This window comes from Podarcis raffonei, chromosome 8, assembly GCF_027172205.1.
Source record: "Podarcis raffonei isolate rPodRaf1 chromosome 8, rPodRaf1.pri, whole genome shotgun sequence".
Taxonomy (NCBI): Eukaryota; Metazoa; Chordata; class Lepidosauria; order Squamata; family Lacertidae; genus Podarcis; species Podarcis raffonei.
This window is the reverse complement of record NC_070609.1, coordinates 85,204,516-85,491,035: the sequence shown is the minus strand read 5'-3', so window position 1 is coordinate 85,491,035 and position 286,520 is coordinate 85,204,516. Positions and strand designations below refer to the sequence as shown.

Below are 286,520 nucleotides of genomic sequence, written 5' to 3'. Positions count from 1 at the left end.
AAATCTGACGTCCTGCAATTCACTCAAAAATGGTGCCAAACGGTTGCAAACGATCCCCTGAAAGCTGTTTCGGTGGAAACAGATGGGTTTTTATCATCAGAAACAGAATTAGCCCTCGACGTCTGAACAACTTTTTTTTGAAAAAATCCCTAAGCCGCGCGGTCACAATTTCAGCAAAAATTGGCGTTCTGCAATTCACTCAAAAATGGTGCCAAACGGTTGCAAACGATCCCCCGAAAGCTGTTTCGGTGGAAACAGATGGGTTTTTATCATCACAAACAGAATTAGCCCTCAAAGTCTAAACTTGCGTTACAACATTATTTTTAAAAAATCCCTAAGGCGCGCGGTCACAATTTCAACAAAAATCTGACATTCTACAATTCAATCAAAAATGGTGCCAAACTGTTGCAAATGATCCCCTGAAAGCTGTTTCGGTGGAAACAGATGGGTTTTTATCATCAGAAACAGAATTAGCCCTCGACGTCCGAACAACTTTTTTGTGAAAAAATCCCTAAGCCGCGCGGTCACAATTTCAGCAAAAATCTGACGTTTTGCAATTCACTCAGAAATGGTGCCAAACTGTTGCAAACGATCCCCTGAAATTTGTTTCGGTGGAAACAGTTGGGATTTAAACATCAGATGGGTTTTTATCATCACAAACAGAATTAGCCCTTCAAGTCTGAACTTGCGGAACAACCTTATTTTTAAAAAATCCCTAAGCCGCGCGGTCACAATTTCAGCAAAAATCTGACGTTCTACAATTTACTCAAAAATGCTGCCAAACTGTTGCAAACGATCCCCTGAAAGCTGTTTCAGTGGAAACAGATGGGTTTTTATCATCAGATACAGAATTAGCCCTCGACGTCTGAACAACTTTCTTTTGAAAAAATCCCTAAGCCGCGCGGTCACAATTTCAGCAAAAATCTGACGTTCTGCAATTCACTCAAAAATGGTGCCAAATGGTTGCAAACGATCCCCCAAAAGCTGTTTCGGTGGAAACAGATGGGTTTTAAACATCAGAAACAGAATTAGCCCTCGAAGTCTGAACAACTTTTTTTTGAAAAATTCCCTAAGCCGCGCGGTCACAATTTCAGCAAAAATCTGACGTTCTGCAATTCACTCAAAAATGGTGCCAAGCTGTTGCAAACGATCCCCTGAAAGCTGTTTCGGTGGAAGCAGATGGGTTTTTATCATCACAAACAGAATTAGCCCTTCAAGTCTGAAATTGCGGAACAACCTTATTTTTAAAAAATCCCTAGGGCGCGCGGTCACAATTTCAGCAAAAATCTGGCGTTCTGCAATTCACTCAGAAATGGTGCCAAACTGTTGCAAACGATCCCCTGAAAGCTGTTTCGGTGGAAACAGATTGGTTTTTATCATCAGAAACAGAATTAGCCCTCGACGTCTGAACAACTTTTTTTTGAAAAAATCCCTAAGCCGCGCGGTCACAATTTCAGCAAAAATTGGCGTTCTGCAATTCACTCAAAAATGGTGCCAAACGGTTGCAAACGATCCCCTGAAAGCTGTTTCGGTGGAAACAGATGGGTTTTTATCATCACAAACAGAATTAGCCCTCAAAGTCTGAACTTGCGGAACAACCTTATTTTAAAAAAATTCCTAAGCCGCGCGGTCACAATTTCAGCAAAAATCTGACGTTCTGATATTCATTCAGAAATGGTGCCAAACTGTTGCAAATGATCCCCTGAAAGCTGTTTCGGTGGAAACAGATGAGTTTTTATCATCAGAAACAGAATTAGCCCTCGACGTCCGAAGAACATTTTTTTGAAAAAATCCCTAAGCCGCGAGGTCACAATTTCAGCAAAAATCTGGCGTTCTGCAATTCACTCAAAAATGGTGCCAAACGGTTGCAAACGATCCCCTGAAAGCTGTTTTGGTGGAAACAGATGGGTTTTTATCATCAGAAACAGATTTAGCCCTCGACGTCTGAACAACTTTCTTTTGAAAAAATCCCTAAGCCGCGCGGTCACAATTTCAGCAAAAATCTGACGTTTTGCAATTCACTCAGAAATGGTGCCAAACTGTTGCAAACGATCCCCTGAAATTTGTTTCGGTGGAAACAGTTGGGATTTAAACATCAGATGGGTTTTTATCATCACAAACAGAATTAGCCCTTCAAGTCTGAACTTGCGGAACAACCTTATTTTTAAAAAATCCCTAGGGCGCGCGGTCACAATTTCAGCAAAAATCTGGCGTTCTGCAATTCACTCAAAAATGGTGCCAAACGGTTGCAAACGATCCCCCGAAAGCTGTTTCGGTGGAAACAGATGGGTTTTAAACATCAGAAACAGAATTCGCCCTCGACGTCCGAACAACTTTTTTTTGAAAAAATCCCTAAGCCGCGCGGTCACAGTTTCAGCGAAAATGTGGCGTTCTGCAATTCACTCAAAAATGGTGCCAAACGGTTGCAAACGATCCCCTGAAAGCTGTTTCGGTGGAAACAGTTGGGATTTAAACATCAGAAACAGAATTCGTCCTCGACGTCCGAACAACTTTTTTTTGAAAAAATCCCTAAGCCGCGCGGTCACAATTTCAGCAAAAATCTGACGTTCTGCAATTCACTCAAAAATGGTGCCAAACGGTTGCAAACGATCCCCTGAAAGCTGTTTCGGTGGAAACAGATGGGTTTTTATCATCAGAAACAGAATTAGCCCTCGACGTCCGAAAAACTTTTTTTTGAAAAAATCCCTAAGCCGCGCGGTCACAATTTCAGCAAAAATCTGGCGTTCTACAATTCACTCAAAAATGGTGCCAAACTGTTGCAAACGATCCCCTGAAAGCTGTTTCGGTGGAAACAGATGGGTTTTAGACATCAGAAACAGAATTCGCCCTCGACGTCCGAACAACTTTTTTTTTGAAAAAATCCCTAAGCCGCGCGGTCACAATTTCAGCAGAAATCTGACGTTCTGCAATTCACTCAAAAATGGTGCCAAAAGGTTGCAAAATATCCCCCGAAAGCTGTTTCGGTGGAAACAGTTGGTTTTTAAACATCAGAAACAGAATTTGCCCTCGACGTCCGAAAAACTTTTTTTTGAAAAAAATCCCTAAGCCGCGCGGTCACAATTTCAGCAAAAATCTCACGTTCTGCAATTCACTCAGAAATGGTGCCAAACTGTTGCAAACGATCCCCTGAAAGCTGTTTCGGTGGAAACAGATGGGTTTTTATCATCAGAAAAAGAATTAGCCCTCGACGTCTGAACAACTTTTTTTTGAAAAAATCCCTAAGCCGCGCGGTCACAATTTCAGCAAAAATTGGCGTTCTGCAATTCACTCAAAAATGGTGCCAAACGGTTGCAAACGATCCCCCGAAAGCTGTTTCGGTGGAAACAGATGGGTTTTAAACATCAGAAACAGACTTAGCCCTCGACGTCTGAAATTTTTTTTTTTGAAAAAAACCCTAAGCCACGCGGTCACAATCTCCGCAAAAATCTGACGTTCTGCAATTCACTCAGAAATGGTGCCAAACTGTTGCAAACGATCCCCCGAAAGCTGTTTCGGTGGAAACAGATGGGTTTTAAACATCAGAAACAGAATTAGCCCTCGACGTCTGAACAACTTTTTTTAAAAAACATCACTAAGCCGCGCGGTCACAATTTCAGCAAAAATCTGACGTTCTGCAATTCACTCAGAAATGGTGCCAAACTGTTGCAAACGATCCCCTGAAAGCTGTTTCGGTGGAAACAGATGGGTTTTTATCATCAGAAACAGAATTAGCCCTTGAAGTCTGAACTTGCGGAACAACCGTATTTTTAAAAAATCCCTAAGCCGCGCGGTGACAATTTCAGCAAAAATCTGACGTTCTGCAATTCACTCAGAAATGGTGCCAAACGGTTGCAAACGATCCCCCGAAAGCTGTTTCGGAGGAAACACATGGGTTTTAAACATCAGAAACAGAATTAGCCCTCGACGTCTGAACAACTTTTTTTTGAAAAAAACCCTAAGCCGCGCGGTCACAATTTCAGCAAAAATCTGACGTTCTGCAATTCACTCAGAAATGGTGCCAAGCTGTTGCAAACGATCCCCTGAAAGCTGTTTCGGTGGAAACAGATGGGTTTTTATCAACAGAAACAGAATTAGCCCTCGACGTCCGAACAACATTTTTTTAAAAAAATCCCTAAGCCGCGCGGTCAAAATTTCAGCAAAAATCTGGCGTTCTCCAAAATGGTGCCAAACGGTTGCAAACGATCCCCCGAAAGCTGTTTCGGTGGAAACAGATGGGTTTTACACATCAGAAACAGAATTAGCCCTCGACGTCCGAACAACTTTTTTTTTAAAAAAATCCCTACGCCGCGCGGTCACAATTTCAGCAAAAATCTGGCGTTCTGCAATTCACTCCTAAATGGTGCCAAACGGTTGCAAACGATCCCCTGAAAGCTGTTTTGGTGGAAACAGATTTGTTTTTATCATCACAAACAGAATTAGCCCTTCAAGTCTGAACTTGCGGAACAACCTTATTTTTAAAAAATCCCTATGCCGCGCGCTCACAATTTCAGTAAAAATCTGACGTTCTACAATTCACTCAAAAATGGTGCCAAACTGCTGCAAACGATCCCCTGAAAACTGTTTCGGTGGAAACAGATGGGTTTTTATCATCAGAAACAGAATTAGCCCTCGACGTCCGAAAAACTTTTTTTTGAAAAAATCCCTAAGCCGTGCGGTCACAATTTCAGCAAAAATCTGGCGTTCTACAATTCACTCAAAAATGGTGCCAAACTGTTGCAAACGATCCCCTGAAAGCTGTTTCGGTGGAAACAGATGGGTTTTAGACATCAGAAACAGAATTCGCCCTCGACGTCCGAACAACTTTTTTTTTGAAAAAATCCCTAAGCCGCGCGGTCACAATTTCAGCAGAAATCTGACGTTCTGCAATTCACTCAAAAATGGTGCCAAAAGGTTGCAAAATATCCCCCGAAAGCTGTTTCGGTGGAAACAGTTGGTTTTTAAACATCAGAAACAGAATTTGCCCTCGACGTCCGAAAAACTTTTTTTTGAAAAAAATCCCTAAGCCGCGCGGTCACAATTTCAGCAAAAATCTCACGTTCTACAATTCACTCAGAAATGGTGCCAAACTGTTGCAAACGATCCCCTGAAAGCTGTTTTGGTGGAAACAGATGGGTTTTTATCATCAAAAACAGAATTAGCCCTCGACGTCCGAACAACATTTTTTTAAAAAAATCCCTAAGCCGCGCGGTCACAATTTCAGCAAAAATCTGACGTTCTGCAATTCACTCAGAAATGGTGCCAAACTGTTGCAAACGATCCCCTGAAAGCTGTTTCGGTGGAAACAGATGGGTTTTTATCATCAGAAAAAGAATTAGCCCTCGACGTCTGAACAACTTTTTTTTGAAAAAATCCCTAAGCCGCGCGGTCACAATTTCAGCAAAAATTGGCGTTCTGCAATTCACTCAAAAATGGTGCCAAACGGTTGCAAACGATCCCCCGAAAGCTGTTTCGGTGGAAACAGATGGGTTTTAAACATCAGAAACAGACTTAGCCCTCGACGTCTGAAATTTTTTTTTTTGAAAAAAACCCTAAGCCACGCGGTCACAATCTCCGCAAAAATCTGACGTTCTGCAATTCACTCAGAAATGGTGCCAAACTGTTGCAAACGATCCCCCGAAAGCTGTTTCGGTGGAAACAGATGGGTTTTAAACATCAGAAACAGAATTAGCCCTCGACGTCTGAACTTTTTTTAAAAAACATCACTAAGCCGCGCGGTCACAATTTCAGCAAAAATCTGACGTTCTGCAATTCACTCAGAAATGGTGCCAAACTGTTGCAAACGATCCCCTGAAAGCTGTTTCGGTGGAAACAGATGGGTTTTTATCATCAGAAACAGAATTAGCCCTTGAAGTCTGAACTTGCGGAACAACCGTATTTTTAAAAAATCCCTAAGCCGCGCGGTGACAATTTCAGCAAAAATCTGACGTTCTGCAATTCACTCAGAAATGGTGCCAAACGGTTGCAAACGATCCCCCGAAAGCTGTTTCGGAGGAAACACATGGGTTTTAAACATCAGAAACAGAATTAGCCCTCGACGTCTGAACAACTTTTTTTTGAAAAAAACCCTAAGCCGCGCGGTCACAATTTCAGCAAAAATCTGACGTTCTGCAATTCACTCAGAAATGGTGCCAAGCTGTTGCAAACGATCCCCTGAAAGCTGTTTCGGTGGAAACAGATGGGTTTTTATCAACAGAAACAGAATTAGCCCTCGACGTCCGAACAACATTTTTTTAAAAAAATCCCTAAGCCGCGCGGTCAAAATTTCAGCAAAAATCTGGCGTTCTCCAAAATGGTGCCAAACGGTTGCAAACGATCCCCCGAAAGCTGTTTCGGTGGAAACAGATGGGTTTTACACATCAGAAACAGAATTAGCCCTCGACGTCCGAACAACTTTTTTTAAAAAAAAATCCCTACGCCGCGCGGTCACAATTTCAGCAAAAATCTGGCGTTCTGCAATTCACTCCTAAATGGTGCCAAACGGTTGCAAACGATCCCCTGAAAGCTGTTTTGGTGGAAACAGATTTGTTTTTATCATCACAAACAGAATTAGCCCTTCAAGTCTGAACTTGCGGAACAACCTTATTTTTAAAAAATCCCTATGCCGCGCGCTCACAATTTCAGCAAAAATCTGACGTTCTACAATTCACTCAAAAATGGTGCCAAACTGTTGCAAACGATCCCCTGAAAGCTGTTTTGGTGGAAACAGATGGGTTTTTATCATCAGAAACAGAATTAGCCCTCGACGTCTGAACAACTTTTTTTTGAAGAAATCCCTAAGCCGCGCGGTCACAATTTCAGCAAAAATCTGGCGTTCTGGAATTCACTCAAAAATGGTGCCAAACGGTTGCAAACGATCCCCCGAAACTGTTTCGGTGGAAACAGATGGGTTTTAAACATCAGAAACAGAATTAGCCCTCGACGTCTGAACAACCTTTTTTTGAAAAAAACCCTAAGCCGCGCGGTCACAATCTCAGCAAAAATCTGACGTTCTGCAATTCACTCAAAAATGGTGCCAAACGGTTGCAAACGATCCCCCGAAAGCTGTTTCGGTGGAAACAGATGGGTTTTAAACACCAGAAACAGAATTCGCCCTCGACGTCCGAACAACTTTTTTTTGAAAAAATCCCTAAGCCGCGCGGTCACAGTTTCAGAGAAAATGTGGCGTTCTGCAATTCACTCAAAAATGGTGCCAAACGGTTGCAAACGATCCCCTGAAAGCTGTTTCGGTGGAAACAGTTGGGATTTAAACATCAGAAACAGAATTCGTCCTCGACGTCCGAACAACTTTTTTTTGAAAAAATATCTAAGCCGCGCAGTCTCAATTTCAGCAAAAATCTGACGTTCTGCAATTCACTCAGAAATGGTGCCAAACTGTTGCAAATGATCCCCTGAAAGCTGTTTCGGTGGAAAAAGATGGGTTTTTATCATCAGAAACAGAATTAGCCCTCGACGTCCGAACAGCATTTTTTAAAAAAAATCCCTAAGCCGCGCGGTCACAATTTCAGCAAAAATCTGACGTTCTGCAATTCACTCAAAAATGGTGCCAAGCTGTTGAAAACGAATCCCTGAAAGCTGTTTCGGTGGAAAGAGATGGGTTTTTATCATCACAAACAGAATTAGCCCTCGACGTCCGAACAACATTTTTTTAAAAAATCCCTTAGCCGCGCGGTCACAATTTCAGCAAAAATCTGACGTTCTGCAATTCACTCAACAATGGTGCCAAGCTGTTGCAAACGATCCCCTGAAAGCTGTTTCGGTGGAAACAGATGGGTTTTTATCATCACAAACAGAATTAGCCCTCGAAGTCTTAACTTGCGGAACAACCTTATTTTTAAAAAATCCCTAAGCCGCGCGGTCACAATTTCAGCAAAAATCTGACGTTCTGCAATTCACTCAGAAATGGTGCCAAACGGTTGCAAACGATCCCCTGAAAGCTGTTTCGGTGGAAACAGATGGGTTTTTATCATCACAAACAGAATTAGCCCTCAAAGTCTTAACTTGCGGAACAACCTTATTTTTAAAAAATCCCTAAGCCGCGCGGTCACAATTTCAGCAAAAATCTGACGTTCTGCAATTCACTCAGAAATGGTGCCAAACTGTTGCAAATGATCCCCTGAAAGCTGTTTCGGTGGAAAAAGATGGGTTTTTATCATCAGAAACAGAATTAGCCCTCGACGTCCGAACAGCATTTTTTTAAAAAAAAACCCTAAGCCGCGCGGTCACAATTTCAGCAAAAATCTGACGTTCTGCAATTCACTCAAAAATGGTGCCAAGCTGTTGCAAACGAATCCCTGAAAGCTGTTTCGGTGGAAAGAGATGGGTTTTTATCATCAGAAACAGAATTAGCCCTCGACGTCTGAACAACTTTCTTTTGAAAAAATACCTAAGCCGCGCGGTCACAATTTCAGCAAAAATCTGACGTTCTGCAATTCACTCAACAATGGTGCCAAGCTGTTGCAAACGATCCCCTGAAAGCTGTTTTGGTGGAAACAGATGGGTTTTTATCATCAGAAAAAGAATAAGCCCTCGACGTCCGAACAACTTTTTTTTGAAAAAATCCCTAAGGCGCGCGGTCACAATTTCAGCAAAAATCTGGCGTTCTGCAATTCACTCAAAAATGGTGCCAAACGGTTTCAAACGATCCCCCGAAAGCTGTTTCGGTGGAAACAGATGGGTTTTAAACATCAGAAACAGAATTCGCCCTCGACGTCCGAACAACTTTTTTTAAAAAAAATCCCTAACCCGCGCGGTCACAATTTCAGCAAAAATCTGACGTTCTGCAATTCACTCAAAAATGGTGCCAAACTGTTGCAAACGATCCCCTGAAAGCTGTTTCGGTGGAAATAGATGGGTTTTTATCATCAGAAAAAGAATAAGCCCTCGACGTCTGAACAACTTTTTTTTGAAAAAATCCCTAAGCCGCGCTGTTACAATTTCAGCAAAAATCTGGCGTTCTGCAATTCACTCAAAAATGGTGCCAAACGGTTGCAAACGATCCCCCGAAAGCTGTTTCGGTGGAAACAGATGGGTTTTAAACATCAGAAACAGAATTAGCCCTCGACGTCTGAACAACTTTTTTTTGATAAAAACCCTAAGCCGCGCGGTCACAATTTCAGCAAAAATCTGACGTTCTGCAATTCACTCAAAAATGGTGCCAAGCTGTTGCAAACGAATCCCTGAAAGCTGTTTCGGTGGAAAGAGATGGGTTTTTATCATCAGAAAAAGAATAAGCCCTCGACGTCCGAACAACTTTTTTTTGAAAATATCCCTAAGGCGCGCGGTCACAATTTCAGCAAAAATCTGGCGTTCTGCAATTCACTCAAAAATGGTGCCAAACGGTTTCAAACGATCCCCCGAAAGCTGTTTCGGTGGAAACAGATGGGTTTTAAACATCAGAAACAGAATTCGCCCTCGACGTCCGAACAACTTTTTTTTAAAAAAATCCCTAACCCGCGCGGTCACAATTTCAGCAAAAATCTGACGTTCTACAATTCACTCAAAAATGGTGCCAAACGGTTGCAAACGATCCCCTGAAAGCTGTTTTGTTGGAAACAGATGGGTTTTTATCATCACAAACAGAATTAGCCCTTCAAGTCTGAACTTGCGGAACAACCTTATGTTTAAAAAATCCCTATGCCGCGCGGTCACAATTTCAGCAAAAATCTGACGTTCTACAATTCACTCAAAAATGGTGCCAAACTGTTGCAAACGATCCCCTGAAAGCTGTTTCGGTGGAAACAGATGGGTTTTTATCATCAGAAAAAGAATAAGCCGTCGACGTCTGAACAACTTTTTTTTGAAAAAATCCCTAAGCCGCGCTGTTACAATTTCAGCAAAAATCTGGCGTTCTGCAATTCACTCAAAAATGGTGAGAACGGTTGCAAACGATCCCCCGAAAGCTGTTTCGGTGGAAACAGATGGGTTTTAAACATCAGAAACAGAATTCGCCCTCGACGTCCGAACAACTTTTTTTTGAAAAAATCCCTAAGCTGCGCGGTCACAATTTCAGCAAAAATCTGACGTTCTGCAATTCACTCAAAAATGGTGCCAAACTGTTGCAAACGATCCCCTGAAAGCTGTTTTGGTGGAAACAGATGGGTTTTTATCATCAGAAACAGAATTAGCCCTCGACGTCTGAACAACTTGCTTTTGAAAAAATCCCTAAGCCGCGCGGTCACAATTTCAGCAAAAATCTGACGTTCTGCAATTCACTCAAAAATGGTGCCAAATGGTTGCAAACGATCCCCTGAAAGCTGTTTCGGTGGAAACAGATGGGTTTTAAACATCAGAAACAGAATTAGCCCTCGAAGTCTGAACAACTATTTTTTGAAAAATTCCCTAAGCGGTCACAATCTCAGCAAAAATCTGACGTTCTGCAATTCACTCAGAAATGGTGCCAAACTGTTGCAAACGATCCCCTGAAAGTTGTTTCGGTGGAAACAGATGGGTTTTTATCATCACAAACAGAATTAGCCCTTCAAGTCTGAACTTGCGGAACAACCTTATTTTTAAAAAATCCCTAAGGCGCGCGATCACAATTTCAGCAAAAATCTGGCGTTCTGCAATTCACTCAAAAATGGTGCCAAACGGTTGCAAACGATCCCCCGAAAGCTGTTTCGGTGGAAACAGATGGGTTTTAAACATCAGAAACAGAATTCGACCTCGACGTCCGAACAACTTTTTTTTGAAAAAATCCCTAAGCCGCGCGGTCACAATTTCAGCAAAAATCTGATGTTCTGCAATTCACTCAGAAATGGTGCCAAACTGTTGCAAATGATCCCCTGAAAGCTGTTATGTTGGAAAGAGATGGGTTTTAAACATGAGAAACAGAATTCGCCCTCGACGTCCGAACAACTTTTTTTTGAAAAAATCCCTAAGCCGCGCGGTCACAATTTCAGCAAAAATCTGACGTTCTGCAATTCAATCAAAAATGGTGCCAAACGGTTGCAAACGATCCCCTGAAATCTGTTTCGGTGGAAACAGATGGGTTTTTATCATCACAAACAGAATTAGCCCTCAAAGTCTGAACTTGCGGAACAACCTTATTTTATAAAAAATCCCTAAGCCGCGCGGTCACAATTTCAGCAAAAATCTGACGTTCTGATATTCATTCAGAAATGGTGCCAAACTGTTGCAAATGATCCCCTGAAAGCTGTTTCGGTGGAAACAGATGGGTTTTTATCATCAGAAACAGAATTAGCCCTTGACGTGTGAACAACTTTTTTTTGAAAAAATCCCTAAGCCGCGAGGTCACAATTTCAGCAAAAATCTGGCGTTCTGCAATTCACTCAAAAATGGTGCCAAACGGTTGCAAACGATCCCCTGAAAGCTGTTTTGGTGGAAAGGGATGGGTTTTTATCATCAGAAACAGATTTAGCCCTCGACGTCTGAACAACTTTCTTTTGAAAAAATCCCTAAGCCGCGCGGTCACAATTTCAGCAAAAAACTGGCGTTCTGCAATTCACTCAAAAATGGTGCCAAACTGTTGCAAACGATCCCCTGAAAGCTGTTTTGGTGGAAACAGATGGGTTTTTATCATCAGAAACAGAATTAGCCCTCGACGTCTGAACAACTTTCTATTGAAAAAATCCGTAAGCCGCGCGGTCACAATTTCAGCAAAAATCTGACGTTCTGCAATTCACTAAAAAATGGTGCCAAACTGTTGCAAACGATCCCCTGAAAGCTGTTTCGGTGGAAACAGATGGGTTTTTATCATCACAAACAGAATTAGCCCTCGAAGTCTTAACTTGCGGAACAACCTTATTTTTAAAAAATCCCTAAGCCGCGCGGTCACAATTTCAGCAAAAATCTGACGTTCTGCAATTCACTCAGAAATGGTGCCAAACTGTTGCAAATGATCCCCTGAAAGCTGCTTTGGTGGAAACAGATGGGTTTTTATCATCAGAAAAAGAATAAGCCCTCGGCGTCCGAACAACTTTCTTTTGAAAAAATCCGTAAGCCGCGCGGTCACAATTTCAGCAAAAATCTGACGTTCTGCAATTCACTAAAAAATGGTGCCAAACTGTTGCAAACGATCCCCTGAAAGCTGTTTCGGTGGAAACAGATGGGTTTTTATCATCACAAACAGAATTAGCCCTCGAAGTCTTAACTTGCGGAACAACCTTATTTTTAAAAAATCCCTAAGCCGCGCGGTCACAATTTCAGCAAAAATCTGGCGTTCTGCAATTCACTCAAAAACGGCGCCAAACCGTTGCAAACGATCCCCTGAAAGCTGTTTCGGTTGAAACAGATGGGTTTTTATCATCACAAACAGAATTAGCCCTCGAAGTCTTAACTTGCAGAACAACCTTATTTTTAAAAAATCCCTAAGCCGCGCGGTCACAATTTCAGCAAAAATCTGACGTTCTGCAATTCACTCAGAAATGGTGCCAAACTGTTGCAAACGATCCCCTGAAAGCTGTTTCGGTGGAAACAGATGGGTTTTTATCATCAGAAACAGAATTAGCCCTCGACGTCCGAACAGCATTTTTTACAAAAAATCCCTAAGCCGCGCGGTCACAATTTCAGCAAAAATCTGACGTTCTGCAATTCACTCAACAATGGTGCCAAGCTGTTGCAAACGATCCCCCGAAAGCTGTTTCGGTGGAAACAGATGGGTTTTTATCATCAGAAACAGAATTAGCCCTAGACGTCCGAACAACTTTTTTTTTAAAAAATCCCTAAGCCGCGCGGTCACAATTTCAGCAAAAATCTGACGTTCTGCAATTCACTCAAAAATGGTGCCAAACGGTTGCAAACGATCCCCTGAAAGCTGTTTCGGTGGAAACAGATGGGTTTTTATCATCACAAACAGAATTAGCCCTTCAAGTCTGAACTTGCGGAACAACCTTATGTTTAAAAAATCCCTATGCCGCGCGGTCACAATTTCAGCAAAAATCTGACGTTCTACAATTCACTCAAAAATGGTGCCAAACCGTTGCAAACGATCCCCTGAAAGCTGCTTCGGTGGAAATAGATGGGTTTTTATCATCAGAAAAAGAATAAGCCCTCGACGTCTGAACAACTTTTTTTTGAAAAAATCCCTAAGCCGCGCTGTCACAATCTCAGCAAAAATCTGACGTTCTGCAATTCACTAAAAAATGGTGCCAAACTGTTGCAAACTATCCTCTGAAAGTTGTTTCGGTGGAAAAAGAGAGGTTTTTATCATCTCAAACAGAATTCGCCCTCGACGTCCGAACAACATTTTTTTTGAAAAAATCCCTAAGGCGCGCGGTCACAATTTCAGCAAAAATCTGACGTTCTGCAATTCATTCAAAAATGGTGCCAAACGGTTGCAAACGATCCCCTGAAAGCTGTTTCGATGGAAACAGATGGGTTTTTATCATCACAAACAGAATTAGCCCTCGAAGTCTGAACTTGCGGAACAACCTTATTTTTAAAAAATCCCTAAGCCGCGCGGTCACAATTTCAGCAAAAATCTGACATTCTACAATTCACTCAAAAATGGTGCCAAACTGTTGCAAACGATCCCCTGAAAGCTGTTTCGATGGAAACAGATGGGTTTTTATCATCACAAACAATATTAGCCCTCAAATTCTGGACTTGCGGAACAACCTTATTTTTAAAAAATCCCTAAGCCGCGCGGTCACAATTTCAGCAAAAATCTGACGTTCTACAATTTACTCAAAAATGGTGCCAAACTGTTGCAAACGATCCCCTAAAAGCTGTTTCGGTGGAAACAGATGGGTTTTTATCATCACAAACAGAATTAGCCCTCGACGTCTGAACAACTTTTTTTTGAAAAAATCCCTAAGCCGCGCGGTCACAATTTCAGCAAAAATCTGGCGTTCTGCAATTCACTCAGAAATGGTGCCAAACGGTTGCAAATGATCCCCTGAAAGTTGTTTCGGTGGAAACAGATGGGTTTTTATCATCAGAAACAGAATTAGCCCTTCAAGTCTGAACTTGCGGAACAACCTTATTTTTAAAAAATCCCTAGGGCGCGCTGTCACAATTTCAGCAAAAATCTGGCGTTCTGCAATTCACTCAAAAATGGTGCCAAACGGTTGCAAACGATCCCCCGAAAGCTGTTTCGGTGGAAACAGATGGGTTTTAAACATCAGAAACAGAATTCGCCCTCGACGTCCGAACAACTTTTTTTTGAAAAAATCCCTAAGCTGCGCGGTCACAATTTCAGCAAAAATCTGACGTTCTGCAATTCACTCAAAAATGGTGCCAAACGGTTGCAAACGATCCCCTGAAAGCTGTTTTGGTGGAAACAGATGGGTTTTTATCATCACAAACAGAATTAGCCCTCGACGTCTGAACAACGTTCTTTTGAAAAAATCCCTAAGCCGCGCGGTCACAATTTCAGCAAAAATCTGACGTTCTGCAATTCACTCAAAAATGGTGCCAAACGGTTGCAAACGATCCCCTGAAAGCTGTTTTGGTGGAAACAGATGGGTTTTTATCATCACAAACAGAATTAGCCCTCGACGTCTGAACAACTTGCTTTTGAAAAAATCCCTAAGCTGCGCGGTCACAATTTCAGCAAAAATCTGACGTTCTGCAATTCACTCAAAAATGGTGCCAAATGGTTGCAAACGATCCCGTGAAAGCTGTTTCGGTGGAAACAGATGGGTTTTAAACATCAGAAACAGAATTAGCCCTCGAAGTCTGAACAACTATTTTTTGAAAAATTCCCTAAGCGGTCACAATCTCAGCATAAATCTGACGTTCTGCAATTCACTCAGAAATGGTGGCAAACTGTTGCAAACGATCCCCCGAAAGCTGTTTCGGTGGAAACAGATGGGTTTTAAACATCAGAAACAGAATTCGCCCTCGACGTCCGAACAAATTTTTTTTGAAAAAATCCCTAAGCCGCGCGGTCACAATTTCAGCAAAAATCTGATGTTCTGCAATTCACTCAGAAATGGTGCCAAACTGTTGCAAATGATCCCCTGAAAGCTGTTATGGTGGAAACAGATGGGTTTTAAACATCAGAAACAGAATTCGCCCTCGACGTCCGAACAACTTTTTTTTGAAAAAATCCCTAAGCCGCGCGGTCACAATTTCAGCAAAAATCTGACGTTCTGCAATTCAATCAAAAATGGTGCCAAACGGTTGCAAACGATCCCCTGAAATCTGTTTCGGTGGAAACAGATGGGTTTTTATCATCACAAACAGAATTAGCCCTCAAAGTCTGAACTTGCGGAACAACCTTATTTTATAAAAAATCCCTAAGCCGCGCGGTCACAATTTCAGCAAAAATCTGACGTTCTGATATTCATTCAGAAATGGTGCCAAACTGTTGCAAATGATCCCCTGAAAGCTGTTTCGGTGGAAAAAGATGGGTTTTTATCATCAGAAACAGAATTAGCCCTTGACGTGTGAACAACTTATTTTTGAAAAAATCCCTAAGCCGCGAGGTCACAATTTCAGCAAAAATCTGGCGTTCTGCAATTCACTCAAAAATGGTGCCAAATGGTTGCAAACGATCCCCTGAAAGCTGTTTTGGTGGAAACAGATGGGTTTTTATCATCAGAAACAGATTTAGCCCTCGACGTCTCAACAACTTTCTTTTGAAAAAATCCCTAAGCCGCGCGGTCACAATTTCAGCAAAAAACTGGCGTTCTGCAATTCACTCAAAAATGGTGCCAAACTGTTGCAAACGATCCCCTGAAAGCTGGGTTGGTGGAAACAGATGGGTTTTTATCATCACAAACAGAATTAGCCCTCGACGTCTGAACAACTTTTTTTTGAAAAAATCCCTAAGCCGCGCGGTCACAATTTCAGCAAAAATCTGGCGTTCTGCAATTCACTCAGAAATGGTGCCAAACTGTTGCAAACGATCCCCTGAAAGCTGTTTCGGTGGAAACAGATGGGTTTTTATCATCACAAACAGAATTAGCCCTCGAAGTCTTAACTTGCGGAACAACCTTATTTTTAAAAAATCCCTAAGCCGCGCGGTCACAATTTCAGCAAAAATCTGACGTTCTGCAATTCACTCAGAAATGGTGCCAAACTGTTGCAAATGATCCCCTGAAAGCTGTTTCGGTGGAAACAGATGGGTTTTTATCATCAGAAACAGAATTAGCCCTCGACGTCCGAACAGCATTTTTTTAAAAAAATCCCTAAGCCGCGCGGTCACAATTTCAGCAAAAATCTGGCGTTCTGCAATTCACTCAAAAATGGTGCCAAACGGTTGCAAACAATCCCCCGAAAGCTGTTTCGGTGGAAACAGATGGGTTTTTATCATCAGAAACAGAATTAGCCCTAGACGTCCGAACAACTTTTTTTAAAAAAAATCCCTAAGCCGCGCGGTCACAATTTCAGCAAAAATCTGACGTTCTGCAATTCACTCAAAAATGGTGCCAAACGGTTGCAAACGATCCCCTGAAAGCTGTTTTGTTGGAAACAGATGGGTTTTTATCATCACAAAAAGAATTAGCCCTTCAAGTCTGAACTTGCGGAACAACCTTATGTTTAAAAAATCCCTATGCCGCGCGGTCACAATTTCAGCAAAAATCTGACGTTCTACAATTCACTCATAAATGGTGCCAAACCGTTGCAAACGATCCCCTGAAAGCTGCTTCGGTGGAAATAGATGGGTTTTTATCATCAGAAAAAGAATAAGCCCTCGACGTCTGAACAACTTTTTTTTGAAAAAATCCCTAAGCCGCGCTGTCACAATTTCAGCAAAAATCTGGCGTTCTGCAATTCACTCAAAAACGGCGCCAAACCGTTGCAAACGATCCCCCGAAACTGTTTCGGTGGAAACAGATGGGTTTTAAACATCAGAAACAGAATTAGCCCTCGACGTCTGAACAACTTTTTTTTGATAAAAACCCTAAGCCGCGCGGTCACAATCTCAGCAAAAATCTGACGTTCTGCAATTCACTAAAAAATGGTGCCAAACTGTTGCAAACTATCCTCTGAAAGTTGTTTCGGTGGAAAAAGAGGGATTTTTATCATCACAAACAGAATTCGCCCTCGACGTCCGAACAACATTTTTTTTGAAAAAATCCCTAAGGCGCGCCGTCACAATTTCAGCAAAAATCTGACGTTCTGCAATTCATTCAAAAATGGTGCCAAACGGTTGCAAACGATCCCCTGAAAGCTGTATTGGTGGAAACAGATGGGTTTTTATCATCACAAACAGAATTAGCCCTCGAAGTCTGAACTTGCGGAACAACCTTATTTTTAAAAAATCCCTAAGCCGCGCGGTCACAATTTCAGCAAAAATCTGACGTTCTACAATTCACTCAAAAATGGTGCCAAACCGTTGCAAACGATCCCCTGAAAGCTGCTTCGGTGGAAATAGATGGGTTTTTATCATCAGAAAAAGAATAAGCCCTCGACGTCTGAACAACTTTTTTTTGAAAAAATCCCTAAGCCGCGCGGTCACAATTTCAGCAAAAATCTGACGTTCTACAATTTACTCAAAAATGGTGCCAAACTGTTGCAAACGATCCCCTAAAAGCTGTTTCGGTGGAAATAGATGGGTTTTTATCATCACAAACAGAATTAGCCCTCGACGTCTGGACAATTTTTTTTGAAAAAATCCCTAAGCCGGGCGGTCACAATTATAGCAAAAATCTGGCGTTCTGCAATTCACTCAAAAATGGTGCCAAACGGTTGCAAACGATCCCCTGAAAGCTGGGTTGGTGGAAGCAGATGGGTTTTTATCATCACAAACAGAATTAGCCCTCGACGTCTGAACAACATTTTTTTAAAAAAACACTAAGCCGCGCGGTCACAATTTCAACAAAAATCTGGCGTTCTGCAATTCACTCAGAAATGGTGCCAAACGGTTGCAAACGATCCCCTGAAAGCTGCTTTGCTGGAAACAGATGGGTTTTTATCATCACAAACAGAATTAGCCCTTCAAGTCTGAACTTACGGAACAACCTTATTTTTAAAAGATCCCTAAGCCGCGCGGTCACAATCTCAGCAAAAATCTGACGTTCTGCAATTCACTCAGAAATGGTGCCAAACTGTTGCAAATGATCCCCTGAAAGTTGTTTCGGTGGAAACAGATGGGTTTTTATCATCACAAACAGAATTAGCCCTTCAAGTCTGAACTTGCGGAACAACCTTATTTTTAAAAAATCCCTAGGGCGCGCTGTCACAATTTCAGCAAAAATCTGGCGTTCTGCAATTCACTCAAAAATGGTGCCAAACGGTTGCAAACGATCCCCCGAAAGCTGTTTCGGTGGAAACAGATGGGTTTTACACATCAGAAACAGAATTCGCCCTCGACGTCCGAACAACTTTTTTTTGAAAAAATCCCTAAGCTGCGCGGTCACAATTTCAGCAAAAATCTGACGTTCTGCAATTCACTCAAAAATGGTGCCAAACGGTTGCAAACGATCCCCTGAAAGCTGTTTCGGTGGAAACAGATGGGTTTTTATCATCACAAACAGAATTAGCCCTCAAAGTCTGAACTTGCGGAACAACCTTATTTTAAAAAAATCCCTAAGCCGCGCGGTCACAATTTCAGCAAAAATCTGACGTTCTGATATTCATTCAGAAATGGTGCCAAACTGTTGCAAATGATCCCCTGAAAGCTGTTTTGGTGGAAACAGATGGGTTTTTATCATCAGAAACAGATTTAGCCCTCGACGTCTGAAGAAGCTTTCTTTTGAAAAAATCCCTAAGCCGCGCGGTCACAATTTCAGCAAAAATCTGGCGTTCTGCAATTCACTCAAAAATGGTGCCAAACTGTTGCAAACGATCCCCTGAAAGCTGTTTTGGTGGAAACAGATGGGTTTTTATCATCAGAAACAGAATTAGCCCTCGACGTCTGAACAACTTTCTTTTGAAAAAATCAGTAAGCCGCGCGGTCACAATTTCAGCAAAAATCTGGCGTTCTGCAATTCACTCAAAAATGGTGCCAAATGGTTGCAAACGATCCCCCGAAAGCTGTTTCGGTGGAAACAGATGGGTTTTAAACATCAGAAACAGAATTCGCCCTCGACGTCCGAAGAACTTTTTTTTGAAAAAATCCCTAAGCCGCGCGGTCACAATTTCAGCAAAAATCTGATGTTGTGCAATTCACTCAAAAATGGTGCCAAACGGTTGCAAACGATCCCCTGAAAGCTGTTTCGGTGGAAACAGATGGGTTTTTATCATCACAAACAGAATTAGCCCTCAAAGTCTGAACTTGCGGAACAACCTTATTTTAAAAAAATCCCTAAGCCGCACGGTCACAATTTCATCAAAAATCTGAGGTTCTATTATTCACTCAACAATGGTGCCAAACTGTTGCAAATGATCCCCTGAAAGCTGTTTCGGTGGAAACAGATGGGTTTTTATCATCAGAAACAGAATTAGCCCTCGACGTGTGAACAACTTTTTTTGGAAAAAAAATCCCTAAGCCGCGCGGTCACAATTTCAGCAAAAATCTGGCGTTCTGCAATTCACTCAAAAATGGTGCCAAACGGTTGCAAACGATCCCCTGAAAGCTGTTTTGGTGGAAACAGATGGGTTTTTATCATCAGAAACAGAATTAGCCCTTGACGTCTGAACAACGTTCTTTTGAAAAAATCCCTAAGCCGCGCGGTCACAATTTCAGCAAAAATCTGGCGTTCTGCAATTCACTCAAAAATGGTGCCAAACTGTTGCAAACGATCCCATGAAAGCTGTTTCGGTGGAAACAGATGGGTTTTTATCATCAGAAACAGAATTAGCCCTCGACGTCTGAACAACGTTCTTTTGAAAAAATCCCTAAGCCGCGCGGTCACAATTTCAGCAAAAATCTGACGTTCTGCAATTCACTCAAAAATGGTGCCAAACTGTTGCAAACGATCCCCTGAAAGCTGTTTCGGTGGAAATAGATGGGTTTTTATCATCAGAAAAAGAATAAGCCCTCGACGTCTGAACAACTTTTTTTTGAAAAAATCCCTAAGCCGCGCGGTCACAATTTCAGCAAAAATCTGGCGTTCTGCAATTCACTCAAAAATGGTGCCAAACCGTTGCAAACGATCCCCCGAAACTGTTTCGGTGGAAACAGATGGGTTTTAAACATCAGAAACAGAATTAGCCCTCGACGTCTGAACAACTTTTTTTTGAAAAAAACCCTAAGCCGCGCGGTCACAATCTCAGCAAAAATCTGACGTTCTGCAATTCACTCAAAAATGGTGCCAAACGGTTGCAAACTATCCTCTGAAAGTTGTTTCGGTGGAAAAAGAGGGGTTTTTATCATCACAAACAGAATTAGCCCTCGACGTCTGAACAACTTTTTTTTGAAAAAATCCCTAAGCCGCGCGGTCACAATTTCAGCAAAAATCTGGCGTTCTGCAATTCACTCAGAAATGGTGCCAAACGGTTGCAAACGATCCCCTGAAAGCTGTTTTGGTGGAAACAGATGGGTTTTTATCATCACAAACAGAATTAGCCCTTCAAGTCTGAACTTGCGGAACAACCTTATTTTTAAAAAATCCCTAAGCCGCGCGGTCACAATTTCAGCAAAAATCTGACGTTCTACAATTTACTCAAAAATGTTGCCAAACTGTTGCAAACGATCCCCTGAAAGCTGTTTCAGTGGAAACAGATGGGTTTTTATCATCAGATACAGAATTAGTCCTCGACGTCTGAACAACTTTCTTTTGAAAAAATCCCTAAGCCGCGCGGTCACAATCTCAGCAAAAATCTGACGTTCTGCAATTCACTCAGAAATGGTGCCAAACTGTTGCAAATGATCCCCTGAAAGTTGTTTCGGTGGAAACAGATGGGTTTTTATCATCACAAACAGAATTAGCCCTTCAAGTCTGAACTTGCGGAACAACCTTATTTTTAAAAAATCCCTAGGGCGCGCTGTCACAATTTCAGCAAAAATCTGGCGTTCTGCAATTCACTCAAAAATGGTGCCAAACGGTTGCAAACGATCCCCCGAAAGCTGTTTCGGTGGAAACAGATGGGTTTTAAACATCAGAAACAGAATTCGCCCTCGACGTCCGAACAACTTTTTTTTGAAAAAATCCCTAAGCTGCGCGGTCACAATTTCAGCAAAAATCTGACGTTCTGCAATTCACTCAAAAATGGTGCCAAACGGTTGCAAACGATCCCCTGAAAGCTGTTTCGGTGGAAACAGATGCGTTTTTATCATCACAAACAGAATTAGCCCTCAAAGTCTGAACTTGCGGAACAACCTTATTTTAAAAAAATCCCTAAGCCGCGCGGTCACAATTTCAGCAAAAATCTGACGTTCTGATATTCATTCAGAAATGGTGCCAAACTGTTGCAAATGATCCCCTGAAAGCTGTTTCGGTGGAAACAGATGGGTTTTTATCATCACAAACAGAATTAGCCCTTGACGTGTGAACAACTTTTTTTTGAAAAAATCCCTAAGCCGCGAGGTCACAATTTCAGCAAAAATCTGGCGTTCTGCAATTCACTCAAAAATGGTGCCAAACTGTTGCAAACGATCCCCTGAAAGCTGTTTTGGTGGAAACAGATGGGTTTTTATTATCAGAAACAGAATTAGCCCTCGACGTCTGAACAACTTTCTTTTAAAAAAATCCCTAAGCCGCGCGGTCACAATTTCAGCAAAAATCTGACGTTCTGATATTCACTCAGAAATGGTGCCAAACTGTTGCAAATGATCCCCTGAAAGCTGTTTCGGTGGAAACAGATGGGTTTTTATCATCACAAACAGAATTAGCCCTCGACGTGTGAACAACTTTTTTGTGAAAAAATCCCTAAGCCGCGCGGTCACAATTTCAGCAAAAATCTGGCGTTCTGCAATTCACTCAAAAATGGTGCCAAACGGCTGCAAACGATCCCCTGAAAGCTGTTTTGGTGGAAACAGATGAGTTTTTATCATCAGAAACAGAATTAGCCCTCGACGTCTGAACAACGTTCTTTTGAAAAAATCCCTAAGCCGCGCGGTCACAATTTCAGCAAAAATCTGACGTTCTGCAATTCACTCAAAAATGGTGCCAAACTGTTGCAAACGATCCCCTGAAAGCTGTTTCGGTGGAAACAGATGGGTTTTTATCATCACAAACAGAATTAGCCCTCGACGTCTGAACAACTTTCTTTTGAAAAAATCCCTAAGCCGCGCGGTCACAATTTCAGCAAAAATCTGACGTTCTGCAATTCACTCAAAAATGGTGCCAAATGGTTGCAAACGATCCCCAAAAGCTGTTTCGGTGGAAACAGATGGGTTTTAAACATCAGAAACAGAATTAGCCCTCGAAGTCTGAACAACTATTTTTTGAAAAATTCCCTAAGCCGCGCGGTCACAATCTCAGCAAAAATCTGACGTTCTGCAATTCACTCAGAAATGGTGCCAAACTGTTGCAAACGATCCCCTGAAAGCTGTTTCAGTGGAAACAGATGGGTTTTTATCATCACAAACAGAATTAGCCCTCAAAGTCTGAACTTGCGGTACAACCTTATTTTAAAAAAATCCCTAAGCCGCGCGGTCACAATTTCAGCTAAAATCTGACGTTCTGATATTCACTCAGAAATGGTGCCAAACTGTTGCAAATGATCCCCTGAAAGCTGTTTCGGTGGAAACAGATGGGTTTTTATCATCAGAAACAGAATTAGCCCTCGACGTCTGAACAACTTTTTTTTGAAAAAATCCCTAAGCCGCGCGGTCACAATTTCAGCAAAAATCTGACGTTCTGCAATTCAATCAGAAATGGTGCCAGACTATTGCGAACGAACCCCTGAAAGCTGTTTCGGTGGAAACAGATGGGTTTTTATCATCAGAAACAGAATCCCTAAGCCGCGCGGTCACAATTTCAGCAAAAATCTGTCGTTTTGCAATTCACTAAGAAATGGTGCCAAACTGTTGCAAACGATCCCCTGAAAGCTATTTCGGTGGAAACAGATGGGTTTTTATCATCAGAAACAGGATTAGCCCTCAACGTCTGAACAACTTTTTTTTAAAAAAATCCCTAAGCCGCGCGGTCACAATTTCAGCAAAAATCTGACGTTCTGCAATTCACTCAGAAATGGTGCCAAACTGTTGCAAATGATCCCCTGAAAGCTGTTTCGGTGGAAACAGATGGGTTTTTATCATCAGAAACAGAATTAGCCCTCGACGTCCGAACAACTTTTTTTTGAAAAAATCCCTAAGCCGCGCGGTCACAATTTCAGCAAAAATCTGACGTTTTGCAATTCACTCAGAAATGGTGCCAAACTGTTGCAAACGATCCCCTGAAAGCTGTTTCGGTGGAAACAGATGGGTTTTTATCATCACAAACAGAATTAGCCCACGAAGTCTGAACTTGCTGAACAACCTTATTTTTAGAAAATCCCTAAGCCGCGCGGTTACAATTTCAGCAAAAATCTGACGTTCTGCAATTCACTCAGAAATGGTGCCAAACGGTTGCAAACAATCCCCTGAAAGCTGTTTCGGTGGAAACAGATGGGTTTTTATCATCACAAACAGAATTAGCCCTCAAAGTCTGAACTTGCGGTACAACCTTATTTTTAAAAAATCCCTAAGGCGCGCGGTCACAATTTCAGCAAAAATCTGACGTTCTACAATTCACTCAAAAATTGTGCCAAACTGTTGCAAAAGATCCCCTGAAAGCTGTTTCGGTGGAAACAGATGGGTTTTTATCATCAGAAACAGAATTAGCCCTCGACGTCCGAACAACTTTTTTTTGAAAAAATCCCTAAGCCACGCGGTCACAATTTTAGCAAAAATCTGACGTTTTGCAATTCACTCAGAAATGGTGCCAAACGGTTGCAAACGATCCCCTGAAAGCTGTTTCGGTGGTAACAGATGGGTTTTAAACATCAGAAACAGAATTAGCCCTCAACGTCTGAACAACATTTTTAAAAAAAAATCCCTAAGGCGCGCGGTCACAATTTCAGCAAAAATCTGACGTTCTGCAATTCACTCAAAAATGCTGCCAAACTGTTGCAAACGATCCCCTGAAAGCTGTTTCGATGGAAACAGATGGGTTTTTATCATCACAAAGAGAATTAGCCCTCGAAGTCTGTACTTGCGGAACAACCTTATTTTTGAAAAATCCCTAAGACGCGCGGTCACAATCTCAGCAAAAATCTGACGTTCTGCAATTCACTCAAAAATGGTGCCAAACTGTTGCAAACGATCCCCTGAAAGCTGTTTCGGTGGAAACAGATGGGTTTTTATCATCAGAAACAGAATTAGCCCTCGACGTCTGAACAACTTTTTTTTGAAAAAATCCCTAAGCCGCGCGGTCACAATTTTAGCAAAAATCTTACGTTCTGCAATTCACTCAGAAATGGTGCCAAACTGTTGCAAATGATCCCCTGAAAGCTGTTTCGGTGGAAACAGATGGGTTTTTATCATCACAAAGAGAATTAGCCCTCGAAGTCTGTACTTGCGGTACAACCTTATTTTTAAAAAATCCCTAAGCCGCGCGGTCACAATTTCAGCAAAAATCTGACGTTCTGCAATTCACTCAGAAATGGTGCCAAACTGTTGCAAACGATCCCCTGAAAGCTGTTTCAGTGGAAACAGATGGGTTTTTATCATCAGAAACAGAATTAGCCCTCGACGTCTGAACAACTTTTTTTTGAAAAAATCCCTAAGCCGCGCGGTCACAATTTCAGCAAAAATCTGACGTTCTGCAATTCAATCAGAAATGGTGCCAGACTATTGCGAACGAACCCCTGAAAGCTGTTTCGGTGGAAACAGATGGGTTTTTATCATCAGAAACAGAATCCCTAAGCCGCGCGGTCACAATTTCAGCAAAAATCTGACGTTTTGCAATTCACTAAGAAATGGTGCCAAACTGTTGCAAACGATCCCCTGAAAGCTATTTCGGTGGAAACAGATGGGTTTTTATCATCAGAAACAGGATTAGCCCTCAACGTCTGAACAACTTTTTTTTAAAAAAATCCCTAAGCCGCGCGGTCACAATTTCAGCAAAAATCTGACGTTCTGCAATTCACTCAGAAATGGTGCCAAACTGTTGCAAATGATCCCCTGAAAGCTGTTTCGGTGGAAACAGATGGGTTTTTATCATCACAAAGAGAATTAGCCCTCGACGTCCGAACAACTTTTTTTTGAAAAAATCCCTAAGCCGCGCGGTCACAATTTCAGCAAAAATCTGACGTTTTGCAATTCACTCAGAAATGGTGCCAAACTGTTGCAAACGATCCCCTGAAAGCTGTTTCGGTGGAAACAGATGGGTTTTTATCATCACAAACAGAATTAGCCCACGAAGTCTGAACTTGCTGAACAACCTTATTTTTAGAAAATCCCTAAGCCGCGCGGTTACAATTTCAGCAAAAATCTGACGTTCTGCAATTCACTCAGAAATGGTGCCAAACTGTTGCAAACGATCCCCTGAAAGCTGTTTCGGTGGAAACAGATGGGTTTTTATCATCACAAACAGAATTAGCCCACGAAGTCTGAACTTGCTGAACAACCTTATTTTTAGAAAATCCCTAAGCCGCGCGGTCACAATTTCAGTAAAAATCTGACGTTCTGCAATTCACTCAGAAATGGTGCCAAACGGTTGCAAACGATCCCCTGAAAGCTGTTTCGGTGGAAACAGATGGGTTTTTATCATCACAAACAGAATTAGCCCTCAAAGTCTGAACTTGCGGTATAACCTTATTTTTAAAAAATCCCTAAGGCGCGCGGTCACAATTTCAGCAAAAATCTGACGTTCTACAATTCACTCAAAAATTGTGCCAAACTGTTGCAAAAGATCCCCTGAAAGCTGTTTCGGTGGAAACAGATGGGTTTTTATCATCAGAAACAGAATTAGCCCTCGACGTCCGAACAACTTTTTTTTGAAAAAATCCCTAAGCCACGCGGTCACAATTTTAGCAAAAATCTGACGTTCTGCAATTCACTCAGAAATGGTGCCAAACGGTTGCAAACGATCCCCTGAAAGCTGTTTCGGTGGAAACAGATGGGTTTTAAACATCAGAAACAGAATTAGCCCTCAACGTCTGAACAACATTTTTTTAAAAAAATCCCTAAGGCGCGCGGTCACAATTTCAGCAAAAATCTGACGTTCTGCAATTCACTCAAAAATGCTGCCAAACTGTTGCAAACGATCCCCTGAAAGCTGTTTCGGTGGAAACAGATGGGTTTTTATCATCACAAAGAGAATTAGCCCTCGAAGTCTGTACTTGCGGAACAACCTTATTTTTAAAAAATCCCTAAGACGCGCGGTCACAATTTCAGCAAAAATCTGACGTTCTGCAATTCACTCAGAAATGGTGCCAAACTGTTGCAAACGATCCCCTGAAAGCTGTTTCGGTGGAAGCAGATGGGTTTTTATCATCAGAAACAGAATTAGCCCTCGACGTCTGAACAACTTTTTTTTGAAAACAACCCTAAGCCGCGCGGTCACAATTTCAGCAAAAATCTGACGTTCTGCAATTCATTCAGAAATGGTGCCAAACTGTTGCAAACGATCCCCTGAAAGCTGTTTCGGTGGAAACAGATGGGTTTTTATCATCACAAACAGAATTAGCCCTCGACGTCTGAACAACTTTTTTTTGAAAAAATCCCTAAGCCGCGCGGTCACAATTTCAGCAAAAATCTGACGTTCTGCAATTCACTCAAATATGGTGCCAAACTGTTGCAAACGATCCCCTGAAAGCTGTTTCGGTGGAAACAGATGGGTTTTTATCATCAGAAACAGAATCCCTAAGCCGCGCGGTCACAATTTCAGCAAAAATCTGACGTTTTGCAATTCACTCAGAAATGGTGCCAAACTGTTGCAAACGATCCCCTGAATGCTGTTTTGGTGGAAACAGATGGGTTTTTATCATCAGAAACAGAATTAGCCCTCGACGTCCGAACAACATTTTTTTAAAAAAATCCCTAAGCCGCGCGGTCACAATTTCAGCAAAAATCTGACGTTGTGCAATTCACTCAGAAATGGTGCCAAACTGTTGCAAACGATCCCCTGAAAGCTGTTTCGGTGGAAACAGATGGGTTTTTATCATCACAAACAGAATTAGCCCTTGACGTGTGAACAACTTTTTTTTGAAAAAATCCCTAAGCCGCGAGGTCACAATTTCAGCAAAAATCTGGCGTTCTGCAATTCACTCAAAAATGGTGCCAAACTGTTGCAAACGATCCCCTGAAAGCTGTTTTGGTGGAAACAGATGGGTTTTTATTATCAGAAACAGAATTAGCCCTCGACGTCTGAACAACTTTCTTTTAAAAAAATCCCTAAGCCGCGCGGTCACAATTTCAGCAAAAATCTGACGTTCTGATATTCACTCAGAAATGGTGCCAAACTGTTGCAAATGATCCCCTGAAAGCTGTTTCGGTGGAAACAGATGGGTTTTTATCATCACAAACAGAATTAGCCCTCGACGTCTGAACAACTTTCTTTTAAAAAAATCCCTAAGCCGCGCGGTCACAATTTCAGCAAAAATCTGACGTTCTGATATTCACTCAGAAATGGTGCCAAACTGTTGCAAATGATCCCCTGAAAGCTGTTTCGGTGGAAACAGATGGGTTTTTATCATCACAAGCAGAATTAGCCCTCGACGTGTGAACAACTTTTTTGTGAAAAAATCCCTAAGCCGCGCGGTCACAATTTCAGCAAAAATCTGGCGTTCTGCAATTCACTCAAAAATGGTGCCAAACGGCTGCAAACGATCCCCTGAAAGCTGTTTTGGTGGAAACAGATGAGTTTTTATCATCACAAACAGAATTAGCCCTCGACGTGTGAACAACTTTTTTTAAAAAAAATCCCTAAGCCGCGCGGTCACAATCTCAGCAAAAATCTGACGTTCTGCAATTCACTCAGAAATGGTGCCAAACTGTTGCAAATGATCCCCTGAAAGCTGTTTCGGTGGAAACAGATGGGTTTTAAACATCAGAAACAGAATTCGCCCTCGACGTCCGAACAACTTTTTTTTGAAAAAATCCCTAAGGCGCGTGGTCACAATTTCAGCAAAAATCTGACGTTCTGCAATTCACTCAGAAATGGTGCCAAACTGTTGCAAACGATCCCCTGAAAGCTGTTTCGGTGGAAACAGATGGGTTTTTATCATCACAAACAGAATTAGCCCTCAAAGTCTGAACTTGCGGTACAACCTTATTTTAAAAAAATCCCTAAGCCGCGCGGTCACAATTTCAGCTAAAATCTGACGTTCTGATATTCACTCAGAAATGGTGCCAAACTGTTGCAAATGATCCCCTGAAAGCTGTTTCGGTGGAAACAGATGGGTTTTTATCATCAGAAACAGAATTAGCCCTCGACGTCTGAACAACTTTTTTTTGAAAAAATCCCTAAGCCGCGCGGTCACAATTTCAGCAAAAATCTGACGTTCTGCAATTCAATCAGAAATGGTGCGAGACTATTGCGAACGAACCCCTGAAAGCTGTTTCGGTGGAAACAGATGGGTTTTTATCATCAGAAACAGAATCCCTAAGCCGCGCGGTCACAATTTCAGCAAAAATCTGTCGTTTTGCAATTCACTAAGAAATGGTGCCAAACTGTTGCAAACGATCCCCTGAAAGCTATTTCGGTGGAAACAGATCGGTTTTTATCATCAGAAACAGGATTAGCCCTCAACGTCTGAACAACTTTTTTTAAAAAAAATCCCTAAGCCGCGCGGTCACAATTTCAGCAAAAATCTGACGTTCTGCAATTCACTCAGAAATGGTGCCAAACTGTTGCAAATGATCCCCTGAAAGCTGTTTCGGTGGAAACAGATGGGTTTTTATCATCAGAAACAGAATTAGCCCTCGACGTCCGAACAACTTTTTTTTGAAAAAATCCCTAAGCCGCGCGGTCACAATTTCAGCAAAAATCTGACGTTTTGCAATTCACTCAGAAATGGTGCCAAACTGTTGCAAACGATCCCCTGAAAGCTGTTTCGGTGGAAACAGATGGGTTTTTATCATCACAAACAGAATTAGCCCACGAAGTCTGAACTTGCTGAACAACCTTATTTTTAGAAAATCCCTAAGCCGCGCGGTCACAATTTCAGTAAAAATCTGACGTTCTGCAATTCACTCAGAAATGGTGCCAAACGGTTGCAAACGATCCCCTGAAAGCTGTTTCGGTGGAAACAGATGGGTTTTTATCATCACAAACAGAATTAGCCCTCAAAGTCTGAACTTGCGGTATAACCTTATTTTTAAAAAATCCCTAAGGCGCGCGGTCACAATTTCAGCAAAAATCTGACGTTCTACAATTCACTCAAAAATTGTGCCAAACTGTTGCAAAAGATCCCCTGAAAGCTGTTTCGGTGGAAACAGATGGGTTTTTATCATCAGAAACAGAATTAGCCCTCGACGTCCGAACAACTTTTTTTTGAAAAAATCCCTAAGCCACGCGGTCACAATTTCAGCAAAAATCTGACGTTCTGCAATTCACTCAGAAATGGTGCCAAACTGTTGCAAACGATCCCCTGAAAGCTGTTTCGGTGGAAACAGATGGGTTTTTATCATCACAAACAGAATTAGCCCTCGACGTCTGAACAACTTTTTTTTGAAAAAATCCCTAAGCCGCGCGGTCACAATTTCAGCAAAAATCTGACGTTCTGCAATTCACTCAAATATGGTGCCAAACTGTTGCAAACGATCCCCTGAAAGCTGTTTCGGTGGAAACAGATGGGTTTTTATCATCAGAAACAGAATCCCTAAGCCGCGCGGTCACAATTTCAGCAAAAATCTGACGTTTTGCAATTCACTCAGAAATGGTGCCAAACTGTTGCAAACGATCCCCTGAATGCTGTTTTGGTGGAAACAGATGGGTTTTTATCATCAGAAACAGAATTAGCCCTCGACGTCCGAACAACATTTTTTTTAAAAAATCCCTAAGCCGCGCGGTCACAATTTCAGCAAAAATCTGACGTTCTGCAATTCACTCAGAAATGGTGCCAAACTGTTGCAAACGATCCCCTGAAAGCTGTTTCGGTGGAAACAGATGGGTTTTTATCATCACAAACAGAATTAGCCCTCGACGTGTGAACAACTTTTTTGTGAAAAAATCCCTAAGCCGCGCGGTCACAATTTCAGCAAAAATCTGGCGTTCTGCAATTCACTCAAAAATGGTGCCAAACGGCTGCAAACGATCCCCTGAAAGCTGTTTTGGTGGAAACAGATGAGTTTTTATCATCAGAAACAGAATTAGCCCTCGACGTCTGAACAACGTTCTTTTGAAAAAATCCCTAAGCCGCGCGGTCACAATTTCAGCAAAAATCTGACGTTCTGCAATTCACTCAAAAATGGTGCCAAACTGTTGCAAACGATCCCCTGAAAGCTGTTTCGGTGGAAACAGATGGGTTTTTATCATCACAAACAGAATTAGCCCTCGACGTCTGAACAACTTTCTTTTGAAAAAATCCCTAAGCCGCGCGGTCACAATTTCAGCAAAAATCTGACGTTCTGCAATTCACTCAAAAATGGTGCCAAATGGTTGCAAACGATCCCCAAAAGCTGTTTCGGTGGAAACAGATGGGTTTTAAACATCAGAAACAGAATTAGCCCTCGAAGTCTGAAAAACTATTTTTTGAAAAATTCCCTAAGCCGCGCTGTCACAATCTCAGCAAAAATCTGACGTTCTGCAATTCACTCAGAAATGGTGCCAAACTGTTGCAAATGATCCCCTGAAAGCTGTTTCGGTGGAAACAGATGGGTTTTAAACATCAGAAACAGAATTCGCCCTCGACGTCCGAACAACTTTTTTTTGAAAAAATCCCTAAGGCGCGCGGTCACAATTTCAGCAAAAATCTGACGTTCTGCAATTCACTCAGAAATGGTGCCAAACTGTTGCAAACGATCCCCTGAAAGCTGTTTCGGTGGAAACAGATGGGTTTTTATCATCACAAACAGAATTAGCCCTCAAAGTCTGAACTTGCGGTACAACCTTATTTTAAAAAAATCCCTAAGCCGCGCGGTCACAATTTCAGCTAAAATCTGACGTTCTGATATTCACTCAGAAATGGTGCCAAACTGTTGCAAATGATCCCCTGAAAGCTGTTTCGGTGGAAACAGATGGGTTTTTATCATCAGAAACAGAATTAGCCCTCGACGTCTGAACAACTTTTTTTTTAAAAAATCCCTAAGCCGCGCGGTCACAATTTCAGCAAAAATCTGACGTTCTGCAATTCAATCAGAAATGGTGCCAGACTATTGCGAACGAACCCCTGAAAGCTGTTTCGGTGGAAACAGATGGGTTTTTATCATCAGAAACAGAATCCCTAAGCCGCGCGGTCACAATTTCAGCAAAAATCTGTCGTTTTGCAATTCACTAAGAAATGGTGCCAAACTGTTGCAAACGATCCCCTGAAAGCTATTTCGGTGGAAACAGATGGGTTTTTATCATCAGAAACAGGATTAGCCCTCAACGTCTGAACAACTTTTTTTAAAAAAAATCCCTAAGCCGCGCGGTCACAATTTCAGCAAAAATCTGACGTTCTGCAATTCACTCAGAAATGGTGCCAAACTGTTGCAAATGATCCCCTGAAAGCTGTTTCGGTGGAAACAGATGGGTTTTTATCATCAGAAACAGAATTAGCCCTCGACGTCCGAACAACTTTTTTTTGAAAAAATCCCTAAGCCGCGCGGTCACAATTTCAGCAAAAATCTGACGTTTTGCAATTCACTCAGAAATGGTGCCAAACTGTTGCAAACGATCCCTTGAAAGCTGTTTCGGTGGAAACAGATGGGTTTTTATCATCACAAACAGAATTAGCCCACGAAGTCTGAACTTGCTGAACAACCTTATTTTTAGAAAATCCCTAAGCCGCGCGGTCACAATTTCAGTAAAAATCTGACGTTCTGCAATTCACTCAGAAATGGTGCCAAACGGTTGCAAACGATCCCCTGAAAGCTGTTTCGGTGGAAACAGATGGGTTTTTATCATCACAAACAGAATTAGCCCTCAAAGTCTGAACTTGCGGTATAACCTTATTTTTAAAAAATCCCTAAGGCGCGTGGTCACAATTTCAGCAAAAATCTGACGTTCTACAATTCACTCAAAAATTGTGCCAAACTGTTGCAAAAGATCCCCTGAAAGCTGTTTCGGTGGAAACAGATGGGTTTTTATCATCAGAAACAGAATTAGCCCTCGACGTCCGAACAACTTTTTTTTGAAAAAATCCCTAAGCCACGCGGTCACAATTTTAGCAAAAATCTGACGTTCTGCAATTCACTCAGAAATGGTGCCAAACGGTTGCAAACGATCCCCTGAAAGCTGTTTCGGTGGAAACAGATGGGTTTTAAACATCAGAAACAGAATTAGCCCTCAACGTCTGAACAACATTTTTTTAAAAAAATCCCTAAGGCGCGCGGTCACAATTTCAGCAAAAATCTGACGTTCTGCAATTCACTCAAAAATGCTGCCAAACTGTTGCAAACGATCCCCTGAAAGCTGTTTCGGTGGAAACAGATGGGTTTTTATCATCACAAAGAGAATTAGCCCTCGAAGTCTGTACTTGCGGAACAACCTTATTTTTAAAAAATCCCTAAGACGCGCGGTCACAATTTCAGCAAAAATCTGACGTTCTGCAATTCACTCAGAAATGGTGCCAAACTGTTGCAAACGATCCCCTGAAAGCTGTTTCGGTGGAAGCAGATGGGTTTTTATCATCAGAAACAGAATTAGCCCTCGACGTCTGAACAACTTTTTTTTGAAAAAAACCCTAAGCCGCGCGGTCACAATTTCAGCAAAAATCTGACGTTCTGCAATTCACTCAGAAATGGTGCCAAACTGTTGCAAACGATCCCCTGAAAGCTGTTTCGGTGGAAACAGATGGGTTTTTATCATCACAAACAGAATTAGCCCTCGACGTCTGAACAACTTTTTTTTGAAAAAATCCCTAAGCCGCGCGGTCACAATTTCAGCAAAAATCTGACGTTCTGCAATTCACTCAAATATGGTGCCAAACTGTTGCAAACGATCCCCTGAAAGCTGTTTCGGTGGAAACAGATGGGTTTTTATCATCAGAAACAGAATCCCTAAGCCGCGCGGTCACAATTTCAGCAAAAATCTGACGTTTTGCAATTCATTCAGAAATGGTGCCAAACTGTTGCAAACGATCCCCTGAAAGCTGTTTTGGTGGAAACAGATGGGTTTTTATCATCAGAAACAGAATTAGCCCTCGACGTCCGAACAACATTTTTTTAAAAAAATCCCTAAGCCGCGCGGTCACAATTTCAGCAAAAATCTGACGTTCTGCAATTCACTCAGAAATGGTGCCAAACTGTTGCAAACGATCCCCTGAAAGCTGTTTCGGTGGAAACAGATGGGTTTTTATCATCACAAACAGAATTAGCCCTTGACGTGTGAACAACTTTTTTTTGAAAAAATCCCTAAGCCGCGAGGTCACAATTTCAGCAAAAATCTGGCGTTCTGCAATTCACTCAAAAATGGTGCCAAACTGTTGCAAACGATCCCCTGAAAGCTGTTTTGGTGGAAACAGATGGGTTTTTATTATCAGAAACAGAATTAGCCCTCGACGTCTGAACAACTTTCTTTTAAAAAAATCCCTAAGCCGCGCGGTCACAATTTCAGCAAAAATCTGACGTTCTGATATTCACTCAGAAATGGTGCCAAACTGTTGCAAATGATCCCCTGAAAGCTGTTTCGGTGGAAACAGATGGGTTTTTATCATCACAAACAGAATTAGCCCTCGACGTGTGAACAACTTTTTTGTGAAAAAATCCCTAAGCCGCGCGGTCACAATTTCAGCAAAAATCTGACGTTCTGCAATTCACTCAAAAATGGTGCCAAAATGTTGCAAACGATCCCCTGAAAGCTGTTTCGGTGGAAACAGATGGGTTTTTATCATCACAAACAGAATTAGCCCTCGACGTCTGAACAACTTTCTTTTGAAAAAATCCCTAAGCCGCGCGGTCACAATTTCAGCAAAAATCTGACGTTCTGCAATTCACTCAAAAATGGTGCCAAATGGTTGCAAACGATCCCCAAAAGCTGTTTCGGTGGAAACAGATGGGTTTTAAACATCAGAAACAGAATTAGCCCTCGAAGTCTGAACAACTATTTTTTGAAAAATTCCCTAAGCCGCGCGGTCACAATCTCAGCAAAAATCTGACGTTCTGCAATTCACTCAGAAATGGTGCCAAACTGTTGCAAATGATCCCCTGAAAGCTGTTTCGGTGGAAACAGATGGGTTTTAAACATCAGAAACAGAATTCGCCCTCGACGTCCGAACAACTTTTTTTTGAAAAAATCCCTAAGGCGCGTGGTCACAATTTCAGCAAAAATCTGACGTTCTGCAATTCACTCAGAAATGGTGCCAAACTGTTGCAAACGATCCCCTGAAAGCTGTTTCGGTGGAAACAGATGGGTTTTTATCATCACAAACAGAATTAGCCCTCAAAGTCTGAACTTGCGGTACAACCTTATTTTAAAAAAATCCCTAAGCCGCGCGGTCACAATTTCAGCTAAAATCTGACGTTCTGATATTCACTCAGAAATGGTGCCAAACTGTTGCAAATGATCCCCTGAAAGCTGTTTCGGTGGAAACAGATGGGTTTTTATCATCAGAAACAGAATCCCTAAGCCGCGCGGTCACAATTTCAGCAAAAATCTGTCGTTTTGCAATTCACTAAGAAATGGTGCCAAACTGTTGCAAACGATCCCCTGAAAGCTATTTCGGTGGAAACAGATGGGTTTTTATCATCAGAAACAGGATTAGCCCTCAACGTCTGAACAACTTTTTTTAAAAAAAATCCCTAAGCCGCGCGGTCACAATTTCAGCAAAAATCTGACGTTCTGCAATTCACTCAGAAATGGTGCCAAACTGTTGCAAATGATCCCCTGAAAGCTGTTTCGGTGGAAACAGATGGGTTTTTATCATCAGAAACAGAATTAGCCCTCGACGTCCGAACAACTTTTTTTTGAAAAAATCCCTAAGCCGCGCGGTCACAATTTCAGCAAAAATCTGACGTTTTGCAATTCATTCAGAAATGGTGCCAAACTGTTGCAAACGATCCCCTGAAAGCTGTTTTGGTGGAAACAGATGGGTTTTTATCATCAGAAACAGAATTAGCCCTCGACGTCCGAACAACATTTTTTTAAAAAAATCCCTAAGCCGCGCGGTCACAATTTCAGCAAAAATCTGACGTTCTGCAATTCACTCAGAAATGGTGCCAAACTGTTGCAAACGATCCCCTGAAAGCTGTTTCGGTGGAAACAGATGGGTTTTTATCATCACAAACAGAATTAGCCCTTGACGTGTGAACAACTTTTTTTTGAAAAAATCCCTAAGCCGCGAGGTCACAATTTCAGCAAAAATCTGGCGTTCTGCAATTCACTCAAAAATGGTGCCAAACTGTTGCAAACGATCCCCTGAAAGCTGTTTTGGTGGAAACAGATGGGTTTTTATTATCAGAAACAGAATTAGCCCTCGACGTCTGAACAACTTTCTTTTAAAAAAATCCCTAAGCCGCGCGGTCACAATTTCAGCAAAAATCTGACGTTCTGATATTCACTCAGAAATGGTGCCAAACTGTTGCAAATGATCCCCTGAAAGCTGTTTCGGTGGAAACAGATGGGTTTTTATCATCACAAACAGAATTAGCCCTCGACGTGTGAACAACTTTTTTGTGAAAAAATCCCTAAGCCGCGCGGTCACAATTTCAGCAAAAATCTGACGTTCTGCAATTCACTCAAAAATGGTGCCAAAATGTTGCAAACGATCCCCTGAAAGCTGTTTCGGTGGAAACAGATGGGTTTTTATCATCACAAACAGAATTAGCCCTCGACGTCTGAACAACTTTCTTTTGAAAAAATCCCTAAGCCGCGCGGTCACAATTTCAGCAAAAATCTGACGTTCTGCAATTCACTCAAAAATGGTGCCAAATGGTTGCAAACGATCCCCAAAAGCTGTTTCGGTGGAAACAGATGGGTTTTAAACATCAGAAACAGAATTAGCCCTCGAAGTCTGAACAACTATTTTTTGAAAAATTCCCTAAGCCGCGCGGTCACAATCTCAGCAAAAATCTGACGTTCTGCAATTCACTCAGAAATGGTGCCAAACTGTTGCAAATGATCCCCTGAAAGCTGTTTCGGTGGAAACAGATGGGTTTTAAACATCAGAAACAGAATTCGCCCTCGACGTCCGAACAACTTTTTTTTGAAAAAATCCCTAAGGCGCGTGGTCACAATTTCAGCAAAAATCTGACGTTCTGCAATTCACTCAGAAATGGTGCCAAACTGTTGCAAACGATCCCCTGAAAGCTGTTTCGGTGGAAACAGATGGGTTTTTATCATCACAAACAGAATTAGCCCTCAAAGTCTGAACTTGCGGTACAACCTTATTTTAAAAAAATCCCTAAGCCGCGCGGTCACAATTTCAGCTAAAATCTGACGTTCTGATATTCACTCAGAAATGGTGCCAAACTGTTGCAAATGATCCCCTGAAAGCTGTTTCGGTGGAAACAGATGGGTTTTTATCATCAGAAACAGAATCCCTAAGCCGCGCGGTCACAATTTCAGCACTAATCTGTCGTTTTGCAATTCACTAAGAAATGGTGCCAAACTGTTGCAAACGATCCCCTGAAAGCTATTTCGGTGGAAACAGATGGGTTTTTATCATCAGAAACAGGATTAGCCCTCAACGTCTGAACAACTTTTTTTAAAAAAAATCCCTAAGCCGCGCGGTCACAATTTCAGCAAAAATCTGACGTTCTGCAATTCACTCAGAAATGGTGCCAAACTGTTGCAAATGATCCCCTGAAAGCTGTTTCGGTGGAAACAGATGGGTTTTTATCATCAGAAACAGAATTAGCCCTCGACGTCCGAACAACTTTTTTTTGAAAAAATCCCTAAGCCGCGCGGTCACAATTTCAGCAAAAATCTGACGTTTTGCAATTCACTCAGAAATGGTGCCAAACTGTTGCAAACGATCCCCTGAAAGCTGTTTCGGTGGAAACAGATGGGTTTTTATCATCACAAACAGAATTAGCCCACGAAGTCTGAACTTGCTGAACAACCTTATTTTTAGAAAATCCCTAAGACGCGCGGTTACAATTTCAGCAAAAATCTGACGTTCTGCAATTCACTCAGAAATGGTGCCAAACGGTTGCAAACGATCCCCTGAAAGCTGTTTCGGTGGAAACAGATGGGTTTTTATCATCACAAACAGAATTAGCCCTCAAAGTCTGAACTTGCGGTACAACCTTATTTTTAAAAAATCCCTAAGGCGCGCGGTCACAATTTCAGCAAAAATCTGACGTTCTACAATTCACTCAAAAATTGTGCCAAACTGTTGCAAAAGATCCCCTGAAAGCTGTTTCGGTGGAAACAGATGGGTTTTTATCATCAGAAACAGAATTAGCCCTCGACGTCCGAACAACTTTTTTTTGAAAAAATCCCTAAGCCACGCGGTCACAATTTTAGCAAAAATCTGACGTTTTGCAATTCACTCAGAAATGGTGCCAAACGGTTGCAAACGATCCCCTGAAAGCTGTTTCGGTGGTAACAGATGGGTTTTAAACATCAGAAACAGAATTAGCCCTCAACGTCTGAACAACATTTTTAAAAAAAAATCCCTAAGGCGCGCGGTCACAATTTCAGCAAAAATCTGACGTTCTGCAATTCACTCAAAAATGCTGCCAAACGGTTGCAAACGATCCCCTGAAAGCTGTTTCGGTGGAAACAGATGGGTTTTTATCATCACAAACAGAATTAGCCCTCAAAGTCTGTACTTGCGGAACAACCTTATTTTTGAAAAATCCCTAAGACGCGCGGTCACAATCTCAGCAAAAATCTGACGTTCTGCAATTCACTCAAAAATGGTGCCAAACTGTTGCAAACGATCCCCTGAAAGCTGTTTCGGTGGAAACAGATGGGTTTTTATCATCAGAAACAGAATTAGCCCTCGACGTCTGAACAACTTTTTTTTGAAAAAATCCCTAAGCCGCGCGGTCACAATTTTAGCAATAATCTTACGTTCTGCAATTCACTCAGAAATGGTGCCAAACTGTTGCAAATGATCCCCTGAAAGCTGTTTCGGTGGAAACAGATGGGTTTTTATCATCACAAAGAGAATTAGCCCTCGAAGTCTGTACTTGCGGTACAACCTTATTTTTAAAAAATCCCTAAGCCGCGCGGTCACAATTTCAGCAAAAATCTGACGTTCTGCAATTCACTCAGAAATGGTGCCAAACTGTTGCAAACGATCCCCTGAAAGCTGTTTCGGTGGAAACAGATGGGTTTTTATCATCAGAAACAGAATTAGCCCTCGACGTCTGAACAACTTTTTTTTGAAAAAATCCCTAAGCCGCGCGGTCACAATTTCAGCAAAAATCTGACGTTCTGCAATTCAATCAGAAATGGTGCCAGACTATTGCGAAGGAACCCCTGAAAGCTGTTTCGGTGGAAACAGATGGGTTTTTATCATCACAAACAGAATTAGCCCTCAAAGTCTGAACTTGCGGTACAACCTTATTTTTAAAAAATCCCTAAGGCGCGCGGTCACAATTTCAGCAAAAATCTGACGTTCTACAATTCACTCAAAAATTGTGCCAAACTGTTGCAAAAGATCCCCTGAAAGCTGTTTCGGTGGAAACAGATGGGTTTTTATCATCAGAAACAGAATTAGCCCTCGACGTCCGAACAACTTTTTTTTGAAAAAATCCCTAAGCCACGCGGTCACAATTTTAGCAAAAATCTGACGTTTTGCAATTCACTCAGAAATGGTGCCAAACGGTTGCAAACGATCCCCTGAAAGCTGTTTCGGTGGTAACAGATGGGTTTTAAACATCAGAAACAGAATTAGCCCTCAACGTCTGAACAACATTTTTAAAAAAAAATCCCTAAGGCGCGCGGTCACAATTTCAGCAAAAATCTGACGTTCTGCAATTCACTCAAAAATGCTGCCAAACGGTTGCAAACGATCCCCTGAAAGCTGTTTCGGTGGAAACAGATGGGTTTTTATCATCACAAACAGAATTAGCCCTCAAAGTCTGTACTTGCGGAACAACCTTATTTTTGAAAAATCCCTAAGACGCGCGGTCACAATCTCAGCAAAAATCTGACGTTCTGCAATTCACTCAAAAATGGTGCCAAACTGTTGCAAACGATCCCCTGAAAGCTGTTTCGGTGGAAACAGATGGGTTTTTATCATCAGAAACAGAATTAGCCCTCGACGTCTGAACAACTTTTTTTTGAAAAAATCCCTAAGCCGCGCGGTCACAATTTTAGCAATAATCTTACGTTCTGCAATTCACTCAGAAATGGTGCCAAACTGTTGCAAATGATCCCCTGAAAGCTGTTTCGGTGGAAACAGATGGGTTTTTATCATCACAAAGAGAATTAGCCCTCGAAGTCTGTACTTGCGGTACAACCTTATTTTTAAAAAATCCCTAAGCCGCGCGGTCACAATTTCAGCAAAAATCTGACGTTCTGCAATTCACTCAGAAATGGTGCCAAACTGTTGCAAACGATCCCCTGAAAGCTGTTTCGGTGGAAACAGATGGGTTTTTATCATCAGAAACAGAATTAGCCCTCGACGTCTGAACAACTTTTTTTTGAAAAAATCCCTAAGCCGCGCGGTCACAATTTCAGCAAAAATCTGACGTTCTGCAATTCAATCAGAAATGGTGCCAGACTATTGCGAACGAACCCCTGAAAGCTGTTTCGGTGGAAACAGATGGGTTTTTATCATCAGAAACAGAATCCCTAAGCCGCGCGGTCACAATTTCAGCAAAAATCTGACGTTTTGCAATTCACTAAGAAATGGTGCCAAACTGTTGCAAACGATCCCCTGAAAGCTATTTCGGTGGAAACAGATGGGTTTTTATCATCAGAAACAGGATTAGCCCTCAACGTCTGAACAACTTTTTTTTAAAAAAATCCCTAAGCCGCGCGGTCACAATTTCAGCAAAAATCTGACGTTCTGCAATTCACTCAGAAATGGTGCCAAACTGTTGCAAATGATCCCCTGAAAGCTGTTTCGGTGGAAACAGATGGGTTTTTATCATCACAAAGAGAATTAGCCCTCGACGTCCGAACAACTTTTTTTTGAAAAAATCCCTAAGCCGCGCGGTCACAATTTCAGCAAAAATCTGACGTTTTGCAATTCACTCAGAAATGGTGCCAAACTGTTGCAAACGATCCCCTGAAAGCTGTTTCGGTGGAAACAGATGGGTTTTTATCATCACAAACAGAATTAGCCCACGAAGTCTGAACTTGCTGAACAACCTTATTTTTAGAAAATCCCTAAGCCGCGCGGTTACAATTTCAGCAAAAATCTGACGTTCTGCAATTCACTCAGAAATGGTGCCAAACTGTTGCAAACGATCCCCTGAAAGCTGTTTCGGTGGAAACAGATGGGTTTTTATCATCACAAACAGAATTAGCCCACGAAGTCTGAACTTGCTGAACAACCTTATTTTTAGAAAATCCCTAAGCCGCGCGGTCACAATTTCAGTAAAAATCTGACGTTCTGCAATTCACTCAGAAATGGTGCCAAACGGTTGTAAACGATCCCCTGAAAGCTGTTTCGGTGGAAACAGATGGGTTTTTATCATCACAAACAGAATTAGCCCTCAAAGTCTGAACTTGCGGTATAACTTTATTGTTAAAAAATCCCTAAGGCGCGCGGTCACAATTTCAGCAAAAATCTGACGTTCTACAATTCACTCAAAAATTGTGCCAAACTGTTGCAAAAGATCCCCTGAAAGCTGTTTCGGTGGAAACAGATGGGTTTTTATCATCAGAAACAGAATTAGCCCTCGACGTCCGAACAACTTTTTTTTGAAAAAATCCCTAAGCCACGCGGTCACAATTTTAGCAAAAATCTGACGTTCTGCAATTCACTCAGAAATGGTGCCAAACGGTTGCAAACGATCCCCTGAAAGCTGTTTCGGTGGAAACAGATGGGTTTTAAACATCAGAAACAGAATTAGCCCTCAACGTCTGAACAACATTTTTTTAAAAAAATCCCTAAGGCGCGCGGTCACAATTTCAGCAAAAATCTGACATTCTGCAATTCACTCAAAAATGCTGCCAAACTGTTGCAAACGATCCCCTGAAAGCTGTTTCGGTGGAAACAGATGGGTTTTTATCATCACAAAGAGAATTAGCCCTCGAAGTCTGTACTTGCGGAACAACCTTATTTTTAAAAAATCCCTAAGACGCGCGGTCACAATTTCAGCAAAAATCTGACGTTCTGCAATTCACTCAGAAATGGTGCCAAACTGTTGCAAACGATCCCCTGAAAGCTGTTTCGGTGGAAGCAGATGGGTTTTTATCATCAGAAACAGAATTAGCCCTCGACGTCTGAACAACTTTTTTTTGAAAAAAACCCTAAGCCGCGCGGTCACAATTTCAGCAAAAATCTGACGTTCTGCAATTCACTCAGAAATGGTGCCAAACTGTTGCAAACGATCCCCTGAAAGCTGTTTCGGTGGAAACAGATGGCTTTTTATCATCACAAACAGAATTAGCCCTCGACGTCTGAACAACTTTTTTTTGAAAAAATCCCTAAGCCGCGCGGTCACAATTTCAGCAAAAATCTGACGTTCTGCAATTCACTCAGAAATGGTGCCAAACTGTTGCAAACGATCCCCTGAAAGCTGTTTCGGTGGAAACAGATGGGTTTTTATCATCAGAAACAGAATTAGCCCTCGACGTCTGAACAACTTTTTTTTGAAAAAAACCCTAAGCCGCGCGGTCACAATTTCAGCAAAAATCTGACGTTCTGCAATTCACTCAGAAATGGTGCCAAACTGTTGCAAACGATCCCCTGAAAGCTGTTTCGGTGGATACAGATGGGTTTTTATCATCACAAACAGAATTAGCCCTCGACGTCTGAACAACTTTTTTTTGAAAAAATCCCTAAGCCGCGCAGTCACAATTTTAGCAAAAATCTGACGTTCTGCAATTTACTCAGAAGGGGTGCCAAACTGTTGCAAATGATCCCCTGAAAGCTGTTTCGGTGGAAACAGATGGGTTTTTATCATCAGAAACAGAATTAGCCTTCGACGTCCAAACAACATTTTTTAAAAAAAATCCCTAAGCCGCGCGGTCACAATTTCAGCAAAAATCTGACGTTCTGCAATTCACTCAGAAATGATGCCCAACTGCTGCAAACGACCCCCTGAAAGCTGTTTCGGTGGAAACAGATGGGTTTTTATCATCACAAAGAGAATTAGCCCTCGAAGTCTGTACTTGCGGTACAACCTTATTTTTTCAAAAATCCCTAAGCCGCGCGGTCACAATTTCAGCAAAAATCTGACGTTCTGCAATTCACTCAGAAATGGTGCCAAACTGTTGCAAACGATCCCCTGAAAGCTGTTTCGGTGGAAACAGATGGGTTTTTATCATCAGAAACAGAATTAGCCCTCGACGTCTGAACAACTTTTTTTTGCAAAAATCCCTAAGCCGCGCGGTCACAATTTCAGCAAAAATCTGGCGTTCTGCAATTCACTCAAAAATGGTGCCAAACTGTTGCAAACGATCCCCTGAAAGCTGTTTCGGTGGAAGCAGATGGGTTTTTATCATCAGAAACAGAATTAGCCCTCGACGTCTGAACAACTTTTTTTTGAAAAAAACCCTAAGCCGCGCGGTCACAATTTCAGCAAAAATCTGACGTTCTGCAATTCACTCAGAAATGGTGCCAAACTGTTGCAAACGATCCCCTGAAAGCTGTTTCGGTGGAAACAGATGGGTTTTTATCATCACAAACAGAATTAGCCCTCGACGTCTGAACAACTTTTTTTTGAAAAAATCCCTAAGCCGCGCGGTCACAATTTCAGCAAAAATCTGACGTTCTGCAATTCACTCAGAAATGGTGCCAAACTGTTGCAAACGATCCCCTGAAAGCTGTTTCGGTGGAAACAGATGGGTTTTTATCATCAGAAACAGAATTAGCCCTCGACGTCTGAACAACTTTTTTTTGAAAAAAACCCTAAGCCGCGCGGTCACAATTTCAGCAAAAATCTGACGTTCTGCAATTCACTCAGAAATGGTGCCAAACTGTTGCAAACGATCCCCTGAAAGCTGTTTCGGTGGAAACAGATGGGTTTTTATCATCACAAACAGAATTAGCCCTCGACGTCTGAACAACTTTTTTTTGAAAAAATCCCTAAGCCGCGCAGTCACAATTTTAGCAAAAATCTGACGTTCTGCAATTTACTCAGAAGGGGTGCCAAACTGTTGCAAATGATCCCCTGAAAGCTGTTTCGGTGGAAACAGATGGGTTTTTATCATCAGAAACAGAATTAGCCTTCGACGTCCAAACAACATTTTTTAAAAAAAATCCCTAAGCCGCGCGGTCACAATTTCAGCAAAAATCTGACGTTCTGCAATTCACTCAGAAATGATGCCCAACTGCTGCAAACGACCCCCTGAAAGCTGTTTCGGTGGAAACAGATGGGTTTTTATCATCACAAAGAGAATTAGCCCTCGAAGTCTGTACTTGCGGTACAACCTTATTTTTTCAAAAATCCCTAAGCCGCGCGGTCACAATTTCAGCAAAAATCTGACGTTCTGCAATTCACTCAGAAATGGTGCCAAACTGTTGCAAACGATCCCCTGAAAGCTGTTTCGGTGGAAACAGATGGGTTTTTATCATCAGAAACAGAATTAGCCCTCGACGTCTGAACAACTTTTTTTTGCAAAAATCCCTAAGCCGCGCGGTCACAATTTCAGCAAAAATCTGGCGTTCTGCAATTCACTCAAAAATGGTGCCAAACTGTTGCAAACGATCCCCTGAAAGCTGTTTCGGTGGAAACAGATGGGTTTTTATCATCACAAACAGAATTAGCCCTTGACGTGTGAACAACTTTTTTTTGAAAAAATCCCTAAGCCGCGCGGTCACAATTTCAGCAAAAATCTGACGTTCTGCAATTCACTCAAATATATTGCCAAACTGTTGCAAACGATCCCCTGAAAGCTGTTTCGGTGGAAACAGATGGGTTTTTATCATCAGAAACAGAATCCCTAAGCCGCGCGGTCACAATTTCAGCAAAAATCTGACGTTTTGCAATTCACTCAGAAATGGTGCCAAACTGTTGCAAACGATCCCCTGAAAGCTGTTTCGGTGGAAACAGATGGGTTTTTATCATCACAAAGAGAATTAGCCCTCGAAGTCTGTACTTGCGGAACAACCTTATTTTTAAAAAATCCCTAAGACGCGCGGTCACAATTTCAGCAAAAATCTGACGTTCTGCAATTCACTCAGAAATGGTGCCAAACTGTTGCAAACGATCCCCTGAAAGCTGTTTCGGTGGAAACAGATGGGTTTTTATCATCACAAAGAGAATTAGCCCTCGAAGTCTGTACTTGCGGAACAACCTTATTTTTAAAAAATCGCTAAGCCGCGCGGTCACAATTTCAGCAAAAATCTGACGTTCTGCAATTCACTCAGAAATGGTGCCAAACTGTTGCAAATGATCCCCTGAAAGCTGTTTCGGTGGAAACAGATGGGTTTTTATCATCAGAAACAGAATTAGCCCTCGACGTCCGAACAACATTTTTTTAAAAAAATCCGTAAGCCGCGCGGTCACAATTTCAGCAAAAATCTGACGTTCTGCAATTCACTCAGAAATGGTGCCAAACGGTTGCAAACGATCCCCTGAAAGCTGTTTCGGTGGAAACAGATGGGTTTTAAACATCAGAAACAGAATTAGCCCTCAACGTCTGAACAACATTTTTTTAAAAAAATCCCTAAGGCGCGCGGTCACAATTTCAGCAAAAATCTGACGTTCTGCAATTCACTCAAAAATGGTGCCAAACTGTTGCAAACGATCCCCTGAAAGCTGTTTCGGTGGAAACAGATGGGTTTTTATCATCACAAAGAGAATTAGCCCTCGAAGTCTGTACTTGCGGAACAACCTTATTTTTAAAAAATCCCTAAGACGCGCGGTCACAATTTCAGCAAAAATCTGACGTTCTGCAATTCACTCAGAAATGGTGCCAAACTGTTGCAAACGATCCCCTGAAAACTGTTTTGGTGGAAGCAGATGGGTTTTAAACATCAGAAACAGAATTAGCCCTCGACGTCTGAACAACTTTTTTTTGATAAAAACCCTAAGCCGCGCGGTCACAATCTCAGCAAAAATCTGACGTTCTGCAATTCACTCAAAAATGGTGCCAAACTGTTGCAAACGATCCCCTGAAAACTGTTTTGGTGGAAGCAGATGGGTTTTTATCATCAGAAACAGAATTAGCACTCGACGTCTGAACAACTTTTTTTTGAAAAAATCCCTAAGCCGCGCGGTCACAATTTTAGCAAAAATCTGACGTTCTGCAATTCACTCAGAAGTGGTGCCAAACTGTTGTAAATGATCCCCTGAAAGCTGTTTCGGTGGAAACAGATGGGTTTTTATCATCACAAACAGAATTAGCCTTCGACGTCCAAACAACATTTTTTTAAAAAAATCCCTAAGCCGCGCGGTCACAATTTCAGCAAAAATCTGACGTTCTGCAATTCACTCAGAAATGATGCCCAACTGCTGCAAACGATCCCCTGAAAGCTGTTTCGGTGGAAACAGATGGGTTTTTATCATCACAAAGAGAATTAGCCCTCGAAGTCTGTACTTGCGGTACAACCTTATTTTTAAAAAATCCCTAAGCCGCGCGGTCACAATTTCAGCAAAAATCTGACGTTCTGCAATTCACTCAGAAATGGTGCCAAACTGTTGCAAACGATCCCCTGAAAGCTGTTTCGGTTGAAACAGATGGGTTTTTATCATCAGAAACAGAATTAGCCCACGAAGTCTGAACTTGCTGAACAACTTTTTTTTGAAAAAATACCTAAGCCGCGCGGTCACAATTTCAGCAAAAATCTGACGTTCTGCAATTCACTCAGAAATGGTGCCAAACGGTTGCAAATGATCCCCTGAAAGCTGTTTCGATGGAAGCAGATGGGTTTTTATCATCACAAACAGAATTAGCCCTCAAAGTCTGAACTTGCGGTACAACCTTATTTTTAAAAAATCCCTAAGGCGCGCGGTCACAATTTCAGCAAAAATCTGACGTTCTACAATTCACTCAAAAATTGTGCCAAACTGTTCCTAAAGATCCCCTGAAAGCTGTTTCGGTGGAAACAGATGGGTTTTTATCATCAGAAACAGAATTAGCCCTCGACGTCCGAACAACTTTTTTTTGAAAAAATCCCTAAGCCACGCGGTCACAATTTTAGCAAAAATCTGACGTTCTGCAATTCACTCAGAAATGATGCCAAACGGTTGCAAACGATCCCCTGAAAGCTGTTTCGGTGGAAACAGATGGGTTTTTATCATCACAAAGAGAATTAGCCCTCGAAGTCTGTACTTGCGGAACAACCTTATTTTTAAAAAATCCCTAAGCCGCGCGGTCACAATTTCATCAAAAATCTGACGTTCTGCAATTCACTCAGAAATGGTGCCAAACTGTTGCAAACGATCCCCTGAAAGCTGTTTCGGTGGAAACAGATGGGTTTTTATCATCAGAAACAGAATTAGCCCTCGACGTCTGAACAACTTTTTTTTGAAAAAATCCCTAAGCCGCGCGGTCACAATTTCAGCAAAAATCTGGCGTTCTGCAATTCACTCAGAAATGGTGCCAAACTGTTGCAAACGATCCCCTGAATGCTGTTTTGGTGGAAACAGATGGGTTTTTATCATCAGAAACAGAATTAGCCCTCGACGTCCGAACAACATTTTTTTAAAAAAATCCCTAAGCCGCGCGGTCACAATTTCAGCAAAAATCTGACGTTCTGCAATTCACTCAAAAATGGTGCCAAACTGTTGCAAATGATCCCCTGAAAGCTGTTTCGGTGGAAACAGATGGGTTTTTATCATCAGAAACAGAATTAGCCCTCGACGTCTGAACAACTTTTTTTTGAAAAAATCCCTAAGCCGCGCGGTCACAATTTTAGCAAAAATCTTACGTTCTGCAATTCACTCAGAAATGGTGCCAAACTGTTGCAAATGATCCCCTGAAAGCTGTTTGGGTGGAAACAGATGGGTTTTTATCATCACAAAGAGAATTAGCCCTCGACGTCCGAACAACATTTTTTTAAAAAAATCCCTAAGCCGCGCGGTCACAATTTCAGCAAAAATCTGACGTTCTGCAATTCACTCAAAAATGGTGCCAAACTGTTGCAAACGATCCCCTGAAAGCTGTTTCGGTGGAAACAGATGGGTTTTTATCATCACAAAGAGAATTAGCCCTCGAAGTCTGTACTTGCGGAACAACCTTATTTTTAAAAAATCCCTAAGCCGCGCGGTGACAATTTCAGCAAAAATCTGACGTTCTGCAATTCACTCAGAAATGGTGCCAAGCTGTTGCAAACGATCCCCTGAAAGCTGTTTCGGTGGAAACAGATGGGTTTTTATCATCAGAAACAGAATTAGCCCTCGACATCCAAACAACATTTTTTTAAAAAAATCCCTAAGCCGCGCGGTCACAATTTCAGCAAAAATCTGACGTTCTGCAATTCACTCAGAAATGATGCCCAACTGCTGCAAACGATCCCCTGAAAGCTGTTTCGGTGGAAACAGATGGGTTTTTATCATCAGAAACAGAATTAGCCCTCCACGTCTGAACAACTTTTTTTTAAAAAAATCCGGTCACAATTTCAGCAAAAATCTGGCGTTCTGCAATTCACTCAGAAATGGTGCCAAACGGATGCAAACGATCCCCCGAAAGCTGTTTCGGTGGAAACACATGGGTTTTAAACATCAGAAACAGAATTAGCCCTCGACGTCTGAACAACTTTTTTTTGATAAAAACCCTAAGCCGCGCGGTCACAATCTCAGCAAAAATCTGACGTTCTGCAATTCACTCAAAAATGGTGCCAAACTGTTGCAAACGATCCCCTGAAAACTGTTTTGGTGGAAGCAGATGGGTTTTTATCATCAGAAACAGAATTAGCCCTCGGCGTCTGAACAACTTTTTTTTGAAAAAATCCCTAAGCCGCGCGGTCACAATTTTAGCAAAAATCTGACGTTCTGCAATTCACTCAGAAGTGGTGCCAAACTGTTGCAAATGATCCCCTGAAAGCTGTTTCGGTGGAAACAGATGGGTTTTTATCATCAGAAACAGAATTAGCCCTCGACGTCCAAACAACATTTTTTAAAAAAAATCCCTAAGCCGCGCGGTCACAATTTCAGCAAAAATCTGACGTTCTGCAATTCACTCAGAAATGATGCCCAACTGCTGCAAACGATCCCCTGAAAGCTGTTTCGGTGGAAACAGATGGGTTTTTATCATCACAAAGAGAATTAGCCCTCGAAGTCTGTACTTGCGGTACAACCATATTTTTAAAAAATCCCTAAGCCGCGCGGTCACAATTTCAGCAAAAATCTGACGTTCTGCAATTCACTCAGAAATGGTGCCAAACTGTTGCAAACGATCCCCTGAAAGCTGTTTCGGTGGAAACAGATGGGTTTTTATCATCAGAAACAGAATTAGCCCTCGACGTCTGAACAACTTTTTTTTGAAAAAATACCTAAGCCGCGCGGTCACAATTTCAGCAAAAATCTGGCGTTCTGCAATTCACTCAAAAATGGTGCCAAACTGTTGCAAACGATCCCCTGAAAGCTGTTTCGGTGGAAACAGATGGGTTTTTATCATCAGAAACAGAATCCCTAAGGCGCGCGGTCACAATTTCAGCAAAAATCTGACGTTTTGCAATTCACTCAGAAATGGTGCCAAACTGTTGCAAACGATCCCCTGAATGCTGTTTTGGTGGAAACAGATGGGTTTTTCTCATCAGAAACAGAATTAGCCCTCGACGTCCGAACAACATTTTTTAAAAAAAATCCCTAAGCCGCGCGGTCACAATTTCAGCAAAAATCTGACGTTCTGCAATTCACTCAAAAATGGTGCCAAACTGTTGCAAACGATCCCCTGAAAGCTGTTTCGGTGGAAACAGATGGGTTTTTATCATCACAAAGAGAATTAGCCCTCGAAGTCTGTACTTGCGGAACAACCTTATTTTTAAAAAATCCCTAAGACGCGCGGTCACAATTTCAGCAAAAATCTGACGTTCTGCAATTCACTCAGAAATGGTGCCAAACTGTTGCAAACGATCCCCTGAAAACTGTTTTGGTGGAAGCAGATGGGTTTTTATCATCAGAAACAGAATTAGCCCTCGACGTCTGAACAACTTTTTTTTGAAAAAATCCCTAAGCCGCGCGGTCACAATTTTAGCAAAAATCTGACGTTCTGCAATTCACTCAGAAGTGGTGCCAAACTGTTGCAAATGATCCCCTGAAAGCTGTTTCGGTGGAAACAGATGGGTTTTTATCATCAGAAACAGAATTAGCCCTCGACGTCCAAACAACATTTTTTTAAAAAAATCCCTAAGCCGCGCGGTCACAATTTCAGCAAAAATCTGACGTTCTGCAATTCACTCAGAAATGATGCCCAACTGCTGCAAACGATCCCCTGAAAGCTGTTTCGGTGGAAACAGATGGGTTTTTATCATCACAAAGAGAATTAGCCCTCGAAGTCTGTACTTGCGGAACAACCTTATTTTTAAAAAATCGCTAAGCCGCGCGGTCACAATTTCAGCAAAAATCTGACGTTCTGCAATTCACTCAGAAATGGTGCCAAACTGTTGCAAATGATCCCCTGAAAGCTGTTTCGGTGGAAACAGATGGGTTTTTATCATCAGAAACAGAATTAGCCCTCGACGTCCAAACAACATTTTTTTAAAAAAATCCGTAAGCCGCGCGGTCACAATTTCAGCAAAAATCTGACGTTCTGCAATTCACTCAGAAATGGTGCCAAACGGTTGCAAACGATCCCCTGAAAGCTGTTTCGGTGGAAACAGATGGGTTTTAAACATCAGAAACAGAATTAGCCCTCAACGTCTGAACAACATTTTTTTAAAAAAATCCCTAAGGCGCGCGGTCACAATTTCAGCAAAAATCTGACGTTCTGCAATTCACTCAAAAATGGTGCCAAACTGTTGCAAACGATCCCCTGAAAGCTGTTTCGGTGGAAACAGATGGGTTTTTATCATCACAAAGAGAATTAGCCCTCGAAGTCTGTACTTGCGGAACAACCTTATTTTTAAAAAATCCCTAAGACGCGCGGTCACAATTTCAGCAAAAATCTGACGTTCTGCAATTCACTCAGAAATGGTGCCAAACTGTTGCAAACGATCCCCTGAAAACTGTTTTGGTGGAAGCAGATGGGTTTTAAACATCAGAAACAGAATTAGCCCTCGACGTCTGAACAACTTTTTTTTGATAAAAACCCTAAGCCGCGCGGTCACAATCTCAGCAAAAATCTGACGTTCTGCAATTCACTCAAAAATGGTGCCAAACTGTTGCAAACGATCCCCTGAAAACTGTTTTGGTGGAAGCAGATGGGTTTTTATCATCAGAAACAGAATTAGCACTCGACGTCTGAACAACTTTTTTTTGAAAAAATCCCTAAGCCGCGCGGTCACAATTTTAGCAAAAATCTGACGTTCTGCAATTCACTCAGAAGTGGTGCCAAACTGTTGTAAATGATCCCCTGAAAGCTGTTTCGGTGGAAACAGATGGGTTTTTATCATCACAAACAGAATTAGCCTTCGACGTCCAAACAACATTTTTTAAAAAAAATCCCTAAGCCGCGCGGTCACAATTTCAGCAAAAATCTGACGTTCTGCAATTCACTCAGAAATGATGCCCAACTGCTGCAAACGATCCCCTGAAAGCTGTTTCGGTGGAAACAGATGGGTTTTTATCATCACAAAGAGAATTAGCCCTCGAAGTCTGTACTTGCGGTACAACCTTATTTTTAAAAAATCCCTAAGCCGCGCGGTCACAATTTCAGCAAAAATCTGACGTTCTGCAATTCACTCAGAAATGGTGCCAAACTGTTGCAAACGATCCCCTGAAAGCTGTTTCGGTTGAAACAGATGGGTTTTTATCATCAGAAACAGAATTAGCCCACGAAGTCTGAACTTGCTGAACAACTTTTTTTTGAAAAAATACCTAAGCCGCGCGGTCACAATTTCAGCAAAAATCTGACGTTCTGCAATTCACTCAGAAATGGTGCCAAACGGTTGCAAATGATCCCCTGAAAGCTGTTTCGATGGAAGCAGATGGGTTTTTATCATCACAAACAGAATTAGCCCTCAAAGTCTGAACTTGCGGTACAACCTTATTTTTAAAAAATCCCTAAGGCGCGCGGTCACAATTTCAGCAAAAATCTGACGTTCTACAATTCACTCAAAAATTGTGCCAAACTGTTCCTAAAGATCCCCTGAAAGCTGTTTCGGTGGAAACAGATGGGTTTTTATCATCAGAAACAGAATTAGCCCTCGACGTCCGAACAACTTTTTTTTGAAAAAATCCCTAAGCCACGCGGTCACAATTTTAGCAAAAATCTGACGTTCTGCAATTCACTCAGAAATGATGCCAAACGGTTGCAAACGATCCCCTGAAAGCTGTTTCGGTGGAAACAGATGGGTTTTTATCATCACAAAGAGAATTAGCCCTCGAAGTCTGTACTTGCGGAACAACCTTATTTTTAAAAAATCCCTAAGCCGCGCGGTCACAATTTCATCAAAAATCTGACGTTCTGCAATTCACTCAGAAATGGTGCCAAACTGTTGCAAACGATCCCCTGAAAGCTGTTTCGGTGGAAACAGATGGGTTTTTATCATCAGAAACAGAATTAGCCCTCGACGTCTGAACAACTTTTTTTTGAAAAAATCCCTAAGCCGCGCGGTCACAATTTCAGCAAAAATCTGGCGTTCTGCAATTCACTCAGAAATGGTGCCAAACTGTTGCAAACGATCCCCTGAAAGCTGTTTCGGTGGAAACAGATGGGTTTTTATCATCAGAAACAGAATTAGCCCTCGACGTCTGAACAACTTTTTTTTGAAAAAATCCCTAAGCCGCGCGGTCACAATTTTAGCAAAAATCTTACGTTCTGCAATTCACTCAGAAATGGTGCCAAACTGTTGCAAATGATCCCCTGAAAGCTGTTTCGGTGGAAACAGATGGGTTTTTATCATCACAAAGAGAATTAGCCCTCGACGTCCGAACAACATTTTTTTAAAAAAATCCCTAAGCCGCGCGGTCACAATTTCAGCAAAAATCTGACGTTCTGCAATTCACTCAAAAATGGTGCCAAACTGTTGCAAACGATCCCCTGAAAGCTGTTTCGGTGGAAACAGATGGGTTTTTATCATCACAAAGAGAATTAGCCCTCGACGTCCGAACAACATTTTTTTAAAAAAATCCCTAAGCCGCGCGGTCACAATTTCAGCAAAAATCTGACGTTCTGCAATTCACTCAGAAATGATGCCCAACTGCTGCAAACGATCCCCTGAAAGCTGTTTCGGTGGAAACAGATGGGTTTTTATCATCAGAAACAGAATTAGCCCTCCACGTCTGAACAACTTTTTTTTAAAAAAATCCGGTCACAATTTCAGCAAAAATCTGGCGTTCTGCAATTCACTCAGAAATGGTGCCAAACGGATGCAAACGATCCCCCGAAAGCTGTTTCGGTGGAAACACATGGGTTTTAAACATCAGAAACAGAATTAGCCCTCGACGTCTGAACAACTTTTTTTTGATAAAAACCCTAAGCCGCGCGGTCACAATCTCAGCAAAAATCTGACGTTCTGCAATTCACTCAAAAATGGTGCCAAACTGTTGCAAACGATCCCCTGAAAACTGTTTTGGTGGAAGCAGATGGGTTTTTATCATCAGAAACAGAATTAGCCCTCGACGTCTGAACAACTTTTTTTTGAAAAAATACCTAAGCCGCGCGGTCACAATTTCAGCAAAAATCTGGCGTTCTGCAATTCACTCAAAAATGGTGCCAAACTGTTGCAAACGATCCCCTGAAAGCTGTTTCGGTGGAAACAGATGGGTTTTTATCATCAGAAACAGAATCCCTAAGCCGCGCGGTCACAATTTCAGCAAAAATCTGACGTTTTGCAATTCACTCAGAAATGGTGCCAAACTGTTGCAAACGATCCCCTGAATGCTGTTTCGGTGGAAACAGATGGGTTTTTATCATCAGAAACAGAATTAGCCCTCGACGTCCAAACAACATTTTTTTAAAAAAATCCCTAAGCCGCGCGGTCACAATTTCAGCAAAAATCTGACGTTCTGCAATTCACTCAAAAATGGTGCCAAACTGTTGCAAACGATCCCCTGAAAGCTGTTTCGGTGGAAACAGATGGGTTTTTATCATCACAAAGAGAATTAGCCCTCGAAGTCTGTACTTGCGGAACAACCTTATTTTTAAAAAATCCCTAAGACGCGCGGTCACAATTTCAGCAAAAATCTGACGTTCTGCAATTCACTCAGAAATGGTGCCAAACTGTTGCAAACGATCCCCTGAAAACTGTTTTGGTGGAAGCAGATGGGTTTTTATCATCAGAAACAGAATTAGCCCTCGACGTCTGAACAACTTTTTTTTGAAAAAATCCCTAAGCCGCGCGGTCACAATTTTAGCAAAAATCTGACGTTCTGCAATTCACTCAGAAGTGGTGCCAAAATGTTGCAAATGATCCCCTGAAAGCTGTTTCGGTGGAAACAGATGGGTTTTTATCATCAGAAACAGAATTAGCCCTCGACGTCCAAACAACATTTTTTTTAAAAAATCCCTAAGCCGCGCGGTCACAATTTCAGCAAAAATCTGACGTTCTGCAATTCACTCAGAAATGATGCCCAACTGCTGCAAACGATCCCCTGAAAGCTGTTTCGGTGGAAACAGATGGGTTTTTATCATCACAAAGAGAATTAGCCCTCGAAGTCTGTACTTGCGGTACAACCTTATTTTTAAAAAATCCCTAAGCCGCGCGGTCACAATTTCAGCAAAAATCTGACGTTCTGCAATTCACTCAGAAATGGTGCCAAACTGTTGCAAACGATCCCCTGAAAGCTGTTTCGGTGGAAACAGATGGGTTTTTATCATCAGAAACAGAATTAGCCCTCGACGTCTGAACAACTTTTTTTTGAAAAAATACCTAAGCCGCGCGGTCACAATTTCAGCAAAAATCTGGCGTTCTGCAATTCACTCAAAAATGGTGCCAAACTGTTGCAAACGATCCCCTGAAAGCTGTTTCGGTGGAAACAGATGGGTTTTTATCATCACAAACAGAATTAGCCCTCGACGTCTGAACAACTTTTTTTTGAAAAAATACCTAAGCCGCGCGGTCACAATTTTAGCAAAAATCTGACGTTCTGCAATTCACTCAGAAGTGGTGCCAAACTGTTGCAAATGATCCCCTGAAAGCTGTTTCGGTGGAAACAGACGGGTTTTTATCATCAGAAACAGAATTAGCCCTCGACGTCCAAACAACATTTTTTTAAAAAAATCCCTAAGCCGCGCGGTCACAATTTCAGCAAAAATCTGACGTTCTGCAATTCACTCAGAAATGATGCCCAACTGCTGCAAACGATCCCCTGAAAGCTGTTTCGGTGGAAACAGATGGGTTTTTATCATCACAAAGAGAATTAGCCCTCGAAGTCTGTACTTGCGGTACAACCTTATTTTTAAAAAATCCGTAAGCCGCGCGGTCACAATTTCAGCAAAAATCTGACGTTCTGCAATTCACTCATAAATGGTGCCAAACTGTTGCAAACGATCCCCTGAAAGCTGTTTCGGTGGAAACAGATGGGTTTTTATCATCAGAAACAGAATTAGCCCTCGACGTCTGAACAACTTTTTTTTGAAAAAATACCTAAGCCGCGCGGTCACAATTTCAGCAAAAATCTGGCGTTCTGCAATTCACTCAAAAATGGTGCCAAACTGTTGCAAACGATCCCCTGAAAGCTGTTTCGGTGGAAACAGATGGGTTTTTATCATCAGAAACAGAATCCCTAAGCCGCGCGGTCACAATTTCAGCAAAAATCTGACGTTTTGCAATTCACTCAGAAATGGTGCCAAACTGTTGCAAACGATCCCCTGAATGCTGTTTTGGTGGAAACAGATGGGTTTTTATCATCAGAAACAGAATTAGCCCTCGACGTCCGAACAACATTTTTTTAAAAAAATCCCTAAGCCGCGCGGTCACAATTTCAGCAAAAATCTGACGTTCTGCAATTCACTCAAAAATGGTGCCAAACTGTTGCAAACGATCCCCTGAAAGCTGTTTCGGTGGAAACAGATGGGTTTTTATCATCACGAAGAGAATTAGCCCTCGAAGTCTGTACTTGCGGAACAACATTTTTTAAAAAAAATCCCTAAGACGCGCGGTCACAATTTCAGCAAAAATCTGACGTTCTGCAATTCACTCAGAAATGGTGCCAAACTGTTGCAAACGATCCCCTGAAAACTGTTTTGGTGGAAGCAGATGGGTTTTTATCATCAGAAACAGAATTAGCCCTCGACGTCTGAACAACTTTTTTTTGAAAAAATCCCTAAGCCGCGCGGTCACAATTTTAGCAAAAATCTGACGTTCTGCAATTCACTCAGAAGTGGTGCCAAACTGTTGCAAATGATCCCCTGAAAGCTGTTTCGGTGGAAACAGATGGGTTTTTATCATCAGAAACAGAATTAGCCCTCGACGTCCAAACAACATTTTTTTTAAAAAATCCCTAAGCCGCGCGGTCACAATTTCAGCAAAAATCTGACGTTCTGCAATTCACTCAGAAATGATGCCCAACTGCTGCAAACGATCCCCTGAAAGCTGTTTCGGTGGAAACAGATGGGTTTTTATCATCACAAAGAGAATTAGCCCTCGAAGTCTGTACTTGCGGTACAACCTTATTTTTAAAAAATCCCTAAGCCGCGCGGTCACAATTTCAGCAAAAATCTGACGTTCTGCAATTCACTCAGAAATGGTGCCAAACTGTTGCAAACGATCCCCTGAAAGCTGTTTCGGTGGAAACAGATGGGTTTTTATCATCAGAAACAGAATTAGCCCTCGACGTCTGAACAACTTTTTTTTGAAAAAATACCTAAGCCGCGCGGTCACAATTTCAGCAAAAATCTGGCGTTCTGCAATTCACTCAAAAATGGTGCCAAACTGTTGCAAACGATCCCGTGAAAGCTGTTTCGGTGGAAACAGATGGGTTTTTATCATCACAAACAGAATTAGCCCTCGACGTCTGAACAACTTTTTTTTGAAAAAATCCCTAAGCCGCGCGGTCACAATTTCAGCAAAAATTTGACGTTCTGCAATTCACTCAGAAATGATGCCCAACTGCTGCAAACGATCCCCTGAAAGCTGTTTCGGTGGAAACAGATGGGTTTTTATCATCACAAAGAGAATTAGCCCTCGAAGTCTGTACTTGCGGTACAACCTTATTTTTAAAAAATCCCTAAGCCGCGCGGTCACAATTTCAGCAAAAATCTGACGTTCTGCAATTCACTCAGAAATGGTGCCAAACTGTTGCAAACGATCCCCTGAAAGCTGTTTCGGTGGAAACAGATGGGTTTTTATCATCAGAAACAGAATTAGCCCTCGACGTCTGAACAACTTTTTTTTGAAAAAATACCTAAGCCGCGCGGTCACAATTTCAGCAAAAATCTGGCGTTCTGCAATTCACTCAAAAATGGTGCCAAACTGTTGCAAACGATCCCGTGAAAGCTGTTTCGGTGGAAACAGATGGGTTTTTATCATCACAAACAGAATTAGCCCTCGACGTCTGAACAACTTTTTTTTGAAAAAATCCCTAAGCCGCGCGGTCACAATTTCAGCAAAAATTTGACGTTCTGCAATTCACTCAAATATGGTGCCAAACTGTTGCAAACGATCCCCTGAAAGCTGTTTCGGTGGAAACAGATGGGTTTTTATCATCAGAAACAGAATCCCTAAGCCGCGCGGTCACAATTTCAGCAAAAATCTGACGTTCTGCAATTCACTCAAATATGGTGCCAAACTGTTGCAAATGATCCCCTGAAAGCTGTTTCGGTGGAAACAGATGGGTTTTTATCATCAGAAACAGAATTAGCCCTCGACGTCCAAACAACATTTTTTTAAAAAAATCCCTAAGCCGCGCGGTCACAATTTCAGCAAAAATCTGACGTTCTGCAATTCACTCAGAAATTATGCCCAACTGCTGCAAACGATCCCCTGAAAGCTGTTTCGGTGGAAACAGATGGGTTTTTATCATCACAAAGAGAATTAGCCCTCGAAGTCTGTACTTGCGGTACAACCTTATTTTTAAAAAATCCCTAAGCCGCGCGGTCACAATTTCAGCAAAAATCTGACGTTCTGCAATTCACTCAGAAATGGTGCCAAACTGTTGCAAACGATCCCCTGAAAGCTGTTTCGGTGGAAACAGATGGGTTTTTATCATCACAAACAGAATTAGCCCTCGACGTCTGAACAACTTTTTTTTGAAAAAATACCTAAGCCGCGCGGTCACAATTTCAGCAAAAATTTGACGTTCTGCAATTCACTCAAATATGGTGCCAAACTGTTGCAAACGATCCCCTGAAAGCTGTTTCGGTGGAAACAGATGGGTTTTTATCATCAGAAACAGAATTAGCCCTCGACGTCCGAACAACATTTTTTTAAAAAAATCCCTAAGCCGCGCGGTCACAATTTCAGCAAAAATCTGACGTTCTGCAATTCACTCAAAAATGGTGCCAAACTGTTGCAAACGATCCCCTGAAAGCTGTTTCGGTGGAAACAGATGGGTTTTTATCATCACGAAGAGAATTAGCCCTCGAAGTCTGTACTTGCGGAACAACATTTTTTAAAAAAAATCCCTAAGACGCGCGGTCACAATTTCAGCAAAAATCTGACGTTCTGCAATTCACTCAGAAATGGTGCCAAACTGTTGCAAACGATCCCCTGAAAACTGTTTTGGTGGAAGCAGATGGGTTTTTATCATCAGAAACAGAATTAGCCCTCGACGTCTGAACAACTTTTTTTTGAAAAAAACCCTAAGCCGCGCGGTCACAATCTCAGCAAAAATCTGACGTTCTGCAATTCACTCAGAAATGGTGCCAAACTGTTGCAAACGATCCCCTGAAAACTGTTTTGGTGGAAGCAGATGGGTTTTTATCATCAGAAACAGAATTAGCCCTCGACGTCTGAACAACTTTTTTTTGAAAAAATCCCTAAGCCGCGCGGTCACAATTTTAGCAAAAATCTGACGTTCTGCAATTCACTCAGAAATGGTGCCAAACTGTTGCAAACGATCCCCTGAAAGCTGTTTCGGTGGAAACAGATGGGTTTTAAACATCAGAAACAGAATTAGCCCTCAACGTCTGAACAACTTTTTTTTGAAAAAAACCCTAAGCCGCGCGGTCACAATCTCAGCAAAAATCTGACGTTCTGCAATTCACTCAAAAATGGTGCCAAACTGTTGCAAACGATCCCCTGAAAACTGTTTTGGTGGAAGCAGATGGGTTTTTATCATCAGAAACAGAATTAGCCCTCGACGTCTGAACAACTTTTTTTTGAAAAAATCCCTAAGCCGCGCGGTCACAATTTTAGCAAAAATCTTACGTTCTGCAATTCACTCAGAAATGGTGCCAAACTGTTGCAAATGATCCCCTGAAAGCTGTTTCGGTGGAAACAGATGGGTTTTTATCATCAGAAACAGAATTAGCCCTCGACGTCCGAACAACATTTTTTTAAAAAAATCCCTAAGCCGCGAGGTCACAATTTCAGCAAAAATCTGACGTTCTGCAATTCACTCAAAAATGGTGCCAAACTGTTGCAAACGATCCCCTGAAAGCTGTTTCGGTGGAAACAGATGGGTTTTTATCATCACAAAGAGAATTAGCCCTCGAAGTCTGTACTTGCGGAACAACCTTATTTTTAAAAAATCCCTAAGCCGCGCGGTGACAATTTCAGCAAAAATCTGACGTTCTGCAATTCACTCAGAAATGGTGCCAAGCTGTTGCAAACGATCCCCTGAAAGCTGTTTCGGTGGAAACAGATGGGTTTTTATCATCAGAAACAGAATTAGCCCTCGACGTCTGAACAACTTTTTTTTGAAAAAATCCGGTCACAATTTCAGCAAAAATCTGGCGTTCTGCAATTCACTCCGAAATGGTGCCAAACGGTTGCAAACGATCCCCCGAAAGCTGTTTCGGTGGAAACACATGGGATTTAAACATCAGAAACAGAATTAGCCCTCGACGTCTGAACAACTTTTTTTTGATAAAAACCCTAAGCCGCGCGGTCACAATCTCAGCAAAAATCTGACGTTCTGCAATTCACTCAAAAATGGTGCCAAACTGTTGCAAACGATCCCCTGAAAACTGTTTTGGTGGAAGCAGATGGGTTTTTATCATCAGAAACAGAATTAGCCCTCGACGTCTGAACAACTTTTTTTTGAAAAAATCCCTAAGCCGCGCGGTCACAATTTTAGCAAAAATCTGACGTTCTGCAATTCACTCAGAAGTGGTGCCAAACTGTTGCAAATGATCCCCTGAAAGCTGTTTCGGTGGAAACAGATGGGTTTTTATCATCAGAAACAGAATTAGCCCTCGACGTCCAAACACCATTTTTTTAAAAAAATCCCTAAGCCGCGCGGTCACAATTTCAGCAAAAATCTGACGTTCTGCAATTCACTCAGAAATGATGCCCAACTGCTGCAAACGATCCCCTGAAAGCTGTTTCGGTGGAAACAGATGGGTTTTTATCATCACAAAGAGAATTAGCCCTCGAAGTCTGTACTTGCGGTACAACCTTATTTTTAAAAAATCCCTAAGCCGCGCGGTCACAATTTCAGCAAAAATCTGACGTTCTGCAATTCACTCAGAAATGGTGCCAAACTGTTGCAAACGATCCCCTGAAAGCTGTTTCGGTGGAAACAGATGGGTTTTTATCATCAGAAACAGAATTAGCCCTCGACGTCTGAACAACTTTTTTTTGAAAAAATACCTAAGCCGCGCGGTCACAATTTCAGCAAAAATCTGGCGTTCTGCAATTCACTCAAAAATGGTGCCAAACTGTTGCAAACGATCCCCTGAAAGCTGTTTCGGTGGAAACAGATGGGTTTTTATCATCACAAACAGAATTAGCCCTCGACGTCTGAACAACTTTTTTTTGAAAAAATCCCTAAGCCGCGCGGTCACAATTTCAGCAAAAATCTGACGTTCTGCAATTCACTCAAATATGGTGCCAAACTGTTGCAAACGATCCCCTGACAGCTGTTTCGGTGGAAACAGATGGGTTTTTATCATCACAAAGAGAATTAGCCCTCAAAGTCTGTACTTGCGGAACAACCTTATTTTTAAAAAATCCCTAAGCCGCGCGGTCACAATTTCAGCAAAAATCTGACGTTCTGCAATTCACTCAGAAATGGTGCCAAACTGTTGCAAACGATCCCCTGAAAGCTGTTTCGGTGGAAACAGATGGGTTTTTATCATCAGAAACAGAATTAGCCCTCGACGTCTGAACAACTTTTTTTTGAAAAAAACCCTAAGCCGCGCGGTCACAATCTCAGCAAAAATCTGACGTTCTGCAATTCACTCAGAAATGGTGCCAAACTGTTGCAAACGATCCCCTGAAAACTGTTTTGGTGGAAGCAGATGGGTTTTTATCATCAGAAACAGAATTAGCCCTCGACGTCTGAACAACTTTTTTTTGAAAAAATCCCTAAGCCGCGCGGTCACTATTTTAGCAAAAATCTTACGTTCTGCAATTCACTCAGAAATGGTGCCAAACTGTTGCAAATGATCCCCTGAAAGCTGTTTCGGTGGAAACAGATGGGTTTTTATCATCAGAAACAGAATTAGCCCTCGACGTCCGAAGAACATTTTTTTAAAAAAATCGCTAAGCCGCGCGGTCACAATTTCAGCAAAAATCTGACGTTCTGCAATTCACTCAAAAATGGTGCCAAACTGTTGCAAACGATCCCCTGAAAGCTGTTTCGGTGGAAACAGATGGGTTTTTATCATCACAAAGAGAATTAGCCCTCGAAGTCTGTACTTGCGGAACAACCTTATTTTTAAAAAATTCCTAAGCCGCGCGGTGACAATTTCAGCAAAAATCTGACGTTCTGCAATTCACTCAGAAATGGTGCCAAACGGTTGCAAACGATCCCCCGAAAGCTGTTTCGGTGGAAACACATGGGTTTTAAACATCAGAAACAGAATTAGCCCTCGACGTCTGAACAACTTTTTTTTGAAAAAAACCCTAAGCCGCGCGGTCACAATCTCAGCAAAAATCTGACGTTCTGCAATTCACTCAAAAATGGTGCCAAACTGTTGCAAACGATCCCCTGAAAACTGTTTTGGTGGAAGCAGATGGGTTTTTATCATCAGAAACAGAATTAGCCCTCGACGTCTGAACAACTTTTTTTTGAAAAAATCCCTAAGCCGCGCGGTCACAATTTTAGCAAAAATCTGACGTTCTGCAATTCACTCAGAAGTGGTGCCAAACTGTTGCAAATGATCCCCTGAAAGCTGTTTCGGTGGAAACAGATGGGTTTTTATCATCAGAAACAGAATTAGCCCTCGACGTCCAAACAACATTTTTTTTAAAAAATCCCTAAGACGCGCGGTCACAATTTCAGCAAAAATCTGACGTTCTGCAATTCACTCAGAAATGGTGCCAAACTGTTGCAAACGATCCCCTGAAAACTGTTTCGGTGGAAGCAGATGGGTTTTAAACATCAGAAACAGAATTAGCCTTCGACGTCTGAACAACTTTTTTTTGAAAAAATCCCTAAGTCTCAATTTCAGCAAAAATCTGACGTTCTGCAACTCACTCAAATATGGTGCCAAACTGTTGCAAACGATCCCCTGAAAGCTGTTTCGGTGGAAACAGATGGGTTTTTATCATCAGAAACAGAATCCCTAAGCCGCGCGGTCACAATTTCAGCAAAAATCTGACGTTTTGCAATTCACTCAGAAATGGTGCCAAACTGTTGCAAACGATCCCCTGAATGCTGTTTTGGTGGAAACAGATGGGTTTTTATCATCAGAAACAGAATTAGCCCTCGGCGTCCGAACAACATTTTTTAAAAAAAATCCCTAAGCCACGCGGTCACAATTTCAGCAAAAATCTGACGTTCTGCATTTCACTCAAAAATGGTGCCAAACTGTTGCAAACGATCCCCTGAAAGCTGTTTCGGTGGAAACAGATGGGTTTTTATCATCAGAAACAGAATCCCTAAGCCGCGCGGTCACAATTTCAGCAAAAATCTGACGTTTTGCAATTCACTCAGAAATGGTGCCAAACTGTTGTAAACGATCCCCTGAATGCTGTTTTGGTGGAAACAGATGGGTTTTTATCATCAGAAACAGAATTAGCCCTCGACGTCCGAACAACATTTTTTTAAAAAAATCCCTAAGCCGCGCGGTCACAATTTCAGCAAAAATCTGACGTTCTGAAATTCACTCAAAAATGGTGCCAAACTGTTGCAAACGATCCCCTGAAAGCTGTTTCGGTGGAAACAGATGGGTTTTTATCATCACAAAGAGAATTAGCCCTCGAAGTCTGTACTTGCGGAACAACCTTATTTTTAAAAAATCCCTAAGACGCGCGGTCACAATTTCAGCAAAAATCTGACGTTCTGCAATTCACTCAGAAATGGTGCCAAACGGTTGCAAACGATCCCCTGAAAGCTGTTTCGGTGGAAACAGATGGGTTTTAAACATCAGAAACAGAATTAGCCCTCAACGTCTGAACAACTTTTTTTTGAAAAAAACCCTAAGCCGCGCGGTCACAATCTCAGCAAAAATCTGACGTTCTGCAATTCACTCAAAAATGGTGCCAAACTGTTGCAAACGATCCCCTGAAAACTGTTTTAGTGGAAGCAGATGGGTTTTTATCATCAGAAACAGAATTAGCCCTCGACGTCTGAACAACTTTTTTTTGAAAAAATCCCTAAGCCGCGCGGTCACAATTTTAGCAAAAATCTGACGTTCTGCAATTCACTCAGAAATGGTGCCAAACTGTTGCAAATGATCCCCTGAAAGCTGTTTCGGTGGAAACAGATGGGTTTTTATCATCAGAAACAGAATTAGCCCTCGACGTCCGAACAACATTTTTTTAAAAAAATCCCTAAGCCGCGCGGTCACAATTTCAGCAAAAATCTGACGTTCTGCAATTCACTCAAAAATGGTGCCAAACTGTTGCAAACGATCCCCTGAAAGCTGTTTCGGTGGAAACAGATGGGTTTTTATCATCACAAAGAGAATTAGCCCTCGAAGTCTGTACTTGCGGAACAACCTTATTTTTAAAAAATCCCTAAGCCGCGCGGTCACAATTTCAGCAAAAATCTGACGTTCTGCAATTCACTCAGAAATGGTGCCAAACTGTTGCAAACGATCCCCTGAAAGCTGTTTCGGTGGAAACAGATGGGTTTTTATCATCAGAAACAGAATTAGCCCTTGAAGTCTGAACTTACGGAACAACCGTATTTTTAAAAAATCCCTAAGCCGCGCGGTGACAATTTCAGCAAAAATCTGACGTTCTGCAATTCACTCAGAAATGGTGCCAAACGGTTGCAAACGATCCCCCGAAAGCTGTTTCGGAGGAAACACATGGGTTTTAAACATCAGAAACAGAATTAGCCCTCAACGTCTGAACAACTTTTTTTTGAAAAAAACCCTAAGCCGCGCGGTCACAATCTCAGCAAAAATCTGACGTTCTGCAATTCACTCAAAAATGGTGCCAAACTGTTGCAAACGATCCCCTGAAAACTGTTTTGGTGGAAGCAGATGGGTTTTTATCATCAGAAACAGAATTAGCCCTCGACGTCTGAACAACTTTTTTTTGAAAAAATCCGGTCACAATTTCAGCAAAAATCTGGCGTTCTGCAATTCACTCCGAAATGGTGCCAAACGGTTGCAAACGATCCCCCGAAAGCTGTTTCGGTGGAAACACATGGGATTTAAACATCAGAAACAGAATTAGCCCTCGACGTCTGAACAACTTTTTTTTGATAAAAACCCTAAGCCGCGCGGTCACAATCTCAGCAAAAATCTGACGTTCTGCAATTCACTCAAAAATGGTGCCAAACTGTTGCAAACGATCCCCTGAAAACTGTTTTGGTGGAAGCAGATGGGTTTTTATCATCAGAAACAGAATTAGCCCTCGACGTCTGAACAACTTTTTTTTGAAAAAATCCCTAAGCCGCGCGGTCACAATTTTAGCAAAAATCTGACGTTCTGCAATTCACTCAGAAGTGGTGCCAAACTGTTGCAAATGATCCCCTGAAAGCTGTTTCGGTGGAAACAGATGGGTTTTTATCATCAGAAACAGAATTAGCCCTCGACGTCCAAACAACATTTTTTTAAAAAAATCCCTAAGCCGCGCGGTCACAATTTCAGCAAAAATCTGACGTTCTGCAATTCACTCAGAAATGATGCCCAACTGCTGCAAACGATCCCCTGAAAGCTGTTTCGGTGGAAACAGATGGGTTTTTATCATCACAAAGAGAATTAGCCCTCGAAGTCTGTACTTGCGGTACAACCTTATTTTTAAAAAATCCCTAAGCCGCGCGGTCACAATTTCAGCAAAAATCTGACGTTCTGCAATTCACTCAGAAATGGTGCCAAACTGTTGCAAACGATCCCCTGAAAGCTGTTTCGGTGGAAACAGATGGGTTTTTATCATCAGAAACAGAATTAGCCCTCGACGTCTGAACAACTTTTTTTTGAAAAAATACCTAAGCCGCGCGGTCACAATTTCAGCAAAAATCTGGCGTTCTGCAATTCACTCAAAAATGGTGCCAAACTGTTGCAAACGATCCCCTGAAAGCTGTTTCGGTGGAAACAGATGGGTTTTTATCATCACAAACAGAATTAGCCCTCGACGTCTGAACAACTTTTTTTTGAAAAAATCCCTAAGTCTCAATTTCAGCAAAAATCTGACGTTCTGCAATTCACTCAAATATGGTGCCAAACTGTTGCAAACGATCCCCTGAAAGCTGTTTCGGTGGAAACAGATGGGTTTTTATCATCAGAAACAGAATCCCTAAGCCGCGCGGTCACAATTTCAGCAAAAATCTGACGTTTTGCAATTCACTCAGAAATGGTGCCAAACTGTTGCAAACGATCCCCTGAATGCTGTTTTGGTGGAAACAGATGGGTTTTTATCATCAGAAACAGAATTAGCCCTCGACGTCCGAACAACATTTTTTATAAAAAATCCCTAAGCCGCGCGGTCACAATTTCAGCAAAAATCTGACGTTCTGCAATTCACTCAAAAATGGTGCCAAACTGTTGCAAACGATCCCCTGAAAGCTGTTTCGGTGGAAACAGATGGGTTTTTATCATCAGAAACAGAATCCCTAAGCCGCGCGGTCACAATTTCACCAAAAATCTGACGTTTTGCAATTCACTCAGAAATGGTGCCAAACTGTTGCAAACGATCCCCTGAATGCTGTTTTGGTGGAAACAGATGGGTTTTTATCATCAGAAACAGAATTAGCCCTCGACGTCCGAACAACATTTTTTTAAAAAAATCCCTAAGCCGCGCGGTCACAATTTCAGCAAAAATCTGACGTTCTGCAATTCACTCAAAAATGGTGCCAAACTGTTGCAAACGATCCCCTGAAAGCTGTTTCGGTGGAAACAGATGGGTTTTTATCATCACAAAGAGAATTAGCCCTCGAAGTCTGTACTTGCGGAACAACCTTATTTTTTAAAAATCCCTAAGCCGCGCGGTCACAATTTCAGCAAAAATCTGACGTTCTGCAATTCACTCAGAAATGGTGCCAAACTGTTGCAAACGATCCCCTGAAAGCTGTTTCGGTGGAAACAGATGGGTTTTTATCATCAGAAACAGAATTAGCCCTCGACGTCTGAACAACTTTTTTTTGAAAAAATACCTAAGCCGCGCGGTCACAATTTCAGCAAAAATCTGGCGTTCTGCAATTCACTCAGAAATGGTGCCAAACTGTTGCAAACGATCCCCTGAAAGCTGTTTCGGTGGAAACAGATGGGTTTTTATCATCACAAACAGAATTAGCCCTCGACGTCTGAACAACTTTTTTTTGAAAAAATCCCTAAGCCGCGCGGTCACAATTTCAGCAAAAATCTGACGTTCTGCAATTCACTCAAATATGGTGCCAAACTGTTGCAAACGATCCCCTGAAAGCTGTTTCGGTGGAAACAGATGGGTTTTTATCATCACAAAGAGAATTAGCCCTCGAAGTCTGTACTTGCGGAACAACCTTATTTTTAAAAAATCCCGAAGCCGCGCGGTCACAATCTCAGCAAAAATCTGACGTTCTGCAATTCACTCAGAAATGGTGCCAAACTGTTGCAAATGATCCCCTGAAAGCTGTTTCGGTGGAAACAGATGGGTTTTTATCATCAGAAACAGAATTAGCCCTCGACGTCCGAAGAACATTTTTTTAAAAAAATCCCTAAGCCGCGCGGTCACAATTTCAGCAAAAATCTGACGTTCTGCAATTCACTCAAAAATGGTGCCAAACTGTTGCAAACGATTACCTGAAAGCTGTTTCGGTGGAAACAGATGGGTTTTTATCATCACAAAGAGAATTAGCCCTCGAAGTCTGTACTTGCGGAACAACCTTATTTTTAAAAAATTCCTAAGCCGCGCGGTGACAATTTCAGCAAAAATCTGACGTTCTGCAATTCACTCAGAAATGGTGCCAAACTGTTGCAAACGATCCCCTGAAAGCTGTTTCGGTGGAAACAGATGGGTTTTTATCATCAGAAACAGAATTAGCCCTCGACGTCTGAACAACTTTTTTTTGAAAAAATCCCTAAGCCGCGCGGTCACAATTTCAGCAAAAATCTGGCGTTCTGCAATTCACTCAGAAACGGTGCCAAACGGTTGCAAACGATCCCCCGAAAGCTGTTTCGGTGGAAACACATGGGTTTTAAACATCAGAAACAGAATTAGCCCTCGACGTCTGAACAACTTTTTTTTGAAAAAAACCCTAAGCCGCGCGGTCACAATCTCAGCAAAAATCTGACGTTCTGCAATTCACTCAAAAATGGTGCCAAACTGTTGCAAACGATCCCCTGAAAACTGTTTTGGTGGAAGCAGATGGGTTTTTATCATCAGAAACAGAATTAGCCCTCGACGTCTGAACAACTTTTTTTTGAAAAAATCCCTAAGCCGCGCGGTCACAATTTTAGCAAAAATCTGACGTTCTGCAATTCACTCAGAAGTGGTGCCAAACGGTTGCAAATGATCCCCTGAAAGCTGTTTCGGTGGAAACAGATGGGTTTTTATCATCAGAAACAGAATTAGCCCTCGACGTCCAAACAACATTTTTTTTAAAAAATCCCTAAGCCGCGCGGTCACAATTTTAGCAAAAATCTGACGTTCTGCAATTCACTCAGAAGTGGTGCCAAACTGTTGCAAATGATCCCCTGAAAGCTGTTTCGGTGGAAACAGATGGGTTTTTATCATCAGAAACAGAATTAGCCCTCGACGTCCAAACAACATTTTTTTTAAAAAATCCCTAAGCCGCGCGGTCACAATTTCAGCAAAAATCTGGCGTTCTGCAATTCACTCAAAAATGGTGCCAAACTGTTGCAAACGATCCCCTGAAAGCTGTTTCGGTGGAAACAGATGGGTTTTTATCATCACAAACAGAATTAGCCCTCGACGTCTGAACAACTTTTTTTTGAAAAAATCCCTAAGTCTCAATTTCAGCAAAAATCTGACGTTCTGCAATTCACTCAAATATGGTGCCAAACTGTTGCAAACGATCCCCTGAAAGCTGTTTCGGTGGAAACAGATGGGTTTTTATCATCAGAAACAGAATCCCTAAGCCGCGCGGTCACAATTTCAGCAAAAATCTGACGTTTTGCAATTCACTCAGAAATGGTGCCAAACTGTTGCAAACGATCCCCTGAATGCTGTTTTGGTGGAAACAGATGGGTTTTTATCATCAGAAACAGAATTAGCCCTCGACGTCCGAACAACATTTTTTTAAAAAAATCCCTAAGCCGCGCGGTCACAATTTCAGCAAAAATCTGACGTTCTGCAATTCACTCAAAAATGGTGCCAAACTGTTGCAAACGATCCCCTGAAAGCTGTTTCGGTGGAAACAGATGGGTTTTTATCATCAGAAACAGAATCCCTAAGCCGCGCGGTCACAATTTCAGCAAAAATCTGACGTTTTGCAATTCACTCAGAAATGGTGCCAAACTGTTGCAAACGATCCCCTGAATGCTGTTTTGGTGGAAACAGATGGGTTTTTATCATCAGAAACAGAATTAGCCCTCGACGTCCGAACAACATTTTTTAAAAAAAATCCCTAAGCCGCGCGGTCACAATTTCAGCAAAAATCTGACGTTCTGCAATTCACTCAAAAATGGTGCCAAACTGTTGCAAACGATCCCCTGAAAGCTGTTTCGGTGGAAACAGATGGGTTTTTATCATCACAAAGAGAATTAGCCCTCGAAGTCTGTACTTGCGGAACAACCTTATTTTTAAAAAATCCCTAAGACGCGCGGTCACAATTTCAGCAAAAATCTGACGTTCTGCAATTCACTCAGAAATGGTGCCAAACGGTTGCAAACGATCCCCTGAAAGCTGTTTCGGTGGAAACAGATGGGTTTTAAACATCAGAAACAGAATTAGCCCTCAACGTCTGAACAACTTTTTTTTGAAAAAAACCCTAAGCCGCGCGGTCACAATCTCAGCAAAAATCTGACGTTCTGCAATTCACTCAAAAATGGTGCCAAACTGTTGCAAACGATCCCCTGAAAACTGTTTTAGTGGAAGCAGATGGGTTTTTATCATCAGAAACAGAATTAGCCCTCGACGTCTGAACAACTTTTTTTTGAAAAAATCCCTAAGCCGCGCGGTCACAATTTTAGCAAAAATCTGACGTTCTGCAATTCACTCAGAAATGGTGCCAAACTGTTGCAAATGATCCCCTGAAAGCTGTTTCGGTGGAAACAGATGGGTTTTTATCATCAGAAACAGAATTAGCCCTCGACGTCCGAACAACATTTTTTTAAAAAAATCCCTAAGCCGCGCGGTCACAATTTCAGCAAAAATCTGACGTTCTGCAATTCACTCAAAAATGGTGCCAAACTGTTGCAAACGATCCCCTGAAAGCTGTTTCGGTGGAAACAGATGGGTTTTTATCATCACAAAGAGAATTAGCCCTCGAAGTCTGTACTTGCGGAACAAGCTTATTTTTAAAAAATCCCTAAGCCGCGCGGTCACAATTTCAGCAAAAATCTGACGTTCTGCAATTCACTCAGAAATGGTGCCAAACTGTTGCAAACGATCCCCTGAAAGCTGTTTCGGTGGAAACAGATGGGTTTTTATCATCAGAAACAGAATTAGCCCTCGACGTCCGAAGAACATTTTTTTAAAAAAATCCCTAAGCCGCGCGGTCACAATTTCAGCAAAAATCTGACGTTCTGCAATTCACTCAAAAATGGTGCCAAACTGTTGCAAACGATCACCTGAAAGCTGTTTCGGTGGAAACAGATGGGTTTTTATCATCACAAAGAGAATTAGCCCTCGAAGTCTGTACTTGCGGAACAACCTTATTTTTAAAAAATTCCTAAGCCGCGCGGTGACAATTTCAGCAAAAATCTGACGTTCTGCAATTCACTCAGAAATGGTGCCAAACTGTTGCAAACGATCCCCTGAAAGCTGTTTCGGTGGAAACAGATGGGTTTTTATCATCAGAAACAGAATTAGCCCTCGACGTCTGAACAACTTTTTTTTGAAAAAATCCCTAAGCCGCGCGGTCACAATTTCAGCAAAAATCTGGCGTTCTGCAATTCACTCAGAAATGGTGCCAAACGGTTGCAAACGATCCCCCGAAAGCTGTTTCGGTGGAAACACATGGGTTTTAAACATCAGAAACAGAATTAGCCCTCGACGTCTGAACAACTTTTTTTTGAAAAAAACCCTAAGCCGCGCGGTCACAATCTCAGCAAAAATCTGACGTTCTGCAATTCACTCAAAAATGGTGCCAAACTGTTGCAAACGATCCCCTGAAAACTGTTTTGGTGGAAGCAGATGGGTTTTTATCATCAGAAACAGAATTAGCCCTCGACGTCTGAACAACTTTTTTTTGAAAAAATCCCTAAGCCGCGCGGTCACAATTTTAGCAAAAATCTGACGTTCTGCAATTCACTCAGAAGTGGTGCCAAACGGTTGCAAATGATCCCCTGAAAGCTGTTTCGGTGGAAACAGATGGGTTTTTATCATCAGAAACAGAATTAGCCCTCGACGTCCAAACAACATTTTTTTAAAAAAATCCCTAAGCCGCGCGGTCACAATTTCAGCAAAAATCTGACGTTCTGCAATTCACTCAAATATGGTGCCAAACTGTTGCAAACGATCCCCTGAAAGCTGTTTCGGTGGAAACAGATGGGTTTTTATCATCAGAAACAGAATCCCTAAGCCGCGCGGTCACAATTTCAGCAAAAATCTGACGTTTTGCAATTCACTCAGAAATGGTGCCAAACTGTTGCAAACGATCCCCTGAATGCTTTTTTGGTGGAAACAGATGGGTTTTTATCATCAGAAACAGAATTAGCCCTCGACGTCCGAACAACATTTTTTTAAAAAAATCCCTAAGCCGCGCGGTCACAATTTCAGCAAAAATCTGACGTTCTGCAATTCACTCAAAAATGGTGCCAAACTGTTGCAAACGATCCCCTGAAAGCTGTTTCGGTGGAAACAGATGGGTTTTTATCATCAGAAACAGAATCCCTAAGCCGCGCGGTCACAATTTCAGCAAAAATCTGACGTTTTGCAATTCACTCAGAAATGGTGCCAAACTGTTGCAAACGATCCCCTGAATGCTGTTTTGGTGGAAACAGATGGGTTTTTATCATCAGAAACAGAATTAGCCCTCGACGTCCGAACAACATTTTTTTAAAAAAATCCCTAAGCCGCGCGGTCACAATTTCAGCAAAAATCTGACGTTCTGCAATTCACTCAAAAATGGTGCCAAACTGTTGCAAACGATCCCCTGAAAGCTGTTTCGGTGGAAACAGATGGGTTTTTATCATCACAAAGAGAATTAGCCCTCGAAGTCTGTACTTGCGGAACAACCTTATTTTTAAAAAATCCCTAAGACGCGCGGTCACAATTTCAGCAAAAATCTGACGTTCTGCAATTCACTCAGAAATGGTGCCAAACGGTTGCAAACGATCCCCTGAAAGCTGTTTCGGTGGAAACAGATGGGTTTTAAACATCAGAAACAGAATTAGCCCTCAACGTCTGAACAACTTTTTTTTGAAAAAAACCCTAAGCCGCGCGGTCACAATCTCAGCAAAAATCTGACGTTCTGCAATTCACTCAAAAATGGTGCCAAACTGTTGCAAACGATCCCCTGAAAACTGTTTTAGTGGAAGCAGATGGGTTTTTATCATCAGAAACAGAATTAGCCCTCGACGTCTGAACAACTTTTTTTTGAAAAAATCCCTAAGCCGCGCGGTCACAATTTTAGCAAAAATCTGACGTTCTGCAATTCACTCAGAAATGGTGCCAAACTGTTGCAAATGATCCCCTGAAAGCTGTTTCGGTGGAAACAGATGGGTTTTTATCATCAGAAACAGAATTAGCCCTCGACGTCCGAACAACATTTTTTTAAAAAAATCCCTAAGCCGCGCGGTCACAATTTCAGCAAAAATCTGACGTTCTGCAATTCACTCAAAAATGGTGCCAAACTGTTGCAAACGATCCCCTGAAAGCTGTTTCGGTGGAAACAGATGGGTTTTTATCATCACAAAGAGAATTAGCCCTCGAAGTCTGTACTTGCGGAACAAGCTTATTTTTAAAAAATCCCTAAGCCGCGCGGTCACAATTTCAGCAAAAATCTGACGTTCTGCAATTCACTCAGAAATGGTGCCAAACTGTTGCAAACGATCCCCTGAAAGCTGTTTCGGTGGAAACAGATGGGTTTTTATCATCAGAAACAGAATTAGCCCTTGAAGTCTGAACTTGCGGAACAAGCTTATTTTTAAAAAATTCCTAAGCCGCGCGGTGACAATTTCAGCAAAAATCTGACGTTCTGCAATTCACTCAGAAATGGTGCCAAACTGTTGCAAACGATCCCCTGAAAGCTGTTTCGGTGGAAACAGATGGGTTTTTATCATCAGAAACAGAATTAGCCCTCGACGTCTGAACAACTTTTTTTTGAAAAAATCCCTAAGCCGCGCGGTCACAATTTCAGCAAAAATCTGGCGTTCTGCAATTCACTCAGAAATGGTGCCAAACGGTTGCAAACGATCCCCCGAAAGCTGTTTCGGTGGAAACACATGGGTTTTAAACATCAGAAACAGAATTAGCCCTCGACGTCTGAACAACTTTTTTTTGAAAAAAACCCTAAGCCGCGCGGTCACAATCTCAGCAAAAATCTGACGTTCTGCAATTCACTCAAAAATGGTGCCAAACTGTTGCAAACGATCCCCTGAAAACTGTTTTGGTGGAAGCAGATGGGTTTTTATCATCAGAAACAGAATTAGCCCTCGACGTCTGAACAACTTTTTTTTGAAAAAATCCCTAAGCCGCGCGGTCACAATTTTAGCAAAAATCTGACGTTCTGCAATTCTCTCAGAAGTGGTGCCAAACGGTTGCAAATGATCCCCTGAAAGCTGTTTCGGTAGAAACAGATGGGTTTTTATCATCAGAAACAGAATTAGCCCTCGACGTCCAAACAACATTTTTTTAAAAAAATCCCTAAGCCGCGCGGTCACAATTTCAGCAAAAATCTGGCGTTCTGCAATTCACTCAAAAATGGTGCCAAACTGTTGCAAACGATCCCCTGAAAGCTGTTTCGGTGGAAACAGATGGGTTTTTATCATCACAAACAGAATTAGCCCTCGACGTCTGAACAACTTTTTTTTGAAAAAATCCCTAAGTCTCAATTTCAGCAAAAATCTGACGTTCTGCAATTCACTCAAATATGGTGCCAAACTGTTGCAAACGATCCCCTGAAAGCTGTTTCGGTGGAAACAGATGGGTTTTTATCATCAGAAACAGAATCCCTAAGCCGCGCGGTCACAATTTCAGCAAAAATCTGACGTTTTGCAATTCACTCAGAAATGGTGCCAAACTGTTGCAAACGATCCCCTGAATGCTGTTTTGGTGGAAACAGATGGGTTTTTATCATCAGAAACAGAATTAGCCCTCGACGTCCGAACAACATTTTTTAAAAAAAATCCCTAAGCCGCGCGGTCACAATTTCAGCAAAAATCTGACGTTCTGCAATTCACTCAAAAATGGTGCCAAACTGTTGCAAACGATCCCCTGAAAGCTGTTTCGGTGGAAACAGATGGGTTTTTATCATCAGAAACAGAATCCCTAAGCCGCGCGGTCACAATTTCAGCAAAAATCTGACGTTTTGCAATTCACTCAGAAATGGTGCCAAACTGTTGCAAACGATCCCCTGAATGCTGTTTTGGTGGAAACAGATGGGTTTTTATCATCAGAAACAGAATTAGCCCTCGACGTCCGAACAACATTTTTTTTAAAAAATCCCTAAGCCGCGCGGTCACAATTTCAGCAAAAATCTGACGTTCTGCAATTCACTCAAAAATGGTGCCAAACTGTTGCAAACGATCCCCTGAAAGCTGTTTCGGTGGAAACAGATGGGTTTTTATCATCACAAAGAGAATTAGCCCTCGAAGTCTGTACTTGCGGAACAAGCTTATTTTTAAAAAATCCCTAAGCCGCGCGGTCACAATTTCAGCAAAAATCTGACGTTCTGCAATTCACTCAGAAATGGTGCCAAACTGTTGCAAACGATCCCCTGAAAGCTGTTTCGGTGGAAACAGATGGGTTTTTATCATCAGAAACAGAATTAGCCCTCGACGTCCAAACAACATTTTTTTAAAAAAATCCCTAAGCCGCGCGGTCACAATTTTAGCAAAAATCTGACGTTCTGCAATTCACTCAGAAGTGGTGCCAAACTATTGCAAATGATCCCCTGAAAGCTGTTTCGGTGGAAACAGATGGGTTTTTATCATCAGAAACAGAATTAGCCCTCGACGTCCAAACAACATTTTTTTTTAAAAATCCCTAAGCCGCGCGGTCACAATTTCAGCAAAAATCTGGCGTTCTGCAATTCACTCAAAAATGGTGCCAAACTGTTGCAAACGATCCCCTGAAAGCTGTTTCGGTGGAAACAGATGGGTTTTTATCATCACAAACAGAATTAGCCCTCGACGTCTGAACAACTTTTTTTTGAAAAAATCCCTAATTCTCAATTTCAGCAAAAATCTGACGTTCTGCAATTCACTCAAATATGGTGCCAAACTGTTGCAAACGATCCCCTGAAAGCTGTTTCGGTGGAAACAGATGGGTTTTTATCATCAGAAACAGAATCCCTAAGCCGCGCGGTCACAATTTCAGCAAAAATCTGACGTTTTGCAATTCACTCAGAAATGGTGCCAAACTGTTGCAAACGATCCCCTGAATGCTGTTTTGGTGGAAACAGATGGGTTTTTATCATCAGAAACAGAATTAGCCCTCGACGTCCGAACAACATTTTTTTAAAAAAATCCCTAAGCCGCGCGGTCACAATTTCAGCAAAAATCTGACGTTCTGCAATTCACTCAAAAATGGTGCCAAACTGTTGCAAACGATCCCCTGAAAGCTGTTTCGGTGGAAACAGATGGGTTTTTATCATCACAAAGAGAATTATCCCTCGAAGTCTGTACTTGCGGAACAACCTTATTTTTAAAAAATCCCTAAGCCGCGCGGTCACAATTTCAGCAAAAATCTGACGTTCTGCAATTCACTCAGAAATGGTGCCAAACTGTTGCAAACGATCCCCTGAAAGCTGTTTCGGTGGAAACAGATGGGTTTTTATCATCACAAAGAGAATTAGCCCTCGAAGTCTGTACTTGCGGAACAAGCTTATTTTTAAAAAATCCCTAAGCCGCGCGGTCACAATTTCAGCAAAAATCTGACGTTCTGCAATTCACTCAGAAATGGTGCCAAACTGTTGCAAACGATCCCCTGAAAGCTGTTTCGGTGGAAACAGATGGGTTTTTATCATCAGAAACAGAATTAGCCCTTGAAGTCTGAACTTGCGGAACAACCGTATTTTTAAAAAATCCCTAAGCCGCGCGGTGACAATTTCAGCAAAAATCTGACGTTCTGCAATTCACTCAGAAATGGTGCCAAACGGTTGCAAACGATCCCCCGAAAGCTGTTTCGGAGGAAACACATGGGTTTTAAACATCAGAAACAGAATTAGCCCTCGACGTCTGAACAACTTTTTTTTGAAAAAAACCCTAAGCCGCGCGGTCACAATCTCAGCAAAAATCTGACGTTCTGCAATTCACTCAACAATGGTGCCAAACTGTTGCAAACGATCCCCTGAAAACTGTTTTGGTGGAAGCAGATGGGTTTTTATCATCAGAAACAGAATTAGCGCTCGACGTCTAAAAAACTTTTTTTTGAAAAAATCCCTAAGCCGCGCGGTCACAATTTTAGCAAAAATCTGACGTTCTGCAATTCACTCAGAAGTGGTGCCAAACTGTTGCAAATGATCCCCTGAAAGCTGTTTCGGTGGAAACAGATGGGTTTTTATCATCAGAAACAGAATTAGCCCTCGACGTCCAAACAACATTTTTTTAAAAAAATCCCTAAGCCGAGCGGTCACAATTTCAGCAAAAATCTGACGTTCTGCAATTCACTCAGAAATGATGCCCAAGTGCTGCAAACGATCCCCTGAAAGCTGTTTCGGTGGAAACAGATGGGTTTTTATCATCAGAAACAGAATTAGCCCTCCACGTCTGAACAACTTTTTTTTGAAAAAATCCCTAAGCCGCGCGGTCACAATTTCAGCAAAAATCTGGCGTTCTGCAATTCACTCAAAAATGGTGCCAAACTGTTGCAAACGATCCCCTGAAAGCTGTTTCGGTGGAAACAGATGGGGTTTTATCATCACAAACAGAATTAGCCCTCGACGTCTGAACAACTTTTTTTTGAAAAAATCCCTAAGTCACAATTTCAGCAAAAATCTGAAGTTATGCAATTCACTGAAATATGGTGCCAAACTGTTGCAAACGATCCCCTGAAAGCTGTTTCGGTGGAAACAGATGGGTTTTTATCATCAGAAACAGAATTATCCCTCGACGTCTGAACAACTTTTTTTTGAAAAAATCCCTAAGCCGCGCGGTCACAATTTTAGCAAAAATCTGACGTTCTGCAATTCACTCAGAAATGGTGCCAAACTGTTGCAAATGATCCCCTGAAAGCTGTTTCGGTGGAAACAGATGGGTTTTTATCATCAGAAACAGAATTAGCCCTCGACGTCCGAACAACATTTTTTTAAAAAAATCCCTAAGCCGCGCGGTCACAATTTCAGCAAAAATCTGACGTTCTGCAATTCACTCAAAAATGGTGCCAAACTGTTGCAAACGATCCCCTGAAAGCTGTTTCGGTGGAAACAGATGGGTTTTTATCATCACAAAGAGAATTATCCCTCGAAGTCTGTACTTGCGGAACAACCTTATTTTTAAAAAATCCCTAAGCCGCGCGGTCACAATTTCAGCAAAAATCTGACGTTCTGCAATTCACTCAGAAATGGTGCCAAACTGTTGCAAACGATCCCCTGAAAGCTGTTTCGGTGGAAACAGATGGGTTTTTATCATCACAAAGAGAATTAGCCCTCGAAGTCTGTACTTGCGGAACAAGCTTATTTTTAAAAAATCCCTAAGCCGCGCGGTCACAATTTCAGCAAAAATCTGACGTTCTGCAATTCACTCAGAAATGGTGCCAAACTGTTGCAAACGATCCCCTGAAAGCTGTTTCGGTGGAAACAGATGGGTTTTTATCATCAGAAACAGAATTAGCCCTTGAAGTCTGAACTTGCGGAACAACCGTATTTTTAAAAAATCCCTAAGCCGCGCGGTGACAATTTCAGCAAAAATCTGACGTTCTGCAATTCACTCAGAAATGGTGCCAAACGGTTGCAAACGATCCCCCGAAAGCTGTTTCGGAGGAAACACATGGGTTTTAAACATCAGAAACAGAATTAGCCCTCGACGTCTGAACAACTTTTTTTTGAAAAAAACCCTAAGCCGCGCGGTCACAATCTCAGCAAAAATCTGACGTTCTGCAATTCACTCAAAAATGGTGCCAAACTGTTGCAAACGATCCCCTGAAAACTGTTTTGGTGGAAGCAGATGGGTTTTTATCATCAGAAACAGAATTAGCGCTCGACGTCTAAACAACTTTTTTTTGAAAAAATCCCTAAGCCGCGCGGTCACAATTTTAGCAAAAATCTGACGTTCTGCAATTCACTCAGAAGTGGTGCCAAACTGTTGCAAATGATCCCCTGAAAGCTGTTTCGGTGGAAACAGATGGGTTTTTATCATCAGAAACAGAATTAGCCCTCGACGTCCAAACAACATTTTTTTAAAAAAATCCCTAAGCCGAGCGGTCACAATTTCAGCAAAAATCTGACGTTCTGCAATTCACTCAGAAATGATGCCCAAGTGCTGCAAACGATCCCCTGAAAGCTGTTTCGGTGGAAACAGATGGGTTTTTATCATCAGAAACAGAATTAGCCCTCCACGTCTGAACAACTTTTTTTTGAAAAAATCCCTAAGCCGCGCGGTCACAATTTCAGCAAAAATCTGGCGTTCTGCAATTCACTCAAAAATGGTGCCAAACTGTTGCAAACGATCCCCTGAAAGCTGTTTCGGTGGAAACAGATGGGTTTTTATCATCACAAACAGAATTAGCCCTCGACGTCTGAACAACTTTTTTTTGAAAAAATCCCTAAGTCACAATTTCAGCAAAAATCTGAAGTTATGCAATTCACTGAAATATGGTGCCAAACTGTTGCAAACGATCCCCTGAAAGCTGTTTCGGTGGAAACAGATGGGTTTTTATCATCAGAAACAGAATTATCCCTCGACGTCTGAACAACTTTTTTTTGAAAAAATCCCTAAGCCGCGCGGTCACAATTTTAGCAAAAATCTGACGTTCTGCAATTCACTCAGAAATGGTGCCAAACTGTTGCAAATGATCCCCTGAAAGCTGTTTCGGTGGAAACAGATGGGTTTTTATCATCAGAAACAGAATTAGCCCTCGACGTCCGAACAACATTTTTTTAAAAAAATCCCTAAGCCGCGCGGTCACAATTTCAGCAAAAATCTGACGTTCTGCAATTCACTCAAAAATGGTGCCAAACTGTTGCAAACGATCCCCTGAAAGCTGTTTCGGTGGAAACAGATGGGTTTTTATCATCACAAAGAGAATTATCCCTCGAAGTCTGTACTTGCGGAACAACCTTATTTTTAAAAAATCCCTAAGCCGCGCGGTCACAATTTCAGCAAAAATCTGACGTTCTGCAATTCACTCAGAAATGGTGCCAAACTGTTGCAAACGATCCCCTGAAAGCTGTTTCGGTGGAAACAGATGGGTTTTTATCATCAGAAACAGAATTAGCCCTCGACGTCTGAACAACTTTTTTTTGAAAAAATACCTAAGCCGCGCGGTCACAATTTCAGCAAAAATCTGGCGTTCTGCAATTCACTCAAAAATGGTGCCAAACTGTTGCAAACGATCCCCTGAAAGCTGTTTCGGTGGAAACAGATGGGTTTTTATCATCACAAACAGAATTAGCCCTCGACGTCTGAACAACTTTTTTTTGAAAAAATCCCTAAGCCGCGCGGTCACAATTTCAGCAAAAATCTGACGTTCTGCAATTCACTCAAATATGGTGCCAAACTGTTGCAAACGATCCCCTGAAAGCTGTTTCGGTGGAAACAGATGGGTTTTTATCATCAGAAACAGAATCCCTAAGCCGCGCGGTCACAATTTCAGCAAAAATCTGACGTTTTGCAATTCACTCAGAAATGGTGCCAAACTGTTGCAAACGATCCCCTGAATGCTGTTTTGGTGGAAACAGATGGGTTTTTATCATCAGAAACAGAATTAGCCCTCGACGTCCGAACAACATTTTTTTAAAAAAATCCCTAAGCCGCGCGGTCACAATTTCAGCAAAAATCTGACGTTCTGCAATTCACTCAAAAATGGTGCCAAACTGTTGCAAACGATCCCCTGAAAGCTGTTTCGGTGGAAACAGATGGGTTTTTATCATCACAAACAGAATTAGCCCTCAAAGTCTGAACTTGCGGAACAACCTTATTTTTAAAAAATCCCTAAGACGCGCGGTCACAATTTCAGCAAAAATCTGACGTTCTGCAATTCACTCAGAAATGGTGCCAAACTGTTGCAAACGATCCCCTGAAAACTGTTTTGGTGGAAGCAGATGGGTTTTTATCATCAGAAACAGAATTAGCCCTCGACGTCTGAACAACTTTTTTTTGAAAAAATCCCTAAGCCGCGCGGTCACAATTTTAGCAAAAATCTGACGTTCTGCAATTCACTCAGAAGTGGTGCCAAACTGTTGCAAATGATCCCCTGAAAGCTGTTTCGGTGGAAACAGATGGGTTTTTATCATCAGAAACAGAATTAGCCCTCGACGTCCAAACAACATTTTTTTAAAAAAATCCCTAAGCCGCGCGGTCACAATTTCAGCAAATATCTGACGTTCTGCAATTCACTCAGAAATGATGCCCAACTGCTGCAAACGATCCCCTGAAAGCTGTTTCGGTGGAAACAGATGGGTTTTTATCATCAGAAACAGAATTAGCCCTCCACGTCTCAACAACTTTTTTTTGAAAAAATCCCTAAGCCGCGCGGTCACAATTTTAGCAAAAATCTGACGTTCTGCAATTCAGTCAGAAATGGTGCCAAACTGTTGCAAATGATCCCCTGAAAGCTGTTTTGGTGGAAACAGATGGGTTTTTATCATCAGAAACAGAATTAGCCCTCGACGTCCGAACAACATTTTTTTAAAAAAATCCCTAAGCCGCGCGGTCACAATTTCAGCAAAAATCTGACGTTCTGCAATTCACTCAAAAATGGTGCCAAACTGTTGCAAACGATCCCCTGAAAGCTGTTTCGGTGGAAACAGATGGGTTTTTATAATCACAAAGAGAATTAGCCCTCGAAGTCTGTACTTGCGGAACAACCTTATTTTTAAAAAATCCCTAAGCCGCGCGGTCACAATTTCAGCAAAAATCTGACGTTCTGCAATTCACTCAGAAATGGTGCCAAACTGTTACAAACGATCCCCTGAAAGCTGTTTCGGTGGAAACAGATGGGTTTTTATCATCAGAAACAGAATCCCTAAGCCGCGCGGTCACAATTTCAGCAAAAATCTGACGTTTTGCAATTCACTCAGAAATGGTGCCAAACTGTTGCAAACGATCCCCCGAAAGCTGTTTCGGTGGAAACAGATGGGTTTTTATCATCACAAACAGAATTAGCCCTCGAAGTCTGTACTTGCGGAACAACCTTATTTTTAAAAAATCCCTAAGACGCGCGGTCACAATTTCAGCAAAAATCTGACGTTCTGCAATTCACTCAGAAATGGTGCCAAACTGTTGCAAACGATCCCCTGAAAACTGTTTTGGTGGAAGCAGATGGGTTTTTATCATCAGAAACAGAATTAGCCCTCGACGTCTGAACAACTTTTTTTTGAAAAAATCCCTAAGCCGCGCGGTCACAATTTTAGCAAAAATCTGACGTTCTGCAATTCACTCAGAAGTGGTGCCAAACTGTTGCAAATGATCCCCTGAAAGCTGTTTCGGTGGAAACAGATGGGTTTTTATCATCAGAAACAGAATTAGCCCTCGACGTCCAAACAACATTTTTTTAAAAAAATCCCTAAGCCGCGCGGTCACAATTTCAGCAAATATCTGACGTTCTGCAATTCACTCAGAAATGATGCCCAACTGCTGCAAACGATCCCCTGAAAGCTGTTTCGGTGGAAACAGATGGGTTTTTATCATCAGAAACAGAATTAGCCCTCCACGTCTCAACAACTTTTTTTTGAAAAAATCCCTAAGCCGCGCGGTCACAATTTTAGCAAAAATCTGACGTTCTGCAATTCACTCAGAAATGGTGCCAAACTGTTGCAAATGATCCCCTGAAAGCTGTTTTGGTGGAAACAGATGGGTTTTTATCATCAGAAACAGAATTAGCCCTCGACGTCCGAACAACATTTTTTAAAAAAAATCCCTAAGCCGCGCGGTCACAATTTCAGCAAAAATCTGACGTTCTGCAATTCACTCAAAAATGGTGCCAAACTGTTGCAAACGATCCCCTGAAAGCTGTTTCGGTGGAAACAGATGGGTTTTTATAATCACAAAGAGAATTAGCCCTCGAAGTCTGTACTTGCGGAACAACCTTATTTTTAAAAAATCCCTAAGCCGCGCGGTCACAATTTCAGCAAAAATCTGATGTTCTGCAATTCACTCAGAAATGGTGCCAAACTGTTACAAACGATCCCCTGAAAGCTGTTTCGGTGGAAACAGATGGGTTTTTATCATCAGAAACAGAATCCCTAAGCCGCGCGGTCACAATTTCAGCAAAAATCTGACGTTTTGCAATTCACTCAGAAATGGTGCCAAACGGTTGCAAACGATCCCCCGAAAGCTGTTTCGGTGGAAACACATGGGTTTTAAACATCAGAAACAGAATTAGCCCTCGACGTCTGAACAACTTTTTTTTGAAAAAAACCCTAAGCCGCGCGGTCACAATCTCAGCAAAAATCTGACGTTCTGCAATTCACTCAAAAATGGTGCCAAACTGTTGCAAACGATCCCCTGAAAACTGTTTTGGTGGAAGCAGATGGGTTTTTATCATCAGAAACATAATTAGCCCTCGACGTCTGAACAACTTTTTTTTGAAAAAATCCCTAAGCCGCGCGGTCACAATTTTAGCAAAAATCTGACGTTCTGCAATTCACTCAGAAGTGGTGCCAAACTGTTGCAAATGACCCCCTGAAAGCTGTTTCGGTGGAAACAGATGGGTTTTTATCATCAGAAACAGAATTAGCCCTCGACGTCCAAACAACATTTTTTTAAAAAAATCCCTAAGCCGCGCGGTCACAATTTCAGCAAAAATCTGATGTTCTGCATTTCACTCAGAAATGGTGCCCAAGTGCTGCAAACGATCCCCTGAAAGCTGTTTCGGTGGAAACAGATGGGTTTTTATCATCAGAAAGAGAATTAGCCCTCGACGTCTGAACAACTTTTTTTTGAAAAAATACCTAAGCCGCGCGGTCACAATTTCAGCAAAAATCTGGCGTTCTGCAATTCACTCAAAAATGGTGCCAAACTGTTGCAAACGATCCCCTGAAAGCTGTTTCGGTGGAAACAGATGGGTTTTTATCATCACAAACAGAATTAGCCCTCCACGTCTGAACAACTTTTTTTTGAAAAAATCCCTAAGCCGCGCGGTCACAATTTCAGCAAAAATCTGACGTTCTGCAATTCACTCAAATGTGGTGCCAAACTGTTGCAAACGATCCCCTGAAAGCTGTTTCGGTGGAAACAGATGGGTTTTTATCATCACAAAGAGAATTAGCCCTCGAAGTCTGTACTTGCGGTAAAACCTTATTTTTAAAAAATCCCTAAGCCGCGCGGTCACAATTTCAGCAAAAATCTGACGTTCTGCAATTCACTCAGAAATGGTGCCAAACTGTTGCAAACGATCCCCTGAAAGCTGTTTCGGTGGAAACAGATGGGTTTTTATCATCACAAACAGAATTAGCCCTCCACGTCTGAACAACTTTTTTTTGAAAAAATCCCTAAGTCACAATTTCAGCAAAAATCTGAAGTTATGCAATTCACTGAAATATGGTGCCAAACTGTTGCAAACGATCCCCTGAAAGCTGTTTCGGTGGAAACAGATGGGTTTTTATCATCAGAAACAGAATCCCTAAGCCGCGCTGTTACAATTTCAGCAAAAATCTGACGTTTTGCAATTCACTCAGAAATGGTGCCAAACTGTTGCAAACGATCCCCCGAAAGCTGTTTCGGTGGAAACAGATGGGTTTTTATCATCACAAACAGAATTAGCCCTCGAAGTCTGTACTTGCGGAACAACCTTATTTTTAAAAAATCCCTAAGACGCGCGGTCACAATTTCAGCAAAAATCTGACGTTCTGCAATTCACTCAGAAATGGTGCCAAACTGTTGCAAACGATCCCCTGAAAGCTGTTTCGGTGGAAACAGATGGGTTTTTATCATCACAAAGAGAATTAGCCCTCGAAGTCTGTACTTGCGGAACAACCTTATTTTTAAAAAATCCCTAAGACGCGCGGTCACAATTTCAGCAAAAATCTGACGTTCTGCAATTCACTCAGAAATGGTGCCAAACTGTTGCAAACGATCCCCTGAAAGCTGTTTTGGTGGAAGCAGATGGGTTTTTATCATCAGAAACAGAATTAGCCCTCGACGTCTGAACAACTTTTTTTTGAAAAAATCCCTAAGCCGCGCGGTCACAATTTTAGCAAAAATCTGACGTTCTGCAATTCACTCAGAAGTGGTGCCAAACTGTTGCAAATGATCCCCTGAAAGCTGTTTCGGTGGAAACAGATGGGTTTTTATCATCAGAAACAGAATTAGCCCTCGACGTCCAAACAACATTTTTTTAAAAAAATCCCTAAGCCGCGCGGTCACAATTTCAGCAAAAATCTGACGTTCTGCAATTCACTCAGAAATGATGCCCAACTGCTGCAAACGATCCCCTGAAAGCTGTTTCGGTGGAAACAGATGGGTTTTTATCATCAGAAACAGAATTAGCCCTCCACGTCTCAACAACTTTTTTTTGAAAAAATCCCTAAGCCGCGCGGTCACAATTTTAGCAAAAATCTGACGTTCTGCAATTCACTCAGAAATGGTGCCAAACTGTTGCAAATGATCCCCTGAAAGCTGTTTTGGTGGAAACAGATGGGTTTTTATCATCAGAAACAGAATTAGCCCTCGACGTCCGAACAACATTTTTTTAAAAAAATTCCTAAGCCGCGCGGTGACAATTTCAGCAAAAATCTGACGTTCTGCAATTCACTCAGAAATGGTGCCAAACTGTTGCAAACGATCCCCTGAAAGCTGTTTCGGTGGAAACAGATGGGTTTTTATAATCACAAAGAGAATTAGCCCTCGAAGTATGTACTTGCGGAACAACCTTATTTTTAAAAAATCCCTAAGCCGCGCGGTCACAATTTCAGCAAAAATCTGACGTTCTGCAATTCACTCAGAAATGGTGCCAAACTGTTACAAACGATCCCCTGAAAGCTGTTTCGGTAGAAACAGATGGGTTTTTATCATCAGAAACAGAAGCCCTAAGCCGCGCGGTCACAATTTCAGCAAAAATCTGACGTTTTGCAATTCACTCAGAAATGGTGCCAAACTGTTGCAAACGATCCCCCGAAAGCTGTTTCGGTGGAAACAGATGGGTTTTAAACATCAGAAACAGAATTAGCCCTCGACGTCTGAACAACTTTTTTTTGAAAAAATCCCTAAGCCGCGCGGTCACAATTTCAGCAAAAATCTGACGTTCTGCAATTCACTCAAAAATGGTGCCAAACTGTTGCAAACGATCCCCTGAAAGCTGTTTCGGTGGAAACAGATGGTTTTTTATCATCAGAAACAGAATTAGCCCTCGAAGTCTGTACTTGCGGAACAACCTTATTTTTAAAAAATCCCTAAGCCGCGCGGTGACAATTTCAGCAAAAATCTGGCGTTCTGCAATTCACTCAGAAATGGTGCCAAACGGTTGCAAACGATCCCCCGAAAGCTGTTTCGGTGGAAACACATGGGTTTTAAACATCAGAAACAGAATTAGCCCTCGACGTCTGAACAACTTTTTTTTGAAAAAAACCCTAAGCCGCGCGGTCACAATCTCAGCAAAAATCTGACGTTCTGCAATTCACTCAAAAATGGTGCCAAACTGTTGCAAACGATCCCCTGAAAACTGTTTTGGTGGAAGCAGATGGGTTTTTATCATCAGAAACATAATTAGCCCTCGACGTCTGAACAACTTTTTTTTGAAAAAATCCCTAAGCCGCGCGGTCACAATTTTAGCAAAAATCTGACGTTCTGCAATTCACTCAGAAGTGGTGCCAAACTGTTGCAAATGACCCCCTGAAAGCTGTTTCGGTGGAAACAGATGGGTTTTTATCATCAGAAACAGAATTAGCCCTCGACGTCCAAACAACATTTTTTAAAAAAAATCCCTAAGCCGCGCGGTCACAATTTCAGCAAAAATCTGACGTTCTGCAATTCACTCAGAAATGGTGCCAAACTGTTGCAAACGATCCCCTGAAAGCTGTTTCGGTGGAAACAGATGGGTTTTTATCATCAGAAAGAGAATTAGCCCTCGACGTCTGAACAACTTTTTTTTGAAAAAATACCTAAGCCGCGCGGTCACAATTTCAGCAAAAATCTGGTGTTCTGCAATTCACTCAAAAATGGTGCCAAACTGTAGCAAACGATCCCCTGAAAGCTGTTTCGGTGGAAACAGATGGGTTTTTATCATCACAAACAGAATTAGCCCTCCACGTCTGAACAACTTTTTTTTGAAAAAATCCCTAAGCCGCGCGGTCACAATTTCAGCAAAAATCTGACGTTCTGCAATTCACTCAAATATGGTGCCAAACTGTTGCAAACGATCCCCTGAAAGCTGTTTCGGTGGAAACAGATGGGTTTTTATCATCACAAAGAGAATTATCCCTCGAAGTCTGTACTTGCGGTAAAACCTTATTTTTAAAAAATCCCTAAGCCGCGCGGTCACAATTTCAGCAAAAATCTGACGTTCTGCAATTCACTCAGAAATGGTGCCAAACTGTTGCAAACGATCCCCTGAAAGCTGTTTCGGTGGAAACAGATGGGTTTTTATCATCAGAAACAGAATCCCTAAGCGGCGCGGTTACAATTTCAGCAAAAATCTGACGTTTTGCAATTCACTCAGAAATGGTGCCAAACTGTTGCAAACGATCCCCTGAATGCTGTTTTGGTGGAAACAGATGGGTTTTTATCATCAGAAACAGAATTAGCACTCGACGTCCGAACAACATTTTTTTGAAAAAATCCCTAAGCCGCGCGGTCACAATTTCAGCAAAAATCTGACGTTCTGCAATTCACTCAAAAATGGTGCCAAACTGTTGCAAACGATCCCCTGAAAGCTGTTTCGGTGGAAACAGATGGGTTTTTATCATCAGAAAGAGAATTAGCCCTCGACGTCTGAACAACTTTTTTTTGAAAAAATACCTAAGCCGCGCGGTCACAATTTCAGCAAAAATCTGGCGTTCTGCAATTCACTCAAAAATGGTGCCAAACTGTTGCAAACGATCCCCTGAAAGCTGTTTCGGTGGAAACAGATGGGTTTTTATCATCACAAACAGAATTAGCCCTCCACGTCTGAACAACTTTTTTTTGAAAAAATCCCTAAGCCGCGCGGTCACAATTTCAGCAAAAATCTGACGTTCTGCAATTCACTCAAATATGGTGCCAAACTGTTGCAAACGATCCCCTGAAAGCTGTTTCGGTGGAAACAGATGGGTTTTTATCATCACAAAGAGAATTAGCCCTCGAAGTCTGTACTTGCGGTAAAACCTTATTTTTAAAAAATCCCTAAGCCGCGCGGTCACAATTTCAGCAAAAATCTGACGTTCTGCAATTCACTCAGAAATGGTGCCAAACTGTTGCAAACGATCCCCTAAAAGCTGTTTCGGTGGAAACAGATGGGTTTTTATCATCAGAAACAGAATCCCTAAGCCGCGCGGTCACAATTTCAGCAAAAATCTGACGTTTTGCAATTCACTCAGAAATGGTGCCAAACTGTTGCAAACGATCCCCTGAATGCTGTTTTGGTGGAAACAGATGGGTTTTTATCATCAGAAACAGAATTAGCCCTCGACGTCCGAACAACATTTTTTTGAAAAAATCCCTAAGCCGCGCAGTCACAATTTCAGCAAAAATCTGACGTTCTGCAATTCACTCAAAAATGGTGCCAAACTGTTGCAAACGATCCCCTGAAAGCTGTTTCGGTGGAAACAGATGGGTTTTTATCATCACAAAGAGAATTAGCCCTGGAAGTCTGTACTTGCGGAACAACCTTATTTTTTCAAAAATCCCTAAGACGCGCGGTCACAATTTCAGCAAAAATCTGACGTTCTGCAATTCACTCAGAAATGGTGCCAAACTGTTGCAAACGATCCCCTAAAAGCTGTTTCGGTGGAAACAGATGGGTTTTAAACATCAGAAACAGAATTAGCCCTCAACGTCTGAACAACTTTTTTTTGAAAAAAAACCCTAAGCCGCGCGGTCACAATCTCAGCAAAAATCTGACGTTCTGCAATTCACTCAAAAATGGTGCCAAACTGTTGCAAACGATCCCCTGAAACTGTTTTGGTGGAAGCAGATGGGTTTTTATCATCAGAAACAGAATTAGCCCTCGACGTCTGAACAACTTTTTCTTGAAAAAATCCCTAAGCCGCGCGGTCACAATTTTAGCAAAAATCTGACGTTCTACAATTCACTCAGAAATGGTGCCAAACTGTTGCAAATGATACCCTGAAAGCTGTTTTGGTGGAAACAGATGGGTTTTTATCATCAGAAACAGAATTAGCCCTCGACGTCCAAACAACATTTTTTTAAAAAAATCCCTAAGCCGCGCGGTCACAATCTCAGCAAAAATCTGACGTTCTGCAATTCACTCAAAAATGGTGCCAAACTGTTGCAAACGATCCCCTGAAAACTGTTTTAGTGGAAGCAGATGGGTTTTTATCATCAGAAACAGAATTAGCCCTCGACGTCTGAAAAACTTTTTTTTGAAAAAATCCCTAAGCCGCGCGGTCACAATTTTAGCAAAAATCTGACGTTCTGCAATTCACTCAGAAATGGTGCCAAACTGTTGCAAATGATCCCCTGAAAACTGTTTTAGTGGAAGCAGATGGGTTTTTATCATCAGAAACAGAATTAGCCCTCGACGTCTGAAAAACTTTTTTTTGAAAAAATCCCTAAGCCGCGCGGTCACAATTTTAGCAAAAATCTGACGTTCTGCAATTCACTCAGAAGTGGTGCCAAACTGTTGCAAATGATCCCCTGAAAGCTGTTTCGGTGGAAACAGATGGGTTTTTATCATCAGAAACAGAATTAGCCCTCGACGTCCAAACAACATTTTTTTAAAAAAATCCTTAAGCCGCGCGGTCACAATTTCAGCAAAAATCTGACGTTCTTCAATTCACTCAAAAATGGTGCCAAACTGTTGCAAAATATTCCCTGAAAGCTGTTTCGGTGGAAACAGATGGGTTTTTATCATCACAAAGAGAATTAGCCCTCGAAGTCTGTACTTGCGGAACAACCTTATTTTTAAAAAATCCCTAAGACGCGCGGTCACAATTTCAGCAAAAATCTGACGTTCTGCAATTCACTCAGAAATGGTGCCAAACTGTTGCAAACAATCCCCTGAAAGCTGTTTCGGTGGAAACAGATGGGTTTTTATCATCACAAAGAGAATTAGCCCTCGAAGTCTGTACTTGCGGAACAACCTTATTTTTAAAAAATCCCTAAGACGCGCGGTCACAATTTCAGCAAAAATCTGACGTTCTGCAATTCACTCAGAAGTGGTGCCAAACTGTTGCTAATGATCCCCTGAAAGCTGTTTCGGTGGAAACAGATGGGTTTTTATCATCAGAAACAGAATTAGCCCTCGACGTCCAAACAACATTTTTTTAAAAAAATCCCTAAGCCGCGCGGTCACAATTTCAGCAAAAATCTGACGTTCTGCAATTCACTCAGAAATGATGCCCAACTGCTGCAAACGATCCCCTGAAAGCTGTTTCGGTGGAAACAGATGGGTTTTTATCATCAGAAACAGAATTAGCCCTCCACGTCTCAACAACTTTTTTTTGAAAAAATCCCTAAGCCGCGCGGTCACAATTTTAGCAAAAATCTGACGTTCTGCAATTCACTCAGAAATGGTGCCAAACTGTTGCAAATGATCCCCTGAAAGCTGTTTTGGTGGAAACAGATGGGTTTTTATCATCAGAAACAGAATTAGCCCTCGACGTCCGAACAACATTTTTTTAAAAAAATCCCTAAGCCGCGCGGTCACAATTTCAGCAAAAATCTGGCGTTCTGCAATTCACTCAAAAATGGTGCCAAACTGTTGCAAACGATCCCCTGAAAGCTGTTTCGGTGGAAACAGATGGGTTTTTATCATCACAAAGAGAATTAGCCCTCGAAGTATGTACTTGCGGAACAACCTTATTTTTAAAAAATCCCTAAGCCGCGCGGTCACAATTTCAGCAAAAATCTGACGTTCTGCAATTCACTCAGAAATGGTGCCAAACTGTTACAAACGATCCCCTGAAAGCTGTTTCGGTGGAAACAGATGGGTTTTTATCATCAGAAACAGAATCCCTAAGCCGCGCGGTCACAATTTCAGCAAAAATCTGACGTTTTGCAATTCACTCAGAAATGGTGCCAAACTGTTGCAAACGATCCCCCGAAAGCTGTTTCGGTGGAAACAGATGGGTTTTAAACATCAGAAACAGAATTAGCCCTCGACGTCTGAACAACTTTTTTTTGAAAAAAACCCTAAGCCGCGCGGTCACAATCTCAGCAAAAATCTGACGTTCTGCAATTCACTCAAAAATGGTGCCAAACTGTTGCAAACGATCCCCTGAAAACTGTTTTAGTGGAAGCAGATGGGTTTTTATCATCAGAAACAGAATTAGCCCTCGACGTCTGAACAACTTTTTTTTGAAAAAATCCCTAAGCCGCGCGGTCACAATTTCAGCAAAAATCTGACGTTCTGCAATTCACTCAAAAATGGTGCCAAACTGTAGCAAACGATCCCCTGAAAGCTGTTTCGGTGGAAACAGATGGGTTTTTATCATCACAAAGAGAATTAGCCCTCGAAGTCTGTACTTGCGGAACAACCTTATTTTTAAAAAATCCCTAAGCCGCGCGGTCACAATTTCAGCAAAAATCTGACGTTCTGCAATTCACTCAAAAATGGTGCCAAACTGTTGCAAACGATCCCCTGAAAGCTGTTTCGGTGGAAACAGATGGTTTTTTATCATCAGAAACAGAATTAGCCCTCGAAGTCTGTACTTGCGGAACAACCTTATTTTTAAAAAATCCCTAAGCCGCGCGGTGACAATTTCAGCAAAAATCTGGCGGTCTGCAATTCACTCAGAAATGGTGCCAAACGGTTGCAAACGATCCCCCGAAAGCTGTTTCGGTGGAAACACATGGGTTTTAAACATCAGAAACAGAATTAGCCCTCGACGTCTGAACAACTTTTTTTTGAAAAAAACCCTAAGCCGCGCGGTCACAATCTCAGCAAAAATCTGACGTTCTGCAATTCACTCAAAAATGGTGCCAAACTGTTGCAAACGATCCCCTGAAAACTGTTTTGGTGGAAGCAGATGGGTTTTTATCATCAGAAACAGAATTAGCCCTCGACGTCTGAACAACTTTTTTTTGAAAAAATCCCTAAGCCGCGCGGTCACAATTTTAGCAAAAATCTGACGTTCTGCAATTCACTCAGAAGTCGTGCCAAACTGTTGCAAATGATCCCCTGAAAGCTGTTTCGGTGGAAACAGATGGGTTTTTATCATCAGAAACAGAATTAGCCCTCGACGTCCAAACAACATTTTTTTAAAAAAATCCCTAAGCCGCGCGGTCACAATTTCAGCAAAAATCTGACGTTCTGCAATTCACTCAGAAATGGTGCCAAACTGTTGCAAACGATCCCCTGAAAGCTGTTTCGGTGGAAACAGATGGGTTTTTATCATCAGAAAGAGAATTAGCCCTCGACGTCTGAACAACTTTTTTTTGAAAAAATACCTAAGCCGCGCGGTCACAATTTCAGCAAAAATCTGGTGTTCTGCAATTCACTCAAAAATGGTGCCAAACTGTTGCAAACGATCCCCTGAAAGCTGTTTCGGTGGAAACAGATGGGTTTTTATCATCACAAAGAGAATTAGCCCTCGAAGTCTGTACTTGCGGTAAAACCTTATTTTTAAAAAATCCCTAAGCCGCGCGGTCACAATTTCAGCAAAAATCTGACGTTCTGCAATTCACTCAGAAATGGTGCCAAACTGTTGCAAACGATCCCCTGAAAGCTGTTTCGGTGGAAACAGATGGGTTTTTATCATCAGAAACAGAATTAGCCCTCCACGTCTGAACAACTTTTTTTTGAAAAAATCCCTAAGCCGCGCGGTCACAATTTCAGCAAAAATCTGGCGTTCTGCAATTCACTCAAAAATGGTGCCAAACTGTTGCAAACGATCCCCTGAAAGCTGTTTCGGTGGAAACAGATGGGTTTTTATCATCACAAACAGAATTAGCCCTCGAAGTCTGAACAACTTTTTTTTGAAAAAATCCCTAAGTCACAATTTCAGCAAAAATCTGAAGTTATGCAATTCACTGAAATATGGTGCCAAACTGTTGCAAACGATCCCCTGAAAGCTGTTTCGGTGGAAACAGATGGGTTTTTATCATCAGAAACAGAATCCCTAAGCGGCGCGGTTACAATTTCAGCAAAAATCTGACGTTTTGCAATTCACTCAGAAATGGTGCCAAACTGTTGCAAACGATCCCCTGAATGCTGTTTTGGTGGAAACAGATGGGTTTTTATCATCAGAAACAGAATTAGCCCTCGACGTCCGAACAACATTTTTTTGAAAAAATCCCTAAGCCGCGCGGTCACAATTTCAGCAAAAATCTGACGTTCTGCAATTCACTCAAAAATGGTGCCAAACTGTTGCAAACGATCCCCTGAAAGCTGTTTCGGTGGAAACAGATGGGTTTTTATCATCACAAAGAGAATTAGCCCTCGAAGTCTGTACTTGCGGAACAACCTTATTTTTAAAAAATCCCTAAGACGCGCGGTCACAATTTCAGCAAAAATCTGACGTTCTGCAATTCACTCAGAAATGGTGCCAAACTGTTGCAAACGATCCCCTAAAAGCTGTTTCGGTGGAAACAGATGGGTTTTAAACATCAGAAACAGAATTAGCCCTCAACGTCTGAACAACTTTTTTTTGAAAAAAACCCTAAGCCGCGCGGTCACAATTTTAGCAAAAATCTGACGTTCTGCAATTCACTCAAAAATGGTGCCAAACTGTTGCAAACGATCCCCTGAAACTGTTTTGGTGGAAGCAGATGGGTTTTTATCATCAGAAACAGAATTAGCCCTCGACGTCTGAACAACTTTTTTTTGAAAAAATCCCTAAGCCGCGCGGTCACAATTTTAGCAAAAATCTGACGTTCTACAATTCACTCAGAAATGGTGCCAAACTGTTGCAAATGATCCCCTGAAAGCTGTTTTGGTGGAAACAGATGGGTTTTTATCATCAGAAACAGAATTAGCCCTCGACGTCCAAACAACATTTTTTTAAAAAAATCCCTAAGCCGCGCGGTCACAATTTCAGCAAAAATCTGACGTTCTGCAATTCACTCAAAAATGGTGCCAAACTGTTGCAAACGATCCCCTGAAAACTGTTTTAGTGGAAGCAGATGGGTTTTTATCATCAGAAACAGAATTAGCCCTCGACGTCTGAAAAACTTTTTTTTGAAAAAATCCCTAAGCCGTGCGGTCACAATTTTAGCAAAAATCTGACGTTCTGCAATTCACTCAGAAATGGTGCCAAACTGTTGCAAATGATCCCCTGAAAACTGTTTTAGTGGAAGCAGATGGGTTTTTATCATCAGAAACAGAATTAGCCCTCGACGTCTGAAAAACTTTTTTTTGAAAAAATCCCTAAGCCGCGCGGTCACAATTTTAGCAAAAATCTGACGTTCTGCAATTCACTCAGAAATGGTGCCAAACTGTTGCAAATGATCCCCTGAAAGCTGTTTCGGTGGAAACAGATGGGTTTTTATCATCAGAAACAGAATTAGCCCTCGACGTCCGAACAACATTTTTTTAAAAAAATCCCTAAGCCGCGCGGTCACAATTTCAGCAAAAATCTGACGTTCTGCAATTCACTCAAATATGGTGCCAAACTGTTGCAAACGATCCCCTGAAAGCTGTTTCGGTGGAAACAGATGGGTTTTTATCATCAGAAACAGAATCCCTAAGCCGCGCGGTCACAATTTCAGCAAAAATCTGACGTTTTGCAATTCACTCAGAAATGGTGCCAAACTGTTGCAAACGATCCCCTGAATGCTGTTTTGGTGGAAACAGATGGGTTTTTATCATCAGAAACAGAATTAGCCCTCGACGTCTGAACAACATTTTTTAAAAAAAATCCCTAAGCCGCGCGGTCACAATTTCAGCAAAAATCTGACGTTCTGCAATTCACTCAAAAATGGTGCCAAACTGTTGCAAACGATCCCCTGAAAACTGTTTTAGTGGAAGCAGATGGGTTTTTATCATCAGAAACAGAATTAGCCCTCGACGTCTGAAAAACTTTTTTTTGAAAAAATCCCTAAGCCGTGCGGTCACAATTTTAGCAAAAATCTGACGTTCTGCAATTCACTCAGAAATGGTGCCAAACTGTTGCAAATGATCCCCTGAAAACTGTTTTAGTGGAAGCAGATGGGTTTTTATCATCAGAAACAGAATTAGCCCTCGACGTCTGAAAAACTTTTTTTTGAAAAAATCCCTAAGCCGCGCGGTCACAATTTTAGCAAAAATCTGACGTTCTGCAATTCACTCAGAAATGGTGCCAAACTGTTGCAAATGATCCCCTGAAAGCTGTTTCGGTGGAAACAGATGGGTTTTTATCATCAGAAACAGAATTAGCCCTCGACGTCCGAACAACATTTTTTTAAAAAAATCCCTAAGCCGCGCGGTCACAATTTCAGCAAAAATCTGACGTTCTGCAATTCACTCAAATATGGTGCCAAACTGTTGCAAACGATCCCCTGAAAGCTGTTTCGGTGGAAACAGATGGGTTTTTATCATCAGAAACAGAATCCCTAAGCCGCGCGGTCACAATTTCAGCAAAAATCTGACGTTTTGCAATTCACTCAGAAATGGTGCCAAACTGTTGCAAACGATCCCCTGAATGCTGTTTTGGTGGAAACAGATGGGTTTTTATCATCAGAAACAGAATTAGCCCTCGACGTCTGAACAACATTTTTTAAAAAAAATCCCTAAGCCGCGCGGTCACAATTTCAGCAAAAATCTGACGTTCTGCAATTCACTCAAAAATGGTGCCAAACTGTTGGAAACGATCCCCTGAAAGCTGTTTCGGTGGAAACAGATGGGTTTTTATCATCACAAAGAGAATTAGCCCTCGAAGTCTGTACTTGCGGAACAACCTTATTTTTAAAAAATCCCTAAGACGCGCGGTCACAATTTCAGCAAAAATCTGACGTTCTGCAATTCACTCAGAAATGGTGCCAAACTGTTGCAAACGATCCCCTGAAAGCTGTTTCGGTGGAAACAGATGGGTTTTTATCATCACAAAGAGAATTAGCCCTCGAAGTCTGTACTTGCGGAACAACCTTATTTTTAAAAAATCCCTAAGACGCGCGGTCACAATTTCAGCAAAAATCTGACGTTCTGCAATTCACTCAGAAATGGTGCCAAACTGTTGCAAACGATCACCTGAAAATTGTTTTGGTGGAAGCAGATGGGTTTTTATCATCAGAAACAGCATTAGCCCTCGACGTCTGAACAACTTTTTTTTGAAAAAATCCCTAAGCCGCGCGGTCACAATTTTAGCAAAAATCTGACGTTCTGCAATTCACTCAGAAGTGGTGCCAAACTGTTGCAAATGATCCCCTGAAAGCTGTTTCGGTGGAAACAGATGGGTTTTTATCATCAGAAACAGAATTAGCCCTCGACGTCCAAACAACATTTTTTTAAAAAAATCCCTAAGCCGCGCGGTCACAATTTCAGCAAAAATCTGACGTTCTGCAATTCACTCAGAAATGATGCCCAACTGCTGCAAACGATCCCCTGAAAGCTGTTTCGGTGGAAACAGATGGGTTTTTATCATCAGAAACAGAATTAGCCCTCCACGTCTCAACAACTTTTTTTTGAAAAAATCCCTACGCCGCGCGGTCACAATTTTAGCAAAAATCTGACGTTCTGCAATTCACTCAGAAATGGTGCCAAACTGTTGCAAATGATCCCCTGAAAGCTGTTTTGGTGGAAACAGATGGGTTTTTATCATCAGAAACAGAATTAGCCCTCGACGTCCGAACAACATTTTTTAAAAAAAATCCCTAAGCCGCGCGGTCACAATTTCAGCAAAAATCTGACGTTCTGCAATTCACTCAAAAATGGTGCCAAACTGTTGCAAACGATCCCCTGAAAGCTGTTTCGGTGGAAACAGATGGGTTTTTATAATCACAAAGAGAATTAGCCCTCGAAGTATGTACTTGCGGAACAACCTTATTTTTAAAAAATCCCTAAGCCGCGCGGTCACAATTTCAGCAAAAATCTGACGTTCTGCAATTCACTCAGAAACGGTGCCAAACTGTTACAAACGATCCCCTGAAAGCTGTTTCGGTGGAAACAGATGGGTTTTTATCATCAGAAACAGAATCCCTAAGCCGCGCGGTCACAATTTCAGCAAAAATCTGACGTTTTGCAATTCACTCAGAAATGGTGCCAAACTGTTGCAAACGATCCCCCGAAAGCTGTTTCGGTGGAAACAGATGGGTTTTAAACATCAGAAACAGAATTAGCCCTCGACGTCTGAACAACTTTTTTTTGAAAAAAACCCTAAGCCGCGCGGTCACAATCTCAGCAAAAATCTGACGTTCTGCAATTCACTCAAAAATGGTGCCAAACTGTTGCAAACGATCCCCTGAAAACTGTTTTAGTGGAAGCAGATGGGTTTTTATCATCAGAAACAGAATTAGCCCTCGACGTCTGAACAACTTTTTTTTGAAAAAATCCCTAAGCCGCGCGGTCACAATTTCAGCAAAAATCTGACGTTCTGCAATTCACTCAAAAATGGTGCCAAACTGTTGCAAACGATCCCCTGAAAGCTGTTTCGGTGGAAACAGATGGGTTTTTATCATCACAAAGAGAATTAGCCCTCGAAGTCTGTACTTGCGGAACAACCTTATTTTTAAAAAATCCCTAAGCCGCGCGGTCACAATTTCAGCAAAAATCTGACGTTCTGCAATTCACTCAAAAATGGTGCCAAACTGTTGCAAACGATCCCCTGAAAGCTGTTTCGGTGGAAACAGATGGTTTTTTATCATCAGAAACAGAATTAGCCCTCGAAGTCTGTACTTGCGGAACAACCTTATTTTTAAAAAATCCCTAAGCCGCGCGGTGACAATCTCAGCAAAAATCTGACGTTCTGCAATTCACTAAAAAATGGTGCCAAACTGTTGCAAACAATCCCCTGAAAACTGTTTTGGTGGAAGCAGATGGGTTCTTATCATCAGAAACATAATTAGCCCTCGACGTCTGAACAACTTTTTTTGGAAAAAATCCCTAAGCCGCGTGGTCACAATTTCAGCAAAAATCTGACGTTCTGCAATTCACTCAGAAATGGTGCCAAACTGTTGCAAACGATCCCCTGAAAGCTGTTTCGGTGGAAACAGATGGGTTTTTATCATCAGAAAGAGAATTAGCCCTCGACGTCTGAACAACTTTTTTTTGAAAAAATACCTAAGCCGCGCGGTCACAATTTCAGCAAAAATCTGGCGTTCTGCAATTCACTCAAAAATGGTGCCAAACGGTTGCAAACGATCCCTTGAAAGCTGTTTCGGTGGAAACAGATGGGTTTTTATCATCACAAACAGAATTAGCCATCCACGTCTGAACAACTTTTTTTTGAAAAAATCGCTAAGCCGCGCGGTCACAATTTCAGCAAAAATCTGACGTTCTGCAATTCACTCAAATATGGTGCCAAACTGTTGCAAACGATCCCCTGAAAGCTGTTTCGGTGGAAACAGATGGGTTTTTATCATCACAAAGAGAATTAGCCCTCGAAGTCTGTACTTGCGGAACAACCTTATTTTTAAAAAATCCCTAAGACGCGCGGTCACAATTTCAGCAAAAATCTGACGTTCTGCAATTCACTCAGAAATGGTGCCAAACTGTTGCAAACGATCCCCTGAAAACTGTTTTGGTGGAAGCAGATGGGTTTTTATCATCAGAAACAGAATTAGCCCTCGACGTCTGAACAACTTTTTTTTGAAAAAATCCCTAAGCCGCGCGGTCACAATTTTAGCAAAAATCTTACGTTCTGCAATTCACTCAGAAATGGTGCCAAACTGTTGCAAATGATCCCCTGAAAGCTGTTTTCGTGGAAACAGATGGGTTTTAAACCTCAGAAACAGAATTAGCCCTCGACGTCCGAACAACATTTTTTTAAAAAAATCCCTAAGCCGCGCGGTCACAATTTCAGCAAAAATCTGACGTTCTGCAATTCTCTCAAAAATGGTGCCAAACTGTTGCAAACGATCCCCTGAAAGCTGTTTCGGTGGAAACAGATGGTTTTTTATCATCAGAAACAGAATTAGCCCTCGAAGTCTGTACTTGCGGAACAACCTTATTTTTAAAAAATCCCTAAGCCGCGCGGTGACAATTTCAGCAAAAATCTGACGTTCTGCAATTCACTCAGAAATGGTGCCAAACTGTTGCAAACGTTCCCCTGAAAGCTGTTTCGGTGGAAACAGATGGGTTTTTATCATCAGAAACAGAATTAGCCCTCGACGTCTGAACAACTTTTTTTTGAAAAAATCCCTAAGCCGCGCGGTCACAATTTCAGCAAAAATCTGGCGTTCTGCAATTCACTCAGAAATGGTGCCAAACGGTTGCAAACGATCCCCCGAAAGCTGTTTCGGTGGAAACACATGGGTTTTAAACATCAGAAACAGAATTAGCCCTCGACGTCTGAACAACATTTTTTTGAAAAAAACCCTAAGCCGCGCGGTCACAATCTCAGCAAAAATCTGACGTTCTGCAATTCACTCAAAAATGGTGCCAAACTGTTGCAAACGATCCCCTGAAAACTGTTTTGGTGGAAGCAGATGGGTTTTTATCATCAGAAACATAATTAGCCCTCGACGTCTGAACAACTTTTTTTTGAAAAAATCCCTAAGCCGCGCGGTCACAATTTTAGCAAAAATCTGACGTTCTGCAATTCACTCAGAAGTGGTGCCAAACTGTTGCAAATGATCCCCTGAAAGCTGTTTCGGTGGAAACAGATGGGTTTTTATCATCAGAAACAGAATTAGCCCTCGACGTCCAAACAAAATTTTTTTAAAAAAATCCCTAAGCCGCGCGGTCACAATTTCAGCAAAAATCTGACGTTCTGCAATTCACTCAGAAATGGTGCCAAACTGTTGCAAACGATCCCCTGAAAGCTGTTTCGGTGGAAACAGATGGGTTTTTATCATCAGAAACAGAATTAGCCCTCCACGTCTGAACAACTTTTTTTTGAAAAAATCCCTAAGCCGCGCGGTCACAATTTCAGCAAAAATCTGGCGTTCTGCAATTCACTCAAAAATGGTGCCAAACTGTTGCAAACGATCCCCTGAAAGCTGTTTCGGAGGAAACAGATGGGTTTTTATCATCACAAACAGAATTAGCCCTCGACGTCTGAACAACTTTTTTTTGAAAAAATCCCTAAGTCACAATTTCAGCAAAAATCTGACGTTCTGCAATTCACTCAAATATGGTGCCAAACTGTTGCAAACGATCCCCTGAAAGCTGTTTCGGTGGAAACAGATGGGTTTTTATCATCAGAAACAGAATTAGCCCTCCACGTCTGAACAACTTTTTTTTGAAAAAATCCCTAAGCCGCGCGGTCACAATTTCAGCAAAAATCTGGCTTTCTGCAATTCACTCAAAAATGGTGCCAAACTGTTGCAAACGATCCCCTGAAAGCTGTTTCGGTGGAAACAGATGGGTTTTTATCATCACAAACAGAATTAGCCCTCGACGTCTGAACAACTTTTTTTTGAAAAAATCCCTAAGCCGCGCGGTCACAGTTTCAGCTAAAATCTGACGTTCTGCAATTAACTCAAATATGGTGCCAAACTGTTGCAAACGATCCCCTGAAAGCTGTTTCGGTGGAAACAGATGGGTTTTTATCATCAGAAACAGAATCCCTAAGCCGCGCGGTCACAATTTCAGCAAAAATCTGACGTTTTGCAATTCACTCAGAAATGGTGCCAAACTGTTGCAAACGATCCCCTGAATGCTGTTTTGGTGGAAACAGATGGGTTTTTATCATCAGAAACAGAATTAGCCCTCGACGTCCGAACAACTTTTTTTTGAAAAAATCCCTAAGCCGCGCGGTCACAATTTCAGCAAAAATCTGACGTTCTGCAATTCACTCAAATATCGTGCCAAACTGTTGCAAACGATCCCCTGAAAGCTGTTTCGGTGGAAACAGATGGGTTTTTATCATCAGAAACAGAATTAGCCCTCGAAGTCTGAACTTGCGGAACAACCTTATTTTTAAAAAATCCCTAAGCCGCGCGGTGACAATTTCAGCAAAAATCTGACGTTCTGCAATTCACTCAGAAATGGTGCCAAACTGTTGCAAACGATCCCCTGAAAGCTGTTTCGGTGGAAACAGATGGGTTTTTATCATCAGAAACAGAATTAGCCCTCGACGTCTGAACAACTTTTTTTTGAAAAAATCCCTAAGCCGCGCGGTCACAATTTCAGCAAAAATCTGGCGTTCTGCAATTCACTCAGAAATGGTGCCAAACGGTTGCAAACGATCCCCCGAAAGCTGTTTCGGTGGAAACACATGGGTTTTAAACATCAGAAACAGAATTAGCCCTCGACGTCTGAACAACTTTTTTTTGAAAAAAACCCTAAGCCGCGCGGTCACAATCTCAGCAAAAATCTGACGTTCTGCAATTCACTCAGAAGTGGTGCCAAACTGTTGCAAATGATCCCCTGAAAGCTGTTTCGGTGGAAACAGATGGGTTTTTATCATCAGAAACAGAATTAGCCCTCGACGTCCAAACAACATTTTTTTAAAAAAATCCCTAAGCCGCGCGGTCACAATTTCAGCAAAAATCTGACGTTCTGCAATTCACTCAGAAATGATGCCCAACTGCTGCAAACGATCCCCTGAAAGCTGTTTCGGTGGAAACAGATGGGTTTTTATCATCAGAAACAGAATTAGCCCTCCACGTCTGAACAACTTTTTTTTGAAAAAATCCCTAAGCCGCGCGGTCACAATTTTAGCAAAAATCTGGCGTTCTGCAATTCACTCAGAAATGGTGCCAAACTGTTGCAAATGATCCCCTGAAAGCTGTTTTGGTGGAAACAGATGGGTTTTTATCATCAGAAACAGAATTAGCCCTCGACGTCCGAACAACATTTTTTTTAAAAAATCCCTAAGCCGCGCGGTCACAATTTCAGCAAAAATCTGACGTTCTGCAATTGACTCAAAAATGGTGCCAAACTGTTGCAAACGATCCCCTGAAAGCTGTTTCGGTGGAAACAGATGGGTTTTTATCATCACAAAGAGAATTAGCCCTCGAAGTCTGTACTTGCGGAACAACCTTATTTTTAAAAAATCCCTAAGCCGCGCGGCCACAATTTCAGCAAAAATCTGACGTTCTGCAATTCACTCAGAAATGGTGCCAAACTGTTACAAACGATCCCCTGAAAGCTGTTTCGGTGGAAACAGATGGGTTTTTATCATCAGAAACAGAATCCCTAAGCCGCGCGGTCACAATTTCAGCAAAAATCTGACGTTTTGCAATTCACTCAGAAATGGTGCCAAACTGTTGCAAACGATCCCCGAAAGCTGTTTCGGTGGAAACAGATGGGTTTTAAACATCAGAAACAGAATTAGCCCTCGACGTCTGAACAACATTTTTTTGAAAAAAACCCTAAGCCGCGCGGTCACAATCTCAGCAAAAATCTGACGTTCTGCAATTCACTCAAAAATGGTGCCAAACTGTTGCAAACGATCCCCTGAAAACTGTTTTAGTGGAAGCAGATGGGTTTTTATCATCAGAAACAGAATTAGCCCTCGACGTCTGAACAACTTTTTTTTGAAAAAATCCCTAAGCCGCGCGGTCACAATTTTAGCAAAAATCTGACGTTCTGCAATTCACTCAGAAATGGTGCCAAACTGTTGCAAATGATCCCCTGAAAGCTGTTTCGGTGGAAACAGATGGGTTTTTATCATCAGAAACAGAATTAGCCCTCGACGTCCGAACAACATTTTTTTAAAAAAATCCCTAAGCCGCGCGGTCACAATTTCAGCAAAAATCTGACGTTCTGCAATTCACTCAAAAATGGTGCCAAACTGTTGCAAACGATCCCCTGAAAGCTGTTTCGGTGGAAACAGATGGGTTTTTATCATCACAAAGAGAATTAGCCCTCGAAGTCTGTACTTGCGGAACAACCTTATTTTTAAAAAATCCCTAAGCCGCGCGGTCACAATTTCAGCAAAAATCTGACATTCTGCAATTCACTCAGAAATGGTGCCAAACTGTTGCAAACGATCCCCTGAAAGCTGTTTCGGTGGAAACAGATGGTTTTTTATCATCAGAAACAGAATTAGCCCTCGAAGTCTGAACTTGCGGAACAACCTTATTTTTAAAAAATCCCTAAGCCGCGCGGTGACAATTTCAGCAAAAATCTGACGTTCTGCAATTCACTCAGAAATGGTGCCAAACTGTTGCAAACGTTCCCCTGAAAGCTGTTTCGGTGGAAACAGATGGGTTTTTATCATCAGAAACAGAATTAGCCCTCGACGTCTGAACAACTTTTTTTTGAAAAAATCCCTAAGCCGCGCGGTCACAATTTCAGCAAAAATCTGGCGTTCTGCAATTCACTCAGAAATGGTGCCAAACGGTTGCAAACGATCCCCCGAAAGCTGTTTCGGTGGAAACACATGGGTTTTAAACATCAGAAACAGAATTAGCCCTCGACGTCTGAACAACTTTTTTTTGAAAAAAACCCTAAGCCGCGCGGTCACAATCTCAGCAAAAATCTGACGTTCTGCAATTCACTCAAAAATGGTGCCAAACTGTTGCAAACGATCCCCTGAAAGCTGTTTCGGTGGAAACAGATGGGTTTTTATCATCACAAAGAGAATTAGCCCTCGACGTCTGTACTTGCGGTACAACCTTATTTTTAAAAAATCCCTAAGCCGCGCGGTCACAATTTCAGCAAAAATCTGACGTTCTGCAATTCACTCAGAAATGGTGCCAAACTGTTGCAAACGATCCCCTGAAAGCTGTTTCGGTGGAAACAGATGGGTTTTTATCATCAGAAACAGAATTAGCCCTCGACGTCTGAACAACTTTTTTTTGAAAAAATACCTAAGCCGCGCGGTCACAATTTTAGCAAAAATCTTACGTTCTGCAATTCACTCAGAAATGGTGCCAAACTGTTGCAATTGATCCCCTGAAAGCTGTTTCGGTGGAAACAGATGGGTTTTTATCATCAGAAACAGAATTAGCCCTCGACGTCCGAACAACATTTTTTTAAAAAAATCCCTAAGCCGCGCGGTCACAATTTCAGCAAAAATCTGACGTTCTGCAATTCACTCAAAAATGGTGCCAAACTGTTGCAAACGATCCCCTGAAAGCTGTTTCGGTGGTAACAGATGGGTTTTTATCATCACAAAGAGAATTAGCCCTCGAAGTCTGTACTTGCGGAACAACCTTATTTTTAAAAAATCCCTAAGCCGCGCGGTCACAATTTCAGCAAAAATCTGACGTTCTGCAATTCACTCAGAAATGGTGCCAAACTGTTGCAAACGATCCCCTGAAAGCTGTTTCGGTGGAAACAGATGGGTTTTTATCATCAGAAACAGAATTAGCCCTCGACGTCTGAACAACTTTTTTTTGAAAAAATCCCTAAGCCGCGCGGTCACAATTTCAGCAAAAATCTGGCGTTCTGCAATTCACTCAGAAATGGTGCCAAACGGTTGCAAACGATCCCCCGAAAGCTGTTTCGGTGGAAACACATGGGTTTTAAACATCAGAAACAGAATTAGCCCTCGACGTCTGAACAACTTTTTTTTGAAAAAAACCCTAAGCCGCGCGGTCACAATCTCAGCAAAAATCTGACGTTCTGCAATTCACTCAAAAATGGTGCCAAACTGTTGCAAACGATCCCCTGAAAACTGTTTTGGTGGAAGCAGATGGGTTTTTATCATCAGAAACAGAATTAGCCCTCGACGTCTGAACAACTTTTTTTTGAAAAAATCCCTAAGCCGCGCGGTCACAATTTTAGCAAAAATCTGACGTTCTGCAATTCACTCAGAAGTGGTGCGAAACTGTTGCAAATGATCCCCTGAAAGCTGTTTCGGTGGAAACAGATGGGTTTTTATCATCAGAAACAGAATTAGCCCTCGACGTCCAAACAACATTTTTTTAAAAAAATCCCTAAGCCGCGCGGTCACAATTTCAGCAAAAATCTGACGTTCTGCAATTCACTCAGAAATGATGCCCAACTGCTGCAAACGATCCCCTGAAAGCTGTTTCGGTGGAAACAGATGGGTTTTTATCATCACAAAGAGAATTAGCCCTCGACGTCTGAACAACTTTTTTTTGAAAAAATCCCTAAGTCACAATTTCAGCAAAAATCTGACGTTCTGCAATTCACTCAAATATGGTGCCAAACTGTTGCAAACGATCCCCTGAAAGCTGTTTCGGTGGAAACAGATGGGTTTTTATCATCAGAAACAGAATCCCTAAGCCGCGCGGTCACAATTTCAGCAAAAATCTGACGTTTTGCAATTCACTCAGAAATGGTGCCAAACTGTTGCAAACGATCCCCCGAAAGCTGTTTCGGTGGAAACAGATGGGTTTTTATCATCAGAAACAGAATTAGCCCTCCACGTCTGAACAACTTTTTTTTGAAAAAATCCCTAAGCCGCGCGGTCACAATTTTAGCAAAAATCTGACGTTCTGCAATTCACTCAAAAATGGTGCCAAACTGTTGCAAACGATCCCCTGAAAGCTGTTTCGGTGGAAACAGATGGGTTTTTATCATCAGAAACAGAATCCCTAAGCCGCGCGGTCACAATTTCAGCAAAAATCTGACGTTTTGCAATTCACTCAGAAATGGTGCCAAACTGTTGCAAACGATCCCCTGAATGCTGTTTTGGTGGAAACAGATGGGTTTTTATCATCAGAAACAGAATTAGCCCTCGACGTCCGAACAACTTTTTTTTGAAAAAATCCCTAAGCCGCGCGGTCACAATTTCAGCAAAAATCTGACGTTCTGCAATTCACTCAAATATGGTGCCAAACCGTTGCAAACGATCCCCTGAAAGCTGTTTCGGTGGAAACAGATGGGTTTTTATCATCAGAAACAGAATCCCTAAGCCGCGCGGTCACAATTTCAGCAAAAATCTGACGTTCTGCGATTCACTCAAAAATGGTGCCAAACTGTTGCAAACGATCCCCTGAAAGCTGTTTCGGTGGAAACAGATGGGTTTTTATCATCACAAAGAGAATTAGCCCTCGAAGTCTGTACTTGCGGAACAACCTTATTTTTAAAAAATCCCTAAGCCGCGCGGTCACAATTTCAGTAAAAATCTGACGTTCTGCAATTCACTCAGAAATGGTGCCAAACTGTTACAAACGATCCCCTGAAAGCTGTTTCGGTGGAAACAGATGGGTTTTTATCATCAGAAACAGAATCCCTAAGCCGCGCGGTCACAATTTCAGCAAAAATCTGACGTTTTGCAATTCACTCAGAAATGGTGCCAAAGGGTTGCAAACGATCCCCCGAAAGCTGTTTCGGTGGAAACAGATGGGTTTTAAACAACAGAAACAGAATTAGCCCTCGACGTCTGAACAACTTTTTTTTGAAAAAAACCCTAAGCCGCGCGGTCACAATCTCAGCAAAAATCTGACGTTCTGCAATTCACTCAAAAATGGTGCCAAACTGTTGCAAACGATCCCCTGAAAACTGTTTTGATGGAAGCAGATGGGTTTTTATCATCAGAAACAGAATTAGCCCTCGACGTCTGAACAACTTTTTTTTGAAAAAATCCCTAAGCCGCGCGGTCACAATTTTAGCAAAAATCTGACGTTCTGCAATTCACTCAGAAATGGTGCCAATCTGTTGCAAATGATCCCCTGAAAGCTGTTTCGGTGGAAACAGATGGGTTTTTATCATCAGAAACAGAATTAGCCCTCCACGTCTGAACAACTTTTTTTTGAAAAAATCCCTAAGCCGCGCGGTCACAATTTCAGCAAAAATCTGGCGTTCTGCAATTCACTCAAAAATGGTGCCAAACTGTTGCAAACGATCCCCTGAAAGCTGTTTGGGTGGAAACAGATGGGTTTTTATCATCACAAATAGAATTAGCCCTCGACGTCTGAACAACTTTTTTTTGAAAAAATCCCTAAGCCGCGCGGTCACAATTTCAGCAAAAATCTGACGTTCTGCAATTCATTCAAATATGGTGCCAAACTGTTGCACACGATCCCCTGAAAGCTGTTTCGGTGGAAACAGGTGGGTTTTTATCATCAGAAACAGAATCCCTAAGCCGCGCGGTCACAATTTCAGCAAAAATCTGACGTTTTGCAATTCACTCAGAAATGGTGCCAAACGGTTGCAAACGATCCCCCGAAAGCTGTTTCGGTGGAAACAGATGGGTTTTAAACAACAGAAACAGAATTAGCCCTCGACGTCTGAACAACTTTTTTTTGAAAAAAACCCTAAGCCGCGCGGTCACAATCTCAGCAAAAATCTGACGTTCTGCAATTCACTCAAAAATGGTGCCAAACTGTTGCAAACGATCCCCTGAAAGCTGTTTCGGTGGAAACAGATGGGTTTTTATCATCAGAAACAGAATCCCTAAGCCGCGCGGTCACAATTTCAGCAAAAATCTGACGTTTTGCAATTCACTCAGAAATGGTGCCAAACTGTTGCAAACGATCCCCCGAAAGCTGTTTCGGTGGAAACAGATGGGTTTTTATCATCAGAAACAGAATTAGCCCTCCACGTCTGAACAACTTTTTTTTGAAAAAATCCCTAAGCCGCGCGGTCACAATTTCAGCAAAAATCTGGCGTTCTGCAATTCACTCAAAAATGGTGCCAAACTGTTGCAAACGATCCCCTGAAAGCTGTTTCGGTGGAAACAGATGGGTTTTTATCATCACAAACAGAATTAGCCCTCGACGTCTGAACAACTTTTTTTTGAAAAAATCCCTAAGCCGCCCGGTCACAATTTCAGCAAAAATCTGACGTTCTGCAATTCACTCAAATATGGTGCCAAACTGTTGCAAACGATCCCCTGAAAGCTGTTTCGGTGGAAACAGATGGGTTTTTATCATCAGAAACAGAATCCCTAAGCCGCGCGGTCACAATTTTAGCAAAAATCTGACGTTTTGCAATTCACTCAGAAATGGTGCCAAACTGTTGCAAACGATCCCCTGAATGCTGTTTTGGTGGAAACAGATGGGTTTTTATCATCAGAAACAGAATTAGCCCTCGACGTCCGAACAACTTTTTTTTGAAAAAATCCCTAAGCCGCGCGGTCACAATTTCAGCAAAAATCTGACGTTCTGCAATTCACTCAAATATGGTGCCAAACCGTTGCAAACGATCCCCTGAAAGCTGTTTCGGTGGAAACAGATGGGTTTTTATCATCAGAAACAGAATCCCTAAGCCGCGCGGTCACAATTTCAGCAAAAATCTGACGTTTTGCAATTCACTCAGAAATGGTGCCAAAGGGTTGCAAACGATCCCCCGAAAGCTGTTTCGGTGGAAACAGATGGGTTTTAAACAACAGAAATAGAATTAGCCCTCGACGTCTGAACAACTTTTTTTTGAAAAAAACCCTAAGCCGCGCGGTCACAATCTCAGCAAAAATCTGACGTTCTGCAATTCACTCAAAAATGGTGCCAAACTGTAGCAAACGATCCCCTGAAAACTGTTTTGATGGAAGCAGATGGGTTTTTATCATCAGAAACAGAATTAGCCCTCGACGTCTGAACAACTTTTTTTTGAAAAAATCCCTAAGCCGCGCGGTCACAATTTTAGCAAAAATCTGACGTTCTGCAATTCACTCAAAAATGGTGCCAAACTGTTGCAAACGATCCCCTGAAAGCTGTTTCGGTGGAAACAGATGGGTTTTTATCATCACAAATAGAATTAGCCCTCGACGTCTGTACAACTTTTTTTTGAAAAAATCCCTAAGCCGCGCGGTCACAATTTCAGCAAAAATCTGACGTTCTGCAATTCATTCAAATATGGTGCCAAACTGTTGCAAACGATCCCCTGAAAGCTGTTTCGGTGGAAACAGATGGGTTTTTATCATCAGAAACAAAATCCCTAAGCCGCGCGGTCACAATTTCAGCAAAAATCTGACGTTTTGCAATTCACTCAGAAATGGTGCCAAACTGTTGCAAACGATCCCCTGAATGCTGGTTTGGTGGAAACAGATGGGTTTTTATCATCAGAAACAGAATTAGCCCTCGACGTCCGAACAACTTTTTTTTGAAAAAATCCCTAAGCCGCGCGGTCACAATTTCAGCAAAAATCTGACGTTCTGCAATTCACTGAAATATGGTGCCAAACTGTTGCAAACGATCCCCTGAAAGCTGTTTCGGTGGAAACAGATGGGTTTTTATCATCAGAAACAGAATCCCTAAGCCGCGCGGTCACAATTTCAGCAAAAATCTGACGTTTTGCAATTCACTCAGAAATGGTGCCAAACGGTTGCAAACGATCCCCCGAAAGCTGTTTCGTTGGAAACAGATGGGTTTTAAACAACAGAAACAGAATTAGCCCTCGACGTCTGAACAACTTTTTTTTGAAAAAAACCCTAAGCCGCGCGGTCACAATCTCAGCAAAAATCTGACGTTCTGCAATTCACTCAAAAATGGTGCCAAACTGTTGCAAACGATCCCCTGAAAACTGTTTTGGTGGAAACAGATGGGTTTTTATCATCAGAAACAGAATTAGCCCTCGACGTCTGAACAACTTTTTTTTGAAAAAATCCCTAAGCCGCGCGGTCACAATTTTAGCAAAAATCTGACGTTCTGCAATTCACTCAGAAATGGTGCCAAACTGTTGCAAATGATCCCCTGAAAGCTGTTTCGGTGGAAACAGATGGGTTTTTATCATCAGAAACAGAATTAGCCCTCGACGTCCGAACAACATTTTTTTAAAAAAATCCCTAAGCCGCGCGGTCACAATTTCAGCAAAAATCTGACGTTCTTCAATTCACTCAAAAATGGTGCCAAACTGTTGCAAAATATCCCCTGAAAGCTGTTTCAGTGGAAACAGATGGGTTTTTATCATCACAAAGAGAATTAGCCCTCGAAGTCTGTACTTGCGGAACAACCTTATTTTTAAAAAATCCCTAAGCCGCGCGGTCACAATTTCAGCAAAAATCTGACGTTCTGCAATTCACTCAAAAATGGTGCCAAACTGTTGCAAACGATCCCCTGAAAGCTGTTTCGGTGGAAAAAGATGGGTTTTTATCATCAGAAACAGAATTAGCCCTCGACGTCTGAACAACTTTTTTTTGAAAAAATCCCTAAGCCGCGCGGTCACAATTTTAGCAAAAATCTGACGTTCTGCAATTCACTCAGAAATGGTGCCAAACTGTTGCAAATGATCCCCTGAAAGCTGTTTCGGTGGAAACAGATGGGTTTTTATCATCAGAAACAGAATTAGCCCTCGACGTCCAAACAACATTTTTTTAAAAAAATCCCTAAGCCGCGCGGTCACAATTTAAGCAAAAATCTGACGTTCTGCAATTCACTCAGAAATGGTGCCAAACTGTTGCAAACGATCCCTTGAAAGCTGTTTCGGTGGAAACAGATGGGTTTTTATCATCACAAAGAGAATTAGCCCTCGAAGTCTGTACTTGCTTTACAACCTTATTTTTAAAAAATCCCTAAGCCGCGCGGTCACAATTTCAGCAAAAATCTGACGTTCTGCAATTCAGTCAGAAATGGTGCCAAACTGTTGCAAACGATCCCCTGAAAGCTGTTTCGGTGGAAACAGATGGGTTTTTATCATCAGAAACAGAATTAGCCCTCGACCTCTGAACAACTTTTTTTTGAAAAAATCCCTAAGCCGCGCGGTCACAATTTCAGCAAAAATCTGGCGTTCTGCAATTCACTCAAAAATGGTGCCAAATGGTTGCAAACGATCCCCCGAAAGCTGTTTCGGTGGAAACAGATGGGTTTTAAACATCAGAAACAGAATTAGCCCTCGACGTCTGAACAACTTTTTTTTGAAAAAATCCCTAAGCCGCGCGGTCACAATTTTAGCAAAAATCTGACGTTCTGCAATTCACTCAGAAATGGTGCCAAACTGTTGCAAATGATCCCCTGAAAGCTGTTTCGGTGGAAACAGATGGGTTTTTATCATCAGAAACAGAATTAGCCCCCGACGTCCGATCAACATTTTTTTAAAAAAATCCCTAAGCCGCGTGGTCACAATTTCAGCAAAAATCTGAGGTTCTGCAATTCACTCAAAAATGGTGCCAAACTGTTGCAAACGATCCCCTGAAACCTGTTTCGGTGGAAACAGATGGGTTTTTACCATCAGAAACAGAATTAGCCCTCGACGTCCAAACAACATTTTTTTTTTTTTAAATCCCTAAGCCGCGCGGTCACAATTTCAGCAAAAATCTGACGTTCTGCAATTCACTCAAATATGGTGCCAAACTGTTGCAAACGATCCCCTGAAAGCTGTTTCGGTGGAAACAGATGGGTTTTTATCATCACAAAGAGAATTAGCCCTCCACGTCTGAACAACTTTTTTTTGAAAAAAACCCTAAGCCGCGCGGTCACAATCTCAGCAAAAATCTGACGTTCTGCAATTCACTCAGAAATGGTGCCAAACTGTTGCAAACGATCCCCTGAAAACTGTTTTGGTGGAAGCAGATGGGTTTTTATCATCAGAAACAGAATTAGCCCTCGACGTCTGAACAACTTTTTTTTGAAAAAATCCCTAAGCCGCGCGGTCACAATTTTAGCAAAAATCTTACGTTCTGCAATTCACTCAGAAATGGTGCCAAACTGTTGCAATTGATCCCCTGAAAGCTGTTTCGGTGGAAACAGATGGGTTTTTATCATCAGAAACAGAATTAGCCCTCGACGTCCGAACAACATTTTTTTAAAAAAATCCCTAAGCCGCGCGGTCACAATTTCAGCAAAAATCTGACGTTCTGCAATTCACTCAAAAATGGTGCCAAACTGTTGCAAACGATCCCCTGAAAGCTGTTTCGGTGGAAACAGATGGGTTTTTATCATCACAAAGAGAATTAGCCCTCGAAGTCTGTACTTGCGGAACAACCTTATTTTTAAAAAATCCCTAAGCCGCGCGGTCACAATTTCAGCAAAAATCTGACGTTCTGCAGTTCACTCAGAAATGGTGCCAAACTGTTGCAAACGATCCCCTGAAAGCTGTTTCGGTGGAAACAGATGGGTTTTTATCATCAGAAACAGAATTAGCCCTCGACGTCTGAACAACTTTTTTTTGAAAAAATCCCTAAGCCGCGCGGTCACAATTTCAGCAAAAATCTGGCGTTCTGCAATTCACTCAGAAATGGTGCCAAACGGTTGCAAACGATCCCCCGAAAGCTGTTTCGGTGGAAACACATGGGTTTTAAACATCAGAAACAGAATTAGCCCTCGACGTCTGAACAACTTTTTTTTGAAAAAAACCCTAAGCCGCGCGGTCACAATCTCAGCAAAAATCTGACGTTCTGCAATTCACTCAAAAATGGTGCCAAACTGTTGCAAACGATCCCCTGAAAACTGTTTTGGTGGAAGCAGATGGGTTTTTATCATCAGAAACAGAATTAGCCCTCGACGTCTGAACAACTTTTTTTTGAAAAAATCCCTAAGCCGCGCGGTCACAATTTTAGCAAAAATCTGACGTTCTGCAATTCACTCAGAAGTGGTGCCAAACTGTTGCAAATGATCCCCTGAAAGCTGTTTCGGTGGAAACAGATGGGTTTTTATCATCAGAAACAGAATTAGCCCTCGACGTCCAAACAACATTTTTTTAAAAAAATCCCTAAGCCGCGCGGTCACAATTTCAGCAAAAATCTGACGTTCTGCAATTCACTCAGAAATGATGCCCAACTGCTGCAAACGATCCCCTGAAAGCTGTTTCGGTGGAAACAGATGGGTTTTTATCATCACAAAGAGAATTAGCCCTCGACGTCTGAACAACTTTTTTTTGAAAAAATCCCTAAGTCACAATTTCAGCAAAAATCTGACGTTCTGCAATTCACTCAAATATGGTGCCAAACTGTTGCAAACGATCCCCTGAAAGCTGTTTCGGTGGAAACAGATGGGTTTTTATCATCAGAAACAGAATCCCTAAGCCGCGCGGTCACAATTTCAGCAAAAATCTGACGTTTTGCAATTCACTCAGAAATGGTGCCAAACTGTTGCAAACGATCCCCCGAAAGCTGTTTCGGTGGAAACAGATGGGTTTTTATCATCAGAAACAGAATTAGCCCTCCACGTCTGAACAACTTTTTTTTGAAAAAATCCCTAAGCCGCGCGGTCACAATTTTAGCAAAAATCTGACGTTCTGCAATTCACTCAAAAATGGTGCCAAACTGTTGCAAACGATCCCCTGAAAGCTGTTTCGGTGGAAACAGATGGGTTTTTATCATCAGAAACAGAATCCCTAAGCCGCGCGGTCACAATTTCAGCAAAAATCTGATGTTTTGCAATTCACTCAGAAATGGTGCCAAACTGTTGCAAACGATCCCCTGAATGCTGTTTTGGTGGAAACAGATGGGTTTTTATCATCAGAAACAGAATTAGCCCTCGACGTCCGAACAACTTTTTTTTGAAAAAATCCCTAAGCCGCGCGGTCACAATTTCAGCAAAAATCTGACGTTCTGCAATTCACTCAAATATGGTGCCAAACCGTTGCAAACGATCCCCTGAAAGCTATTTCGGTGGAAACAGATGGGTTTTTATCATCAGAAACAGAATCCCTAAGCCGCGCGGTCACAATTTCAGCAAAAATCTGACGTTCTGCGATTCACTCAAAAATGGTGCCAAACTGTTGCAAACGATGCCCTGAAAGCTGTTTCGGTGGAAACAGATGGGTTTTTATCATCACAAAGAGAATTAGCCCTCGAAGTCTGTACTTGCGGAACAACCTTATTTTTTAAAAAATCCCTAAGCCGCGCGGTCACAATTTCAGTAAAAATCTGATGTTTTGCAATTCACTCAGAAATGGTGCCAAAGTGTTGCAAACGATCCCCTGAATGCTGTTTTGGTGGAAACAGATGGGTTTTTATCATCAGAAACAGAATTAGCCCTCGACGTCCGAACAACTTTTTTTTGAAAAAATCCCTAAGCCGCGCGGTCACAATTTCAGCAAAAATCTGACGTTCTGCAATTCACTCAAATATGGTGCCAAACCGTTGCAAACGATCCCCTGAAAGCTGTTTCGGTGGAAACAGATGGGTTTTTATCATCAGAAACAGAATCCCTAAGCCGCGCGGTCACAATTTCAGCAAAAATCTGACGTTCTGCGATTCACTCAAAAATGGTGCCAAACTGTTGCAAACGATCCCCTGAAAGCTGTTTCGGTGGAAACAGATGGGTTTTTATCATCACAAAGAGAATTAGCCCTCGAAGTCTGTACTTGCGGAACAACCTTATTTTTAAAAAATCCCTAAGCCGCGCGGTCACAATTTCAGTAAAAATCTGACGTTCTGCAATTCACTCAGAAATGGTGCCAAACTGTTACAAACGATCCCCTGAAAGCTGTTTCGGTGGAAACAGATGGGTTTTTATCATCAGAAACAGAATCCCTAAGCCGCGCGGTCACAATTTCAGCAAAAATCTGACGTTCTGCGATTCACTCAAAAATGGTGCCAAACTGTTGCAAACGATCCCCTGAAAGCTGTTTCGGTGGAAACAGATGGGTTTTTATCATCACAAAGAGAATTAGCCCTCGAAGTCTGTACTTGCGGAACAACCTTATTTTTAAAAAATCCCTAAGCCGCGCGGTCACAATTTCAGTAAAAATCTGACGTTCTGCAATTCACTCAGAAATGGTGCCAAACTGTTACAAACGATCCCCTGAAAGCTGTTTCGGTGGAAACAGATGGGTTTTTATCATCAGAAACAGAATCCCTAAGCCGCGCGGTCACAATTTCAGCAAAAATCTGACGTTTTGCAATTCACTCAGAAATGGTGCCAAACGGTTGCAAACGATCCCCCGAAAGCTGTTTCGGTGGAAACAGATGGGTTTTAAACAACAGAAACAGAATTAGCCCTCGACGTCTGAACAACTTTTTTTTGAAAAAAACCCTAAGCCGCGCGGTCACAATCTCAGCAAAAATCTGACGTTCTGCAATTCACTCAAAAATGGTGCCAAACTGTTGCAAACGATCCCCTGAAAACTGTTTTGATGGAAGCAGATGGGTTTTTATCATCAGAAACAGAATTAGCCCTCGACGTCTGAACAACTTTTTTTTGAAAAAATCCCTAAGCCGCGCGGTCACAATTTTAGCAAAAATCTGACGTTCTGCAATTCACTCAGAAATGGTGCCAATCTGTTGCAAATGATCCCCTGAAAGCTGTTTCGGTGGAAACAGATGGGTTTTTATCATCAGAAACAGAATTAGCCCTCGACGTCTGAACAACTTTTTTTTGAAAAAATCCCTAAGCCGCGCGGTCACAATTTCAGCAAAAATCTGGCGTTCTGCAATTCACTCAAAAATGGTGCCAAACTGTTGCAAACGATCCCCTGAAAGCTGTTTGGGTGGAAACAGATGGGTTTTTATCATCACAAATAGAATTAGCCCTCGACGTCTGAACAACTTTTTTTTGAAAAAATCCCTAAGCCGCGCGGTCACAATTTCAGCAAAAATCTGACGTTCTGCAATTCATTCAAATATGGTGCCAAACTGTTGCAAACGATCCCCTGAAAGCTGTTTCGGTGGAAACAGATGGGTTTTTATCATCAGAAACAGAATCCCTAAGCCGCGCGGTCACAATTTCAGCAAAAATCTGACGTTTTGCAATTCACTCAGAAATGGTGCCAAACTGTTGCAAACGATCCCCTGAATGCTGGTTTGGTGGAAACAGATGGGTTTTTATCATCAGAAACAGAATTAGCCCTCGACGTCCGAACAACTTTTTTTTGAAAAAATCCCTAAGCCGCGCGGTCACAATTTCAGCAAAAATCTGACGTTCTGCAATTCACTGAAATATGGTGCCAAACTGTTGCAAACGATCCCCTGAAAGCTGTTTCGGTGGAAACAGATGGGTTTTTATCATCAGAAACAGAATCCCTAAGCCGCGCGGTCACAATTTCAGCAAAAATCTGACGTTTTGCAATTCACTCAGAAATGGTGCCAAACGGTTGCAAACGATCCCCCGAAAGCTGTTTCGTTGGAAACAGATGGGTTTTAAACAACAGAAACAGAATTAGCCCTCGACGTCTGAACAACTTTTTTTTGAAAAAAACCCTAAGCCGCGCGGTCACAATCTCAGCAAAAATCTGACGTTCTGCAATTCACTCAAAAATGGTGCCAAACTGTTGCAAACGATCCCCTGAAAGCTGTTTCGGTGGAAACAGATGGGTTTTTATCATCAGAAACAGAATCCCTAAGCCGCGCGGTCACAATTTCAGCAAAAATCTGACGTTTTGCAATTGACTCAGAAATGGTGCCAAACTGTTGCAAACGATCCCCCGAAAGCTGTTTCGGTGGAAACAGATGGGTTTTTATCATCAGAAACAGAATTAGCCCTCGAAGTCTGTACTTGCGGAACAACCTTATTTTTAAATAATCCCTAAGCCGCGCGGTCACAATTTCAGCAAAAATCTGACGTTCTGCAATTCACTCAGAAATGGTGCCAAACTGTTACAAACGATCCCCTGAAAGCTGTTTCGGTGGAAACAGATGGGTTTTTATCATCAGAAACAGAATCCCTAAGCCGCGCGGTCACAATTTCAGCAAAAATCTGACGTTTTGCAATTCACTCAGAAATGGTGCCAAAGGGTTGCAAACGATCCCCCGAAAGCTGTTTCGGTGGAAACAGATGGGTTTTAAACAACAGAAACAGAATTAGCCCTCGACGTCTGAACAACTTTTTTTTGAAAAAAACCCTAAGCCGCGCGGTCACAATCTCAGCAAAAATCTGACGTTCTGCAATTCACTCAAAAATGGTGCCAAACTGTAGCAAACGATCCCCTGAAAACTGTTTTGATGGAAGCAGATGGGTTTTTATCATCAGAAACAGAATTAGCCCTCGACGTCTGAACAACTTTTTTTTGAAAAAATCCCTAAGCCGCGCGGTCACAATTTTAGCAAAAATCTGACGTTCTGCAATTCACTCAGAAATGGTGCCAAACTGTTACAAACGATCCCCTGAAAGCTGTTTCGGTGGAAACAGATGGGTTTTTATCATCAGAAACAGAATCCCTAAGCCGCGCGGTCACAATTTCAGCAAAAATCTGACGTTTTGCAATTCACTCAGAAATGGTGCCAAAGGGTTGCAAACGATCCCCCGAAAGCTGTTTCGGTGGAAACAGATGGGTTTTAAACAACAGAAACAGAATTAGCCCTCGACGTCTGAACAACTTTTTTTTGAAAAAAACCCTAAGCCGCGCGGTCACAATCTCAGCAAAAATCTGACGTTCTGCAATTCACTCAAAAATGGTGCCAAACTGTAGCAAACGATCCCCTGAAAACTGTTTTGATGGAAGCAGATGGGTTTTTATCATCAGAAACAGAATTAGCCCTCGACGTCTGAACAACTTTTTTTTGAAAAAATCCCTAAGCCGCGCGGTCACAATTTTAGCAAAAATCTGACGTTCTGCAATTCACTCAGAAATGGTGCCAATCTGTTGCAAATGATCCCCTGAAAGCTGTTTCGGTGGAAACAGATGGGTTTTTATCATCAGAAACAGAATTAGCCCTCCACGTCTGAAGAACTTTTTTTTGAAAAAATCCCTAAGCCGCGCGGTCACAATTTCAGCAAAAATCTGGCGTTCTGCAATTCACTCAAAAATGGTGCCAAACTGTTGCAAACGATCCCCTGAAAGTTGTTTCGGTGGAAACAGATGGGTTTTTATCATCACAAATAGAATTAGCCCTCGACGTCTGAACAACTTTTTTTTGAAAAAATCCCTAAGCCGCGCGGTCACAATTTCAGCAAAAATCTGACGTTCTGCAATTCATTCAAATATGGTGCCAAATTGTTGCAAACGATCCCCTGAAAGCTGTTTCGGTGGAAACAGATGGGTTTTTATCATCAGAAACAGAATCCCTAAGCCGCGCGGTCACAATTTCAGCAAAAATCTGACGTTTTGCAATTCACTCAGAAATGGTGCCAAACTGTTGCAAACGATCCCCTGAATGCTGGTTTGGTGGAAACAGATGGGTTTTTATCATCAGAAACAGAATTAGCCCTCGACGTCCGAACAACTTTTTTTTGAAAAAATCCCTAAGCCGCGCGGTCACAATTTCAGCAAAAATCTGACGTTCTGCAATTCACTGAAATATGGTGCCAAACTGTTGCAAACGATCCCCTGAAAGCTGTTTCGTTGGAAACAGATGGGTTTTAAACAACAGAAACAGAATTAGCCCTCGACGTCTGAACAACTTTTTTTTGAAAAAAACCCTAAGCCGCGCGGTCACAATCTCAGCAAAAATCTGACGTTCTGCAATTCACTCAAAAATGGTGCCAAACTGTTGCAAACGATCCCCTGAAAACTGTTTTGGTGGAAACAGATGGGTTTTTATCATCAGAAACAGAATTAGCCCTCGACGTCTGAACAACTTTTTTTTGAAAAAATCCCTAAGCCGCGCGGTCACAATTTTAGCAAAAATCTGACGTTCTGCAATTCACTCAGAAATGGTGCCAAACTGTTGCAAATGATCCCCTGAAAGCTGTTTCGGTGGAAACAGATGGGTTTTTATCATCAGAAACAGAATTAGCCCTCGACGTCCGAACAACATTTTTTTAAAAAAATCCCTAAGCCGCGCGGTCACAATTTCAGCAAAAATCTGACGTTCTTCAATTCACTCAAAAATGGTGCCAAACTGTTGCAAAATATCCCCTGAAAGCTGTTTCAGTGGAAACAGATGGGTTTTTATCATCACAAAGAGAATTAGCCCTCGAAGTCTGTACTTGCGGAACAACCTTATTTTTAAAAAATCCCTAAGCCGCGCGGTCACAATTTCAGCAAAAATCTGACGTTCTGCAATTCACTCAGAAATGGTGCCAAACTGTTGCAAACGATCCCCTGAAAGCTGTTTCGGTGGAAAAAGATGGGTTTTTATCATCAGAAACAGAATTAGCCCTCGACGTCTGAACAACTTTTTTTTGAAAAAATCCCTAAGCCGCGCGGTCACAATTTCAGCAAAAATCTGGCGTTCTGCAATTCACTCAGAAATGGTGCCAAACGGTTGCAAACGATCCCCCGAAAGCTGTTTCGGTGGAAACACATGGGTTTTAAACATCAGAAACAGAATTAGCCCTCGACGTCTGAACAACTTTTTTTTGAAAAAATCCCTAAGCCGCACGGTCACAATCTCAGCAAAAATCTGACGTTCTGCAATTCACTCAAAAATGGTGCCAAACTGTTGCAAACGATCCCCTGAAAACTGTTTTGGTGGAAGCAGATGGGTTTTTATCATCAGAAACAGAATTAGCCCTCGACGTCTGAACAACTTTTTTTTGAAAAAATCCCTAAGCCGCGCGGTCACAATTTCAGCAAAAATCTGGCGTTCTGCAATTCACTCAAAAATGGTGCCAAACTGTTGCAAACGATCCCCTGAAAGCTGTTTCGGTGGAAACAGATGGGTTTTTATCATCACAAATAGAATTAGCCCTCGACGTCTGAACAACTTTTTTTTGAAAAAATCCCTAAGCCGCGCGGTCACAATTTCAGCAAAAATCTGACGTTCTGCAATTCATTCAAATATGGTGCCAAACTGTTGCAAACGATCCCCTGAAAGCTGTTTCGGTGGAAACAGATGGGTTTTTATCATCAGAAACAGAATCCCTAAGCCGCGCGGTCACAATTTCAGCAAAAATCTGACGTTTTGCAATTCACTCAGAAATGGTGCCAAACTGTTGCAAACGATCCCCTGAATGCTGGTTTGGTGGAAACAGATGGGTTTTTATCATCACAAAGAGAATTAGCCCTCGACGTCCGAACAACTTTTTTTTGAAAAAATCCCTAAGCCGCGCGGTCACAATTTCAGCAAAAATCTGACGTTCTGCAATTCACTGAAATATGGTGCCAAACTGTTGCAAACGATCCCCTGAAAGCTGTTTCGGTGGAAACAGATGGGTTTTTATCATCAGAAACAGAATTAGCCCTCGACGTCCGAACAACTTTTTTTTGAAAAAATCCCTAAGCCGCGCGGTCACAATTTCAGCAAAAATCTGACGTTCTTCAATTCACTCAAAAATGGTGCCAAACTGTTGCAAACGATCCCCTGAAAGCTGTTTCAGTGGAAACAGATGGGTTTTTATCATCACAAAGAGAATTAGCCCTCGAAGTCTGTACTTGCGGAACAACCTTATTTTTAAAAAATCCCTAAGCCGCGCGGTCACAATTTCAGCAAAAATCTGACGTTCTGCAATTCACTCAGAAATGGTGCCAAACTGTTGCAAACGATCCCCTGAAAGCTGTTTCGGTGGAAAAAGATGGGTTTTTATCATCAGAAACAGAATTAGCCCTCGACGTCTGAACAACTTTTTTTTGAAAAAATCCCTAAGCCGCGCGGTCACAATTTCAGCAAAAATCTGGCGTTCTGCAATTCACTCAGAAATGGTGCCAAACGGTTGCAAACGATCCCCCGAAAGCTGTTTCGGTGGAAACACATGGGTTTTAAACATCAGAAACAGAATTAGCCCTCGACGTCTGAACAACTTTTTTTTGAAAAAATCCCTAAGCCGCACGGTCACAATCTCAGCAAAAATCTGACGTTCTGCAATTCACTCAAAAATGGTGCCAAACTGTTGCAAACGATCCCCTGAAAACTGTTTTGGTGGAAGCAGATGGGTTTTTATCATCAGAAACAGAATTAGCCCTCGACGTCTGAACAACTTTTTTTTGAAAAAATCCCTAAGCCGCGCGGTCACAATTTTAGCAAAAATCTGACGTTCTGCAATTCACTCAGAAATGGTGCCAAACTGTTGCAAATGATCCCCTGAAAGCTGTTTCGGTGGAAACAGATGGGTTTTTATCATCAGAAACAGAATTAGCCCTCGACGTCCAAACAACATTTTTTTAAAAAAATCCCTAAGCCGCGCGGTCACAATTTAAGCAAAAATCTGACGTTCTGCAATTCACTCAGAAATGGTGCCAAACTGTTGCAAACGATCCCCTGAAAGCTGTTTCGGTGGAAACAGATGGGTTTTTATCATCACAAAGAGAATTAGCCCTCGAAGTCTGTACTTGCTTTACAACCTTATTTTTAAAAAATCCCTAAGCCGCGCGGTCACAATTTCAGCAAAAATCTGACGTTCTGCAATTCACTCAGAAATGGTGCCAAACTGTTGCAAACGATCCCCTGAAAGCTGTTTCGGTGGAAACAGATGGGTTTTTATCATCAGAAACAGAATTAGCCCTCGACCTCTGAACAACTTTTTTTTGAAAAAATCCCTAAGCCGCGCGGTCACAATTTCAGCAAAAATCTGGCGTTCTGCAATTCACTCAAAAATGGTGCCAAATGGTTGCAAACGATCCCCCGAAAGCTGTTTCGGTGGAAACAGATGGGTTTTTACCATCAGAAACAGAATTAGCCCTCGACGTCCAAACAACATTTTTTTTTTTTTAAATCCCTAAGCCGCGCGGTCACAATTTCAGCAAAAATCTGACGTTCTGCAATTCACTCAAAAATGGTGCCAAGCTGTTGCAAATGATCCCCTGAAAGCTGTTTCGGTGGAAACAGATGGGTTTTTATCATCACAAAGAGAATTAGCCCTCGAAGTCTGAACTTGCGGAACAACCTTATTTTTAAAAAAATCCCTAAGCCGCGCGGTCACAATTTCAGCAAAAATCTGACGTTCTGCAATTCACTCAGAAATGGTGCCAAGCTGTTGCAAACGATCCCCTGAAAGCTGTTTCGGTGGAAACAGATGGGTTTTAAACATCAGAAACAGAATTAGCCCTCGACGTCTGAACAACTTTTTTTTGAAAAATTCCCTAAGCCGCGCAGTCACAATCTCAGCAAAAATCTGACGTTCTGCAATTCACTCAAAAATGGTGCCAAACTGTTGCAAACGATCCCCTGAAACTGTTTTGGTGGAAGCAGATGGGTTTTTATCATCAGAAACAGAATTAGCCCTCGACGTCTGAAAAACTTTTTTTTGAAAAAATCCCTAAGCCGCGCGGTCACAATTTCAGCAAAAATCTGACGTTCTGCAATTCACTCAAAAATGGTGCCAAACTGTTGCAAATGATCCCCTGAAAGCTGTTTCGGTGGAAACAGATGGGTTTTTATCATCAGAAACAGAATTAGCCCTCGACGTCTGAACAACTTTTTTTTGAAAAAAATCCCTAAGCCGCGCGGTCACAATTTCAGCAAAAATCTGGCGTTCTGCAATTCACTCAAAAATGGTGCCAAACTGTTGCAAATGATCCCCTGAAAGCTGTTTCGGTGGAAACAGATGGGTTTTAAACATCAGAAACAGAATTAGCCCTCGACGTCTGAACAACTTTTTTTTGAAAAATTCCCTAAGCCACAATCTCAGCAAAAATCTGACGTTCTGCAATTCACTCAAAAATGGTGCCAAACTGTTGCAAACGATCCCTTGAAACTGTTTTGGTGGAAGCAGATGGGTTTTTATCATCAGAAACAGAATTAGCCCTTGACGTCTGAACAACTTTTTTTTGAAAAAATCCCTAAGCCGCGCGGTCACAATTTCAGCAAAAATCTGACGTTCTGCAATTCACTCAGAAATGATGCCCAACTGCTGCAAACGATCCCCTGAAAGCTGTTTCGGTGGAAACAGATGGGTTTTTATCATCAGAAACAGAATTAGCCCTCGACGTCCAAACAACATTTTTTTTAAAAAAATCCCTAAGCCGCGCGGTCACAATTTCAGCAAAAATCTGACGTTCTGCAATTCACTCAAAAATGGTGCCAAGCTGTTGCAAACGATCCCCTGAAAGCTGTTTCGGTGGAAACAGATGGGTTTTTATCATCACAAAGAGAATTAGCCCTCGACGTCTGAACAACTTTTTTTTGAAAAAATCCCTAAGCCGCGCGGTCACAATTTCAGCAAAAATCTGGCGTTCTGCAATTTACTCAAAAATGGTGCCAAACGGTTGCAAACGATCCCCTGAAAGGTGTTTCGGTGGAAACATGGGTTTTAAACATCAGAAACAGAATTAGCCCTCGACGTCTGAACAACTTTTTTTTGAAAAAAACCCTAAGCCGCGCGATCACAATCTCAGCAAAAATCTGACGTTCTGCAATTCACTCAAAAATTGTGCCAAATTGTTGCAAACGATCCCCTGAAACTGTTTTGGTGGAAGCAGATGGGTTTTTATCATCAGAAACAGAATTAGCCCTCGACGTCTGAACAACTTTTTTTTGAAAAAATCCCTAAGGCGCGTGGTCACAATTTCAGCAAAAATCTGACGTTCTGCAATTCACTAAAAAATGGTGCCAAACTGTTGCAAACGATCCCCTGAAAGGTGTTTCGGTGGAAACAGATGGGTTTTTATCATCACAAAGAGAATTAGCCCTCGAAGTCTGAACTTGCGGAACAACCTTATTTTTAAAAAATCCCTAAGCCGCGCGGTCACAATTTCAGCAAAAATCTGACGTTCTGCAATTCACTCAAAAATGGTGCCAAACTGTTGCAAACGATCCCCTGAAAGCTGTTTCGGTGGAAACAGATGGGTTTTTATCATCAGAAACAGAATTAGCCCTCCACGTCTGAACAACTTTTTTTTGAAAAAATCCCTAAGCCGCGCGGTCATAATTTCAGCAAAAATCTGGCGTTCTGCAATTCACTCAGAAATGGTGCCAAACGGTTGCAAACGATCCCCCGAAAGCTGTTTCGGTGGAAACACATGGGTTTTAAACATCAGAAACAGAATTAGCCCTCGACGTCTGAACAACTTTTTTTTGAAATAAACCCTAAGCCGCGCGGTCACAATCTCAGCAAAAATCTGACGTTCTGCAATTCACTCAAAAATGGTGCCAAACTGTTGCAAACGATCCCCTGAAAGCTGTTTCGGTGGAAACAGATGGGTTTTTATCATCACAAAGAGAATTAGCCCTCGAAGTCTGTACTTGCGGTACAACCTTATTTTTAAAAAATCCCTAAGCCGCGCGGTCACAATTTCAGCAAAAATCTGACGTTCTGCAATTCACTCAGAAATGGTGCCAAACTGTTGCAAACGATCCCCTGAAAGTTGTTTCAGTGGAAACAGATGGGTTTTTATCATCAGAAACAGAATTAGCCCTCGACGTCTGAACAACCTTATTTTTAAAAAATCCCTAGGGCGCGCGGTCACAATTTCAGCAAAAATCTGGCGTTCTGCAATTCACTCAAAAATGGTGCCAAATGGTTGCAAACAATCCCCCGAAAGCTGTTTCGGTGGAAACAGATGGGTTTTAAACATCAGAAACAGAATTAGCCCTCGACGTCTGAACAACTTTTTTTTGAAAAAAACCCTAAGGCTCGCGATCACAATCTCAGCAAAAATCTGACGTTCTGCAATTCACTCAAAAATGGTGCCAAACTGTTGCAAACGATCCCCTGAAACTGTTTTGGTGGAAGCAGATGGGTTTTTATCATCGGAAACAGAATTAGCCCTCGACGTCCGAACAACTTTTTTTAAAAAAAACCCCTAAGCCGCGCGGTCACAATTTCAGCAAAAATCTGGCGTTCTGCAATTCACTCAAAAATGGTGCCAAACGGTTGCAAACGATCCCCCGAAAGCTGTTTCGGTGGAAACAGATGGGTTTTTATCATCAGAAACAGAATTTTTTTTTTTATAATATTTTTATTAAGCAATTTTTATATTCATACATACAAAACATACATAAACAAACAATAGACAAAAAACAAAACAAAAAACAAGTACCATTTCATGTCCTAATTTCTTAAACCTTTCTTCTTCGACTTCCTCATGCCTCCCGTTTCTGTATTCCAAATTCTAATCAATTGTTCAGCAAATCTTCCCTTATTTTACTATAAATTTAAGCTAGTCATCTTTGTTCTCCTTGTCTTAACCATTACTGATAGTAACCATTTACTTTAGTCCAACATCATTCTAACTGTCATTGATTTTGTAATATTTCTTTAAATAGTCCTTAAACTTTTTCCATTCTTCTTCCGCCGCTTCTTTTCCCTGGTTTCGGATTCTGCTCGTCATTTCTGCCAAGCCCATGTAGTCCATCACCTTCATCTGCCATTGTTCCAGTGTTGGTAAATCTTGCGTCTTCCAGTACTTTGCAATAAGTATTCTAGCTGCTGTTGTGGCGTACATAAAGAAAGTTATGTCTGTCTTTGACACCCCCTGGCCGACAATACCCAAGAGAAAGGCCTCTGGTTTCTTGGGGAAAGTATATTTAAATACCTTTTTCAGTTCATTATAGATCATTTCCCAGAATGCCTTAATCTTCGGGCACGTCCACCAGAGGTGAAAGAATGTACCTTCCTTTTCCTTACATTTCCAACATTATTGTCAGGCAAATGGTAAATCTTTGCAAGCTTGACTGGGGTTATGTACCACCTATAGATCATTTTCATAATATTCTCTCTTAGGGCATTACATGCCGTAAATTTCATCCCGGTGGTCCACAACTTTTCCCAATCAGCAAACAAAATATTATGACCAATGTCCTGAGCCCATTTAATCATAGCTGATTTAACCGTTTCATCTTGTGTATTCCATTTCAGCAGAAGATTATACATTTTTGACAAATTCTTAGTACTGGATTCTAACAATTCAGTCTCCAATTTTGATTTTTCCACCTGGAAACCAATTTTACTGTCCAATTTAAATACTTCATTTATTTGGTGATAATGCAACCAATCTCTCACCCTCCCTTTTAGTTTCTCAAAACTCTGCAATCTCAGTTTGTCCCCTTCCCTTTCCAGAACATCAGAAACAGAATTAGCCATCGACGTCCGAACAACTTTTTTTTAAAAAAATCCCTAAGCCGCGCGGTCACAATTTCAGCAAAAATCTGACGTTTTGCAATTCACTCAGAAATGGTGCCAAACTGTTGCAAACGATCCCCTGAATGCTGTTTTGGTGGAAACAGATGGGTTTTTATCATCGGAAACAGAATTAGCCCTCGACGTCCGAACAACATTTTTTTAAAAAAATCCCTAAGCCGCGCGGTCACAATTTCAGCAAAAATCTGATGTTCTACAATTCACTCAAAAATGGTGCCAAGCTGTTGCAAACGATCCCCTGAAAGCTGTTTCGGTGGAAACAGATGGGTTTTTATCATCACAAAGAGAATTAGCCCTCGAAGTCTGTACTTGCGGAACAACCTTATTTTTAAAAAATCCCTAAGCCGCGCGGTGACAATTTCAGCAAAAATCTGACGTTCTGCAATTCACTCAGAAATGGTGCCAAACTGTTGCAAACGATCCCCTGAAAGCTGTTTCGGTGGAAACAGATGGGTTTTTATCATCAGAAACAGAATTAGCCCTCGACGTCTGAACAACTTTTTTTTGAAAAAATCCCTAAGCCGCGCGATCACAATCTCAGCAAAAATCTGACGTTCTGCAATTCACTCAAAAATGGTGCCAAACTGTTGCAAACGATCCCCTGAAACTGTTTTGGTGGAAGCAGATGGGTTTTTATCATCAGAAACAGAATTAGCCCTCGACGTCCGAACAACTTTTTTTTGAAAAATTCCCTAAGCCGCGCAGTCACAATCTCAGCCAAAATCTGACGTTCTGCAATTCACTCAAAAATGGTGCCAAACTGTTGCAAACGATCCCCTGAAACTGTTTTGGTGGAAGCAGATGGGTTTTTATCATCAGAAACAGAATTAGCCCTCGACGTCTGAACAACTTTTTTTTAAAAAAAATCCCTAAGCCGCGCGGTCACAATTTTAGCAAAAATCTGACGTTCTGCAATTCACTCAGAAATGGTGCCAAACTGCTGCAAACGATCCCCTGAAAGCTGTTTCAGTGGAAACAGATGGGTTTTTATCATCAGAAACAGAATTAGCCCTCGACGTCTGAACAACTTTTTTTTGAAAAAATCCCTAAGGCGCGCGGTCACAATTTCAGCAAAAATCTGACGTTCTGCAATTCACTCAAAAATGGTGCCAAACTGTTGCAAACGATCCCCTGAAAGCTGTTTCGGTGGAAACAGATGGGTTTTTATCATCAGAAACAGAATCCCTAAGCCGCGCGGTCACAATTTCAGCAAAAATCTGACGTTTTGCAATTCACTCAGAAATGGTGCCAAACTGTTGCAAACGATCCCCTGAATGCTGTTTTGGTGGAAACAGATGGGTTTTTATCATCAGAAACAGAATTAGCCCTCGACGTCCGAACAACATTTTTTTTAAAAAATCCCTAAGCCGCGCGGTCACAATTTCAGCAAAAATCTGACGTTCTGCAATTCACTCAAAAATGGTGCCAAACGGTTGCAAACAATCCCCTGAAAGCTGTTTCGGTGGAAACAGATGGGTTTTTATCATCACAAAGAGAATTAGCCCTCGAAGTCTGTACTTGCGGAACAACCTTATTTTTAAAAAATCCCTAAGCCGCGCGGTCACAATTTCAGCAAAAATCTGACGTTTTGCAATTCACTCAGAAATGGTGCCAAACGGTTGCAAACGATCCCCTGAAAGCTGTTTCGGTGGAAACAGATGGGTTTTTATCATCAGAAACAGAATTAGCCCTCGACGTCTGAACAACTTTTTTTTGAAAAAATCCCTAAGCCGCGCGATCACAATCTCAGCAAAAATCTGACGTTCTGCAATTCACTCAAAAATGGTGCCAAACTGTTGCAAACGATCCCCTGAAACTGTTTTGGTGGAAGCAGATGGGTTTTTATCATCAGAAACAGAATTAGCCCTCGACGTCCGAACAACTTTTTTTTGAAAAATTCCCTAAGCCGCGCAGTCACAATCTCAGCCAAAATCTGACGTTCTGCAATTCACTCAAAAATGGTGCCAAACTGTTGCAAACGATCCCCTGAAACTGTTTTGGTGGAAGCAGATGGGTTTTTATCATCAGAAACAGAATTAGCCCTCGACGTCTGAACAACTTTTTTTTAAAAAAAATCCCTAAGCCGCGCGGTCACAATTTTAGCAAAAATCTGACGTTCTGCAATTCACTCAGAAATGGTGCCAAACTGCTGCAAACGATCCCCTGAAAGCTGTTTCAGTGGAAACAGATGGGTTTTTATCATCAGAAACAGAATTAGCCCTCGACGTCTGAACAACTTTTTTTTGAAAAAATCCCTAAGGCGCGCGGTCACAATTTCAGCAAAAATCTGACGTTCTGCAATTCACTCAAAAATGGTGCCAAACTGTTGCAAACGATCCCCTGAAAGCTGTTTCGGTGGAAACAGATGGGTTTTTATCATCAGAAACAGAATCCCTAAGCCGCGCGGTCACAATTTCAGCAAAAATCTGACGTTTTGCAATTCACTCAGAAATGGTGCCAAACTGTTGCAAACGATCCCCTGAATGCTGTTTTGGTGGAAACAGATGGGTTTTTATCATCAGAAACAGAATTAGCCCTCGACGTCCGAACAACATTTTTTTTAAAAAATCCCTAAGCCGCGCGGTCACAATTTCAGCAAAAATCTGACGTTCTGCAATTCACTCAAAAATGGTGCCAAACGGTTGCAAACAATCCCCTGAAAGCTGTTTCGGTGGAAACAGATGGGTTTTTATCATCACAAAGAGAATTAGCCCTCGAAGTCTGTACTTGCGGAACAACCTTATTTTTAAAAAATCCCTAAGCCGCGCGGTCACAATTTCAGCAAAAATCTGACGTTTTGCAATTCACTCAGAAATGGTGCCAAACGGTTGCAAACGATCCCCCGAAAGCTGTTTCGGTGGAAACAGATGGGTTTTTATCATCAGAAACAGAATTCGCCCTCAACGTCTGAACAACTTTTTTTTGAAAAAATCCCTAAACCGCGCTGTCAGAGGCTCAGGAGCAGAAGAGCAGGGGAGAGAGCAAATAGAGAGCGGAGGAGAGGAATCAGAGGGGAGCGTAGTGGAATATGGCAGTGGCCCGAGAGATTCCATGAGCTTCTCCAGCGAATCAGAAGATTCCCAGGAGGGGGCGCCTATGGTAAGGGCGAGGCGAGTCCCAGGGGGGACGATCCATAAACAAGGAACCAGAGGGGAGTCCCAAAGGAGTAGCGGAGGGTTAGGACCAGTTCCCCCACCAGAGCGCAGTGGGGGGGAAGAGTCACATGAGTCAGGACCAGCCTCTCCTCCAGCGGGGAGAGAAGATGAGTCAGGGATGACCACGCCCACATCGGGAAGTGGGGAAACGGAGGGAAGGCCAGGTCCAGCTAGCCTCCCCGAAAGAGGGAGCAGTGACACAAGTGTAACGGTCAGAAGGAAAGTGGGAGGCTGCGCGCGCGCGCCAAGTTCAAATGTGGAGGAGCGCGGGACAGCAGAAAACCCGGATTGGGAGCCAGGTCCTAAAGCCCGAAAGAGGGGGGGAGAAGAGTCGGCGGACTCAGCGTCAGAAGAATCGAGGAGGGCTGAGACTCCGACTAGCAGGAGGACCCAGAGAAAGAAGGAACAGAGGAAGAGGTGGAGTAAGGCTAGAATCTTAAGCTGGTGTCAGGGGGGAGGAGATTCAGATGGGACTTCTACGGTCTGAGGCATAGACGTAGCGTTGCGCGCTGCGCGTCTGGAAATGAAACTGAACTTCAATAAAGACTTTTTAACTTGAGGAAGAAGCAGCGTTGGTCTTGTGTGAGCTGGGACCTTGGGCAGCGCTGACACATGGCGATTTCCCGCCTCCCACCAGTAGGAATAGAGACACATGACACCGTTATTTGAAGGTTAATGGGCTAAAATAACCCGCAACTTTATTGGTTACAGGTGATGAGCGGTTTTGGCTTAGGCATTGGTCCTATCCGACTATGCGGCTTCAGCCTGCTTCCTTGAAGATCCGGAAGGGTTAACACCAGCAGGGGGAGCCCTGCTGATGCACATCAACTAGGCACTCCCCCGGGGACACCGCTCGGGGGCGTGCCTTGGGCCCTGGCTTCCATAGGCTTCGGACGGGGCCATGCCCCCCAGAATCCTTTACCGGACTAGCCTTCAATATCCGGGGGAGGTGATGGCGCTTTCCCCCAGACATCTACATAATAATACCCATACCAATGCCTAACCGCCACTCATACCCATACCAATACCCTCAGACCTGCAACCAATCCCTAATCCCCGCAGATATGTCAGCCGACCAAACATCGTTTCCCGCATTAGAAAGATGCACGCCATCCTCGCGGTAGAGGGTCACCTTGCTGAACTGGATGTTGGCTTTTACAGGCACAAACCGGCCTAGACCGGTTCAAACTGGCCTAGACTGGTTCCAACCAGCTTGGACCTGTTTCAACCAACTTGGACCAGTTCAAACCAGCCTAGACCAGTTCCAACCAGTCTGAGCCAGTTCCAATTGTTCTGGGCATGTTGGAACCTGCTTGGACTTTTCTCCAACTAGTTTGAGCTGGTTCAAACTGGCTTGGACCGGTTTTAACCGGCTTGGACCTGTTGCACTCAGCTTTGACCGGTTCAAACCAGCCAAGACCTGTTCCAACCACTTCAAACCGGTCTGGGGAAGTTGGAATCCGTCTGGACTTTTTCAAACTGGTTTGGGCTGGTTCCTACCGGCTTGTACCGGATCCAACCGGTATGACCTGGTTTCAACAGGTCTGGGCTGGTTCCAAGTGACATAAACCTGTTCCAACCGGCTTGGCCCTGTTCCAACCAATCTGGGCCAGTTCATACCAGTCTGGGCAGGTTGGAACCCGCCTGGACTTTTTCAACTTGTTTGGTCTAGTTCCAACCGTCTTGGATCGGATCTAACCATTATCAACTGTTTCCAACAGGTCTGGGCTGGTTCCAAGAGACTCCTGTTCCAACTGACCTGGACGTGTTCCAAGCAGTCTGGGCCAGTTCAAACTTTGGACCAGCATAAACTGGCCTCGACCAGTTGTATCCATTCCTTAACCCAACAAAGAGCTGCGGCTTCAAAGTAAATCTTCAAATCTGGCAGGGAGAATCCCCTTCTTTCTTTTGAGTCCGTTAGTAGTTTATACTTAATTCTGGGTTTTCCCCCCTGCCAGATAAATCTAGATAAAATTTTCTGCCATTCTTTAAAACATTTCACATTCTCAATAATTGGGAGGACTTGAAACAAAAACAGCATCTTTGGCAATACATCCATCTTAACCACAGAAATCCGGCCCATTAATGACAATTTTAAATTAAACCAAATCTCCAGATCTCTCTTGATTTCATTCCATAATTTCTCATAATTATCTTTGTATAAGTTCAAATTTTTGACCAACAAATTAACCCCCAGTTTTTAAACATTTTTCACAAGGACTAGGCCTGTCTTTTTTTGTAATAATTTCCTTTCCTCATCGTCCAGACTTTTCTCTAATACTTTGGTTTTGCTCTCATTTAACTTAAATCCTGCTACCTGTCTGAACTCCTGTATCATCTCCCGTGCTTTTACTGCACTGGAGTCTGGATATTGAAGCGTCAACACCAAGTCATCAGCAAAGGCTTTTAATTTATATTGTTAGGATCCTACTACTATACCTTTAATTTGTTCTTCCGTCCTTATCATACTTAACAAGACCTCAAGGACCGAGATAAAAAGCAGAGGGGAAAGTGGGCACCCTTGCCTGGTTCCCTTCTCAATTCTAATTTCCTCCTATACCACATTATTTACTATAATTTTAACTTTTTGTTCATGATAAATCGCATTAATACCATTTAAGAATTCCTGACCCACCCCAATACTTTCTTAATTTTGTGTCATAAAATTCCAAGATACATTGTCAAAGGCCTTCTCCGCATCAATGAACATTAACATTTCTTTACAATTTTTTTGCTTCCAATTTTTCCATAATATCTACTATACTCCTTATATTATCTTTGATATGTCGTCCAAGCAGAAAACCTGTCTGGTTCTCATGTATATATTCTGACAAGACCTTCTTAAGCCTGTTGGCCAATATATTGGCAAAGATTTTGTAATCCACGTTAAGTAGGGAAATTGGTCTATAATTTTTGACGTTCGATCTATCTTGATCTTGTTTTGGAATCAGAGTAATATAGGCTTCCTTCCAGGTTTCGGGTGCTTTGTCCCCTCCTATAATCTTATTGCAAACTTCTAACAATGGCTGGATAATCCAATCTTTCAATGTCTTATAGTATTTTGCTGATAAACCATCTGGTCCCGGGGCCTTGCCAAGTTGCATTAAATTTATGGCGCTTTCCACCTCCTGTCTTGTGATTAGACCATTTAGTAGGATCCTTTTACCTTTGGGAATCTTCTGCAAACCATTAGTTCTGATAAATTGCTCGATTTTAGCTTTATCTTCTTTACCCTTTTTATACAGTTGTTTATAATATTTCTGAAAGCATCTTCTTATGTCCACAGGGTTCTCTACAGACTTTCCTTCCGATACAATATTTGTAATAGTACTTGTAAAATTGCCAGCAACTTTATTGGTTACAGGTGATGAGCGCAATTGTCTTAGGCATTGGTCCTATTTGACTATCCAGCTTCAGCCTGCTTGCTTGAAGATCCGGAAGGGTTAACACCAGCAGGGGGAGCCCTGCTGATGCACATCAACTAGGCACTCCCCCGGGTCACCGCTCGGGGGTGTGCCTTAGGCCCTGGCCTCCATAGGCTAGACCTGTTCCTGTGTAAGCTAGTTCCAACCAGTTTGGGCTAGTTCAAACTAGTCTGGGCAAGTTAGAACCCGCCTGGATCTTTTCTAACTGGTTTGGGCTGGTTACTACTGGCTTGGACCAGATCCAACCGGTATGAACTGGTTCCTACAGGTCTGGGCTGCTCCCAAGTGACACAGAACTGTTCCAAGCAGCCTCGAACTGTTCAAACTGGCTCGGACGGGCACAAACTGACCTAGACCAGTTCAAACTGGCTTGGACCACCACAACTCAGTCTAGACCTGTTCCAAGCAGTCTGAGCTAGTTCAAACCAGTCTGGGCCAGTTGAAACTGGTCTGGGCAAGTTGGAACCTGCCAGGACCTTTCCCAACTGGTTTGGGCTGGTTCCAACCAAACTGGACCGGACCCAACTGGTATGAACTGGTTCCAACTGGTCTGGGCTAATTCTAAGCGACATAGACCTGTTCCAACCGGCCTGGACCTGTTCTAACTAGCTTGGACCAGTGTGATGTCCTGGGAATCTGATTCAGCGGCTGAACCTGAGGAATCCCAGCCTGCACAGGATCCCCCGTCTCCAGGGCTGGCTGAGCCGGGGCTGGGGCTTGAACCTGAAGGGCCCTTACCTGTGCCGGATCCTCAGGAGCAGACACCAGCTGAATCCGCTCTGGCTCCGGAGGTGATCGAGGACCCATTGCCTGCAGGTGTGCCTCTCTCAGCCCTGTCAGGGGAAGGTGAGGTTGTCTCTGGGTCCAGTAACCCTCCAGCCTCTCCTGAGCTGCAGAGGCTCAGGGCAGAGAGGCAGAGGGACCTAAGTTCCCGCAGGAGGAGTGCTCGCCTTAAGGCCAGGAGAGGCGAGTCACCTGTGGGCCAGGACTGCCCTAGGCTCCAGAGGAGATAAAGGCCAGTCAGCCCAGTCCCAGGTTGTGGGAGTAACATCGTTGGTTACCTGTTCCTGCTGGCACCCTGACCTGCTCTCCTGAGTTCCTGACCACGCCCGACTCCTCGCTTTGGACCTTGCTTTCCCCTTGACGGACAGCCTCCTTACCATTGACCTAGGACCGGACTTAGAGCACTCCACATGGTAACCCCCCCCCCCGGGACAAGCACAACCAGTTTCAAATGACCAGCACCAGCTCCAACTGGCCTGGACCTGCTCCAACCTGTCTGGGCCGGTTCCAACCCACTTGGAACTGTTCAAACTGGCTTGGGGCAGTTCAAACCGGCCTCAACCAGTTCAAACCAGCTTGGACTGGTTCAAACCGGTCTGAAGAGCTTCCAAGTGGCTTGGACCGGTTCAAACCAACATAGACCTGTTCCAACCAGTCTGGAACAGTTTAAACTGGTCTTGGCAAGTTGGATCCTGCCGGGACCTTTTCCAACTGGTGTGTGCTGGTTCCAATGGCTTGGACCGGACCCAACTGGTATGAACTTGTTCCAACCAGCCTGAACCTTTTCTAACCAGCTTGGGCCAGTTTCAAACCACCTGCACCTGCTCCAATTGGCCTGGACTTGCTCCAACCTGTCTGGGCCAGTCCCAATCCACTCGGACATGTTCAAATTGGCTTGGGCTGGTTCAAACTAGCTTGGACCAGCAGAAACTGGCTTGGACCAGCACAAACCGGCCTACAGAGTTTCAAACCAGCCAGGACCATTTCAAACCAGCTTGGACTGATTCAAACCGGCCTAGACTTGTTCAAACCGGCTTGGACCGATTCCAAACTGCCTGGACCTCTTCCAACCAGCTTGGGCCAGTTTCAAATGACCTGCACCTGCTCCAACTGGCCTGGACCTGCTCCAACCTTTCTGGGCAAGTTCCAACCCACTTGGAACTGTTCAAACTGACTTGGGCTGGTTCAAACCAGCCTAGACCGGTTGAAATTGGCCGAGACCGGTTTAAACCGGCCTTGACCAGTTCAAACCAGCTTGGAACTGCTCAAACCGGCCTAGACTGGTTCAAACAGGCCTAGACCAGTTCAAACCAGCTTGGAACTGCTCAAACCAGCCTAGACCAGTTGAAACTGGCCGAGACCAGTTTAAATCGGCCTTGACGAGTTCAAACCAGCTTGGAACTGCTCAAACTGGCCTAGACTGGTTCAATCAGGCCTAGACCAGTTGCAACCAGGCTTGGACCAGCACAAATCGGCTTTGACCGGTTCAAACCAGCCTAGACCTGTTGCAACCAGTCTGAGCTAGTTCCAACCAGTCTGGGCCAGTTCAAACTTGTCTGGGCAAGTTGCAACCTGCCAGAACCTTTTCCAACTGGTTTGGGCCGGTTTGAACCCGCTTGGACTGGATCCAACTGGTATGAACTGGTTCTAAACAGTCTTGGCTGGTTCCAAGCGACATAGACCTGGTCCAACTGGCCTGGACCCGTTCTAACCAGCTTGGGCCAGTTTCAAATGACCTGCAACTGCTCCAACTGGCCTGGACCTGCTTGAGGATGTCTGGAACTCTTCAAAGTGGCTTGGGCTGGATCAAACAAGTCTAGACCTGTTTAAACCAGCTTGGACCAGCAGAAAGAGGCCTAGACCAGTTCAAACCATTCCTCAGTTTCTCAGGATTCTTAAAGTCAAAAAAATTCATCCCCCTTTCCCCCTGCAGAAGAGGAGTTTTGAGGTTTGCTTGCAAACTTTCTACCAGTCTTATTCCCACTTAAGGCTTTGGTCCACGATAACCGATTCTACTTTAATTCAGCAAAAGGGATCACCTCCATTTTTAAATCCCTTTGTGTCCCAAAAATAGCCTGATTTAAACTTTGTCTTTTACCCACAGTTCTGATTTTTTGTGTGTCCTTTTTTTGGAGGAATTGACCGCTCACGATCGCCAGACTCGGAGCTTTGCACTGTAAAGGAAGTGAGTTGTTTCCGCTGTGCCGCGTCTCCAACCCCACTCGCTCTCGGGGCTCTTTAAGAGCTTACTGGGGAGTGGGGGAGTTGCCAGAAGGCACCCACCGAAACACCAGATCCTCAGAACGCTTGATCTGAGGATTTTTTCAGCTGAAATAGCTCCCATCTGCCATTACCGGAAGTTGGTCCAAGCCAGTTTGAACAGGTCTAGGCTGGTTTGAACCGGTCGAGGCTGGTTTCTGCTGCTCCAAACCGCTTTGAACCTTTCTAGGCCAGTTGATGCTGGTTCAAGCCGGTTTGAAACGGTCTAGGCCGGTTTGAACTAGTCGATGCCGGTTTGAACCAGTCTAGGCCGGTTTGTGCCGGTCCAAGCCAGTTTGAACATGTCTAGGCTGGTTTGAGCCGACCCAAGCCAGTTAGAACAGTACCAGACAGCTTTGAGCAGATCCAGGCCGGTTGGAACAGGTCTATGTCACCTGGAACCAGCCCGGAGCGGTTGGAACTGGTCCATACTGGTTGGAACTAGGTCAGATTGGTTTGAACCAGTCCAAGCCGATTTGTTCCGGTCCAAGCTGGTTGGAACCTGTTGAGACCTGTTGGAACCGGTCGCAGCTGGTTTGAACAGGTCTAGGCCAGTTTGAACCAGTCGATGCCAGTTTGAACTGGTCAAGGCCGGTTTATACTGGTTCAAGCCAGTTTGAACCAGTCTAGGCCGGTTCAAGCCAGTTTGAACTGGTCTAGGCTGGTTTTCACCAGTCTGGGCCTGTTTTTGCCAACTCAAGCTGGTTTGAGCCGACCCAAGTCAGTTGGAACAGTTCCAGACAGCTTCGAGCAGCCCAAGCCTGTTGGAACCAGCCCAAACCAATTGGAAAAGGTTCAGGCTGGTTCAAACTTGCCCAGACCAGTTTGAACTGGGCCAAGCCAATTTGGGCCAGTCCAAGCTGGTTTCAACTGGTCTAGGCTGGTTTGTGTTGGTCCAAGCCAGCTTGAACCAGTCGTGGCTGGTTTGTGACAGTTCAAGCCGGTTTGAAAAGGTCTAGACTGGTTTGAACTGGTCTAGGCCAGTTTCTGCCGGTTCAAGCCGGTTTGCACAGGTCTAGGCTGGTTTGAAGCGGTCTAGGCCTCTTTCCCCCTTCATGGATCACTGCCTTGCCGTGGCGAAGGGGCTTGAAGAACTCAGAGAAGCTATGACCTCTGTACCCAAGATGGACAGGTCATAGTGGAGAGTTTTGACCAAACGTGATCCACCTGGAGGAGGAACCGGCAAGCCACTCCAGTATCCCTGCCACGAAAACTCCATTGACAAAGAGAACAGGCATATAAAAGTTATGACGCTGGAAGATGAGCCCCTCAGGTCGGAAGGCGTTCAACATGCTATAGGGGAAGAGCGGAGGACGAGTACAAGTAGATTCAGAGCTGATGAAGCGGCTGGGCCAAAGCCGAAAGGACGCTCAGTTGCGGATATGCCTGGAAGCGAAAGGAAAGTCCAATGCTGTAAAGAAAAATATTGCATAGGAACCTGGAATGTAAGAACCATGAACCTGGGTAAGTTGGATGTGATCAAAAATGAGATGGCAAGAATAAATATTGACATCCTGGGCATCAGTGAACTAAAATGGATGAGAATGGGCGAATTCAGTTCGGATGACCATCATATCTACTACTCGGGCAAGAATCCCGTAAAAGAAATGGAGTGGCCCTCATAGTCAACAAAAGAGTGGCAAGAGCTGTACTGGGATGCAATCTCAAAAATGATAGAATGATCTCGATACGAATCCAAGGCAGACCTTTTAACATCACAGTAATCCAAGTTTATGCACCAACTACTGGTGCTGAAGAAACAGAAATTGACTAGTTCTATGAAGACTTACAACACCTTATAGAAGTGAAACCAAAGAAGGATTTTCTTCTCATTATAGGGGATTGGAATGCTAAAGTAGGGAGTCAAGAGATAAAAGGAACAACTGGCAAGTTTGGCCTTGGAGTTCAAAACGAAGCAGGGCAAAGGCTAATAGAGTTCTGTCAAGAGAACAAGCTGGTCATCACAAACACACTTTTCCAACAACACGAGAGACGACTCTACACATGGACATCACCAGATGGACAGCATCGAAATCAGATTGATTATATTCTCTGCAGCCAAAGATGGAGAAGCTCTATACAGTCAGCAAAAAAAAGAACCGGAGCTGACTGTGGCACAGATCATCAGCTTCTTATAGCAAAATTCAAGCTTAAACTGAAGAAAGTAGGAAAAACCACTGGGCCGGTAAGATACAATCTACCGTATTTTTTGCCCTATAGGGCGCACCGGCCCATAGGGCACACTTATTTTTTGGGAGGGGAAATAAAGGGGGGGGAATTATATCCCCCCCGAGCCCCAAAGAGCAAAGAAGCCACAGATGGATCCCGCTAGCTGTCCTGGCTTCGTTTTTAGCCTTCGTTTTGAGCAACCTCGCCATCGCTCCCAGAGCTTGCGGGGCTGGGGAAGCCCGAGCTTCCCCCGACCCCATCCTCCAGAACGGGTCTGGGAGCGAAGGCGAGGTTGCGCAACCTTGCCATCGCTCCCGGAGCTTGCGAGGCTAGGGACGGGGGAAGCCCGAGCTTCCCCCAACCCCAGCCTCCAGAACGGGTCCGGGAGCGAAGGCGAGGTTGCGCAACCTCGCCATCGCTCCCAGAGCTTGCAGGGCTGGGGGCGGGGGAAGCCCAAGCTTCCCCTGACCCCAGCCCCCAGAATGTGTCCTTGCCATCGCTCCCAAAGCTTGCTGCTATCCGAAGCCCGGGGAGTGCGGCGCTGTAGCACGGGAAGTCGCGCTGGGCTCCCAAGGCTTGCGGAGAGCTGCCCGAAGCCCGGGGTGCACCCCGCCGCACTCCCCGGGTTTCGGGCTGCAGGCTGCTGTCTGCAAGCCTTGGGAGCCCGGTGCGAACTCCCGCCGGGCTCCGAAGGCTTGCGGATAGCTTCCTGAAGCCTGGAGAGTGAGAGGCGTCCGTGCGCACCGACCCCTCTCACTCTCCAGGCTTCAGCGAAAGCCTCCATTCACCCTATTGGATGCACACACATTTCCCCTTCATTTTTGGAGGGGAAAAAGTGTGTCCTATAGGGCGAAAAATACGGTAAATCAAATCCCTTATGAATACACAGTGGAAGTGAGGAACAGGTTTAAGGATTTAGATATGGTGGACAGAGTGCCTGAAGAACTATGGATGGAGGCTCGCAACATTATACAGGAGGCAGCAACGAAAACCATCTCAATGAAAAGGAAATGCAAGAAAGCAAAGTGGCTGTCCAACGAGGCCTTACAAATAGCGGAGGAGAGAAGGCAAGCAAAATGCGAGGGAGATAGTGAAAGATACAGGAAATTGAATGCAGATTTCCAAAAAATAGCAAGGAGAGACAAGAAGGCCTTCTTAAACGAGCAATGCAAAGAAATAAAGGAGAACAACAGAAAGGGAAGAACCAGAGATCTGTTCAAGAAAATTGGAGATATGAAAGGAACATTTTGCACAAAGATTACCATAATAAAGGACAAAAGTGGTAAGGACCTAACAGAAGCAGAAGACATCAAGAAGAGTTGGCAAGAATACACAGAGGAATTATACCAGAAAGATATGGATGGCTCGTACACCCCAGGTAGTGTGGTTGCTGACCTTGAGCCAGACATCCTGGAGAGTGAAGTCAAATGGGCCTTAGAAAGCACTGCAAATAACAAGGCCAGTGGAAGTGATGGTATTCCAGCTGAACTATTTAAAATTTTAAAAGATGATGCTGTTAATTGGCTACACTCAATATGCCAGCAAGTTTGGAAAACTCAGCAGTGGCCAGAGGATTGGAGAAGATCAGTTTACATTCCAATCCCAAAAAAGGGCAGTGCCAAAGAATGCTCCAACTTCCGCACAATTGCACTCATTTCACACGCTTACAAGGTTATGCTTAAAATTCTACAAGGAAGGCTCAAGCAGTATGTGCACCAAGAACTCCCAGAAGTGCAAGCTGGATTTAGAAGAGGCAGAGGAACCAGAGACCAAATTGCAAACATACAAAAATACAAAAAAGTTTAAAAACACATAAAGTTCACAATACTTATTTTTCATTAACATATTTCCCCAACCTCCTCATACCTCCCTTTTTTGTATTCCAATTCAAATTGTTAGTTCAGCAAATCCTTAACAGTAATTTTTAACCTATTTCTGCACCTTTTTTTCCATATCACTCAAAACATTACAGCTGGAAACCACTTAGTTTCTATCCGACATCATTTTTACAATATTTCTGTAAATAGTCCTTAAATTTCTTCCAATCTTCTTCCGCCGACTCTTCTCCCTGGTCACGGATTCTGCCAGTCATTTCTGCCAATCCCATGTAGTCAATCATCTTCATCTGCCATTCTTCCAGAGTGGGTAAATCCTGTGTCTTCCAGTACTTTGCGATAAGTATTCTTGCTGCTGTTGTAGCATACATACAAAAAGTTCTATCCTTCTTTGACACCAATTGGCTGACTATGCCCAGAAGAAAGGCCTCTGGTTTCTTCAGGAAGGTATATTTAAATACCTTTTTCAATTCATTATAAATCATTTCCCAGAAAGCCTTGATCTTAGGGCACGTCCACCAAAGGTGAAAGAATGTACCTTCATTTTCTTTGCATTTCCAACATTTATTGTCGGGCAAATGATAAATTTTTGCAAGCTTGACTGGGGTCATGTACCACCTGTATATCATTTTCATAATATTCTCTCTTAAGGCATTACATGCCGTAAATTTCATACCTGTGGTCCACAACTGTTCCCAGTCAGCAAACATAATGTTATGTCCAAGATCTTGTGCCCATTTAATCATAACAGATTTAACCGTCTCATCCTGAGTGTTCCATTTCAACAGCAAGGAGCCCACAATAAAATTTAAGATATTAACTGATGTAAAGGAAAGGGGTGGATTTGCCCTGCCAGACTTTAAACTTTATTATGAATCAGCAGCATTCTGCTGGTTGAAAGACTGGCTGCTTCTTGAGAACACAGACATTTTGGATTTAGAAGGTTTTAACAACGTTTTTGGGTGGCATGCATATTTGTGGTATGACAAGGTTAAAACACATAAAGCATTTAATAACCATATTGTCAGGAAAGCATTGTTTAATGTTTGGATTAGATATACGGATTTATTGGAAAATAAAACCCCAAGGTGGTTGTCACCAATGGAAGCGAAAGCTCAGAAAAAGCTCAATATGGAGGCCAAATGGCCGAAATATTGGGAAATTTTGGAACAAGGAGGAGATAGACTGAAACTGCAGAGTTTTGAGAAACTAAAAAAACAAAGTGCGAGATTGGCTTCATTATTATCAGATAATGGAGGCATATGATTTGGATAAGAAAATCAGCTTCCAGGTGGAAAAATCAAAATTGGAAACAGAACTGTTAGAACCTAAAACTAAGATTTTGTCAAAGATGTATAACTGTTAACCTAATTCAACCCACATTTTACCATCTTCCTCATAAGAATATGGGTGGGCTTTGTCAAAAGCCTTACTGAAATCAAGATACACTATGTCCACAGTATTCCCCCGATGCACCAAGCTTGTAACGCTATCAAAAGAAGAAATATGATTTGTCTGGCGTGACTTAGTTTTTGAGAAACCCATGCTGGGTCTTAGTAATCACAGCATCCTTTTCTAAATGCTCACAGGCTGACTGTTGAATTATCTGTTCTAGGACATTTCCTGGTATTGATGTCGCTGCTCACTTGTTGGTTGTTACCTGGGTCTTCTTTCCCCCTTTTTTGAAGATGGGGACCATTATGTACTGAAGTTCTCACCCTGGGCCAGCAGGGGGATACTGTAGATAGTTATGCAAATACGGGATCGAAAGTGACGTTCAGTGATTGGATAGTTTTAGAAAGTTGTAAGGTGGCCCTGATGCCCTCCACCCCTACCGAGGCAGTCATCCGGGTGCTGCGAGGCCTTTTTGCAACGCATGGGTGTCCCGATGTCCTCGTCTCCAAGAACGGACCGCAGTTCACCTCAGGCACTTTTGAGCGATACCTTTTGGGACTGGGCATCTGCCATGCCCTAACGGCACCATTTCATCCACCCAGCACCATCCAGAATGGTGCCAAACCTCCAGGCGGTGCCAACGCGCCACGGTCATTTGTTCCAGGAAACCAGGTCTTTGCCCGGAACTTTGTGGGGGACATTCCTTGGGTGCCAGCCACAGTAGTGGGAGTCACTGGACCTCGCTCGTACCAGGTGGCCCTCGAAGACGGACGTTTGTGGCGCTGGCACATAGACCAGCTTAGGCACAGGGTTGGGGACTTGGGCACTACTGCAGTGCCCCCAGCTGCGCTCATGGCTCCGGAACAGACACTTACAGATGGTGAGGCTCCACCTACACCTCTCTTGCAAACTGGGGGCGTGGAGCCGAACCAAGCCGCTTCAGAGGGTCTGCCGGACTTCCCACAGACTCAGACCACTGCCGTGCCTGACATTTCGCCAACTCCACTTGTGGAGGTTCCACCCACAGCAGCGGTTCCAGGGGACTTGGTTTCAACGCCACCTAGGGTCACGCCACAGCCTCAGCAAGAATCGGGCAGCCCAACGGACCTGGGTACTGCTCCCCGGCAGTCTGGCAGAGTTTCCAAGCGCCCAACTTATTTAAAGGACTATGTTGTTGGACATGTAATACTGTTGGTCTAATGGAAGTATGTGAAATGTAACCGATATGCTTTTGTGCCTAATTGAACCAATGTGTAGTGCTGTATATAAGGAAACCATTACGATGGTAACTAACGCCTTATCTCGGTGTTATGTGCTGAAGTTCTCACCCTGGGCCAGCAGGGGGATACTGTGGATAAGTGTTCAAATAAGGGATCGAAAGTGATGTTCAGTGATTGGATAGTTTTAGAAAGTTGTAGCAATTATGTGTACTGGAGCTCTATATAAGCAGGCTGACTGAGCCCTTCAGCTCAGTTCCTGTTCTGACCTCTGAAAAAAGAAGAGCTGTTTGAAGAATCGCTGTGTCATCTGATATGTTCACCCACAACTTAACAGGGACAACATTTGCCTGCCTCCAGTCTGTAGGGACTTCACCTGCTCTCCAGGAATTCTCAAACATTATAGACAGAGGCTCTGAGATTACATTCTCAAACCCCTTTAGTACCCTTGGGTACAGCTCATTAGACCCTGGAGCTTTTAATTTGTTTAACGTAGCTAGGTGTTCCTTTCACACCACTTCTCCTATATTGGGCTGCAGTTCCCGCCTTTCATTGTTTTCTCCCCTCAGTGGACATACCACTTGCTTGTTTTTCCTGCTGCTTTGAACATAGCCAAATAAACCTTTATTGCGTGGCAAGTCCCCCTCCCCCCTTGAGAAATAAATACACAGGACACGGTATTTAAGGTTAATGGGCGAAAACAGCCACAACTTTATTGATTGCAGGAATTGAGCGGTATTGGCTTAGGCCTATTGGCTATCAGCTGGAGAGGCGAAGAGAGGGCGGTCCTCGGGCGCGCCGGGCATAAATAGCCCAGGCCACACACACACACCCCCGACCAGCCCATTGGCTAGGCAGGGAGATGACACGCGTGAGGATTCCTTCATTCTTGCGGGGGCTGTGAGCCAGCCCCCGTGTGCATGGGGAGGGCGTGGGCCCGCAACCCCACCTCCTCTTCAGTTCGGAAGTGGCTTTATTATCTTTCACCTCTCTTGCAAGCCTGAGATCATTCTGAGCTTTAGCCCGCCTGACCTTTCCCCCTGTCACAGTTGGCTACTCATGTATACTCTTCCTTCACAATTCCCCTTTAAACCCACAGTGTGAATTTGGCCTAGGTTAGCCCTCTTGGCCAGGATTCCAGCAATAAGTGGGTCCGGATCCACATCGAGAATAGCAAACAGCTGCTCTCTACCGTGTTCCGTGCTCTTCCAATGCCCACCTGCCTCAGCAGATGGAATGTCCATATTCAAATAGCATGAGAAACTGTTAGCCTGGTCATGGAATTTCCCACCACAGGAGAGGACAGTTGAACTGGCATGGTGGTTCTTCCTCCCTCTTTGTCATCTCCTTTGTCATCTAGAAGTCTCTGGAAATACACTTTAGAAGATTAAATGAGAATTCCTGGGACTAGAGGAATATAATTATTGGGGTATCTTCCTCTCTTTGGTGTCCACCCTTCTTCCTTTTGGTCCTTCTTATCACCCAAAAAGGTGACCACAACCGCTTCTGAGAAGAGAAAATCATGGCACATGGCAGTGGTGGCCTCCACAAATGGCTGGTTCTGCAGTTGACGAATCCTGTTATTTTGCTGGGGTTCCTCCTTCCCACCAGCTCATTTCCTGCTCCTGAGTATACGTCGTATGAAGTGATCACCCCAAGGCAGTTGGTGCTTTGGGGAGGGAAAGCCAAGAAGAATGAACTTTCCTATATCCTCAATGTATCAGGAAAGGACTACGTCATTCAGTTGAAGCCCAGGAAGCACGACTTCCTGGTCAAAAACCTCCCACTCTTCACATACAGTTCCCAGGGCAGACGGATCGAAAGTCATCCCTACATCCCTGTTGAATGCTACCACGAAGGGCATGTGGATGGCGTAGCCAATTCGCTTGTGGTTCTGAAGACCTGCTCTGGCTTGACATGATTCCTAAGTATCAGAGACAGAAATTATGGCATAGAGCCTTTCCACGATTCTTCAACTTTTCAGCACCTTCTCTACCTGATCAACGAACCAAAGCCTTGTATGTGTGGAATGAGAGCTCCAGTTGCAAAGCGTCAGGCAGAAGAACTGAGGGCGGAAAGAGGGACCCGGCGTGACCCAAGGCACCCAAAATACATTGAGCTGTACATTGTTGTGGACGAGAAGCTGTTTCAGTTTGAAGGTGCCAATGAAACCAGGATGGCATACCTCATTTTGGACATAGTTAACTTAATGGGTGTGCACTTCCAGGAGCTGCACACAAGTATTGTCCTGATTGGACTGGAGATCTGGAACACAGGCAACCCTTTCGAGGTTACAAATGAGGTTGGGTTGCTTCTGAATAATTTCAACAGCTGGAGAGTGAACGGTCTTGCGAAGTGGATGAAGCACGACACAGCCCTGTTGCTCACTCACCAGGAGTTCGAGCACACCCTCGGGAAGTCATATGGTAATGCCATCTGCAGGCCAAGCTATTCTGCAGGGGTTTTGAGCTACTTGCAGAAGAATCCAATTCTCTTTTCAAGGGCCATGTCCCATGAGTTGGGTCATCACATGGGGCTTGAACACGACGAATCCAACTGTGTTTGTGGAGGATACAAAACCTGTGTCATGCATTCGTACAAGGCAGAAACGAACAAGTTCAGCAACTGCAGCATTCACACTTTTGCAGAACTTGTGCTGGAAGGGAACCTGGACTGCCTGAACAACAGGCCCCAAAAGATACCATCTATCAAGCATTGTGGCAATGGAGTGTTGGATAAGGGAGAAGAATGCGACTGCGGCGGCACGCAGAGGTGCAAGCAGAATCTTTGCTGCAACCCTGACTGCACCTTGAAGCCACGTGCACAATGCTCTTCTGGGCCATGTTGTAAAAACTGTCACTTCCTTCCAAGTGGAGACCTTTGTCGAATTCAGATCAATGAGTGTGACCTTCCTGAGTACTGTAGTGGGAAATCTGAGTGGTGCCCCAATGATGTGTACATGCAAGACGGGACGCCGTGCAGCAAATACGATTCCCATTGTTATGCCAAGCAGTGTTGGACTCACAACTACCTGTGCGCCAGGATCTTTGGCTATGGAGCCACAGCGGCTCCAGCATCCTGCTTTCAGTCTCGGAATAGTGTGGGGGATGCGTATGGCAACTGTGGCAGGGATTGGACAGGAAGTACTTTTGTGAAATGCCAGCCTCAAGACGTAAAGTGCGGGAGAGTTCAGTGTACCAACGTCAGAAACATACCTTCAATGCCACACTATGCCGTGACTCCCACTGAGTTGTCAGGCACTAGCGCTAGCTGCTGGAGCGTGGCCTACCATGGCGGGACAGATTTTGTGGATCTCGGAATGGTGCCTGATGGCACTCCATGTGGCCCTGGGAAACTCTGCAAGAACCATACGTGCATTTTCAGGAAGAAGGCAGTGTGTGATCCCAACAAAAAGTGCAATGACAGAGGTGTTTGTAACAACCTCAATAACTGCCACTGCAACAGTGGCTGGGCCCCTCCAAACTGCATGTTTTGGGGGTCTGGGGGAAGCATCGATGGTGGGTATCCAAGGCAGAACTGGAGCACAAAAGTCGTGAAACGAGCTTTTGAAACAGTGATCCCTCTAGGAGTCCTGGTTCTTGCCGCTATCACTTTTATTGTGCCAAGGCTGTGGAAGCTACCAGAATGGTGTAGGCAATTCACCAGCTCACGGGTTGGAGGGAATCTGCAAGGCAGACGCCTAGATGTTGACAAAGTTGATTCCTGTCGCGTTTGCAAAGTAAAGGAAGGATTGAACTCTACAGATTCCAAAGAGTAATGCTTGTGGACATTTCAAGGCATCCTTGGACCTCCTGTTAAGACATCGACTGCACTCCAAAGCATCTATAATAAAGCAGAGGTTGGTGGCAAGTGGACTCCAGTTCCCATCATCCCTGGCTGTTGACCATGCTGTGCCAGTGGCTGATGGGAACTGTAGTTCAGCCATATGTCGGGGCGGCGCACATGCTCCCTCATCCCAGAAATAAATTTCCCCTGTATATAGTCCTTATAATAGGAGCAATTGTAATACGGTCTTTGCTCTAATAAAATTTGCATTTTCCCCCAGTTGCAAAAGCCTTAAGAAGAATGCACTGAAATAGTTTAATGAAATCAAATGTTTCACTCCGTGCTGTGTAACCTAGCAGTAGTAAAACAGTTTGTCCTTGTTGGGTGACTAACTCAGAACTTCAAGGACCGTTAAGTGTCATTTCACTAGCATTTAGGAACTGGGTTTGCACAATTAACCATGTGTACAAACTTGGCTTTCCCTCACTCGCCCTTTTCATCCAGGGTGAAACAGCAAAGACATAACAGGAGAAGAGTCCTGGCGAGTCAGGCCAATGGCCCATCAAGTCCAACATCATGTTCTTACAGTGGCCAAACAGAGGCATGTGGTAAACCCACAAGCAGGACCTGAGCACAAGATTCTCTTATTGCAATTTGATGGCCAGGGCTGAGGGCAGTTTTGGTTCAAAGCGGCTGGAGGACACCATGTTGGCCAAAACTGAGCTTAGGCTGAGCAAATGATGGAAGAGAGACATGCTTATATGGCCGCCCAAACTTGCCCAGGAGGGAGTCCCATTGCAGGGGTGGCACTTGCTTCCAAGTAAGCATGCAGAGCTGTGCACAACTCGCAATGTATTCAAAGGGCCCCCTCCGTGTGTACAAGCGTACACACACACCACACACGATGGACTGGATAAGGTCTCTTTAACTTGGCAGGGCATGGGTGGGATCAGGTGGGGAGCCTGGTGGGCCAAGGTGGCTGGGCTGCCCACCTTCCCCTCTGGCAATACGTGGCAGTGAGGAGGGTGCCAAAGGAGTGGGAGGAGAGAGTTTCGGGTGCTCAGCCAGAGGGACTCCAAAAGCTCCCTTGCTCACAGCGCCGTGGAGCCCGCAGCGGACTTGGCCTCCACCTGGCGTCCAGCAGCGGGCAGCGTGCTTTCGTAGAACCTCTTCTGGGACCGCAGGAGCGGCGTCTGGGTCTCGCCGTCTTGGCAGGCCCTGCGCTTCATGCAGCGGAACGTATGCTGGGTCCAGCAGTAAACAGCGCAGTTCAGGAGGCCCTGGGATGACGCTGTCAGGGCCTAGGAGAGAGATGGGGAGACGGGCGGGTCAGTGGCTGCAGCAGAACTGGAGAGCAGCAAAATTCCAGTTGAAGCAGCAGAATACGGTGGTGCCATTTCAATCAGCTCTTTCCCACCCCCTCAAGACCATGAGGACTACCACCTTAATTTACTCTTTAAGGGGGGAAGGAACACAACGCAGCACTAAACCCCTTGATCTGCATGCTGAAGGTCTTGGGTTCAATCCCTGACACCTCCAGGTAGGTCTGGGAGGGACCCTTGCCTGAAAGCCACTGGTCCAACTCCATGAAATACCGTATTTTTCGCTTTATAGGACACACCGGGCCATAGGACGCACTGGACCATAGGAGGGGGAGAACAGGAAAAAAAATATTCTCCCCCTCTCTGCTCAGCGCCCCTACAGCGAAGCGGCAGGATAAATGGAGCCCCTTCCATTTCTCCTCCCGCTTGGCTGAAGGGGCGCTGCGCAGCTCTTCCTCTCGGCTGAAGCCAGGAGAGTCTTGCTCTCCCGGCTTCAGCAAAAGGAAGCCGAAGCCTTTGGAGCGCATCGTGAGGTCCCGCTGTGCTCGAAAGGCTTCAGGGATAGCCACCTGAAGCCTTTGGAGCGCAGCGGGAACTCGTGCTGCACTCCAAAGGCTTCAGGTTCCTTTCGCTGATCGACCCCTCTCGCTCTCCAGGCTTCAGCGAAAGCAACACGAAGCCTCCAGAGCGCGGAGGGAGTGCTCCCTCTGCGCTTCGGAGGCTTCGCGTTGCTATCGCTGAAGCCAAGGAGCCTGCATTCGCTCCATAGGACGCACACACATGTCCCCTTAATTTTTGGAGGGGGAAAAGTGCGTCCTATAGAGTGAAAAATACGGTACTTTGCTTTCATGTTGAGGCCTAGTCCGTTTCCAGCCTCTCTGGAGTCTCCTATCCTCACTGTTGCTGCTGTTTACTGTGCTTTTCTTCGGCTATCACCCTGTTTTCCTCCCTTAAATGTATTCCGTCTCCTTATCCACATCTTTAAACAGACAAAAAGGCCTCCTCTGAAATTGTTTGCCTCAGCTTTCCCCCCCTTTTCGTACCTTCCGCATTCGAAACAAGGTGCTCTACCGCTGCCCCTCCCCAATAGAAATCTTTGACATGAAATAACATGAATAGTGCCCCCGACTCTCCTTGGGTTGTCATGGACCTGTTGCTCATCCTCTCAGCCTGACATACCTCACAGGGTTGGCGTTAGAATAAAATGGCAACACAGGGAGGGGGGACAGTGTAGATTGTCATCTGAGAAGATACTGGGGTAGAAATCCCATAAACTGAGTGGCCCCAAAGAGCAGCCACCTCCACCCCCCAAAAAAAATCCCCATTTGCTTTTCAGAAGGAGCATCCAGTGCCATTTTGAAAGACGAGTAGAACCTGCAACAAAATGTTGCAGCGGGGTTCAACACACTGCAGCCCCTTTTGCTCGCCTCCTGGAAAAGGCCTAGTTAAGCATGACAGTTCCATTTCCTTCTCCATCCTGTTTTTTCTATTAAAAAAAAAACCCACCTGCCCAAAAGCAAAAGTCGATCAGCATTGTGTAGCTCCTGAACATGCTCAGTAGACTTGCCAGGTTAGGAGCACCCCCGTCCCCATAGATTTCAGGGCCCAAACTTGAGACCTGGGGGGTGGAGGGGGTGCTGGTGATTATCTCTGCCCTCCCTCCCACCACTGAGCCCTGAAGATGAAAAGAGGGGGGAGCAGAGGCGGGCAGGACCCTACAAGCCTAGGCAATAAGTTGTAGCCAGCTCACACAGGGCTGAAGCGAACAAGCTGTATGCAGAGTTGTCTTCATAAAAAATCATTTTTGAAAAAGGCACTCTCACCCAGCTGGAGATGACAGGAAAACCTGTTCCTGTCTTCCCTGGGCTGTTTTAGCATTCCCCTACCCCAACATAACGGGACACAGGTGGCGCTGTGGGTTAAACCACAGAGCCTGGGACTTGCCGATCAGAAGGTTGGCTGTTCGAATCCCCGCAACGGGGTGAGCTCCCATTGCTCGGTCCCTGCTCCTGCCAACCTAGCAGTTCAAAAGCACTTCAAAGTGTAAGCAGATAAATAGGTACCGCTCCGTGGAAAGGTAAATGGCGTTTCCGTGTGCTGCTGTGGTTCGCCAGAAGCAGCTTAGTCATGCTGGCCACATGACCCAGAAGCTGTACGCCGGCTCCTTTGGCCAATAAAGCGAGATGAGCACCGCAACCCCAGAGTCGGTCATGGCTGGACCTAATGGTCAGAGGTCCCTTTACCTTTACTCCAACATATTTTCTGAACTTCTGCAAACTTTGAGTGATGCTTTCCTCTCTCTTGGAAGGTGGACGGTGCAATTGGCAGGTGGAGAATGAGTTTGTTATTAGTTTTTAGGATTCATTTTAATGTGGCTTTATTACCCCAGCTGCAGTCGGGGCAAGGGGCCCACCGTGCAGGGCTAGCCCATAGGTCCCATTGTCCACAGCGCTGGTCATATCAGTGGTGCCGACAGGGGGTGGCCTGAGGCTCACATTGTTTGTTTTATTTTTATTTATTTTCCTTGCATTGACAGCTTCCGTCATGGAGCCCAGAGGGATCCAAATGTAGCTCCCACGCAATCACTGTGGGATGTAATCCATGAGAGGCAGTCAAGTACAACATTCCTTGTAACGCTAGAGAAGACATGCGAGGGAATGTTTGGTCCAGCCAGTCAAAACTTCCTGTTCCTCCTGGCTGGAGCATCCTTCCTTTTGCATGTGATAGAAGGTGGGCGTGACCTTACCTGTCCAGGTAACAAAAGGACAAGTCACACAGCTCCCCTCTTTCTCTTTGACTTCCTTCATCGTTTGACCAGCTTCTAGCTAGGACTGCTCTGCTAGCTCTCAGCTAGCAGCAGCACTGGGATTATTCCCCCATATGGGGTAGATACATATTGGTAACTAAGTTTGCCTTCAGGGATCCAACTGTGAACTGATGTGAGTAAACTTGTTTTTATCATCTTTGAATAAGATTGTGGCATCTTTATTCTTTTTAAGAAGGATTCAAGGGAATTTACCAGGAACGTACAATTCAATCTGAGACAGGTTGAATTGTATAATAGTGAGAGGCTCACACGAGACTGCAACCAGTTATTTGCTGTGCATGAGAAGAGGAATGTAAACTCTGCTAAGGAAAGGAAATTGCTAGCGCAAGTTAGGAAGGATATTAATAAACAATATATCCTCTCCTGCCACCCTGAACATTCCCACAATCACTTGCTCAGGCATTGACAAGGCCCAGACCTGCTTGTTTTCAGCAAGGTAACAGGGCTGCTCGCATTTGAATTTGTATTTCTCAGAACCGTATTCAATTTAAAAATAAACAACAACTGCACATAAAACCATGCAATGAAAACCATATAAAAATGTTAAAATCAGAAATCGGATAACTGTTGTGGGGGCGGGGAATGCATTCTTAATTGCCTGCATAAGCCTGATGGAAAAGAAAAAAATTTCAGCGGGCATTGAAAACCTGGCACAAAAAGGCGCCTGCTAAATCTCTAGTGGCGCAGAGTTCCACAGGACTGGGCCAACAACACTAAAGTCTCTGCTTCTTGTTGTTGTCAAATTTTTGTCATAAACTCGGGGCACAAGCAAAGACTCTCCTGCAGGTGATCGAGGGTTCAGGCGATCTCTGAGTTACCCGGGACCTAAGTTGTTCAGGGCTTCAAAGATTAACACAATGCTTACCTCTAAAACACAAAATCCCATGTACGGCCTGGTGTGCTCCAAAGATGTCAGTCTGAAGATTCCAAGGATAAAGGCTGGAAAAATCAAAAGGGGAGGACTCAGTCACCAATAATATCACATCGCTGTAGCCCCAAAGTGACTTCAGTAAGGCACAGCTAGGTGTTTTTATTTCCCCAGCCAATTATTTGTTTTACTTATTAAACCTGCATCCTCTCAAAGAAATCCCAAAACTTCAAAACTTTAAAGCAGGCTTCCTCAACCTCAGCACTCCAGATGTTTTCAGACTACAATTCCCATCATCACCTGCCCCTAATTTTCCAGAATGCTTTTTTTGTGGGTTATCGGGAGAAAAGGTAAGAAGGAACATTGTTTTATTTATTTCCTTTAAATTAACTTATCTGAAAGGGCAAGCCACAGATATATCTATATCTACTTATCCGGGGGTAACTCTCATGGACTTTCTAGACACGTAACAAGGCAGACTGTCAAAGGCAGGGCATTCCCCAGCTTTCCTTACCTGGACCCCAGCAGCAAAAAAATATCATGGGGTACAAAAACACTCTTTGCTCTACCATCTTAATCATCGCCCACTCCTGATCGCCCACGTAGCCGGTTGAATTCAGAAACCTCTTGTACAGCCCTCTGGCTTGGAGAAGCAAAACCTGCAGAAAAACCAAAACCAGTTATCAGAATCTACTACAGTCATAGCTCATGTTACGGATGCTTCAGGTTACATGTTTTCGGGTTACGGACTGCGGGAAACCCAGAAGTACCGGAACAGGTTACTTCTGGGTTTTGCCGCTCGCACATGTGCAGAAACGCTGAATTGCGCATGCACAGAAGCGCCGAATTGCGCCTGTGCAGACGTGGTGCTTCAGGATGTGAATGATGCGGGTTGCGGACGTGCCTCCATCACGAATTACGTCCGCAACCCGAGGTTCCACTGTAGTTCCTCCTGATCGCGTTTAATGAGGAGGGCTTGGGCTCTAAGCCCCAGGCAGCAATGAAGCCCAGGATTAAATACACCCTGACTTCCTCAGAGGAAGGTGTTGCTAGAAATCTCACTAACATGAGCAATACACTCAATGTGTAAATAAAATAAAATTCAGCACAACCTTCTCTTATAATAGCAATGAAGTAGATGAAACAGGTAGCACTAAAAATACAGCAAAATCGCATCTGGCATGTGAGTTACATTTAGGGCTGGGCGATATATTGATACAGCATCCAAAACTGGTTTGACGTCAATCAATCAATCAATCAATCAATCAAACTTTTATTGCATTAGCATACAGCCATAGCAGGATAAAACAAAAAAAATGCTAGAGAGAAGCAACCTAACAAAATTCAAAACGATATTACTGGCATTGTGACATTTAAATTACCCTAAAACAATAATGTAAAAATTTAGTTGCCAGCGCCAGGAATCTAAAATGCAGATGTATATAAAACATATAGTGGCCCCAAAATAGGCTCGGCACATGAGGTTAAAAAGGTAATAAAAGAATTAAAACAGGTCCAGGTCTGGGACACACTACCCAGTCAGTGTAGCCCTGAGTTTCAAAGCCTGCACTATAAAGATTGCCACCCCACGTGAAATTTGGGGATTTGCGTCCACAAGAAGCGATTTCAAACAGTCTTCCTTAGATGTGATGGTGGGCGGAATCAAGAGGAGGAGCTTAGTTCTTATTAGCTCATAAATAGGGCAGTAGAAAAAGAAGTGTATGAAGTCCTCTACTTCATTCATTGTGCATGGACATAGACGCTGAGTAATGGGGGTCTTAAAGTAAATCCCCTGCAAGAAGGCCGTGGGTATAGAATGGAAACGGGCCATGGTAAACGCTCTTCTCAAATTGGGCTCCGTCAGGTCTATCAAGTAGTTGGCAAGTGATCTTACCACTTTCACTTTAGGGAGCCACTTGGAGAGGCGAGCTGTGGTGGACTGTGCCCGGTCCATGGCCTCGTCTCTTGTAAGAATCCAGGCCCGGATATTATGATGGTCCCAAGATGACAGCGTGTCACGATCTGGGAGGGAGTAGCGTGCCGTGATAATCTCCATGGCCTTGGACCATTTGTTGTTATGAGCACAAGTTAAAAAGGCTTGCCTGGCTAGTAGGGAGCCTGGGGCTTTGATTAATTTACAATAAAAACTAATAATTCTAATGTGGGCTCTCGCAACAATAGAGGGGAGGCCCAGTTCTGTTCTTAACTGTGCAGCAACCGAGCCCTTGGGGAGGCCCAGTAACTTTCGTGCAAAAGAGTTTTGTAGAATCTCGAGCCGTTGTAGTGTTTTTAAATTCCACCCCCAGATTTCAACCCCATACAGTAACATCGGGAGGACTTTGCTGATAAATGCTTTTCTGATTGGTGGAACCAACTGGCCGCCTTTTGCATAGAAGAATTTCTCCAAGGCTTTGATGGTTCTACGGGCAGCCAGGATGGTCATATTTAGGTGAGCTGACCAACTAAGCCCATGCTGAAAAGTGATGCCCGGCATCATAGTTTTAGACCTGGCAACATATCGCAAAACATGACGTGAAGCCAGCCAATGCCTCTACATAGCTCCAGCCATATTTCAGACTACGTGATATATCGGTATATTGCTATGTTTAGCTGGTGATATATTGCGATGTTGAAAACCAGATATTGAACAGCCCCATATATGCAAAACCACATATACTTGATCCGCCCTCCTGTGACCCTCCTTACTTTCCTGAGCCAGCACGAGAGCAGACCTTACCCTCCAAGCAAGGCAGAGAGCTTTTAAGCACTTTGCTTTCCTTAATGGGCACGTCTCATTCAGCACACAAGCTCTGAGATGCCCTCACGAGATCTCATAGGGCCATTTAAGTTCCCGTGAAATCTCATGAGAGCCCAGTAGACAACGTGGGGTGCTTAAAAGCTCTTTCCACATCAGGAAAACACAGCACAAAATGAGCTTTTTACGCTCTCCACCTTGCATGCAATTAATTTGCAAGGTTTCAATTTGCAGGGTTGAAATTGTGGAAGTCAATTGCCCATAAGATGCAATTGCATTGTATTTTTTTTTTTTATTAAATATTTATTAGCATTTTCAAGAATTAAACAAGAGCAAAAAATAAACAAAACAAAAGAAAGATACAAAAATACATAACAAAATTAAACAACAAAAAAAGAAAAAATAGAAAAGAAACACATAAAATTATTCATACTTATTGTTCTTAACCTTATTTCTCAGACCTCCTCACACCTCCCCTTCTTGTATTCCAATTTAAATTATCAGTTCAGCAAGTCCTTAACTTATTTCTTTACCTTAATTTATACATTTATTCTAACATACCATTATTTTACTTTGCTTCTTTTTTCCATTTCCTCCATTTATTTTTTACAATCTTATTTTCAATTAATTTAAAAAAGAAGAAACCAATTTTACCTTATTAAAAACACACATCAATACTTATACCTCATTAATTGTTCTTAAACCTTTTTCCTAAAGTCGACCAAAATTTCCCTTCCACGATTTACCCAATTTCCTTACCACTAATTAAAAATGAAAAGAAAAACAAATTATCCTTGTGTGCCCTTTGGATTCCCAACCTCCACCCGCCCTTTTTCCCGGTTCCAGTCCCCAACCAATGTCCATCAGTCTTTATGTTATTTATTTAGCCTGGAGACCTCACGTCCGAGGCCCTTTTATCTCTCTCAGTTCCTTTCTGCCGGTCTCTTTGATGGTCCTTAATGTTAAACCCCAAGTCTCGGAGGGGCTCCGGCCCAGCAGAATCCTTGTTGCTTCCAGCCAGTCTTCCATACTTGAACGCAAAGCCTATGGGGGGCTCCAACTCTTGTTTCAAATTTCTTACAGATCCAGATATCCCCAAGGCTCCAGCTTTCACCTTCCGCAAATTTATAATCTCCCATTCAGACCAGGCTTTCCACATCCAATTTTTATTGTCCTTTTTTATCCTCATGTCAGGCCTCATATTGTAACTCTCCTTTAACTCCTGCACATCTCCTGCTTCTCCTTCATTTTCTTCAAAGACAGCACCTTGCTCCATCATTTCTGCACTTTCAGTTTCATTTACTTGTTCAGTTAAGTAGACTTCCTGTTTCAAGTCCTTATCAGGCTCAAAACTGTTGTTCACTGTCCAGTGTAGTAGTGATATCTTTGTAGACATAACATTGTATTCATCTTTCAAGTTTCCCAAGAGAGCGAGTGTTCTATCCAGTTCTGCTTGAAATTTACGTACTCCAGCCATTTTTGTAGTGTAGTATCCCTATTGCCCCTCTAGGGGGATTTTAGTTCCTTAATATTCCTTTCAGCTCAAAACCAAAAGTCCAGTTAATTTGTATCAGCCCTCGTTATTTTCAAATAAAACAACAAAAACAGCAGAAACAATGTTCTCTTTTTCCAGCTGGCAACTAGCTGACTCGCAGCTCTCTTGACAGCTGTCAAAATCTTCCATGCAACAGACTTTCTCTTAGGACGTTCCCGGGTCTCGGGGGGGGGGTGAAATTTCAGTCCCCAAATTCTTTTTATCCTCCAGTAAATCCTTATAGTGTCAAAACCGTGAAATCAAGATCTTTTCACTAGAAAACAGGTTCTCTCGACCTTAGTTGCCCAGTCCTTTGCTTTAAATTGTTTACAAAGAGGGGGGGGTGACTTCCTTTTTAGCCCCTTCCCGCTCGTTCCAAATCCAGAATTAAATTTTTTAACGTTCCAATCTCCGTATTACTCACGGGTTTATATTTTAGAGTCCAGTCGGTCTTGGAAGAAGTTGGCGCTCTCTGTCTATGGCTTGCGGCTTCACTCCGTAGGCGAGGGAGTACTCTCAGCACCACGCCTCACCCTGCCTCCGTTCCGAAGCCTTTAAAAAGGCTCCGGCGCGGATTGGGGGGGCGCAAATGGTGCCCGCCGAGTCTCTATGTTCACAGGCATCCGCGCCTGTGATTTTAAGGGTCCCCGCTTCGCCGCAGCGGCCAGACCCAGACGCTACGGAGCCGATTCCCTCCGGAGCTCGGAGGGAATCCGCCATTAAACAATGGCGCCAACCCGGAAGTCGATGCAATTGCATTGTATTGCAAAAATGGTATCTCACACCGATACGCCCATCCAACATTGGCTCTTCCTAGTCTTCAAAATGCTAGAGAACGTTGGGGTCTCATCAGCATGTGGTGGGCATGTGGGAAAGTGGCTCAGTTCCAGGAAGAATTTGTTGAAATAAAAGCAAATACTGAACCAAACACGTCTAAATATCCAGAGCTGGCTCTGCTCAGCCTTTCTGCACGAGGTAGCACTAAGTTACAGTTCAAACCCCTGGTGGCCAGGCTCGTAATAATGAAATGCTGGAAGAATCTGGGGGGGGGGGGCTGCTTCTTTGACAAACTGGTACAATGCAGTATGTTAAGCAGCACTTGTGGAAAAATTGACTAACAGAATAAAATTCACATATGGTTTAAAGCACAAAGACTCTTTTGCAATAGACAGGGACAGCTTTATTATGTACACAGCTAAAAATGAAAACAGAGGACTCCCTTCACATTATGAAATTGTTGGGTAAGCATAAACTGTATAGTTATGGGTTTTCAGGGAGCAAGGGTCTCCTAAAATTCCTGGGTGCCCGGTTCTCCCCACAGTTTCTGAAATTAGTAAATGAGGGGTTCGGTCAAATTATTTGGCAAGGCCTAAAAAATAAGTCAAGCCAGCTTCCTCAGGAGATTGGCGGAGAGAGGTGCCATTGAAGAACAAAAACAGGCGATGGCAGAAAAGGCGGGACATTCAGTTTCAGGCAAGAAAGGGGATAGACTCCAGCTGTGTGTTAGTTTGCAAAAAGCAACAGCAGAGCTGGGAGAGGGAGGCTGCCAGGATTACAGAGAGTGATGTCATCCCAGGAAAAAAAGATCTATGATTCCATGATTCTACTGTGGGGAGTTTGTGGGGAGTGTTGTCCCAAACTAGGGTTTCCTGAAGTCTCACCCCCTGCGCTGCCTGCTCCCCCTTTCCATTTTAAGCCTGGTGGAATAGGCCCTACGGTCCCTCTGGGTTGCAACACCAATCTGTAGCTCAGTGATACTGGATAGTTTTAGAAAATTTACAGTTACGTTGTACTGGAGCTCTATATAAGCAGGCCGACTGAACCCTTCAGTTCAGTTCTGTTCTGGCCTGTGAATAAACAAGAGCTGTTTGAAGAATCGCTGTGTCGTCTGATATGTTCACCCATGACTTAACACTGGCGACGAAGGTGGGATCGATGGACATCAGAGCACAGCCAGATGCGGCCACCCTCTAAGCTGAATCACTGAGCTGAATCACTGAACGTCATTTTCGATCCCTTATTTGCATAACTATCTACAGTATCCCCCTGCTGGCCCAGGGTGAGAACTTCAGTAAAACTTCATGCCAAAGGTCCCAGGTTCAGTCCCCGACAGCATCTCCAGGCAGGGCTTGGGCGAGAACCCAGTCCAAAACCCCAGAGAGCTGCTGCCAGTCAGTGTAGGAAATATTGATCCAGATGGGCCAATGATCTGTACAAGGCAGCTTCCCATGTTCTGCCAGCTGATCCTAAGGGCCTCAAGGCTTGACTCTCCAGTCCAGCCAACTTGTCTCGTGCCTGAGTCTTTCCCATGGGTACTGCTTTGGGTCTTGATCTCTGCCTAGTTTTGATTCTATGCCCCTATCTCTGGCCCTTCTTGCTGTTCCAGAACCTGAATCCCTCCTCGAAATAAAATAAAAAAAATTCTTCCAGTAGCACGTTGTTGTTGTTTAGTCGTTTAGTTGTGTACGACTCTTCGTAACCCCCTGGACCAGAGCACGCCAGGCACTTCTGTCTTCCACTGCCTCCCGCAGTTTGGTCAAACTTATGCTGGTAGCTTCGAGAACACTGTCCAACCATCTCGTCCTCTGTCGTCCCCTTCTCCTTGTGTCCTCCATCTTTCCCAACATCAGGGTCTTTTCCAGGGAGTCTTCTCTTCTCATGAGGTGGCCAAAGTATTGGAGCCTCAGCTTCACGATCTGTCCTTCCAGTGAGCACTCAGGGCTGATTTCCTTAAGAATGGAGAGGTTTGATCTTCTTGCAGTCCATGGGACTCTCAAGAGTCTCCTCCAGCACCATAAGGTATGAGCTTTCGTGTGCATGCACACTTCTTCAGATACCTTATCTAAAGAAGTGTGCATGCACATGAAAGCTCATACCAATAACAAACCAACTGTTCCTAAGGTGTTACTGGAAGAAATTTTTTTATTTTGTTTCGACTACGGCAGACCAACACAGCTACCTATCTGTAACTGAATCCCTCCTGTTTTAGACCCCACCCTGGCTTCTAGAATACCTCCCTGCCCACACCTGAAATTCCAGATCACCTGGAGCCCAGCTCTGCTTTTCCTGAGGCCAACTTTTTTGCAATCAGCACCTATGTCTCTTACCAGGATAGCAATGAAGCTGGCCAGGAATGAGATGAAAAACACTCCGATGCCGTAAGAGAACATCACACTGCACGGATGTTGATGGGGACCGGTGATGAACTTGACTTCCGTGTGCATCAAGAGGCACCTGCCAGACAGAAAGGAGATAGAAGGTCCATAAATAGCAACACCCTAGAGGTCCTGGGCCCTAAGGAAGTCAGATTAGCCTCAACCAGAGCCAGGGCCTTTTCAACACTGGCTCCGGCCTGGTGGAACGCTCTGCCTCATGAGACCAGGGCCCTGAAGGATCTGATTTCTTTCTGCAGGGCCTGTAAGACAGAGTTGTTCTGCCTGGCCTTTGACTTGGAATCAACTTGATTCCCTCCCCCTCTTTCTTTTCTTTTCTCCTTCTGTGAGGGAACTCCTATTTGGGGACTTCCCTGGCTTTTTTCTGGCCCACGTAGGACCAGTCTGGATAGTTGGCCTTGGTGAAGATTTGACGTTTTCATCCCCAAAATGTTTCTGATTTGAGTTTCTACTGAAATGAGGCTGCATTTTAATGTTGTATTTTAATCTTGTTTTTAAGTTGTATTTTAATTAATTGTTTTTATACCTGGTGTTAGCCGCCCTGAGTCCGGTATTGGCTGGGGAGGGTGGGGTATAAATAAAAGTTATTATTATTATTATTATTTATTATTAGAAGGGGACCCTAGTCCCTGACAAAGCACAATATGGACTCACAGTCCAGTGGGACAGGCTGTAGAGGCTCACACAGGCAGGGCCAATCATTGTCAAAAGGAGGCACCCCAAGTAGCCTGGTCGCTGTAGCCCATGAGTGGATAACCTCGAGACTGGATTACTGCAACACGCTCAATGTCGGGCTGCCCTTGGAAGCTTCCGCTGGTGGCCAGAGTGCTGATGGGGCCCCTGGCTGACATCTCAAACTGGGCCAGGTTCAAGCTCCTTGTATTATTTTACAAAGCCCTGAATGACACAGGTCCAGGGCATCTCAGGGTCCAACTGAACACTTATATCCCAGCTTGATCACTGAGATCACTTGCAGGAACGTCGTAGTTGGCGAGGCTCATCTGAGATCGACACAGAAGCGAGCCTTTAGTGTCATTAGCCAGCTCCTGCGTAAGACTCTGCCAAGAGAGATTCAAACATTCACCTTTTATACTAATTCTCAAATGTTTACTGGAAACTTTTCTTTGCAGCCAGGCTTTTTTCCCCTTCTGTTAAAAAATGTATTTTTCTTTTTATTTATTTAAACATTTATTTATTTATTTATTTATTTATAGACACACAAGAACAGAAGAACAACAAAATTGAATGAAAACTAAAATTAAACATACGCACAAAATTCAAATTTGGTTGTTTCATGCACATTCCGCGGGGAAAATATATGATTGTTGTTGTGGGGGTGGTAATAAGATATGTAAACAGAGATGTTTTGTTTATAAATATAAGTGAAATTTTCACTTAAAGCTGTAAGAGCTGGTGGAATGGTCTTCCTCAAGAGGTTGTGGACTCTCCTTCCTTGGAGGTTTTTAAACAGAGGTTGGATGGCCATCTGTCATGGCTGCTTTAGCCGAGATTCCTGCATTGTAGGGGGTTGGACTAAATGACCCTCAGGATCCCATTCTATGATTCTATGATTCCTAAGAGTCATTTGGACCTTGTAATCATTAATATACAAAATTAAAATTTGCAACGTATTTGAAAATGAAGCTTTTTTTGTTTGCTCTCTACTGTACCTTGATTTTTTAGTTATTTTTTTCAGCAGTAACTGCAGACCAGATTTAGCTATACCATAAATCCTTAGTTAATCCCTCTAAATACTTCTATTTTCTTGTGATAACCCTCCTGGCCTCTAACAATTAATACATATTCAATTCCATAGGGACGCAGGTGGCGCTGTGGGTTAAACCACAGAAAAAATAACAAAAAATACAAAAATACAAAAAAGTTTAAAAACACATAAAGTTCACAATACTTATTTTTCATTAACATATTTCCCCGACCTCCTCATACCTCCCTTTTTTGTATTCCAATTCAAATTGTTAGTTCAGCAAATCCTTAACAGTAATTTTTAACCTATTTCTGCACCTTTTTTTCCATATCACTCAAAACATTACAGCTGGAAACCACTTAGTTTCTATCCGACATCATTCTAACATTCATTAATTTTACAATATTTCTGTAAATAGTCCTTAAATTTCTTCCAATCTTCTTCCGCCGACTCTTCTCCCTGGTCACGGATTCTGCCAGTCATTTCTGCCAATCCCATGTAGTCAATCATCTTCATCTGCCATTCTTCCAGAGTGGGTAAATCCTGTGTCTTCCAGTACTTTGCGATAAGTATTCTTGCTGCTGTTGTAGCATACATAAAAAAAGTTCTATCCTTCTTTGACACCAATTGGCTGACTATGCCCAGAAGAAAGGCCTCTGGTTTCTTCAGGAAGGTATATTTAAATACCTTTTTCAATTCATTATAAATCATTTCCCAGAAAGCCTTGATCTTAGGGCACGTCCACCAAAGGTGAAAGAATGTACCTTCATTTTCTTTGCATTTCCAACATTTATTGTCGGGCAAATGATAAATTTTTGCAAGCTTGACTGGGGTCATGTACCACCTGTATATCATTTTCATAATATTCTCTCTTAAGGCATTACATGCCGTAAATTTCATACCTGTGGTCCACAACTGTTCCCAGTCAGCAAACATAATGTTATGTCCAAGATCTTGTGCCCATTTAATCATAACAGATTTAACCGTCTCATCCTGAGTGTTCCATTTCAACAGCAAGGAGCCCACAATAAAATTTAAGATATTAACTGATGTAAAGGAAAGGGGTGGATTTGCCCTGCCAGACTTTAAAGTTTATTATGAATCAGCAGCATTCTGCTGGTTGAAAGACTGGCTGCTTCTTGAGAACACAGACATTTTGGATTTAGAAGGTTTTAACAACGTTTTTGGGTGGCATGCATATTTGTGGTATGACAAGGTTAAAGCACATAAAGCATTTAATAACCATATTGTCAGGAAAGCATTGTTTAATGTTTGGATTAGATATACGGATTTATTTATTATGAATCAGCAGCATTCTGCTGGTTGAAAGACTGGCTGCTTCTTGAGAACACAGACATTTTGGATTTAGAAGGTTTTAACAACGTTTTTGGGTGGCATGCATATTTGTGGTATGACAAGGTTAAAGCACATAAAGCATTTAATAACCATATTGTCAGGAAAGCATTGTTTAATGTTTGGATTAGATATACGGATTTATTGGAAAATAAAACCCCAAGGTGGTTGTCACCAATGGAAGCGAAAGCTCAGAAAAAGCTCAATATGGAGGCCAAATGGCCGAAATATTGGGAAATTTTGGAGCAAGGAGGAGATAGACTGAAACTGCAGAGTTTTGAGAAACTAAAAAAACAAAGTGCGAGATTGGCTGCATTATTATCAGATAATGGAGGCATATAATTTGGATAAGAAAATCGGCTTCCAGGTGGAAAAATCAAAATTGGAAACAGAACTGTTAGAACCTAAAACTAAGATTTTGTCAAAGATGTATAACTGTTAACCTAATTCAACCCACATTTTACCATCTTCCTCATAAGAATATGGGTGGGCTTTGTCAAAAGCCTTACTGAAATCAAGATACACTATGTCCACAGTATTCCCCCGATGCACCAAGCTTGTAACGCTATCAAAAGAAGAAATATGATTTGTCTGGCGTGACTTAGTTTTTGAGAAACCCATGCTGGGTCTTAGTAATCACAGCATCCTTTTCTAAATGCTCACAGGCTGACTGTTGAATTATCTGTTCTAGGCCATTTCCTGGTATTGATGTCGCTGCTCACTTGTTGGTTGTTACCTGGGTCTTCTTTCCCCCTTTTTTGAAGATGGGGACCATTATGTACTGAAGTTCTCACCCTGGGCCAGCAGGGGGATACTGTAGATAGTTATGCAAATACGGGATCGAAAGTGACGTTCAGTGATTGGATAGTTTTAGAAAGTTGTAAGGTGGCCCTGATGCCCTCCACCCCTACCGAGGCAGTCATCCGGGTGCTGCGAGGCCTTTTTGCAACGCATGGGTGTCCCGATGTCCTCGTCTCCAAGAACGGACCGCAGTTCACCTCAGGCACTTTTGAGCGATACCTTTTGGGACTGGGCATCTGCCATGCCCTAACGGCACCATTTCATCCATCCAGCACCATCCAGAATGGTGCGCTTGGCAAAAGAGGCACTGGCAAGCCTGGACCAGGGAGACTGGCACGAGCGGATTGCTGAATACTTGTTCGTGCAACACATCACCCCTCATGCGGCCCCAGGGCGGAGTCCTGCCAAACTGCTTATGGGCCGCCGCCTCAGGTCTCCGCTCGACCGGCTTGGCTGCCCCCGGACTTTGCCGCGGCCAAACCTCCAGGCGGTGCCAACGCGCCACGGTCATTTGTTCCAGGAAACCAGGTCTTTGCCCGGAACTTTGTGGGGGACATTCCTTGGGTGCCAGCCACAGTAGTGGGAGTCACTGGACCTCGCTCGTACCAGGTGGCGCTCGAAGACGGACGTTTGTGGCGCTGGCACATAGACCAGCTTAGGCGCAGGGTTGGGGACTTGGGCACTACTGCAGTGCCCCCAGCTGCGCTCATGGCTCCGGAACAGACACTTACAGATGGTGAGGCTCCACCTACACCTCTCTTGCAAACTGGGGGCGTGGAGCCGAACCAAGCCGCTTCAGAGGGTCTGCCGGACTTCCCACAGACTCAGACCACTGCCGTGCCTGACATTTCGCCAACTCCACTTGTGGAGGTTCCACCCACAGCAGCGGTTCCAGGGGACTTGGTTTCAACGCCACCTAGGGTCACGCCACAGCCTCAGCAAGAATCGGGCAGCCCACCGGACCTGGGTACTGCTCCCCGGCAGTCTGGCAGAGTTTCCAAGCGCCCAACTTATTTAAAGGACTATGTTGTTGGACATGTAATACTGTTGGTCTAATGGAAGTATGTGAAATGTAACCGATATGCTTTTGTGCCTAATTGAACCAATGTGTAGTGCTGTATATAAGGAAACCATTACGATGGTAACTAACGCCTTATCTCGGTGTTATGTGCTGAAGTTCTCACCCTGGGCCAGCAGGGGGATACTGTGGATAAGTGTTCAAATAAGGGATCGAAAGTGATGTTCAGTGATTGGATAGTTTTAGAAAGTTGTAGCAATTATGTGTACTGGAGCTCTATATAAGCAGGCTGACTGAGCCCTTCAGCTCAGTTCCTGTTCTGACCTCTGAAAAAAGAAGAGCTGTTTGAAGAATCGCTGTGTCATCTGATATGTTCACCCACAACTTAACAGGGACAACATTTGCCTGCCTCCAGTCTGTAGGGACTTCACCTGCTCTCCAGGAATTCTCAAACATTATAGACAGAGGCTCTGAGATTACATTCTCAAACCCCTTTAGTACCCTTGGGTACAGCTCATTAGACCCTGGAGCTTTTAATTTGTTTAACGTAGCTAGGTGTTCCTTTCACACCACTTCTCCTATATTGGGCTGCAGTTCCCGCCTTTCATTGTTTTCTCCCCTCAGTGGACATACCACTTGCTTGTTTTTCCTGCTGCTTTGAACATAGCCAAATAAACCTTTATTGCGTGGCAAGTCCCCCTCCCCCCTTGAGAAATAAATACACAGGACACGGTATTTAAGGTTAATGGGCGAAAACAGCCACAACTTTATTGATTGCAGGAATTGAGCGGTATTGGCTTAGGCCTATTGGCTATCAGCTGGAGAGGCGAAGAGAGGGCGGTCCTCGGGCGCGCCGGGCATAAATAGCCCAGGCCACACACACACACCCCCGACCAGCCCATTGGCTAGGCAGGGAGATGACACGCGTGAGGATTCCTTCATTCTTGCGGGGGCTGTGAGCCAGCCCCCGTGTGCATGGGGAGGGCGTGGGCCCGCAACCCCACCTCCTCTTCAGTTCGGAAGTGGCTTTATTATCTTTCACCTCTCTTGCAAGCCTGAGATCATTCTGAGCTTTAGCCCGCCTGACCTTTCCCCCTGTCACAGTTGGCTACTCATGTATACTCTTCCTTCACAATTCCCCTTTAAGCCCACAGTGTGAATTTGGCCTAGGTTAGCCCTCTTGGCCAGGATTCCAGCAATAAGTGGGTCCGGATCCACATCGAGAATAGCAAACAGCTGCTCTCTACCGTGTTCCGTGCTCTTCCAATGCCCACCTGCCTCAGCAGATGGAATGTCCATATTCAAATAGCATGAGAAACTGTTAGCCTGGTCATGGAATTTCCCACCACAGGAGAGGACAGTTGAACTGGCATGGTGGTTCTTCCTCCCTCTTTGTCATCTCCTTTGTCATCTAGAAGTCTCTGGAAATACACTTTAGAAGATTAAATGAGAATTCCTGGGACTAGAGGAATATAATTATTGGGGTATCTTCCTCTCTTTGGTGTCCACCCTTCTTCCTTTTGGTCCTTCTTATCACCCAAAAAGGTGACCACAACCGCTTCTGAGAAGAGAAAATCATGGCACATGGCAGTGGTGGCCTCCACAAATGGCTGGTTCTGCAGTTGACGAATCCTGTTATTTTGCTGGGGTTCCTCCTTCCCACCAGCTCATTTCCTGCTCCTGAGTATACGTCGTATGAAGTGATCACCCCAAGGCAGTTGGTGCTTTGGGGAGGGAAAGCCAAGAAGAATGAACTTTCCTATATCCTCAATGTATCAGGAAAGGACTACGTCATTCAGTTGAAGCCCAGGAAGCACGACTTCCTGGTCAAAAACCTCCCACTCTTCACATACAGTTCCCAGGGCAGACGGATCGAAAGTCATCCCTACATCCCTGTTGAATGCTACCACGAAGGGCATGTGGATGGCGTAGCCAATTCGCTTGTGGTTCTGAAGACCTGCTCTGGCTTGACAGGATTCCTAAGTATCAGAGACAGAAATTATGGCATAGAGCCTTTCCACGATTCTTCAACTTTTCAGCACCTTCTCTACCTGATCAACGAACCAAAGCCTTGTATGTGTGGAATGAGAGCTCCAGTTGCAAAGCGTCAGGCAGAAGAACTGAGGGCGGAAAGAGGGACCCGGCGTGACCCAAGGCACCCAAAATACATTGAGCTGTACATTGTTGTGGACGAGAAGCTGTTTCAGTTTGAAGGTGCCAATGAAACCAGGATGGCATACCTCATTTTGGACATAGTTAACTTAATGGGTGTGCACTTCCGGGAGCTGCACACAAGTATTGTCCTGATTGGACTGGAGATCTGGAACACAGGCAACCCTTTCAAGGTTACAAATGAGGTTGGGTTGCTTCTGAATAATTTCAACAACTGGAGAGTGAACGGTCTTGCGAAGTGGATGAAGCACGACACAGCCCTGTTGCTCACTCACCAGGAGTTCGAGCACACCCTCGGGAAGTCATATGGTAATGCCATCTGCAGGCCAAGCTATTCTGCAGGGGTTTTGAGCTACTTGCAGAAGAATCCAATTCTCTTTTCAAGGGCCATGTCCCATGAGTTGGGTCATCACATGGGGCTTGAACACGACGAATCCAACTGTGTTTGTGGAGGATACAAAACCTGTGTCATGCATTCGTACAAGGCAGAAACGAACAAGTTCAGCAACTGCAGCATTCACACTTTTGCAGAACTTGTGCTGGAAGGGAACCTGGACTGCCTGAACAACAGGCCCCAAAAGATACCATCTATCAAGCATTGTGGCAATGGAGTGTTGGATAAGGGAGAAGAATGCGACTGCGGCGGCACGCAGAGGTGCAAGCAGAATCTTTGCTGCAACCCTGACTGCACCTTGAAGCCACCTGCACAATGCTCTTCTGGGCCATGTTGTAAAAACTGTCACTTCCTTCCAAGTGGAGACCTTTGTCGAATTCAGATCAATGAGTGTGACCTTCCTGAGTACTGTAGTGGGAAATCTGAGTGGTGCCCCAATGATGTGTACATGCAAGACGGGACGCCGTGCAGCAAATACGATTCCCATTGTTATGCCAAGCAGTGTTGGACTCACAACTACCTGTGCGCCAGGATCTTTGGCTATGGAGCCACAGCGGCTCCAGCATCCTGCTTTCAGTCTCGGAATAGTGTGGGGGATGCGTATGGCAACTGTGGCAGGAATTGGACAGGAAGTACTTTTGTGAAATGCCAGCCTCAAGACGTAAAGTGCGGGAGAGTTCAGTGTACCAACGTCAGAAACATACCTTCAATGCCACACTATGCCGTGACTCCCACTGAGTTGTCAGGCACTAGCGCTAGCTGCTGGAGCGTGGCCTACCATGGCGGGACAGATTTTGTGGATCTCGGAATGGTGCCTGATGGCACTCCATGTGGCCCTGGGAAACTCTGCAAGAACCATACGTGCATTTTCAGGAAGAAGGCAGTGTGTGATCCCAACAAAAAGTGCAATGACAGAGGTGTTTGTAACAACCTCAATAACTGCCACTGCAACAGTGGCTGGGCCCCTCCAAACTGCATGTTTTGGGGCTCTGGGGGAAGCATCGATGGTGGGTATCCAAGGCAGAACTGGAGCACAAAAGTCGTGAAACGAACTTTTGAAACAGTGATCCCTCTAGGAGTCCTGGTTCTTGCCGCTATCACTTTTATTGTGCCAAGGCTGCGGAAGCTACCAGAATGGTGTAGGCAATTCACCAGCTCACGGGTTGGAGGGAATCTGCAAGGCAGCAGCCTAGATGTTGACCAAGTTGATTCCTGTCGCGTTTGCAAAGTAAAGGAAGGATTGAACTCTACAGATTCCAAAGAGTAATGCTTGTGGACATTTCAAGGCATCCTTGGACCTCCTGTTAAGACATCGACTGCACTCCAAAGCATCTATAATAAAGCAGAGGTTGGTGGCAAGTGGACTCCAGTTCCCATCATCCCTGGCTGTTGACCATGCTGTGCCAGTGGCTGATGGGAACTGTAGTTCAGCCATATGTCGGGGCGGCGCACATGCTCCCTCATCCCAGAAATAAATTTCCCCTGTATATAGTCCTTATAATAGGAGCAATTGTAATACGGTCTTTGCTCTAATAAAATTTGCATTTTCCCCCAGTTGCAAAAGCCTTAAGAAGAATGCACTGAAATAGTTTAATGAAATCAAATGTTTCATTCCGTGCTGTGTAACCTAGCAGTAGTAAAACAGTTTGTCCTTGTTGGGTGACTAACTCAGAACTTCAAGGACCATTAAGTGTCATTTCACTAGCATTTAGGAACTGGGTTTGCACAATTAACCATGTGTACAAACTTGGCTTTCCCTCACTCGCCCTTTTCATCCAGGGTGAAACAGCAAAGACATAACAGGAGAAGAGTCCTGGCGAGTCAGGCCAATGGCCCATCAAGTCCAACATCATGTTCTTACAGTGGCCAAACAGAGGCATGTGGTAAACCCACAAGCAGGACCTGAGCACAAGATTCTCTTATTGCAATTTGATGGCCAGGGCTGAGGGCAGTTTTGGTTCAAAGCGGCTGGAGGACACCATGTTGGCCAAAACTGAGCTTAGGCTGAGCAAATGATGGAAGAGAGACATGCTTATATGGCCGCCCAAACTTGCCCAGGAGGGAGTCCCATTGCAGGGGTGGCACTTGCTTCCAAGTAAGCATGCAGAGCTGTGCACAACTCGCAATGTATTCAAAGGGCCCCCTCCGTGTGTACAAGCGTACACACACACCACACACGATGGACTGGATAAGGTCTCTTTAACTTGGCAGGGCATGGGTGGGATCAGGTGGGGAGCCTGGTGGGCCAAGGTGGCTGGGCTGCCCACCTTCCCCTCTGGCAATACGTGGCAGTGAGGAGGGTGCCAAAGGAGTGGGAGGAGAGAGTTTCGGGTGCTCAGCCAGAGGGACTCCAAAAGCTCCCTTGCTCACAGCGCCGTGGAGCCCGCAGCGGACTTGGCCTCCACCTGGCGTCCAGCAGCGGGCAGCGTGCTTTCGTAGAACCTCTTCTGGGACCGCAGGAGCGGCGTCTGGGTCTCGCCGTCTTGGCAGGCCCTGCGCTTCATGCAGCGGAACGTATGCTGGGTCCAGCAGTAAACAGCGCAGTTCAGGAGGCCCTGGGATGACGCTGTCAGGGCCTAGGAGAGAGATGGGGAGACGGGCGGGTCAGTGGCTGCAGCAGAACTGGAGAGCAGCAAAATTCCAGTTGAAGCAGCAGAATACGGTGGTGCCATTTCAATCAGCTCTTTCCCACCCCCTCAAGACCATGAGGACTACCACCTTAATTTACTCTTTAAGGGGGGAAGGAACACAACGCAGCACTAAACCCCTTGATCTGCATGCTGAAGGTCTTGGGTTCAATCCCTGACACCTCCAGGTAGGTCTGGGAGGGACCCTTGCCTGAAAGCCACTGGTCCAACTCCATGAAATACCGTATTTTTCGCTTTATAGGACACACCGGGCCATAGGACGCACTGGACCATAGGAGGGGGAGAACAGGAAAAAAAATATTCTCCCCCTCTCTGCTCAGCGCCCCTACAGCGAAGCGGCAGGATAAATGGAGCCCCTTCCATTTCTCCTCCCGCTTGGCTGAAGGGGCGCTGCGCAGCTCTTCCTCTCGGCTGAAGCCAGGAGAGTCTTGCTCTCCCGGCTTCAGCAAAAGGAAGCCGAAGCCTTTGGAGCGCATCGTGAGGTCCCGCTGTGCTCGAAAGGCTTCAGGGATAGCCACCTGAAGCCTTTGGAGCGCAGCGGGAACTCGTGCTGCACTCCAAAGGCTTCAGGTTCCTTTCGCTGATCGACCCCTCTCGCTCTCCAGGCTTCAGCGAAAGCAACACGAAGCCTCCAGAGCGCGGAGGGAGTGCTCCCTCTGCGCTTCGGAGGCTTCGCGTTGCTATCGCTGAAGCCAAGGAGCCTGCATTCGCTCCATAGGACGCACACACATGTCCCCTTAATTTTTGGAGGGGGAAAAGTGCGTCCTATAGAGTGAAAAATACGGTACTTTGCTTTCATGTTGAGGCCTAGTCCGTTTCCAGCCTCTCTGGAGTCTCCTATCCTCACTGTTGCTGCTGTTTACTGTGCTTTTCTTCGGCTATCACCCTGTTTTCCTCCCTTAAATGTATTCCGTCTCCTTATCCACATCTTTAAACAGACAAAAAGGCCTCCTCTGAAATTGTTTGCCTCAGCTTTCCCCCCCTTTTCGTACCTTCCGCATTCGAAACAAGGTGCTCTACCGCTGCCCCTCCCCAATAGAAATCTTTGACATGAAATAACATGAATAGTGCCCCCGACTCTCCTTGGGTTGTCATGGACCTGTTGCTCATCCTCTCAGCCTGACATACCTCACAGGGTTGGCGTTAGAATAAAATGGCAACACAGGGAGGGGGGACAGTGTAGATTGTCATCTGAGAAGATACTGGGGTAGAAATCCCATAAACTGAGTGGCCCCAAAGAGCAGCCACCTCCACCCCCCCCAAAAAAAATCCCCATTTGCTTTTCAGAAGGAGCATCCAGTGCCATTTTGAAAGACGAGTAGAACCTGCAACAAAATGTTGCAGCGGGGTTCAACACACTGCAGCCCCTTTTGCTCGCCTCCTGGAAAAGGCCTAGTTAAGCATGACAGTTCCATTTCCTTCTCCATCCTGTTTTTTCTATTAAAAAAAAAACCCACCTGCCCAAAAGCAAAAGTCGATCAGCATTGTGTAGCTCCTGAACATGCTCAGTAGACTTGCCAGGTTAGGAGCACCCCCGTCCCCATAGATTTCAGGGCCCAAAATTGAGACCTGGGGGGTGGAGGGGGTGCTGGTGATTATCTCTGCCCTCCCTCCCACCACTGAGCCCTGAAGATGAAAAGAGGGGGGAGCAGAGGCGGGCAGGACCCTACAAGCCTAGGCAATAAGTTGTAGCCAGCTCACACAGGGCTGAAGCGAACAAGCTGTATGCAGAGTTGTCTTCATAAAAAATCATTTTTGAAAAAGGCACTCTCACCCAGCTGGAGATGACAGGAAAACCTGTTCCTGTCTTCCCTGGGCTGTTTTAGCATTCCCCTACCCCAACATAACGGGACACAGGTGGCGCTGTGGGTTAAACCACAGAGCCTGGGACTTGCCGATCAGAAGGTTGGCTGTTCGAATCCCCGCAACGGGGTGAGCTCCCATTGCTCGGTCCCTGCTCCTGCCAACCTAGCAGTTCAAAAGCACTTCAAAATAGGTACCGCTCCGTGGAAAGGTAAATGGCGTTTCCGTGTGCTGCTGTGGTTCGCCAGAAGCAGCTTAGTCATGCTGGCCACATGACCCAGAAGCTGTACGCCAGCTCCTTTGGCCAATAAAGCGAGATGAGCACCGCAACCCCAGAGTCGGTCATGGCTGGACCTAATGGTCAGAGGTCCCTTTACCTTTACTCCAACATATTTTCTGAACTTCTGCAAACTTTGAGTGATGCTTTCCTCTCTCTTGGAAGGTGGACGGTGCAATTGGCAGGTGGAGAATGAGTTTGCTATTAGTTTTTAGGATTCATTTTAATGTGGCTTTATTACCCCAGCTGCAGTCGAGGCAAGGGGCCCACCGTGCAGGGCTAGCCCATAGGTCCCATTGTCCACAGCGCTGGTCATATCAGTGGTGCCGTCAGGGGTTGACCTGAGGCTCACATTGTTTGTTTTATTTTTATTTATTTTCCTTGCATTGACAGCTTCCGTCATGGAGCCCAGAGGGATCCAAATGTGGCTCCCACGCAATCACTGTGGGATGTAATCCATGAGAGGCAGTCAAGTACAACATTCCTTGTAACGCTAGAGAAGACATGCGAGGGAATGTTTGGTCCAGCCAGTCAAAACTTCCTGTTCCTCCTTGCTGGAGCATCCTTCCTTTTGCATGTGATAGAAGGTGGGCGTGACCTTACCTGTCCAGGTAACAAAAGGACAAGTCACACAGCTCCCCTCTTTCTCTTTGACTTCCTTCATCGTTTGACCAGCTTCTAGCTAGGACTGCTCTGCTAGCTCTCAGCTAGCAGCAGCACTGGGATTATTCCCCCATATGGGGTAGATACATATTGGTAACTAAGTTTGCCTTCAGGGATCCAACTGTGAACTGATGTGAGTAAACTTGTTTTTATCATCTTTGAATAAGATTGTGGCATCTTTATTCTTTTTAAGAAGGATTCAAGGGAATTTACCAGGAACGTACAATTCAATCTGAGACAGGTTGAATTGTATAATAGTGAGAGGCTCACACGAGACTGCAACCAGTTATTTGCTGTGCATGAGAAGAGGAATGTAAACTCTGCTAAGGAAAGGAAATTGCTAGCGCAAGTTAGGAAGGATATTAATAAACAATATATCCTCTCCTGCCACCCTGAACATTCCCACAATCACTTGCTCAGGCATTGACAAGGCCCAGACCTGCTTGTTTTCAGCAAGGTAACAGGGCTGCTCGCATTTGAATTTGTATTTCTCAGAACCGTATTCAATTTAAAAATAAACAACAACTGCACATAAAACCATGCAATGAAAACCATATAAAAATGTTAAAATCAGAAATCGGATAACTGTTGTGGGGGCGGGGAATGCATTCTTAATTGCCTGCATAAGCCTGATGGAAAAGAAAAAAATTTCAGCGGGCATTGAAAACCTGGCACAAAAAGGCGCCTGCTAAATCTCTAGTGGCGCAGAGTTCCACAGGACTGGGCCAACAACACTAAAGTCTCTGCTTCTTGTTGTTGTCAAATTTTCGTCATAAACTCGGGGCACAAGCAAAGACTCTCCTGCAGGTGATCGAGGGTTCAGGCGATCTCTGAGTTACCCGGGACCTAAGTAGTTCAGGGCTTCAAAGATTAACACAATGCTTACCTCTAAAACACAAAATCCCATGTACGGCCTGGTGTGCTCCAAAGATGTCAGTCTGAAGATTCCAAGGATAAAGGCTGGAAAAATCAAAAGGGGAGGACTCAGTCACCAATAATATCACATCGCTGTAGCCCCAAAGTGACTTCAGTAAGGCACAGCTAGGTGTTTTTCTTTCCCCAGCCAATTATTTGTTTTACTTATTAAACCTGCATCCTCTCAAAGAAATCCCAAAACTTCAAAACTTTAAAGCAGGCTTCCTCAACCTCAGCACTCCAGATGTTTTCAGACTACAATTCCCATCATCACCTGCCCCTAATTTTCCAGAATGCTTTTTTTGTGGGTTATCGGGAGAAAAGGTAAGAAGGAACATTGTTTTATTTATTTCCTTTAAATTAACTTATCTGAGAGGGCAAGCCACAGATATATCTATATCTACTTATCCGGGGGTAACTCTCATGGACTTTCTAGACACGTAACAAGGCAGACTGTCAAAGGCAGGGCATTCCCCAGCTTTCCTTACCTGGACCCCAGCAGCAAAAAAATATCATGGGGTACAAAAACACTCTTTGCTCTACCATCTTAATCATCGCCCACTCCTGATCGCCCACGTAGCCGGTTGAATTCAGAAACCTCTTGTACAGCGCTCTGGCTTGGAGAAGCAAAACCTGCAGAAAAACCAAAACCAGTTATCAGAATCTACTACAGTCATAGCTCATGTTACGGATGCTTCAGGTTACATGTTTTCGGGTTACGGACTGCGGGAAACCCGGAAGTACCGGAACAGGTTACTTCTGGGTTTCGCCGCTCGCACATGTGCAGAAACGCTGAATTGCGCATGCACAGAAGCGCCAAATTGCGCCTGTGCAGACGTGGTGCTTCAGGATGTGAATGATGCGGGTTGCGGACGTGCCTCCATCACGAATTACGTCCGCAACCCGAGGTTCCACTGTAGTTCCTCCTGATCGCGTTTAATGAGGAGGGCTTGGGCTCTAAGCCTCAGGCAGCAATGAAGCCCAGGATTAAATACACCCTGACTTCCTCAGAGGAAGGTGTTGCTAGAAATCTCACTAACATGAGCAATACACTCAATGTGTAAATAAAATAAAATTCAGCACAACCTTCTCTTATAATAGCAATGAAGTAGATGAAACAGGTAGCACTAAAAATACAGCAAAATCGCATCTGGCATGTGAGTTACATTTAGGGCTGGGCGATATATTGATACAGCATCCAAAACTGGTTTGAAGTCTATACTGTGATATCGGCGTCATAGTTTTAGACCTGGCAACATATCGCAAAACATGACGTGAAGCCAGCCAATGCCTCTACATAGCTCCAGCCTTATTTCAGACTACGTGATATATCGGTATATTGCTATGTTTAGCTGGTGATATATTGCGATGTTGAAAACCAGATATTGAACAGCCCCATATATGCAAAACCACATATACTTGATCCGCCCTCCTGTGACCCTCCTTACTTTCCTGAGCCAGCACGAGAGCAGACCTTACCCTCCAAGCAAGGCAGAGAGCTTTTAAGCACTTTGCTTTCCTTAATGGGCACGTCTCATTCAGCACACAAGCTCTGAGATGCCCTCACGAGATCTCATAGGGCCATTTAAGTTCCCGTGAAATCTCATGAGAGCCCAGTAGACAACGTGGGGTGCTTAAAAGCTCTTTCCACATCAGGAAAACACAGCACAAAATGAGCTTTTTACGCTCTCCACCTTGCATGCAATTAATTTGCAAGGTTTCAATTTGCAGGGTTGAAATTGTGGAAGTCAATTGCCCATAAGATGCAATTGCATTGTATTGCAAAAATGGTATCTCACACCGATACGCCCATCCAACATTGGCTCTTCCTAGTCTTCCAAATGCTAGAGAACGTTGGGGTCTCATCAGCATGTGGTGGGCATGTGGGAAAGTGGCTCAGTTCCAGGAAGAATTTGTTGAAATAAAAGCAAATACTGAACCAAACACGTCTAAATATCCAGAGCTGGCTCTGCTCAGCCTTTCTGCACGAGGTAGCACTAAGTTACAGTTCAAACCCCTGGTGGCCAGGCTCGTAATAATGAAATGCTGGAAGAATCGGGGGGGGGGGGGGCTGCTTCTTTGACAAACTGGTACAATGCAGTATGTTAAGCAGCACTTGTGGAAAAATTGACTAACAGAATAAAATTCACATATGGTTTAAAGCACAAAGACTCTTTTGCAATAGACAGGGACAGCTTTATTATGTACACAGCTAAAAATGAAAACAGAGGACTCCCTTCACATTATGAAATTGTTGGGTAAGCATAAACTGTATAGTTATGGGTTTGCAGGGAGCAAGGGTCTCCTAAAATTCCTGGGTGCCCGGTTCTCCCCACAGTTTCTGAAATTAGTAAATGAGGGGTTCGGTCAAATTATTTGGCAAGGCCTAAAAAATAAGTCAAGCCAGCTTCCTCAGGAGATTGGCGGAGAGAGGTGCCATTGAAGAACAAAAACAGGCGATGGCAGAAAAGGCGGGACATTCAGTTTCAGGCAAGAAATGGGATAGACTCCAGCTGTGTGTTAGTTTGCAAAAAGCAACAGCAGAGCTGGGAGAGGGAGGCTGCCAGGATTACAGAGAGTGATGTCATCCCAGGAAAAAAAGATCTATGATTCCATGATTCTACTGTGGGGAGTTTGTGGGGAGTGTTGTCCCAAACTAGGGTTTCCCGAAGTCTCACCACCTGCGCTGCCTGCTCCCCCTTTCCATTTTAAGCCTGGTGGAATAGGCCCTACGGTCCCTCTGGGTTGCAACACCAATCTGTAGCTCAGTGATACTGGATAGTTTTAGAAAATTTACAGTTACGTTGTACTGGAGCTCTATATAAGCAGGCCGACTGAACCCTTCAGTTCAGTTCTGTTCTGGCCTGTGAATAAACAAGAGCTGTTTGAAGAATCGCTGTGTCGTCTGATATGTTCACCCATGACTTAACACTGGCGACGAAGGTGGGATCGATGGACATCAGAGCACAGCCAGATGCGGCCACCCTCTAAGCTGAATCACTGAGCTGAATCACTGAACGTCATTTTCGATCCCTTATTTGCATAACTATCTACAGTATCCCCCTGCTGGCCCAGGGTGAGAACTTCAGTAAAACTTCATGCCAAAGGTCCCAGGTTCAGTCCCCGACAGCATCTCCAGGCAGGGCTTGGGCGAGAACCCAGTCCAAAACCCCAGAGAGCTGCTGCCAGTCAGTGTAGGAAATATTGATCCAGATGGGCCAATGATCTGTACAAGGCAGCTTCCCATGTTCTGCCAGCTGATCCTAAGGGCCTCAAGGCTTGACTCTCCAGTCCAGCCAACTTGTCTCGTGCCTGAGTCTTTCCCATGGGTACTGCTTTGGGTCTTGATCTCTGCCTAGTTTTGATTCTATGCCCCTATCTCTGGCCCTTCTTGCTGTTCCAGAACCTGAATCCCTCCTCGAAATAAAATAAAAAAAATTCTTCCAGTAGCACGTTGTTGTTGTTTAGTCGTTTAGTTGTGTACGACTCTTCGTAACCCCCTGGACCAGAGCACGCCAGGCACTTCTGTCTTCCACTGCCTCCCGCAGTTTGGTCAAACTTATGCTGGTAGCTTCGAGAACACTGTCCAACCATCTCGTCCTCTGTCGTCCCCTTCTCCTTGTGTCCTCCATCTTTCCCAACATCAGGGTCTTTTCCAGGGAGTCTTCTCTTCTCATGAGGTGGCCAAAGTATTGGAGCCTCAGCTTCACGATCTGTCCTTCCAGTGAGCACTCAGGGCTGATTTCCTGAAGAATGGAGAGGTTTGATCTTCTTGCAGTCCATGGGACTCTCAAGAGTCTCCTCCAGCACCATAAGGTATGAGCTTTCGTGTGCATGCACACTTCTTCAGATACCTTATCTAAAGAAGTGTGCATGCACATGAAAGCTCATACCAATAACAAACCAACTGTTCCTAAGGTGTTACTGGAAGAAATTTTTTTATTTTCTTTCGACTACGGCAGACCAACACAGCTACCTATCTGTAACTGAATCCCTCCTGTTTTAGACCCCACCCTGGCTTCTAGAATACCTCCCTGCCCACACCTGAAATTCCAGATCACCTGGAGCCCAGCTCTGCTTTTCCTGAGGCCAACTTTTTTGCAATCAGCACCTATGTCTCTTACCAGGATAGCAATGAAGCTGGCCAGGAATGAGATGAAAAACACTCCGATGCCGTAAGAGAACATCACACTGCACGGATGTTGATGGGGACCGGTGATGAACTTGACTTCCGTGTGCATCAAGAGGCACCTGCCAGACAGAAAGGAGATAGAAGGTCCATAAATAGCAACACCCTAGAGGTCCTGGGCCCTAAGGAAGTCAGATTAGCCTCAACCAGAGCCAGGGCCTTTTCAACACTGGCTCCGGCCTGGTGGAACGCTCTGCCTCATGAGACCAGGGCCCTGAAGGATCTGATTTCTTTCTGCAGGGCCTGTAAGACAGAGTTGTTCTGCCTGGCCTTTGACTTGGAATCAACTTGATTCCCTCCCCCTCTTTCTTTTCTTTTCTTTTCTCCTTCTGTGAGGGAACTCCTATTTGGGGACTTCCCTGGCTTTTTTCTGGCCCACGTAGGACCAGTCTGGATAGTTGGCCTTGGTGAAGATTTGACGTTTTCATCCCCAAAATGTTTCTGATTTGAGTTTCTACTGAAATGAGGCTGCATTTTAATGTTGTATTTTAATCTTGTTTTTAAGTTGTATTTTAATTAATTGTTTTTATACCTGGTGTTAGCCGCCCTGAGTCCGGTATTGGCTGGGGAGGGTGGGGTATAAATAAAAGTTATTATTATTATTATTATTTATTATTAGAAGGGGACCCTAGTCCCTGACAAAGCACAATATGGACTCACAGTCCAGTGGGACAGGCTGTAGAGGCTCACACAGGCAGGGCCAATCATTGTCAAAAGGAGGCACCCCAAGTAGCCTGGTCGCTGTAGCCCATGAGTGGATAACCTCGAGACTGGATTACTGCAACACGCTCAATGTCGGGCTGCCCTTGGAAGCTTCCGCTGGTGGCCAGAGTGCTGATGGGGCCCCTGGCTGACATCTCAAACTGGGCCAGGTTCAAGCTCCTTGTATTATTTTACAAAGCCCTGAATGACACAGGTCCAGGGCATCTCAGGGTCCAACTGAACACTTATATCCCAGCTTGATCACTGAGATCACTTGCAGGAACGTCGTAGTTGGCGAGGCTCATCTGAGATCGACACAGAAGCGAGCCTTTAGTGTCATTAGCCAGCTCCTGCGTAAGACTCTGCCAAGAGAGATTCAAACATTCACCTTTTATACTAATTCTCAAATGTTTACTGGAAACTTTTCTTTGCAGCCAGGCTTTTTTCCCCTTCTGTTAAAAAATGTATTTTTCTTTTTATTTATTTAAACATTTATTTATTTATTTATTTATAGACACACAAGAACAGAAGAACAACAAAATTGAATGAAAACTAAAATTAAACATACGCACAAAATTCAAATTTGGTTGTTTCATGCACATTCCGCGGGGAAAATATATGATTGTTGTTGTGGGGGTGGTAATAAGATATGTAAACAGAGATGTTTTGTTTATAAATATAAGTGAAATTTTCACTTAAAGCTGTAAGAGCTGGTGGAATGGTCTTCCTCAAGAGGTTGTGGACTCTCCTTCCTTGGAGGTTTTTAAACAGAGGTTGGATGGCCATCTGTCATGGATGCTTTAGCCGAGATTCCTGCATTGTAGGGGGTTGGACTAAATGACCCTCAGGATCCCATTCTATGATTCTATGATTCCTAAGAGTCATTTGGACCTTGTAATCATTAATATACAAAATTAAAATTTGCAACGTATTTGAAAATGAAGCTTTTTTTGTTTGCTCTCTACTGTACCTTGATTTTTTAGTTATTTTTTTCAGCAGTAACTGCAGACCAGATTTAGCTATACCATAAATCCTTAGTTAATCCCTCTAAATACTTCTATTTTCTTGTGATAACCCTCCTGGCCTCTAACAATTAATACATATTCAATTCCATAGGGACGCAGGTGGCGCTGTGGGTTAAACCACAGAAAAAATAACAAAAAATACAAAAATACAAAAAAGTTTAAAAACACATAAAGTTCACAATACTTATTTTTCATTAACATATTTCCCCGACCTCCTCATACCTCCCTTTTTTGTATTCCAATTCAAATTGTTAGTTCAGCAAATCCTTAACAGTAATTTTTAACCTATTTCTGCACCTTTTTTTCCATATCACTCAAAACATTACAGCTGGAAACCACTTAGTTTCTATCCGACATCATTCTAACATTCATTAATTTTACAATATTTCTGTAAATAGTCCTTAAATTTCTTCCAATCTTCTTCCGCCGACTCTTCTCCCTGGTCACGGATTCTGCCAGTCATTTCTGCCAATCCCATGTAGTCAATCATCTTCATCTGCCATTCTTCCAGAGTGGGTAAATCCTGTGTCTTCCAGTACTTTGCGATAAGTATTCTTGCTGCTGTTGTAGCATACATAAAAAAAGTTCTATCCTTCTTTGACACCAATTGGCTGACTATGCCCAGAAGAAAGGCCTCTGGTTTCTTCAGGAAGGTATATTTAAATACCTTTTTCAATTCATTATAAATCATTTCCCAGAAAGCCTTGATCTTAGGGCACGTCCACCAAAGGTGAAAGAATGTACCTTCATTTTCTTTGCATTTCCAACATTTATTGTCGGGCAAATGATAAATTTTTGCAAGCTTGACTGGGGTCATGTACCACCTGTATATCATTTTCATAATATTCTCTCTTAAGGCATTACATGCCGTAAATTTCATACCTGTGGTCCACAACTGTTCCCAGTCAGCAAACATAATGTTATGTCCAAGATCTTGTGCCCATTTAATCATAACAGATTTAACCGTCTCATCCTGAGTGTTCCATTTCAACAGCAAGGAGCCCAGAATAAAATTTAAGATATTAACTGATGTAAAGGAAAGGGGTGGATTTGCCCTGCCAGACTTTAAAGTTTATTATGAATCAGCAGCATTCTGCTGGTTGAAAGACTGGCTGCTTCTTGAGAACACAGACATTTTGGATTTAGAAGGTTTTAACAACGTTTTTGGGTGGCATGCATATTTGTGGTATGACAAGGTTAAAGCACATAAAGCATTTAATAACCATATTGTCAGGAAAGCATTGTTTAATGTTTGGATTAGATATACGGATTTATTTATTATGAATCAGCAGCATTCTGCTGGTTGAAAGACTGGCTGCTTCTTGAGAACACAGACATTTTGGATTTAGAAGGTTTTAACAACGTTTTTGGGTGGCATGCATATTTGTGGTATGACAAGGTTAAAGCACATAAAGCATTTAATAACCATATTGTCAGGAAAGCATTGTTTAATGTTTGGATTAGATATACGGATTTATTGGAAAATAAAACCCCAAGGTGGTTGTCACCAATGGAAGCGAAAGCTCAGAAAAAGCTCAATATGGAGGCCAAATGGCCGAAATATTGGGAAATTTTGGAGCAAGGAGGAGATAGACTGAAACTGCAGAGTTTTGAGAAACTAAAAAAACAAAGTGCGAGATTGGCTGCATTATTATCAGATAATGGAGGCATATAATTTGGATAAGAAAATCGGCTTCCAGGTGGAAAAATCAAAATTGGAAACAGAACTGTTAGAACCTAAAACTAAGATTTTGTCAAAGATGTATAACTGTTAACCTAATTCAACCCACATTTTACCATCTTCCTCATAAGAATATGGGTGGGCTTTGTCAAAAGCCTTACTGAAATCAAGATACACTATGTCCACAGTATTCCCCCGATGCACCAAGCTTGTAACGCTATCAAAAGAAGAAATATGATTTGTCTGGCGTGACTTAGTTTTTGAGAAACCCATGCTGGGTCTTAGTAATCACAGCATCCTTTTCTAAATGCTCACAGGCTGACTGTTGAATTATCTGTTCTAGGACATTTCCTGGTATTGATGTCGCTGCTCACTTGTTGGTTGTTACCTGGGTCTTCTTTCCCCCTTTTTTGAAGATGGGGACCATTATGTACTGAAGTTCTCACCCTGGGCCAGCAGGGGGATACTGTAGATAGTTATGCAAATACGGGATCGAAAGTGACGTTCAGTGATTGGATAGTTTTAGAAAGTTGTAAGGTGGCCCTGATGCCCTCCACCCCTACCGAGGCAGTCATCCGGGTGCTGCGAGGCCTTTTTGCAACGCATGGGTGTCCCGATGTCCTCGTCTCCAAGAACGGACCGCAGTTCACCTCAGGCACTTTTGAGCGATACCTTTTGGGACTGGGCATCTGCCATGCCCTAACGGCACCATTTCATCCATCCAGCACCATCCAGAATGGTGCGCTTGGCAAAAGAGGCACTGGCAAGCCTGGACCAGGGAGACTGGCACGAGCGGATTGCTGAATACTTGTTCGTGCAACACATCACCCCTCATGCGGCCCCAGGGCGGAGTCCTGCCAAACTGCTTATGGGCCGCCGCCTCAGGTCTCCGCTCGACCGGCTTGGCTGCCCCCGGACTTTGCCGCGGCCAAACCTCCAGGCGGTGCCAACGCGCCACGGTCATTTGTTCCAGGAAACCAGGTCTTTGCCCGGAACTTTGTGGGGGACATTCCTTGGGTGCCAGCCACAGTAGTGGGAGTCACTGGACCTCGCTCGTACCAGGTGGCGCTCGAAGACGGACGTTTGTGGCGCTGGCACATAGACCAGCTTAGGCGCAGGGTTGGGGACTTGGGCACTACTGCAGTGCCCCCAGCTGCGCTCATGGCTCCGGAACAGACACTTACAGATGGTGAGGCTCCACCTACACCTCTCTTGCAAACTGGGGGCGTGGAGCCGAACCAAGCCGCTTCAGAGGGTCTGCCGGACTTCCCACAGACTCAGACCACTGCCGTGCCTGACATTTCGCCAACTCCACTTGTGGAGGTTCCACCCACAGCAGCGGTTCCAGGGGACTTGGTTTCAACGCCACCTAGGGTCACGCCACAGCCTCAGCAAGAATCGGGCAGCCCAACGGACCTGGGTACTGCTCCCCGGCAGTCTGGCAGAGTTTCCAAGCGCCCAACTTATTTAAAGGACTATGTTGTTGGACATGTAATACTGTTGGTCTAATGGAAGTATGTGAAATGTAACCGATATGCTTTTGTGCCTAATTGAACCAACGTGTAGTGCTGTATATAAGGAAACCATTACGATGGTAACTAACGCCTTATCTCGGTGGGGAGGGGTGTTATGTGCTGAAGTTCTCACCCTGGGCCAGCAGGGGGATACTGTGGATAAGTGTTCAAATAAGGGATCGAAAGTGATGTTCAGTGATTGGATAGTTTTAGAAAGTTGTAGCAATTATGTGTACTGGAGCTCTATATAAGCAGGCTGACTGAGCCCTTCAGCTCAGTTCCTGTTCTGACCTCTGAAAAAAGAAGAGCTGTTTGAAGAATCGCTGTGTCATCTGATATGTTCACCCACAACTTAACAGGGACAACATTTGCCTGCCTCCAGTCTGTAGGGACTTCACCTGCTCTCCAGGAATTCTCAAAAATTATAGACAGAGGCTCTGAGATTACATTCTCAAACCCCTTTAGTACCCTTGGGTACAGCTCATTAGACCCTGGAGCTTTTAATTTGTTTAACGTAGCTAGGTGTTCCTTTCCCACCACTTCTCCTATATTGGGCTGCAGTTCCCGCCTTTCATTGTTTTCTCCCCTCAGTGGACATACCACTTGCTTGTTCTTCCTGCTGCTTTGAACATAGCCAAATAAACCTTTATTGCGTGGCAAGTCCCCCTCCCCCCTTGAGAAATAAATACACAGGACACGGTATTTAAGGTTAATGGGCGAAAACAGCCACAACTTTATTGATTGCAGGAATTGAGCGGTATTGGCTTAGGCCTATTGGCTATCAGCTGGAGAGGCGAAGAGAGGGCGGTCCTCGGGCGCGCCGGGCATAAATAGCCCAGGCCACACACACACACCCCCGACCAGCCCATTGGCTAGGCAGGGAGATGACACGCGTGAGGATTCCTTCATTCTTGCGGGGGCTGTGAGCCAGCCCCCGTGTGCATGGGGAGGGCGTGGGCCCGCAACCCCACCTCCTCTTCAGTTCGGAAGTGGCTTTATTATCTTTCACCTCTCTTGCAAGCCTGAGATCATTCTGAGCTTTAGCCCGCCTGACCTTTCCCCCTGTCACAGTTGGCTACTCATGTATACTCTTCCTTCACAATTCCCCTTTAAGCCCACAGTGTGAATTTGGCCTAGGTTAGCCCTCTTGGCCAGGATTCCAGCAATAAGTGGGTCCGGATCCACATCGAGAATAGCAAACAGCTGCTCTCTACCGTGTTCCGTGCTCTTCCAATGCCCACCTGCCTCAGCAGATGGAATGTCCATATTCAAATAGCATGAGAAACTGTTAGCCTGGTCATGGAATTTCCCACCACAGGAGAGGACAGTTGAACTGGCATGGTGGTTCTTCCTCCCTCTTTGTCATCTCCTTTGTCATCTAGAAGTCTCTGGAAATACACTTTAGAAGATTAAATGAGAATTCCTGGGACTAGAGGAATATAATTATTGGGGTATCTTCCTCTCTTTGGTGTCCACCCTTCTTCCTTTTGGTCCTTCTTATCACCCAAAAAGGTGACCACAACCGCTTCTGAGAAGAGAAAATCATGGCACATGGCAGTGGTGGCCTCCACAAATGGCTGGTTCTGCAGTTGACGAATCCTGTTATTTTGCTGGGGTTCCTCCTTCCCACCAGCTCATTTCCTGCTCCTGAGTATACGTCGTATGAAGTGATCACCCCAAGGCAGTTGGTGCTTTGGGGAGGGAAAGCCAAGAAGAATGAACTTTCCTATATCCTCAATGTATCAGGAAAGGACTACGTCATTCAGTTGAAGCCCAGGAAGCACGACTTCCTGGTCAAAAACCTCCCACTCTTCACATACAGTTCCCAGGGCAGACGGATCGAAAGTCATCCCTACATCCCTGTTGAATGCTACCACGAAGGGCATGTGGATGGCGTAGCCAATTCGCTTGTGGTTCTGAAGACCTGCTCTGGCTTGACAGGATTCCTAAGTATCAGAGACAGAAATTATGGCATAGAGCCTTTCCACGATTCTTCAACTTTTCAGCACCTTCTCTACCTGATCAACGAACCAAAGCCTTGTATGTGTGGAATGAGAGCTCCAGTTGCAAAGCGTCAGGCAGAAGAACTGAGGGCGGAAAGAGGGACCCGGCGTGACCCAAGGCACCCAAAATACATTGAGCTGTACATTGTTGTGGACGAGAAGCTGTTTCAGTTTGAAGGTGCCAATGAAACCAGGATGGCATACCTCATTTTGGACATAGTTAACTTAATGGGTGTGCACTTCCGGGAGCTGCACACAAGTATTGTCCTGATTGGACTGGAGATCTGGAACACAGGCAACCCTTTTGAGGTTACAAATGAGGTTGGGTTGCTTCTGAATAATTTCAACAGCTGGAGAGTGAACGGTCTTGCGAAGTGGATGAAGCACGACACAGCCCTGTTGCTCACTCACCAGGAGTTCGAGCACACCCTCGGGAAGTCATATGGTAATGCCATCTGCAGGCCAAGCTATTCTGCAGGGGTTTTGAGCTACTTGCAGAAGAATCCAATTCTCTTTTCAAGGGCCATGTCCCATGAGTTGGGTCATCACATGGGGCTTGAACACGACGAATCCAACTGTGTTTGTGGAGGATACAAAACCTGTGTCATGCATTCGTACAAGGCAGAAACGAACAAGTTCAGCAACTGCAGCATTCACACTTTTGCAGAACTTGTGCTGGAAGGGAACCTGGACTGCCTGAACAACAGGCCCCAAAAGATACCATCTATCAAGCATTGTGGCAATGGAGTGTTGGATAAGGGAGAAGAATGCGACTGCGGCGGCACGCAGAGGTGCAAGCAGAATCTTTGCTGCAACCCTGACTGCACCTTGAAGCCACCTGCACAATGCTCTTCTGGGCCATGTTGTAAAAACTGTCACTTCCTTCCAAGTGGAGACCTTTGTCGAATTCAGATCAATGAGTGTGACCTTCCTGAGTACTGTAGTGGGAAATCTGAGTGGTGCCCCAATGATGTGTACATGCAAGACGGGACGCCGTGCAGCAAACATGATTCCCATTGTTATGCCAAGCAGTGTTGGACTCACAAGTACCTGTGCGCCAGGATCTTTGGCTATGGAGCCACAGCGGCTCCAGCATCCTGCTTTCAGTCTCGGAATAGTGTGGGGGATGCGTATGGCAACTGTGGCAGGGATTGGACAGGAAGTACTTTTGTGAAATGCCAGCCTCAAGACGTAAAGTGCGGGAGAGTTCAGTGTACCAACGTCAGAAACATACCTTCAATGCCACACTATACCGTGACTCCCACTGAGTTGTCAGGCACTAGCGCTAGCTGCTGGAGCGTGGCCTACCATGGCGGGACAGATTTGGTGGATCTCGGAATGGTGCCTGATGGCACTCCATGTGGCCCTGGGAAACTCTGCAAGAACCATACGTGCATTTTCAGGAAGAAGGCAGTGTGTGATCCCAACAAAAAGTGCAATGACAGAGGTGTTTGTAACAACCTCAATAACTGCCACTGCAACAGTGGCTGGGCCCCTCCAAACTGCATGTTTTGGGGGTCTGGGGGAAGCATCGATGGTGGGTATCCAAGGCAGAACTGGAGCACAAAAGTCGTGAAACGAGCTTTTGAAACAGTGATCCCTCTAGGAGTCCTGGTTCTTGCCGCTATCACTTTTATTGTGCCAAGGCTGTGGAAGCTACCAGAATGGTGTAGGCAATTCACCAGCTCACGGGTTGGAGGGAATCTGCAAGGCAGCAGCCTAGATGTTGACAAAGTTGATTCCTGTCGCGTTTGCAAAGTAAAGGAAGGATTGAACTCTACAGATTCCAAAGAGTAATGCTTGTGGACATTTCAAGGCATCCTTGGACCTCCTGTTAAGACATCGACTGCACTCCAAAGCATCTATAATAAAGCAGAGGTTGGTGGCAAGTGGACTCCAGTTCCCATCATCCCTGGCTGTTGACCATGCTGTGCCAGTGGCTGATGGGATCTGTAGTTCAGCCATATGTCGGGGCGGCGCACATGCTCCCTCATCCCAGAAATAAATTTCCCCTGTATATAGTCCTTATAATAGGAGCAATTGTAAAACGGTCTTTGCTCTAATAAAATTTGCATTTTCCCCCAGTTGCAAAAGCCTTAAGAAGAATGCACTGAAATAGTTTAATGAAATCAAATGTTTCATTCCGTGCTGTGTAACCTAGCAGTAGTAAAACAGTTTGTCCTTGTTGGGTGACTAACTCAGAACTTCAAGGACCGTTAAGTGTCATTTCACTAGCATTTAGGAACTGGGTTTGCACAATTAACCATGTGTACAAACTTGGCTTTCCCTCACTCGCCCTTTTCATCCAGGGTGAAACAGCAAAGACATAACAGGAGAAGAGTCCTGGCGAGTCAGGCCAATGGCCCATCAAGTCCAACATCATGTTCTTACAGTGGCCAAACAGAGGCATGTGGTAAACCCACAAGCAGGACCTGAGCACAAGATTCTCTTATTGCAATTTGATGGCCAGGGCTGAGGGCAGTTTTGGTTCAAAGCGGCTGGAGGACACCATGTTGGCCAAAACTGAGCTTAGGCTGAGCAAATGATGGAAGAGAGACATGCTTATATGGCCGCCCAAACTTGCCCAGGAGGGAGTCCCATTGCAGGGGTGGCACTTGCTTCCAAGTAAGCATGCAGAGATGTGCACAACTCGCAATGTATTCAAAGGGCCCCCTCCGTGTGTACAAGCGTACACACACACCACACACGATGGTGTGGTGTGTGTATGAGTCAGTGATAGCGCAGTAGTTAGAGAGCTGGACTAGGTCTGGGAGAGACTTGGGTTCGAATCCCCACTCAGACACGAAGCTCACGGGGTGGCTCTTGTGCCAGTCACAGTAGCTTTGCCTAACCTACCTCACAGGGTTGTCGTAAGGATAAAGTGGGGAGGAGTAGGAGGTAAGCCAGCTTGAGCTCCTGGGAGGAAAGATGAGATACAAGAAGAAGAAGAAGGGTAGTTTGGATTTGATATCCCGCTTCCCCTCTGGCAATACGTGGCAGTGAGGAGGGTGCCAAAGGAGTGGGAGGAGAGAGTTTCGGGTGCTCAGCCAGAGGGACTTCAAAAGCTCCCTTGCTCACAGCGCCGTGGAGCCCGCAGCGGACTTGGCCTCCACCTGGCGTCCAGCAGCGGGCAGCGTGCTTTCGTAGAACCTCTTCTGGGACCGCAGGAGCGGCGTCTGGGTCTCGCCGTCTTGGCAGGCCCTGCGCTTCATGCAGCGGAACGTATGCTGGGTCCAGCAGTAAACAGCGCAGTTCAGGAGGCCCTGGGATGACGCTGTCAGGGCCTAGGAGAGAGATGGGGAGACGGGCAGGTCAGTGGCTGCAGCAGAACTGGAGAGCAGCAAAATTCCAGTTGAAGCAGCAGAATACGGTGGTGCCATTTCAATCAGCTCTTTCCCACCCCCTCAAGACCATGAGGACTACCACCTTAATTTACTTTTTAGGGGGGGAAGGAACACAACGCAGCACTAAACCCCTTGATCTGCATGCTGAAGGTCTTGGGTTCAATCCCTGACACCTCCAGGTAGGTCTGGGAGGGACCCTTGCCTGAAAGCCACTGGTCCAACTCCATGAAATACCGTATTTTTCGCTTTATAGGACACACCGGGCCATAGGACGCACTGGACCATAGGAGGGGGAGAACAGGAAAAAAAATATTCTCCCCCTCTCTGCTCAGCGCCCCTACAGCGAAGCTGCAGGATAAATGGAGCCCCTTCCATTTCTCCTCCCGCTTGGCTGAAGGGGCGCTGCGCAGCTCTTCCTCTCGGCTGAAGCCAGGAGAGTCCATTTCCTTCTCCATCCTGTTTTTTCTATTAAAAAAAAAACCCACCTGCCCAAAAGCAAAAGTCGATCAGCATTGTGTAGCTCCTGAACATGCTCAGTAGACTTGCCAGGTTAGGAGCACCCCCGTCCCCATAGATTTCAGGGCCCAAACTTGAGACCTGGGGGGCGGAGGGGGTGCTGGTGATTATCTCTGCCCTCCCTCCCGCCACTGAGCCCTGAAGATGAAAAGAGGGGGGAGCAGAGGCGGGCAGGACCCTACAAGCCTAGGCAATAAGTTGTAGCCAGCTCACACAGGGCTGAAGCGAACAAGCTGTATGCAGAGTTGTCTTCATAAAAAATCATTTTTGAAAAAGGCACTCTCACCCAGCTGGAGATGACAGGAAAACCTGTTCCTGTCTTCCCTGGGCTGTTTTAGCATTCCCCTACCCCAACATAACGGGACACAGGTGGCGCTGTGGGTTAAGCCACAGAGCCTGGGACTTGCCGATCAGAAGGTTGGCTGTTCGAATCCCCGCAACGGGGTGAGCTCCCATTGCTCGGTCCCTGCTCCTGCCAACCTAGCAGTTCAAAAGCACTTCAAAGTGTAAGCAGATAAATAGGTACCGCTCCGTGGAAAGGTAAATGGCGTTTCCGTGCGCTGCTCTGGTTTGCCAGAAGCAGCTTAGTCATGCTGGCCACATGACCCGGAAGCTGTACGCCGGCTCCTTTGGCCCATAAAGCGAGATGAGTGCCGCAACCCCAGAGTCGGTCATGGCTGGACCTAATGGTCAGAGGTCCCTTTACCTTTACTCCAACATATTTTCTGAACTTCTGCAAACTTTGAGTGATGCTTTCCTCTCTCTTGGAAGGTGGACGGTGCAATTGGCAGGTGGAGAATGAGTTTGCTATTAGTTTTTAGGATTCATTTTAATGTGGCTTTATTACCCCAGCTGCAGTCGGGGCAAGGGGCCCACCGTGCAGGGCTAGCCCATAGGTCCCATTGTCCACAGCGCTGGTCATATCAGTGGTGCCGTCAGGGGTTGACCTGAGGCTCACATTGTTTGTTTTATTTTTATTTATTTTCCTTGCATTGACAGCTTCCGTCATGGAGCCCAGAGGGATCCAAATGTGGCTCCCACGCAATCACTGTGGGATGTAATCCATGAGAGGCAGTCAAGTACAACATTCCTTGTAACGCTAGAGAAGACATGCGAGGGAATGTTTGGTCCAGCCAGTCAAAACTTCCTGTTCCTCCTGGCTGGAGCATCCTTCCTTTTGCATGTGATAGAAGGTGGGCGTGACCTTACCTGTCCAGGTAACAAAAGGACAAGTCACACAGCTCCCCTCTTTCTCTTTGACTTCCTTCATCGTTTGACCAGCTTCTAGCTAGGACTGCTCTGCTAGCTCTCAGCTAGCAGCAGCACTGGAATTATTCCCCCATATGGGGTAGATCCACATGTACATATTGGTAACTAAGTTTGCCTTCAGGGACCCAACTGTGAACTGATGTGAGTAAACTTGTTTTTATCATCTTTGAATAAGATTGTGGCATCTTTATTCTTTTTAAGAAGGATTCAAGGAACGTACAATTCAATCTGAGACAGGTTGAATTGTATAATAGTGAGAGGCTCACACGAGCCTGCAACCAGTTATTTGCTGTGCATGAGAAGAGGAATGTAAACTCTGCTAAGGAAAGGAAATTGCTAGCGCAAGTTAGGAAGGATATTAATAAACAATATATCCTCTCCTGCCACCCTGAACATTCCCACAATCACTTGCTCAGGCATTGACAAGGCCCAGACCTGCTTGTTTTCAGCAAGGTAACAGGGCTGCTCGCATTTGAATTTGTATTTCTCAGAACCATATTCAATTTAAAAATAAACAACAACTGCACATAAAACCATGCAATGAAAACCATATAAAAATGTTAAAATCAGAAATCGGATAACTGTTGTGGGGGCGGGGAATGCATTCTTAATTGCCTGCATAAGCCTGATGGAAAAGAAAAAAATTTCAGCGGGCATTGAAAACCTGGCATAAAAAGGCGCCTGCTAAATCTCTAGTGGCGCAGAGTTCCACAGGACTGGGCCAACAACACTAAAGTCTCTGCTTCTTGTTGTTGTCAAATTTGCGTCATAAACTCGGGGCACAAGCAAAGACTCTCCTGCAGGTGATCAAGGGTTCAGGCGATCTCTGAGTTAGCCGGGACCTAAGTTGTTCAGGGCTTCAAAGATTAACACAATGCTTACCTCTAAAACACAAAATCCCATGTACGGCCTGGTGTGCTCCAAAGATGTCAGTCTGAAGATTCCAAGGATAAAGGCTGGAAAAATCAAAAGGGGAGGACTCAGTCACCAATAATATCACATCGCTGTAGCCCCAAAGTGACTTCAGTAAGGCACAGCTAGGTGTTTTTATTTCCCCAGCCAATTATTTGTTTTACTTATTAAACCTGCATCCTCTCAAAGAAATCCCAAAACTTCAAAACTTTAAAGCAGGCTTCCTCAACCTCAGCACTCCAGATGTTTTCAGACTACAATTCCCATCATCACCTGCCCCTAATTTTCCAGAATGCTTTTTTTGTGGGTTATCGGGAGAAAAGGTAAGAAGGAACATTGTTTTATTTATTTCCTTTAAATTAACTTATCTGAGAGGGCAAGCCACAGATATATCTATATCTACTTATCCGGGGGTAACTCTCATGGACTTTCTAGACACGTAACAAGGCAGACTGTCAAAGGCAGGGCATTCCCCAGCTTTCCTTACCTGGACCCCAGCAGCAAAAAAATATCATGGGGTACAAAAACACTCTTTGCTCTACCATCTTAATGATCGCCCACTCCTGATCGCCCACGTAGCCGGTTGAATTCAGAAACCTCTTGTACAGCCCTCTGGCTTGGAGAAGCAAAACCTGCAGAAAAACCAAAACCAGTTATCAGAATCTACTACAGTCATAGCTCATGTTACGGATGCTTCAGGTTACATGTTTTCGGGTTACGGACTGCGGGAAACCCAGAAGTACCGGAACAGGTTACTTCTGGGTTTCGCCGCTCGCACATGTGCAGAAACGCTGAATTGCGCATGCACAGAAGCGCCAAATTGCGCCTGTGCAGACGTGGTGCTTCAGGATGTGAATGATGCGGGTTGCGGACGTGCCTCCATCACGAATTACGTCCGCAACCCGAGGTTCCACTGTAGTTCCTCCTGATCGCGTTTAATGAGGAGGGCTTGGGCTCTAAGCCCCAGGCAGCAATGAAGCCCAGGATTAAATACACCCTGACTTCCTCAGAGGAAGGTGTTGCTAGAAATCTCACTAACATGAGCAATACACTCAATGTGTAAATAAAATAAAATTCAGCACAACCTTCTCTTATAATAGCAATGAAGTAGATGAAACAGGTAGCACTAAAAATACAGCAAAATCGCATCTGGCATGTGAGTTACATTTAGGGCTGGGCGATATATTGATACAGCATCCAAAACTGGTTTGAAGTCAATCAATCAATCAATCAATCAATCAAACCTTTATTGCATTAGCATACAGCCATAGCAGGATAAAACAAAAAAAATGCTAGAGAGAAGCAACCTAACAAAATTCAAAACGATATTACTGGCATTGTGACATTTAAATTACCCTAAAACAATAATGTTGAGGCTTGCATGTATAATCTTGATAAAAAATAACGGTAAGCCCAGGACCAAAGCTATTGTTCGTGGAGGTTTTTCTGTTCCTCATCTCGGCATCTTCAGTGCCGCGCTTTTAAAAATAAGCTACAATAACATGTTTTTGTCCTGGGATATATGACAGAGGTTGTTAATAGTATTAAAAAAATTTATATATATATATATATATGAATCAAAAAATTTTTTAAAAAATTGTAGTTTGGTCCAGACAAACATAACAAATTATTAAAAAAGGCTTTGTTGTTCAGTCCTGACAAAGGTGACATATTTTATAAAAGCATCTTGTTAAATTTTAAGATATGCTAGAAGTTTTCAGGAGAAAAGTTTGATAAATGAATCAAATTTTAACAAGGGTTTAAACAAAAAATTGTAGTTGCATTTATATTTTATAAAGTGTAGTGTTGACTAAGATTAGCTGATAATTAATCAGTTTAGTTGAATCTCGTTTTAGGGGTTTGGCGAGAAAAAAATTTGATTAAACAAGAAAAATTATTTTTCTACAATAACTAAATTAATTACAATACTAAATCTAACCATATAAATTAAAATTTAACTAAAATACATTTTTTTTATGGCAAACCCCCCTACCCCCCTACCAAAGATGCCGAGATGAGGAACAGAAAAACCTCCACGAACAATAGCTTTGGTCCTGGGCTTACCGTTATTTTTTATCAAGATTATACATGCAAGCCTCAACAATCCAGTGAAAATGCCCAAAACCCCTTAAAAGACAAAATGGAGCAGGTATCAGGCACTATAATAAGCCCATAACACCTAGCCTCGCCACACCCCCACGGGCTTACCAGCAGTAATAAACATTGGGCCATAAGTGAAAACTTGACCCAACTATGATAACTTAGGGCTGGTTAATTTCGTATGCCATCCTGGTTTCATTGGCACCTTCAAACTGAAACAGCTTCTCGTCCACAACAAGCCCAGGACACAACAAGAGGGAGGAGGAACCACCATGCCGGTTCAAATGTCCTCTCCTGTGGTGGGAAATTCCATGACCAGGCTAACAGTTTCTCATGCTATTTGAATATGGACATTCCATCTGCTGAGGCAGGTGGGCATTGGAAGAGCACGGAACACGGTAGAGAGCAGCTGTTTGCTATTCTCGATGTGGATCCGGACCCACTTATTGCTGGAATCCTGGCCAAGAGGGCTAACCTAGGCCAAATTCACACTGTGGGTTTAAAGGGGAATTGTGAAGGAAGAGTATACATGAGTAGCCAACTGTGACAGGAGGAAAGGTCAGGCGGGCTAAAGCTCAGAATGATCTCAGGCTTGCAAGAGAGGTGAAAGATAATAAAGCCACTTCCGAACTGAAGAGGAGGTGGGGTTGCGGGCCCACGTCCTCCCCATGCACACGGGGGCTGGCTCACAGCTCCCGCAAGAATGAAGGAATCCTCACGCGTGTCATCTCCCTGCCTAGCCAATGGGCTGGTCGGGGGTGTGTGTGTGTGGCCTGGGCTATTTATGCCCCGAGGACCGCCCTCTCTTCACCTCTCCAGCTGATAGCTGTAGCAGGAACCCCCCCCCCCACCCCAATCATTCTGTTTGTACAAACTTCACACACACACACACTCACACACTACATACACCACATTTCTGTTATAAATTCATAGAAAATCAAGCATACATCGGATTTGCACTGTTCCATTTTATTTTACTCCATATGACAAGAACTATCAAAGGGGGGGGCTTGGTCCTGGTCAGCCATAATCCCTTCACCGTCTCAGCACATCCACAGGAGCCCTGCCCAGTTGCTATGCCAACCCTGATGATCCCAGACAGAAGACAATCAAGATCACAAAGAAGTTGCATATGGGAGTGGATTCAGCATGGACTGAAACAAAGGACAATGATCAGATCTTCCCTCTGGGGGCAGGAAACTGCAAACTCCCCTTTGTCTCCTGGAAGTGACTCATGGGGAGGGGGGAAAGGAGGAACTAGCCAGGTGACAAGACACTCAGGTTACCACCAACTCCTCCCTCATCCCCTCCTTTCTGTAATGTATGCATGATGTTTCTGGGGGTGGGCTTGACCTAGAGGAGGGGAATTTCAAAAAGTTTTTATAAGACCTTGCACACTATTTTTCGGGGTCTTTCCTCTCTCTTGCAAGTGAGGGGAACACCCTGTTGCAACAGTTCAATAAAGGCCAAGCCTACAGGCTGCTGTTTTGCTCCAAGTTATCCTGGTTGGTGTCTTTACTTTTTGTCCAAGGGAGCCCTCGGATTTTTCCGTTATCATAGCCAATAGGCCTAAGCCAATACCGCTCAATTCCTGCAATCAATAAAGTTGTGGCTGTTTTCGCCCATTAACCTTAAATACCGTGTCCTGTGTATTTATTTCTCAAGGGGGGAGGGGGACTTGCCACGCAATAAAGGTTTATTTGGCTATGTTCAAAGCAGCAGGAAGAACAAGCAAGTGGTATGTCCACTGAGGGGAGAAAACAATGAAAGGCGGGAACTGCAGCCCAATATAGGAGAAGTGGTGGGAAAGGAACACCTAGCTACGTTAAACAAATTAAAAGCTCCAGGGTCTAATGAGCTGTACCCAAGGGTACTAAAGGGGTTTGAGAATGTAATCTCAGAGCCTCTGTCTATAATTTTTGAGAATTCCTGGAGAGCAGGTGAAGTCCCTACAGACTGGAGGCAGGCAAATGTTGTCCCTGTTAAGTTTGTGGGTGAACATATCAGATGACACAGCGATTCTTCAAACAGCTCTTCTTTTTTCAGAGGTCAGAACAGGAACTGAGCTGAAGGGCTCAGTCAGCCTGCTTATATAGAGCTCCAGTACACATAATTGCTACAACTTTCTAAAACTATCCAATCACTGAACATCACTTTCGATCCCTTATTTGAACACTTATCCACAGTATCCCCCTGCTGGCCCAGGGTGAGAACTTCAGCACATAACACCCCTCCCCACCGAGATAAGGCGTTAGTTACCATCGTAATGGTTTCCTTATATACAGCACTACACGTTGGTTCAATTAGGCACAAAAGCATATCGGTTACATTTCACATACTTCCATTAGACCAACAGTATTACATGTCCAACAACATAGTCCTTTAAATAAGTTGGGCGCTTGGAAACTCTGCCAGACTGCCGGGGAGCAGTACCCAGGTCCGTTGGGCTGCCCGATTCTTGCTGAGGCTGTGGCGTGACCCTAGGTGGCGTTGAAACCAAGTCCCCTGGAACCGCTGCTGTGGGTGGAACCTCCACAAGTGGAGTTGGCGAAATGTCAGGCACGGCAGTGGTCTGAGTCTGTGGGAAGTCCGGCAGACCCTCTGAAGCGGCTTGGTTCGGCTCCACGCCCCCAGTTTGCGACCACACGAAAGCTTAGAAACAAACTAGGATTAGATACCCTACTATGCTAAGCCCTGAACATTGATAGTTATTTATACAATACTTTCCGCCAGAGAACTACAAGTGAAAAACTTGAAACTCAAAGGACTTGACGGTGTCCCATATCGACCTAGAGGAGCCTGTCCTATAATCGATACCCCTCGTTCCACCCAACCTCAACTAGCAAATCATCAGCCTATATACCGCCGTCGACAGTTTATCCTATGAAGGTCCAATAGTAGACACAACAGCCTTAACGCTAATACGTCAGGTCAAGGTGTAGCAGATGTTGAGGAAGAGATTGGCTACATTTTTTATGATAAAAAATACGAATTGCACTATGAAACACTGCATGAAGGTGAATTTAGTAGTAAAACAGATAAGAGTGTCTGTTTTAACAACGCTCTGGGACGCGTACACACCGCCCGTCACCCTCCTCAACAAAAAACTAAAGCAACTTTCATAAACAAAGATTACTTAAACTAGAGGAGGCAAGTCGTAACATGGTAAGCGTACCGGAAGGTGTGCTTGGATTAACAAAGAGTAGCTTATATAAAGCACCCAGCTTACAACTGGGAGATGCCGCATCCTAAACCACGACCTTTTTGAGCCCAACAACTTCAGCCAAATAAACCCACAAAACCCCAAAAACCCATTAAACCAAAACATTTCTTTCGGCCAGTAAATGAGATTAAACCCCACCATTGGCCTTACAAGTACCACAAGGGAACAGTGAAAGAACAATGAAAAATCTTAAGCATAAAACAGCAAAGACCAACCCCTGTACCTCCTGCATCATGGTTTAGCAAAACCCCTTCAGACAAAGCGAACCTTTAGCCTGCCTCCCCGAAACCAAACGAGCTATTCTTAGGCAGCTATTAATCTTGAGCACACCCGTCCCTGTAGCAAAAGGGTGGGAAGACCTAAAAATAGGGGCAAAAAGCCAATCGAGCTTGGTGATAGCTGGCTGCTCAACAAGAGAATTTAAGTTCAACTTTAGGCACACATTGAACCAACACCTCTAAATTCATTATTTTTTTCCTAAAGAAAATCAATGGGGGTACAGCCCCATTGAACCGGAATACAGCCCGAACTGAGAGAGACCTAACTTTTTAACTATGAGTAGGCTTCAAAGCAGCCACCACAAATCGCGTTATAGCATTAACCAAAATTAATCCCACAACCTAAACCAACCTCCTGACATACCCCGAGCTATTCTATACCAATATAGAAATACCAATGCTAAAATTAGTAATAAGAAACACTAATTTCTCTTTGCATACCCTTAAATCAGAATAGAAAAACTACTGACAATTAACAACACTACACAACCACATATTTACCCTAGAAAACGTTATCTAAAACTTGTTAACCCAACACAGGAATGCACAAAAGAAAGGCAAAAAGCCGTAAAAGGAACTCGGCAAAAATTTGTCCCAACTGTTTACCAAAAACATAGCCTTTAGCCCTACAAGTATTAAAGGTCTCGCCTGCCCAGTGACTCTTTAAACGGCCGCGGTATCCTAACCGTGCAAAGGTAGCATAATCACTTGTCCCCTAAATAGGGACTAGAATGAACGGCTAAATGAGGACGAAACTGTCTCTTACGGGCTGGCCAATGAAATTGATTCTCCAGTACAAAAGCTGGGATGAACCCATAAGACGAGAAGACCCTGTGGAGCTTCAAAACCAAAAGCATCAAACATGCCTCTTGGATTTTTAGTTGGGGCGACTTTGGAGCAAAAAAAACCCTCCAAAAAATCAACTTATTTATTAAGAATAACACACCAAAAATAATTTTTAGACCCAGCAATATTTTTACTGTCTGACCAATGAACCAAGTTACCCCAGGGATAACAGCGCCATCCTCTTCTAGAGTCCTTATCGACAAGAGGGTTTACGACCTCGATGTTGGATCAGGACACCCCTATAGTGCAGCCGCTATAAAAGGTTCGTTTGTTCAACGATAAAAGTCCTACGTGATCTGAGTTCAGACCGGAGAAATCCAGGTCGGTTTCTATCTATGAAGCACTATTTTTAGTACGAAAGGACCAAAATAGTGGGACCCACGCTAAACAAGCGTCCCAATTAAAACTACTGATTCTTACTAAAGTAGTTAACTATGCCCACCCAACCTCACCAAAATAAGGTTTATTAAGGTGGCAGAGTCAAGCAATGCAAAAGACCTAAAATCTTTCTACAGGGAAGCAAATTCCCTTCTTAATAATGCAGAATCTTATAACACACATTATTAATCCAATCTCGTATATTATTCCCATCCTTATTGCCGTAGCATTCCTAACACTGCTTGAACGAAAAATCCTAGGCTATATACAACTCCGAAAAGGCCCAAACATGGTAGGACCTTTTGGAATTCTACAACCAGTTGCTGATGGAATTAAACTGTTTATTAAAGAACCAATTCGCCCAACACACGCATCCCCAATACTTTTTATTTTAGCCCCAACCCTAGCCCTCTTACTAGCCCTAATAATATGAACCCCAATACCTATACCCTATCCACTAGCAGACCTAAACCTAGGCCTCCTATTTCTTCTTGCCCTCTCAAGCATAATAGTTTATACAATTTTATGATCCGGATGGGCATCTAACTCAAAATACGCCCTAATAGGGGCCCTTCGAGCTATTGCACAAACAATTTCCTACGAAGTCACCCTGGGCATTATTTTACTTTCTATCATTATACTAACCGGTGCCTTCACAATGTCTACTCTTATTGTTACACAAGAACACATATGACTAATTCTACCCACATGACCTCTAGCCATAATATGATATGTATCAACCCTAGCAGAAACAAACCGAGCACCATTTGACTTAACAGAAGGAGAATCCGAACTCGTCTCAGGTTTCAATGTAGAATACGCAGCAGGACCTTTCGCACTCTTTTTTCTAGCTGAATACATAAGCATTTTAATAATAAATACACTATCATGCATTTTATTCTTTAGCCCAACCATTACTCTACAAACAGAACTTTTTACAATCAACTTAATAACAAAAACCACCCTACTAACTATTGGATTCTTATGAACTCGAGCCTCCTACCCACGATTCCGCTATGACCAACTAATGCACCTTCTATGAAAACAATTCCTCCCAGCTACTTTAGCACTTTATTTATGATATATTTCTCTTCCAATCTCACTAGCTGGCCTTCCACCATTAACTTAATTCACTAGGACGTGTGCCCGAGATCTAGGGGTTACTTTGATAGAGTAAACCACAGGGACTTACTAACCCCTCACCTCCTATAGAAAGATGGGATTTGAACCCACACCTAAGACTTTATTGGTATAATTAAAAGGATAAGGATTGAGAAGAGTAAGGCTAGGACGCCACCCAGTTTGTTGGGAATTGAGCGGAGAATTGCGTAGGCAAAGAGAAAATATCACTCTGGTTTAATATGTGGTGGGGTAACTAGTGGGTTTGCGGGGGAGAAGTTTTCTGGGTCGCCTAGAAGGTTTGGTGTGAAAAGAGCAAGAGATAGGAGAAGGGTAAGGACTAGCATGGCACCTAATAAATCTTTGTAGGAGTAATATGGGTGGAATGGGATTTTGTCTGTGTTGGAGTTTAAGCCAGTTGGGTTGTTTGATCCTGTTTCATGAAGAAAGAGCAGGTGGACTATGGAAGTGCCTATAATAAGGAAAGGCAATAGGAAGTGAAAGGTAAAAAATCGAGTTAGGGTCGCATTGTCTACTGCAAATCCGCCTCAAATTCATTCGACTAGGGAGGTGCCAATATAGGGGACTGCGGAGAGAAGGTTGGTAATGACGGTGGCCCCTCAGAATGATATTTGGCCTCAAGGTAGCACATATCCTATGAAGGCTGTAGCTATAACGAGAAGTAGGAGGAGGACTCCAATGTTTCAGGTTTCAGTGTATATGTAGGAACCATAGTATAAGCCACGTCCAATATGGAGATAAATACAGATAAAGAATATGGAAGCGCCGTTGGCATGTAAGTTGCGGATGAGTCATCCATATTGGACATCTCGGTGAATGTGGGCAACAGATGAGAATGCGGAAGAGATGTCTGGGGTGTAGTGTATGGCTAGAAAAAGGCCTGTAATAGTTTGAATAATAAGACAGAGGCCTAATAGTGATCCAAAATTTCATCAAGCAGAGATGTTTGATGGGGTTGGGAGGTCAATAAAGGAGGAGTTAATAATCTTGATAATGGGGTGGTGTTTTCGTAAGTTTAGTGTCATTAGAGGTTTTTAATAGTTGAATACAACGGTGGTTTTTCAAGTCGCAGGTTTTGGTGAAAGGCCAAATTAAAATAATGATATATTTGATTGGGTTTTTTATAGTTTGTTTGGTGATTAGTTTAATTGGGGTTGCTTCTAACCCATCTCCTTATTTTGGGGCGGGAAATTTGGTAGTTGGTGCTAGTGTGGGTTGTGGAATTTTAATTTTATTAGGGAGTTCTTTTGTGTCTCTTGTATTGTTGTTAATTTATTTGGGTGGAATGTTGGTTGTTTTTGCTTACTCTGTGGCTTTGGCGTCGGATCCATTTCCGGAAATATGAGGGAAGGTTGGGGGGTATTTTGGTGGGTATGTTGTGTTGGTGTTGTTTTTAATAGTGATATTTAGTGAAGGGGATTTTATTAGTTTGGGGGTTAGTGGGGTGGATTCACAAGGTTTATCCGTTGTTCGTGTGGATTTAAGTGGTGTGTCATTATTATATTGTTTGGGTGGGTGGGGTTTATTGATTTGTGGATGGGCATTGTTGTTAGCACTATTTGTTGTATTGGAGTTAACTCGTGGGTTAGTGCGGGGGGGTCTTCGTGCAGTTAGGTTCATATGATTGTGATAAAGCATGCTGAGGTGATAATAGAAATGGACAAATAAAATTTTATTAGGCCTTTTTGTGCTAGTGTGTTGGCTTTAATGCTAGGAAGGTTTAAGGAAACTAGTCCTTTGGGTCCTGATTTTTCTAATCAAAGGAGATCGTTGATGTGAAGGGCTATGTTTTGTCCTATAAATAGTGAGGTTAGTGGAATGATGCGATGAGGTGTTGGGTTAAAGAAGCCTAGTTGATTAGAAAATTCGTGGTGTTTTGATCGTTTTGTGGTTGTAAGTCAGGTTTTTTTTTTGCAATTTGGAGGGTGAAGAGTGCTCCAAGGGTGGCGATAATAATAGCGGTTAGTTTTATAGAGGTTGGTATTGTGACTGGAGTAGGTTTTGTTGGAAGAAAGGTGGTTATAAGGATTAAGCCTACTACAAGGCTTCCAATGGCAAGACGAATAAGAGGATTAGAAAGGGTTGGTGGTGTATCATTTGTTAGTGATGTTGTTGTTCGTGGTGTGTTTATTTGGACGTAGAAGGTTATTCGTATGGTATAGGTAGCGGTCAATATAGTTGCAAATAGTGTAAGGATGAGGGCTCAGGCGTTTAGGTGAGAGTTGTTTATGGTTTCAATAATTGTATCTTTTGAGTAGAAGCCTGATAGAAATGGGGTTCCTGTTAAAGCGAGGTTGCCAATAGTTAGACAGGTAGCTGTAGTTGGCAATATTTTTTGTATTCCCCCTATTTTTCGAATATCTTGTTCGTTGTTAAGGTTATGAATGATTGCGCCAGAGCATAGGAATAGTATTGCTTTAAAAAAGGCATGTGTTGAAATGTGAAGAAAGGCAAGTTGTGGTTGGTTTAGACCAATGGTTACTATTATGAGTCCTAGTTGACTAGAGGTTGAGAAGGCAATAATTTTTTTAATATCGTTTTGTGTTAAAGCGCAAAGAGCTGTAAATAGTGTGGTGAGTGCTCCTAGGCAAAGGCAGATAGTTAAGGCTGTTTTGTTATTTTGTAAAATAGGGTGAAGTCGGATAAGAAGGAAGATGCCAGCTACAACTATAGCGCTAGAGTGCAGTAGGGCTGAAACTGGTGTTGGACCTTCTATAGCAGCTGGAAGTCATGGATGAAGTCCGAATTGTGCGGATTTACCTGCGGAAGCGAGAATTAGGCCAAAAAGAGGGAGGAGGGGGGGAGTTTTGGTTTCGATTGTTATTTCTTGAATATTTCAGGTTGCTAAGTGTATTGCGAGTCAGGCAAGGGCTAGTATTAGTCCGATATCTCCTACGCGGTTAAAGATAATGGCTTGAAGGGCTGCGGTATTGGCATCTGGGCGGGCAAACCATCAGCCGATTAATATGAAGGATAAGATTCCTACACCTTCTCAGCCAACAAACAGTTGGAATATGTTATTAGCTGTAACGAGTATTAGTATGGCTAATAAAAATACTAGAAGGTATTTGAAGAATCGGGTTATATGTGGGTCTTGTGATATATATCAGTTGGCGAATTCTAGAATGGATCATGTGACGAAGAGGCTAATTGGAATAAATGTAAGGGAATATATATCTAATACAAGACTAATATTGATATCTATGTTGGCGATGTTGGTTCATGTAAAGTTAGTTGTGGAGGCTTCTATGCCGTAGTTTATGAAGATAGTCAGGGGGATAAGGCTGACCTTAAATGCTAGTTGTACAGCAGTTTTTGCGTAAAGTATGCCTCATCCTATTATTAAGGGAATTGGATTTATGGCTGTGAGAATGGGATGTGTTAGAATGAATAGGACTGTGAGCAGGGTTGAATGAAGGAGAAGGTCGTGCATTTTTACTTCTACTTGGAGTTGCACCAAGATTTTTGGTGCCTAAAACCAATGGATTGCTGCTTTCCTATAGAGGTAAGAGGTCTAAGAGTATTATTCTTAGTTATTTGAGTTAGCAGCTCTAATTGTTAATACACCTCTTGGTAAATAAGAAGGTGGGGCTTCTGTTTCTAGAGTCACAGTCTAGTGTTTTGGGTAAACTATATTTACAAGTAAATAGACCTGAAATGAGGGTAGGTTTTATAATTAAAAGTCCTAGGGGCATTAAGTGTAGAATTAGGTTAAGATGAGTGTGGGTGGGGGGTAGCAGTCGAAATTGTGTTGAAATGCTTCCTCGTTGGGTTATTAAAAATATATAAAGGGAATAAGTGGCAGTAATAAGAGTTCCAACTCCAGTAATAATAATTGTTGGGGTAGATCAATTAAATAGGGTGGAGATAATGAATAGTTCTCCAAGTAGGTTGATTGTTGGGGGTATGGCTATGTTAGTTAGGTTGGTTAGAAGTCATCAGGTTGATATTAGTGGGAAGGCCAACTGCAGGCCTCGAACAAGGAGAAGGGTTCAAGTGTGTGTTCGTTCATAGTTGGTATTTGCTAGGGCAAAGAGGGCTGATGATGTTAGGCCATGTGCAATTATCAAGGTTATAGCTCCTGTTAAACCTCATGGTGTTTGTACAATGATAGCAGCGGTTACAAGGCCTATATGGCTTACGGATGAGTAAGCAATGAGGGCCTTTAGGTCTGTTTGTCGTAGGCAGATCGAGCTAGTTATTAAAATGCCTCAGAGGGCGAGGATTATAATCGGAAATATTAGGTTAGGTGGGTGTGGGTTGAGTATAGATGAAATGTGGATTAGGCCGTAGCCCCCTAGTTTAAGTAGAATAGCAGCTAGGACTATTGAGCCAGCGATTGGGGCTTCTACATGTGCTTTTGGTAGTCATAGATGGAGGCCGTATAGGGGTAGTTTAACTAAGAAGGCTAAGAGGCAGGCAAGTCAGAGTATTGGGCTAGAGTCTGTAGGAAGTAGTTCTGGTTGAGTTATAAAGAGAAGGTCTATTGAGGTGTGAAAGTGTAGGCTTAGGCCCTTTACTTTGCCAGAGAATTGCTTACCCGCGTCCCCAGGACCGAGAAGAGAATAAAAAATTCCAGGAAAGTTTCTTCTTTGGAGAAAAGAGTTTTATTGCAAATCTGTGCACAGAGACAGTCAGCAGAATATAGTTTCTGAAATCTGACTGTGTTGTTACCATGTTCAGCAAGCATTTTTATACCTGAAAGCATTCACCCTCCTCCCATACCTCCCCCCAAAACTTCCCCAATCAGCTTGGCAAGTTTTCAACTCATTCCCTTTTAGGGCATATCAATATTTGCTGGCTAAGGCTGCTAGCTAAGCACTTCCTCTGCTGGTTAAGCATTTTCTCTGCTCAGTAAGCACCCCCTCCCACCTTCTTGTACACGTGTCTTTCTTTTGCTAGCTAAGCATTCCCTTCGTATCTCTTCTTATCTTGCATTACTTAAAGCAGAAGCAAAGCAGGAAACATCTTGCTAGTGGTTTTTAGTTGACAGCAGTTTTTGGCTAGGCAGGAAACGACCTTCTGACCTGTAGCTAGCATCAGCAGTTTCAGATAGCTGGTTAGACAGGAAACGGTCTCCTGACCTGTCTGATTTAGGCTTTGCAAATAACTGCATTTTTGAGTTTGAGCTTGTGTAGCCATCCTAGCAGAGTGCCGGAATTTACTATGTGTAGATAATATTAATGATTAACCGTTCCCCTCTCCCTTCAAAAGTATTTATTGTTAAAATATAAGAGTGTAATTAATAGTGGTAGGGAGCTTGCTAAGGTATAAAATAAAAAATAAAGGCCAGCGTTTAAGCGTTCAGCTTGGTTTCCTCAGCGTGTAATAATAATTAAGGTGGGGATTAATGTTGTCTCAAATAAAATATAAAATAGAATAAACTCTGAGGCAGCAAAAGTTATGATTAGGGTTGTTTGTAATGTTGTTAAAATTATTAGGAAAACTCGTTTTCGATTTAGTGGTTCAGTTTTTAAATGGTTTTGGCTGGCTAAGATTATGAGTGGTAGTAGTCAGCAGGAGAGAATGATTAGAGGGGCGGAGGTGGTGTCAATGTTAAAATATGTGGATGTGTTAGATATTTTTAGGAGTATGGGGTGATTAAATAATATAAGACTTGAGAGTGCTAATAATATAGAGAATACGGTTATGGTTGGAAATAGAATATTTGAGTTGAGTAGAAGGGCTGAGGGAATTAGAAAGGCAGTTGGGATAATAATTTTTAGCATTTTAGTAAATTTAGGGTTTTTATGTGGTCGGTTCCGTGTGTTCGAGAGGTAGCAACTAGTAGGGCAAGGCCAGTGCTGGCTTCGCAAGCGGATAGTGCTAAAAGTAAAATAGGCAGTATGGCAGTAGTTGGGGTGTTTGTGGAGGTTGTAAAGGTGGCTATTATTAGGAAAAGAATAAGTATTATTCCTTCGAGGCAAATTAAAATAGACATGAAATGGGTTCGGTGAATAGATAGGCCTAGGAGACCGAGTAGAAATGTGATTTTTAATAAGAAGAGAATTATTGACATGTTAGGGGTTCTAATAGTATTAGAATTTATTAAGTCGAAATTAATTGTCTTAGTTAGACTAACCCCCATATTCAGCCCAATCTAAACCACCTTGGGATCACTCATAAATCAGGCCGCCAGTTAGAAGTGTAATAATTGTAGAGGTTCATATTATGGTTGTCATGGGCTGTGAAAGGTTAATTGCTCATGGGGTTGGGAGTAGAAGAGCAATTTCTAGATCGAAGAGGAGAAATAGAATAGCCACTAGAAAAAATCGGATGGAGAAAGGGAGTCGTGCTGATCCTAAAGGGTCAAATCCGCACTCGTAGGGGGAAAGTTTTTCTATATCTGGTATTATTTGTGGTAATCAAAAGCTTACTAGTATTAAGATACTAGAGATTAGTGTGGCAATAATTAATATTAGCGTTAGACTCATTACTTTTCCCCAGATTTAACTGGGGTTGGATGATTGGAAGTCACCTATATTAGCTATATTAAAAAAGTAAGAGCCTCATCAGTAGATTGATACATATAGGAATAGTCATACAACATCTACAAAGTGCCAATATCAGGCGGCTGCTTCAAACCCGAAGTGGTGATTTGTTGTAAAGTGAAATATGGATTGTCGAATGAGGCAAACAATGAGAAATGTGGATCCAATAATTACATGGAGGCCGTGGAAGCCGGTGGCTACGAAGAAGGTTGCACCGTAGACGCTGTCTGAGATAGTAAATGATGTTTCGTGGTATTCGCTGGCCTGTAAAACTGTAAAGTATAGGCCTAGTAAGATTGTTAATGATAATGCTTGAATGGCATCAATTCGTTTTCCTTCCATTAGGGCATGATGGGCTCATGTTACTGTTACCCCGGAGGCAAGCAAGACAGCTGTGTTTAGTAATGGGACTTCAAGGGCGTTTAAAGGGTGAATTCCTGTTGGTGGTCATTGGCCTCCAAGTTCAGGGGTAGGGGCGAGGCTTGAGTGGTAGAAGGCTCAGAAAAATCCGGCAAAAAATAACACTTCTGAGGTGATGAATAAAATTATGCCGTATCGTAGACCTTTTTGTACTGGCATTGTATGGTGTCCTTGGTATGTACCTTCGCGAATAATATCTCGTCATCATTGATGTATTGTTAAAAGTATGATAATAAAGCCAAGATAAATTAAATTTATATTATTGAAGTGGAATCACGCTGCAAGGCCGGATGTTAGTAAGAGGGCTGCGATGGCTCCTGTTAGGGGTCATGGACTTGGGTCAACTATATGGAACGGGTGTGCTTGGTGAGTCATTAGATGTTTTCTTGTAGGTAGAGTGTTAGAAGTAGCACGAAAACGTATGCTTGAATTAAGGCGACAGCTATTTCTAAGCAGGTTAATAAAATTAATGTAATGAGAGTTATTGATGCAGTTAAGCTTATACTGTTTATAAGGGCCAACACAGCTGTCGAGGTAAGTTGAATTAGTAAATGTCCGGCTGTTAGGTTGGCTGTTAGACGCACGCCTAGTGCGATTGGACGAATAAGTAAGCTGGCTGTTTCGATTATTACTAATATGGGAATTAGTGGTGTTGGTGTACCTTCTGGGAGAAGGTGACCTAGTGAAGTTGTTGGTTGGTTTCGTAATCCAATTAATATGGTTATTAATCAGGTTGGGACGGCAAGAGCTATATTTATTGAAAGTTGAGTGGTTGGGGTGAAAGTGTAGGGTAATAATCCTAAGGTGTTAAATAATGTGAGTATTAGTAAAAGTGCTATAAAAGTACTTGCTCATTTATGTCCTGCAGTACTAATAGGTAGTATTATTTGTTTTGTGGCAGTAATGATGAGTGAGGATTGAATGATTGAGTAACGGTTTTGGATAAGGCGATTAGTCGAAAATCAAATGGTTAGTGGAAAAAACAAAGCTGGGATAATTAGTGGAATTCCTAATATGTTAGGAATAGCAAATTGGTCAAAAAAACTTAGGGTCATGGTCAGGTTCAGTAGTGGTTATTGGGTTGTTTTTTATATTGAGGAGCTGAGAGATGGGCATTGGTATTAGTAATTTTTGTAAGAAATATAATAAGGGTTATTCACACTAGTACAAATATTATGAATCAAGGGGCAGGGTTAAGTTGAGGCATGTCACTAAGGGAAAGTTGTTTCCCTCTCTAGCTTAAAAGGCTAGTGCTGCAAGTTAGCTTCTTAGTGATGAAGAGATTATTATTTTAGATCATGCTTCGAAATATTTTAGGGGTGTTGACTCCACAACAATCGGTATGAAGCTATGATTTGATCCACAAATCTCTGAGCATTGGCCATAAAATAGACCAGGGTGGGATGTAATTAAGGTAGTTTGGTTTAATCGACCTGGGACTGCATCTGTTTTGATGCCAAGTGCTGGGACAGCTCATGAACGTAGAACATCTTCTGCTGAGATTAAGATTCGAATGGGGGATTCCATAGGAATTACAACTCGATGGTCTACTTCTAATAGGCGAAAATTTCCTGGATTTAGGTCACATGTTGGAACCATGTAAGAGTCGAATAGTAGATTTTCGTAGTCTGTGTATTCATAGCTTCAATATCATTGGTGGCCAATAGCTTTAATGGTTAGATGGGGGTTGTTAATTTCGTCTATTAGATAAAGAATTTGGAGGGATGGAAGTGCAATTAAAATAAGGATAATTGCAGGGAGGATCGTTCAAATTATTTCAACTTCTTGGGCATCTATTGTGTTGGTGTGTGTAAGTTTTGTTGATAATATTAAGCTAATAATATATAGTACTAGGGCACTAATTAAAAAAACAATTATTAATGCGTGATCGTGAAAATGAAGGAGTTCTTCTATGATGGGGGAGGCTGCATTTTGGAAGCCTAGTTGTGCTGGGTGTGCCACTAAGGTTCACAGGTCTTGAAGTCTGTAATTTAACACTGACAGAGTTATGTAATTATTTTACTAGAACCTTATAAGGGGAGAAACATAAGAGGATGTGTGACTGGCTTGAAACTGGTTAGAGGTGGTTCAAGTCCCCCCTCCCTTGAGGTTTGTACATAGGTTGATTCTTCGTATGTGTGGTATGGCGGAGGGCAGCCGTGAAGTCACTCTAGGTTTGTGTTTGTTAATTCAAGAGTGAGGACTTCACGTTTAGCTGCTAGAGCTTCTCAAATAATAAATATTATTATGATTACAGCTGTAAGGGAAATTAAGGAGCCAATTGATGAAATAGTGTTTCAAAGAGTATATGCGTCTGGGTAGTCAGAGTAGCGTCGAGGTATGCCTGCTAGTCCAAGGAAATGTTGTGGGAAAAATGTTATGTTAACTCCAGTAAATATTATGCCAAATTGAACTTTTGTTCATGAGGGGTGTAAGGTATAGCCTGTAAAGAGGGGAAATCAGTGGACAAATCCACCCATAATTGCAAATACAGCGCCTATTGACAGAACGTAATGGAAGTGAGCAACTACGTAGTACGTATCATGAAGAACGATGTCTAGTGAGGAGTTAGCTAAAATAATCCCCGTAAGACCCCCTACTGTAAATAAAAAGATAAACCCCAAAGCTCATAATATAGCGGCATCTCATTTAATTGTTCCGCCATGAAGCGTTGCAAGTCAGCTAAAAACTTTTACTCCGGTAGGGATAGCAATAATTATTGTAGCTGAGGTGAAGTAAGCTCGGGTGTCAACATCTATTCCTACTGTAAATATATGGTGGGCTCATACGATAAAGCCTAAGAAGCCAATTGATATTATGGCTCACACCATTCCCATATAGCCAAAGGGTTCTTTTTTGCCTGCATAATACGTGACAATGTGAGAGATTATACCAAAACCAGGAAGAATAAGAATATATACTTCTGGGTGACCAAAGAACCAAAATAAGTGTTGATAAAGAATTGGATCTCCTCCGCCAGCTGGGTCAAAAAAGGATGTATTTAAGTTTCGATCTGTTAATAGTATGGTGATACCAGCAGCTAAGACAGGAAGAGAAAGAAGAAGAAGCACTGCTGTAATTAAGACAGACCAAACAAATAGGGGGGTTTGATACTGTGCTATATTAGGGGGTTTTATGTTGATACAGGTGGTAATAAAGTTAATTGCACCTAGAATAGAGGAAACTCCGGCTAAATGGAGCGAAAAGATCGTTAAATCTACTGAGGCTCCCGCGTGGGCCATGTTTCCGGCTAATGGTGGGTAGACAGTTCAACCGGTGCCGGCACCTGCTTCGATTCCTGAAGATGAGAGGAGTAAAAGCAGTGATGGTGGTAGTAGTCAGAAGCTTATGTTGTTTATTCGTGGAAATGCCATATCAGGAGCACCAATTATTAGTGGGATTAGTCAATTTCCGAAGCCCCCGATTATTACAGGTATTACCAAAAAGAAAATTATAACAAAAGCATGAGCTGTAACAATAACATTATAAACCTGGTCATCACCAAGAAGGGTTCCGGGTTGATTTAGTTCTGTTCGGATCAAAAGGCTAAGGGCTGTGCCGACTATACCAGCTCAGGCGCCAAATAATAGGTACAAGGTGCCGATATCTTTGTGGTTGGTTGAAAATAGTCAACGAATTAATGACACAGGTAGAATGGCCGAGTAACTAGGTGGGGGGCTGTAAACCCCCTTACGGAGGTCCAAATCCTCTTTCTACCACAGCCCCGAGGTGTTGTTTTCACGCCAAAATGCAAATTTGGAGAAGTACCCATAAGTGCCGGGGTTTCCCCCGTTTTTTTCTCAAACGGGGGAAGAGAAACAGGTGAAAAGTGAAAGATGGAAGCCCGCTGGATTGGGTTTTTAGCTGTTAACTAAAGTTTTGCAGGATCGAGGCCTGTCCATCTAGTTTAGGCCTTAGCTTAATTAAAGTGTTTGGGTTGCATTCAGAAGATGTATATTAAAATTATACAGGTCTTAATCAGAAGCTAGGGGGTTAGGACCCTATTAGAGGCTTTGAAGGCCTATGGTTTAGGTTAACCTAAGCTTCTAGGCATAAATTAGTGGTGTGATTGGGATTAATAGGAGTATACTAATAATTATAGGAGTTGGGTTAATTGGTTTGGTGGGTTTAAATCGTCATTTTATTGGGTTGTTTGATGTGTTTGGGGAGATGGTTAGGGTTGAAACATAAGTTAGGCGCATGTAGAACATTAGGCTTAATAGGGAAGATAGGGCGAGGGCAGTTGCTAGTGGTAAAAGGAGGTTGGTGGTTAATTCTTTTAGAATTAGTCATTTGGGGATAAAGCCGGTTAGTGGGGGTAGTCCTCCTAGTGCTATAAGGGTAATTATTGTAATAGAAGAGAGTGTTGGGGAAGTTGTTCATATTATTCCTAGATCTTTGGTGGTTTTGGTTGTTGAGGTAATGAAAATGATAAATATTGAAGTTGTTATGAATAAATAGATTAATAAGGTTAGGAGAAGAAGTTTTTGGGAAATAAGTGAAATGGAGATTATTCAGCCTAGGTGTCCGATTGATGAAAATGCTATGATTTTTCGTAGTTGGGTTTGGTTAAGTCCGGATCACCCACCAATTAATGTAGAGGAGATGGCTAATAATGATAGAAGTGTTATTGGGAGTTGGTTGGAGGTGAGATAGAGTAGTGATATTGGTGGTAATTTTTGTCATGTTGCAATAATTAGTGCTGTTATTATGTCAGTGCCTTGTATGACTTCTGGTAGTCAGAAGTGTATTGGAGCTAAGCCTAATTTTATGGCTAGAGCAATTAATAGTATGGTAGGGGCTGGCTGTGTTGTAAGTTGGGTAATATCTCAGGTTCCAGTGTTTCATGCATTAATAATACTTGAAAATAAAATAATGGACGAGGCAGTTGCTTGAATGATAAAGTATTTTGTTGCTGCTTCGGTAGCTCGTGGGTGGTGGTGTTTGGCTAGGATTGGGATGATGGCAAGGGTATTTAGTTCTAAACCAATTCAGGCTAGGAATCAGTGATAACTGGCGGCGGTAATGATTGCTCCAAGGGCTAAATTGCAGATTAAGATGGACATGATGTAGGGGTTCATTAGTAAAGGAGGGGTTTGACCAACATTTTTGGGGTATGGGCCCAAGAGCTTTATTAGCTGACTTTACTAGGGGGTAGTATAATGGTAGTACAAAGAATTTTGGAGTCTTAGGTGTGGGTTCAAATCCCATCTTTCTATAGGAGGTGAGGGGTTAGTAAGTCCCTGTGGTTTACTCTATCAAAGTAACCCCTAGATCTCGGGCACACGTCCTAGTGAATTAAGTTAATGGTGGAAGGCCAGCTAGTGAGATTGGAAGAGAAATATATCATAAATAAAGTGCTAAAGTAGCTGGGAGGAATTGTTTTCATAGAAGGTGCATTAGTTGGTCATAGCGGAATCGTGGGTAGGAGGCTCGAGTTCATAAGAATCCAATAGTTAGTAGGGTGGTTTTTGTTATTAAGTTGATTGTAAAAAGTTCTGTTTGTAGAGTAATGGTTGGGCTAAAGAATAAAATGCATGATAGTGTATTTATTATTAAAATGCTTATGTATTCAGCTAGAAAAAAGAGTGCGAAAGGTCCTGCTGCGTATTCTACATTGAAACCTGAGACGAGTTCGGATTCTCCTTCTGTTAAGTCAAATGGTGCTCGGTTTGTTTCTGCTAGGGTTGATACATATCATATTATGGCTAGAGGTCATGTGAGTAGAATTAGTCATATGTGTTCTTGTGTAACAATAAGAGTAGACATTGTGAAGGCACCGGTTAGTATAATGATAGAAAGTAAAATAATGCCCAGGGTGACTTCGTAGGAAATTGTTTGTGCAATAGCTCGAAGGGCCCCTATTAGGGCGTATTTTGAGTTAGATGCCCATCCGGATCATAAAATTGTATAAACTATTATGCTTGAGAGGGCAAGAAGAAATAGGAGGCCTAGGTTTAGGTCTGCTAGTGGATAGGGTATAGGTATTGGGGTTCATATTATTAGGGCTAGTAAGAGGGCTAGGGTTGGGGCTAAAATAAAAAGTATTGGGGATGCGTGTGTTGGGCGAATTGGTTCTTTAATAAACAGTTTAATTCCATCAGCAACTGGTTGTAGAATTCCAAAAGGTCCTACCATGTTTGGGCCTTTTCGGAGTTGTATATAGCCTAGGATTTTTCGTTCAAGCAGTGTTAGGAATGCTACGGCAATAAGGATGGGAATAATATACGAGATTGGATTAATAATGTGTGTTATAAGATTCTGCATTATTAAGAAGGGAATTTGCTTCCCTGTAGAAAGATTTTAGGTCTTTTGCATTGCTTGACTCTGCCACCTTAATAAACCTTATTTTGGTGAGGTTGGGTGGGCATAGTTAACTACTTTAGTAAGAATCAGTAGTTTTAATTGGGACGCTTGTTTAGCGTGGGTCCCACTATTTTGGTCCTTTCGTACTAAAAATAGTGCTTCATAGATAGAAACCGACCTGGATTTCTCCGGTCTGAACTCAGATCACGTAGGACTTTTATCGTTGAACCAACGAACCTTTTATAGCGGCTGCACTATAGGGGTGTCCTGATCCAACATCGAGGTCGTAAACCCTCTTGTCGATAAGGACTCTAGAAGAGGATGGCGCTGTTATCCCTGGGGTAACTTGGTTCATTGGTCAGACAGTAAAAATATTGCTGGGTCTAAAAATTATTTTTGGTGTGTTATTCTTAATAAATAAGTTGATTTTTTGGAGGGTTTTTTTTGCTCCAAAGTCGCCCCAACTAAAAATCCAAGAGGCATGTTTGATGCTTTTGGTTTTGAAGCTCCACAGGGTCTTCTCGTCTTATGGGTTCATCCCAGCTTTTGTACTGGAGAATCAATTTCATTGGCCAGCCCGTAAGAGACAGTTTCGTCCTCATTTAGCCGTTCATTCTAGTCCCTATTTAGGGGACAAGTGATTATGCTACCTTTGCACGGTTAGGATACCGCGGCCGTTTAAAGAGTCACTGGGCAGGCGAGACCTTTAATACTTGTAGGGCTAAAGGCTATGTTTTTGGTAAACAGTTGGGACAAATTTTTGCCGAGTTCCTTTTACGGCTTTTTGCCTTTCTTTTGTGCATTCCTGTGTTGGGTTAACAAGTTTTAGATAACGTTTTCTAGGGTAAATATGTGGTTGTGTAGTGTTGTTAATTGTCAGTAGTTTTTCTATTCTGATTTAAGGGTATGCAAAGAGAAATTAGTGTTTCTTATTACTAATTTTAGCATTGGTATTTCTATATTGGTATAGAATAGCTCGGGGTATGTCAGGAGGTTGGTTTAGGTTGTGGGATTAATTTTGGTTAATGCTATAACGCGATTTGTGGTGGCTGCTTTGAAGCCTACTCATAGTTAAAAAGTTAGGTCTCTCTCAGTTCGGGCTGTATTCCGGTTCAATGGGGCTGTACCCCCATTGATTTTCTTTAGGAAAAAAATAATGAATTTAGAGGTGTTGGTTCAATGTGTGCCTAAAGTTGAACTTAAATTCTCTTGTTGAGCAGCCAGCTATCACCAAGCTCGATTGGCTTTTTGCCCCTATTTTTAGGTCTTCCCACCCTTTTGCTACAGGGACGGGTGTGCTCAAGATTAATAGCTGCCTAAGAATAGCTCGTTTGGTTTCGGGGAGGCAGGCTAAAGGTTCGCTTTGTCTGAAGGGGTTTTGCTAAACCATGATGCAGGAGGTACAGGGGTTGGTCTTTGCTGTTTTATGCTTAAGATTTTTCATTGTTCTTTCACTGTTCCCTTGTGGTACTTGTAAGGCCAATGGTGGGGTTTAATCTCATTTACTGGCCGAAAGAAATGTTTTGGTTTAATGGGTTTTTGGGGTTTTGTGGGTTTATTTGGCTGAAGTTGTTGGGCTCAAAAAGGTCGTGGTTTAGGATGCGGCATCTCCCAGTTGTAAGCTGGGTGCTTTATATAAGCTACTCTTTGTTAATCCAAGCACACCTTCCGGTACGCTTACCATGTTACGACTTGCCTCCTCTAGTTTAAGTAATCTTTGTTTATGAAAGTTGCTTTAGTTTTTTGTTGAGGAGGGTGACGGGCGGTGTGTACGCGTCCCAGAGCGTTGTTAAAACAGACACTCTTATCTGTTTTACTACTAAATTCACCTTCATGCAGTGTTTCATAGTGCAATTCGTATTTTTTATCATAAAAAATGTAGCCAATCTCTTCCTCAACATCTGCTACACCTTGACCTGACGTATTAGCGTTAAGGCTGTTGTGTCTACTATTGGACCTTCATAGGATAAACTGTCGACGGCGGTATATAGGCTGATGATTTGCTAGTTGAGGTTGGGTGGAACGAGGGGTATCGATTATAGGACAGGCTCCTCTAGGTCGATATGGGACACCGTCAAGTCCTTTGAGTTTCAAGTTTTTCACTTGTAGTTCTCTGGCGGAAAGTATTGTATAAATAACTATCAATGTTCAGGGCTTAGCATAGTAGGGTATCTAATCCTAGTTTGTTTCTAAGCTTTCGTGTGGTCGCAAACTGGGGGCGTGGAGCCGAACCAAGCCGCTTCAGAGGGTCTGCCGGACTTCCCACAGACTCAGACCACTGCCGTGCCTGACATTTCGCCAACTCCACTTGTGGAGGTTCCACCCACAGCAGCGGTTCCAGGGGACTTGGTTTCAACGCCACCTAGGGTCACGCCACAGCCTCAGCAAGAATCGGGCAGCCCAACGGACCTGGGTACTGCTCCCCGGCAGTCTGGCAGAGTTTCCAAGCGCCCAACTTATTTAAAGGACTATGTTGTTGGACATGTAATACTGTTGGTCTAATGGAAGTATGTGAAATGTAACCGATATGCTTTTGTGCCTAATTGAACCAACGTGTAGTGCTGTATATAAGGAAACCATTACGATGGTAACTAACGCCTTATCTCGGTGGGGAGGGGTGTTATGTGCTGAAGTTCTCACCCTGGGCCAGCAGGGGGATACTGTGGATAAGTGTTCAAATAAGGGATCGAAAGTGATGTTCAGTGATTGGATAGTTTTAGAAAGTTGTAGCAATTATGTGTACTGGAGCTCTATATAAGCAGGCTGACTGAGCCCTTCAGCTCAGTTCCTGTTCTGACCTCTGAAAAAAGAAGAGCTGTTTGAAGAATCGCTGTGTCATCTGATATGTTCACCCACAACTTAACAGGGACAACATTTGCCTGCCTCCAGTCTGTAGGGACTTCACCTGCTCTCCAGGAATTCTCAAAAATTATAGACAGAGGCTCTGAGATTACATTCTCAAACCCCTTTAGTACCCTTGGGTACAGCTCATTAGACCCTGGAGCTTTTAATTTGTTTAACGTAGCTAGGTGTTCCTTTCCCACCACTTCTCCTATATTGGGCTGCAGTTCCCGCCTTTCATTGTTTTCTCCCCTCAGTGGACCTACCACTTGCTTGTTCTTCCCGCTGCTTTGAACATAGCCAAATAAACCTTTATTGCGTGGCAAGTCCCCCTCCCCCCTTGAGAAATAAATACACAGGACACGGTATTTAAGGTTAATGGGCGAAAACAGCCACAACTTTATTGATTGCAGGAATTGAGCGGTATTGGCTTAGGCCTATTGGCTATGATAACGGAAAAATCCGAGGGCTCCCTTGGACAAAAAGTAAAGACACCAACCAGGATAACTTGGAGCAAAACAGCAGCCTGTAGGCTTGGCCTTTATTGAACTGTTGCAACAGGGTGTTCCCCTCACTTGCAAGAGAGAGGAAAGACCCCGAAAAATAGTGTGCAAGGTCTTATAAAAACTTTTTGAAATTCCCCTCCTCTAGGTCAAGCCCACCCCCAGAAACATCATGCATACATTACAGAAAGGAGGGGATGAGGGAGGAGTTGGTGGTAACCTGAGTGTCTTGTCACCTGGCTAGTTCCTCCTTTCCCCCCTCCCCATGAGTCACTTCCAGGAGACAAAGGGGAGTTTGCAGTTTCCTGCCCCCAGAGGGAAGATCTGATCATTGTCCTTTGTTTCAGTCCATGCTGAATCCACTCCCATATGCAACTTCTTTGTGATCTTGATTGTCTTCTATCTGGGATCATCAGGGTTGGCATAGCAACTGGGCAGGGCTCCTGTGGATGTGCTGAGACGGTGAAGGGATTATGGCTGACCAGGACCAAGCCACCCCCCTTTGATAGTTCTTGTCATATGGAGTAAAATAAAATGGAACAGTGCAAATCCGATGTATGCTTGATTTTCTATGAATTTATAACAGAAATGTGGTGTATGTAGTGTGTGAGTGTGTGTGTGTGTGAAGTTTGTACAAACAGAATGATTGGGGTGGGGGGGTTCCTGCTAAAGCTATCAGCTGGAGAGGTGAAGAGAGGGCGGTCCTCGGGGCATAAATAGTCCAGGCCACACACACACACCCCCGACCAGCCCATTGGCTAGGCAGGGAGATGACACGCGTGAGGATTCCTTCATTCTTGCGGGGGCTGTGAGCCAGCCCCCGTGTGCATGGGGAGGGCGTGGGCCCGCAACCCCACCTCCTCTTCAGTTCGGAAGTGGCTTTATTATCTTTCACCTCTCTTGCAAGCCTGAGATCATTCTGAGCTTTAGCCCGCCTGACCTTTCCCCCTGTCACAGTTGGCTACTCATGTATACTCTTCCTTCACAATTCCCCTTTAAACCCACAGTGTGAATTTGGCCTAGGTTAGCCCTCTTGGCCAGGATTCCAGCAATAAGTGGGTCCGGATCCACATCGAGAATAGCAAACAGCTGCTCTCTACCGTGTTCCGTGCTCTTCCAATGCCCACCTGCCTCAGCAGATGGAATGTCCATATTCAAATAGCATGAGAAACTGTTAGCCTGGTCATGGAATTTCCCACCACAGGAGAGGACATTTGAACTGGCATGGTGGTTCTTCCTCCCTCTTTGTCATCTCCTTTGTCATCTAGAAGTCTCTGGAAATACACTTTAGAAGATTAAATGAGAATTCCTGGGACTAGAGGAATATAATTATTGGGGTATCTTCCTCTCTTTGGTGTCCACCCTTCTTCCTTTTGGTCCTTCTTATCACCCAAAAAGGTGACCACAACCGCTTCTGAGAAGAGAAAATGTTGGCGCCTAGGCCCTAAAGTTGCGGAGGCCTTTAGAGTCAAAGGTTTAAGGACGGCCAATGTTTTGGTTACCCTAACTCCATTTGAAAATGCCAGACAGCAGTGGCCACTTCACCTTTTTGAACTCTCTCACAACCAAATGATGTTGACGACCGTCAAGAGAGAGATGGTGGCAGTGGCAGGAATTGCCTTGTGTTTTCTTGAGCACGCTGACAAGTCTAAAAAAGCCTCTTGAGAATTAATGATTGGTGGGGATGTGAAGTCAGAAAGCCCAGTCTGTCTCCTCTCTACTCTAGGCTGTTTAAGGATAGTGAATAGTGGAAGCAAATCATGGCACATGGCAGTGGTGGCCTCCACAAATGGCTGGTTCTGCAGTTGACGAATCCTGTTATTTTGCTGGGGTTCCTCCTTCCCACCAGCTCATTTCCTGCTCCTGAGTATACGTCGTATGAAGTGATCACCCCAAGGCAGTTGGTGCTTTGGGGAGGGAAAGCCAAGAAGAATGAACTTTCCTATATCCTCAATGTATCAGGAAAGGACTACGTCATTCAGTTGAAGCCCAGGAAGCACGACTTCCTGGTCAAAAACCTCCCACTCTTCACATACAGTTCCCAGGGCAGACGGATCGAAAGTCATCCCTACATCCCTGTTGAATGCTACCACGAAGGGCATGTGGATGGCGTAGCCAATTCGCTTGTGGTTCTGAAGACCTGCTCTGGCTTGACAGGATTCCTAAGTATCAGAGACAGAAATTATGGCATAGAGCCTTTCCACGATTCTTCAACTTTTCAGCACCTTCTCTACCTGATCAACGAACCAAAGCCTTGTATGTGTGGAATGAGAGCTCCAGTTGCAAAGCGTCAGGCAGAAGAACTGAGGGCGGAAAGAGGGACCCGGCGTGACCCAAGGCACCCAAAATACATTGAGCTGTACATTGTTGTGGACGAGAAGCTGTTTCAGTTTGAAGGTGCCAATGAAACCAGGATGGCATACCTCATTTTGGACATAGTTAACTTAATGGGTGTGCACTTCCGGGAGCTGCACACAAGTATTGTCCTGATTGGACTGGAGATCTGGAACACAGGCAACCCTTTCGAGGTTACAAATGAGGTTGGGTTGCTTCTGAATAATTTCAACAGCTGGAGAGTGAACGGTCTTGCGAAGTGGATGAAGCACGACACAGCCCTGTTGCTCACTCACCAGGAGTTCGAGCACACCCTCGGGAAGTCATATGGTAATGCCATCTGCAGGCCAAGCTATTCTGCAGGGGTTTTGAGCTACTTGCAGAAGAATCCAATTCTCTTTTCAAGGGCCATGTCCCATGAGTTGGGTCATCACATGGGGCTTGAACACGACGAATCCAACTGTGTTTGTGGAGGATACAAAACCTGTGTCATGCATTCGTACAAGGCAGAAACGAACAAGTTCAGCAACTGCAGCATTCACACTTTTGCAGAACTTGTGCTGGAAGGGAACCTGGACTGCCTGAACAACAGGCCCCAAAAGATACCATCTATCAAGCATTGTGGCAATGGAGTGTTGGATAAGGGAGAAGAATGCGACTGCGGCGGCACGCAGAGGTGCAAGCAGAATCTTTGCTGCAACCCTGACTGCACCTTGAAGCCACGTGCACAATGCTCTTCTGGGCCATGTTGTAAAAACTGTCACTTCCTTCCAAGTGGAGAGCTTTGTCGAATTCAGATCAATGAGTGTGACCTTCCTGAGTACTGTAGTGGGAAATCTGAGTGGTGCCCCAATGATGTGTACATGCAAGACGGGACGCCGTGCAGCAAACACGATTCCCATTGTTATGCCAAGCAGTGTTGGACTCACAACTACCTGTGCGCCAGGATCTTTGGCTATGGAGCCACAGCGGCTCCAGCATCCTGCTTTCAGTCTCGGAATAGTGTGGGGGATGCGTATGGCAACTGTGGCAGGAATTGGACAGGAAGTACTTTTGTGAAATGCCAGCCTCAAGACGTAAAGTGCGGGAGAGTTCAGTGTACCAACGTCAGAAACATACCTTCAATGCCACACTATGCCGTGACTCCCACTGAGTTGTCAGGCACTAGCGCTAGCTGCTGGAGCGTGGCCTACCATGGCGGGACAGATTTTGTGGATCTCGGAATGGTGCCTGATGGCACTCCATGTGGCCCTGGGAAACTCTGCAAGAACCATACGTGCATTTTCAGGAAGAAGGCAGTGTGTGATCCCAACAAAAAGTGCAATGACAGAGGTGTTTGTAACAACCTCAATAACTGCCACTGCAACAGTGGCTGGGCCCCTCCAAACTGCATGTTTTGGGGGTCTGGGGGAAGCATCGATGGTGGGTATCCAAGGCAGAACTGGAGCACAAAAGTCGTGAAACGAACTTTTGAAACAGTGATCCCTCTAGGAGTCCTGGTTCTTGCCGCTATCACTTTTATTGTGCCAAGGCTGTGGAAGCTACCAGAATGGTGTAGGCAATTCACCAGCTCACGGGTTGGAGGGAATCTGCAAGGCAGCAGCCTAGATGTTGACAAAGTTGATTCCTGTCGCGTTTGCAAAGTAAAGGAAGGATTGAACTCTACAGATTCCAAAGAGTAATGCTTGTGGACATTTCAAGGCATCCTTGGACCTCCTGTTAAGACATCGACTGCACTCCAAAGCATCTATAATAAAGCAGAGGTTGGTGGCAAGTGGACTCCAGTTCCCATCATCCCTGGCTGTTGACCATGCTGTGCCAGTGGCTGATGGGAACTGTAGTTCAGCCATATGTCGGGGCGGCGCACATGCTCCCTCATCCCAGAAATAAATTTCCCCTGTATATAGTCCTTATAATAGGAGCAATTGTAATACGGTCTTTGCTCTAATAAAATTTGCATTTTCCCCCAGTTGCAAAAGCCTTAAGAAGAATGCACTGAAATAGTTTAATGAAATCAAATGTTTCACTCCGTGCTGTGTAACCTAGCAGTAGTAAAACAGTTTGTCCTTGTTGGGTGACTAACTCAGAACTTCAAGGACCGTTAAGTGTCATTTCACTAGCATTTAGGAACTGGGTTTGCACAATTAACCATGTGTACAAACTTGGCTTTCCCTCACTCGCCCTTTTCATCCAGGGTGAAACAGCAAAGACATAACAGGAGAAGAGTCCTGGCGAGTCAGGCCAATGGCCCATCAAGTCCAACATCATGTTCTTACAGTGGCCAAACAGAGGCATGTGGTAAACCCACAAGCAGGACCTGAGCACAAGATTCTCTTATTGCAATTTGATGGCCAGGGCTGAGGGCAGTTTTGGTTCAAAGCGGCTGGAGGACACCATGTTGGCCAAAACTGAGCTTAGGCTGAGCAAATGATGGAAGAGAGACATGCTTATATGGCCGCCCAAACTTGCCCAGGAGGGAGTCCCATTGCAGGGGTGGCACTTGCTTCCAAGTAAGCATGCAGAGCTGTGCACAACTCGCAATGTATTCAAAGGGCCCCCTCCGTGTGTACAAGCGTACACACACACCACACACGATGGTGTGGTGTGTGTATGAGTCAGTGATAGCGCAGTAGTTAGAGAGCTGGACTAGGTCTGGGAGAGACTTGGGTTCGAATCCCCACTCAGACACGAAGCTCACGGGGTGGCTCTTGTGCCAGTCACAGTAGCTTTGCCTAACCTACCTCACAGGGTTGTTGTAAGGATAAAGTGGGGAGGAGTAGGAGGTAAGCCAGCTTGAGCTCCTGGGAGGAAAGATGAGATACAAGAAGAAGAAGAAGGGTAGTTTGGATTTGATATCCCGCTTCCCCTCTGGCAATACGTGGCAGTGAGGAGGGTGCCAAAGGAGTGGGAGGAGAGAGTTTCGGGTGCTCAGCCAGAGGGACTTCAAAAGCTCCCTTGCTCACAGCGCCGTGGAGCCCGCAGCGGACTTGGCCTCCACCTGGCGTCCAGCAGCGGGCAGCGTGCTTTCGTAGAACCTCTTCTGGGACCGCAGGTGCGGCGTCTGGGTCTCGCCGTCTTGGCAGGCCCTGCGCTTCATGCAGCGGAACGTATGCTGGGTCCAGCAGTAAACAGCGCAGTTCAGGAGGCCCTGGGATGACGCTGTCAGGGCCTAGGAGAGAGATGGGGAGACGGGCAGGTCAGTGGCTGCAGCAGAACTGGAGAGCAGCAAAATTCCAGTTGAAGCAGCAGAATACGGTGGTGCCATTTCAATCAGCTCTTTCCCACCCCCTCAAGACCATGAGGACTACCACCTTAATTTACTTTTTAGGGGGGGAAGGAACACAACGCAGCACTAAACCCCTTGATCTGCATGCTGAAGGTCTTGGGTTCAATCCCTGACACCTCCAGGTAGGTCTGGGAGGGACCCTTGCCTGAAAGCCACTGGTCCAACTCCATGAAATACCGTATTTTTCGCTTTATAGGACACACCGGGCCATAGGACGCACTGGACCATAGGAGGGGGAGAACAGGAAAAAAAATATTCTCCCCCTCTCTGCTCAGCGCCCCTACAGCGAAGCGGCAGGATAAATGGAGCCCCTTCCATTTCTCCTCCCGCTTGGCTGAAGGGGCGCTGCGCAGCTCTTCCTCTCGGCTGAAGCCAGGAGAGTCCATTTCCTTCTCCATCCTGTTTTTTCTATTAAAAAAAAAACCCACCTGCCCAAAAGCAAAAGTCGATCAGCATTGTGTAGCTCCTGAACATGCTCAGTAGACTTGCCAGGTTAGGAGCACCCCCGTCCCCATAGATTTCAGGGCCCAAACTTGAGACCTGGGGGGCGGAGGGGGTGCTGGTGATTATCTCTGCCCTCCCTCCCGCCACTGAGCCCTGAAGATGAAAAGAGGGGGGAGCAGAGGCGGGCAGGACCCTACAAGCCTAGGCAATAAGTTGTAGCCAGCTCACACAGGGCTGAAGCGAACAAGCTGTATGCAGAGTTGTCTTCATAAAAAATCATTTTTGAAAAAGGCACTCTCACCCAGCTGGAGATGACAGGAAAACCTGTTCCTGTCTTCCCTGGGCTGTTTTAGCATTCCCCTACCCCAACATAACGGGACACAGGTGGCGCTGTGGGTTAAGCCACAGAGCCTGGGACTTGCCGATCAGAAGGTTGGCTGTTCGAATCCCCGCAACGGGGTGAGCTCCCATTGCTCGGTCCCTGCTCCTGCCAACCTAGCAGTTCAAAAGCACTTCAAAGTGTAAGCAGATAAATAGGTACCGCTCCGTGGAAAGGTAAATGGCGTTTCCGTGCGCTGCTCTGGTTTGCCAGAAGCAGCTTAGTCATGCTGGCCACATGACCCGGAAGCTGTACGCCGGCTCCTTTGGCCCATAAAGCGAGATGAGTGCCGCAACCCCAGAGTCGGTCATGGCTGGACCTAATGGTCAGAGGTCCCTTTACCTTTACTCCAACATATTTTCTGAACTTCTGCAAACTTTGAGTGATGCTTTCCTCTCTCTTGGAAGGTGGACGGTGCAATTGGCAGGTGGAGAATGAGTTTGCTATTAGTTTTTAGGATTCATTTTAATGTGGCTTTATTACCCCAGCTGCAGTCGGGGCAAGGGGCCCACCGTGCAGGGCTAGCCCATAGGTCCCATTGTCCACAGCGCTGGTCATATCAGTGGTGCCGTCAGGGGTTGACCTGAGGCTCACATTGTTTGTTTTATTTTTATTTATTTTCCTTGCATTGACAGCTTCCGTCATGGAGCCCAGAGGGATCCAAATGTGGCTCCCACGCAATCACTGTGGGATGTAATCCATGAGAGGCAGTCAAGTACAACATTCCTTGTAACGCTAGAGAAGACATGCGAGGGAATGTTTGGTCCAGCCAGTCAAAACTTCCTGTTCCTCCTGGCTGGAGCATCCTTCCTTTTGCATGTGATAGAAGGTGGGCGTGACCTTACCTGTCCAGGTAACAAAAGGACAAGTCACACAGCTCCCCTCTTTCTCTTTGACTTCCTTCATCGTTTGACCAGCTTCTAGCTAGGACTGCTCTGCTAGCTCTCAGCTAGCAGCAGCACTGGAATTATTCCCCCATATGGGGTAGATCCACATGTACATATTGGTAACTAAGTTTGCCTTCAGGGACCCAACTGTGAACTGATGTGAGTAAACTTGTTTTTATCATCTTTGAATAAGATTGTGGCATCTTTATTCTTTTTAAGAAGGATTCAAGGAACGTACAATTCAATCTGAGACAGGTTGAATTGTATAATAGTGAGAGGCTCACACGAGCCTGCAACCAGTTATTTGCTGTGCATGAGAAGAGGAATGTAAACTCTGCTAAGGAAAGGAAATTGCTAGCGCAAGTTAGGAAGGATATTAATAAACAATATATCCTCTCCTGCCACCCTGAACATTCCCACAATCACTTGCTCAGGCATTGACAAGGCCCAGACCTGCTTGTTTTCAGCAAGGTAACAGGGCTGCTCGCATTTGAATTTGTATTTCTCAGAACCATATTCAATTTAAAAATAAACAACAACTGCACATAAAACCATGCAATGAAAACCATATAAAAATGTTAAAATCAGAAATCGGATAACTGTTGTGGGGGCGGGGAATGCATTCTTAATTGCCTGCATAAGCCTGATGGAAAAGAAAAAAATTTCAGCGGGCATTGAAAACCTGGCACAAAAAGGCGCCTGCTAAATCTCTAGTGGCGCAGAGTTCCACAGGACTGGGCCAACAACACTAAAGTCTCTGCTTCTTGTTGTTGTCAAATTTGCGTCATAAACTCGGGGCACAAGCAAAGACTCTCCTGCAGGTGATCAAGGGTTCAGGCGATCTCTGAGTTAGCCGGGACCTAAGTTGTTCAGGGCTTCAAAGATTAACACAATGCTTACCTCTAAAACACAAAATCCCATGTACGGCCTGGTGTGCTCCAAAGATGTCAGTCTGAAGATTCCAAGGATAAAGGCTGGAAAAATCAAAAGGGGAGGACTCAGTCACCAATAATATCACATCGCTGTAGCCCCAAAGTGACTTCAGTAAGGCACAGCTAGGTGTTTTTATTTCCCCAGCCAATTATTTGTTTTACTTATTAAACCTGCATCCTCTGAAAGAAATCCCAGGGTGGCAAACTTCAAAACTTTAAAGCAGGCTTCCTCAACCTCAGCACTCCAGATGTTTTCAGACTACAATTCCCATCATCACCTGCCCCTAATTTTCCAGAATGCTTTTTTTGTGGGTTATCGGGAGAAAAGGTAAGAAGGAACATTGTTTTATTTATTTCCTTTAAATTAACTTATCTGAGAGGGCAAGCCACAGATATATCTATATCTACTTATCCGGGGGTAACTCTCATGGACTTTCTAGACACGTAACAAGGCAGACTGTCAAAGGCAGGGCATTCCCCAGCTTTCCTTACCTGGACCCCAGCAGCAAAAAAATATCATGGGGTACAAAAACACTCTTTGCTCTACCATCTTAATCATCGCCCACTCCTGATCGCCCACGTAGCCGGTTGAATTCAGAAACCTCTTGTACAGCGCTCTGGCTTGGAGAAGCAAAACCTGCAGAAAAACCAAAACCAGTTATCAGAATCTACTACAGTCATAGCTCATGTTACGGATGCTTCAGGTTACATGTTTTCGGGTTACGGACTGCGGGAAACCCAGAAGTACCGGAACAGGTTACTTCTGGGTTTCGCCGCTCGCACATGTGCAGAAACGCTGAATTGCGCATGCACAGAAGCGCCAAATTGCGCCTGTGCAGACGTGGTGCTTCAGGATGTGAATGATGCGGGTTGCGGACGTGCCTCCATCACGAATTACGTCCGCAACCCGAGGTTCCACTGTAGTTCCTCCTGATCGCGTTTAATGAGGAGGGCTTGGGCTCTAAGCCCCAGGCAGCAATGAAGCCCAGGATTAAATACACCCTGACTTCCTCAGAGGAAGGTGTTGCTAGAAATCTCACTAACATGAGCAATACACTCAATGTGTAAATAAAATAAAATTCAGCACAACCTTCTCTTATAATAGCAATGAAGTAGATGAAACAGGTAGCACTAAAAATACAGCAAAATCGCATCTGGCATGTGAGTTACATTTAGGGCTGGGCGATATATTGATACAGCATCCAAAACTGGTTTGAAGTCAATCAATCAATCAATCAATCAATCAAACCTTTATTGCATTAGCATACAGCCATAGCAGGATAAAACAAAAAAAATGCTAGAGAGAAGCAACCTAACAAAATTCAAAACGATATTACTGGCATTGTGACATTTAAATTACCCTAAAACAATAATGTTGAGGCTTGCATGTATAATCTTGATAAAAAATAACGGTAAGCCCAGGACCAAAGCTATTGTTCGTGGAGGTTTTTCTGTTCCTCATCTCGGCATCTTCAGTGCCGCACTTTTAAAAATAAGCTACAATAACATGTTTTTGTCCTGGGATATATGACAGAGGTTGTTAATAGTATTAAAAAAATTTATATATATATATATATGAATCAATTTTTTTTTTAAAAAATTGTAGTTTGGTCCAGACAAACATAACAAATTATTAAAAAAGGCTTTGTTGTTCAGTCCTGACAAAGGTAACATATTTTATAAAAGCATCTTGTTAAATTTTAAGATATGCTAGAAGTTTTCAGGAGAAAAGTTTGATAAATGAATCAAATTTTAACAAGGGTTTAAACAAAAAATTGTAGTTGCATTTATATTTTATAAAGTGTAGTGTTGACTAAGATTAGCTGATAATTAATCAGTTTAGTTGAATCTCGTTTTAGGGGTTTGGCGAGAAAAAAATTTGATTAAACAAGAAAAATTATTTTTCTACAATAACTAAATTAATTACAATACTAAATCTAACCATATAAATTAAAATTTAACTAAAATACATTTTTTTTATGGCAAACCCCCCTACCCCCCTACCAAAGATGCCGAGATGAGGAACAGAAAAACCTCCACGAACAATAGCTTTGGTCCTGGGCTTACCGTTATTTTTTATCAAGATTATACATGCAAGCCTCAACAATCCAGTGAAAATGCCCAAAACCCCTTAAAAGACAAAATGGAGCAGGTATCAGGCACTATAATAAGCCCATAACACCTAGCCTCGCCACACCCCCACGGGCTTACCAGCAGTAATAAACATTGGGCCATAAGTGAAAACTTGACCCAACTATGATAACTTAGGGCTGGTTAATTTCGTATGCCATCCTGGTTTCATTGGCACCTTCAAACTGAAACAGCTTCTCGTCCACAACAAGCCCAGGACACAACAAGAGGGAGGAGGAACCACCATGCCGGTTCAAATGTCCTCTCCTGTGGTGGGAAATTCCATGACCAGGCTAACAGTTTCTCATGCTATTTGAATATGGACATTCCATCTGCTGAGGCAGGTGGGCATTGGAAGAGCACGGAACACGGTAGAGAGCAGCTGTTTGCTATTCTCGATGTGGATCCGGACCCACTTATTGCTGGAATCCTGGCCAAGAGGGCTAACCTAGGCCAAATTCACACTGTGGGTTTAAAGGGGAATTGTGAAGGAAGAGTATACATGAGTAGCCAACTGTGACAGGAGGAAAGGTCAGGCGGGCTAAAGCTCAGAATGATCTCAGGCTTGCAAGAGAGGTGAAAGATAATAAAGCCACTTCCGAACTGAAGAGGAGGTGGGGTTGCGGGCCCACGTCCTCCCCATGCACACGGGGGCTGGCTCACAGCTCCCGCAAGAATGAAGGAATCCTCACGCGTGTCATCTCCCTGCCTAGCCAATGGGCTGGTCGGGGGTGTGTGTGTGTGGCCTGGGCTATTTATGCCCCGAGGACCGCCCTCTCTTCACCTCTCCAGCTGATAGCTGTAGCAGGAACCCCCCCCCCCACCCCAATCATTCTGTTTGTACAAACTTCACACACACACACACTCACACACTACATACACCACATTTCTGTTATAAATTCATAGAAAATCAAGCATACATCGGATTTGCACTGTTCCATTTTATTTTACTCCATATGACAAGAACTATCAAAGGGGGGGGCTTGGTCCTGGTCAGCCATAATCCCTTCACCGTCTCAGCACATCCACAGGAGCCCTGCCCAGTTGCTATGCCAACCCTGATGATCCCAGACAGAAGACAATCAAGATCACAAAGAAGTTGCATATGGGAGTGGATTCAGCATGGACTGAAACAAAGGACAATGATCAGATCTTCCCTCTGGGGGCAGGAAACTGCAAACTCCCCTTTGTCTCCTGGAAGTGACTCATGGGGAGGGGGGAAAGGAGGAACTAGCCAGGTGACAAGACACTCAGGTTACCACCAACTCCTCCCTCATCCCCTCCTTTCTGTAATGTATGCATGATGTTTCTGGGGGTGGGCTTGACCTAGAGGAGGGGAATTTCAAAAAGTTTTTATAAGACCTTGCACACTATTTTTCGGGGTCTTTCCTCTCTCTTGCAAGTGAGGGGAACACCCTGTTGCAACAGTTCAATAAAGGCCAAGCCTACAGGCTGCTGTTTTGCTCCAAGTTATCCTGGTTGGTGTCTTTACTTTTTGTCCAAGGGAGCCCTCGGATTTTTCCGTTATCATAGCCAATAGGCCTAAGCCAATACCGCTCAATTCCTGCAATCAATAAAGTTGTGGCTGTTTTCGCCCATTAACCTTAAATACCGTGTCCTGTGTATTTATTTCTCAAGGGGGGAGGGGGACTTGCCACGCAATAAAGGTTTATTTGGCTATGTTCAAAGCAGCAGGAAGAACAAGCAAGTGGTATGTCCACTGAGGGGAGAAAACAATGAAAGGCGGGAACTGCAGCCCAATATAGGAGAAGTGGTGGGAAAGGAACACCTAGCTACGTTAAACAAATTAAAAGCTCCAGGGTCTAATGAGCTGTACCCAAGGGTACTAAAGGGGTTTGAGAATGTAATCTCAGAGCCTCTGTCTATAATTTTTGAGAATTCCTGGAGAGCAGGTGAAGTCCCTACAGACTGGAGGCAGGCAAATGTTGTCCCTGTTAAGTTTGTGGGTGAACATATCAGATGACACAGCGATTCTTCAAACAGCTCTTCTTTTTTCAGAGGTCAGAACAGGAACTGAGCTGAAGGGCTCAGTCAGCCTGCTTATATAGAGCTCCAGTACACATAATTGCTACAACTTTCTAAAACTATCCAATCACTGAACATCACTTTCGATCCCTTATTTGAACACTTATCCACAGTATCCCCCTGCTGGCCCAGGGTGAGAACTTCAGCACATAACACCCCTCCCCACCGAGATAAGGCGTTAGTTACCATCGTAATGGTTTCCTTATATACAGCACTACACGTTGGTTCAATTAGGCACAAAAGCATATCGGTTACATTTCACATACTTCCATTAGACCAACAGTATTACATGTCCAACAACATAGTCCTTTAAATAAGTTGGGCGCTTGGAAACTCTGCCAGACTGCCGGGGAGCAGTACCCAGGTCCGTTGGGCTGCCCGATTCTTGCTGAGGCTGTGGCGTGACCCTAGGTGGCGTTGAAACCAAGTCCCCTGGAACCGCTGCTGTGGGTGGAACCTCCACAAGTGGAGTTGGCGAAATGTCAGGCACGGCAGTGGTCTGAGTCTGTGGGAAGTCCGGCAGACCCTCTGAAGCGGCTTGGTTCGGCTCCACGCCCCCAGTTTGCGACCACACGAAAGCTTAGAAACAAACTAGGATTAGATACCCTACTATGCTAAGCCCTGAACATTGATAGTTATTTATACAATACTTTCCGCCAGAGAACTACAAGTGAAAAACTTGAAACTCAAAGGACTTGACGGTGTCCCATATCGACCTAGAGGAGCCTGTCCTATAATCGATACCCCTCGTTCCACCCAACCTCAACTAGCAAATCATCAGCCTATATACCGCCGTCGACAGTTTATCCTATGAAGGTCCAATAGTAGACACAACAGCCTTAACGCTAATACGTCAGGTCAAGGTGTAGCAGATGTTGAGGAAGAGATTGGCTACATTTTTTATGATAAAAAATACGAATTGCACTATGAAACACTGCATGAAGGTGAATTTAGTAGTAAAACAGATAAGAGTGTCTGTTTTAACAACGCTCTGGGACGCGTACACACCGCCCGTCACCCTCCTCAACAAAAAACTAAAGCAACTTTCATAAACAAAGATTACTTAAACTAGAGGAGGCAAGTCGTAACATGGTAAGCGTACCGGAAGGTGTGCTTGGATTAACAAAGAGTAGCTTATATAAAGCACCCAGCTTACAACTGGGAGATGCCGCATCCTAAACCACGACCTTTTTGAGCCCAACAACTTCAGCCAAATAAACCCACAAAACCCCAAAAACCCATTAAACCAAAACATTTCTTTCGGCCAGTAAATGAGATTAAACCCCACCATTGGCCTTACAAGTACCACAAGGGAACAGTGAAAGAACAATGAAAAATCTTAAGCATAAAACAGCAAAGACCAACCCCTGTACCTCCTGCATCATGGTTTAGCAAAACCCCTTCAGACAAAGCGAACCTTTAGCCTGCCTCCCCGAAACCAAACGAGCTATTCTTAGGCAGCTATTAATCTTGAGCACACCCGTCCCTGTAGCAAAAGGGTGGGAAGACCTAAAAATAGGGGCAAAAAGCCAATCGAGCTTGGTGATAGCTGGCTGCTCAACAAGAGAATTTAAGTTCAACTTTAGGCACACATTGAACCAACACCTCTAAATTCATTATTTTTTTCCTAAAGAAAATCAATGGGGGTACAGCCCCATTGAACCGGAATACAGCCCGAACTGAGAGAGACCTAACTTTTTAACTATGAGTAGGCTTCAAAGCAGCCACCACAAATCGCGTTATAGCATTAACCAAAATTAATCCCACAACCTAAACCAACCTCCTGACATACCCCGAGCTATTCTATACCAATATAGAAATACCAATGCTAAAATTAGTAATAAGAAACACTAATTTCTCTTTGCATACCCTTAAATCAGAATAGAAAAACTACTGACAATTAACAACACTACACAACCACATATTTACCCTAGAAAACGTTATCTAAAACTTGTTAACCCAACACAGGAATGCACAAAAGAAAGGCAAAAAGCCGTAAAAGGAACTCGGCAAAAATTTGTCCCAACTGTTTACCAAAAACATAGCCTTTAGCCCTACAAGTATTAAAGGTCTCGCCTGCCCAGTGACTCTTTAAACGGCCGCGGTATCCTAACCGTGCAAAGGTAGCATAATCACTTGTCCCCTAAATAGGGACTAGAATGAACGGCTAAATGAGGACGAAACTGTCTCTTACGGGCTGGCCAATGAAATTGATTCTCCAGTACAAAAGCTGGGATGAACCCATAAGACGAGAAGACCCTGTGGAGCTTCAAAACCAAAAGCATCAAACATGCCTCTTGGATTTTTAGTTGGGGCGACTTTGGAGCAAAAAAAACCCTCCAAAAAATCAACTTATTTATTAAGAATAACACACCAAAAATAATTTTTAGACCCAGCAATATTTTTACTGTCTGACCAATGAACCAAGTTACCCCAGGGATAACAGCGCCATCCTCTTCTAGAGTCCTTATCGACAAGAGGGTTTACGACCTCGATGTTGGATCAGGACACCCCTATAGTGCAGCCGCTATAAAAGGTTCGTTTGTTCAACGATAAAAGTCCTACGTGATCTGAGTTCAGACCGGAGAAATCCAGGTCGGTTTCTATCTATGAAGCACTATTTTTAGTACGAAAGGACCAAAATAGTGGGACCCACGCTAAACAAGCGTCCCAATTAAAACTACTGATTCTTACTAAAGTAGTTAACTATGCCCACCCAACCTCACCAAAATAAGGTTTATTAAGGTGGCAGAGTCAAGCAATGCAAAAGACCTAAAATCTTTCTACAGGGAAGCAAATTCCCTTCTTAATAATGCAGAATCTTATAACACACATTATTAATCCAATCTCGTATATTATTCCCATCCTTATTGCCGTAGCATTCCTAACACTGCTTGAACGAAAAATCCTAGGCTATATACAACTCCGAAAAGGCCCAAACATGGTAGGACCTTTTGGAATTCTACAACCAGTTGCTGATGGAATTAAACTGTTTATTAAAGAACCAATTCGCCCAACACACGCATCCCCAATACTTTTTATTTTAGCCCCAACCCTAGCCCTCTTACTAGCCCTAATAATATGAACCCCAATACCTATACCCTATCCACTAGCAGACCTAAACCTAGGCCTCCTATTTCTTCTTGCCCTCTCAAGCATAATAGTTTATACAATTTTATGATCCGGATGGGCATCTAACTCAAAATACGCCCTAATAGGGGCCCTTCGAGCTATTGCACAAACAATTTCCTACGAAGTCACCCTGGGCATTATTTTACTTTCTATCATTATACTAACCGGTGCCTTCACAATGTCTACTCTTATTGTTACACAAGAACACATATGACTAATTCTACCCACATGACCTCTAGCCATAATATGATATGTATCAACCCTAGCAGAAACAAACCGAGCACCATTTGACTTAACAGAAGGAGAATCCGAACTCGTCTCAGGTTTCAATGTAGAATACGCAGCAGGACCTTTCGCACTCTTTTTTCTAGCTGAATACATAAGCATTTTAATAATAAATACACTATCATGCATTTTATTCTTTAGCCCAACCATTACTCTACAAACAGAACTTTTTACAATCAACTTAATAACAAAAACCACCCTACTAACTATTGGATTCTTATGAACTCGAGCCTCCTACCCACGATTCCGCTATGACCAACTAATGCACCTTCTATGAAAACAATTCCTCCCAGCTACTTTAGCACTTTATTTATGATATATTTCTCTTCCAATCTCACTAGCTGGCCTTCCACCATTAACTTAATTCACTAGGACGTGTGCCCGAGATCTAGGGGTTACTTTGATAGAGTAAACCACAGGGACTTACTAACCCCTCACCTCCTATAGAAAGATGGGATTTGAACCCACACCTAAGACTTTATTGGTATAATTAAAAGGATAAGGATTGAGAAGAGTAAGGCTAGGACGCCACCCAGTTTGTTGGGAATTGAGCGGAGAATTGCGTAGGCAAAGAGAAAATATCACTCTGGTTTAATATGTGGTGGGGTAACTAGTGGGTTTGCGGGGGAGAAGTTTTCTGGGTCGCCTAGAAGGTTTGGTGTGAAAAGAGCAAGAGATAGGAGAAGGGTAAGGACTAGCATGGCACCTAATAAATCTTTGTAGGAGTAATATGGGTGGAATGGGATTTTGTCTGTGTTGGAGTTTAAGCCAGTTGGGTTGTTTGATCCTGTTTCATGAAGAAAGAGCAGGTGGACTATGGAAGTGCCTATAATAAGGAAAGGCAATAGGAAGTGAAAGGTAAAAAATCGAGTTAGGGTCGCATTGTCTACTGCAAATCCGCCTCAAATTCATTCGACTAGGGAGGTGCCAATATAGGGGACTGCGGAGAGAAGGTTGGTAATGACGGTGGCCCCTCAGAATGATATTTGGCCTCAAGGTAGCACATATCCTATGAAGGCTGTAGCTATAACGAGAAGTAGGAGGAGGACTCCAATGTTTCAGGTTTCAGTGTATATGTAGGAACCATAGTATAAGCCACGTCCAATATGGAGATAAATACAGATAAAGAATATGGAAGCGCCGTTGGCATGTAAGTTGCGGATGAGTCATCCATATTGGACATCTCGGTGAATGTGGGCAACAGATGAGAATGCGGAAGAGATGTCTGGGGTGTAGTGTATGGCTAGAAAAAGGCCTGTAATAGTTTGAATAATAAGACAGAGGCCTAATAGTGATCCAAAATTTCATCAAGCAGAGATGTTTGATGGGGTTGGGAGGTCAATAAAGGAGGAGTTAATAATCTTGATAATGGGGTGGTGTTTTCGTAAGTTTAGTGTCATTAGAGGTTTTTAATAGTTGAATACAACGGTGGTTTTTCAAGTCGCAGGTTTTGGTGAAAGGCCAAATTAAAATAATGATATATTTGATTGGGTTTTTTATAGTTTGTTTGGTGATTAGTTTAATTGGGGTTGCTTCTAACCCATCTCCTTATTTTGGGGCGGGAAATTTGGTAGTTGGTGCTAGTGTGGGTTGTGGAATTTTAATTTTATTAGGGAGTTCTTTTGTGTCTCTTGTATTGTTGTTAATTTATTTGGGTGGAATGTTGGTTGTTTTTGCTTACTCTGTGGCTTTGGCGTCGGATCCATTTCCGGAAATATGAGGGAAGGTTGGGGGGTATTTTGGTGGGTATGTTGTGTTGGTGTTGTTTTTAATAGTGATATTTAGTGAAGGGGATTTTATTAGTTTGGGGGTTAGTGGGGTGGATTCACAAGGTTTATCCGTTGTTCGTGTGGATTTAAGTGGTGTGTCATTATTATATTGTTTGGGTGGGTGGGGTTTATTGATTTGTGGATGGGCATTGTTGTTAGCACTATTTGTTGTATTGGAGTTAACTCGTGGGTTAGTGCGGGGGGGTCTTCGTGCAGTTAGGTTCATATGATTGTGATAAAGCATGCTGAGGTGATAATAGAAATGGACAAATAAAATTTTATTAGGCCTTTTTGTGCTAGTGTGTTGGCTTTAATGCTAGGAAGGTTTAAGGAAACTAGTCCTTTGGGTCCTGATTTTTCTAATCAAAGGAGATCGTTGATGTGAAGGGCTATGTTTTGTCCTATAAATAGTGAGGTTAGTGGAATGATGCGATGAGGTGTTGGGTTAAAGAAGCCTAGTTGATTAGAAAATTCGTGGTGTTTTGATCGTTTTGTGGTTGTAAGTCAGGTTGTTTTTTTTGCAATTTGGAGGGTGAAGAGTGCTCCAAGGGTGGCGATAATAATAGCGGTTAGTTTTATAGAGGTTGGTATTGTGACTGGAGTAGGTTTTGTTGGAAGAAAGGTGGTTATAAGGATTAAGCCTACTACAAGGCTTCCAATGGCAAGACGAATAAGAGGATTAGAAAGGGTTGGTGGTGTATCATTTGTTAGTGATGTTGTTGTTCGTGGTGTGTTTATTTGGACGTAGAAGGTTATTCGTATGGTATAGGTAGCGGTCAATATAGTTGCAAATAGTGTAAGGATGAGGGCTCAGGCGTTTAGGTGAGAGTTGTTTATGGTTTCAATAATTGTATCTTTTGAGTAGAAGCCTGATAGAAATGGGGTTCCTGTTAAAGCGAGGTTGCCAATAGTTAGACAGGTAGCTGTAGTTGGCAATATTTTTTGTATTCCCCCTATTTTTCGAATATCTTGTTCGTTGTTAAGGTTATGAATGATTGCGCCAGAGCATAGGAATAGTATTGCTTTAAAAAAGGCATGTGTTGAAATGTGAAGAAAGGCAAGTTGTGGTTGGTTTAGACCAATGGTTACTATTATGAGTCCTAGTTGACTAGAGGTTGAGAAGGCAATAATTTTTTTAATATCGTTTTGTGTTAAAGCGCAAAGAGCTGTAAATAGTGTGGTGAGTGCTCCTAGGCAAAGGCAGATAGTTAAGGCTGTTTTGTTATTTTGTAAAATAGGGTGAAGTCGGATAAGAAGGAAGATGCCAGCTACAACTATAGCGCTAGAGTGCAGTAGGGCTGAAACTGGTGTTGGACCTTCTATAGCAGCTGGAAGTCATGGATGAAGTCCGAATTGTGCGGATTTACCTGCGGAAGCGAGAATTAGGCCAAAAAGAGGGAGGAGGGGGGGAGTTTTGGTTTCGATTGTTATTTCTTGAATATTTCAGGTTGCTAAGTGTATTGCGAGTCAGGCAAGGGCTAGTATTAGTCCGATATCTCCTACGCGGTTAAAGATAATGGCTTGAAGGGCTGCGGTATTGGCATCTGGGCGGGCAAACCATCAGCCGATTAATATGAAGGATAAGATTCCTACACCTTCTCAGCCAACAAACAGTTGGAATATGTTATTAGCTGTAACGAGTATTAGTATGGCTAATAAAAATACTAGAAGGTATTTGAAGAATCGGGTTATATGTGGGTCTTGTGATATATATCAGTTGGCGAATTCTAGAATGGATCATGTGACGAAGAGGCTAATTGGAATAAATGTAAGGGAATATATATCTAATACAAGACTAATATTGATATCTATGTTGGCGATGTTGGTTCATGTAAAGTTAGTTGTGGAGGCTTCTATGCCGTAGTTTATGAAGATAGTCAGGGGGATAAGGCTGACCTTAAATGCTAGTTGTACAGCAGTTTTTGCGTAAAGTATGCCTCATCCTATTATTAAGGGAATTGGATTTATGGCTGTGAGAATGGGATGTGTTAGAATGAATAGGACTGTGAGCAGGGTTGAATGAAGGAGAAGGTCGTGCATTTTTACTTCTACTTGGAGTTGCACCAAGATTTTTGGTGCCTAAAACCAATGGATTGCTGCTTTCCTATAGAGGTAAGAGGTCTAAGAGTATTATTCTTAGTTATTTGAGTTAGCAGCTCTAATTGTTAATACACCTCTTGGTAAATAAGAAGGTGGGGCTTCTGTTTCTAGAGTCACAGTCTAGTGTTTTGGGTAAACTATATTTACAAGTAAATAGACCTGAAATGAGGGTAGGTTTTATAATTAAAAGTCCTAGGGGCATTAAGTGTAGAATTAGGTTAAGATGAGTGTGGGTGGGGGGTAGCAGTCGAAATTGTGTTGAAATGCTTCCTCGTTGGGTTATTAAAAATATATAAAGGGAATAAGTGGCAGTAATAAGAGTTCCAACTCCAGTAATAATAATTGTTGGGGTAGATCAATTAAATAGGGTGGAGATAATGAATAGTTCTCCAAGTAGGTTGATTGTTGGGGGTATGGCTATGTTAGTTAGGTTGGTTAGAAGTCATCAGGTTGATATTAGTGGGAAGGCCAACTGCAGGCCTCGAACAAGGAGAAGGGTTCAAGTGTGTGTTCGTTCATAGTTGGTATTTGCTAGGGCAAAGAGGGCTGATGATGTTAGGCCATGTGCAATTATCAAGGTTATAGCTCCTGTTAAACCTCATGGTGTTTGTACAATGATAGCAGCGGTTACAAGGCCTATATGGCTTACGGATGAGTAAGCAATGAGGGCCTTTAGGTCTGTTTGTCGTAGGCAGATCGAGCTAGTTATTAAAATGCCTCAGAGGGCGAGGATTATAATCGGAAATATTAGGTTAGGTGGGTGTGGGTTGAGTATAGATGAAATGTGGATTAGGCCGTAGCCCCCTAGTTTAAGTAGAATAGCAGCTAGGACTATTGAGCCAGCGATTGGGGCTTCTACATGTGCTTTTGGTAGTCATAGATGGAGGCCGTATAGGGGTAGTTTAACTAAGAAGGCTAAGAGGCAGGCAAGTCAGAGTATTGGGCTAGAGTCTGTAGGAAGTAGTTCTGGTTGAGTTATAAAGAGAAGGTCTATTGAGGTGTGAAAGTATTTATTGTTAAAATATAAGAGTGTAATTAATAGTGGTAGGGAGCTTGCTAAGGTATAAAATAAAAAATAAAGGCCAGCGTTTAAGCGTTCAGCTTGGTTTCCTCAGCGTGTAATAATAATTAAGGTGGGGATTAATGTTGTCTCAAATAAAATATAAAATAGAATAAACTCTGAGGCAGCAAAAGTTATGATTAGGGTTGTTTGTAATGTTGTTAAAATTATTAGGAAAACTCGTTTTCGATTTAGTGGTTCAGTTTTTAAATGGTTTTGGCTGGCTAAGATTATGAGTGGTAGTAGTCAGCAGGAGAGAATGATTAGAGGGGCGGAGGTGGTGTCAATGTTAAAATATGTGGATGTGTTAGATATTTTTAGGAGTATGGGGTGATTAAATAATATAAGACTTGAGAGTGCTAATAATATAGAGAATACGGTTATGGTTGGAAATAGAATATTTGAGTTGAGTAGAAGGGCTGAGGGAATTAGAAAGGCAGTTGGGATAATAATTTTTAGCATTTTAGTAAATTTAGGGTTTTTATGTGGTCGGTTCCGTGTGTTCGAGAGGTAGCAACTAGTAGGGCAAGGCCAGTGCTGGCTTCGCAAGCGGATAGTGCTAAAAGTAAAATAGGCAGTATGGCAGTAGTTGGGGTGTTTGTGGAGGTTGTAAAGGTGGCTATTATTAGGAAAAGAATAAGTATTATTCCTTCGAGGCAAATTAAAATAGACATGAAATGGGTTCGGTGAATAGATAGGCCTAGGAGACCGAGTAGAAATGTGATTTTTAATAAGAAGAGAATTATTGACATGTTAGGGGTTCTAATAGTATTAGAATTTATTAAGTCGAAATTAATTGTCTTAGTTAGACTAACCCCCATATTCAGCCCAATCTAAACCACCTTGGGATCACTCATAAATCAGGCCGCCAGTTAGAAGTGTAATAATTGTAGAGGTTCATATTATGGTTGTCATGGGCTGTGAAAGGTTAATTGCTCATGGGGTTGGGAGTAGAAGAGCAATTTCTAGATCGAAGAGGAGAAATAGAATAGCCACTAGAAAAAATCGGATGGAGAAAGGGAGTCGTGCTGATCCTAAAGGGTCAAATCCGCACTCGTAGGGGGAAAGTTTTTCTATATCTGGTATTATTTGTGGTAATCAAAAGCTTACTAGTATTAAGATACTAGAGATTAGTGTGGCAATAATTAATATTAGCGTTAGACTCATTACTTTTCCCCAGATTTAACTGGGGTTGGATGATTGGAAGTCACCTATATTAGCTATATTAAAAAAGTAAGAGCCTCATCAGTAGATTGATACATATAGGAATAGTCATACAACATCTACAAAGTGCCAATATCAGGCGGCTGCTTCAAACCCGAAGTGGTGATTTGTTGTAAAGTGAAATATGGATTGTCGAATGAGGCAAACAATGAGAAATGTGGATCCAATAATTACATGGAGGCCGTGGAAGCCGGTGGCTACGAAGAAGGTTGCACCGTAGACGCTGTCTGAGATAGTAAATGATGTTTCGTGGTATTCGCTGGCCTGTAAAACTGTAAAGTATAGGCCTAGTAAGATTGTTAATGATAATGCTTGAATGGCATCAATTCGTTTTCCTTCCATTAGGGCATGATGGGCTCATGTTACTGTTACCCCGGAGGCAAGCAAGACAGCTGTGTTTAGTAATGGGACTTCAAGGGCGTTTAAAGGGTGAATTCCTGTTGGTGGTCATTGGCCTCCAAGTTCAGGGGTAGGGGCGAGGCTTGAGTGGTAGAAGGCTCAGAAAAATCCGGCAAAAAATAACACTTCTGAGGTGATGAATAAAATTATGCCGTATCGTAGACCTTTTTGTACTGGCATTGTATGGTGTCCTTGGTATGTACCTTCGCGAATAATATCTCGTCATCATTGATGTATTGTTAAAAGTATGATAATAAAGCCAAGATAAATTAAATTTATATTATTGAAGTGGAATCACGCTGCAAGGCCGGATGTTAGTAAGAGGGCTGCGATGGCTCCTGTTAGGGGTCATAGACTTGGGTCAACTATATGGAACGGGTGTGCTTGGTGAGTCATTAGATGTTTTCTTGTAGGTAGAGTGTTAGAAGTAGCACGAAAACGTATGCTTGAATTAAGGCGACAGCTATTTCTAAGCAGGTTAATAAAATTAATGTAATGAGAGTTATTGATGCAGTTAAGCTTATACTGTTTATAAGGGCCAACACAGCTGTCGAGGTAAGTTGAATTAGTAAATGTCCGGCTGTTAGGTTGGCTGTTAGACGCACGCCTAGTGCGATTGGACGAATAAGTAAGCTGGCTGTTTCGATTATTACTAATATGGGAATTAGTGGTGTTGGTGTACCTTCTGGGAGAAGGTGACCTAGTGAAGTTGTTGGTTGGTTTCGTAATCCAATTAATACGGTTATTAATCAGGTTGGGACGGCAAGAGCTATATTTATTGAAAGTTGAGTGGTTGGGGTGAAAGTGTAGGGTAATAATCCTAAGGTGTTAAATAATGTGAGTATTAGTAAAAGTGCTATAAAAGTACTTGCTCATTTATGTCCTGCAGTACTAATAGGTAGTATTATTTGTTTTGTGGCAGTAATGATGAGTGAGGATTGAATGATTGAGTAACGGTTTTGGATAAGGCGATTAGTCGAAAATCAAATGGTTAGTGGAAAAAACAAAGCTGGGATAATTAGTGGAATTCCTAATATGTTAGGAATAGCAAATTGGTCAAAAAAACTTAGGGTCATGGTCAGGTTCAGTAGTGGTTATTGGGTTGTTTTTTATATTGAGGAGCTGAGAGATGGGCATTGGTATTAGTAATTTTTGTAAGAAATATAATAAGGGTTATTCACACTAGTACAAATATTATGAATCAAGGGGCAGGGTTAAGTTGAGGCATGTCACTAAGGGAAAGTTGTTTCCCTCTCTAGCTTAAAAGGCTAGTGCTGCAAGTTAGCTTCTTAGTGATGAAGAGATTATTATTTTAGATCATGCTTCGAAATATTTTAGGGGTGTTGACTCCACAACAATCGGTATGAAGCTATGATTTGATCCACAAATCTCTGAGCATTGGCCATAAAATAGACCAGGGTGGGATGTAATTAAGGTAGTTTGGTTTAATCGACCTGGGACTGCATCTGTTTTGATGCCAAGTGCTGGGACAGCTCATGAACGTAGAACATCTTCTGCTGAGATTAAGATTCGAATGGGGGATTCCATAGGAATTACAACTCGATGGTCTACTTCTAATAGGCGAAAATTTCCTGGATTTAGGTCACATGTTGGAACCATGTAAGAGTCGAATAGTAGATTTTCGTAGTCTGTGTATTCATAGCTTCAATATCATTGGTGGCCAATAGCTTTAATGGTTAGATGGGGGTTGTTAATTTCGTCTATTAGATAAAGAATTTGGAGGGATGGAAGTGCAATTAAAATAAGGATAATTGCAGGGAGGATCGTTCAAATTATTTCAACTTCTTGGGCATCTATTGTGTTGGTGTGTGTAAGTTTTGTTGATAATATTAAGCTAATAATATATAGTACTAGGGCACTAATTAAAAAAACAATTATTAATGCGTGATCGTGAAAATGAAGGAGTTCTTCTATGATGGGGGAGGCTGCATTTTGGAAGCCTAGTTGTGCTGGGTGTGCCACTAAGGTTCACAGGTCTTGAAGTCTGTAATTTAACACTGACAGAGTTATGTAATTATTTTACTAGAACCTTATAAGGGGAGAAACATAAGAGGATGTGTGACTGGCTTGAAACTGGTTAGAGGTGGTTCAAGTCCCCCCTCCCTTGAGGTTTGTACATAGGTTGATTCTTCGTATGTGTGGTATGGCGGAGGGCAGCCGTGAAGTCACTCTAGGTTTGTGTTTGTTAATTCAAGAGTGAGGACTTCACGTTTAGCTGCTAGAGCTTCTCAAATAATAAATATTATTATGATTACAGCTGTAAGGGAAATTAAGGAGCCAATTGATGAAATAGTGTTTCAAAGAGTATATGCGTCTGGGTAGTCAGAGTAGCGTCGAGGTATGCCTGCTAGTCCAAGGAAATGTTGTGGGAAAAATGTTATGTTAACTCCAGTAAATATTACGCCAAATTGAACTTTTGTTCATGAGGGGTGTAAGGTATAGCCTGTAAAGAGGGGAAATCAGTGGACAAATCCACCCATAATTGCAAATACAGCGCCTATTGACAGAACGTAATGGAAGTGAGCAACTACGTAGTACGTATCATGAAGAACGATGTCTAGTGAGGAGTTAGCTAAAATAATCCCCGTAAGACCCCCTACTGTAAATAAAAAGATAAACCCCAAAGCTCATAATATAGCGGCATCTCATTTAATTGTTCCGCCATGAAGCGTTGCAAGTCAGCTAAAAACTTTTACTCCGGTAGGGATAGCAATAATTATTGTAGCTGAGGTGAAGTAAGCTCGGGTGTCAACATCTATTCCTACTGTAAATATATGGTGGGCTCATACGATAAAGCCTAAGAAGCCAATTGATATTATGGCTCACACCATTCCCATATAGCCAAAGGGTTCTTTTTTGCCTGCATAATACGTGACAATGTGAGAGATTATACCAAAACCAGGAAGAATAAGAATATATACTTCTGGGTGACCAAAGAACCAAAATAAGTGTTGATAAAGAATTGGATCTCCTCCGCCAGCTGGGTCAAAAAAGGATGTATTTAAGTTTCGATCTGTTAATAGTATGGTGATACCAGCAGCTAAGACAGGAAGAGAAAGAAGAAGAAGCACTGCTGTAATTAAGACAGACCAAACAAATAGGGGGGTTTGATACTGTGCTATATTAGGGGGTTTTATGTTGATACAGGTGGTAATAAAGTTAATTGCACCTAGAATAGAGGAAACTCCGGCTAAATGGAGCGAAAAGATCGTTAAATCTACTGAGGCTCCCGCGTGGGCCATGTTTCCGGCTAATGGTGGGTAGACAGTTCAACCGGTGCCGGCACCTGCTTCGATGCCTGAAGATGAGAGGAGTAAAAGCAGTGATGGTGGTAGTAGTCAGAAGCTTATGTTGTTTATTCGTGGAAATGCCATATCAGGAGCACCAATTATTAGTGGGATTAGTCAATTTCCGAAGCCCCCGATTATTACAGGTATTACCAAAAAGAAAATTATAACAAAAGCATGAGCTGTAACAATAACATTATAAACCTGGTCATCACCAAGAAGGGTTCCGGGTTGACTTAGTTCTGTTCGGATCAAAAGGCTAAGGGCTGTGCCGACTATACCAGCTCAGGCGCCAAATAATAGGTACAAGGTGCCGATATCTTTGTGGTTGGTTGAAAATAGTCAACGAATTAATGACACAGGTAGAATGGCCGAGTAACTAGGTGGGGGGCTGTAAACCCCCTTACGGAGGTCCAAATCCTCTTTCTACCACAGCCCCGAGGTGTTGTTTTCACGCCAAAATGCAAATTTGGAGAAGTACCCATAAGTGCCGGGGTTTCCCCCGTTTTTTTCTCAAACGGGGGAAGAGAAACAGGTGAAAAGTGAAAGATGGAAGCCCGCTGGATTGGGTTTTTAGCTGTTAACTAAAGTTTTGCAGGATCGAGGCCTGTCCATCTAGTTTAGGCCTTAGCTTAATTAAAGTGTTTGGGTTGCATTCAGAAGATGTATATTAAAATTATACAGGTCTTAATCAGAAGCTAGGGGGTTAGGACCCTATTAGAGGCTTTGAAGGCCTATGGTTTAGGTTAACCTAAGCTTCTAGGCATAAATTAGTGGTGTGATTGGGATTAATAGGAGTATACTAATAATTATAGGAGTTGGGTTAATTGGTTTGGTGGGTTTAAATCGTCATTTTATTGGGTTGTTTGATGTGTTTGGGGAGATGGTTAGGGTTGAAACATAAGTTAGGCGCATGTAGAACATTAGGCTTAATAGGGAAGATAGGGCGAGGGCAGTTGCTAGTGGTAAAAGGAGGTTGGTGGTTAATTCTTTTAGAATTAGTCATTTGGGGATAAAGCCGGTTAGTGGGGGTAGTCCTCCTAGTGCTATAAGGGTAATTATTGTAATAGAAGAGAGTGTTGGGGAAGTTGTTCATATTATTCCTAGATCTTTGGTGGTTTTGGTTGTTGAGGTAATGAAAATGATAAATATTGAAGTTGTTATGAATAAATAGATTAATAAGGTTAGGAGAAGAAGTTTTTGGGAAATAAGTGAAATGGAGATTATTCAGCCTAGGTGTCCGATTGATGAAAATGCTATGATTTTTCGTAGTTGGGTTTGGTTAAGTCCGGATCACCCACCAATTAATGTAGAGGAGATGGCTAATAATGATAGAAGTGTTATTGGGAGTTGGTTGGAGGTGAGATAGAGTAGTGATATTGGTGGTAATTTTTGTCATGTTGCAATAATTAGTGCTGTTATTATGTCAGTGCCTTGTATGACTTCTGGTAGTCAGAAGTGTATTGGAGCTAAGCCTAATTTTATGGCTAGAGCAATTAATAGTATGGTAGGGGCTGGCTGTGTTGTAAGTTGGGTAATATCTCAGGTTCCAGTGTTTCATGCATTAATAATACTTGAAAATAAAATAATGGACGAGGCAGTTGCTTGAATGATAAAGTATTTTGTTGCTGCTTCGGTAGCTCGTGGGTGGTGGTGTTTGGCTAGGATTGGGATGATGGCAAGGGTATTTAGTTCTAAACCAATTCAGGCTAGGAATCAGTGATAACTGGCGGCGGTAATGATTGCTCCAAGGGCTAAATTGCAGATTAAGATGGACATGATGTAGGGGTTCATTAGTAAAGGAGGGGTTTGACCAACATTTTTGGGGTATGGGCCCAAGAGCTTTATTAGCTGACTTTACTAGGGGGTAGTATAATGGTAGTACAAAGAATTTTGGAGTCTTAGGTGTGGGTTCAAATCCCATCTTTCTATAGGAGGTGAGGGGTTAGTAAGTCCCTGTGGTTTACTCTATCAAAGTAACCCCTAGATCTCGGGCACACGTCCTAGTGAATTAAGTTAATGGTGGAAGGCCAGCTAGTGAGATTGGAAGAGAAATATATCATAAATAAAGTGCTAAAGTAGCTGGGAGGAATTGTTTTCATAGAAGGTGCATTAGTTGGTCATAGCGGAATCGTGGGTAGGAGGCTCGAGTTCATAAGAATCCAATAGTTAGTAGGGTGGTTTTTGTTATTAAGTTGATTGTAAAAAGTTCTGTTTGTAGAGTAATGGTTGGGCTAAAGAATAAAATGCATGATAGTGTATTTATTATTAAAATGCTTATGTATTCAGCTAGAAAAAAGAGTGCGAAAGGTCCTGCTGCGTATTCTACATTGAAACCTGAGACGAGTTCGGATTCTCCTTCTGTTAAGTCAAATGGTGCTCGGTTTGTTTCTGCTAGGGTTGATACATATCATATTATGGCTAGAGGTCATGTGGGTAGAATTAGTCATATGTGTTCTTGTGTAACAATAAGAGTAGACATTGTGAAGGCACCGGTTAGTATAATGATAGAAAGTAAAATAATGCCCAGGGTGACTTCGTAGGAAATTGTTTGTGCAATAGCTCGAAGGGCCCCTATTAGGGCGTATTTTGAGTTAGATGCCCATCCGGATCATAAAATTGTATAAACTATTATGCTTGAGAGGGCAAGAAGAAATAGGAGGCCTAGGTTTAGGTCTGCTAGTGGATAGGGTATAGGTATTGGGGTTCATATTATTAGGGCTAGTAAGAGGGCTAGGGTTGGGGCTAAAATAAAAAGTATTGGGGATGCGTGTGTTGGGCGAATTGGTTCTTTAATAAACAGTTTAATTCCATCAGCAACTGGTTGTAGAATTCCAAAAGGTCCTACCATGTTTGGGCCTTTTCGGAGTTGTATATAGCCTAGGATTTTTCGTTCAAGCAGTGTTAGGAATGCTACGGCAATAAGGATGGGAATAATATACGAGATTGGATTAATAATGTGTGTTATAAGATTCTGCATTATTAAGAAGGGAATTTGCTTCCCTGTAGAAAGATTTTAGGTCTTTTGCATTGCTTGACTCTGCCACCTTAATAAACCTTATTTTGGTGAGGTTGGGTGGGCATAGTTAACTACTTTAGTAAGAATCAGTAGTTTTAATTGGGACGCTTGTTTAGCGTGGGTCCCACTATTTTGGTCCTTTCGTACTAAAAATAGTGCTTCATAGATAGAAACCGACCTGGATTTCTCCGGTCTGAACTCAGATCACGTAGGACTTTTATCGTTGAACCAACGAACCTTTTATAGCGGCTGCACTATAGGGGTGTCCTGATCCAACATCGAGGTCGTAAACCCTCTTGTCGATAAGGACTCTAGAAGAGGATGGCGCTGTTATCCCTGGGGTAACTTGGTTCATTGGTCAGACAGTAAAAATATTGCTGGGTCTAAAAATTATTTTTGGTGTGTTATTCTTAATAAATAAGTTGATTTTTTGGAGGGTTTTTTTTGCTCCAAAGTCGCCCCAACTAAAAATCCAAGAGGCATGTTTGATGCTTTTGGTTTTGAAGCTCCACAGGGTCTTCTCGTCTTATGGGTTCATCCCAGCTTTTGTACTGGAGAATCAATTTCATTGGCCAGCCCGTAAGAGACAGTTTCGTCCTCATTTAGCCGTTCATTCTAGTCCCTATTTAGGGGACAAGTGATTATGCTACCTTTGCACGGTTAGGATACCGCGGCCGTTTAAAGAGTCACTGGGCAGGCGAGACCTTTAATACTTGTAGGGCTAAAGGCTATGTTTTTGGTAAACAGTTGGGACAAATTTTTGCCGAGTTCCTTTTACGGCTTTTTGCCTTTCTTTTGTGCATTCCTGTGTTGGGTTAACAAGTTTTAGATAACGTTTTCTAGGGTAAATATGTGGTTGTGTAGTGTTGTTAATTGTCAGTAGTTTTTCTATTCTGATTTAAGGGTATGCAAAGAGAAATTAGTGTTTCTTATTACTAATTTTAGCATTGGTATTTCTATATTGGTATAGAATAGCTCGGGGTATGTCAGGAGGTTGGTTTAGGTTGTGGGATTAATTTTGGTTAATGCTATAACGCGATTTGTGGTGGCTGCTTTGAAGCCTACTCATAGTTAAAAAGTTAGGTCTCTCTCAGTTCGGGCTGTATTCCGGTTCAATGGGGCTGTACCCCCATTGATTTTCTTTAGGAAAAAAATAATGAATTTAGAGGTGTTGGTTCAATGTGTGCCTAAAGTTGAACTTAAATTCTCTTGTTGAGCAGCCAGCTATCACCAAGCTCGATTGGCTTTTTGCCCCTATTTTTAGGTCTTCCCACCCTTTTGCTACAGGGACGGGTGTGCTCAAGATTAATAGCTGCCTAAGAATAGCTCGTTTGGTTTCGGGGAGGCAGGCTAAAGGTTCGCTTTGTCTGAAGGGGTTTTGCTAAACCATGATGCAGGAGGTACAGGGGTTGGTCTTTGCTGTTTTATGCTTAAGATTTTTCATTGTTCTTTCACTGTTCCCTTGTGGTACTTGTAAGGCCAATGGTGGGGTTTAATCTCATTTACTGGCCGAAAGAAATGTTTTGGTTTAATGGGTTTTTGGGGTTTTGTGGGTTTATTTGGCTGAAGTTGTTGGGCTCAAAAAGGTCGTGGTTTAGGATGCGGCATCTCCCAGTTGTAAGCTGGGTGCTTTATATAAGCTACTCTTTGTTAATCCAAGCACACCTTCCGGTACGCTTACCATGTTACGACTTGCCTCCTCTAGTTTAAGTAATCTTTGTTTATGAAAGTTGCTTTAGTTTTTTGTTGAGGAGGGTGACGGGCGGTGTGTACGCGTCCCAGAGCGTTGTTAAAACAGACACTCTTATCTGTTTTACTACTAAATTCACCTTCATGCAGTGTTTCATAGTGCAATTCGTATTTTTTATCATAAAAAATGTAGCCAATCTCTTCCTCAACATCTGCTACACCTTGACCTGACGTATTAGCGTTAAGGCTGTTGTGTCTACTATTGGACCTTCATAGGATAAAGTGTCGACGGCGGTATATAGGCTGATGATTTGCTAGTTGAGGTTGGGTGGAACGAGGGGTATCGATTATAGGACAGGCTCCTCTAGGTCGATATGGGACACCGTCAAGTCCTTTGAGTTTCAAGTTTTTCACTTGTAGTTCTCTGGCGGAAAGTATTGTATAAATAACTATCAATGTTCAGGGCTTAGCATAGTAGGGTATCTAATCCTAGTTTGTTTCTAAGCTTTCGTGTGGTCGCAAACTGGGGGCGTGGAGCCGAACCAAGCCGCTTCAGAGGGTCTGCCGGACTTCCCACAGACTCAGACCACTGCCGTGCCTGACATTTCGCCAACTCCACTTGTGGAGGTTCCACCCACAGCAGCGGTTCCAGGGGACTTGGTTTCAACGCCACCTAGGGTCACGCCACAGCCTCAGCAAGAATCGGGCAGCCCAACGGACCTGGGTACTGCTCCCCGGCAGTCTGGCAGAGTTTCCAAGCGCCCAACTTATTTAAAGGACTATGTTGTTGGACATGTAATACTGTTGGTCTAATGGAAGTATGTGAAATGTAACCGATATGCTTTTGTGCCTAATTGAACCAACGTGTAGTGCTGTATATAAGGAAACCATTACGATGGTAACTAACGCCTTATCTCGGTGGGGAGGGGTGTTATGTGCTGAAGTTCTCACCCTGGGCCAGCAGGGGGATACTGTGGATAAGTGTTCAAATAAGGGATCGAAAGTGATGTTCAGTGATTGGATAGTTTTAGAAAGTTGTAGCAATTATGTGTACTGGAGCTCTATATAAGCAGGCTGACTGAGCCCTTCAGCTCAGTTCCTGTTCTGACCTCTGAAAAAAGAAGAGCTGTTTGAAGAATCGCTGTGTCATCTGATATGTTCACCCACAACTTAACAGGGACAACATTTGCCTGCCTCCAGTCTGTAGGGACTTCACCTGCTCTCCAGGAATTCTCAAAAATTATAGACAGAGGCTCTGAGATTACATTCTCAAACCCCTTTAGTACCCTTGGGTACAGCTCATTAGACCCTGGAGCTTTTAATTTGTTTAACGTAGCTAGGTGTTCCTTTCCCACCACTTCTCCTATATTGGGCTGCAGTTCCCGCCTTTCATTGTTTTCTCCCCTCAGTGGACCTACCACTTGCTTGTTCTTCCCGCTGCTTTGAACATAGCCAAATAAACCTTTATTGCGTGGCAAGTCCCCCTCCCCCCTTGAGAAATAAATACACAGGACACGGTATTTAAGGTTAATGGGCGAAAACAGCCACAACTTTATTGATTGCAGGAATTGAGCGGTATTGGCTTAGGCCTATTGGCTATCAGCTGGAGAGGCGAAGAGAGGGCGGTCCTCGGGCGCGCCGGGCATAAATAGCCCAGGCCACACACACACACCCCCGACCAGCCCATTGGCTAGGCAGGGAGATGACACGCGTGAGGATTCCTTCATTCTTGCGGGGGCTGTGAGCCAGCCCCCGTGTGCATGGGGAGGGCGTGGGCCCGCAACCCCACCTCCTCTTCAGTTCGGAAGTGGCTTTATTATCTTTCACCTCTCTTGCAAGCCTGAGATCATTCTGAGCTTTAGCCCGCCTGACCTTTCCCCCTGTCACAGTTGGCTACTCATGTATACTCTTCCTTCACAATTCCCCTTTAAGCCCACAGTGTGAATTTGGCCTAGGTTAGCCCTCTTGGCCAGGATTCCAGCAATAAGTGGGTCCGGATCCACATCGAGAATAGCAAACAGCTGCTCTCTACCGTGTTCCGTGCTCTTCCAATGCCCACCTGCCTCAGCAGATGGAATGTCCATATTCAAATAGCATGAGAAACTGTTAGCCTGGTCATGGAATTTCCCACCACAGGAGAGGACAGTTGAACTGGCATGGTGGTTCTTCCTCCCTCTTTGTCATCTCCTTTGTCATCTAGAAGTCTCTGGAAATACACTTTAGAAGATTAAATGAGAATTCCTGGGACTAGAGGAATATAATTATTGGGGTATCTTCCTCTCTTTGGTGTCCATCCTTCTTCCTTTTGGTCCTTCTTATCACCCAAAAAGGTGACCACAACCGCTTCTGAGAAGAGAAAATCATGGCACATGGCAGTGGTGGCCTCCACAAATGGCTGGTTCTGCAGTTGACGAATCCTGTTATTTTGCTGGGGTTCCTCCTTCCCACCAGCTCATTTCCTGCTCCTGAGTATACGTCGTATGAAGTGATCACCCCAAGGCAGTTGGTGCTTTGGGGAGGGAAAGCCAAGAAGAATGAACTTTCCTATATCCTCAATGTATCAGGAAAGGACTACGTCATTCAGTTGAAGCCCAGGAAGCACGACTTCCTGGTCAAAAACCTCCCACTCTTCACATACAGTTCCCAGGGCAGACGGATCGAAAGTCATCCCTACATCCCTGTTGAATGCTACCACGAAGGGCATGTGGATGGCGTAGCCAATTCGCTTGTGGTTCTGAAGACCTGCTCTGGCTTGACAGGATTCCTAAGTATCAGAGACAGAAATTATGGCATAGAGCCTTTCCACGATTCTTCAACTTTTCAGCACCTTCTCTACCTGATCAACGAACCAAAGCCTTGTATGTGTGGAATGAGAGCTCCAGTTGCAAAGCGTCAGGCAGAAGAACTGAGGGCGGAAAGAGGGACCCGGCGTGACCCAAGGCACCCAAAATACATTGAGCTGTACATTGTTGTGGACGAGAAGCTGTTTCAGTTTGAAGGTGCCAATGAAACCAGGATGGCATACCTCATTTTGGACATAGTTAACTTAATGGGTGTGCACTTCCGGGAGCTGCACACAAGTATTGTCCTGATTGGACTGGAGATCTGGAACACAGGCAACCCTTTCGAGGTTACAAATGAGGTTGGGTTGCTTCTGAATAATTTCAACAGCTGGAGAGTGAACGGTCTTGCGAAGTGGATGAAGCACGACACAGCCCTGTTGCTCACTCACCAGGAGTTCGAGCACACCCTCGGGAAGTCATATGGTAATGCCATCTGCAGGCCAAGCTATTCTGCAGGGGTTTTGAGCTACTTGCAGAAGAATCCAATTCTCTTTTCAAGGGCCATGTCCCATGAGTTGGGTCATCACATGGGGCTTGAACACGACGAATCCAACTGTGTTTGTGGAGGATACAAAACCTGTGTCATGCATTCGTACAAGGCAGAAACGAACAAGTTCAGCAACTGCAGCATTCACACTTTTGCAGAACTTGTGCTGGAAGGGAACCTGGACTGCCTGAACAACAGGCCCCAAAAGATACCATCTATCAAGCATTGTGGCAATGGAGTGTTGGATAAGGGAGAAGAATGCGACTGCGGCGGCACGCAGAGGTGCAAGCAGAATCTTTGCTGCAACCCTGACTGCACCTTGAAGCCACCTGCACAATGCTCTTCTGGGCCATGTTGTAAAAACTGTCACTTCCTTCCAAGTGGAGACCTTTGTCGAATTCAGATCAATGAGTGTGACCTTCCTGAGTACTGTAGTGGGAAATCTGAGTGGTGCCCCAATGATGTGTACATGCAAGACGGGACGCCGTGCAGCAAATACGATTCCCATTGTTATGCCAAGCAGTGTTGGACTCACAACTACCTGTGCGCCAGGATCTTTGGCTATGGAGCCACAGCGGCTCCAGCATCCTGCTTTCAGTCTCGGAATAGTGTGGGGGATGCGTATGGCAACTGTGGCAGGGATTGGACAGGAAGTACTTTTGTGAAATGCCAGCCTCAAGACGTAAAGTGCGGGAGAGTTCAGTGTACCAACGTCAGAAACATACCTTCAATGCCACACTATGCCGTGACTCCCACTGAGTTGTCAGGCACTAGCGCTAGCTGCTGGAGCGTGGCCTACCATGGCGGGACAGATTTTGTGGATCTCGGAATGGTGCCTGATGGCACTCCATGTGGCCCTGGGAAACTCTGCAAGAACCATACGTGCATTTTCAGGAAGAAGGCAGTGTGTGATCCCAACAAAAAGTGCAATGACAGAGGTGTTTGTAACAACCTCAATAACTGCCACTGCAACAGTGGCTGGGCCCCTCCAAACTGCATGTTTTGGGGGTCTGGGGGAAGCATCGATGGTGGGTATCCAAGGCAGAACTGGAGCACAAAAGTCGTGAAACGAACTTTTGAAACAGTGATCCCTCTAGGAGTCCTGGTTCTTGCCGCTATCACTTTTATTGTGCCAAGGCTGTGGAAGCTACCAGAATGGTGTAGGCAATTCACCAGCTCACGGGTTGGAGGGAATCTGCAAGGCAGCAGCCTAGATGTTGACAAAGTTGATTCCTGTCGCGTTTGCAAAGTAAAGGAAGGATTGAACTCTACAGATTCCAAAGAGTAATGCTTGTGGACATTTCAAGGCATCCTTGGACCTCCTGTTAAGACATCGACTGCACTCCAAAGCATCTATAATAAAGCAGAGGTTGGTGGCAAGTGGACTCCAGTTCCCATCATCCCTGGCTGTTGACCATGCTGTGCCAGTGGCTGATGGGAACTGTAGTTCAGCCATATGTCGGGGCGGCGCACATGCTCCCTCATCCCAGAAATAAATTTCCCCTGTATATAGTCCTTATAATAGGAGCAATTGTAATACGGTCTTTGCTCTAATAAAATTTGCATTTTCCCCCAGTTGCAAAAGCCTTAAGAAGAATGCACTGAAATAGTTTAATGAAATCAAATGTTTCACTCCGTGCTGTGTAACCTAGCAGTAGTAAAACAGTTTGTCCTTGTTGGGTGACTAACTCAGAACTTCAAGGACCGTTAAGTATCATTTCACTAGCATTTAGGAACTGGGTTTGCACAATTAACCATGTGTACAAACTTGGCTTTCCCTCACTCGCCCTTTTCATCCAGGGTGAAACAGCAAAGACATAACAGGAGAAGAGTCCTGGCGAGTCAGGCCAATGGCCCATCAAGTCCAACATCATGTTCTTACAGTGGCCAAACAGAGGCATGTGGAAAACCCACAAGCAGGACCTGAGCACAAGATTCTCTTATTGCAATTTGATGGCCAGGGCTGAGGGCAGTTTTGGTTCAAAGCGGCTGGAGGACACCATGTTGGCCAAAACTGAGCTTAGGCTGAGCAAATGATGGAAGAGAGACATGCTTATATGGCCGCCCAAACTTGCCCAGGAGGGAGTCCCATTGCAGGGGTGGCACTTGCTTCCAAGTAAGCATGCAGAGATGTGCACAACTCGCAATGTATTCAAAGGGCCCCCTCCGTGTGTACAAGCGTACACACACACCACACACGATGGACTGGATAAGGTCTCTTTAACTTGGCAGGGCATGGGTGGGATCAGGTGGGGAGCCTGGTGGGCCAAGGTGGCTGGGCTGCCCACCTTCCCCTCTGGCAATACGTGGCAGTGAGGAGGGTGCCAAAGGAGTGGGAGGAGAGAGTTTCGGGTGCTCAGCCAGAGGGACTCCAAAAGCTCCCTTGCTCACAGCGCCGTGGAGCCCGCAGCGGACTTGGCCTCCACCTGGCGTCCAGCAGCGGGCAGCGTGCTTTCGTAGAACCTCTTCTGGGACCGCAGGAGCGGCGTCTGGGTCTCGCCGTCTTGGCAGGCCCTGCACTTCATGCAGCGGAACGTATGCTGGGTCCAGCAGTAAACAGCGCAGTTCAGGAGGCCCTGGGATGACGCTGTCAGGGCCTAGGAGAGAGATGGGGAGACGGGCAGGTCAGTGGCTGCAGCAGAACTGGAGAGCAGCAAAATTCCAGTTGAAGCAGCAGAATACGGTGGTGCCATTTCAATCAGCTCTTTCCCACCTCCTCAAGACCATGAGGACTACCACCTTAATTTACTTTTTAGGGGGGGAAGGAACACAACGCAGCACTAAACCCCTTGATCTGCATGCTGAAGGTCTTGGGTTCAATCCCTGACACCTCCAGGTAGGTCTGGGAGGGACCCTTGCCTGAAAGCCACTGGTCCAACTCCATGAAATACCGTATTTTTCGCTTTATAGGACACACCGGGCCATAGGACGCACTGGACCATAGGAGGGGGAGAACAGGAAAAAAAATATTCTCCCCCTCTCTGCTCAGCGCCCCTACAGCGAAGCTGCAGGATAAATGGAGCCCCTTCCATTTCTCCTCCCGCTTGGCTGAAGGGGCGCTGCGCAGCTCTTCCTCTCGGCTGAAGCCAGGAGAGTCCATTTCCTTCTCCATCCTGTTTTTTCTATTAAAAAAAAAAACCCACCTGCCCAAAAGCAAAAGTCGATCAGCATTGTGTAGCTCCTGAACATGCTCAGTAGACTTGCCAGGTTAGGAGCACCCCCGTCCCCATAGATTTCAGGGCCCAAACTTGAGACCTGGGGGGCGGAGGGGGTGCTGGTGATTATCTCTGCCCTCCCTCCCGCCACTGAGCCCTGAAGATGAAAAGAGGGGGGAGCAGAGGCGGGCAGGACCCTACAAGCCTAGGCAATAAGTTGTCGCCAGCTCACACAGGGCTGAAGCGAACAAGCTGTATGCAGAGTTGTCTTCATAAAAAATCATTTTTGAAAAAGGCACTCTCACCCAGCTGGAGATGACAGAAAACCTGTTCCTGTCTTCCCTGGGCTGTTTTAGCATTCCCCTACCCCAACATAACGGGACACAGGTGGCGCTGTGGGTTAAGCCACAGAGCCTGGGACTTGCCGATCAGAAGGTTGGCTGTTCGAATCCCCGCAACGGGGTGAGCTCCCATTGCTCGGTCCCTGCTCCTGCCAACCTAGCAGTTCAAAAGCACTTCAAAGTGTAAGCAGATAAATAGGTACCGCTCCGTGGAAAGGTAAATGGCGTTTCCGTGCGCTGCTCTGGTTTGCCAGAAGCAGCTTAGTCATGCTGGCCACATGACCCGGAAGCTGTACGCCGGCTCCTTTGGCCCATAAAGCGAGATGAGTGTCGCAACCCCAGAGTCGGTCATGGCTGGACCTAATGGTCAGAGGTCCCTTTACCTTTACTCCAACATATTTTCTGAACTTCTGCAAACTTTGAGTGATGCTTTCCTCTCTCTTGGAAGGTGGACGGTGCAATTGGCAGGTGGAGAATGAGTTTGCTATTAGTTTTTAGGATTCATTTTAATGTGGCTTTATTACCCCAGCTGCAGTCGGGGCAAGGGGCCCACCGTGCAGGGCTAGCCCATAGGTCCCATTGTCCACAGCGCTGGTCATATCAGTGGTGCCGTCAGGGGTTGACCTGAGGCTCACATTGTTTGTTTTATTTTTATTTATTTTCCTTGCATTGACAGCTTCCGTCATGGAGCCCAGAGGGATCCAAATGTGGCTCCCACGCAATCACTGTGGGATGTAATCCATGAGAGGCAGTCAAGTACAACATTCCTTGTAACGCTAGAGAAGACATGCGAGGGAATGTTTGGTCCAGCCAGTCAAAACTTCCTGTTCCTCCTGGCTGGAGCATCCTTCCTTTTGCATGTGATAGAAGGTGGGCGTGACCTTACCTGTCCAGGTAACAAAAGGACAAGTCACACAGCTCCCCTCTTTCTCTTTGACTTCCTTCATCGTTTGACCAGCTTCTAGCTAGGACTGCTCTGCTAGCTCTCAGCTAGCAGCAGCACTGGGATTATTCCCCCATATGGGGTAGATACATATTGGTAACTAAGTTTGCCTTCAGGGATCCAACTGTGAACTGATGTGAGTAAACTTGTTTTTATCATCTTTGAATAAGATTGTGGCATCTTTATTCTTTTTAAGAAGGATTCAAGGGAATTTACCAGGAACGTACAATTCAATCTGAGACAGGTTGAATTGTATAATAGTGAGAGGCTCACACGAGACTGCAACCAGTTATTTGCTGTGCATGAGAAGAGGAATGTAAACTCTGCTAAGGAAAGGAAATTGCTAGCGCAAGTTAGGAAGGATATTAATAAACAATATATCCTCTCCTGCCACCCTGAACATTCCCACAATCACTTGCTCAGGCATTGACAAGGCCCAGACCTGCTTGTTTTCAGCAAGGTAACAGGGCTGCTCGCATTTGAATTTGTATTTCTCAGAACCGTATTCAATTTAAAAATAAACAACAACTGCACATAAAACCATGCAATGAAAACCATATAAAAATGTTAAAATCAGAAATCGGATAACTGTTGTGGGGGCGGGGAATGCATTCTTAATTGCCTGCATAAGCCTGATGGAAAAGAAAAAAATTTCAGCGGGCATTGAAAACCTGGCACAAAAAGGCGCCTGCTAAATCTCTAGTGGCGCAGAGTTCCACAGGACTGGGCCAACAACACTAAAGTCTCTGCTTCTTGTTGTTGTCAAATTTTCGTCATAAACTCGGGGCACAAGCAAAGACTCTCCTGCAGGTGATCGAGGGTTCAGGCGATCTCTGAGTTACCCGGGACCTAAGTTGTTCAGGGCTTCAAAGATTAACACAATGCTTACCTCTAAAACACAAAATCCCATGTACGGCCTGGTGTGCTCCAAAGATGTCAGTCTGAAGATTCCAAGGATAAAGGCTGGAAAAATCAAAAGGGGAGGACTCAGTCACCAATAATATCACATCGCTGTAGCCCCAAAGTGACTTCAGTAAGGCACAGCTAGGTGTTTTTATTTCCCCAGCCAATTATTTGTTTTACTTATTAAACCTGCATCCTCTCAAAGAAATCCCAAAACTTCAAAACTTTAAAGCAGGCTTCCCCAACCTCAGCACTCCAGATGTTTTCAGACTACAATTCCCATCATCACCTGCCCCTAATTTTCCAGAATACTTTTTTTGTGGGTTATCGGGAGAAAAGGTAAGAAGGAACATTGTTTTATTTATTTCCTTTAAATTAACTTATCTGAGAGGGCAAGCCACAGATATATCTATATCTACTTATCCAGGGGTAACTCTCATGGACTTTCTAGACACGTAACAAGGCAGACTGTCAAAGGCAGGGCATTCCCCAGCTTTCCTTACCTGGACCCCAGCAGCAAAAAAATATCATGGGGTACAAAAACACTCTTTGCTCTACCATCTTAATCATCGCCCACTCCTGATCGCCCACGTAGCCGGTTGAATTCAGAAACCTCTTGTACAGCGCTCTGGCTTGGAGAAGCAAAACCTGCAGAAAAACCAAAACCAGTTATCAGAATCTACTACAGTCATAGCTCATGTTACGGATGCTTCAGGTTACATGTTTTCGGGTTACGGACTGCGGGAAACCCGGAAGTACCGGAACAGGTTACTTCTGGGTTTCGCCGCTCGCACATGTGCAGAAACGCTGAATTGCGCATGCACAGAAGCGCCAAATTGCGCCTGTGCAGACGTGGTGCTTCAGGATGTGAATGATGCGGGTTGCGGACGTGCCTCCATCACGAATTACGTCCGCAACCCGAGGTTCCACTGTAGTTCCACCTGATCGCGTTTAATGAGGAGGGCTTGGGCTCTAAGCCTCAGGCAGCAATGAAGCCCAGGATTAAATACACCCTGACTTCCTCAGAGGAAGGTGTTGCTAGAAATCTCACTAACATGAGCAATACACTCAATGTGTAAATAAAATAAAATTCAGCACAACCTCCTCTTATAATAGCAATGAAGTAGATGAAACAGGTAGCACTAAAAATACAGCAAAATCGCATCTGGCATGTGAGTTACATTTAGGGCTGGGCGATATATTGATACAGCATCCAAAACTGGTTTGAAGTCTATACTGTGATATCGGCGTCATAGTTTTAGACCTGGCAACATATCGCAAAACATGACGTGAAGCCAGCCAATGCCTCTACATAGCTCCAGCCTTATTTCAGACTACGTGATATATCGGTATATTGCTATGTTTAGCTGGTGATATATTGCGATGTTGAAAACCAGATATTGAACAGCCCCATATATGCAAAACCACATATACTTGATCCGCCCTCCTGTGACCCTCCTTACTTTCCTGAGCCAGCACGAGAGCAGACCTTACCCTCCAAGCAAGGCAGAGAGCTTTTAAGCACTTTGCTTTCCTTAATGGGCACGTCTCATTCAGCACACAAGCTCTGAGATGCCCTCACGAGATCTCATAGGGCCATTTAAGTTCCCGTGAAATCTCATGAGAGCCCAGTAGACAACGTGGGGTGCTTAAAAGCTCTTTCCACATCAGGAAAACACAGCACAAAATGAGCTTTTTACGCTCTCCACCTTGCATGCAATTAATTTGCAAGGTTTCAATTTGCAGGGTTGAAATTGTGGAAGTCAATTGCCCATAAGATGCAATTGCATTGTATTGCAAAAATGGTATCTCACACCGATACGCCCATCCAACATTGGCTCTTCCTAGTCTTCCAAATGCTAGAGAACGTTGGGGTCTCATCAGCATGTGGTGGGCATGTGGGAAAGTGGCTCAGTTCCAGGAAGAATTTGTTGAAATAAAAGCAAATACTGAACCAAACACGTCTAAATATCCAGAGCTGGCTCTGCTCAGCCTTTCTGCACGAGGTAGCACTAAGTTACAGTTCAAACTCCTGGTGGCCAGGCTCGTAATAATGAAATGCTGGAAGAATCTGGGGGGGGGGGGGGGCTGCTTCTTTGACAAACTGGTACAATGCAGTATGTTAAGCAGCACTTGTGGAAAAATTGACTAACAGAATAAAATTCACATATGGTTTAAAGCACAAAGACTCTTTTGCAATAGACAGGGACAGCTTTATTATGTACACAGCTAAAAATGAAAACAGAGGACTCCCTTCACATTATGAAATTGTTGGGTAAGCATAAACTGTATAGTTATGGGTTTGCAGGGAGCAAGGGTCTCCTAAAATTCCTGGGTGCCCGGTTCTCCCCACAGTTTCTGAAATTAGTAAATGAGGGGTTCGGTCAAATTATTTGGCAAGGCCTAAAAAATAAGTCAAGCCAGCTTCCTCAGGAGATTGGCGGAGAGAGGTGCCATTGAAGAACAAAAACAGGCGATGGCAGAAAAGGCGGGACATTCAGTTTCAGGCAAGAAAGGGGATAGACTCCAGCTGTGTGTTAGTTTGCAAAAAGCAACAGCAGAGCTGGGAGAGGGAGGCTGCCAGGATTACAGAGAGTGATGTCATCCCAGGAAAAAAAGATCTATGATTCCATGATTCTACTGTGGGGAGTTTGTGGGGAGTGTTGTCCCAAACTAGGGTTTCCCGAAGTCTCACCACCTGCGCTGCCTGCTCCCCCTTTCCATTTTAAGCCTGGTGGAATAGGCCCTACGGTCCCTCTGGGTTGCAACACCAATCTGTAGCTCAGTGATACTGGATAGTTTTAGAAAATTTACAGTTACGTTGTACTGGAGCTCTATATAAGCAGGCCGACTGAACCCTTCAGTTCAGTTCTGTTCTGGCCTGTGAATAAACAAGAGCTGTTTGAAGAATCGCTGTGTCGTCTGATATGTTCACCCATGACTTAACACTGGCGACGAAGGTGGGATCGATGGACATCAGAGCACAGCCAGATGCGGCCACCCTCTAAGCTGAATCACTGAGCTGAATCACTGAACGTCATTTTCGATCCCTTATTTGCATAACTATCTACAGTATCCCCCTGCTGGCCCAGGGTGAGAACTTCAGTAAAACTTCATGCCAAAGGTCCCAGGTTCAGTCCCCGACAGCATCTCCAGGCAGGGCTTGGGCGAGAACCCAGTCCAAAACCCCAGAGAGCTGCTGCCAGTCAGTGTAGGAAATATTGATCCAGATGGGCCAATGATCTGTACAAGGCAGCTTCCCATGTTCTGCCAGCTGATCCTAAGGGCCTCAAGGCTTGACTCTCCAGTCCAGCCAACTTGTCTCGTGCCTGAGTCTTTCCCATGGGTACTGCTTTGGGTCTTGATCTCTGCCTAGTTTTGATTCTATGCCCCTATCTCTGGCCCTTCTTGCTGTTCCAGAACCTGAATCCCTCCTCGAAATAAAATAAAAAAAATTCTTCCAGTAGCACGTTGTTGTTGTTTAGTCGTTTAGTTGTGTACGACTCTTCGTAACCCCCTGGACCAGAGCACGCCAGGCACTTCTGTCTTCCACTGCCTCCCGCAGTTTGGTCAAACTTATGCTGGTAGCTTCGAGAACACTGTCCAACCATCTCGTCCTCTGTCGTCCCCTTCTCCTTGTGTCCTCCATCTTTCCCAACATCAGGGTCTTTTCCAGGGAGTCTTCTCTTCTCATGAGGTGGCCAAAGTATTGGAGCCTCAGCTTCACGATCTGTCCTTCCAGTGAGCACTCAGGGCTGATTTCCTGAAGAATGGAGAGGTTTGATCTTCTTGCAGTCCATGGGACTCTCAAGAGTCTCCTCCAGCACCATAAGGTATGAGCTTTCGTGTGCATGCACACTTCTTCAGATACCTTATCTAAAGAAGTGTGCATGCACATGAAAGCTCATACCAATAACAAACCAACTGTTCCTAAGGTGTTACTGGAAGAAATTTTTTTATTTTGTTTCGACTACGGCAGACCAACACAGCTACCTATCTGTAACTGAATCCCTCCTGTTTTAGACCCCACCCTGGCTTCTAGAATACCTCCCTGCCCACACCTGAAATTCCAGATCACCTGGAGCCCAGCTCTGCTTTTCCTGAGGCCACCTTTTTTGCAATCAGCACCTATGTCTCTTACCAGGATAGCAATGAAGCTGGCCAGGAATGAGATGAAAAACACTCCGATGCCGTAAGAGAACATCACACTGCACGGATGTTGATGGGGACCGGTGATGAACTTGACTTCCGTGTGCATCAAGAGGCACCTGCCAGACAGAAAGGAGATAGAAGGTCCATAAATAGCAACACCCTAGAGGTCCTGGGCCCTAAGGAAGTCAGATTAGCCTCAACCAGAGCCAGGGCCTTTTCAACACTGGCTCCGGCCTGGTGGAACGCTCTGCCTCATGAGACCAGGGCCCTGAAGGATCTGATTTCTTTCTGCAGGGCCTGTAAGACAGAGTTGTTCTGCCTGGCCTTTGACTTGGAATCAACTTGATTCCCTCCCCCTCTTTCTTTTCTTTTCTCCTTCTGTGAGGGAACTCCTATTTGGGGACTTCCCTGGCTTTTTTCTGGCCCACGTAGGACCAGTCTGGATAGTTGGCCTTGGTGAAGATTTGACGTTTTCATCCCCAAAATGTTTCTGATTTGAGTTTCTACTGAAATGAGGCTGCATTTTAATGTTGTATTTTAATCTTGTTTTTAAGTTGTATTTTAATTAATTGTTTTTATACCTGGTGTTAGCCGCCCTGAGTCCGGTATTGGCTGGGGAGGGTGGGGTATAAATAAAAGTTATTATTATTATTATTATTTATTATTAGAAGGGGACCCTAGTCCCTGACAAAGCACAATATGGACTCACAGTCCAGTGGGACAGGCTGTAGAGGCTCACACAGGCAGGGCCAATCATTGTCAAAAGGAGGCACCCCAAGTAGCCTGGTCGCTGTAGCCCATGAGTGGATAACCTCGAGACTGGATTACTGCAACACGCTCAATGTCGGGCTGCCCTTGGAAGCTTCCGCTGGTGGCCAGAGTGCTGATGGGGCCCCTGGCTGACATCTCAAACTGGGCCAGGTTCAAGCTCCTTGTATTATTTTACAAAGCCCTGAATGACACAGGTCCAGGGCATCTCAGGGTCCAACTGAACACTTATATCCCAGCTTGATCACTGAGATCACTTGCAGGAACGTCGTAGTTGGCGAGGCTCATCTGAGATCGACACAGAAGCGAGCCTTTAGTGTCATTAGCCAGCTCCTGCGTAAGACTCTGCCAAGAGAGATTCAAACATTCACCTTTTATACTAATTCTCAAATGTTTACTGGAAACTTTTCTTTGCAGCCAGGCTTTTTTCCCCTTCTGTTAAAAAATGTATTTTTCTTTTTATTTATTTAAACATTTATTTATTTATTTATTTATTTATTTATTTATTTATTTATTTATAGACACACAAGAACAGAAGAACAACAAAATTGAATGAAAACTAAAATTAAACATACGCACAAAATTCAAATTTGGTTGTTTCATGCACATTCCGCGGGGAAAATATATGATTGGTGTTGTGGGGGTGGTAATAAGATATGTAAACAGAGATGTTTTGTTTATAAATATAAGTGAAATTTTCACTTAAAGCTGTAAGAGCTGGTGGAATGGTCTTCCTCAAGAGGTTGTGGACTCTCTTTCCTTGGAGGTTTTTAAACAGAGGTTGGATGGCCATCTGTCATGGCTGCTTTAGCCGAGATTCCTGCATTGTAGGGGGTTGGACTAAATGACCCTCAGGATCCCATTCTATGATTCTATGATTCCTAAGAGTCATTTGGACCTTGTAATCATTAATATACAAAATTAAAATTTGCAACGTATTTGAAAATGAAGCTTTTTTTGTTTGCTCTCTACTGTACCTTGATTTTTTAGTTATTTTTTTCAGCAGTAACTGCAGACCAGATTTAGCTATACCATAAATCCTTAGTTAATCCCTCTAAATACTTCTATTTTCTTGTGATAACCCTCCTGGCCTCTAACAATTAATACATATTCAATTCCATAGGGACGCAGGTGGCGCTGTGGGTTAAACCACAGAAAAAATAACAAAAAATACAAAAATACAAAAAAGTTTAAAGACACATAAAGTTCACAATACTTATTTTTCATTAACATATTTCCCCAACCTCCTCATACCTCCCTTTTTTGTATTCCAATTCAAATTGTTAGTTCAGCAAATCCTTAACAGTAATTTTTAACCTATTTCTGCACCTTTTTTTCCATATCACTCAAAACATTACAGCTGGAAACCACTTAGTTTCTATCCGACATCATTCTAACATTCATTAATTTTACAATATTTCTGTAAATAGTCCTTAAATTTCTTCCAATCTTCTTCCGCCGACTCTTCTCCCTGGTCACGGATTCTGCCAGTCATTTCTGCCAATCCCATGTAGTCAATCATCTTCATCTGCCATTCTTCCAGAGTGGGTAAATCCTGTCTTCCAGTACTTTGCGATAAGTATTCTTGCTGCTGTTGTAGCATACATAAAGAAAGTTCTATCCTTCTTTGGCACCAATTGGCCGACTATGCCCAGGAGAAAGGCCTCTGGTTTCTTCAGGAAGGTATATTTAAATACCTTTTTCAATTCATTATAAATCATTTCCCAGAAAGCCTTGATCTTAGGGCACGTCCACCAAAGGTGAAAGAATGTACCTTCATTTTCTTTGCATTTCCAACATTTATTGTCGGGCAAATGATAAATTTTTGCAAGCTTGACTGGGGTCATGTACCACCTGTATATCATTTTCATAATATTCTCTCTTAAGGCATTACATGCCGTAAATTTCATACCTGTGGTCCACAACTGTTCCCAGTCAGCAAACATAATGTTATGTCCAAGATCTTGTGCCCATTTAATCATAACAGATTTAACCGTCTCATCCTGAGTGTTCCATTTCAACAGCAAGGAGCCCAGAATAAAATTTAAGATATTAACTGATGTAAAGGAAAGGGGTGGATTTGCCCTGCCAGACTTTAAAGTTTATTATGAATCAGCAGCATTCTGCTGGTTGAAAGACTGGCTGCTTCTTGAGAACACAGACATTTTGGATTTAGAAGGTTTTAACAACGTTTTTGGGTGGCATGCATATTTGTGGTATGACAAGGTTAAAGCACATAAAGCATTTAATAACCATATTGTCAGGAAAGCATTGTTTAATGTTTGGATTAGATATACGGATTTATTTATTATGAATCAGCAGCATTCTGCTGGTTGAAAGACTGGCTGCTTCTTGAGAACACAGACATTTTGGATTTAGAAGGTTTTAACAACGTTTTTGGGTGGCATGCATATTTGTGGTATGACAAGGTTAAAGCACATAAAGCATTTAATAACCATATTGTCAGGAAAGCATTGTTTAATGTTTGGATTAGATATACGGATTTATTGGAAAATAAAACCCCAAGGTGGTTGTCACCAATGGAAGCGAAAGCTCAGAAAAAGCTCAATATGGAGGCCAAATGGCCGAAATATTGGGAAATTTTGGAACAAGGAGGAGATAGACTGAAACTGCAGAGTTTTGAGAAACTAAAAAAACAAAGTGCGAGATTGGCTTCATTATTATCAGATAATGGAGGCATATAATTTGGATAAGAAAATCGGCTTCCAGGTGGAAAAATCAAAATTGGAAACAGAACTGTTAGAACCTAAAACTAAGATTTTGTCAAAGATGTATAACTGTTAACCTAATTCAACCCACATTTTACCATCTTCCTCATAAGAATATGGGTGGGCTTTGTCAAAAGCCTTACTGAAATCAAGATACACTATGTCCACAGTATTCCCCCGATGCACCAAGCTTGTAACGCTATCAAAAGAAGAAATATGATTTGTCTGGCGTGACTTAGTTTTTGAGAAACCCATGCTGGGTCTTAGTAATCACAGCATCCTTTTCTAAATGCTCACAGGCTGACTGTTGAATTATCTGTTCTAGGACATTTCCTGGTATTGATGTCGCTGCTCACTTGTTGGTTGTTACCTGGGTCTTCTTTCCCCCTCTTTTGAAGATGGGGACCATTATGTACTGAAGTTCTCACCCTGGGCCAGCAGGGGGATACTGTAGATAGTTATGCAAATACGGGATCGAAAGTGACGTTCAGTGATTGGATAGTTTTAGAAAGTTGTAAGGTGGCCCTGATGCCCTCCACCCCTACCGAGGCAGTCATCCGGGTGCTGCGAGGCCTTTTTGCAACGCATGGGTGTCCCGATGTCCTCGTCTCCAAGAACGGACCGCAGTTCACCTCAGGCACTTTTGAGCGATACCTTTTGGGACTGGGCATCTGCCATGCCCTAACGGCACCATTTCATCCACCCAGCACCATCCAGAATGGTGCGCTTGGCAAAAGAGGCACTGGCAAGCCTGGACCAGGGAGACTGGCACGAGCGGATTGCTGAATACTTGTTCGTGCAACACATCACCCCTCATGCGGCCCCAGGGCGGAGTCCTGCCAAACTGCTTATGGGCCGCCGCCTCAGGTCTCCGCTCGACCGGCTTGGCTGCCCCCGGACTTTGCCGCGGCCAAACCTCCAGGCGGTGCCAACGCGCCACGGTCATTTGTTCCAGGAAACCAGGTCTTTGCCCGGAACTTTGTGGGGGACATTCCTTGGGTGCCAGCCACAGTAGTGGGAGTCACTGGACCTCGCTCGTACCAGGTGGCGCTCGAAGACGGACGTTTGTGGCGCTGGCACATAGACCAGCTTAGGCGCAGGGTTGGGGACTTGGGCACTACTGCAGTGCCCCCAGCTGCGCTCATGGCTCCGGAACAGACACTTACAGATGGTGAGGCTCCACCTACACCTCTCTTGCAAACTGGGGGCGTGGAGCCGAACCAAGCCGCTTCAGAGGGTCTGCCGGACTTCCCACAGACTCAGACCACTGCCGTGCCTGACATTTCGCCAACTCCACTTGTGGAGGTTCCACCCACAGCAGCGGTTCCAGGGGACTTGGTTTCAACGCCACCTAGGGTCACGCCACAGCCTCAGCAAGAATCGGGCAGCCCAACGGACCTGGGTACTGCTCCCCGGCAGTCTGGCAGAGTTTCCAAGTGCCCAACTTATTTAAAGGACTATGTTGTTGGACATGTAATACTGTTGGTCTAATGGAAGTATGTGAAATGTAACCGATATGCTTTTGCGCCTAATTGAACCAATGTGTAGTGCTGTATATAAGGAAACCATTACGATGGTAACTAACGCCTTATCTCGGTGGAGAGGGGTGTTATGTGCTGAAGTTCTCACCCTGGGCCAGCAGGGGGATACTGTGGATAAGTGTTCAAATAAGGGATCGAAAGTGATGTTCAGTGATTGGATAGTTTTAGAAAGTTGTAGCAATTATGTGTACTGGAGCTCTATATAAGCAGGCTGACTGAGCCCTTCAGCTCAGTTCCTGTTCTGACCTCTGAAAAAAGAAGAGCTGTTTGAAGAATCGCTGTGTCATCTGATATGTTCACCCACAACTTAACAGGGACAACATTTGCCTGCCTCCAGTCTGTAGGGACTTCACCTGCTCTCCAGGAATTCTCAAAAATTATAGACAGAGGCTCTGAGATTACATTCTCAAACCCCTTTAGTACCCTTGGGTACAGCTCATTAGACCCTGGAGCTTTTAATTTGTTTAACGTAGCTAGGTGTTCCTTTCCCACCACTTCTCCTATATTGGGCTGCAGTTCCCGCCTTTCATTGTTTTCTCCCCTCAGTGGACATACCACTTGCTTGTTCTTCCTGCTGCTTTGAACATAGCCAAATAAACCTTTATTGCGTGGCAAGTCCCCCTCCCCCCTTGAGAAATAAATACACAGGACACGGTATTTAAGGTTAATGGGCGAAAACAGCCACAACTTTATTGATTGCAGGAATTGAGCGGTATTGGCTTAGGCCTATTGGCTATCAGCTGGAGAGGCGAAGAGAGGGCGGTCCTCGGGCGCGCCGGGCATAAATAGCCCAGGCCACACACACACACCCCCGACCAGCCCATTGGCTAGGCAGGGAGATGACACGCGTGAGGATTCCTTCATTCTTGCGGGGGCTGTGAGCCAGCCCCCGTGTGCATGGGGAGGGCGTGGGCCCGCAACCCCACCTCCTCTTCAGTTCGGAAGTGGCTTTATTATCTTTCACCTCTCTTGCAAGCCTGAGATCATTCTGAGCTTTAGCCCGCCTGACCTTTCCCCCTGTCACAGTTGGCTACTCATGTATACTCTTCCTTCACAATTCCCCTTTAAGCCCACAGTGTGAATTTGGCCTAGGTTAGCCCTCTTGGCCAGGATTCCAGCAATAAGTGGGTCCGGATCCACATCGAGAATAGCAAACAGCTGCTCTCTACCGTGTTCCGTGCTCTTCCAATGCCCACCTGCCTCAGCAGATGGAATGTCCATATTCAAATAGCATGAGAAACTGTTAGCCTGGTCATGGAATTTCCCACCACAGGAGAGGACAGTTGAACTGGCATGGTGGTTCTTCCTCCCTCTTTGTCATCTCCTTTGTCATCTAGAAGTCTCTGGAAATACACTTTAGAAGATTAAATGAGAATTCCTGGGACTAGAGGAATATAATTATTGGGGTATCTTCCTCTCTTTGGTGTCCACCCTTCTTCCTTTTGGTCCTTCTTATCACCCAAAAAGGTGACCACAACCGCTTCTGAGAAGAGAAAATCATGGCACATGGCAGTGGTGGCCTCCACAAATGGCTGGTTCTGCAGTTGACGAATCCTGTTATTTTGCTGGGGTTCCTCCTTCCCACCAGCTCATTTCCTGCTCCTGAGTATACGTCGTATGAAGTGATCACCCCAAGGCGGTGCTTTGGGGAGGGAAAGCCAAGAAGAATGAACTTTCCTATATCCTCAATGTATCAGGAAAGGACTACGTCATTCAGTTGAAGCCCAGGAAGCACGACTTCCTGGTCAAAAACCTCCCACTCTTCACATACAGTTCCCAGGGCAGACGGATCGAAAGTCATCCCTACATCCCTGTTGAATGCTACCACGAAGGGCATGTGGATGGCGTAGCCAATTCGCTTGTGGTTCTGAAGACCTGCTCTGGCTTGACAGGATTCCTAAGTATCAGAGACAGAAATTATGGCATAGAGCCTTTCCACGATTCTTCAACTTTTCAGCACCTTCTCTACCTGATCAACGAACCAAAGCCTTGTATGTGTGGAATGAGAGCTCCAGTTGCAAAGCGTCAGGCAGAAGAACTGAGGGCGGAAAGAGGGACCCGGCGTGACCCAAGGCACCCAAAATACATTGAGCTGTACATTGTTGTGGACGAGAAGCTGTTTCAGTTTGAAGGTGCCAATGAAACCAGGATGGCATACCTCATTTTGGACATAGTTAACTTAATGGGTGTGCACTTCCAGGAGCTGCACACAAGTATTGTCCTGATTGGACTGGAGATCTGGAACACAGGCAACCCTTTCGAGGTTACAAATGAGGTTGGGTTGCTTCTGAATAATTTCAACAGCTGGAGAGTGAACGGTCTTGCGAAGTGGATGAAGCACGACACAGCCCTGTTGCTCACTCACCAGGAGTTCGAGCACACCCTCGGGAAGTCATATGGTAATGCCATCTGCAGGCCAAGCTATTCTGCAGGGGTTTTGAGCTACTTGCAGAAGAATCCAATTCTCTTTTCAAGGGCCATGTCCCATGAGTTGGGTCATCACATGGGGCTTGAACACGACGAATCCAACTGTGTTTGTGGAGGATACAAAACCTGTGTCATGCATTCGTACAAGGCAGAAACGAACAAGTTCAGCAACTGCAGCATTCACACTTTTGCAGAACTTGTGCTGGAAGGGAACCTGGACTGCCTGAACAACAGGCCCCAAAAGATACCATCTATCAAGCATTGTGGCAATGGAGTGTTGGATAAGGGAGAAGAATGCGACTGCGGCGGCACGCAGAGGTGCAAGCAGAATCTTTGCTGCAACCCTGACTGCACCTTGAAGCCACGTGCACAATGCTCTTCTGGGCCATGTTGTAAAAACTGTCACTTCCTTCCAAGTGGAGACCTTTGTCGAATTCAGATCAATGAGTGTGACCTTCCTGAGTACTGTAGTGGGAAATCTGAGTGGTGCCCCAATGATGTGTACATGCAAGACGGGACGCCGTGCAGCAAACACGATTCCCATTGTTATGCCAAGCAGTGTTGGACTCACAACTACCTGTGCGCCAGGATCTTTGGCTATGGAGCCACAGCGGCTCCAGCATCCTGCTTTCAGTCTAGGAATAGTGTGGGGGATGCGTATGGCAACTGTGGCAGGGATTGGACAGGAAGTACTTTTGTGAAATGCCAGCCTCAAGACGTAAAGTGCGGGAGAGTTCAGTGTACCAACGTCAGAAACATACCTTCAATGCCACACTATGCCGTGACTCCCACTGAGTTGTCAGGCACTAGCGCTAGCTGCTGGAGTGTGGCCTACCATGGCGGGACAGATTTTGTGGATCTCGGAATGGTGCCTGATGGCACTCCATGTGGCCCTGGGAAACTCTGCAAGAACCATACGTGCATTTTTTTTTATCATCAGGTTTTTATCATCAGAAACAGAATTAGCCCTCGACGTCTGAACAAATTTTTTTTGAAAAAATCCCAAAGGCGCGCGGTCACAATTTCAGCAAAAATCTGACGTTCTACAATTCACTCAAAAATGGTGCCCAACGGTTGCAAACGATCCCCCAAAAGCTGTTTCGGGGGAAACAGATGGGTTTTAAACATCAGAAACAGAATTAGCCCTCGACGTCCGAACAACTTTTTTTTGAAAAATTCCCTAAGCCGCGCGGTCACAATCTCAGCAAAAATCTGACGTTCTGCAATTCACTCAAAAATGGTGCCCAACTGCTGCAAACGATCCCCTGAAAGCTGTTTCGGTGGAAACAGATGGGTTTTTATCATCAGAAACAGAATTAGCCCTCGACGTCTGAACAACTTTTTTTTGAAAAAATCCCTAAGGCGCGCGGTCACAATTTCAGCAAAAATCTGACGTTCTGCAATTCACTCAAAAATGGTGCCAGACTATTGCGAACGATCCCCTGAAAGCTGTTTCGGTGGAAACAGATGGGTTTTTATCATCAGAAACAGAATTAGCCCTCGACGTCTGAACAACTTTTTTTGGAAAAAATCCCTAAGCCGTGCGGTCACAATTTCAGCAAAAATCTGACGTTCTGCAATTCACTCAAAAATGGTGCCAGACTATTGCGAACGATCCCCTGAAAGCTGTTTCGGTGGAAACAGATGGGTTTTTATCATCAGAAACAGAATTCGCCCTCACGTCTGAACAACTTTTTTTTGAAAAAATCCCTAAGCCGCGCGGTCACAATTTCAGCAAAAATCTGACGTTCTGCAATTCACTCAGAAATGGTGCCCAACGGTTGCAAACGATTCCCTGAAAGCTGTTTCGGTGGAAACAGATGGGTTTTTATCATCAGAAACAGAATCCCTAAGCCGCGCGGTCACAATTTCAGCAAAAATCTGACGTTTTGCAATTCACTCAGAAATGGTGCCAAACTGTTGCAAACGATCCCCTGAATGCTGTTTTGGTGGAAACAGATGGGTTTTTATCATCAGAAACAGAATTAGCCCTCGACGTCTGAACAACTTTTTTTTGAAAAAATCCCTAAGCCGCACGGTCACAATTTCAGCAAAAATCTGGCATTCTGCAATTCACTCAAAAATGGTGCCAAGCTGTGGCAAAGGATCCCCTGAAAGCTGTTTCGGTGGAAACAGATGGGTTTTTATCATCACAAACAGAATTAGCCCTCGAAGTCTGAACTTGCGGAACAACCTTATTTTTTAAAAATCCCTAAGACTCGCGGTCACAATTTCAGCAAAAATCTGACGTTCTGCAATTCACTCAGAAATGGTGCCAAACTGTTGCAAACGATCCCCTGAAAGCTGTTTCGGTGGAAACAGATGGGTTTTTATCATCAGAAACAGAATTAGCCCTCGACGTCTGAACAACTTTTTTTTGAAAAAATCCCTAAGCCGCACGGTCACAATTTCAGCAAAAATCTGGCATTCTGCAATTCACTCAAAAATGGTGCCAAACGGTTGCAAACGATCCCCCGAAAGCTGTTTCGGTGGAAACAGATGGGTTTTAAACATCAGAAACAGAATTAGCCCTCAACGTCTGAACAACTTTTTTTTGAAAAAATCCCTAAGCCGCGCGGTCACAATTTCAGCAAAAATCTGACGTTCTGCAATTGACTCAAATATGGTGCCAAAGTGTTGCAAACGATTCCCTGAAAGCTGTTTCGGTGGAAACAGATGGGTTTTTATCATCAGAAACAGAATCCCTAAGCCGCGCGGTCACAATTTCAGCAAAAATCTGACGTTTTGCAATTCATTCAGAAATGGTGCCAAACAGCTGCAAACGATCCCCTGAATGCTGTTTTGGTGGAAACAGATGGGTTTTTATCATCAGAAACAGAATTAGCCCTCGACGTCCGAACAACATTTTTTTAAAAAAATCCCTAAGCCGCGCGGTCACAATTTCAGCAAAAATCTGGCATTCTGCAATTCACTCAAAAATGGTGCCAAACGGTTGCAAACGATCCCCCGAAAGCTGTTTCGGTGGAAACAGATGGGTTTTAAACATCAGAAACAGAATTAGCCCTCAACGTCTGAACAACTTTTTTTTGAAAAAAACCCTAAGCCGCGCGGTCACAATTTCAGCAAAAATCTGACGTTCTGCAATTCACTCAAAAATGGTGCCAAACTGTTGCAAACGATCCCCTGAAAGCTGTTTCGGTGGAAACAGATGGGTTTTTATCATCAGAAACAGAATTCGCCCTCAACATTTGAACAACTTTTTTTTGAAAAAATCCCTAAGCCGCGCGGTCAAGATTTTAGCAAAAATCTGACGTTCTGCAATTCACTCAGAAATGGTGCCAGACTATTGCGAACGATCCCCTGAAAGCTGTTTCGGTGGAAACAGATGGGTTTTTATCATCACAAACAGAATTAGCCCTCGACGTCTGAACAACTTTTTTTTGAAAAAATCCCTAAGCCGCGCGGTCACAATTTCAGCAAAAATCTGACGTTTTGCAATTCACTCAGAAATGGTGCCAAACTGTTGCAAACGATCCCCTGAATGCTGTTTTGGTGGAAACAGATGGGTTTTTATCATCAGAAACAGAATTAGCCCTCGACGTCCGAACAACATTTTTTTTAAAAAATCCCTAAGCCGCGCGGTCGCAATTTCAGCAAAAATCTGACGTTCTGCAATTCACTCAAAAATGGTGCCAAGCTGTGGCAAAGGATCCCCTGAAAGCTGTTTCGGTGGAAACAGATGGGTTTTTATCATCACAAACAGAATTAGCCCTCGAAGTCTGAACTTGCGGAACAACCTTATTTTTTAAAAATCCCTAAGACTCGCGGTCACAATTTCAGCAAAAATCTGACGTTCTGCAATTCACTCAGAAATGGTGCCAAACTGTTGCAAACGATCCCCTGAATGCTGTTTTGGTGGAAACAGATGGGTTTTTATCATCAGAAACAGAATTAGCCCTCGACGTCCGAACAACATTTTTTTAAAAAAATCCCTAAGCCGCGCGGTCACAATTTCAGCAAAAATCTGACATTCTGCAATTCACTCAAAAATGGTGCCAAACTGTTGCAAACGATCCCCTGAAAGCTGTTTCGGTGGAAACAGATGGGTTTTTATCATCACAAAGAGAATTAGCCGTCGAAGTCTGTACTTGCGGAACAACCTTATTTTTCCAAAATCCCTAAGCCGCGCGGTCACAATTTCAGCAAAAATCTGGCGTTCTGCAATTCACTCAGAAATGGTGCCCAACGGTTGCAAACGATCCCCCAAAAGCTGTTTCGGTGGAAACAGATGGGTTTTAAACATCAGAAACAGAATTAGCCCTCGACGTCCGAACAACTTTTTTTTGAAAAATTCCCTAAGCCGCGCGGTCACAATCTCAGCAAAAATCTGACGTTCTGCAATTCACTCAAAAATGGTGCCCAACTGCTGCAAACGATCCCCTGAAAGCTGTTTCGGTGGAAACAGATGGGTTTTTATCATCAGAAACAGAATTAGCCCTCGACGTCTGAACAACTTTTTTTGGAAAAAATCCCTAAGGCGCGCGGTCACAATTTCAGGAAAAATCTGACGTTCTGCAATTCACTCAAAAATGGTGCCAGACTATTGCGAACGATCCCCTGAAAGCTGTTTCGGTGGAAACAGATGGGTTTTTATCATCAGAAACAGAATTAGCCCTCGACGTCTGAACAACTTTTTTTGGAAAAAATCCCTAAGCCGTGCGGTCACAATTTCAGCAAAAATCTGACGTTCTGCAATTCACTCAAAAATGGTGCCAGACTATTGCGAACGATCCCCTGAAAGCTGTTTCGGTGGAAACAGATGGGTTTTTATCATCAGAAACAGAATTCGCCCTCAACGTCTGAACAACTTTTTTTTGAAAAAATCCCTAAGCCGCGCGGTCACAATTTCAGCAAAAATCTGATGTTCTGCAATTGACTCAAATATGGTGCCAAACTGTTGCAAACGATTCCCTGAAAGCTGTTTCGGTGGAAACAGATGGGTTTTTATCATCAGAAACAGAATCCCTAAGCCGCGCGGTCACAATTTCAGCAAAAATCTGACGTTTTGCAATTCACTCAGAAATGGTGCCAAACAGTTGCAAACGATCCCCTGAATGCTGTTTTGGTGGAAACAGATGGGTTTTTATCATCAGAAACAGAATTAGCCCTCGACGTCCGAACAACATTTTTTTAAAAAAATCCCTAAGCCGCGCGGTCACAATTTCAGCAAAAATCTGACGTTCTGCAATTCACTCAAAAATGGTGCCAAGCTGTGGCAAAGGATCCCCTGAAAGCTGTTTCGGTGGAAACAGATGGGTTTTTATCATCACAAACAGAATTAGCCCTCGAAGTCTGAACTTGCGGAACAACCTTATTTTTAAAAAATCCCTAAGACTCGCGGTCACAATTTCAGCAAAAATCTGACGTTCTGCAATTCACTCAGAAATGGTGCCAAACTGTTGCAAACAATCCCCTGAAAGCTGTTTCGGTGGAAACAGATGGGTTTTTATCATCAGAAACAGAATTAGCCCTCGACGTCTGAACAACTTTTTTTTGAAAAAATCCCTAAGCCGCACGGTCACAATTTCAGCAAAAATCTGGCATTCTGCAATTCACTCAAAAATGGTGCCAAACGGTTGCAAACGATCCCCCGAAAGCTGTTTCGGTGGAAACAGATGGGTTTTAAACATCAGAAACAGAATTAGCCCTCAACGTCTGAACAACTTTTTTTTGAAAAAAACCCTAAGCCGCGCGGTCACAATTTCAGCAAAAATCTGACATTCTGCAATTCACTCAAAAATGGTGCCAAACTGTTGCAAACGATCCCCTGAAAGCTGTTTCGGTGGAAACAGATGGGTTTTTATCATCAGAAACAGAATTCGCCCTCAACATTTGAACAACTTTTTTTTGAAAAAATCCCTAAGCCGCGCGGTCAAGATTTTAGCAAAAATCTGACGTTCTGCAATTCACTCAGAAATGGTGCCAGACTATTGCGAACGATCCCCTGAAAGCTGTTTCGGTGGAAACAGATGGGTTTTTATCATCACAAACAGAATTAGCCCTCGACGTCTGAACAAATTTTTTTTGAAAAAATCCCTAAGCCGCGCGGTCACAATTTCAGCAAAAATCTGACGTTCTGCAATTGACTCAAATATGGTGCCAAACTCTTGCAAACGATTCCCTGAAAGCTGTTTCGGTGGAAACAGATGGGTTTTTATCATCAGAAACAGAATCCCTAAGCCGTGCGGTCACAATTTCAGCAAAAATCTGACGTTTTGCAATTCACTCAGAAATGGTGCCAAACTGTTGCAAACGATCCCCTGAAAGCTGTTTTGGTGGAAACAGATGGGTTTTTATCATCAGAAACAGAAGTAGCCCTCGACGTCCGAACAACATTTTTTTGAAAAAATCCCTAAGCCGTGCGGTCACAATTTAAGCAAAAATCTGGCGTTCTGAAATTCACTCAAAAATGGTGCCAAACGGTTGCAAACGATCCCCCGAAAGATGTTTCGGTGGAAACAGATGGGTTTTAAACATCAGAAACAGAATTAGCCCTCAACGTCTGAATAACTTTTTTTTGAAAAAAACCCTAAGCCGCGCGGTCAAAATTTTAGCAAAAATCTGACGTTCTGCAATTCACTAAAAAATGGTGCCAAACTGTTGCAAACGATCCCCAGAAACTTTTTTTGGTGGAAACAGATGGGTTTTTATCATCAGAAACAGAATTAGCCCTGGACGTCTGAACAACTTTTTTTTTGAAAAAATCCCTAAGCCGCGTGGTCAAAATTTTAGCAAAAATCTGACGTTCTGCAATTCACTCAGAAATGGTGCCAAACTGTTGCAAATGACCCCCTGAAAGCTGTTTCGGTGGAAACAGATGGGTTTTTATCATCAGAAACAGAATTAGCCCTCGACGTCTGAACAACTTTTTTTTGAAAAAATCCCTAAGGCGCGCGGTCACAATCTCAGCAAAAATCTGACGCTCTGCAATTCACTCAAAAATGGTGCCAAACTGTTGCAAACGATCCCCTGAAAGCTGTTTCAGTGGAAACAGATGGGTTTTTATTATCAGAAACAGAATTCGCCCTCAACATCTCAACAACTTTTTTTTAAAAAAAATCCCTAAACCGCGCGGCAACAATTTCAGCAAAAATCTGACGTTCTGCAATTCACTCAAAAATGGTGCCAGACTATTGCGAACGATCCCCTGAAAGCTGTTTCGGTGGAAACAGATGGGTTTTTATCATCACAAACAAAATTAGCCCTCAACGTCTGAACAATTTTTTTTTGAAAAAATCCCTAAGCCGCGCGGTCACAATTTCAGCAAAAATCTGATGTTCTGCAATTGACTCAAATATGGTGCCAAACTGTTGCAAACGATCCCCTGAAAGCTGTTTCGGTGGAAACAGATGGGTTTTTATCATCAGAAACAGAATCCCTAAGCCGCGCGGTCACAATTTCAGCAAAAATCTGACGTTTTGCAATTCACTCAGAAATGGTGCCAAACTGTTGCAAACGATCCCCTGAATGCTGTTTTGGTGGAAACAGATGGGTTTTTATCATCAGAAACAGAATTAGCCCTCGACGTCCGAACAACATTTTTTTAAAAAAATCCCTAAGCCGCGCGGTCACAATTTCAGCAAAAATCTGATGTTCTGCAATTCACTCAAAAATGGTGCCCAACTGTTGCAAACGATCCCCTGAAAACTGTTTCGGTGGAAACAGATGGGTTTTTATCATCACAAAGAGAATTAGCCCTCGAAGTCTGAACTTGCGGAACAACCTTATTTTTAAAAAATCCCTAAGGTCACAATTTCAGCAAAAATCTGACGTTCTGCAATTCACTCAGAAACGGTGCCAAACTGCTGCAAACGATCCCCTGAAAGCTGTTTCGGTTGGAAACAGATGGGTTTTTCTCATCAGAAACAGAATTCGCCCTCAACGTCTGAACAACTTTTTTTTGAAAAAATCCCTAAGCCGCGCGGTCACAATTTCAGCAAAAATCTGACGTTCTGCAATTCACTCAGAAATGGTGCCAAACTGTTGCAAACGATCCCCTGAATGCTGTTTTGGTGGAAACAGATGGGTTTTTATCATCAGAAACAGAATTAGCCCTCGACGTCCGAACAACATTTTTTTAAAAAAATCCCTAAGCCGCGCGGTCACAATTTCAGCAAAAATCTGACGTTCTGCAATTCACTCAGAAATGGTGCCAAACTGTTGCAAATGATCCCCTGAAAGCTGTTTCGGTGGAAACAGATGGGTTTTTATCATCAGAAACAGAATTAGCCCTCGACGTCCGAACAACTTTTTTTTGAAAAATTCCCTAAGCCGCGCAGTCACAATCTCAGCAAAAATCTGACATTCTGCAATTCACTCAAAAATGGTGCCAAACTGTTGCAAACGATCCCCTGAAACTGTTTTGGTGGAAGCAGATGGGTTTTTATCATCAGAAACAGAATTAGCCCTCGACGTCTGAACAACTTTTTTTTGAAAAAATCCCTAAGCCGCACGGTCACAATTTCAGCAAAAATCTGACGTTTTTCAATTCACTCAGAAATGGTGCCAAGCTGTTGCAAACGATCCCCTGAAAGCTGTTTCGGTGGAAACAGATGGATTTTTATCATCACTAAGAGAATTAGGCCTCGAAGTCTGAACTTGCGGAACAACCTTTTTTTTGATAAATCCCTAAGCCGCGCGGTCACAATTTCAGCAAAAATCTGACGTTCTGCAATTCACTCAGAAATGGTGCCAAACTGTTGCAAACGATCCCCTGGATGCTGTTTTGGTGGAAACAGATGGGTTTTTACCATCAGAAAAAGAATTAGCCCTCGACGTTTGAACAACTTTTTTTTGAAAAATTCCCTAAGCCGCGCGGTCACAATTTCAGCAAAAATCTGGCGTTCTGCAATTCTTTCAGAAATGGTGCTAAACGGATGCAAACGATCCCCCGAAAGCTGTTTCGGTGGAAACAGATGGGTTTTAAACATCAGAAACAGAATTAGCCCTCGACGTCTGAACAACTTTTTTTTGAAAAAAACCCTAAGCCGCGCGGTCACAATTTCAGCAAAAATCTGACGTTCTGCAATTCACTCAGAAATGGTGCCAAACTGTTGCAAATGATCCCCTGAAAGCTGTTTCGGGGGAAACAGATGGGTTTTAAACATCAGAAACAGAATTAGCCCTCGACGTCTGAACAACTTTTTTTTGAAAAAATCCCTAAGCCGCGCGGTCACAATTTCAGCAAAAATCTGGCGTTCTGCAATTCATTCAGAAATGGTGCTAAACGGATGCAAACGATCCCCTGAAAGCTGTTTCGGTGGAAACAGATGGGTTTTTATCATCAGAAACAGAATTAGCCCTCGACCTCTGAACAACTTTTTTTTGAAAAAATCCCTAAGCCGCGCGGTCACAATTTTAGCAAAAATCTGGCGTTCTGCAATTCACTCAGAAATGGTGCCAAACGGTTGCAAATGATCCCCTGAAAGCTGTTTCGGTGGAAACAGATGGGTTTTTAACATCAGAAACAGAATCCCTAAGCCGCGCGGTCACAATTTCAGCAAAAATCTGACGTTTTCCAATTCACTCAGAAATGCTGATAAACTGTTGCAAACGATCCCCTAAATGCTGTTTTGGTGGAAACAGATGGGTTTTTATCATCAGAAACAGAATTAGCCCTCGACGTCCGAACAACATTTTTTTAAAAAAATCCCTAAGCCGCGCGGTCACAATTTCAGCAAAAATCTGACGTTCTGCAATTCACTCAAAAATGGTGCCAAACTGTTGCAAACGATCCCCTGAAAACTGTTTCGGTGGAAACAGATGGGTTTTTATCATCACAAAGAGAATTAGCCCTCGAAGTCTGAACTTGCGGAACAACCTTATTTTTAAAAAAATCCCTAAGGTCACAATTTCAGCAAAAATCTGACGTTCTGCAATTCACTCAGAAACGGTGCCAAACTGCTGCAAACGATCCCCTGAAAGCTGTTTCGGTTGGAAACAGATGGGTTTTTCTCATCAGAAACAGAATTCGCCCTCAACGTCTGAACAACTTTTTTTTGAAAAAATCCCTAAGCCGCGCGGTCACAATTTCAGCAAAAATCTGACGTTCTGCAATTCACTCAGAAATGGTGCCAAACTGTTGCAAACGATCCCCTGAATGCTGTTTTGGTGGAAACAGATGGGTTTTTATCATCAGAAACAGAATTAGCCCTCGACGTCCGAACAACATTTTTTTAAAAAAATCCCTAAGCCGCGCGGTCACAATTTCAGCAAAAATCTGACGTTCTGCAATTCACTCAGAAATGGTGCCAAACTGTTGCAAATGATCCCCTGAAAGCTGTTTCGGTGGAAACAGATGGGTTTTTATCATCAGAAACAGAATTAGCCCTCGACGTCGGAACAACTTTTTTTTGAAAAATTCCCTAAGCCGCGCAGTCACAATCTCAGCAAAAATCTGACATTCTGCAATTCACTCAAAAATGGTGCCAAACTGTTGCAAACGATCCCCTGAAACTGTTTTGGTGGAAGCAGATGGGTTTTTATCATCAGAAACAGAATTAGCCCTCGACGTCTGAACAACTTTTTTTTGAAAAAATCCCTAAGCCGCACGGTCACAATTTCAGCAAAAATCTGACGTTTTGCAATTCACTCAGAAATGGTGCCAAGCTGTTGCAAACGATCCCCTGAAAGCTGTTTCGGTGGAAACAGATGGATTTTTATCATCACTAAGAGAATTAGGCCTCGAAGTCTGAACTTGCGGAACAACCTTTTTTTTGATAAATCCCTAAGCCGCGCGGTCACAATTTCAGCAAAAATCTGACGTTCTGCAATTCACTCAGAAATGGTGCCAAACTGTTGCAAACGATCCCCTGGATGCTGTTTTGGTGGAAACAGATGGGTTTTTACCATCAGAAAAAGAATTAGCCCTCGACGTTTGAACAACTTTTTTTTGAAAAATTCCCTAAGCCGCGCGGTCACAATTTCAGCAAAAATCTGGCGTTCTGCAATTCTTTCAGAAATGGTGCTAAACGGATGCAAACGATCCCCTGAAAGCTGTTTCGGTGGAAACAGATGGGTTTTAAACATCAGAAACAGAATTAGCCCTCGACGTCTGAACAACTTTTTTTTGAAAAAAACCCTAAGCCGCGCGGTCACAATTTCAGCAAAAATCTGACGTTCTGCAATTCACTCAGAAATGGTGCCAAACTGTTGCAAATGATCCCCTGAAAGCTGTTTCGGGGGAAACAGATGGGTTTTAAACATCAGAAACAGAATTAGCCCTCGACGTCTGAACAACTTTTTTTTGAAAAAATCCCTAAGCCGCGCGGTCACAATTTCAGCAAAAATCTGGCGTTCTGCAATTCATTCAGAAATGGTGCTAAACGGATGCAAACGATCCCCTGAAAGCTGTTTCGGTGGAAACAGATGGGTTTTTATCATCAGAAACAGAATTAGCCCTCGACCTCTGAACAACTTTTTTTTGAAAAAATCCCTAAGCCGCGCGGTCAGAATTTTAGCAAAAATCTGGCGTTCTGCAATTCACTCAGAAATGGTGCCAAACGGTTGCAAATGATCCCCTGAAAGCTGTTTCGGTGGAAACAGATGGGTTTTTAACATCAGAAACAGAATTAGCCCTCGACGTCTGAACAACTTTTTTTTGAAAAAATCCCTAAGCCGCGCGGTCACAATTTCAGCAAAATTCTGACGTTCTGCAATTCACTCAAAAATGGTGCCAAACTGTTGCAAACGATCCCCTGAAAGCTGTTTCGGTGGAAACAGATGGGTTTTTATCATCAGAAACAGAATTCGCCCTCAACATTTGAACAACTTTTTTTTGAAAAAATCCCTAAGCCGCGCGGTCACAATTTCAGCAAAAATCTGACGTTCTGCAATTCACTCAGAAATGGTGCCAAACTGTTGCAAACGATCCCCTGAAAGCTGTTTCGGTGGAAACAGATGGGTTTTTATCATCACTAAGAGAATTAGCCCTCGAAGTCTGAACTTGCGGAACAACCTTATTTTTGAAAAATCCCTAAGCCGCGCGGTCACAATTTCAGCAAAAATCTGACGTTCTGCAATTCACTCAGAAATGGTGCCAAACTGTTGCAAACGATCCCCTGGATGCTGTTTTGGTGGAAACAGATGGGTTTTTATCATCAGAAACAGAATTAGCCCTCGACCTCTGAACAACTTTTTTTTGAAAAAATCCCTAAGCCGCGCGGTCACAATCTCAGCAAAAATCTGACGTTCTGCAATTCACTCAAAAATGGTGCCAAACTGTTGCAAACGATCCCCTGAAAGCTGTTTCGGTGGAAACAGATGGGTTTTTATCATCACTAAGAGAATTAGCCCTCGACCTCTGAACAACTTTTTTTTGAAAAAATCCCTAAGCCGCGCGGTCACAATTTCAGCAAAAATCTGGCGTTCTGCAATTCACTCAAATATGGTGCCAAACTGTTGCAAACGATCCCCTGAAAGCTGTTTCGGTGGAAACAGATGGGTTTTTATCATCAGAAACAGAATTAGCCATCGACGTCCGAACAACTTTTTTTTGAAAAAATCCCTAAGACGCACTGTCACAATTTCAGCAAAAATCTGATGTTTTGCAATTCACTCAGAAATGGTGCCAAACGGTTGCAAATGATCCCCTGAAAGCTGTTTCGGTGGAAACAGATGGGTTTTTATCATCAGAAACAGAATTAGCCCTCGACGTCCGAACACCTTTTTTTGAAAAATTCCCTAAGCCGCGCAGTCACAATCTCAGCAAAAATCTGACGTTCTGCAATTCATTCAAAAATGGTGCCCAACTGCTGCAAACGATCCCCTGAAAGCTGTTTCGGTGGAAACAGATGGGTTTTTATCATCAGAAACAGAATTAGCCCTCGACGTTTGAACAACTTTTTTTTGAAAAATCCCTAAGCCGCGCGGTAACAATTTCAGCAAAAATCTGACGTTCTGCAATTCACTCAGAAATGGTGCCAGACTATTGCGAACGATCCCCTGAAAGCTGTTTCGGTGGAAACAGATGGGTTTTTATCATCACAAACAGAATTAGCCCTCGACGTCTGAACAACTTTATTTTTAAAAAATCCCTAAGCCGCGCGGTCACAATTTCAGCAAAAATCTGACGTTCTGCAATTGTCTCAAATATGGTGCCAAACTGTTGCAAACGATCCCCTGAAAGCTGTTTCGGTGGAAACAGATGGGTTTTTATCATCAGAAACAGAATCCCTAAGCCGCGCGGTCACAATTTCAGCAAAAATCTGACGTTTTCCAATTCACTCAGAAATGGTGCCAAACTGTTGCAAACGATCCCCTGAATGCTTTTTTGGTGGAAACAGATGGGTTTTTATCATCAGAAACAGAATTAGCCCTCGACGTCCGAACAACATTTTTTTAAAAAAATCCCTAAGCCGCGCGGTCACAATTTCAGCAAAAATCTGACGTTCTGCAATTCACTCAAAAATGGTGCCAAACTGTTGCAAACGATCCCCTGAAAACTGTTTCGGTGGAAACAGATGGGTTTTTATCATCAAAAAGAGAATTAGCCCTCGAAGTCTGAACTTGCAGAACAACTTTATTTTTAAAAAATCCCTAAGCCGCGCGGTCACAATTTCAGCAAAAATCTGACGTTTTGCAATTCACTCAGAAATGCTGCCAAACTGTTGCAAACGATCCCCTAAATGCTGTTTTGGTGGAAACAGATGGGTTTTTATCATCAGAAACAGAATTAGCCCTCGACGTCCGAACAACATTTTTTTTAAAAAATCCCTAAGCTGCGCGGTCACAATTTCAGCAAAAATCTGACGTTCTGCAATTCACTCAAAAATGGTGCCAAACTGTTGCAAACGATCCCCTGAAAGCTGTTTCGGTGGAAACAGATGGGTTTTTATCATCACAAAGAGAATTAGCCCTCGACCTCTGAACAACTTTTTTTTGAAAAAATCCCTAAGGCGCGCGGTCACAATCTCAGCAAAAATCTGGCGTTCTGCAATTCACTCAGAAATGGTGCCAAACGGTTGCAAATGATCCCCTGAAAGCTGTTTCGGTGGAAACAGATGGGTTTTTATCATCAGAAACAGAATTAGCCCTCAACGTCCGAACACCTTTTTTTGAAAAATTCCCTAAGCCGCGCAGTCACAATCTCAGCAAAAATCTGACATTCTGCAATTCATTCAAAAATGGTGCCCAACTGCTGCAAACGATCCCCTGAAAGCTATTTCGGTGGAAACAGATGGGTTTTTATCATCAGAAACAGAATTAGCCCTCGACGTCTGAACAACTTTTTTTTTTTTTAAATATTTTATTTAGGATTTTCTTGATTTACAAAAGTGTAATGCCTCGTATTTTTTTTTTCCCATGTAACATTTTTACAAATCCGTTTCATTTGTTGAGGCATTAGGGGGAGAAGAGGAAAAAAAGGAAAAAGAAAGGGGGGTGGAGAGAGGGAAGATGGATGGGGGTGGGGTCGGGTGGCGGTGTTTCTATTATGCTTAGTGTATGTAGAGTTTGGTGTCAGCGTTGTTTGTGTTGTTCACTTGTGTTCCTTTGGTGGTGAGAGAGGTTGGGGTTGGCCTAGGGTGTGATTGTTTGTTTGTGATTGGCTGTGGTGATCTTTGTTTTCGTGTGTGAGTGAGGTGGGTGGGTGTTTTGGATCAGGTTAGCCATATTGATTTGTATGCTGTTGGTGGATTATTGTCATTGTCCTGTTGGGTTGTGTATGTGATAAAGGGGAGCCATATCGGAGTGAAGGTGTCTTCTTCTGTTTGTCCCCGTGTCAGTTTCAGTTTATTAGTTAATTTTTCCAGTAGGGCTGTTTCCCATACTATTTGGTACCATTGGTCCATGCTTACTCCTGACAGGTCTCTCCAGTGTCTGGTTATGGTGTTTCTGGCTGCTGAAAGTAGGTGGGTTATGAGTTCTTTGTGGTGTAAATGGGCGTTGTTGTCTTGGAAGATGTTTAGTAGGGCCAATTCTGGGGTGATATCTAATACTTGTTTAGTTATTTTACATATTTCTCGTATGGCTGTTGCCCAGAATAGTTGGATTTTGGGACACTCCCACCACATGTGGAGGTATGTGCCTGTGGAGGTGCACCCTCTCCAGCATTTTGGTGAGGTTCCTGGGCGTATTAGCGCTAGTTTCCTTGGTGTTAGGTACCACCTGTAGGTGAGTTTCAGTGTGAGTTCTTTTCTTTTCGTTGATATGGATTTAAAGGGAGGTTTAGACCACATTCTGGCCCATTGCGTGGGGTTAATCTCATAGCCTATGTCATTCTCCCATTGTTTTTTGATTGCGTCTAGGGGGTTTGTGGGGTTTTGGAGTAGTATTTTGTATATTGCGGATACCGTCCCTTTACTGTTTCCCTTTGTTGTTAGGAGGAGGTTTTCGAAGGTTGTCAGGGGCCTAGTTGCTGCTAATTTTACTGTTGGGTTGTTTAAGAGGGCATGTAGTTGGTGTTGTGTTAACCAGGGCATTTGGGTGTCTTCTAGTTTGTCTTGTATTTCTTGTGTTGACAAAGGTTTGTTATTTTTATAAAAGTCTATTAGGCGATATAAGCCTTTGGTTCGCCAGGTTTTTATCTGGAGGTTTTGTGCTGCATGGTGGAATAATGGGTGGTACGCCAGGGGGATTAGTGGGGATGGGGTTGGGGATAGTTTGCCTATTTGTGTTTTCCATGCTTTGAGCATGGTCTGTGTGTACCTGTTCAGTGTTGTGGGAATTTTCTTTACTTTGTTTGGGAGGAGTGGGTATGCTGTGGTGCAGGTATTTTCAATTGTGTCCCTCTCTAGGTGTACCCATTGTTTTGTCTCATCTTTGAGTATATATGGGATTATATGTCGTATTTGGTTGGCAATGTAATATGCTTCTATGTTGGGGATTCCCCATCCTCCTTCTGAGGTGGGGAGGTGCAGGCATTTGGGGCTTATTCTTGGTTTTTTATGTGAGAAGATGAAAGAGTGTAGTTTTCTCTGCCAACTGCGGAGTTGGGTTGGGGGGATCCAGATTGGGAGGGTTTGGAATAGGTAGGTTAGTTTTGGGAGTGTGATCATTTTGATCATGGCTATTTTGTCTGAGAGAGTGAAATTCATGTTATTCCATCTCTTTAGGTCTTTGTTAATTTGTCGCCACAGGGGCTTGTAGTTGTGGAGGTGCAGTTTATTGAGGTTTCTGGTTATTTGTACCCCTAGGTATCTGAACTTGGTGTGGCAAAGTTTTATTTTGGTGACCTTCGTGAGTTCTTTTTGGGTGTGAGGAGGGGTGTTGAAGCACATAGCTTCTGACTTTGTGAAATTTACCTGTAGGCCCGACACCATTGCAAATGTGTTGAGTTCTCTGATTAGGGAGGTTGCTGTGTTTATGGGGTCTGGTGTTGTGACCATTAGGTCATCTGCAAAGAGCCCTAATTTATAGGTTCTGCCTTTTATTTCCACTCCCTTGATGTCTGTGGCTGCTCGGATGCGGATTGCTAAGGGTTCCAGAGCCAAGATAAATAAGAAGGGAGACAGTGGGCATCCTTGTTTCGTGCCTCTTTGGATAGCTATAGTATTAGAATCCATATTATTAGTTCTGCATCTTGCTGAGGCTTGGGAGTATATTTGTTTGAGTATTTGTAGGAAGTTGGGGCCAAATTTCATGTTAGTTAGTACTGCTAATATGTATTTCCACTCTAAGCAATCAAAGGCTTTGAGGATGTCTAAGGACATAATTGTCAATGGGAGTTTGGTTGCCTTGCTGTGTTCGATCAGGTTCAGTAGTTTCCTGATGGGGTCTGTTATATTGCGGCCAGGGACAAAGCCAGTCTGGTCTGGGGCTATTAACTTGTGTAGGAAGATTTTTAGGCGGTTGGCCAAGATTGATGTGAATATCTTGTAGTCTTGGTTTATTAATGAGATTGGGCGGTATGATTCTACTTTGAGGCTATCTTTTAGTGGTTTTGGGATGGAGACTATTTTGGAGTGGGTCCAGGTTTTGGGGATGGGACCCCCTTTTATGATGTCGTTGAATAGGCGGGTCATGTAAGGCATCGAGGGTTCTTTGAATTTCCTATAGAATTCTGCTGTGAAGCCGTCTGGGCCTGGGGCTTTGTGTGGTTTCAGATTTTTGAGGACTGCATCTATTTCCTCTGGGGTGATAGGGCTGTCCATGAATTCCTGTTCCTCATCAGTTAGGGTAGGCATGGTCAGTCCTGCTAGAAATTTTTTGATTTCCCTCTCTGGTGGGTTATGGGAGGTGTATAGGTTGGAGTAGAATTCTGTAAATTCTGAGATTATTTCTTTGGGGGAGAATGTTATGTTGCCGTCTTTTTTGGTGATGCAGTGTATTCTTGTTTTGAGTGCTTTTTTCCTACATCTATTTGCTAGTAATCTGGAGTTTTTCCCTCCATATTCATAGAAACGTTGTTTAGAGTATAGAATGTTGATCATTGTTTTGTTGATTTCTAAGGAGTCTAGTTCTCTCCTTTTTTGTTCTATAAGTTTGAGAAGTTTTTTAGATCCTGTTTGTTTGTAGCGTGATGAGAGGACTGTGATGTCTTGTTCTATTTTGCTAATTTTTGAGGAGGTTTGTTTTTTGAGGAATGTTTTCTCTTTTATGCAAGCTCCTCTGGTGACCGCTTTCATTGCGTCCCATAGGAGGGGGGTTGTTATATTGTCTACATCGTTTTCCTCGAAGTAGTTTTGGAGGGTTTTTGTGAGATTCTCTCTAATTTGTTTGTTTGTAGTTAGGATGGGGCTGAAGGACCATGATGGGGTAGTTTGTGTTCCTTCTCCTATTTTAACGATGACTTCTACTGGGGCGTGATCTGTGATTTTAATGTTACCTATGTTTGTTGATTCCACTGAGGGGATCAGACCCTGTGTGAGTAGAATGCTGTCCAGTCTGGACACTGTATCATGGCGTCCCGATTGGAATGTATGGCTGATGTCTCCCGGGTTTTGCTCACCCCAGATGTCGTAGAGACCCCTGTTTTTTAGCAATTTTAGTAATTTGTAAGAGTTCCTAGTTGTTGGAGGTTTCCTTCGGAGGAAGGTTGCCCATGGGGTTGTAGGGTGGATATCTTTCAGGGATATACCTTTCATATTTAGATTGAGGTCCCCTCCTAGGATTGCTTCCCCTTCAGAGAAGGAGAGGAATTTGTTTAGTGTCTTCTGGAAGAATTCTAATTGTTTCGCGTTTGGGGCATATATGGAGCCGATTGTCAGTTTGATTTTGCCGTCTAGTGTCCCTTTAGCGAAAATGAATCTGCCTTTTTTGTCCTTGAGGACTGTTGTGGCAGTGAAGTTCAGGTCTCTACTAAGTATTATGGCTACACCACGTGCTTTCCCTGAGCCTCGTGCGACCCACTGTTGACTGAAGCGGGGGTCGCTCAGGAGTTTGCTGCCTTTGGGTGGGTTGTGTATTTCTTGTAGGAAGGTGATGTGTGGTTTCATGGTGTTTATGTATGAGGTGATGCGCTTTCTTTTGATGGGGTTTCCCAGCCCCCTCACATTTAATGTAATTGCTTTAAGGTTAGCCATCTTGCTTATCTATTATGTGGGGTGATTCCCTGCCAACCCGTTCGGGTTGTCTTGTGTCTCTCTCTTCGTGTTGTTTAAAGAACCAGTGGGGTTGCGCTGACCTAGGGTGTGGTGGGTGGGGGGCTAGTGGGATTAGAGTAAGATTTGGGTTAAAGAGTAGGGGGTAAGTTGTGGAGAGTTTCCTATATGTAGTCATATAGGTGTTTGTTTGGGGTGTTTTGGGCCATCTGGCATTTAGCCGGTTGGTCCTAGGTCTCAGCTGGTGTGGAGGGCCGTGTTCAAGGGCAGGCCATCCCCCCTGTTGTTTGCGATGGGGGGTGATCAGCGAGACAGTGTGAAGTGACTTTGTAACGTCGCTGTCAAGTATAAGGTTCATAAGCAATGTTGCCAATGTTTTGAGCAACATTGTTGGTGTGTTGGGGTGGGGATGTGGGTGCTGGTACGCTCTGGTGCCACCATAGTGCTGGTTGGGTATCAGATTTTAGCCTGATTGTGGGTTGTGTTATTGAGGTTGGAGTTGTTTTTCCTTAGTATGGAGTATGGGGATGTTGAAGGTGTGGGTGATGGGGAGTATGGTTGAGGTCGTCTGGACTGGTGTTGGGGTGAGGATTTCTGTGGGGGTGCGGGGCTGGGGGGGATGTTGATGGTGTTAATTAAATCTATGTTTTGGGGGGGGGAGAGGGGGAAAAGGGGGGGGAATCACCAGTCCTTCAGTTTGTGGTTTTTTCCTGCTTGCTTCATTCAGCTGGGGTTGTTGTTGTAGGGTTGTCCATCTGCGATGAATTGGTTTGGTTAATCTTGGTCTGCTTTCTTGTGTCGTATGGCCGGCGGGACGGTTCTGAGCATGATGCTTGCCTATATTGGTTTGTGTTGTTGTGCCGCTTCTGTTGTTTCTTTTTCTTCTGTACCGTCGTCCAGTTGTTTGCTGTTGTTTCCTCGTGGTTGGGGCTGTCACTTGGTGGGTTTGTCGGTTGCCATTCCGGTGGGAGGTCGAGTTCAAGGTTCTTTAGTAGTTGCAGGGCCTCAGATATGTTGGTGGCCGTGTGTTGTGTTGTATTAGTTGTTACAATGAGGCGGAAGGGGAAGCCCCATCGGTATTTGATCCCTGCTTGTTGGAGACGCTGGGTGAATGGGCGCAGGCTTTTCCTCCGGTTTAGGGTATCCTGGGATAAGTCCTGTAAGGCCAGGATGGGGGTTTCTCCATATCGAAGGTTGGTTAAGTTTCTGATGCTGTTCCATACCTCTTCCTTCTTTTTGTAGCGTGTGAAGCATACAATGATGTCTCTTGGGGGGGCGCTGGGTTTTGGCATAGGTTTTAGGGCTCTGTGAGCCCTCTCCAAGTCATCTGCCTCAAGTTTCAGGCTTGGGATTGTGTTTTTCAGCCAGTGTATAATTAGGTCTGCTGGGCTTTTCTCCTCTGTTTTTTCAGGAAAGTTGCGGAAGCGGATGTTACAACGTCTATTGCGGTCTTCAAGGTCGGCTTGCTTAATTTTCATCTCTCTGTGTTCTGCTTCCATTTGGTTTACCAGTTCGTCCAGTTTCTTGTTCACACGTGCATTCTCCTCCCGGTATTGCTCTATTATTCTTTCTTGCATTTGGTTCTTGTTCTCTAGAGCTTCCACTTTGGAGGTTAGGTTGTTGATTAGTACCTGCATGGGAGCCATTGTGGCCTTCAGTGTTTCTTCTAATCGTGCTTCTAATCTTGCTTCCATTTCCCTCAGGTCTCGTTTCGTTACTGGGCGGTCATCGTCTTGAAGGGGAGTTACGGTCTTAGCATTGTTTGCCATCTCCCTGGTTGGTGGCATCTCAGTCTCCCTAATGGTTTTGGTTTGAGGTTGGCTTGGCATCCTCTTGGAGTAGAGCGGTGGTTAGGAGTTGTGGCAGTGGTGGTTCCTGAGTATTGTTGGGTTGCTAAGCTGATCAGGCTTTGGCTGGTGGCTTGTGCAGAGCGTTTGGATTAGGTGGTCATTTGTGTCACTTCTAGCCTGTGTTTTAAGAACTTCTGTAGGGCTTCTGTAGTTGCCTCAGCGGTGCCGCCAAAGTGGGGGGGGGGCAGGTAAGAAGATGAGTAGACTAACGGACAGACAGTTCATATAAAGGGAGGGGGTCAGCAGGTAGAGATGCAAAAGATTAGGGGGTGGGGCCAGGGGAAATATTTGTTTCGGAGGGGGTTGTATATACCCCAACGGGGTACTGTACTGGGGTCCAGTTAAGGTGGAAGTTGGGGTTGGGAGTGCACTCAGAAGCAGAGACAGACAGATAGGCTATATGTAAAGGGTGGAGGGAGTAAAAAGAAGAAGAAGAAAGAAGAAGGGGGGAGCCGGGGGGGGAGAGGAGAGATTGGAGTCAAGTAAAGGGTGGCTGCAGCAGCAGTGGCCCCTCTTTTAAAAAGAAGAGTGATAAAAGTAGGTATATGGGGGGGGGTAGAAAAGATTTTTAGATATTTTTTTATAAAAAAAAAAGGGGGGAGAGAGAGGGGGAGGAGGAAGGGGTTAACAAAAAGGGGGTTAAATAAAAAAAAAAGAAAAAGAAAAAGAAAGGGGGGAAAAGAGGGTAGTTTCTTGCCCTCTGTGCTCTCCCTTTGTCATGCGGCTTTTCGCTGTTTTCCTTGCCGCTGGAGCTCCGGTCGGGCTCAGCCACGTGTTTTTTCGGAGCCTCTTTTTCCTTCCCGGTGCTCACCTACATCTCCTCTTTTTTCCTGTCGGCAGAGATGGGGGCAGCAGCGGTAAAGTTGGGGCTCCTTTTTCTGTCTTTTTCTTCCTCTCTCCCCCTTTCTTTCTCCCTCTTTGCTTTAGCTCCACTGTTCTCCTGGTTTTGGAGCTCCTCTGGGCTGTTGGGGGGGGGTCGGGTGCCTTTCCGGCTCAATCTCAGTCCTGGGGGGGTGTTTTGGCTTCTTTGATAGACTCCCGGGCACCCCGATTCCTCTCTGTTGGCGGTGCTGGCGGCAGCAGTCTTGGGAGCCCGGGAATCGGACAGGCAGCCTTTTACTCTGGCTGGCTTCAGGAGCTCTTTTCTGCTGTTGCAGCCGCCATGCTGCCTCGCCGGAACTCCACCAGTTTGATTTTTAATAATGCTTATTTTGAATCCGAAGCACCCACGGGAACGGGGCAACCCATTACAGAGCGGTTCGAAGCCGAAAAAGAGCTTCCGTGACTGCGAAAGGGGGGCGCTAGAGCATTTTGTCTCTCTCTGCCCCCCCCTGTTTCAGGGTGGTTCCTTCGGGTGGCACCAGTCGCTGCTGGAAGAGGCGGGACCGGGTTTTCCTGAGGCTGCCCCCGGCTCCGGCGTCCCTGCTGCTGTTGCTGCCGCCGCCGCCACCGTCGACGTCTGAACAACTTTTTTTTGAAAAAATCACTAAGCCGCGCGGTAACAATTTCAGCAAAAATCTGACGTTCTGCAATTCACTCAGAAATGGTGCCAGACTATTGCGAACGATCCCCTGAAAGCTGTTTCGGTGGAAACAGATGGGTTTTTATCATCACAAACAGAATTAGCCCTCGACGTCTGAACAACTTTATTTTTAAAAAATCCCTAAGCCGCGCGGTCACAATTTCAGCAAAAATCTGACGTTCTGCAATTGTCTCAAATATGGTGCCAAACTGTTGCAAACGATCCCCTGAAAGCTGTTTCGGTGGAAACAGATGGGTTTTTATCATCAGAAACAGAATCCCTAAGCCGCGCGGTCACAATTTCAGCAAAAATCTGACGTTTTCCAATTCACTCAGAAATGCTGATAAACTGTTGCAAACGATCCCCTAAATGCTGTTTTGGTGGAAACAGATGGGTTTTTATCATCAGAAACAGAATTAGCCCTCGACGTCCGAACAACATTTTTTTAAAAAAATCCCTAAGCCGCGCGGTCACAATTTCAGCAAAAATCTGACGTTCTGCAATTCACTCAAAAATGGTGCCAAACTGTTGCAAACGATCCCCTGAAAACTGTTTCGGTGGAAACAGATGGGTTTTTATCATCAAAAAGAGAATTAGCCCTCGAAGTCTGAACTTGCGGAACAACTTTTTTTTGAAAAAAAACCCTAAGCCGCGCGGTCACAATTTCAGCAAAAATCTGACGTTTTGCAATTCACTCAGAAATGCTGCCAAACTGTTGCAAACGATCCCCTAAATGCTGTTTTGGTGGAAACAGATGGGTTTTTATCATCAGAAACAGAATTAGCCCTCGACGTCCGAACAACATTTTTTTAAAAAAATCCCTAAGCCGCGCGGTCACAATTTCAGCAAAAATCTGACGTTCTGCAATTCACTCAAAAATGGTGCCAAACTGTTGCAAACGATCCCCTGAAAACTGTTTCGGTGGAAACAGATGGGTTTTTATCATCAAAAAGAGAATTAGCCCTCGAAGTCTGAACTTGCGGAACAACTTTTTTTTGAAAAAAAACCCTAAGCCGCGCGGTCACAATTTCAGCAAAAATCTGACGTTTTGCAATTCACTCAGAAATGCTGCCAAACTGTTGCAAACGATCCCCTGAAAGCTGTTTCGGTGGAAACAGATGGGTTTTTATCATCAGAAACAGAATTCGCCCTCAACATTTGAACAACTTTTTTTTGAAAAAATCCCTAAGCCGCGCGGTCACAATTTCAGCAAAAATCTGACGTTCTGCAATTCACTCAGAAATGGTGCCAAACTGTTGCAAACGATCCCCTGAAAGCTGTTTCGGTGGAAACAGATGGGTTTTTATCATCACAAAGAGAATTAGCCCTCGAAGTCTGAACTTGCGGAACAACCTTATTTTTGAAAAATCCCTAAGCCGCGCGGTCACAATTTCAGCAAAAATCTGACGTTCTGCAATTCACTCAGAAATGGTGCCAAACTGTTGCAAACGATCCCCTGGATGCTGTTTTGGTGGAAACAGATGGGTTTTTATCATCAGAAACAGAATTAGCCCTCGACCTCTGAACAACTTTTTTTTGAAAAAATCCCTAAGCCGCGCGGTCACAATCTCAGCAAAAATCTGACGTTCTGCAATTCACTCAAAAATGGTGCCAAACTGTTGCAAACGATCCCCTGAAAGCTGTTTCGGTGGAAACAGATGGGTTTTTATCATCACTAAGAGAATTAGCCCTCGACCTCTGAACAACTTTTTTTTGAAAATATCCCTAAGCCGCGCGGTCACAATTTCAGCAAAAATCTGGCGTTCTGCAATTCACTCAAATATGGTGCCAAACTGTTGCAAACGATCCCCTGAAAGCTGTTTCGGTGGAAACAGATGGGTTTTTATCATCAGAAACAGAATTAGCCATCGACGTCCGAACAACTTTTTTTTGAAAAAATCCCTAAGACGCACTGTCACAATTTCAGCAAAAATCTGATGTTTTGCAATTCACTCAGAAATGGTGCCAAACGGTTGCAAATGATCCCCTGAAAGCTGTTTCGGTGGAAACAGATGGGTTTTTATCATCAGAAACAGAATTAGCCCTCGACGTCCGAACACCTTTTTTTGAAAAATTCCCTAAGCCGCGCAGTCACAATCTCAGCAAAAATCTGACGTTCTGCAATTCATTCAAAAATGGTGCCCAACTGCTGCAAACGATCCCCTGAAAGCTGTTTCGGTGGAAACAGATGGGTTTTTATCATCAGAAACAGAATTAGCCCTCGACGTTTGAACAACTTTTTTTTGAAAAATCCCTAAGCCGCGCGGTAACAATTTCAGCAAAAATCTGACGTTCTGCAATTCACTCAGAAATGGTGCCAGACTATTGCGAACGATCCCCTGAAAGCTGTTTCGGTGGAAACAGATGGGTTTTTATCATCACAAACAGAATTAGCCCTCGACGTCTGAACAACTTTATTTTTAAAAAATCCCTAAGCCGC

The 286,520-nt window shown here is 43.6% G+C and overlaps 8 protein-coding genes, 3 long non-coding RNA genes and 12 pseudogenes across 11 annotated transcripts; 6 read left to right on the top strand and 17 right to left on the bottom strand.

Moving 5' to 3' along the window:
- The first annotated feature begins 141,323 nt into the window (after positions 1 to 141,323).
- Positions 141,324 to 143,866, top strand: LOC128419994 (disintegrin and metalloproteinase domain-containing protein 21-like; annotated as a pseudogene).
- A 633-nt stretch (positions 143,867 to 144,499) lies between these two features.
- LOC128419992 (transmembrane protein 116-like) lies at positions 144,500 to 156,551 on the bottom strand. The gene is made up of 4 exons (XM_053401322.1): positions 156,001 to 156,551; positions 149,119 to 149,263; positions 148,602 to 148,675; positions 144,500 to 144,888 (listed from the first exon to the last, which is right to left on the bottom strand). Exons 1-4 carry the CDS (start codon positions 156,115 to 156,117, stop codon positions 144,679 to 144,681), a joined length of 546 nt encoding a protein of 181 aa, XP_053257297.1. The 5' UTR covers positions 156,118 to 156,551; the 3' UTR covers positions 144,500 to 144,678.
- Positions 145,050 to 146,152, bottom strand: LOC128419993 (uncharacterized). The gene is made up of 2 exons (XR_008331950.1): positions 145,690 to 146,152; positions 145,050 to 145,262 (listed from the first exon to the last, which is right to left on the bottom strand). It is a non-coding gene; the product is annotated as an uncharacterized LOC128419993 (long non-coding RNA).
- A 5,969-nt stretch (positions 156,552 to 162,520) lies between the features above and the next one.
- On the top strand, positions 162,521 to 165,063 carry LOC128419991 (disintegrin and metalloproteinase domain-containing protein 21-like). Its single transcript, XM_053401321.1, has one exon. It carries the CDS (start codon positions 162,521 to 162,523, stop codon positions 164,774 to 164,776), a length of 2,256 nt encoding a protein of 751 aa, XP_053257296.1. The 3' UTR covers positions 164,777 to 165,063.
- Positions 165,064 to 165,695: 632 nt separating this feature from the next.
- Positions 165,696 to 178,575, bottom strand: LOC128420356 (transmembrane protein 116-like). Its single transcript, XM_053401956.1, has 5 exons — positions 178,472 to 178,575; positions 173,940 to 174,066; positions 170,304 to 170,463; positions 169,787 to 169,860; positions 165,696 to 166,085 (listed from the first exon to the last, which is right to left on the bottom strand). The coding sequence occupies exons 1-5, from the start codon at positions 178,573 to 178,575 to the stop codon at positions 165,876 to 165,878; spliced, it is 675 nt and encodes a 224-aa protein (XP_053257931.1). The 3' UTR covers positions 165,696 to 165,875.
- Positions 166,247 to 167,669, bottom strand: LOC128419990 (uncharacterized). Its single transcript, XR_008331949.1, has 2 exons — positions 166,887 to 167,669; positions 166,247 to 166,459 (listed from the first exon to the last, which is right to left on the bottom strand). It is a non-coding gene; the product is annotated as an uncharacterized LOC128419990 (long non-coding RNA).
- Positions 178,576 to 180,470: 1,895 nt separating the features above from the next.
- On the top strand, positions 180,471 to 182,818 carry LOC128419989 (disintegrin and metalloproteinase domain-containing protein 21-like). The gene has a single exon (XM_053401319.1). It carries the CDS (start codon positions 180,471 to 180,473, stop codon positions 182,724 to 182,726), a length of 2,256 nt encoding a protein of 751 aa, XP_053257294.1. The 3' UTR covers positions 182,727 to 182,818.
- A 1,181-nt stretch (positions 182,819 to 183,999) lies between these two features.
- Positions 184,000 to 188,427, bottom strand: LOC128420355 (transmembrane protein 116-like). The gene is made up of 4 exons (XM_053401955.1): positions 188,326 to 188,427; positions 187,458 to 187,602; positions 186,941 to 187,014; positions 184,000 to 184,213 (listed from the first exon to the last, which is right to left on the bottom strand). Exons 1-4 carry the CDS (start codon positions 188,425 to 188,427, stop codon positions 184,004 to 184,006), a joined length of 531 nt encoding a protein of 176 aa, XP_053257930.1. The 3' UTR covers positions 184,000 to 184,003.
- A 6,610-nt stretch (positions 188,428 to 195,037) lies between these two features.
- Positions 195,038 to 196,314, bottom strand: LOC128419987 (cytochrome b-like; annotated as a pseudogene).
- Positions 196,315 to 196,430: 116 nt separating this feature from the next.
- On the bottom strand, positions 196,431 to 198,069 carry LOC128420354 (NADH-ubiquinone oxidoreductase chain 5-like; annotated as a pseudogene).
- On the bottom strand, positions 196,431 to 201,077 carry LOC128419988 (NADH-ubiquinone oxidoreductase chain 4-like; annotated as a pseudogene).
- Positions 201,078 to 201,436: 359 nt separating this feature from the next.
- LOC128420353 (cytochrome c oxidase subunit 2-like) lies at positions 201,437 to 203,814 on the bottom strand (annotated as a pseudogene).
- Positions 203,815 to 203,876: 62 nt separating this feature from the next.
- Positions 203,877 to 209,154, bottom strand: LOC128419985 (NADH-ubiquinone oxidoreductase chain 2-like; annotated as a pseudogene).
- Positions 209,155 to 212,739: 3,585 nt separating this feature from the next.
- On the top strand, positions 212,740 to 215,799 carry LOC128419984 (disintegrin and metalloproteinase domain-containing protein 21-like). Its single transcript, XM_053401318.1, has one exon. The coding sequence runs from the start codon at positions 213,257 to 213,259 to the stop codon at positions 215,510 to 215,512; it is 2,256 nt and encodes a 751-aa protein (XP_053257293.1). The 5' UTR covers positions 212,740 to 213,256; the 3' UTR covers positions 215,513 to 215,799.
- Positions 215,800 to 216,788: 989 nt separating this feature from the next.
- On the bottom strand, positions 216,789 to 221,220 carry LOC128420352 (transmembrane protein 116-like). The gene is made up of 4 exons (XM_053401954.1): positions 221,119 to 221,220; positions 220,251 to 220,395; positions 219,727 to 219,800; positions 216,789 to 216,999 (listed from the first exon to the last, which is right to left on the bottom strand). Exons 1-4 carry the CDS (start codon positions 221,218 to 221,220, stop codon positions 216,790 to 216,792), a joined length of 531 nt encoding a protein of 176 aa, XP_053257929.1. The 3' UTR covers position 216,789.
- A 6,608-nt stretch (positions 221,221 to 227,828) lies between these two features.
- Positions 227,829 to 229,105, bottom strand: LOC128419983 (cytochrome b-like; annotated as a pseudogene).
- Positions 229,106 to 229,221: 116 nt separating this feature from the next.
- Positions 229,222 to 230,861, bottom strand: LOC128420351 (NADH-ubiquinone oxidoreductase chain 5-like; annotated as a pseudogene).
- Positions 229,222 to 233,155, bottom strand: LOC128419981 (NADH-ubiquinone oxidoreductase chain 4-like; annotated as a pseudogene).
- Positions 233,156 to 233,514: 359 nt separating this feature from the next.
- On the bottom strand, positions 233,515 to 235,892 carry LOC128420350 (cytochrome c oxidase subunit 2-like; annotated as a pseudogene).
- A 62-nt stretch (positions 235,893 to 235,954) lies between these two features.
- Positions 235,955 to 241,232, bottom strand: LOC128419982 (NADH-ubiquinone oxidoreductase chain 2-like; annotated as a pseudogene).
- A 3,049-nt stretch (positions 241,233 to 244,281) lies between these two features.
- LOC128419980 (disintegrin and metalloproteinase domain-containing protein 21-like) lies at positions 244,282 to 246,824 on the top strand. The gene has a single exon (XM_053401317.1). The coding sequence runs from the start codon at positions 244,282 to 244,284 to the stop codon at positions 246,535 to 246,537; it is 2,256 nt and encodes a 751-aa protein (XP_053257292.1). The 3' UTR covers positions 246,538 to 246,824.
- Positions 246,825 to 247,769: 945 nt separating this feature from the next.
- On the bottom strand, positions 247,770 to 251,233 carry LOC128419979 (uncharacterized). Its single transcript, XR_008331948.1, has 3 exons — positions 251,095 to 251,233; positions 250,578 to 250,651; positions 247,770 to 247,846 (listed from the first exon to the last, which is right to left on the bottom strand). It is a non-coding gene; the product is annotated as an uncharacterized LOC128419979 (long non-coding RNA).
- Positions 251,234 to 261,280: 10,047 nt separating this feature from the next.
- Positions 261,281 to 283,758, top strand: LOC128420349 (disintegrin and metalloproteinase domain-containing protein 21-like; annotated as a pseudogene).
- The last annotated feature ends 2,762 nt before the right edge of the window (positions 283,759 to 286,520 follow it).

Bases quoted from the DNA above. Each gene is read 5' to 3' on its own strand.
- LOC128419992 (XM_053401322.1), bottom strand. From the start codon at position 156,117: ATGCACACGGAAGTCAAGTTCATCACCGGTCCCCATCAACATCCGTGC. The intron at 149,264-156,000 runs GTAAGAGACATA...GTTTTTCTGCAG, and splicing joins CCAGCTTCATTGCTATCCTG to GTTTTGCTTCTCCAAGCCAG. The intron at 144,889-148,601 runs GTAAGCATTGTG...TCTCTCTCCTAG, and splicing joins TGGGATTTTGTGTTTTAGAG to GCCCTGACAGCGTCATCCCA.
- LOC128420356 (XM_053401956.1), bottom strand. From the start codon at position 178,575: ATGAGCGCAGCTGGGGGCACTGCAGTAGTGCCCAAGTCCCCAACCCTG. The intron at 169,861-170,303 runs GTAAGGAAAGCT...TGATTTTTCCAG, and splicing joins TTTTTGCTGCTGGGGTCCAG to CCTTTATCCTTGGAATCTTC. The intron at 166,086-169,786 runs GTAAGCATTGTG...TCTCTCTCCTAG, and splicing joins TGGGATTTTGTGTTTTAGAG to GCCCTGACAGCGTCATCCCA.
- LOC128420352 (XM_053401954.1), bottom strand. From the start codon at position 221,220: ATGAGGAACAGAAAAACCTCCACGAACAATAGCTTTGGTCCTGGGCTT. The intron at 219,801-220,250 runs GTAAGGAAAGCT...TGATTTTTCCAG, and splicing joins TTTTTGCTGCTGGGGTCCAG to CCTTTATCCTTGGAATCTTC. The intron at 217,000-219,726 runs GTAAGCATTGTG...TCTCTCTCCTAG, and splicing joins TGGGATTTTGTGTTTTAGAG to GCCCTGACAGCGTCATCCCA.
- LOC128419989 (XM_053401319.1), top strand. From the start codon at position 180,471: ATGGCACATGGCAGTGGTGGCCTCCACAAATGGCTGGTTCTGCAGTTG.
- LOC128419984 (XM_053401318.1), top strand. From the start codon at position 213,257: ATGGCACATGGCAGTGGTGGCCTCCACAAATGGCTGGTTCTGCAGTTG.
- LOC128419991 (XM_053401321.1), top strand. From the start codon at position 162,521: ATGGCACATGGCAGTGGTGGCCTCCACAAATGGCTGGTTCTGCAGTTG.
- LOC128420355 (XM_053401955.1), bottom strand. From the start codon at position 188,427: ATGAGGAACAGAAAAACCTCCACGAACAATAGCTTTGGTCCTGGGCTT. The intron at 187,603-188,325 runs GTAATTTAAATG...GTTTTTCTGCAG, and splicing joins CTCAACATTATTGTTTTAGG to GTTTTGCTTCTCCAAGCCAG. The intron at 187,015-187,457 runs GTAAGGAAAGCT...TGATTTTTCCAG, and splicing joins TTTTTGCTGCTGGGGTCCAG to CCTTTATCCTTGGAATCTTC.
- LOC128419980 (XM_053401317.1), top strand. From the start codon at position 244,282: ATGGCACATGGCAGTGGTGGCCTCCACAAATGGCTGGTTCTGCAGTTG.